This window comes from Pararge aegeria, chromosome 13 (genome assembly GCF_905163445.1).
Source record: "Pararge aegeria chromosome 13, ilParAegt1.1, whole genome shotgun sequence".
NCBI lineage: Eukaryota > Metazoa > Arthropoda > Insecta > Lepidoptera > Nymphalidae > Pararge > Pararge aegeria.
In genome coordinates, this window is record NC_053192.1 from 17,239,950 (window position 1) to 17,447,709 (window position 207,760).

The window sequence follows — 207,760 nt, forward strand, 5'->3', positions numbered from 1 at the left end:
ATCAATCGTGTAGTAACCACGATTGGTTAAATGTGTTTTTATAATTGTTAAAATATTACTCCTATAATATAGGTTAAATCCTAGTATAGAAGCAGAAGTTTTTCACAGTATATATGGATAGAGTTTTAAACTATAGATTGTTGTAAAAAAGAAATTCTTACAACAATCTATAGTTTAAAACTAGAGATCATTTAACTGATAACTAAAATGACTTTTTGTATAAGTACCTTTATAATTTTATTTGTTTCTTTGTGCCCAATAAATTATAATGATGAATGATGATGAATGAGATGAAGTAATATCATACTTATATTTAGGGTCGCATCAGGGTGCAGAATAAAAAGATGTTAAGACTATTATAAATTTATTAGTCTAAGAACTACATAAATAATTATTAAAATATTAAACTTAACTTATTAACTATGCTCGGCCGATTTGTGGCACGAGCTACCTAGCCTAGGTACAATTAATTCCCATAAGAAGCGTGGTAAAAAAGGTATCGCATCACGATTCAAAGCTAGCCTCCGGAATTTGCTGCGCCGACGTAACTTGAACATGATGCGATACGGCTGCTTCTTGGTTAGCAGGCATACTATGGCAATCCCGTGGGTAAGTAACAGATTGTTATCTATTTTCCATAAATATAACAGAAAAATCTAGCGATCCGCCATGACAGGTGAAACGCCAAATTCAGAATTATGACGTCACGTCTATATAAATATAATTTTGTACTACGAAAATCTCTGCGTATATCCAGTATTTTGTGGTTTTAAACTATCGGTTGCTAAGTTTTTTCTCATCAAATCAATAATCTTTAGCTATAGAACATTCAGCTAAAGATATCTAAATAAATTTAAAAATTTGCCTATGACGTCACGAGTACGGCCATGACACCCGGCGTTTTGCGGGCTTCCGACATCATTGGGCAGTTTTCGAAAGTAGGTATTTATAATATCTGAAATTCCTCTGATATTGCCTGGCGGTAGGTTCGGCCGTGGCTAGTTATCAGCCTACCTAAAAAGCTGTGCAGCCTAGCGATTTAGTGTAGAAACCTGTTTAATATTAAATGTCAAACCTACTACTACAGGTTAACCCGCTATCACTTACCATCAGATTGCATTTAAGGGCCTAATTTATAAGAATAAAAAGAACTGATGGATTTTCTGGTCCCAAGGGGCAGGAATGGCGACCCCGCACGTAAGTAGACTCCCAAGTCCGACTTAGGTGGACAACTCAATTCTTTTATTTGCATAAAACATAGGTATACATGTTTAGTCATAATCTATGACATGCATATCTTAATTTAAACAAATACCAACAACAACATTTGGAACTTTATAAAAAGATCTATGTCCAGCAGTGGACGTCCATCTGTTATGATATGATATGATACTTTGTAACTGTTTCTTCTGGAGTACGGAACCCTCAGTGTACGAGTATGACTTGGCCGTTTTTTTCTTCCGCAACGTTTTTTTATTTTATTTATAAATGGCTATGGTCACAAGTTAAATTAAAACAAAGTCCAGTAATTAATTGCTTAAACTTATTTGCAATTCGATTACTTGAACAGCTTTTTAACATATTAAATTTATTATGCTTTCTGATTAACAATATGTGTACCTAACTAGCCCTGCAGCTTCACCCGCGTTAATGCGGGATGCAGCGTACTGCTACATAGTCCACAAACTTCATCAATAAATCAGCTATCAAACGTATTTTTTTTATATATACATATAGTAAAGATGGCGATGCAGTATATTTCAATAAATGTTTGTGCGTGGATTATCTATCTATTCATGGATTTATATTTATGGAGCTTCAATCAGCCACTATTTTAAACCTTTAATCACGTAAATATTGTAAAAACTTTTATATCCTCTCATAACTGTGCTGAATTTTGGGATTTAAAACAAAATCCAATTTCCCACTTCGTAGAATTCACTCAAATCATGCCATACAGACAAGAGAGACAGACAAACAAAAATGAAAGAAATTACAGTTTTGCTTCATTATCGATTATAGAGAGCACTCCAAAAAAAATTTTCAAAATATATCAATGTACAGAATTCTTCCGGTCACAGTTTAATTATAAGTAGGTGTATATATTTATTATACGTTTCTTAATTAAAGGATGAAATCGATGTTGGGATAAACGTAAATCTGTTGCCGCAATTCATTATACATAAAATAAAAATGAGATTTTGTGGGTATTTATGTTGTTTACTATAATTAAAAGCGGTGGTAGCTTAGCGTGTAAGGCTTCGGATTCCCTTTCGGGGTGACCGAGTTCGGTCCCGGCACGCCCATCTGGCTACGTGCGTCTGATTTTTCGGAGTTATGTGCGTGTTTTTATATATAACTAGCTGTTGCCCGCGACATCGTCTGCGTTTGTTTTTGTTTTTCGAAAGACATGTGGGATTTAATTTAGGTGTAATTCTACTGAAATTTTTAAGTTGTGTATAATTCTTATATAAAAAAAGTAAGTAAGTAATTATTTAAATCGGTTATCATTTGACGGCGTTATGGTCTAAAATCGTCAAACACTTTCGTTCCCTCACCCAAAAGAAGCGTCCTATATTACTTCTAATACCTTCAGGAATATGTGTACAAAGTTTTATGATGATCTGTTCAGTAGTTTTTGCGTGAAAGCGTAACAAACAAACTTACATTCACATTTTTAATATTAGTAGACATTTAAGGAATAAAATATCACTTGCTTTACGTTGAAGGAGAACATCGTGAGGAAAACATTCAGGTTTCCTCATGATGTGGGAGATCGCCTTAGAGATCTCCATGATGTTCTAAAGCGATTGTGAAGTATACCTACCAAACCGCACTTGGCCATCGTTATGAGCTACAGCCTTAACCCTTCTCATTCTGAGAGGAGATAATAATGAGTACTTTAATCATGCAGTAGGTCAAAAAAAAATTCAAAAAAAAAAATTCAAAATTCATTTATTTCAAGTAGGCCTAATACAAGCACTTTTGAAACGTCAAGTCTGTCCGTATGTAGTGACTCTACCACCGGTTCGGAAGGCAGATTCTACCGAGAAGAAGCCGGCAAGAAACTCAGCAGTTGCTCTTTTCCAACATCAAAAATTTACATTTTATATTTTAACATTCATTTTTCTATCTTGTGAGAGATGAAAGCGGAGCCGGATGCTTCCAAGCAACCTTGTCATTAAGAAACTCATCAATTATACATATTTTTTATGTATCATCAATACTTTTCTCAGCGCACGCCAAATAATGAACTTTATAGTCAAAAATTTGCTACTTTAGGTAACATTATTGTTGAGTTTTTAATAACAGCTTAACCGATTACTATTACTATTAACCGATTTCGCTAAAATTTTAATGGGACCACCTGGAAAGTATGCCCTATTATATGAAAAAAGTTTTTTTTCAAACGGCAATTTTTCAAAAGGTTGAGCAAAAGAAATAATATGTAGCGATGTTTTAGATATGTTGAACACTTTTTATATAATTTATTATAACTACCCAAAAAAAATCGTATTCATTCTACTCGATCTATCTAGATTATCTTTCTGTAACCCATATCTCCGGGCTATGTCCGTTGTGTACCTACTTAATTGAAGTAGCTGTTACATATCAAACACAGATGATTGATTGATTCTTCTCCAAGTTCTTTAATAAGCAGATATGTTAATTTTTGAGTAAATTTAAACGTAGCAATTTCGTCAAACCGGTCTCAAATGAAAGCAGCCGTCCTTTGGTTCAACGTACCTAGATTCGTAGGTATTTAGCCTTTTCTTCCGGAACCTTGATTATTTTAATTAAACAAGCTTAATAATAACTTGTGGGTAGGAGCTCGACTTTACTTTCGGGGGCCGAGTTCGAATCCCAGCACGCACCTCTAAGTTTTCTAAGTGATGTGCGTTTTAAGTAAGTACCTAATTAAAATATCACTTGCTTCAATGGTGAAGGAAAACATCGTGAGGAAACTTGCATGCCTGAGAGTTCTACATAATGTTCTCAAAGGTATGTGGAGTACACCAATGCGCCAGCGTGGTGTACCTTAACCCCTTCTCATTATGGGGGAGACCCGTACCCTGTAGTGGGCCGGTAATGGGTCAATATGATGCTATCTATATATATACATCTCAAGTTAGTTTTAATCCACTTCAAGAAGGAGGTTCTTATTTCGTCTGAATATTTTTTTAACTGACACCTTATTGGTTGATTACCACTTGTGATTACCGATGGTAATATTAGTTTGCTGGCATACTTTATACTTTTGAGGTCGTTTGTTACCTCACACCTATCACTTTTTTAACGTTTAGCAAAATTTTCTGAAGCGAGAACGGATCTATGAATTAGGAAGCCAGTCAAGATAAATGTTCTCCAAACCCTGACAAGGATCCCACCCGTTATCTATTTAAGATCAAGGTATTCTTTTATGGGTCTTGTGCTAAGAGATTCCCAATGATGGCAGTCGGTCTAACGGTTGTCGTACAAGATTATGTACGAAAACCAAAAAATAAAAATTCTGTTGACTTCAAGTTTTAAGAACACTTGATGTATCGAGGGATAAAGGAAAAGAAGGCTTGTTAAAAAAATAAACGAAGAATTCAAAAAAATTAAGTGGAAGAATGAATGACAATGACCTACCTACCCAGAAAACGGAACAAACATTTTCGTTCGTTGTATCTGTAAGCTGTAAGCCGTTTCGTAAGCTCTACGTTTTTGAATATTACATAACTGAGTTGTTCCTAAATAATAGTTTTTTTTTTATTTCAGGGACGGATTGTAGCTGATTACTAGCTTATGGGCTATTATTGCGTCACCGGGGGCTCAAGCGCGAAGTCCGCCAGGAGTTGAGCCTCAGAGCATGGTGGGGGGTTGGACAGACGTGAGGTTCGAATATCCTGTAGGCTGGACAGTTTAGTGTAGCTTGAATAAAATTTACTGCGTTGTGTTGCGTATCTAGTAACGTACGCTTCTGTGACCTTGGATAAGATCCACGCCACGACGAGGTCAGAAATCTGGAAACATATAAAGATCCTTTGATTAAATGTAATCAAAGGAATCGTTGTTGACATGTGTGAACTGAGAACGGAATTTCTAAACGGATGATGCAAAAATATTGACGTTTACGTCATTACGTTCCGGCTAATAGGGGTGCGCACACACGTTAGTATTAAGTATCGATGCTAATAATAATAATAATATTATTTATATTCATAGAGATTTGTCTCCAAGTCACAATACCCCCAGGCGCATCCATCATAATGGTATCAACAATTCCTGACACCGTTTCTGATTTCAATGTACCTTTAACATATATTGCGGCGGCTCAGACAGGCTGCTGGCATCACGACTCACAATGGGTGGAAAATAAAGTTTCCTTTAATAAGATTTCTTAAGTTATACTTCTTGAAAAACTGATAAGAGTGAAACTTCATGATGCAAATGCATTAGAGAATTAGGCAACTTATGAAAAAGTTATAAGAGTTGTTTAACGATGCACACGCAAAATGCAATGCAAAACTTCTTTAGCCTTGGTAAGCGTAACTACCAAACACTTCGTGAAAAACTTTATGGGTTTGCGTCACCGATGTCGATATGCTCTTGCGAAGCGTAGCTAAGTGGCTTTTGTACATGTAACTTTATAGGCACCTGGCACATATACAGTAATATTAAATTAATAAAATTAATACATTGGTTACTTATTGGTTGTTGGGTTGGGTTGTTTGACTTATTGCGTGCTTAAAAGCTTGTAATTTCATCTCACCTACTTTCCATCATAGCAGTAAGTGAAGTTATATAGCTTTATTTGCCTGTAAAGGCTTTCAACGGATGAAAAAGTTATCGATATCGATTTTGTTAAAAGACGCGCATCTGTATTGGGTTCTAAATGCACGAACTGTCATTGTATCAAATGTCACCTGTCAGTTTTCTGTACTTAATACATAGGTACCTATATCTATTTTACCTATCCACTGGTATACAACTCTACCTACAATATTTATCGAAAATAAGATGTTGACGTGAAATATGAGAATTCCACTGAGTTCTTATTACTGTTACCAATTGCATTGCTCCTAATTAGGCTTTGATTTGTAACTTGTCAACGGCGCAGTATTTCTTCAGTCCCATTCAATATTCATTTACGTGGTAGTGTTAAGGTTATGTAAAGCGTGGAAAAAATGACTTTTCCTGAAGAAAATTCATTTCTAAATGGTGATAACACACGAGGACGTGGCATGCCGGCCTATACAGTAGGGCAGGCATATGCTGATGGTGAGATTACATTAAATCTAATTTAAAAATAATTATTTTTCCGGCTTACAAATTACTTGTATCCGTACGATTTATGAATGAAAAGTTTATGGACACGTCATGTCTCAGGTCTGTAACATCAGGGTTTGTTCTTTCCAATGAAATCTACAAAATTTAATTCATAATTATGTTTCACTTCTAACATTTATGAATAAACAAGTGTTTTTCTTAGATTGTCCTCCCTTTAACTAGAATCAACTAGAATGATTGCATGGATTCGTTTTCTTGCAAGTATAAAAAGAGTATAGGAATGAGACATGTACATGTGACCTTCGTCATTGGTTTTTAGGCCTGTCTCCATACCCAGATAAAAAGTACCAAGGTAATAGAATGACCTATACTACATCATACCAGGCACCAAATCTAGCCAAGTGAGATCTATACAAGTTTTACATTTCTTGGTAAAGGCATAATTAACATAATTTATTAAATTCAGTTAGTTCTATTTCCTGCATAGACAAGTTGCACTAATTAATGGGTTGAACATTACAATGACACGAATAATCTACCAAATAAAGAAATTAAAATGTTGAAAAACCCGCCAATGTACAAATCTTACTTGCACCCTGATGATTCTATAACTTGGAATATAATGCCTTATACTCCAATCAAAATTACTACATTTCAGGTCTGAAACTGTTGAGTTTTAAGCTGAAAACATATTGACTTGAAGACAAGCCTAAAACCCCTTGGATAAAGAATCAAAAAATCTTCTTGAACCTCATTAAAATTAGGCTTAAGGAATACATTCTCTGAGCGTTTAAAGTCTTTAATTTTTTTTATTATTAATTGCATATTTTATAGATTTGTCATGGTCTAGAAATAATGCAAGTTATAGCTATTTTATAGTCCTTAAAATGCCAGTTTTAATCCTACTTGAAAGGAACATGTTCTCGATTCAACCTATATGCATGTCAGTTAATTTATGTGGTCACCAACTTCATAGATGGAAGTTTGAACTCCTCAATGGATAACAGCAAATCACTGTCAATCAGTGCAATGCGCTACCATTTCCAATTACCAGTAGGTTGAGTATGTTTTAAAAAGTCAATTTCTCAATGTATATACAAAGTACATAACAACTAATAATAATTTTGTCTGGCCATACCATAAAACAATAACAATTTGGACATCCAATTGACTTCACTGTAACCTTATTGCTTATTACCCGTACAATGATTTGTGGTGAACCATTAGTCAGTATGCTTTCAATATAAGCAATTGTGGTGTGTCTCTTACTGTTTAACTATTGAGTGAGATACTCGAGCATTATTCAAGTTTTATCTATTTTCTATATATACAAACTATGGTAAAATGGTGTTGGATTTTGGGTAATAATAGTTTTTTCTTTATTTTATTGCTGATCTATGCTGTTTACTGTTCTTTTTTATGAATTTACTGAATATTTTTGAGGACAATGTAAGCTTGCTAAATAAGGTAACTCAGAAAGTGCAGTAGAACAAACTTCTGTATTCTTCCAGCCCTTTTTCCATTTTATTTATTCCAGCCTCCTATAGTACAGAACAGTATGTGCCAGGTCATTCTATCCTGGGCTGCCACAGGTTAGATTCTAAGGTCTGTAAAGTTCCTGTGAACATTGGACCATCATGTGACTGGGCGACTACTGCTCCCTCGTGGTTTAGCTTTCACTTCTTCTCACTTTAAGATTTTCTGGCACTGGAGCATTTTTAGTCAAATATGTTAATGTATGTTAAGAAAAAATGTGGTTAATTTTTTTTTAATGAAAAAAAAAGTATATTCAATACTTTTTATTTTAAAAGCACATAAAAAAAAAGTACGTATAAAAAACAACGGATACAATTTGGCGGTATTATCGCTTCATAGCGATTTCTTTCAGGCAACCAATGGCGCAGAAAACAAATACAGAAAATAGTTTGGTGGTGCACATATACATATACCCATAAAATAAAATATATATAAAACAATATTTGTAACCAAAGACAAATAAATAAATAAGTATATACAAATATTAAATTATATTTGTATTGGTAGTTACTTATTTATTATGTATATTATATTTATTTTGTATATTATTATAGGTGGGATAAAGGCAGGAGCAGCCCGTGCTGCGAAACTTACCTACGATGTGTTATCGCGCCGCAAAGCAGCAGAGGAGGGTGTGGCTAGACTAGCACGGGTGCTTTCAGCTCTTGACCTAACCGCTTTGGGTGTGGGCAGCACCCTGGGTGTAGGGGTCTACGTGCTGGCAGGAGATGTCGCTAAAAACTACGCGGGACCAGCTGTTATACTGTCGTTTCTATTAGCTGCTGTTGCTAGCGTGTTTGCTGGTAAGTACTAAGACATTTTATTGAAAAAGGGGAGTAACCTTATTGTATTCTGTACCATTTATAAACCTGGCAATAGTGACGGCCGAACTAAAATCACACCCTGTTGAATTGCGTGCCGTATAAGTTGAATAAGTCATAACGCTCAAAACGTTAAGCTAGAATAATATGAGTTAAAGCGTTAAAGGTTAGCAGTTTAGTCTTACTAAGTTTAAACTGTCTTTGGGGTTTTTATGCTAGGCGCTGGTGTGGCCAAGAACTAAGAAGGCTCGCAAGTTTTTATTCATCAAACTTGAGCAAGTAGTTAATATGCATTTTTGAAGTTAGGAATACTTGTAACATTACCCCAAAAATTTAAGGATGCTAAAAATAAACTAAACAAAAATCACTGTTTGGAATTGATTTTCATTGTGCTACTCTTCCAGGCCTATGCTATGCGGAGTTTGGTGCTCGAGTGCCGAAGGCCGGGTCAGCGTACGTGTACAGCTATGTGTGCGTCGGCGAGTTCATTGCTTTCATTATAGGATGGAATCTCATACTGGAATACATTATTGGTAAGTTCATTTTTTAAACTTTTGAATTTTTGGTCTGTTCTCCTGATGTTAAGTGGAAAGCCATCGCCGATAAACACAGCAACACTTCGCTGGTCATGCTAGGAATACATCCCGCAATGTTTCACACCGTGCCCATAAACCTAATAAATAAAATATATAATAAACTAGCTGTTGCCCGCGACTTCGTCTGCGTTTGATTTTGTATTTTTAAAGCATTCAGTATCGCTAAGCCTTAAATTAGTATAGTAGTATTATATATATAATATATATATAACATGTGACTGTATTCAATTCAATTAATTATAGAAAAATTATTTGCAATAAAATAAAATTGCGACTATAATTAAAATCTAAACTATCCTATCTCTTAAGTTGGAACAGACTGCTCACGGTGTGCCAATTTAATTTAAAATCGGTTAAGTAGTTTAGGAGTCCATCGCGGGCAAACATCGTGACAAGAGATTTATATATATTAAGATATACTACGACAGTACACACATCGCCATCTAGCCCCAAAGTAAGAGTAGCTTGTGTTATGGGTACTAAGATGACTGATGAATATTTTTTATAAATAATATACATATAAACACCCAGACACTGAAAAACATTCATGCTCATAACACAAACATTTTCCAGTAGTGGGAATCGAACCCACGGCCTTGGGCTCAGAAAGCAGGGTCGCTGCAAACTGCGCCTATCGGCCGTCTGTGCCGTATGTAACCTAAGAATACGGATAATAAATGGGTTTTAACATATTCTTTAAATTTATGCATTGGTAGGTCCAAAATTACCTTAGGAATCATATTATAAAAGCGTATACTCAATCCCACAAATGACTTCTGTACCTTTCGCAGACGATATGCAGATGTCACATCCTTTCTTAATGACCTTGTTTAGTGACACAAGAAATGTGATCTTTATAGGTGCTGCGTCGGTAGTAAAAGCGCTGAGCGAATACCTAGACTCTCTACTGTATCAGGCGATATCCACTAAGCTGTATGAATGGATGCCAATGGACTCACCGCACCTAGCCCGCTACCCGGATCTGTTTGCTTTCACCGTTGTTATGGCGTTTTCTGGTAAGAAAAATAAAAATAATTTTAGAAATAATCCTATTGCGTACTACTGTAGCTTTTAAAGTTTAAACGATAGGCCACTTGTCGATAGTCATGCTTATTGGAGAGCAACGTTGAGGTTTAGGTTGGAGCTCGCTTGCCTATAAAATGCCTATTCGTACCTTGAAGGTAAACCAGGTAACCAAGTGATGTTATTTATTGATGTTCTTGAATGCATTAAGCGTTACAAATGAGAGCTGGTTGATTTACACAAAAGTTAATATTTGCAAATTGTATCAATTGCAATAATGTATTGTTTTAAGCGGTACTAGCCTGGTGGTTCGGGCTTCGGCTCCCCTTCTCCGTTACGCCTTTCGGAGATATGTGCGTTTTCGATTTGAGCAATTAGAATAACACTTGAACGGTGAAAGAAAACAACGTAATAACTGCTTGCTTGAGATCTCTCTCTATAACAAAATTCAAAATTCAAAATTCATTTATTTCAAGTAGGCCTAATATAAGCACTTTTGAAACGTCAAGTCTGTCAAGTTCGGAAGGCAGATTCAACCGAGGAGAAGCCGGCAAGAAACTCAGCAGTTGCTCTTTTCCAACATTAACAATTTACATTTTACATTTCAAAATTCATTTTTCTATCTTGTGAGAGATGAAAGCGGAGCCGGATGCTTCCAAGCAATGTTTGCCATTAAGAAATTCATCAATTGTATAGTAACCTCGCTGTATTAAATGTGTTTTAACACATTCTTTAAACTTATGCATTGGTAGGTCTAAAATTACCTTAGGAATCATATTATAAAAGCGTATACTCAATCCCACAAATGACTTCTGCACCTTTCGCAGACGATATGCAGATGTCACTAATTTATGACCATTTCTTGTAAGTCGACTGTTTATATCCACTTTTTGTTTATAAAGACTAATATGTTGTCTTACAAATACTATATTGTTATAAATATATTGTGAGCCTACCGTAAGGATACTTATTTCTTTAAATTTTTCACGGAGGGATTCACGTGATTTAAGTTTATATATTAACCGTATAGCTCTTTTCTGCAATATGAATATAGTTTCAATATCAGCAGCTTTGCCCCATAATAAGATCCCGTAAGACATCACACTATAAAAGTACGCAAAGTAAACAAGTCTTGCTGTTTCTACGTCAGTAATCTGTCTTATTTTCCTAACGTTCTCAAAGGCGTGTGAAGTCCACCAATCTGCGCTGAGCAAGCGTGGTGGACTACGGCCAAAAACCCTTTTTATTCAGAGTGGAGATCCGTGCCCTGTTGTGGGTCGGTAACGGTTTAATGATCCTGAGTAATGTTTCCAGTGGCGTTGGCGTTCGGCGTGAAGGAGTCTACGAAGTTCAACAACTTCTGCACGGGCGTCAACTTGTGCGTTGTACTTTTCGTCATCATCTCCGGATCTTTCAAAGGTAAACTACACAGTATTGTTAAGAAGCAGGCGTTACTTTGCTTAATTCCATGATAAAAAAGCTTAATTTGCTATATTAAATTTGTAATTTCTTCAATTTTTGCTCCTTGCATCCTCAGTGTCGGAGCGAACGGTGCGTAGAGAGTGCAGTGCCGAAGATATGTTTGGTGCTGAGTAAAAAATTGAAGAAATTTTTAAATAACGCCGTAAAGATTCTCCCGTTTTCCGTAGAATGTAGCAAATTAAGCTTCATGTTTATTGTTTACAGTATTATTGTAGTGTACAATAGAGAACACCCGCGACTTCCCCCGCGTATGAGTCAACTTTAAAAGATAGTGATATTACGCGAATATATTTATTTACAAAAGTGTTTACTTATGTTGTCATAAGTAAACCTATTGACGATAAAAGATCGACGCGCGCGTAGTACCTACGCTACGCGACGCGTACCTATTGTAGCGACAGGAGACTCATGGTTTGAACTGTGCCTGTGATGTGCCTCTTCTGCTTGCGGCGCAGGTTCGTCTGGTCCCTGGTGTCACGTCGACCGGCTACGATCTATTGTGACGCGTGCATGTGATGTTAGGGCTGTATCTAATTTCTTTCGCTAAAAACTATGGCAGTGGTTTACTCAAAAACTATTAGTGTCAGTTTTACAGATAACTCAGAGACAGTACATAAAGTACCTCGAAAGCCTGTGAAGTTTTATTTCGGTTTTCATTAAAACCCGAACCCGAATACCGACAAATTATATAAAATACATTTTCGCTAGGCAATCGATTTCGTTACTTTTTATTTATGTTATAATATTTGTGTAATTTTTATTTATACTTAGTATGTATATTTATTTTATCATCATCATCATATCAACCCATTACCGGTCCACTACAGGGCACGGGTCTCCTCCCACAATAAAGAGGGGTTAAGGCACCAGGTTGTATGCCACCACGCTGGCCCAGTGCGTTGGTGGACTAATTGTAGTATATTTATTTATGTAGGTTTATTTTATATCTTAACTTTGTGCACCATCCACTGTCCTTTTTACAGATATCTTTTTTTTTATATTAATAGCGGGCAAACGATCAAGTGGGTCACCTGACATCTGCAGCACCAGAGGAGCCACCGATGCGTTGCCGGCTTTTAAGGAATTTGTTTATCCGCCCCTTGAATAACCCTAGATTGTATTTTTGAGGAAACTCATCAGATGGGAGATTTTTCCATGATTTGCAAGTGCGCGGTAGAAATGGTCTGGTATTTCGAACAGTAGAAGATTTTTACGCTTAAGTTGCCTGTAAAAGGTCACTTTAAGTGGTAAGGCTGCCTTTACCCCCTAACTCTATGTACTTTTGTCTATGTTTAGAAGTAAAACTTCATTAGAATCGTTGTGAATCCAAACTCGATGAAACGATAAAATAAGTCCATAGAGCCACAAACACAAAAATAGTTGGACCGAGTGAGATAGAAAACATTATAATTTTTTTTTACCTATACTAGTTACCATGGATTCTTAATAATAAACCTTACATTCATCTTAATAGTTCTGATACTCTACATCTACCTCAATCTCTCGTAGGCTACTTTACAGAAGTTACACTTCTGCCGTGTGTGAATAAATTGCACATGTTTTTTTGGTTTCTTTGCGTTTTGTTATTGCAACAAAGTTATTCTATCTATTTATCTTGTTTGAATTGTTAGTAAACATTTTTTTTAATTATTATTTACAGCGGATACTAAGAACTGGCGTATTCCAGCGTCCGAAGTCCCTCGGGACAAGGGCACTGACTTCGGCAGCGGCGGGTTCGCCCCCTACGGGATCGCGGGCATTATCAAAGGCGCTGCCGTTTGCTTCTACGGGTTTATTGGTAAGCTGACTCATGGAACACAGTTTCATCTTCCTCAGGGTAGACAAAATATATGTAAATATTTTGTTCGAAAAGAGCAACTACAGAGTTTCTTGTCTGCTTTTTTTGAAGTAAAACTTCTTTAGGCGCGACTAGGGAGTAACTCAGATTTTTTTCTGACGGAAGTAACGCTTACGTCAGACGCCTGTGTTGTTTCCGCTATTTAAAAATAATAATTTGGATTAGCCGTAAGTATATGTCATATACTCCACGCTTCTTGACTTATACGCCAGCTAGTGGCAGATATTATAATCAATTAGGATTATTTATTTCCAATATTTTCAAACGGATCAATTGTGAATAGCAAAGTGTATGAAAATTCAACAGTTTTAAAAAAAAGTTTTAAATTGCAAAGTTTTTAAAAATCTCTGAATATAATTATTAATAATTTTCGACGATTGCGACTTTCTATAATATTCAATGACAAGGTGATATTGACATGTGCTGATCTAACCTTCAATTTTCTACTCTCAATTATTCTATTTAACAAATGAAAATATTTACTGTACTTATTATATTTACACTTATTACTGTACTCTTTGTATCTTAGTGTCTTTTAATCGCGTCCTCCAGTGTTTTGTTGTAATTACGTTTTTTTCTATTCTTTTCTACTCTATACGGTTGCCAAATAAAGCTCAAACCAAGCATGTTTGAGAGAAGATATGAAGAAAGGCTAATTTCCTGGCAGGTTTCGACTGCGTGGCTACCGCTGGCGAGGAGGCCAGGAGACCACAAAAGAGCATACCCTTCGCAGTGGTGGCTTCACTGCTCGTGGTGTTTCTGGCTTACTGTGGGGTATCGTCCGTGCTCACTCTGATGATTCCATATTATATGCAGGTGAGTTGCCTTTTTTTTGAAGTTATACTTCTTTAGCGGCGTTAGGAAAACATCATGGGAGTGAAATTGTACGATGTAACGAAATGCGCGCGGTTGCACATGGTTACGCGATTTTAACAGGATGAAGGGAGTCGCGAAACCGAGTGAGAGGGGAATATATCGTCCGCCAGCTCACTCTTTACGATGCGCGCGCACACCGCCACAAAAACCGGCACCCTGAAGTTAGGCATAAGGTTTTACAGTGTACACTTTGAATTGTTCATTCGGGTGATTTAATTGATTCAATTGTACAAAAATTTCAAATTTTAGTGTTCAGTGAAACTTGGTTGTCCGATAATGAGTCTATTAGTGTTCCAAATTTAATTATGTTTATTACGTACATTTCTTTAATTATGTAGAATATTTTTTGTGATATTTAAATACACTTTATTTAACTAGATAATTAGTTATAATAAAACTTCCAATGTATTGAATACATTTTTCCTATTGTTAGTGTCGTTTTCTCTAGAAACGTGGAATTAGAGGTGAGATAAAATTTTTGATAAGATTTTTAACTCATTACGCGCCAAAGAAGTATAACTTCTAACGCGTGTCCATATCTAAACACACTTTTTTTTTATTCTACTACTACTAACCCTTGACCGAAATCACACCTGGCACGATGCAATCTAAAGTAACTGCCTAACCTGTTAAGTATGACAGTTATATTAAACCCGTACCCCAAATCGGTTTCAACGCGACATCGTACCGGAGCGCTTAATCGCATAGCGGCCAGCCTTTGTCAGTAGGGTGGGAAGTGGGTCTATCAGTGGCGTGCACCTCATATAAATGCAAAAGCACTGCCTACCCTAAAATTTTTGTATGACTCATAAAGGAGAAGAACTTTTCCATTTCATGCCATCTTTCTTCTTTATGCATACCCTGGTCAGTGGGGTAGCTATAAAAAACTTAAGGATAAAAGCCTACCCTTAAGTATTTATAACTCGTACTGGAGATTTCCTTCATTTTAAATCATCTGCATACCCTGTGCATACCCTCTATGCACGCCAGTTACCCTGGTCAATAACCCTGTGCACGCCACCGGAGTCAATGCTGGCATTCGAACTGTATACCCACTGCGCTTGTAAATTTGTGTGAATATATTAATTGAAATGTCATATCACTTCGTAGGACGAGAAAGCGCCCTTCCCGTACGTGTACGACCAGCTGGGCTGGCCGTGGGCGCGGTACGCCGTCAGCGTGGGCGCTATCTGCGCACTCTGCTCCAGGTATGGGCACTTTACCATGGATGGATTCATCGTCTGTCCGTGCTACTTGCATGCCCTGTGAATTGTTGCTCTGTTTATAGTCAATGATTTTCCACTAACCATCAGGTGGGCGATATACTTGGTCTGTCAATTGTTATTAAAAAAAAAATTGAAAAATTGAGTATGACTTCGGGTTCCCTTTCGGGGGACCGTGTTCTATTCCAAGCTTCTAACTTTTCAGAGTTATGTGCGTTTTTCATTTAAGCAATTATCACTTGCTTTAACGTTCGCAAAGGTGTGGAGTCCACCAATCCGCACTGGGCTAGCGTGGTGGACTACGGTCTTAACCCCTTCTCATTGTGGGAGGAGACCCGTGCTATGTAGTGGGCCTATAATGGGTTTATATTTGTCAGCCAGTTGGCGCAACGGGCAGCTACCCTGCTTTCTGCGTCCAAGGCCGCGGGTTCGATTACCACAGCTGGAAAAATGTTTGTGTGATTAACATGAATGTTTTTCAGTGCCTGGATGTTTATCTGTATTAATGTGAATTACATTCGTAAAAATATTCATCAGCTACCTTAGTACCCATAACACAAGCTACGCTTACTTTGGGGCTAGATGGCGATGTGTGTATTGTCGTAGTAAATTTATTATAGTCGTAAAAAAGTAATAGGCCCGTTTTGACATTTGTCATCGCGACGTAACTAGTTATGGAACCATAAGACTCGGAACTCGATACTCACGATAAATCAATTCAAGTTTGTACTTCTATTATATTGTTTGTAATATCAGTACTTGATTGATATGATTATGTATTGTAAAGTGTTCGTTCGTTCAAAGTATTCCTTTAACTTCACAACCAATTCGCGTGACTCGCTGTTGATTATACGTCCACTTTTCAACATGTTGTAACAGAGTTCGTACTATATAACAACAAACACAAAAATCGAGTCAAATCACTATGTTTAAATCAATATCCAAAGTAGAAGAGCAAAAGTTAACGTAATAGTAAACAGTATATATCAAACTTAAACGAGCGCACGGTCAACTTTACAAGATGGGGAACCAAAAACTGCGCAGTGCGCGCGGGGACGCTTCAGTCATGTGCCGCTTGGTCAGATACATCAACTCAGACTCATTATTTCGAACCCAGTGTCGTCAATTCAAAATTTTATTTGCGGCTTTCAGAACCAAGCGCGGCGGCTTTCGATATTCAATAAAAAAATGGTTACAACTCTGGAATAAAAAAAAAAAAAGACTGAGAACGTAACTGTTTTCGAAACGTTTCGCAACAATTATAAATTGCATGCTACTATACAGTAAGCGCAAAAAGAATACTCGCGATATATTCTTTCATATTATTTAACGTCCCAAAAAAATTAACGTATTTTTTAAAACACTGTATGTAATTGATTTTTATTTTATTGTTTCTTTCAGTTTCGTTCCAAGTTACATTATGGTCTTGCACAAATGTCAAAACGGGCCTATTACATTTTTACGACTATAGATATGTACATTAATGAAGAATTCTTGAATTTTATACTTGATGTCACGGAGTGTGGCGGTCTACGCCCCCCCCCCCCCCCCCTCCCTGTTGGTAACGCAGTGTGGCCCCGCAGCTTGCTGGGCGCCGTGTTCCCGTTGCCGCGCATCATCTACGCGATGGCGTCGGACGGGCTGCTGTTCCAGTTCATGGGCCGCGTGAGCGAGAAGTACCAAACCCCCCTGGTGGGCACCATGGTCGCGGGGCTGTTCACAGGTATAGCCTTTCAACCGACTTGACCAGTATTGGATAGAAGTAGGCGTTAATTTGCGATATTCCATGATATATGTATGCGTGTTACCTCACGATGTTTTCCTTAGCCATTGAAGCAAGGGATATATTAATAGCTTAAAACGCACATAACTTAAAAGCTAGAGGTGCGTGCTGGGATTCGAACTCAGCCCTCCGAAAGTGAAGTCAAAGTCTTACCCACTGAGCTATCAACGCTATCACTGAGTTAAGTAACGCCTGCTTTTATCTTATCACTATCCAAAACTTTTGCTAACTGTTTGTTAGTTATTGAAATGTTACAATTTAAGAGCCGAATATTGCATTTTATTAGAGGACTCAATTTTATTTTTGGGACATGTGTGGGGGTCCATAAAAGGTTAACCTAAAGTTTGTGGGGTGCGTCACCCTTGTCCCCCGGCCGTCATCTTGGAAAAATTTAAATTTTTAATGAATGAATTAATACATTTTTATTGTGCACCACATAAACATATAGTAAAGTTATAAATAAAAATTTAACAAAAAGTATACAATTTGGCGGCAATTAAAATTTTCTCACTTTTTTGCTTAGAAGTTCTTTCATTTTTAATTTAGGGCAAGAAGTTGTATAGTCCACTTCTTTTTCCAAGATGGCGGCAGGGGGACAAGGGAGGCGACCAGTGGCGTGCATAGAGGGTATGATGCACAGAGTATGCAGATGATATGAAATGAAGAAAATCTCCAGTACGAGTTATAAAAAAACTTAAAGATAGACACTGTTAGATTAAATAAAGTTCTACCCTTCAGTATCTTTGCACGCCACTGGTGGCCACCCCACAAACTTGCGGTAAAGCTTCTATTCTGACGGCCGATTGGCGCAGTTTGCAGCGACCCTGCTTTCTGAGTCCAAGGCCGTGGGTTCGATTCCCACAACTGGAAAATGTTTGTGTGATGAGCATGAATGTTTTTCAGTGTCTGGGTGTTTATATATATATTTTAAAGTATTTATGTATATTATTCATTAAAATATTCATCAGTCATCTTAGAACCCATAACACAAGCTACGCTTACTTTGGGGCTAGGTGGCGATATGTGTATTGTCGTAGTATATTTATTTATTTATTGAACCCCACACATGTCCCAAAACTATTGAGCAAGTGGACTATTGAGCAATTTGAGATGTTTGAGAGTCCATTGCTGTATCGCAGGGACCCTCGCGATGATGTTCGAGTTGAAGCAGCTCATCCACATGATGTCCATCGGGACCCTGCTGGCGTACTCCATGGTGGCGTCCTGCGTACTGCTGCTCAGGTAAGCTTATTTCGCTTTATATATACCTCGCTGGTACAGCGGTTTTTAATGGGAAAACCATTAAACCATAATTAACATTAACCTAACCTAACATTATCCCGGCAGCAGAGCTAGCAAAGGCAGGAGACAAAAGTTGACCCCCGATGATATCCACGTGTCCACCTGCTAAAGTACTGGAACATGGAATGGGAGAAGTTTACCCCCGTTATTTATTTATTTAATGTTGTTAGGTACACAAAACAGGTAATAACTAAAGGTAGATAAATAAGTAATAACAAGTTTTTTTCTAAGATAAAATCCAAAGTGTGTGCACACTTGGAAATAAACTAAACAAACAGTAAAAATAAAATTAAAGTTGATATATATATAAATAAATTTGATTTTTAAAAACATTTATCCTTCTGTTAAAAATGTCAATATTACGATATTAAATCATCACAAAGGCGGCACATGCGAACGATGGGATTGTAAAAGGAAGTGTTGTTATATGTATATAAATTATATATACCTTTCGCTATCATATTATTTCCACTTGTCCGTCAGTGGTCTGAGAGTTGATAAAGCTGTGGGGGAAGATACATTTTTATCTTTTTCCCGGGGAGATAATTGTCTCATGCCGTACAGGGGCAATTTAGAAATTTCTGAATTTTCTCTGGTAGTCTGGTGCCCCTCAAGGTTAGGGGTATGGGTTCAATAGAACTGCGCTAAGCCCGTTACCATCTCAGACTGTAGGGCTTATAGTGAAAAAAATTAACAAAAATTTAAATTAACTTATTTGCGAGTATCTTAACTTTAGTATTACTTCGTGTGGTGGACCAGTTTTGGGTCGATACTGAAACATATTTTATTTTAAAGCCATTGTTTTTTTAGTATAAAGTGATTGACCAAGCTAATGGCCCGCGGGATGGCACTCCAAAAACGGACTCTTCTCAGAACATCGCGCTATGGAGTATCATGGATTCTACACCGTTCCCTCTACTCCTCTCCATCTATCTACCCCTGTCGATAGAAATCAATGTCGAATATATTAATATAAGATCATGGATTCTGCACCATTCCCTCTACTCTCCATCTATCTATTCTTGTCGATCGAAATCCATGTGAAATTCAAAAAAATTCAAAATTCAAAATTCATTTATTTCAAGTAGGCTTAATATAAGCACGTTTCAATTTTGAAACGTCAAGTCTGTCTGTTTGTAGTGATTCTACCACCGGTTCGGAAGGCAGATTCTACCGAGAGAAAGCCGGCAAGAAACTCAGCAGTTGCTCTTTTCCAACATCAACAATTTACATTTTGCATTTTAACATTCATTTTTCTATCATGTGAGAGCTGAAAGCGGAGCCGGATGCTTCCAAGCAACCTTGTCTTTGAAAAATTGTATAGTAACCTCGCTGTAATAAATGTGTTATAACAAATTCTTTAAACTTGTGCATTGGCAGGTCCAAAATCACCTTAGGAATCATATTATAAAAGCGTATACTCAATCCCACAAATGATCCCTGTACCTTACGCAGACGATATGCAGATGACACTAATTTATGACCATTTCTTGTAAGTCGACTGTTTATGTCCACTTTTTGTTTACAAAGACTAATATGTTGTCTTAACAAAAACAAAAAAAAAATGGTTGAAAAATGGTAACATAAGATCATCATGGATTCTGCGACGTTCCCTCTACTCCTCTCCATCTATCTACCCCTGTCGATCGGAATCAATGTCGGAAGTAGTAATATAAGATCCGTTGCAGGTACGAGCGCAGCCAGTCGGTGCACCGCGCCGCCGAGCCGCTCAACCTGTCGGTGCGGAGCGCGCTGCGACAGCTGCTCAACTCCGAAGGGCACGCCACGCCCACTCGGCTCAGCTCCTCGCTGGTGGGCGTGCTTGTCACTTTGTACGGTGAGTCATTCGGTTTAGGCGAAGCTTTAACACGGATAAAACACACAAAAAGTGAAACGAGCGAGCAGAAGTTTCGGATAAACAAGGCCTTGCGATTGAGATCTTGTGAGCAAATGGCTGGCAGTGGTATCAATTGTGTTCTACACAAATGTGAATTTAGTTCTATAATTTGTGTACAATAGAATCGACACATGGTATTAAAATAACCTATATTATATATTTTTATTTCCGTTAGGCAGTGGCGTGCACTGAGTTTCTTACCAGAGTATGCATACAGTAGAAAAATTGCATAAAACGGCTAAAATTCTCCTCCTATACGAGTTATATATCAATATAGGCAGTGCTTTTGTGCATTGAGTGCACTCCACTGCCGTTAGGTATAGTTCAAAATATTTTTTGGGAGCTATATCAAACCGCTCTTTGACCCGTTTATGAACGCGGGGTCAAAACAAATTGGAACAAATAGACACCTGTGCGGAGCGGTCACTTAACGACAGCGCGGTCAATCAACCCAGTCAACGCTCAAATTTGGATTAACTAACCGGCTACTAGATTGCGTTTTCTAATACCATTCGCGTGATGTGAAACCGGTTAAAGCAAACTTTTATTCGTAAACCCATCGTGTGGATCGTGTGGAGCTGTTATAACCTAGGTTAGGACTTCGGCTTCACTTAACCCGGGTTTGAACCCTAACACGCACTTCTGAGGAAACCTGCATGTCTGAGAGTTCTCCATAATGTTCTCAAAGACAAACATTGGGCCAGCTCGGTGAAATACGGCCTCATCCCCTTCTCTTGTGCGAGCTGACCTCATTGATGATACTCACATTGCAGCTTTGCACGATGTTAAGGTTACCTTGGGGCCGTTATATTAAATCCATACCCGTACTCAGTGCAGCATCAAACGCTAAATCGCTTTGTGACACGTCTTTGTAGGTAGAGCTGTGAAACTATTCACGGCCGAAGCGTTTCAGCAGATCAGGCCAGTCTTAAGAGAATAATTAAAAATCCTCAAATTTCGCCTACTAACCTCACACTGAAAAGACCACTTAACGCCCTGTGCTTAAAGGAAGGTTGAAGTTTGTGTGAAGAAAAAGTTTTTTTTATGTCTCCAGGGGTGTGGTGCCTGGTGATGATGAACAGCGTCCACCAGCACGGCGACGCGATCCTAGCAGGGGAGGCGGGCCCCGTTGCCGTCTTCGCCATCGGCACCGCCCTGGTGGTCTTTACCCTCTACGCCATTTCCAGGCAACCCGTCTCCGAGAAGAAGCTCGCTTTCTCCGTAAGTTCTAATACATACTATATTAATATTCTCTTCAATATATGTATACAACGTGTTTAGAGGTACATTCTTTATTGTCTCTGAGTCTTAGCTGTGAAAACAAAACGCTAAAAGTTTTTGAGTAAACCATAGTTCTTACTGAAAGAAATAAGATACAGCCCTAACAGCACATGCAAAAGTATAATCAAGTGTCTCCTGTCACTTTATTAAGTACGCGTAGAGGTTTAAAACAAAGCTCTAATAAAAATAAGCAGGAAGCGTGTTTGTTCTAATCCATTATAACCTTCCACTCTTTATTTTGTACACGGCTATCGAACATACTTGTTTGTAGGTTTATAATAATGTAGGTTTATTACTACCAAACTAACATAGAAAACAATGAGATTTAAGTATTATAAATATGTAACACCTATTATTTAATTATAGTTCTGTATGTTTCCACAAAATAAAGAAAGAAATGAATTACGCTCATGTCTCATGTATGAATCAGGCTAATCTGCCAGGGGTGTAGCAGTTGTATTAAACTCATAACCGTTATCGGTTTGATAAAATATGTGTGTGCACGCCAGGTGCCGCTGGTGCCGTGGCTGCCGGGGCTCAGCATCCTCATCAACGTGTACCTGATGCTGAACCTTGACTACATGACGTGGCTGCGCTTCGCCGTCTGGATCGCGGCCGGTGCGTATACTACCACTTTCTACCATCGTCATATACATTATCATGACCTTCATTTCAACAGATAGACATTTTTTAAGAAGACTTCCACAGACCTCTACTTCTGGACATAGTCTTTTATGGGGACTTTCACAGACCTTCTCTTCTCCTCCAGTCTTTTATGAGGACTTCCTGCGAATCGCTTGATGACGTCTGTCCAACTAGTGGGCGGTATACCAACATTCCTGTTACCTATCTTAGAACATATTGATTAGTAAGATAAATAGAAGATAATACTGCGTCCTCTCTTGGGGGAGAAGCGACTTTTGTGTAACTTTTGTTTCACTCAGAAAGAGTGTAAGGAGGCACTATTTGTCACTATAAACATGTTAATTTTATATGTATATGTATGTGTATTTATGCATATAAATTTAATACATATTATATTTATATAAATATTTATATATATTATATTATTACAGTTATTATTTTATTTGTGTATATAATATATATTTTATATAGAATTGCGATTTCCCGTCTCTCATTGCCTTATTCCAATAGTTAAGGTAGCCTGGAAGAGATCACTTTTAGTGATAAGGCCGCCTTTTGTATATAATTTATGTTAATGTAAGTGTTCCTGTGTGTGTTTCCTTTATTATGCAATAAAGTTGTAGAAATAAAATAAACTAAGTAAAGAGTTTCTGAGATTTGAGATTCAAGAGAATTATTGCAATTTATCTTAAAAAATACGCAGTGACAACCGAAAAATTTGCTGTGTTTACATGCAAGGCCAGCGATTACGATAGACTTCACCCACCCTTAGGGGGTAACTTTTGTGTAATTTATTATTTCTTGAGATCAATAATTCTAGAGGTATTTCTCTCGTGCAAGTTAACGTAAAAAATATGCAGTAAATATCGCAATATCAGCTGGGTTACCATTTTATACTACGCACGCAATATTCTTCGGTTTCACTTTATCAATTTGTGTAATTTTATCTTGAGATCAATAATTCTGAGAAGTATTTTCCTAGAATTGAAGTTGTCGTAAAAAATACGCAGTGACAACCGTAAAATCAGCTTTGTTTACATTTAATGCCACGATTTACTATGAGCGAGCGTGTGAGGTACACGTTCATAAGCTCTCGTACACAATTATTGTAAATGTGTTTTAAGACACTACACATAAGGTTGTAATTTTTTTTAGGTTACTTTTAATTGAGAACAAAAATTATTTAAAATTATAATAAGTATATCACCATAACCATTCCTCTAAATCGTTTATTCTCTGGAGGCGTCATATTTTTATATAAGCTTACGTTTTATACAACGTGTAAATAAAAACCTTTAGGGGTGCATTATGTACTGTCTCTGAAAATCAGAAAACCTGATAGTTTTTGAGTAAACCTGCTATGGTTTTTACTGAAAGAAATCAGATACAGCCTCATCACATGCAAAATTAAAATCATGTGAACCCTGTCAGTTTATTAAGTAAGCGTTGCGTAGCGTAGGTACTATGCGCGTGACGGTCGTTTATCTTCAATAGGGTTGTCATAAGTAAACTCTTTAAATCTTTTGTAATCGTTTGTATGGAGAAATAAATATGGTTCGGTTGATTTAAAATTTTAACAGGGTGATTCCTTATGCAATATTCTTATGCATCATTCAATATTATTTCTTAATTCTGTTAAACGTTGTATAAACTGTGAACTTATTGTGGGACATCTCTAGGGACTCATCTGTTTTCATTCAATTTTAAACTTCCTATTTGTCTTAATTTAGGAGCTATGTGGACCTATCAGATTAACAAACTAAAAAAATGCAATTACAAAGTGCAAGTAAGTCGTCGAGGACTCCGGACTTCAGTTGACACGATTGAATAGTTAAGACACTCTGCACTCACGCAATACTATTGTCAATTCTCTTAACATTATATTGCCTGTGTGCGATTTGTATTGAAGGATTGTGTATGGTGTTGCAAAAGAGTCTAAATTAGTTAAACTTCTCTAATACTTCCAAAATGTAAGGAAACAAATATGCCTTCATATGAGCCCCCCAAACGTAGTCCAAGTGATTCATTATCCTCCTTTTAATGATCGTGTACCTGACGACGTTAGGCAATTGCTGCAACAGGTTTTCCACATCCGGTATCCTGGACAGCTTGTCGTTTCTCGCAGCTATAAAGACAATTGGCATAGTCACAGACGTCAAATTATAGTCCGGAGGTGTCTTCGAATTGTATTCAAGCAAGTTCCTGTCTGGACCGTAGTCAAAGTTAGAAAATCTTCCTCGAAGCCCAAGTTGGAAAAAATGGTAGAAATTCTTCGTCGTCGTTCCAGCGGGGTTGTGCTCGACTATGACATTGAAAAAAAGAGGTAGGAGCTCCTGAGTGTCGAATCCAACAAAAGGAAACAGTACACCAAGAAGGCACACTGCATATCCGATAGATGGTCGACTGCAAAACAATTTCGTTGCTTTACCAATAGGCGTAACGTTTCCAAATATTTCGTGCACTCCGCTTGACATCGCGAGTTCGTATAACTGCGGTGATATTTGGATCAACCAACTAAGAGGTGGCGGTGCATTGTTAAAGAAGCACACTGGCGCTAGTGCTGTCATAACGTTTACCTTTGCATTGTATTCTGGCCTAGTTGATCCTAATATGTAAAATATTGTATTACCCTGGGAATGACCGATCGCGTTCAGTTTCTTCGATCCAGTTTTCCATAGAATCGTGTCGATTATAGCGGGGAGGTCGTAAAATCCGTGTTCGTGGAAACTGTAGTCCCAAAAAGAAGTGTCTATGTCAGGGTTAAGTTTGACATGTCTTCGCGAGTATCTGTTTCCTCTGATGTTTCCGAACCATAAGTCATAACCCTCGCATGCTAGGGTTACCCCGAGGGATGTGTTTCCTCTTATCAGCCAAGTGTCACTGGTGTCCATTAATCCATGCATCAGAAGTGTAGGCAGCCCTCGTTCACCTGGTATGCGGAAAAGGCCAAGTAGATATCCATCTTCGGTCTGAACATCGTACTTTTCGGTTTGGTACCCATAGTTTCTTGCAAGTTCCGGAAAATTTAAGGGTCCATCTACGCTTCTTTGTAACAGTGAATTTAGTTCGTCGGCTATGTTTTCTCGCGCCAATACATGTGTTTTGCTTGAAATAATCAATATAAGGATTAAAACTATATTCATTGTAACTGAATTGAACTTTTTACATGTTCTACGACTTTAATATGTCGCTATAATTACTTAGTTTATTTAATCGACAACTCGTGGTCACGCAAGTGTCGTTAAACTACTTAATGATACTTTTCAAATATTTTTACTTTAGCTCTGTGTTTTTGAAATCATTTGTCAAAAAAAAAATTACTAACGCCAAAAACTCTATACTCGCATTATAAAACTAGTCAGCGAGATTTTCTACATACGTCTACCTATTCGTTAATTGCGATTAGTTTGAAATCTAGAAAGCGTCATCTAGTTATATGAATAAAAGTGTGAATATGGTTTACTGTACAGTGTATATGAACAATAATAGAAAGAATATAATAATAGAAAACACATAATTTTTTAGCTATCCCAAATGTAAAAATACCTTAATGTTTCAATAAATATTTCTTTTACATCTTGTATTTTCTCGATTATTGAAGTGAAAAGTTGTATGTATTACGCCAATTGGAATGCCTCACTAGACTCAGGATTCTAATTTACCTCATTCTTCCTAGCTCGAATCGTTCACTAGCTCGGGATTTAAACTAGGCAATCACAACAAAAACATACTTTGCCATCTTGTTGAACAAATAACTATTGTTTATTAAATTGTATCCTCCTGTGCCAACCCTTTTTTTTTTTTGTCGTGGTGGAAAAGCTTTATGGCTACCTCTGTCCTTTTGGGCAGGACAGAGGTTATGTGGGACTCGTTTACCCGAACTAAAAACCACCACGGCATGTCCCTCTCGTTGGATTTATTGGACGTCCGGGGAACCCGTTGTACACTTCCCAGACGTCTACCAACAACCCCAGCTGATTGCCAGGGCTACTAAGCAAAGGAGGAGGTGATCAGGACAGCTTGACCCCCCCTCAGACAGCAGGGAGACTCGTATAGGGACGGGTAGCTAGCCCAATAACTACCCGCCGCCTCCCAGGGCAACCAGACGTGCGGCATATTCCCGCCGTCTCCTTCCCCCCCGTCTACGCCGGAGCGGATGTGCGTTTACAGCTTCTTCACGCGTCCGCTCCGCGGTCCTGTGCCAACCCTACCAAAATATGGGATTTGGTTTCACATAGTACTTATAAGGTGCCTTCTTGGAATTTATCTCATTTTGAAGGTTTTATAATTACAATATAGCCATTACCAAAAACATTAAAACTAGTTCGCCGGATTTAAGAGTTAAATGCAAATGAATTTCGTGAATTAAGGTTATTTTAGACACATGCGATTATTGTACCTACCTATTGATGGTACTGTTCACAATATATTAGAACTACTAATCTATTTCATTAAATTATTTTTAAACCGTCGAAGTTAAAGCTTGGCCATTTGAGAGGTATTTAAAAAAATAAAAAGTAAATTTTGATACCAATTTGAATGAGGCACCAAACGAAACCGTGTTCCGGCATTCTCCTTTTGCTCGCTTCTTAGAAGCTCTGTGCCGTTTCTCCTCTGTGGTAGCGTCCTCTGTACTACTGCGATTACCAACCCGTGTGCCCAGCGTGGTTATTATGAGCAAATTCTCTCGTTCTTGACCGTTGATGAAACAGGAACCTCTGTGGACTGTTATAGGCTATTTATGTTGCAAGGCTAAAGTAGTTAGTATCTCCGTACTTGTTCTACAACTATATCCTCGGATCAGTATTTTAGAAAAATATCTGTACAAAAATGTCATGAAGAGATACGCAATGCCAACCATAACATCAGCTGTGTTTACAAGTACAATTTAACAAATTAAGGTTTGTCAATTTTTTTTTATATTACTTTTTATTTTAAAGGAATAATATACTTAGAAATTATAATAATTACTTTAAATCGATTATTAGTGGTACTGAATGGGTGGTCTCTTTGCCCCCTCTCCCGCTATCCTTCTTTCAAATCGTCTTGTTATCTCATAAACTATAGACTATACTAAAGACTATAATATACTATACACGTCATGCATAAAAAATCTCCGGGAACGTTATCTTGGGAGTTTGCCAGGATAAATATTATTCTATGTCCATCTCCAGGATTAAAGCTATATTTGTCCCTTTTCCCTTTGTATCAAGATCGGTGCTGTGATCTGGGTGGCGGGAACAAACAAACAGATACATTTTATGGTATTAGTAGGTATGGACACTTTGATGTTCGTTTATTTGATGGACAATTCGTGATCACGGGACACGAAAGTATCGTTAAACTATATGTCATTCGAGGATTTTTTTTAAATATCTTTATTAATAAACTAGCGGTCCCTCGCGACTTCGTCCGCTTATGAGTCATCCATAAAAGATAGCTATACAACTATATTTGACGGCCGATTGGCGCAGTTTGCAGCGACCCTGCTTTCTGAGTCCAAGGCCGTGGGTTCGATTCCCACAACTGGAAAATGTTTGAGTGATGAGCATGAATCTTTTTCAGTGTCTGGGTGTTTATATGTATATTCTAAGTATTTATGTATATTATATATAAAAAATATTCATCAGTCATCTTAGTACCCATAACACAAGTTACGCTTAAATTGGGGCCAGATGGCGATGTGTGTATTGTCGTAGCATATTTATTTATTTATTTATTTATTTATATAGCTATATCCGCAACAGCGGACTGTTTTTAGAATTTTAAAGAGAAACAATTCCGTCATACACTACATACTTCCCTCGTTTTAGCGTAACGTATACCGCGTAAGTGATATATGATCACTTAAAAAGGATATTTTTTACGGTGTTTGCACCATTTCTCATCGATGATCGCAGTCTAGACGTGGTAGCTAATGGTCGTAGCGTGATGTTGGGTAGCCTTAAGCAGATAAATAGACAAAAAAACCACTTTGGTTTTTTGAAATTAGCGCGTTCAACCAAACAATCTCCAAAGCTTTATATTCGGTCCTTATTGATGAAATTGGCGTTTTGTCGTACTGGCCTCTTTGATCTTAAATATCTCTTCTTTGGTTAGGAATTCCAACGTTTAACTATACTTTTGGGTTTATTTATTGAAGACCACCAATTAATATTTTATAGCTAATATATTGGGAACCTGACACTTTCACATCATTTTGTTTTGATGAGCTATTTATTAATACAGACCTTATGCGCGGCCACTATTTTACAAAAAAAAAAAGGCCGATTTAGATAGCCAAACACCATATTAAATACTCAAACCCCGTACAATTTTTAATGGAAACTATTCGAAGTTATCTTAAATAATATAATACTAATATACCGAACTAAAAAAAACACCCTAGAGTCCTCGAATATATCAGTGTGCACACTTAAATAATTCATTCATAAGTACTTATTTTAATAATTGGTTAATTTCAATATTATTAAAATTTATTAAATACAATAGGTATTGATTTCAACCACTCGTTTTGTAGACGGTTGAAATTGCTTTATCATTGACCCAATTGGATTTTTTCGTTAGGTGTCGTAAAAGTTCACCCACTTTACTTTAGATGGCGTTAGTAAATTTTGTACCATTTTGTAAGTATGGAAGGTGAAGTATGGATGAACTCGAGGTCGTGTCTATTTGATTTCGTTTTGAAGTCGTAATGTATGATAATGGTAAATAATTTAATCTGTTACTTGATGGGTATGGATCCGCGCGTAACAGCTACTGGTAGGTATATCATTGAACACTTTCGATGACGATGTTCCATTTTATTGAAGATACACCATGTATTTTAAATTTCTTCCTAAAATAGCATATGAAAATATTTAACACAGATTTACTTGTAGCCAGACATAAATATTATAATCATCTAAAATAGTTTACTTTAGAGCTTTAGGTACTACTACTACTACTGCAACAATTTCAAAACGTTCATTTTCCAGTTTTATACTTAAAGTTGCGTAGTCATGTTGGTAAGATTATGATGGTTATTTTGCAATACACTATATATGTAGGGAAACAAGTAATCTTGCATGTTTAGACCCCACACATAGTTTACATGGTTCATCAACGGTCGAGGATTCTCCAGATAATATACCACATTCGGCAACTGCCGTCTCAAATGTAACACATCAGGAATTGAAGATAAACGATCATTTCTTGCGGACAATAGAGCCACTCGCATAGTCACTTGATCCAATTGATATTCTGGAGGATCCGAGGAGTTATACACTTTCATATTAACATCACTTCCGTAATGGTATGGTGCGAAAGCCTTCCTATACCCCACCTGCAGATAATGCAAGATGCTCAAATAGGAACCTCCTGATGGATAATGGGCAGCAGCAACAAAAAAAAAATTAGGATCCAATTCAGCCGGATCGTAGCCCAGTAAGGGGAATATTATTCCATACACACAGCCCAGATAACCAGTAATGGGGGTGGTACAAAACGTGTGAATCAAAGTACTGGCTGTACTGTTGTCGCCGAATACTTCACTCGAACCATCTTCCCTGTCCAATTGACTGAGCAGCGGTGACAATTGTATCAATATTGATGCAGGTGCTGGAGCATTGTGCACGAACGCCATCGGAGCGAGTGCTACCAGCACATTGACCTTGGAGTTGTACTCTTTCTTTTCGGAACCGAGCACGAAGAACATCGTGGTACCTTGGGAATGGCCGATGGCTGTTAAATTATCTGCGCCGGTTTCGTTCAGAATTGTGTCAATGATAGCTGGGAGGTCATAATATCCCATCTCGTGGAAGCTGAACTGCCAGAACGCGGGGTCTGTGTCCGGGTTGAGGTGTTTATGAAGTCGGGAATATCTATTTCCTCTGCTGTTGCCTAGCCATACATCACATCCGTTGTTAGCGAGCGTGATTGCCAGAGAGTTCTGCCCTCTGAGCAACCAGCTATCGGAGGAATCCTGGAGACCGTGCATAAGTAGTACTGGGATGCGGCCCTTGCCTGGGAGCCGGTAAATGCCGAGGACGTATCCATCCTCAGTGGTCACATCGTATCGCGTAGCCGGATGCCCATATTTGTTGGCGAGTTCAATCGTGGTCAGTGTTGCGTCTTCTGGTAAAATAACTGGTGCATTGGACGCTGATGTGTAACTAATTTGTTGAACGATTATTTCTACCACTGTTAAATAGAACACCGTTGTTGTGATCATTATAAGAATGCCAAGAAAACTGCGATTTGTCCATCTGTACGGAATTTATTGTAATAAACTCTGTAGCTATTCTTGTTATTTATTAATTGCTTTGCTATTGGCATAATAATAAAAGTAATTACCATTTAAATGACGTTAGTTATCATGTTGCGTATCAATAAATGGTTCGCGTAAGTAAAGGTGTTGAAGAATCTCTCATGTTGATTAGTTTGACCTTGTCAACGACCTTGATTACAACTATGCCGTTCGTTATCATGAGAATGTTATAGTTGTGTTGAGAAGATGTAAATAGTTATTAGAATTGTATCTAGGTGTGTAATGATCTGAAGAGTTTTTCTGTTTGGAAGAACGCGCTTAGCTAAGGGACTGGACATAGTTTTGCGTAGACATTGCATACTTTTTTAAGCCGGGGCATCGAAACTTTTTGTATGGGAATCTGAAAAACCTAAATATAACGCGGACGAAGTCGCGGTCAGTTCAGGGGTAAAAGAATACCGTAAACGTCGCGGGCAACAACTAATTTTATACATAGATTTCGCGACTAACACTCCGTACTTATAACTCCTATATACGCCATTAACCTAATTAGAACGACTTCCGAAAGGTAACCACAGATTCGTTCTGACTTGCTTATTTTTGTTCATAAACAAAACGTATACATTCGAAGGCTTTTAATTAAAGATAATTAAAGATTCTATAAGCGGTTGTTGAGGCCTATTCTAACGTTTAGGGACATCCACCAATCAGCACTAGGCCAGCGTGGTGGACTACGACCTTAACCCCTTCTCATTGTGAGAGGAGACCCGTGCGCTGTAGTGGGCCGGTAATGGGTTTTTTTTTATAAATAAATATACTATGACAATACACACGTCGCCGCCATCCAGCCCCAAAGTAAGCGTAGCTTGTGTTATGGGTATTAAGATATCTGATGAATATTTTTATGATTTTTATAATAACAATAAATATTTATAATATACAGATGAACACCCAAACACTGAAAAACATTCAAGTCCATCACACAAATATTTTTCCAGTTGTGGGTATAGAACCCACGACCTTGGACGCAGAAAGCAGGGTCGCCCACTGCGCCAACCGGCTGTCAAAATGATATCCTATTACAGTCTGCTGGACAAAAAGTCTCACCCAACGGGAGGATTTGCCTGTAATCACGTATTGTAGATCGTAGTAGTAACACCGACTCGTTTGACACCCGCGGTAAGAGAAGGGGTGATGACAACTGTATTCTGATCTACCAACACTACCCGACACAACTCGGTTTAAGTACAGATCGAAGTAACCGGTTTAGTTCCAACCCCAGTAGTATTACACTTGATGAATGTAATCAAATGCTATTTAGCGATAAGGCCCCCAAATTGTACGTTCTACCTTATTGTGCTGTTGTATTTGTATCTCTGTAAATTTTATCTGTGGTGTACAATAAAAGTGTATTCATTCATTCATTCATTCATTCATTCATTCAAATGTATAATATACTCCCAAGGATTCTTAGATAGTACACAACATAAGGTAATTTTCCCATCAATACGACTGGTAAAGAAGAGAAACCTTATTTCCGGCGGCATACCGCGCTACTGGCATAGTGACTTGACCCAATTTGTATAATGAAGGTTCCGAAATGGAAAATCTTTTCAAAGTCGCGCTTCAATAGTCTCAGGGCGCAATTCTAGGTACCATTTGCAAGAAGTGCGAGATGCCTTAGGGCAATCTTTTTTTCTGTTCCACTACAAGTTAGCCCTTGGTTGTAAGTGATGATGCAGTCTAATATGGTAGGCTAACCTGTTAGAGAATTTTGGTAATCATACCCCTAATCGGTTTATATGCGACTTCGCACCGGAACACCAAATCGCTTAGCGGCACGTCAGGGTGGTAACTAGCCACGGCCAAAGCTTCCAGACCAGACCAGAGAAAATTCAAAAATTATAAATTCCCAAATTGCCCTGCCGGTTATGGATTTTAATTTAAAAACTAAAAGTATATTTAAAAAAAAATGTGTTCATATTCAAATGGCTGCGTAATAATATAAATATAATAAACTTATCTTTTATTAATTATGTACTTCTTCCATGCGTTAATAATACTTATCTTTATTTCAGGCAAATACAAATAATAAAATCGGTTGGAAAATAACACAATATAAATTACTTGACTTGTGATAACAAATTAAAATTTTTTACATGCTCAAAATAAAATATGTAACTTTACAAGTTGAAAATCTGATCTCAGTTAAATCTAATAACTCCTAATATCGCCTCGGCTGTGAAATGCAATATATAACCATATTGATACGTAATCCAATATTTTAATAAAGATCTTCTATGAACTTCGACGGTATTACAAAACTTTACATATTTTATGGATAGATATCATACCATTCTAACGTACTATAGATATAACGAAACAAATAATCCTTCATATTTTTACCCCATACACTGTCACCATGATTGAACTGCAGGCGAGGGTTGACGAGGTATTCTACATAGTTCGGCAGGTGGTCTTTGAGCAAATCTACGTCTTCTAATGTCGACAATGGATCATTTCGTCCACCTAATAAAGCAATCGGCATGGTAACATTGCTCAGTTCATATAAAGGTGGGATTGTTGAATTGTACTTGATAACATTACCCTTGATTCCATAGTCGTAACGTGCGAATCTCTTGCTCATACCTATTTGTCCGAAGTGCTCGTAGTTCATCCAAGAGGTGCCTGCGGGGAGGTGGTGGATTAACACCTCATAGAACTCGTACTCCAATTCAGTGGGATCGAACCCAATTAATGGGAAGATGAACAAACGGGAGCATACCGCGTAACCAATTATTGGCTGTGAACAAATTTTTCTGATAAATTTATTCTCGGGACCGTCGTACCTTAGAAGGTCATAGATACCCATTCTTCTGGCAATTTTGGCAAGTTTTGGTGCTAACTTTAAGTATGTAGACACAGGTGGTGAAGTATTGTGCATGAAGCATATAGGCGAAAGCGCTATCAACAGATTGATCTTGGCATTGTATTCTGGGCGAGTTGAACCGAGGATGTAGAATATGGTATTCCCTTGAGAATGTCCGATTGCTGTCAAGCTTTGTGCACCCGTTCGAAGCAGCACTTCGTCAATAATTGCGGGTAGATCATAATAGCCGAGCTCGTGGATGCTGTACATCCAATATTCGGGATTTTTTTGTGGGTCCAACGAAATGTGGCTGCTCGAATACCTGTTGCCCCTTGTGTTGCCAAGCCACACGTCGTAGCCATTATCTGCTAAGCTGATGCCGAGAGAATCCTTTCCTCTCAATATCCAAGTGTCTGATGAATCTAAGAATCCGTGCATCAGCAGTATTGGTTTCCGACCTGTTCCTGGAAGGTGGTATAACTCCAGGATGTATCCATCCTGAGTTTCCACGTGGTATATCTCAGCCGGGTGACCATATTTTCTAGCCAGTCCAGTGAAATTCAACAAAGCGTCTTCCGGATTTATTCCCGTAATAAGCGTTGATGGATTAAAAGTTTGTATAAGATTACATTTTAAGAAGAGTGTTAGAGCGATTATTAAAATGCAATGCCTCATCTTTTCAAACAATCCAATTAAAACAAATTTAGAATTGAAATCTACATTTATGGACGGGACTACCTTTATGTATTTTATGAAGTCACAGTTAATTAAAATGAAATTATTAATGCTCGAAATAATTTGGTGTAGCTCATTTGTAGCCATAAAAGTCAAATGTAACGAATGCACAATTGCAATTTTAGATGGTTTAGTTAGCAATGCAGGATTCTATATCTATACTTATGTTAAAATTAAAACAGTTCGAATTCTGTACATTGAAGATATTTTGAAATTTAATTTGAAGGGCACTCTATAAACGACAGTTTCGTTAAGCCAAAATTGTATTGTGTCTGTCCGTCTGTCTGTATCTTGGCCGCGCATCACGTCTACTGAATAGATTCAAATGATACTTGGCATGACTTTAGTTCATGCTACGAGGATGCGAGGAGAAGGAGAAGAAGAAGAAACACTTTATTGCACGTATAACATACAGGAAAAAAACAGAAAGGAGTACACACTAAACAAAGTAGACATGCAAAGGTGTCCTTAAGTAGATATGCAAGCAATCTCTTATAGGCAACCTTTGTAGACAGGACTTTAAGCAAGAGAACGAGATAGTGCCAAGAGTAATATATACATAAATACGAAAAATGTATAGATACAAATACATAATTTAAATAAATATACGTAATGTATAAATATAATATATACATAATATATATAAATATACATAATATATAGAAGTAGATTTTAATAAATAATTTACAAACAGTTCCCTTAGGAGAGGGGATGAAAGTTTTTTAACTCTACATAATAATTTCGTCAAAAGCGAGCCGATTTTATTCATTCTTTTTGCACTGGATAGGTTGCACGATCAGTTCAGTTTTGTCTTAATTTCGTGTAGATCTAAAAGTGAAAACTATACTTTTTCTTCCCTTTAATTAATAACTATGCTAAAATCGATAAATAATCGATTGGCTATCACGGGACACTCGGCGGAACTGATAGTGATAAGGAAATAACCAAAAGTATATGTTTCATCTTGTTATTTTAATACTTATAATAATAACAGAATATAAATACAAAAGAAGAACCTCTGGCGGTATAAAATAGTGTCATACCGTTCTTCCATGACTGCGTGTGAGTCTTTTTAATTTCCAAGGTGCACAAATAAATGCTTCACATCACAACTTTAAATTTGGGTGTATTGTCTTAGAACTCGGAATATATCAGGAAAAAGATAATCTGTCATGTGTTTTCCCAAGAGGTCGTCCATGTGATTAAACAAAACGCGCCGATTAACTATGTAATCTACCACATTCGGCAGCTGGTTCCTCAGTATGGCCACGTCCGCAATCGTTGATAAACGATCGTTCCTCCCAACGAACAGTGCAAACGGCATAGTAGCCAGAGTCAGATTGTACACCGGTGGTTTAGAAGAATTATAGACTGCAAGATTTTAAGAATATCCATAATCGAATTGTGAAAAATCACGCCTTGTCAGCTGTGAAAAGTGCATGAGGTCCATCCAAGAAGAGCCCGTTGGAAAGTGATAAACGAGCACGTCTAGAAAAGATTCCTCGATCTCCATCGGGTCGTATCCGAATAGAGGGAAAAGGATAAAATTCAAACACAATTCAGGTCCGATCACGGGATACGTACAAAAAGCTCTAAACAACCTTGTGAATGTGCTGTTGAAACCAAAAACTTCTGTGACTCGTATATCAAGGGAATTGAATATTTGATCGAGCACTGGTGCGGCTTTTATAAGTGTTGAAATAGGAGGCTTAGTGTTGCGCAGGTAACATATCGGCGCCAGCGATATCATCACATTTACCTTGGAGTTGTACTCCGGTCTTGTAGCACCGAGGATGTAGAACATGAGGTTGCCTCTGGAATGCCCAATAGCAGATAGACTCGTTGATTGTGTTTCGTTTAGAATTCTGTCTATTATCGCAGGTAAGTCGTAATATCCCATTTGGTGAAAGCTAAAATTCCAATACGTTGTGTCGTTGTATGGATCCAAAGCGACATGGCGTCGGGAGTATCTGTTCCCTCTTGAGTTCGCAAACCAGACGTCATAGCCGGCATTTGCGAGTGTGATTCCTAAAGAGGTTTCTCATCTGAGCAGCCATGAATCAAATGTGTCTGCTAGGCCGTGTACAAGAAGCACAGGAGATCTTCGTCTCCCAGGTATATGGAATAGAGTGAGAATGTACCCATCGTCCGTGGTGACTTCGTGTCGCACTGGTAGATAGCCATTCCTGCTAGCTAGACCAATGAAGTCCATATTTGCGTTTTCTGGTGGAACTTTTAATGGAAGAAGTGATTGTGCATTTTTAAAACAATTTTGGATTACTCCAACAAGAGTTAATCTTACATAAAAGTTTGCTAATTTGGCCATTTGACGACTTAAAAATGTTCGAAGATATTGATTCAGAGTTAACAATCTTGTCAGTTTTTAAAATGTGTTGCTTTTTATACTTGTAAAATAAATGACATTTTCATTATTTCTTTTAATTTGATGTCGATTATTTTTGATCGATAACCTACTCCATATTATTGAGTGCATAATATTTTAGAAAATATTTAGAACTATTGATAATCGGTTCTTTATTATCCATTACATAATCACTTCGACATCATTCATCTATTCATATAAATTATATATTCATCAGAAAATGTGTCTGACTGTGCGCGGTTATCTCACAAACTACCGTGAAAGATTTTATTCAGTTTACAAATTTAAATAAGTCAAGACTTTCTTTGGAATTAAAACTTTGATGTTTAAATACAAACCTTTCATCAATGGATAGCCTGATTCTGCAGTAAAGATATGTAGGTTTGACGCGCTTATATCGCATTGGTTTAACGTGAATTATTATAAAATTAACAAATGTGTGAAGCTTGCCCACTATAAACAAATTAAAATAATAATATGAATATAATTATAACAGGGAAAATAGTAAAAGTTGAGAATTCTACAGGTTTTAATGAGTGACCTTGGGATTGTGAACTTTAGTGGGGCGCTCATATGGCCGTGAGGACACTCGCAGGTAAACGTAGATTGCGTGCACTTTAGATAACAAAAAAATAACCTTTAATTTATACACTACTAGCGACCCGCCTCGGCTTCTCAAGGGTACAATGTAGATACTAATGCGGCTCAGTTTGTAGATTAAAGTAAACTATCGACAAATCTTTTATCCGATGTTCCAAGGAAACCCACCGTTTTCTGGGATAAAAACATCTAAATGTTAACCGTGAGAGATCTACAAATATACTTAATTTAAATTTGTTTAGTAGTTTCCCATGCGATGCTTGAACGGATAGACATACAGGCAGGAAAAAATAGATTGTTGTATATATCGATATTGTAGCTCCACCCGGTTATAATATTTTTCGCGCACAATTGTACTATATTATATATGTCTCTATATATATACTACGTGTACCGGAATAACGAAATACTGTTGAAGGGCGCATACATTATATTTCATAAGGAATCACCCTATAAAAATATTAAATCGAAAAAGCATATTTATTTTTCCGTACAAAAGAATTCAAAACATTCTGGGTGTTTGCATATGATAACCCTGTTGAAGATAAATGTCCGACACGTGCATAGTGCACGCTACGCGACGCGTACCTAATAAAGTGACAGGAGTCACTTGATTTTACTTTTGCATGCGATGTTAGGGCTGTATCTGATTTCTTTCACTAAAACTATGGCAATGGTTTACTCAAAAACTATTAGCGTTTTGGTTCATAAATAATGTACGACTAAAGCCTGCGAAGTATTATTTCGGTTTTCATTAACACGTTGTATATGTCTATATACCTCTCTCTCCCCATGTAATCATATGTGTATAATATCTCTCGTATAGCTGAAAAATCTCCCTGGAGGTTGACTACCGTAACCGAAATTGTTCAGGGAAACTGTTATTATATTCTTAACGGTAAAAAAAATCTTTTGTGATTACATATTAAAAGTTAAACTTTGTTGTACTGTTTTAAAACTCGAAATATATCGGGGAACAGATAATCTATCATATGTTTACCCCAGACGTCGTCTGCATGATTGAATAAAGCGCGCCGATTAACGATGTATTCCACAACATTGGGCAGCTGGTTCCTCAGTATGGCCACGTCCGCGATCGTTGATAAACGGTCATTCCTTCCAACGAAAAGTGCAAAAGGCATCGTAGCCAGCGTCAGATTGTACACTGGTGGTTTAGGGGTGTTATAGACTAAGAGATTTTGAGAAGTTCCATAATCGAATTGCGAAAAATCCTGCCTGTTCAGCTGTGAAAAGTGCATGAGGTCCATCCAAGAAGAGCCCGCTGGAAAGTGATAAACGAGCACGTTTACAAAAGAGTGCTCGATCTCCATCGGGTCGTACCCGAATAGAGGGAAAATAATAAAATTCAAACACAATTCAGGCCCGATCACAGGATACGTACAAAAAGCTCTAAACAACTTTGTGAATGTGCTGTTGAAACCCAAAACTTCTGTGACTTGTATATCAAGTGCATTGAATATTTGATCGAGCACTGGCGCGGCTTTTATAAGTGTCGAAATAGGAGGCTTAGTGTTGCGCAGGTAACATATAGGTGCCAGCGATATCATCACATTTACCTTGGAGTTGTACTCTGGTCTTGTAGCACCCAGGATGTAGAATATTAGATTGCCTCTGGAATGCCCGATAGTAGATAGACTTGCTGATTGTGTTTCGTTTAGAATTCTGTCTATAATCGCAGGTAAGTCGTAGTATCCCATTTGGTGAAAGCTAAAATTCCAATACGTTGAGTCTTTGTCTGGATCCAGAGCGACATGGCGTCGGGAGTATCTGTTCCCTCTTGAGTTCGCAAACCAGACGTCATAGCCGTCTTTTGCTAGTGTGATTCCTAAAGAGGTTTCTCCTCTGAGCAGCCATGAATCAGATGTGTCTGCTAGGCCGTGTACAAGAAGCACAGGAGATCTTCGTCTCCCAGGTATATGGAATAGAGTGAGGATGTACCCATCGTCCGTGGTGACTTCGTGTCGCACTGGTTGATAGCCATTCCTGCTAGCTAGACCAATGAAGTCCATATTTGCGTTTTCTGGTGGAACTGTTAATGGAAGAAGTGATTGTGCATTATTGAAACAATTTTGGAATACTACAAAAAGAGTTAATCTTAAGTAAAAGTTTGTTAATATGGCCATTTGTCGACTTAAAAATGTTCGAAGATATTGATGCAGAATAAACGATCTTGTCAGTTATTAAAATGTGTTGCTTTTTATACTTGTAAGGTAAATGACATTTTAATTATTTCTATTAATTAGATATTTTTGATCGATAACCTACTCCATATTGTTGAGTGCATAATATATTAGAAAATATTTGGTATAACTTATAATCGGTTCTTTATTACCGATTACATAATCACTTCGACATCATTCATCATTTCATATAAAACAATATTCATCTCAAAATGTGTCTGACCGTGCGCGTTTATCTCACAAACTACCGCGAAAGATTTAATTCAAGTTTTCAAATTTAAATTCGTCAAGGCTTTCCTTGGAAGTAAAAACATGGATGTTGCCTAATTCTGTAGAAAAGATGTGTTAGCTTTTGACGATATTAATGTATCGCATAGGTATACCGTTAACTATTATATAATTAACAAATGCGTGAAGCTTGCCCACTATAAACAAATTAAAATAATGAGATGAACATGATTAAAAAGGGGATTAGTAAAAGTTGAGGTTTTAAATAGTGACCTTGAGATTGTGAACTTTAGTGGGGCGCTCATATGGCCGTGAGGACACTAGCAGGTAAACGAAGATTAACGTTTAATACACTACTAGCGACCCGCCTCGGCTTTTCAAGGGTACAATGTAGATACTAATGAAGCGCATTTTCAAACATAATTTATTCAATTATAATTTTTTCTGTCGCTCGTTCGAAACCCGGTAATATACTTAGCCGAATCGGTATAGAAATACACACATATATATGCATTGAAAATATAACCAACCAGTCAGGGTATTCCCTGACTGGTTGGTTATATTTTTCATCATAGCAAACTCTGTAAAAATGTTTACCGCCCACGGCCCAACGAAGTGGAAACGCGAAAGCTATTACATATATAAAAATCATTAGACTCTCAAAAACCGGAAATTGACCATTAAAAAACAGCTGAAAACATTAATTGTCACTTCAGTATATTCTCAATAGAGGGCGTCATAAATTTTATATGAGAGGTGACTCTCGTATAGGAGAGGGCCATCATGCCCTTATTAATTAAATTCAAGAAAGTCATTTTAACTAGTATTATAAAAACTTATGACTGTTTAAAAAAAAATATCTTATTTTCTCAACTCCCTAAACCGTTAAGCTATAGTATTTGCATCAATATTTTTTTGAAAAATGATGTCGGAACCTGGTCAGTCTGTTCAAGACCCTTGAATACTCGATTCAAAGTCATTTTCCGAAATAAATAACACTGTTATTTATTTCGGAAACTGGTTATTATAAAACATTGGTAAACTAATTAGCGATATATAACCGCAATCAGTTTTAAATAATATTTTTCTTAATCAAACTGCTAATATTATTTATTCCAACTGCGGCGGTATGAAAAATAACTTAGGATAAAAAAAAATAAACAAAAAAAGGATAGAAAAGTTTGACTTTAAATCAAACTAGTTTTAGATAATCTGTGGATGTATCTTCCACTAAAGCTTGATTTATTATTTAGGTTGTCCCGCACCCAGTGTTTTGACTCGTATGGTGTAGCCTTAAGACAAGATCTGTTAGCTCGCAATTGAGGAGTCGTTTTCAATTATTTAACTCTGTTTCGTCAAAGTAAGATGGACCTAATGTTTCTTGCTTTAGATTCGTAAATCCTGTACTTCTGATTTTTGTTTTACAAAAGTTCTGTCAAAAGCCCGAGCTTAAGAATTGTAGACAATATTTGAGCTTCAAAACAAAGCACATAAGATCCACTTTACTCCGTTGTTCACGTATTTCTATAGTCGAAGTAAGAAGAAGTTGGGAAGTATTATTTCGGTTTTCATTTACACGTTGTATATGTCTATATATATATATCCCAGTTTAATTTTATGTGTATAATATATTTCGCATAGCTGAAAAATCTCTGGAGGTTGACCACCGTGACAAAAATCCTTCAGGGAAACGGTTTATTATGTTCTTAACGGAAAAATAATTCTATTGTGATTAAATATTGAAAGTTAAACTTTGTTGTATTGTCTTAAAACTCGAAATATATCGGGGAACAGATAATCTATCATATGTTTTCCCCAGACGTCATCTGCGTGATTGAACAAAGCGCGCCGATTGACGATATATTCCACAACATTAGGCAGCTGGTTCTTCAGTATGGCCACGTCCGCGATCGTTGATAAATGGTCGTTCCTTCCAACTAACAGTGCAAAGGGCATCGTAGCCAGCGTCAGATTGTACACTGGCGGTTTATGGGAGTTATAGATTACCAGATTTTGAGAATATCCATAATCAAATTGCGAAAAATCACGCCTGTTCAGCTGTGAAAAGTGCAAGAGGTCCATCCAAGACGAGCCCGCTGGAAAGTGATAAACGAGCACGTTTAGAAAAGAGTACTCGATCTCCATCGGGTCGTATCCGAATAGTGGGAAAATAATAAAATTCAAACACAATCCAGGCCCGATCACGGGATACGTACAAAAAGCTCTAAACAACTTTGTGAATGTACTGTTGAAACCCAAAACTTCCGTGACTTGTATATCAAGGGAATGGAATAATTGATCGAGCACTGGTGCGGCTTTTATAAGTGTCGAAATAGGAGGCTTAGTGTTGCGCAGGTAACATATCGGCGCCAGCGATATCATTACATTTACCTTGGAGTTGTACTCCGGTCTTGTAGCACCGAGGATGTAGAACATTAGATTGCCTCTGGAATGCCCAATAGCAGATAGACTCGCTGATTGTGTTTCGTTTAGAATTCTGTCTATAATCGCAGGTAAGTCGTAGTATCCCATTTGGTGAAAGCTAAAATTCCAATACGTTGAGTCGTTGTCTGGATCCAGAGCGACATGGCCTTGGGAGTATCGGTTCCCTCTTGAGTTCGCAAACCAGACGTCATAGCCGTCATTTGCTAGAGTGATTCCTAGGGAGGTTTCTCCTCTAAGCAGCCATGAATCTGAGGTGTCTCCTAAGCCGTGTACAAGTAGCACAGGAGATCTGCTTTTCCCAGGTATATGGAATAGGGTCAGGATATACCCATCTTCTGTGGTGACTTCGTGTTTTAATGGTTGATAGCCATATTTATGGGCTAGGCCGAGGAAGTCTAGTTTTCCGTTTTCCGGTGGTCCTTTCAATGGATTAAATAATAGTGCATCATTAAAAGGACTTCGGAATATTTCAGCTAGAGCTAAGCTTAAGGAAAAGTTTGTTAATATAGACATTTGCTCCAAAACTTATGATTAACAATAAACAGATATGTCTAAGTTAAACAAATGTTCTTCTTTTTATACTTAAAAAGGGAAACGGGAATGTAACTACTTCTTTTAATTTAAAAATTAACTATTTCATATAATCGAAAATAATCTTAATTGACAGTTGACTATAGCATAAATGCAAACGGTGCTCTGTTTGTTTGTTGACTATGTTGATCTCAACCATTGCACCGATCTGGAAGTTTGGCCCAGAGATAGCATGTTGCAGACATGGGACACTTTTATTCCAGAGAAAACCTGGGTACTGTTTACGCGGGTTTTACAACAAACCTTTGTTGTTCAGTTTACCAGGTCACTTAATCCAACGGTTTCCGAAGGATTTGTTGAAAATAGAAGTAAACGCAGACCAAGTCGCTTCCTTTACGGTAATAATTCAAACGTTGCAATAACGTGCGAAAGTTTATGTCATTGCGTACTTGTCAAAACACATGGAGAAAACTGTGGGTGATCGCTAGCTTATAATCCATTATCATTATGCGAAGCAATTTCCTGTGTAATTTATTTTAAATTAACATTTTATCTTTGTCCCACTGGTAAATGAAATTTTTGGGTGACTTGTCCTTTTTAATAGTTTTTGTTATTGAACCAAGAACGAGGCTGGTCAGTGTCGCTGCGTCAATGGGACGTCAGTTTATTTTGTAGCAAATGTGGACGAAATTGTCGCTCACAAATTGGTACAGTCACCGGAAAAAATGCCCTCTTGAGAAATGTTTGAATGATTTGAATCGTCTTGCCCCCAGAAAATGAAGCCGAAATCCTAACCTAGGCTATCAACGCTTATTATCTCGTGATGCGTTGTCGACAATGCTAGCCAGCTAATGGTTTCTTTTCCGTACCAGGTCTGCTCATCTACGTGACGTACGGCGCGTGGCACAGCTCGGAGCGCCGCAAGCCCCTGGACGCGGTTCAGCTGGCTGAGCTGCACAACGACAGCCAGACGGCGCTGCTGCAGCACAACTTGCAGCACACGATCGGCTGACAGCGCGCCGCGCCCGCTGATGATGAGGGCATTCCAGCGGACAGGGATGTGGTCAGCCCCAGTAGTACTATCGTATCTTTTGTATCCAGTATTTGAGCGCGGTTAGAGCTTACCCGAGACGTGATAGTGGCATTCAAGTTTCGGAATTGGACGCCTTTGATCACCCCAGGGCCTCCAATTTCTATTTTTATACGTGCCTTTACGTTAAATGTAGTTTATAACGAAGAAATTCGATCTGTAAAGAAAACCAATTGAATCCTTATATTAACTGTAATATACACGGCGATTTATTAGGTATAACAGCGGCCTAATAATCCAATTGTAAAAAAAATTAAAACACCCTATACGTGTGGTTGCGCTGGTAACTCAGCGCGGCGGCGATATCTCACTGTCCCAGCCAACTCGCCCTAGTGAAAAATATTAGATTACTTAATGTATTATAAGCAATTCTTTTAACAGTAGTATAGTAGCAAGAACATTATGAATATTGCCGAGGCTATAATTTACATCAGACAAAATAAAGAGGCCGCAAATATAAGTTGATAAATCGCTATGTATAAACATACGTACGTACTTAATAGCTAAATATAATTCCGCTTGGCATTAAATAAACTGGGAGTCCTTTAAATCCGGTGGTAGGGATGAGGGAAAAGGAAAGATGCACCTTAGGCATTTTTAAGTGCGGGCGTGCGAGGGAGATATTTCCACTACGCCACTTCTGTCTTCTGTAAAATTTGATGCTGTTCCTACATAAAATTTTATTTCCTAAATGACAGCGTTATGAAAACACTTCCCTAAGTTTTTTATAACCGAGTATGGGAAGTTTGCTTAACGTTTGCGATTCGTACAAGATACTTAGTGACGTAATTGATCACTAATTGTGTTACTGCATGGTAATAATACAAAATATAACACAAAATAAAACACGCAGGTAAATTTTGGTAAAAACGTTTATAAAGTCGCGTAATGATGAAAATTCATCACTTTTAATGAAAATAAACTAAAGCATAAATTTTATAAAAAAATATAACGCGTAAGTAAAATCACAATTGCTGAGCGAATGTGTTTATGCTTTAAGGTGTTGCGTTGAAAATAATGTTCAAAATTAGTCATAGGAAATTAACATGTATGTGTCAAGCTAAAGTCATACGACGGCGTACAATCCGGCGCAGTGGCGCGCGTACTTACAGCCAATCACAAGTGATAACGAGTAATCTTTACGTCCTCTGAGTCTCAAGAAGTGTATTTTTTTTTTATTATTTCGGAAGGAGAGAATCTGATAACCACCATATTATAATATATGTGATAAACACATCTGATACAAGGGTTGTAACAGCGTCGGAAAGCTCGCTATGAGAAGAGCCCTATAGCCAACACATTAATATATATCAGTTTATCCTATTTATTTATCCACACACCACAATACACTATAATATATATAATACTAGCTTCTGCCCGCGACCTCGTCTACGTGGACTTCAGAACTTGTGGACTTGTTTTTGTTTTATTTATTTATTTATTTATTAGGTTCACCAACAGATTATACACTGAAACAAGCTTAGGAACTACAAAATTGAGAAACATAAAGTTGTAGTGTAAACCCAATTACTGGCAAACCGGTAAAAACACACAAGTGCAGGTTCGCAAGTTTACAATAATATTATTGTTGTAACGAAGGAAACACACACTGTATTTGTTTCTGTTCTGTATTTGTTTTTTGTGTTTCTAAAGCTTCGCTCGTTAACAATTTTTAATCCTACTACAGGAATTCTTAGAGATCGGTGTAGAAAGTACATGTCCTTTTCCATAGCACAGGTGACATGCATACCAAACTTCAAAGCTGTCTGCCCGCGGCTTAGCTCGTAAACATTTTTCGATTTTCCCTCGGGAACTACTTAAGGAATCGTAATAAAAGTTAGCCTATGATCTTTTCATAGCGAAGGCCATGCCAATTTTTTTCCAAATCACACTTTCACATTTAATATTAGTAGGAAGTAGGATAAGGCTCGGCAACATCAGGGTGAAGGGGGCGACGTCGATTTTAGGGTGCCGCCTGCGAGGGCCGTTTCGGTTGGTTGACGTTTCGGACTATGTAAAATATTCATCATTCAAAAACCACTCCACTGTAGTAGTGTTTCTTGAACAGGCAGTTATTTAATTTACTCCATTTAGCAGTCGACAGTAATTATCTATAATGTTCTAAACGTTTACCATGAAATACGGAAATTGGAAAAAGTTTGTGAGCTAGCATCATTCCGCGGGTGTGGAGCGTGTGCGGGGCGTTTTCACTGTTTTTGGACACAATGCACAGCATACCATTGTGGCTGAATGAGGGTTCAGTATGTTTTTAATTTAGCGTGTTCCAAAATGACTCGCAGGACACGCAATATGCTCAAGAGTTGTGATTGGTCGCATGTAGCACGTATCTCGGACGAGTCGATTTGGCTTTTTCGCTTTACCTAATAATTTCCCGCAAGTTAAAACATAGAATCTCTGCTCGTTCCTAAATATTAAACCTAAGTATTAATATAACGCTCTATGTATTTGCACGGAATTTTAACAATAACAGTTATAACGGGCTGTATATTGATTAATGACAATACTGACCTCTGTTCCCTTATGATAAAGTCTTGGGTGCGATTCCCGAAGAAGACTAATTTTTGGAATTCAATATGACAAATTTTGGGCTGTATTCTTCTGCAGCGGAAAAGCTATTTAGCGTTCCAGATGCCGTACCTTTTCTAGGTTACTTCTCCATCAAAGAGCCATCGTCAGTTCCCATAAAGCGAGATGTTATACAAAATATACTTCTTATTGTTAACTCTTCGTGTAAGTTGCGAGTATTTAATGAAACCAAAGTATTCTGTGTATAATTTATCATAGTCATACTTTAGTATTATGTATAAGTACAGTTATATCACTTGTAAAACCGTTTATATGTAACCTTGTTGCTTAAAATTAAGATTTAAAATATGTCAACAAAAATTGAATCATGCTTTGTTGCAGCCAATAGCCAGGCAGTATTTGTTACCGTTTACGCAACAACCAATAATGGCTTAAGATTGACCGCGCGTAAACATGGAGCGTTCTGATTGGCTATAATAGTCGCATCAAAATTCGCGTCATTGGTGGAGTTAAGAGAAGGTATAATACGCGCCATTGACGAATAGATTTTTAAAAGTCGGCCGATATCATGCCTTCTCACACACAATACAAGTGCTTGTGAATAATGTGCGAATGAGTTACGGCACGACATCGACTGTCCTCTATAAATCTTTTCTTTAATGGCAAAGGTTACGTACATTGTACATATATGTACGAAGGCTGCCTGCGTCATCACTTTCCATCAGGAAAAATTTCGTTGTAATAATAATATTATTACTTTAATGAGTGACATATAGGAAATTTATACCTTTATATATTTGCTATTCACTCTTGCTAGGCTCTGTATTTTTTAAATCAATTCGACACATATCATACAAAATGCGTTGTTTGCGCAAGGTTATTACTGGAACATCCTCAGGAAATAATTACTTCGCATTGAATGATGTAAAGTCAAAATCTGCTAAAGATGCTCCGGGCCACCCATTCATGTAGCAGTCTTAGGCCACTTTAGCCTAATGAAATAATATATCAAATTTAAGAAAACAACATAGAATGCCATAAATTTCTTTGATTCGGTGAAAGTATCAACTTGGTTGACAGACGGATAGACAACGGAGTCATTTCTAAAGGCTTCCGTCATTTTTATATTAATTTATTGGCATACGGAATCCTAACCTTGTGCACTCCAGCTTTCACTGGAACACCTAGATTTAAGAGTTATTTACGCCATGCTTAAAAAAACGCACATTTTACTTAATGCTTTTATCGTGTGTACGTGTTTTTACACCTTTATATAAGTATATTATAATGTATGACGTAATTATGTCTATTTTATAGGCTGTGAGGTATATGATTTGTTATCTTAAGTTTTTATTGTTATAACCAGTGTGTACTTATAAAGTTATTTTCTAATATCATTAAGATTAGTGTGTGACTACGCAAATGTATTTTGTTATAAAAAGTTACGCAGTGACAACCATAACGTCAGCTGATTACTACAGCATTAGGAAAAAGATTTAGTTCTTTGTTATTCAAACAATACTTAATTCAAACGTACTGACATGAACTTTTAAATGTTAGTTCAAGTAAAAATAAGTTATGGTTGACCATATTTTTAAGGTTACTCGAAAATATGTATAATCATTTTTCTGAAGCGAGGCGATGCCCTAGTACACCCTTTCCTAAAGACCTTGTATGGAGGTAAGACCTATAACGCTACTCCAGCTACAGGTAAGTATAATTTGTATATTCATAATTATATTTACCTGTCGCCTGACTCTCCTATAACATCTTACATTGTTTTAATTTTTTTATTTAATAATTATTAATATTATTATTGTTTGAAATCATGTATTATTATTATAATAAGTGAGTAATATATTTTCTCTTAAAATATCTACTAAAATGTGTTTAATATTTGAACCTTTCCTGTACAAATTAAAAGAATTTTTTAATTGAAATTTGCTTTTTATACTTAAATATTTAATATTTCCTTTATGTTTCGGTAAATGGCATTAATTTGATATTTCTTTCAAGTGTAGGTAAAAAGCAATCATTTAAAATAAATTATAGTAGATTTATTTTTATTATGGTGGAATTTGAATATTAAAGTTGCATATGTCAAACTCGGACTGAGGCTCTTTCTCCATAAAAAAATCACGTGTTTTGATTGGTCATGATCGTACAATAATGGCGTTTTCGGATCCGCCATTATCCGGTTTTTAAAACTACGTCTTAACTCCGTACCTACTATAGCCATTTTAAATAATAATAATGAGAGGTTTTATTTTGTCAAAAGTACAATTATTTTTCTTAATCAACCTCGTACCCGGATATCCCGTGTCTTGGGGTCCAACATGTATATAATAAGTTCTAAAGTTTCATTAATAATGCTAACGCAACTTTCGCAACGCAAATAATTCAGTGAATTTATCTTTGTGTATTGTCGTAGTTTATTTATTTATGTATACCATTTAATTATTATTATTATTTTTTTTGAATTGGCTAAACCGTCTTTTATCTACGGTCTTGATGAATTGCACAGGTGCTTTAAGGAATTATGACAAAGCTTCCGAAAACTTGAGCTATTATGTATGTTTAGTGGGCTGTTTAGGGCGGTGAAAAAACTTGCCTAAGTAAAAAAAAGAAATAAAACGCACAGTGAAAATATTTTGTATATTAAATTCAACTATGTAAACTAACGAAACGCTCTCAGGTAGAGGCTAACAGCTGATAACTGATAAATATATGCTTAAAAAATAGCTACAAACCATCAGTTCAAACTATCGAGAATATTTGTCTAATAAGCTTAAAATATACGGGTACAGATACATATGAGCGCTCTCACCCCAAATGTAGTCCACATGATTGAACTTGCCCCATGGAATCACCAGATAACTCACAACATTCGCCAACATGCTCCTCAATATCTCCACATCTTTCAATGCACATAGTCTGTCATTTTTAGCCGCTATTAAGGCCACTGGCATTTTTACATTATCCAAATCATATCTTGGAGGAAAGGAAGTGTTATAAATAAATATATTTTTCAATCCATAGTCATATCGAGCGAATCTTTTTATATTATAAACTTGAGCAAGATGCAATAGATTCTTTAAAGAAACACTTGAAGGAAAATGAGAGAACAATATTGATGAGAAATCCGATCCCAGTTCATTTTCATCAAACCCAACGAGATTAAAAAGTAAGTTCTCTACACATACCTTGTAGCCTAGAGTCGGTATAAAGCAGATGCTCTCTATCAAACGCTTTATTATACCATTAGGTCCAAATAACTCTGTTACGTTTCTATCTTGCATGATTCCTCCAATAAATGGTGCCAACTCAAAAAATAATTTTGCAGGTCGTGGAACGTTATTTAAATAACTTATAGGGGACAAAGCTATTAGCAAGTTCACTTTTCCATTGTATTCCGTCTTAGTGGAACCCAGCACATAGAATATTGTATTACCTAGGGAGTGTCCAATTGCGTTGATTTTCTTCGTTCCAGTTTTCTCCAAAACCGTATCAATCATAACACTCAAATCATAGATAGCTTGTTCATGAAAGCTAAAGTTCCAGAATCTTCTAGAATTCGGATCCAGGTGGATATGTCTCTTGGAATACACGTTTCCCCGACAGTTGCCTATCCAGACGTCATGACCAGCATTCGCCAAGATTATAGGCAAAGAAGTGTTGCCTCTGAGTATCCAAGAGTCACCATTACAAAATAAGCCATGCGTGAGCAAAACCGGGGGCTTTCTCTTACCAGGCAAATGAAACAGGTTAAGAATATATCCATCTTCAGTGATCACATCGTATTTAACTGCTGGATGCCCATATCTAGAAGACAGGTCTAAAAAAAGTTTCGCGTCTGGTAAACTTAAAGTCTGTATTATTAAACAGAATAATAAGGTAACTAAACTATGATATTTTAATGTCATTGGTGTCATCTTACGGCATATACCTATACGGCATTTCCTCTCGACGGCTTCATGCAGTTTTTTACACTGCTCTTGGAAAGTAGAAATAGACGAGTGTCTTGTGGGGTTTATTCCGGCAGGTAGGGTTTGTAACACAACTTATATTATTTTATTATTTCTATGATAAAAAATAGCACTGTCCACAACACATTGATAAAATGATGTCTGCATAAAAAAATCTTGGATGATTGATAAATAATAAAGATGAGTTGAAGTTTACAGAAGTCACAGGCAGTATTTTTGCAGTGTCCCACTGTGACATTGCTTGGGTTGTCTTTAAAATAAGGAATATAATTCTAGGCAAGAGCGTCAAACACGTTCAAATAATACTGCTGAGCGATGGTAGTAAGCTCCCTGACCTTTTCGGCCTTGAGCATAATTTATCCTCTCTTACGTACACAACTATCGCTTATGAATATCAGTATGGAACTAATAAGTCTGTCCACCTAACAATTTTTTTTGTGTTGATAAATAAAAAAATAGATAGGTACTTAGGATAATCCTTAGAATTGTAAAAAGTATGTACATAAAAATATAATCGAAATGTCTGTCTGTGATCTCTAACAGCAGTATCAGTCCGGGGTTAGAAAAGAAGTTTGCGTTTTTCTGAGCCTTGTAGAGTACTTTAAGTCTCAACTATCAACTTACTAACTTCCTTCTGATAATAAGGTCTGTCAACCTGCATTGGAGTAGCGGCATTGGAACGTGGTGGGTCCATACCCGTTGGTATTTTACGATTATTTCATTTTATTGAAATCAACCTGGTTGGATAGATCAGTATGCTCTCCGTAAATAAATAAAAAATATATTATACTCAATCTAACTATACTGTTCTAATACTTTAAACACATACGGGTACAAATAAACATCCATATGCGCGCCCCATATGTCGTCCAGGTGATTGAATGCTGCATGAGGAGACACCGCGTAGCTCACCACGTTCGGCAACTTCTTTCTTAAGATTTGAACGTCCTTCAATACTGATAACTTGTCATTCTCACCAACTATTATCGCGACGGGCATTGTCACTTTGTTCAACTCATATTCCGGTGGAACACTAGATCCATAAACAGCTTTATTCCTCAACAATCCATAGTCGTAATGTGCGAATGTTCTTCTATTATGCAATTGTGCTAAATGGAGGAAGTTCTTCAAAGATCCGCTCGACGGAAAGTGGGGATACACAATCTTTGTAAATTCGCGGGATAGCTCTTTAGGATCACTTCCAACTATCGCGAATAAAACACCCTCGATGCATATCTCGTATCCTATAAGCGGTAAGGAGCATAATTGCCTTACTATATCCCTTGCTGGTTTGTCAAACACTTCATATATATTCAAGTTTTTGAAAGATTTGCCGATTAAGGGAGCAAGTTTAAAAAACGTGCTCATTAACGGTGGAATATTGTTCAGGTAGCAAACAGGAGCTAAAGCAATTAGTACGTTCACTTTTGCATTGTATTGCGGCTTGGTTGAACCCAGAACGAAGAACAATGTGGTGCCCAGGGAATGGCCTATCGCGTTGATTTGATTTGCACCAGTGCTCTCCAAAACTTTATCAATCATAGCCGAAAGGTCGTAAACTCCTAGCTCGTGGAATGAAAAGTCCCAGAAAGCTGCGTCATTATCCGGGTCGAGGTACCGATGTTTTCTGGAATATCTGTTGCCTCGGTTATTGCCCACCCAGACGTCAAAACCTGCGTTCGCAAGGACTATCGGTAAGGAGATGTTTCCTCTTAACATCCATATATCTGAGGTCCCTTGCATTCCATGCATGAGAAGTACTGGGTCTTTTGTTCCTGGTAGATTAAACAAGGTCAGTATGTAGCCATCTTCAGTAGCGACCTCATATTTACGAGCAGGGTGGCCATATTTGCTAGCCAATTCTTCGAAGTATAATGTTGCATCTTCAGGCAAGTTTGTTTGCGAAAGGACTAACACAAACTGACAAAAGACTGTTAAAGTAGCACTCAGGTTATAAAACCTCATCGTCTAATATTAATAATTTTTGAACACATCTGTTACGTTCCTGAAAGTAACTAAAACTGAGCCGTGAGTGTATTTTAGCGACTGCTAAAATGGATGTGCTAATTTATAAGTTTCAATTCTCATGTTACAAGAAGTTTAAATTCTGCTGCTGTTAGATTGTACGCAATAGGACTTAAAAAGGTCCTTCTTAAAAGTCCAAATAGGAAATATTATTCAGAAAATCCAGTTTCAAAGTTTTTTCGTTTGAAACTTTTTAATTCTCTCGATTTCAAAATATAAACAGAATCACCATTACTTTTAAATTAGCATTGATAAGTTCCTAATTTTCACAGCCTATAAACTGCGGATTTGCTAATTAACCTTGACGTTACGTGCATGTTAAATTTGCATATTGATATCTTAATATCGTAGCGCTGGAACTACTCGCCTCGATTACTCGCAAAAAGACTCGAGGTTCGATTTTCGAGTGGCATATTTTACCTACTAAAGTCATCATCATCATCACTTCCGGCTATATCCAGCAGTGACATCACCACCGACTGATGGCCACTGCTGGATATAGGTCTTTTGCAGAGAGTCTCAAATCTCACGGTCCCGGGTCGCTTGTTTTCAGCGGTTTTCAGCGACTCTCCTGATATCGTCAGTCCACCTCGTCCCGCCAGACCAACGCTAACGGTGCGGGGTTTTTTAGCACCTTGGAACCCAACGTTCATCGGGTCTTCAAGCTGCCCCGTCCATTGGCACTTTAGCTTCGTGACACGTTGAGCTATTTTGGTAACTCTAGTCCTTATACGGATCTCCAAATTTTTCAACTGAACACAGCTCTCTCAATCACCTGCTGAGTGACTGCTTCTTCTTACGAGACCCATACTAAGTAACCACGTTTCAGATTCGAAAGAGTTACAAAATACGTCACCGTTATCTACCCAATACTACCGCACTACGACTTCGAGTCCCGTCTCAGAATGAGACTGATTGCGGTTCAAGTGTGGATTGGTGGACTTCACAGGCGTTAGAGAACTTTATGGAGAAGGCCCGCAGATCCCCCGCGATGTTGACAATTTCCAGAAATGCTGCTTAGCGGCAGAAATAAGCATGGCATTAGTATCCACTTCGTTGGACGAGCTCTGTGGCTTTATCTACAACGACTAAAATGGTTCGCATTGTTTAGTCAAATAACCACAAATATTTTCCTGCAAAGGTACGGAACTTCGGCGCGCATCTGCCCTTGTCTTTTGCCTATTTCGATTTTAATATTTATATCATTAGCCTTCGCTGTATATTATCTTCACTTCAATTTATGTACAAATATTCACATGTTTATAATAAAGATGCTGTTAAAAACAATAGGTTAGGGTCCCGCATTATTCAAGATAGATGTCACTAGTAGTACATTCAGTTACGGTAACGCTTTAGAGTAGTAACCCTAAAGCCTAACATAGCTTCGCAGACTCTAGCTTTACTTTTACCTAACGCCATCGATGTAATAATGTTGTAAAAGGAAATAAAGAAAAATAATAGTTTAATAACCATATTTAACGATACAAATGAAAACAAAAAAATATTGCTTACAATTTTATAATTCATTTCAATCACAGTTCGTCAATATTAAAACTACTCATTTATATTACTTATTATAAAATTATACATTATTATCAACATATTTTTTTATTAAGTTTATGTGTACATTACCACGACATGTTTTTATTTAGGTAAAATAAGGCTCCTTTCTTACAATAATTATAACATTTTGATTAATTTCTATCTTGTTCGTCTACTTTCCTGGGTTTGGCGCATTTGCAATTGATTTTCAACTTCTTGACACACAGAGGCGCCGTATATTTTTAACCTTTCCAAAAAATTATACCGCGCTAATTCTATGCGAAAAACTGACAGTTAACAATATTTCAAATAGGACTAATATAACTGTACCAAATACTATCACAGTATCTATATATGTGTTACAGGGTTACAATACACATAAATAAGTATGAAATTAATGTAAGTATGTGATATCAAGCTCTGTTTGAACGATATAAGTTATAACACTACCCGCAAATATTTTAGTATGACTGTCCACAACTTAGGGACTCCTGTCATGCGGATTTCTTCTTCATCGCGGATTGGTCTGGTCTGGTCTGGTCCGCATTTGGGCCGCCCGTATCGTATAATTTCATATGTACCTTTTTTATCATCCATGGGGGACGCAGGTTATTGGATAGGTGACAGGGTACGCGCGCTATCACACGCACGCGGACCAGATCTGAGAAATCCACATCCACCCTTAAAGGGTCAGTGTTTATTCTAATGGACGGACGTCTAAAATATATTTTCAGACAAACGTTAAAATCGATGTCAAATGTACACTACATAAATGTACCTACTTACCACTTTTTAAGTTACTTTGTCAATATTTCTCAGCGCCAAATTGGGTAACGAGCTATTTGAGAGCTATTGCTAATTGCAATGAAATATTTTGACTTTGTGGATTTCAGTTTAAATTCCAAATTTAGAGAAATAGCAAGCGACTCATGCAGCCAATAGCAGCAGACGCGATAGTTCGCGCGTAATCATGAAGCGCTATGATTGGCTAAAATACCTGTGCGGATTCAACAATGTAACTAAAAAAAGTTTTGTACCTATTAGTGCGCGTACTATCACGTAGGTAACTCGAATAAGCGACAGATTAGCCGTTGATGTTGTAAGTAAAAAGAGGTCGACTAGTCGTCCTTAAACTGTGCTAATTCGCCAACCTTAAGTTATTTCACGTAACACTTAAATAATGTCACACTAGTAAATGCTATTGGTAACATAAATCTCGCCATTCCATTATATGAAGAGTAGATAAAACGGATGACACAAGCATGTAGTTAGGATCCAATGTTAGATAAGGATACTGGCCTTTCTATGTTAGCTTTATTTTAGTAAACTGACTCGTTTTTTAATTTTTTTTTTAAATATGTAGGTCAGAGTTGATTATTTAAATCAAGATTATTAAATTTATAACTATATATTTAATGACACGTAAATAATAAAAAACGTCGGCATTATAAATTATTATTGTCGTCAATATAACCTGCCTCTTTCTTTCGCTTATAACATCATTGAGCCGTAGGTAGGTGGTCTTAAATTAACTACTACAATAATTATTATAAATATACATAAAATTCTTAACACACTAAATTATTTATTAACAACACTTTAAATACATTTATTAAATAATTTAAATATTAAATTACAAGTTATGCCACCACAGCCGCAGTGAAAATTCGTTTTCAAGTCCGTCGTCAAGCAGACTGGCGGTTCCGAGCTCTGCTCCTAGACCTAGACCTAAGTTAATATTTTGACCTGAAGTAGCTGAGCTTTAAAGGCATCTTAAATAGAAATTCTAATAAGCGTTCGCTAATGTTGTGAACTATTTAAATTTGTAATATAATTATATTTGTTTTTAAATTGTCACGGGTAAAAATTGTTTTTGTAATATTTTTCGACTGAAAATCCAATCTAAAACATCAAATAAAACAATATTTTGTCATAACATAAATAGGTCAGTGATAAAGTATAATGTGAAATTTATTGTATATTGTCTTTTATCACTTTATTAACAGGGTCTAACACCATTGGTCGCTAACTGGTTGATTTCCAGCATGCTGTGTAAATCTACTATTATTTAGCGGTTCAGTGGCAGCTGTTTTGGGAATGTCCAGCATCCCAAAGGAGTTTCCATAACAAGGGATAAAAATGGTTTTGATAATACGAGCTTCCTCGCATGCTATTTAGAAATCTCCCGTACCTCGGATGCGTTTTTATCAACCAATGAAAATCCTTTACTTACCCTGTTCACAAGTCTCGATAACCTATCACTGCAATGACGCGTGACGTAGATAATCAACTAATCATAAACCTAAATTGCTCAGCTGCCTAGCCATCTCTGGCCTTCATTATTAACCCCTGGACTGGCTGTCATTATACAAATGACAGATGAAACTTTTCTCTATTTGTAGCGCCATTGGACAAATTGTAGTTCCTTGTACACTCGTATTACAGCTTCACAACTAACAGCGCCAAAGTGGCGACAATCTATTGGAGACAAAAACAAAATGACAACAGCCTGACCAGTGATAATAACAGAGGTTATTAGACGTAGTACAAGATTTGCAAGTCGCAATTCAAGTATTATTGGCCCGGCCCTAACTGCCCGCCACTTGCAGGCAATTGTTTATTTGAGTTTTAATACATTATGAATAATATCCATTTTACTCTGCGTTTCAAGTATTTCGACACTCTAAAACGGCTCGATTGCGAGCAAGCAAATCTTACTGAAGGACTGTACCACATCAAAAGGCTGCTAGGGCAATGTCAAACGAATGTAACTTTAATTTCCTGTTGTTACGGTCTATATTCGGTATCACAGCTGAGTGATGTGCTTTTCGTTCTCGATCTTTCCATTAGCAGTCCGAACATGGTCAATTTTGCTTAGTCCGTTTTGAGGTTCAACTTTTTTAACTCGCAGATTACTGTTCTTGATTCCGTAGCTGAAGTATATGATGTAGCCTGATAAAAGAAAACATGGTTGTAGTTGAATAAAATAAAATAATATAAACAGGTATAAAGTGCATGATTCAGTATATGGCATATATTTATGATCATGAGAAATGCTTTTTAAGCATCACGTGTCGGAAGAAAAGCTCAAGGTGTCGCGTTACAAGGCGTGTAATTAGGATAACCCAAAAGCCGAATAACTTAAAACATAAACACGAATTGATTACTTATTATAAATCTTCATGGGTAAAGCCATATCGAGGCTGTTGTCTCAACTAATGCAGATTCGTCCTCCGCTGGAAATTGATATCGTATAGGGAATTGACGGCCGATTGGTGTAGTGGGCAGCGGCCCTGCTTTCTAAGACCAGAGGGCTGTGGTTTCGATTCCCACAACTAAAAAATGTATTCACCACACACACGAAATCATCAATGCTTTTCCATATATTTATAATAAGTATCTAAATAAAAAAACCATCAAACATGTTGGTAATTTCTAAATGTGATAGTTCAGTGGGTAGGACTTTGACTTCACTTTCGGAGGGCCGAGTTCGAATCCCAGCACAACTCCTAACTTTTCTAAGTTTTAAGCAATTCAAATATATCTATACCTACAGTTCATATTTCATGTTTATTCTTTAAATTAATTGTTTTATAAAATATATAACCCAAAATAAACTATTTAAACCTAAATAAAATCTAAAACGTCCTCGAAACCACCGCAGCGAGGCACAGTTCCTAAGATGCTGGCAGCATTGCCCCTTTGGATGGCCAAACTAATTCGTTGGCCTATTTCGTTTTTTCCAAATATCAAATGCTTCAACGGTGAAGGAAAAAAATCATTAGGTTAGGCTGCCTGCATGCCCGAGAGTTTCTCCCAAACAGAGTATCGCCTCAGCGTTATGCTGTAGCAGTGGTTTAGTGGTCACTGCTACACTAAGCTTATGACTACAACGGAAAGTGGGAAAGAAACGCCTGCGGGGTGTAATGACAGACACTCCAGCTGTAGCAGGAATACAAGTGAGCTTACCGACAGCCAGCCACAGGATGAAGCGGATCCAGGTCTGCTGGTCCAGCTGCACCATGAGGTACACGTTCATGCACACGCTGAGGTACGGCACCAGCGGTACTAGCGGCACCTGCGACACAGCTCCATTACTATACGTTCAGTGAACAAAGTCCCAGTTCAACTTTTAAGCAAGCAAACAAACAAAAAACTCTTTAGTTTTATACAACGTGTAATAGAATTACAAAATAATATTGAAGAATCTATATGTATATTTCATATGGAATCACCCTGTAAAGATATTAAATTATAAGAAGCATATTTATTTTTCCATACAAACGAATTCAAAACATTCTACGTTTTTACTTATGACAACCCTGCGTTATGCGCTTCCATTGAGCATACGACGATCCAAATCACTGGCGATATTTAAAAGAGCAGTTAAGGCCCATTTTATTGTTAACGACTTTTAATAGTATGTATATATGTACTTACTCATTTATTGTATGTTAAAGTATTTAATTATGTAAGTGTTGTTATTATATATATTAGTTTATTTTTATATTTATTTATTTATTATATTATTTACTTTTTATCTATTTGTGCACACTAGTTTATGTATTGGCATGTAGTTATTTGCATGTATGTATTTTAATATTTGTACCACCAGCAGTCTATTCTCCTCTTCTTTTTTTTTCCTAATTCTAAGGTTGCCTGGCAGAGATCGCTATTAAGCGATAAGGCCGCCTTTTGTATTACTACTTCTTTCGATGTTTCTGTTTTTGTTATATTTTAAATGTTGTGGTATACAAATAAAGAGTTTAATAATAATAACCCTGTTGAAGATAGAAGACCGACACGCGCGTAGTACCTACGCTACGCGACCCGTACCTAATAAAGTGACACCTGAGTCAGATGATTTTAATTTTGCATGCGATGCTAGGGCTGTATCGGACTTCTTTCAGTAGCAGTGGTCAAAATATTATTAGGTTTTCGGTTTCACAGTACATATTGTACCTCTAAAGCCAGTAAAATACCGTTTTCATTTACACGTTGTATATGAGTTTAAGGTTTGCAGACTAAGTGGTCCAACTGATGCTCAGTGGAAAAATATCGCTTATAGACAGAGCAACACTTGACCCTACAAGACCTGCTAAATGCCACCTGTTTTCACCAATCTAAGGCGTAGGTAGGATGGCGGTAGTACCTACCACCTACTTTCCCGGAAAAGCTCTATCTCAAAAAGCTAACTAAAAATATAAAGGCACTGGCCTTAGGGAGGCTTAAAATATAAAATATCAGGAGAAATTGACTGACGAAAAGGGCGGGAAACTTCGCACATGGCGGACGCGGCATTTCCAAACATTTCTCCTAATCTACCGCAAACTCGCCTCGGCAAGGACTGGTTCTGTCTATACTGCACATACCGCAGTACCAGCGCCACTGCAAAGCAGCTAGCCGCCTATATATGCAAGTTCTTCAAAATATTATATTGTAAATTGTACTTAACTTTTATAATATCTTAATAAAACTCATTGAGTTCACATTTGCAAGCTCATAAACAAAGATTAATTGGTTTTTACGAGAGTGCATCAAACCGCACTATTTAGCAAAAATTGTTACCTACGCTATGGCAAAAAAACAAAATTAATAAACTTCCATCCAATCTCAAAACACATTCAATAAAACATTTAACGCAAAATTTGAAGGAATGCAGGGTTGCAAAGGAAAAATTTCTACTTCGTAGATAATTTTTTCCAATACACATTTTTGACAAAAAACAAATGTGGCACATGTATTTTATTTTGACTTAATGTTTCTGATTTTTTTTACTCTAATTATTATTACCGCTATTGTATTATTGTACTGTATTAAAATTGCAAGTTTTTAATTGATTCTATGTGTTAATTGCAACCAATGGTTTGTAATATTTTCACTTCAGCTAATGGCAATAAACTGTGACATCTATGTTAACAGCCAACCACTATGAGAACGACACCAACACAACAACATGCACAATACAAACAACACCAATCCTCACTAAAACGAGTTCAAAATAAATTGAAAAAAAAAAAAAAAAACCTCCCCCCATTTTTCCTGCACTGACCTTGAAGCTGAGCTTAGCGACGCTGGAGCGCGGCTGGCGGTACAGCACCAGCAACAACACAAGCAGCGCGCCTCCCAGCACGCCCACGGCCACGCCCAGCGACGAGTTCTCCGCGTCCCAGCGCAGCAACACGCACGTGATCAGCGCTGCCACGACTTGAGGATAAGACCACAGAATTAACAACGTTCAGATGCCGCGTACACGACTAGTATCGAAGCATCAAAAACCAATCCACTTCAGTAGTGTTTCACTTCATTTCACGTAGCAGTGATAAATAATTATTTCACCTTACGTTGTGATTACGATGACATTGTGAGATGGTGATAACGAAAAAAAAAAAACACCCGGCTAAGTTTGTTGTGGGCTTCTTCTTAGACCAGGACGCGTTTGGAACCCTCGTAGCTTTAGTTTTAAGTTTGTTATCGAATGTGGTTATCGCCAATTACCGTGTCATTCTTATGTACGAATCAAAAGTGCCACCTATGGGCCTACTTGAATAAAGATGTTTTGGACTTTGACTTTAATAATGGCTGAATGGGTTCTGTTTGTTCTTCATTCTATGGATTCTTATCCATAGAATAAACTGTTTTTTATACATTGCGTCGTGACATGACCGGATTCGATTTCACTAGGTTTTTTTTATACTAAGTGGAAAACTAACGCCTGTAAACAGAGGGAAACTTCGTAGGGCATGCAAGGAAGAAATCCTGCAACGTGCGGTGCGGAAGGTAAGGCGAAGGTGCTAAGCTACATGTGTCTGGTTTTAGTACTTCCCCGGATGAACTCTGATACAAAAAGCTGTACTACTATTAAACATTGCAAACTATAAACCTAATGGCATGATGCAGCGCCATGCACTTTTCCATAACCACTTTTTCTTGCAATATTAGTTGCATAAAGGCGTGTTTCACCATATGATAAGTGTCGGAAAGCCTAAACGTACCTAAGTTTTGTAAATTTTTACTTTATTTTAAAGTGAATAAGCTGTCTGGCACAAATCAGCAATCCTGTTTATTTCTCTTTTATCCCAAAGTTTTAGTAGGTACCTAAATAAAATAAATATAAATAAATAAATATACTGTTTAATATGTACTATGTTTTATGTTAATTTAGTTTAAAATCCTAATATTTCACTAATGTTTGTGGTACCACCTACTAATTTCGTATAGCATTTTCTTGTATGCCTTTGGTTGCCTGGAAGAGATCGCTAATTAGCGATAAGGCCGCCAAATTGTACGTTCTACATTATTGTGCTGTTGTATTTGTATCTCTGTAAATTTTCTCTGTGGTGTACAATACAAGTGTATTCAATCATTCATCCTACGATCCTACGGCATCTAGACCCAAAGCGTAACTTGTTTTAATGGTACTAAGATGACTGATGAATATTTATATGAATAATGAATGAATGAATGAAAACACTTTTATTGTAGACCAAAGAAAAAAAGTAGTTACAGAGATATAAATACATATCAAGAGAGTACAATTTGGTGGCTTTATCGCTACATAGCGATTTCTTCCAGGCAACCAATGGCGTAAAAGAGGTAGGTTGTGCAATAAATAAGATTTAAAATTAATAAAAATAATATATATAGATAAATATAATATACAGATAAACAACCAAATTTTGAAATCTATTCATGTTCGTCACCCAAAAATTTTCCAGCTGTGGGAAGCGAACCCACGGCATTGGACTAAGTGATCGATTGATAATAATATGCAAGATCAGCTCACAGAATATGCATATGCTGCATTTGGCGATGGTGGAGGAGAGTGTTGTGGGGTGCTTGAGGCCCAACAGGTTGAAGGTCTGCCGCGCCACGCTGTACGGGGTCTCCGGGACCATGCTCCTGTTCAGCTTTATATGTGTTTCTTCTTCGTACCTAAGGGAAAACACTTAAGTTAGCCAAACTACCACTTGGTACACACTAATATTACACATTTACTTTTAAAAATGGAGTTACTCGTAGTTATGGAGTCTAATTTTGGCAGAGCAATTTTTCTAAGGCAACAGCTACAAACTAGACAAAAGACAAAGGTTTATCTTCGCCTACAGTGTTATTAACTCTCTGAGCATTGATTTACGCGTGGAAATAATATCCAAATAATATAAGTGTAATAATAAACGAGGAAAAACTCCTATTCCCTGTTCTCGTGCTTTGGCAGGTGGACACGCTTATTTTATCCCTTTAATATCACCAGGGGATAAAATTTTTGTTTCCCGCCTATGCTATCCGTGCTGTCCCAGCATTAAGAATCTACGGCTATACCTTGTTAAAGATCCTATGTTTACAACAGTACTTTTGATTTAAGACTGATGAATTTCCCGCATTCCAGATTGGATTTTAATGAGACTTCATCCATGACAGGAAATGGTGACCGTAATACTTTGATCCTACCTTAGTATAAGGACGCTGGTCGCAACAATGGTGTACGCCAGGAGTGTTCCAATAGACATCATATCGATCAGCTGGTTCAGGTTAAAAATGGCCGCCATTGTTGCTGTAAAATAAACAGTTTATATTAAAAACTTATCAATATGAAATGTTGCAGCGTGGTGGATCTATCCTCTACAGCCCTCTCTCCAAGAAGAAAGGAGCCTGAGCCCGGCATTGGGACATAAATAGACTGAGAATGATAATATAAATATTAAGTTCAAATAACTTCATTGGCCTGATCGGTTTACTAGCTTTGTAAGGAATTACAATTGCTTCGGTTTCATGTCTCACGCTTAACCAAACTCAAAGTACAATTTCCGATGAGCATCTTTGTGTTGTACATTAAGGGAATATGGCAACGAGGAAGTCCCAGTCCCACTGAACCTTGTACCAAGGGAAGACACAGGACTGCGTCTGTAGCCATCTCTCTGTGTCTCTGTAATCGTCGTCTGTGGAGATACCTACTCACCTGATAGAAATCTGCTAGCCTAGCTACTCTATGTTTCTTTCGTCAATGTAAGGAATACAACTATGCTGATCGCTTACAAAATCGTGCGCAAAGGAAATACAGCAGAAGCTGAGCCAGAACACACTCACCAGAGAGCAACCCGCTCACAACCGTAGCTATCAGCGGTGTTCTCGTCTTAGTGTTGATAGCTGCGAGAAAGCGGAACAGCACTCCGTCGGACCCCATCGCGTACAGCACCCTGGGCAAAGGGAACATGGCGCCGAGTAGACTGGTGCACAGCGCGAATATCGCGCCGATCGTGACTATCCACATGATGACCGGCATCCCCGACTCATGGAACACGTGGGGGAAGGGCGCGTCTGCATCCTGGAATACGAGAAATAAATGGAAACTTTATGTCAAAGGAGTCTCAGCGGCGAGTCAAAGTACTAATCATCATCACAACCTGAGGAGTAGGTGACTCCGACAATCACGCTTTCAGACCAGAACACTGTCTTGCAACAATGTTGTGTTCAATTTCGCGCGTCGCGTCAGTCGGTATTTTTGATTGATAAAGTTTATAGGCGCAGTAAATAATTTCATGAATTTATGGTATGCGTAGTTAGATTTATTAATTAGTATAACTTGAAGAAGAAAATATAATTTATTTGCTCATGAATTAAATTATTAATACATTCTTTATTTGTTCAAGTGCTTATAGGCGACGACCACTTATTATGTTAAAGCTAATAGCTTTAATAATAATGATAAACGAACCAAATTCTTGAATTATTATCAAACGTTTCGTCGCCAATCTCCTCTTTCCGCGAGTATCGTACGAGGCGACTAATGGAAAATAAAGAAAAAATTTCTGTGCCCCATGTTTTGTGCTACTAATACCATCTTCTGCGATCACCAACCCGTCTGCCCAGCGTAGTGACTTGGTAAAAGCAACCCCTCGCGTTGGTAGAGGCCTTTAGTTTAACAGTGGACTTTTATATGCTTTTGATTGATTGATTGATAGTCATGTTTCTGCGAATCAAATGAATTTAAGTATGAGTAGCCGAATTTATACAGTACACTTTGAAGAAGTGAATAAAATTTACTAAAAATTATTGGTGAACTGTTATTATTTCAAGTGTTAGGTAACAGTTTACTTTTGCGATTACATTCTTTGTTGAATTAGCTTACTCATCATAAACGAACCAAATTTCATTATAAGTAGGTATTGTATTTTTTTTTAAATAAGAAGAGATATTATTGAACTTTATTTAACTACTACCTAGTTAAATAAAGTTCAAGAATATCTCTTTTTATTTAAATCTCTTTCGCATTTCTTTTATAAATATAACCTAAAATAAACTATGTAAAACTAAATAAAATCTAAAACGTCTTCGAAACCACCGCAGCGAGCCACAGCTCCTAAGATGCTGGCAGCATTGTCCCTTTGGATTCCCCTTATAGGTATACGTAACGCATTCGAATAAATTAGGATCCCCAATTCAATAGTATTGAATAAATCTATAAATCTGCACAAAAAAACATCTTCATCATAACCATCATGAAGACATGGTAGGCCATGACTGCATACAATGGTATAATATAGGTACGGTATCCTCAATGGTCACAAATATAATATAGTGAAGAAGCAGCCCATGTTTCACTCGCTGTGCCAAGATATAACAGCTACAGAATTGTTTTGATTTTCTGTTTTACTGCATGCTACTCTTTGTCGCTTATCAGACAAATTGTTGACTTTGCGACTTGAACAAACGCTTTTTGAGCATTTTTTTATGATAATCATTCACCTGTTCATAGGTACAGCAATACTTTGCAGGGCATACAAGGATGATGGACACACCACTTTGTAGCACCATCCATCCATCATCCTCAATTCCTCAGGCGTAGGTGTTAAGCCTCATATGGAATAACAATATACTACGACAATACATACATCGCTATCTAGCCCCAAAGTAAGCGTAGCTTGTGTTATGACTGATGAATATTTTTTGAATAATATACATGAATACTTATAACATACAGATAAACACCCAGACACTGAAAAACATCACACAAACATTTTCCAGTTGTAGGAATCCAACCCACGGCCCTGGACTCAGAAAGCAGGGTCGCCAATTGACCGTCAACATATGCCTGTAATTGCACTAGCAATTGCGGTCTTAATGACCTGGCCATTAAGTCTAGAACCTAAACATGGCGATAGTAATTCCTGGACGAGCCACGAAAGCCACAAATACCATCGATAATCTTAACAAACCGTGGGTTACTAATGAATTTCCTGTATATAAAGTTTGTACTGACCTGCAAATAATACGGCCACATCATCGTCAAAACGGTCGCAACGCTGAAGTAAGAGATGAATATGATCGCCAGCGACAGGACGATCGACAGTGGGATGTCTCTCTTCGGGTTCTTGGCCTCCTCGCCCGTGGTGGCCACGCAGTCAAAGCCCACGAAGCCGAAGAAGCATTTGGCGGCACCCGCCATCACGCCGGCGATTCCCCAAGGCATAAACCCTCCTTCGCCGGCCTTGGGGCGGTATTCCTCTGATATGTTCTCGACTTTAATCCTCCAGTTTGCGGGGTCACCTGACATAGAAAAAAAACAAAATTTTATGCAGGATATGATATATCTTTTCATTCGACTACAACTAGCACTTGACTACAATCTAATTTTTTTTTTTTATATAAATATACTACGACAATACACACATCGTCATGTAGCCCCAAAGTAAGCGTAGCTTGTGTTATGGGTACTAAGATGGCTGATGAATAATTATATGAATAATATACGTAAATACTTATAATATATATCTAGATAAACACCCAGACACTGAAAAAACATTCATGTTCATCACACAAACATTGTCCAGTTGTGGGAATCGAACCCACGGCCTTGGCTCAGAAAGTAGGGTCGCTGCCCACTGCGCCAATCGGCCGTCCGATTGGCGCAGTTGGCAATCTCATCTGGTGGTGCCTAAGTCTAAGGCGGTAAGGGGTAACCCGTTTGGAGTCATCTTTACCATCAACAATTCATTAACGGCCTATTACAGGGCACGATTCTCCTTTTAGAAGGCTTGTCCACCACGCTGGCCGAGTGCGGTTTGGTGGTGCCGCAGATTTGATATAACTGCCATGCTTATTCAAACCTGCACCCCTAGTTATTTCTACCTCAAAATTAGAATTAACTTATTACAAACCAACTTAGTTATGTGGTTCGATGTCTTCCTAGCCAACGCATGTATTAAAAAAAAAAACAGTTATTGCATAGTGATTGTCCTAACCAGGCTATTGGTTGAGACATCAATCCTTCCTTTCGAGGGATTGAGTTCGATTTCCAGCTCTAACTTTTCGTAGGTTCATGTGCGTTTTAAGCAACTAAATATCACTAAAACACCGTAAGGAAACCCGCATGTCTAAGAGGCGTTTGATCAAAGGCGTTTGAGGTATACCAACCGCATTTAGCCAGAGTAGTGAATTACATCCTTAACCATTCTCAGTCAAAGAGACCCCTGTCCTGTACTGGGTCGTTAATAGGTTTGTTAGGATGTTGATGATGAAATTATTAATTGTACGTTACCCTCTAACAACGGCCCGTGCGTTAATAGTGTTAAATATTTGTAGTAATTGTTTATACTTAGGATGGCTAAGTAAATGATTTCAAGTAATTTATTATACTTGAACTTAGCTATCTAAGTTTAAGTTAATGATTTCTAGTAATTGTTCATACTTTTGATAGCGCCGGCGACGACCACTATTATAACGGTGGCTAGGTTGAGAGCTGTGAACACGTTGTTCAGTTTCGTCGACTCGCTCACGCCAACGCCGAGTAAGACTGTAAAGAGAGTTAGAATTATGTAAACTAATGGAAAAATAATATTTTTTGTAGTTAAAACAAAACACGTCATTTGCATCCATTGCCATCGAGGCTGCTCTGGCCCCCGCCAGAGCCTCGATGGCGATGGATGCAAGGTGAACGTCATGTGACGGTACTCGATACCTCTTACACGATTGCGATTACGTTTCTGGCATAAAATCGGAATAGTTAGATGTTTGAAAAGTGCTGATAGTTGAAGTGGCATAAAACAGTGAATTAATGTTCCACTTATTAACTTATTACTATAATATATAACTATAATTTTAGTTTTAATTTTAATTTGGAAACTATGACCCATCCACACTATTACATAACAGAATAAAGCCAAGCCACAATACATACTTACCACATATAAGGAGCACTAGCCCAAAGGCGAAGAAGTCCGGATAGTCAGCCATAAAGGGCACCTTCATGGGCGCGATCCGGGCCATTGTGTTGGCCATGGTGTTGTTGCACAGGCTGTCGATGTAGTTGGCCATGCCCTTGGCCACGCTGGCCGTGCCGATGACATACTCCAGAATGAGGTTCCAGCCGATGGTGAACGCGATGAACTCGCCCACGCTGACGTAGCTGTACACGTACGCGGAGCCTGCTTTAGGTACCCGCGCCGCGAACTCTGCGTAGCACAACCCTGGAAAGAGTAACGGATTTAACTTTGGAAACCAATAATGGCCTTCGCGTTACGCAAAGGCTTTCGATAAAATTTCCCATAACCTGTTAATTGCCTCTTTAGGTGTCTTACTTCGTATCTACGTTATAGGACCTAAGTGGTAGCTGTCACTACAATATTTATACCTATAATTTCGTGCGTGCCCCAAGGCTTTCACCTTGGCCCATTAGTCTTTAACATATTTATCAACGAGGCACAAAAAAATCTCAGTTATTATTGTACGCTGAAGATACAAAAATATTATAAGTAATTAAAAAATAAAAAGGTAGTTATAGATTAAAGGAAAATTTGGACCGTATTACTGAATATTGCGCATGCAACGAAAGCAGGCAGTGTATTTACATTATTATCATTGATCCGGTAAAATACTCCGCAGAGTTGACGAGGTGAGAGACCTTTGTGTATTGTTGGATAAACAACTGTATTTTGAATCACACATTTATACAATGAAAAACAAAGGTTACAAGTGGCCTGGATTTGTCCTTCACCAAACAACTGACTATAAAAACCCAAAAGCCCTTATTTTAGTCTATCACTCCTTGGTAAGATCCCAGTTGGAACACTCTTTCACCGATTGGAACCCGTAGTATGCCAGTCACTTAGATATATTTGAAGTCGTATAAGATTTGGTTCCTGGAAGTTTAACTTTCTTACAATAAGGACACGAACGTAGGGATCAAATATTTTTATATAAATTAGTTAATGGTGTGATCGATTGTCCTTATCATCTATGAAATAAAAAATAGGGTACCGAAATCTTATAGAGAAGTAGTCAGCAGCATTAGGGTACCACATTCCATCTTTCACAAGTTAATCGTAACTACTGTTGAAATAGATTTATTTAAAGGTCGTGCGATAGATATAAATAATAACATATATAACCAACATTTTGATATATTATTTTATATGTACCAAGCGGTGATAGCCCAGTCGGTAGGACTTTGATTTAACTTTTTGGGGGGGCTAGTTCAAATCCCAGCAAGCAAAGCAGGAAAATGGTATAATATGGAAAAATCCTAGTACTATAAAAGTTATATCGAAAAATTTGGGTAGGCAATGAGCATGTATGAAATGCACGCCACAGTGTATTCTGTCAGCCACCACACAGCAAAATTCTTTAAGCCTCCGACGAGGTGTCATGTAAAAAAAGTGCTACAGTGCTACCAAAACGCAACGCGTGTTTTATAGGTGGGATATATCGGATTGAACCCCGGCATCGAAAAAATGTATAATTCCTGAATTTCCTCTGGTCTGGTCTTGTGTTAGGCCTTGGCTGAGGCTAGTTACCACTCATCGACTTAGTTACCAACTTTTACCGATTCAACGTTCAGGTACGTTGCACTGCAGAATCCGATTAGGGTTCATTGTTCAAGCTGCACTATGGAATGCACTCCCAATAAGCATTCAACAGTCAAGGTCACTAGACATATTCAAAAATGCTGTTAAAGCCCATTATCTTGAGCAATAAAGACGACAGTGTCTCTTACTCATATTTAAGTATGTTTTAGTATAAATTAGTTTATTATTTTTTATATTTATTATTATTAGTATTTTATGTGTGTAATAAGTATTAGTGTGTAATTGTTCGTAAGTATTCATATAATAATAATGCACCCCACCAATCGGTTTCCCTTGGTTTTCCTAATCCTAAGGTTGCCTGGAAGAGATCGCTACTAAGCGATAAGGCCGCCCTTTGTATCCTACTTTTTAAGTTTATTTTTGTTGTGTCCATTGTTTTTTTTTCCTATTTGTGGTGTACAAATAAAGTGTATAAATAAATAAAAATAAAAATTAGGGTATGGTTCAAATATAAATTCCATGCCCGTAATAGGTCAGCCTGCTACCAACCCACCAACCCTATTTGGTGCAGCGTGGTTAGTCTTTGCTCAAAAACCTTCTCTCCTATTAGAAAGGAGGCTTGTGCCACGCAAGAGACGTTATGGTGAGGGTGCGATAAGAAAAGTAATTTTCATTATTTTAATTATTAAAATTTATTTTACCAACTTTTTTCTGTAACTGTTTTTCTTCTCCTCCATTGGTTGCCTGGAAGAAATCGCTATGTAGCGATAAGGCCGCCAAATTGTATAAGTTGTTTTGTTGTACTTTTTGTGGTGTGCAATAAAAATATATTCATTCATTATTTGTAAATGGCAACTACCTTCACAAAGTACCTAAGCATTCAAATAGGCAGATGAAGTATGATAGTCGAAGTGGTTTGTCAATGACCAACTGACATACTTTACGAGGTAAAATATTTGTTAGAGCGAGCGAATCGAAATCTTGCATTTTACTATGTCTATTTGTCAGTCTACGCCGCCAACTGTGAGTCCCGTCTGTCCATCTGTCAGATTCCAAAATTTTCTGATTTATGTTCTAGATGAACGTCTAAATTCGGAAATATTATGTAGAAATAGAAACCAAATAAACTACTCCTTATCAAACAAGGTGAAAAAAAAATGAAAAAATATTCAGCACACTAGATATTTCTGTTTCGTGGGTGCCTATTTACTGTCACTCGAATTACAGTGACAGACAATTTATGATTTTTAATTTATTTTGTTGCTGAAACATCTTCATGTCAAGTAACAATATTTAATTGTAACATTTTCCTGATCCTTTATTGAAAAAGTAGTTTCGAAAAACATGTTATTTATCTTTGAAATGTGTATCTATTTGTGAAAATGTTTTTATTTATTAATTTATAAGTGCCCACTCCGGTAAGATGTGACAGTATCACAAGAATCACAGAATCACAGAAATCACAGAATTTTGCCTACTCTTGGTTAGGTACTTACTAATTTAAGGACAAAAGCGAGAACTTTTACTCAATTCATAATACCAGAATCACAGAATTAAGGACACACAGAAACCGTGTAACAACACGACTAATATTGAAGCATCAAGAACTACTCCACTTTAGATTGGTTTTTCAAAAAAACTTTTAGTCATTTCATGCCATTTATCGGTTGACACTTGACAGTAATCATTTTACCTCTAAGCGTTCACCATAAAATGGAAAAATGGGAACAAAATTGTGACCTTACAACATTCCGCGGGTGTAAAGTGACACGTGCGCGGGCGTTTTCACTATTTTTGGACACAATGCACTGCAAACAATAATGGCTAAATGAGGATTCTGTACGTTCTTAATTCTTTGTATACGAAGTGGGTAAGATATATGCGGAGGAAGCGTCGGCATTTGCACAGTTCGACCAACGCTTAAAACATTCAAATCCAATAAAAGATTCAGGTTTTCTAAATTACTCACTGGCCCAACAACATTTGCATGTAAAAGGAGGTAAATACATTTGTGAGCTCGAACGGGGCTATATTTAGCGGGGATTTTTACTTCGTAACGAACGCCAACATTTTATTACAAAAGATTTTTATTATCTTTAACAGACTTTCGAAAATTACGGAAGTTTAATAATTATTTGAAAGCGTTTTATGTATACCTCGATTTTTAAAAGAATTTAAATTTTTTTTACAAGAAATTATTTTGTACCAGTAATACGCACAAAAGTACAGATTATGACAGGAACTAAATATTTTCACTTTCTGAATTATCGCTAGCAGACATATTTGATCGTTAAAGAAATTATTTATGTAAAATTCAGGTTACCCTTTCATGTGTAACGTAATAAATAACACTATATATACTATAGGTATGCGAGCTCAGTGTGGCGAGAGAGATTGCGCACAGGTTTACCCTCCGCCTATAGATATTTCACATCAATAAATAAATAACCGCCTATTACAGTCCACTGCTGGACTAAAGGCATCTCCCAACTGGAGGGTTTGCCCATAATCACCATGCTGGGCAGACGGTTTGGTGATGGCAGAAGATGCTAGTATTAGCACAGAGGGCGCTGCTCCCCGCTCTCCGTTATATTCGCTAAGTCGCCTCGTACGACACCCGCGGGAAGGAAAAAGGTTGGTGACAACTGTATTTTGATCTGCCGTCACCACACGGCTCCTCCAGTTCGTGGAAAGCCAGTTGCCAAGATCCAAGCTGGTTTAAGTTGGCGGCCTCAATCAGATGGCATTCGTAAAGTGTTTATGCTTGCTCAGTAAGGTAATTTTGGACCTACCAATGCATAAGTTTAAAGAATGTGTTAAAACACATTTATTACAGCGAGGTTATTATACAATTGATGAATTTCTTAATGATAAGGTTGCTTGGAAGCATCCGGCTCCGCTTTCATCTCTCACAAGATAGAATAATGAATTTTAAAATGTAAATTGTTGATATTGGAATAGAGCAACTGCTGAGTTTCTTGCCAGCTTCTTCTCGGTAGAATCTGCTTTCCGAACCGGTGGTAGAGTCACTACACACAGATAGACTTGACGCGAAAGTGCTTATATTAGGCCTACTTGAAATAAATCAATATTAAATTTTGAATTTTTTGAATTCAGTCCGCCTGCACGACGCGTTTGATGAATTTATGCAATGTAGTTATTTTTTGTGTGTACCAACTTACCAGCAAAAGCCGAAGCTATAGCAGCGACCAAGAAGCTAAGGGTCACGGCCGGCCCCGCCACGTCCTTCGCGACTGATCCGGCGAGTACGTACACCCCCAAGCCGAGGGTGCTGCCGACCCCCAAGGCTGTGAGGTCTAGAAGGCCCAAGCATCTGGCGAGAGGCGTAGAGGTGTCGCCGTCTTCTAGCTGCTTACAGCGGCGCAATGTGTTGAATATTTTTGCGCAGCTCATCTGAAACAAGCAAATAATAATATTAATTCAAAGTCAAAACTATCATTATTCAAATATACCAACAGAAGTCTACGGTTAGGCTAAGCTATAGTTACGTTACGTTAATTATATCCCCTGGCTGTCAGGGGATATAATCGGGGCTTACAATTTTTATCTTTTCTGTCCTAGCCCTGCAGCACCTTGGGACCCATCTATCAGTTCTCCGAGCTATGTGACCCGCCCAATGCCACTTCAATAATCATCGATAAATAAAGAATGTTTGATTAGTAAAAAATTGCAATTTAACTTTTAATTTTCTTTCCGTGCTGCCGTCAGTCATAAAGTAGCTAATAAGGGTGCTAAACAAAAGGTCGTAAAGTGACTAGGTACATAAGCACTTATCGTTCTACAATTATGATAACACTCCAAGATTGGCCAACGAAGTTATTCCGTTCTACCTATTAACTATTATAATTTTACTACCGGACGGTATCATGGAGATATCTATACTATCTAATAATATAAATAAACATCGCCATCTAGCCCCAAAGTAAGCGTAGCTTGTATTATGGGTATATAGCTGATGAATATTTTTATGAATAAAATACCCCAGACTCTGAAAATGTTCATCACACAAACATTTTTCCAGTTTTGGGAATCCAACCCTCGGCCTTGGACGCAGAGAGCAGGGTCGCTTCCCACTACACCAACTAGCTGTCATATAATAAAGTTAAAATATAATAATAAATATAATACAATTTTTCCTTGTTTTTTCTTAAATTCCACTCCAAGTCATGAAGTGATGTTGAAGTCTTAGCTGTTATTGATATGGATATTGCATTAGCGCATACCTCAGATTGGTTTTACGTGACATCGCATTGAAATGCTGAATGGCTTGATGGCAAATCTTCTCTGGTAGGGTAGTAAAACGCCACAGCTGAGGTTTCCCACCAGACAAGAGCTAATACCTAAATTCGACAATTTAAAACTAAAGCTACAAGGGTTCCAAATGCGCCCTGGTCTAAGAAGAAGCCCACAACAAACTTAGCCGGTTGTTATATTTTTTTGTTATCACCATTTCACATTGTCATTTAAAAATATTAAAGAAGCAACCTGGTTAGAGCAATAATTTACACCCTAGCATTTTTATCGTTGACGTAGTCCTTAATAATAGGACTTTTCTATAAGCTTACGTTCAAAAACATACACGATACATCTCTGGTATGGTATAAACATGGAGGTGCTGCAGGTATAGGTTCCAGTTTTGTAGCCGAAGAAAATCAAAGCTATTACAAACTTGACGTCGTCACGTCACGCTTGACTGCCACTTCATCTGTTTTGTAATCTGTTAGTAGCGTCGAACTTGCGTCTGTTCAACTATGTGGAATCATTTTTGACCACAAAAGCACTGATTGCCCGTTGGTTAGGACTTCGGCTTCACTTTCGCTGGAGCCGAATTCGAACCCCGGCACGCACCTCTAACTTTTAAAAGTTATGTGCGTTTTAAGCAATTCTTCTTCTTAGTCGTTTCAGTCTTGACAGACTGGTCGTGGTCGTTATCTGGGTTTTGTGGCTCGCTTGACAATACTTCGCCACTCTTCTCTAACGGTTGCCTTTCTTGCGCATTCATGTAGAGGAGCCTCGATTGTGGCCTTCACTTGGTCCGTCCAATTTTAAGCAATTACTCTTGCTTAAACGGTGTAGGAAAACATCTGGATTGAAACCTGCATGCCTGAGAGATCTCCATAACGTTCTTAAAGTCGTGTAAAGTCCAACAATCCGGAATTAACTAACGTGGTGGACTACGGCTTTTAACCCTTCTCATTGAAGGAGGAGACCCGTGCCCTGTATTGTGCCGGTAATGGGTTGATATTATGACCACAGCCTTAAATAAATAAATAAATATCCTACGACAATAACCACAACGGCATCAAGCCCCAAAGTAAGCGTAGCTTGTGTTGTGGGGACTAAGAAAGCTGACGATTTTTTTTTACAGATAAATACTTATAATACACACCCAGACACTTAAAAACATTCATGCTCATCACACAAACATTATTCCAGTTGTGGGAATCGAACCTTTGGAACACAAATAGTTTTATCAACATATTTCACGCAAGTAGGTACCGATCTATAAAAGTGCAAGTCTGCAGTTCGAAATTAGTGACGTAATCTGAAACGCGGGGTTGCACGGTTTGCCTCGAGATTACTTATCGCTTGGATTTACATGTGTCTGGAAAGTAGAATTATCTAGTTCTTATCTTCGAGTGGTTATAGTATGCCCTGCAGCGTTGAAAAAGTAAATATTGTCTTTTTACCAGTGGCGTGCATAGAGGGTATGCACAGGGTATGCAGATGATATAAAAATGAAGAAAATCTCCTCGAGAGTTTCTTCATCTTAGTACGAGGAATAAAAAACTTAAGGATGGGCATTGTAAGAGTTATAAAAAGCTTACCCTTGTGTATTTATAACTGGTGCTTGAGACTTCCTTAATTTTGTATCATCTGCATACCGTATGCATACCCTCTATGCACGCCACTGCTTGTTACCCTGGTGCCACATTTTGGCATAGTGTATTTATTTATTTATTTTGCGAGATAGCATTCCTAGAGACGAACATATACACAAGATACTTTTTATCTCCGTTACCGCAGCTTTTATCAATACAAAAAAACACGGATGGAGTCGCGTGACTAGAACCTAAAATATACAATGGAAATTATTACGTGGTGGATTAAAACTTGATTTGAAATGAACTTATGCAGAGTATTTTTAAACCCTTCATAATACCCACTTTGCGTATGTACGCTGATGAAAGTGATCTGTGCGTTGCGTATTAAAAAAAAACATAAAAAGCACTAAGTTCTTCTTAGTCGTGCACTCTTGGCACAGTGGTCGTGGCTGCTGAGATGAATTTCATGGCGCTAGGCATCATTGGATTGCACGGCTTCCCGCGCGTGTCTTCTCCACTTTTGGCGGTTGGTAGCGTGTCTAAAGCATTCCACCACAATTGTCTGGGTCAGAGATTTCACCGTATCTGTCCAACGAGTAGGTGACAACCCTTTTTCCTTCAACCTGTCCACTGCTGGTATCAGTCCACAGCTGGACTAAAGACCCCTCCCAACGGAAGAGATTGCCCATTATCACCACGTAAGATATCCGCGGAATGAGGAGGTGTAGTCACAACTGTATCTGCCGTCACCACAGACAGATCAGAATACAGTTCTCTCTCTCTGGTCGTTCCTTCATCACTGAAGATCGTGGTCCTGGTGAGATCTCAACTTCGCGTTGGTAAACTGTCTCCATCGACTTCTGTTGGAGGCCATTTTTGCGATTTGATAGAAGCGGTCCGAATTTGATTTTTTCGGCTGGCCTGCCCTTCTTGTTGGGGACCGGCCTCTAGGTCTTTTGCCATCGGCCCGTAACTAAATTTTTTTCCAGGCAATCATTCCACGCCGCATTATGTGCCCGAAATAAGAAAGTAAACGTTGGTAACATATAGACGAAAGTCGAACACTAACTCCTAGCTGCGCCAGGATAGACACATTTGTGCGCTTGGCTGTCCAGGGTATTCTCAACATGCGTCACCAGCACCACATGCCAATAAAGCTTAAAGATTAATTTTTACGTATAATATAGTCGCAAATATGATTTTACTCTTAGGCTTAGACAAAATAAAGATAAAACTTACTCACAGTCAAAACACGGAGGATACAAACAAAAAAACCAATTAAAATATTATAAAGACGAAATTTTAAAGCGCTATTAAAAGTTAAAAATCACGCCGTGACAAGAATCTAAACAGTGACAAAGACAAATGGAAAGTGTCTTGTCACATAGCATTGTTTGATCTGATTATGTGTTACAGCCTGCAATAAGCTCGGCAAATACAGATATCGCTCTCGGTAAAACTCTGAACACATGATTTAATTATAATAAAAAGAGCAACTGCTGAGTTTCTTGCCGGTCGTTCTCGGTAGAATCTGATTTCCGAACCGGTGGTAGAGTCACTACAAACAGACATAATCGACGTTTCAAAAGTGATTGTAAAGTAAGACTACTTGAAATAAATGAATTTTGAATTTTTTGAATATTATATTAATAATAACCTAATTCAGAATTAAAAAAAATAATAGATTTAATTTCAGTTGTTTTTTTTAATGGATGCACTAACTTTGGGGATGCGAATTATATAGAAGATACCTATACTAAAAATATTTAAGCTATATTTTTTTTTGTGGTTGTAATCCTCGTTTAACAGAAAAAGGACAACGTCCACGTCGCGTAACTTTGTTTTTGGACCAAAAGTGAAAGTGCCGGCCGGACTTGTCATATTTATTTGTGACACCAAAGATGATTATAACATATTTGTTTAGTCCACTATTCCATACAAAATAACTAGCTCTACTACTCGTATATTCTACAATACCAACCTTTACTTCAATATTGGCAGAGTATCACTTTAATACACTATATTAATATCATGGCTTGTAAAATGTTTAATGTCATCTTTCATTCATTTGTCTTATAGTTATCCATAAATTATCTAATTCTATTTATTTATTCGGCCCTGCTGTAGGTACTAACACGATGTAAAATAAATAAAATATACATCATACTTCTTGATAATAAATAGATAATACTGGTTTTAAATTTTGTGTGGTTTATTTAACTTTTATAAAAAAGTATACGTTTAATAACATCATACAGATCCCTCAATATAAGTATCTATCGGAAATAAAACAGATTGTCTGATGTGAAGCTTCAACCGTGGCTAGTTACCATCCTAGCGACAAAGACGTGCTGCTAAGCGATTAAAGTGTTCCGGTGCGATGTCGCGTAGAAATCGATTAGGGGTATGACTACCATACTCCCTAACAGGTTAGCCCGCTACCATATTAGACTGCATCATCACTTACCATTAGGTGAGATTGCAGTCAACGCAAACCTTGTAGTAGAATAAAAAAAAATAATTAAAAATATGTTTATATTACACACCACCTGCCAATGTCGAGTGTCTAGTATCAAGTTGTCAATCCGTTGTACAAATCGAAATTATTATGTATTATTTGTATGTATATTGTTTATGTATATACACATATAAATATGAACGTAATGGAGGTATTCCATTACATTCATACATACATACATAGTAACATAAATGAATACATGTCAAGCTAATGAAAGCGCGCTAAATGCGACATTACCACATACTAAATTATAACTATTTATTTAATTACTGTTGTTTATAGGTTGGTAAAAAACTTGACAGCGATATATTCACGTTATATAATGTACTATTAGGTATTTATTTCATGAGATTACATAACAAAGTTTCTAATATATGGAGTGAAAGAAATGAAGTGCTATTAGGTATACAAATATCATATTTGGACATGTAACATTATCAGGAATCAATAACAAATATCAATTTAATAAAAAACTGACGACCATAACATATTAAATATTACATAATATATTATTGAGAAAGTGTCCAGTTGTATTAATGTTATAATTGAATGATTTGTTTTATCACTCGGGATGTTTCTTCCTGTATGTAACGCAGAAGTTGTTCATCAGATATAAAGATCAGAATAAAATAAGACAAAGTACTACTGCGTGACTACTTTCAAGAGAAAAAATAACCTTTTCCTTCTTAAAGACGATTTCAAGAAACGTTAATTCACGTAGTGTGAACACTGTGCCTAAAATACACTCATAAAAAATATACTTTGTCTCATTTGCTCATTATTTGCATTTGGTATTATTATCTTTAATGTCAAAGGAGAAAATTATCATATAAAATTAAGGTGCTACCTTTGAAGTGGAATGTGAGAAGGATTTTTTAAATCTTATATTTATATATATATATTTAATACATATTTTTTTGTATATGATTTTTAGTACCTATATATTTGTGTAATATTTATATCTTATTTAGTGCACCACCTACCTCTTTTCTTTGTTTTTCCTTTTACGCCTATGGTTGCCTGAAAGAAATCGCTATGTAGCGATGAGGCCACCAAATTCTACTTTCTTGCTTTAGATTTATAACTCTGTCACTACTTTTTTTTTAGAGTACAATAAAAGTGTATTCATTCGATCATTCGTTTATAACAATAATCGACGGACCAAGCAGATTTTCAACACTTACAACACACTTCGTAAGGCATGCAAGGAATACTTCCTGCAAAGCCTCGTGTGCCGGAAACCACACAGTGACGTGCATAGAGGGTATGCAGATGATATAAAATCAAGAAAATCTCCAGTACGAGTTATAAATACTTAAGGGTAGGCTTTTAATGACTCTTACAATGCCTATCCTTAAGTTTTTTATAACTCTTATTGGAGGTTTTCTTTATTTTATATAATTTGCATACCCTGTGCGTACCCTCTATGCACGCCACTGCAACCACACCCTTCATATCGGAGCACAGGATTGCAACGATGCTGTTTAATCGCAGATATATACACGGAGGTTGTGAAAAAAATATATTTATTTGTTATCTAAATTTCATTACAAAACAATAAGCTAAAACCTCCATTTAAGTTTTAAGCAGCCTGTTTAGAGGTCTCGTTCTTTCAGATACAAAGTTTATAACAGATAATGTGACGTAACCAATTTATTACATCTGTCGGGCTGATTTGTGAATCTAAACCATCCACGATGCCACCCAAACGCATACCGAAAAATCAAATCGGTCCAGCCGTTTAGGAGGAGTTCAGTGACATACACACGCACACAAGAAATATATATATAAAGATTTCACCGGATGAGCTCTGTCACAAAAAGCTCAACTATTATTTCCTTTCATGTTTTAAATATCCCCCTTCTCCTCATAGGAACCGCTAGAATACCTTAACCGTAGGTAATTATCTCTCTCTCCATACGAATGCAAATTGTGGAATCAGCTTCGTAACGAAAATCAGCCTGTGAACTGGGTGCACTGTTTGCACCAAGTTTTATTATGGCGTATTCACGGAGCGGATAACAAATGTCTTAAAAACCGGCAACAATTCGCTATTACCTGCCGTCAAATATACACCCATTGCATCTAGCCCTAAAGTAAGCATAGCTTGTGCTATGGGTACTAAGAAGACAAATCAATATTTAAAAGAAAAACTTACATAAATACTTATAATATACACATAAACACCCAGACAATGAAAAACGTTCATGATCATCACACAAACATTTTCTTGGACTCAGAAAGCAAGGTCGCTACCCACTGCGCCAATCCGCTGTAAAACACAAGCCGTTAAAGGCCGAGCAAAGCTAAACTTAGGTCAACGGATTAGGGGTTTAGGTTTAATATAACACGTACCCCTTACAGTTTAGCCCGCTACCATCTTAGATTGTATCAACATTAACAGCTATCAGTAACTCACAGTTGAAGAGCAGTTGAGTTAAAACAAAAGTTAAACTTGTAGCTGTAAAGCGGTAGACAGCGAATGTCAAATTCGGTCATTGCCACCAAGCAAGTAGGTATGTCATACGCCTGGCTGTGAGCCGGAAAGCCTTCCACACTGTGATAAGCAGATTACAAACGCAAATATTATTTATTCATAGTAGGCCTAACATCCAGGCTCATTTGAAATGTCAAGTCTGTATTGACATTTTTCTTCTTAGTTTTATAGTTTTCAGGGATCCGTATACACGAAGGTGATACCCGGGAAGTGGTGGTAGCCTTGTGGTTCGGACTTCAGCTTCACTTTCGGGGAGCCGAGCTCTAGACCCAGCACACACCTCTAACTTTTCTAAGTTATGTGCGTTTTATTCCACATATTGACAAAATTCTCCAACAAAACATCGTAAGGAAACCTGCATGCCTGAGAATTTTCCATAATGTCCTAAAGGCGTGTGGAGACAGTAGTCCACCAATCCGCACTGGGCCAGCGTGGTGGACTACGGCCTAACCCTTCTCATTGTGGGAGGAGACCCGTGCCCTGTAGTGGGCCGGTAATGGGTTGATACGATGATAATGAGACCTGAAGGGTTTAAACTGGAGCCTGCTACTCAGTCCGGGCTATCCGTCCGTCCATCTCATGAACTGAAATAGGTACGTAGAGAGTTTAAATTTCACACAGTGTGTATTTCTATTGTCCCTATAACAAGGGCAAGAGAAATAATATCATGGCGCCATTAAAATAGGCATTATAAAAAACGGATTATGTTGGTCTTGCCCAGCATGTTCAGTAGAATTAACATTATCAATAATAATAATAAACGAATTTACGCAAATGAAACTAATAACCAAGGTGGTGAATTCCAGATGAAGTTAAATTTATCGTCTTGTTTTTATACTATACTAGCTGTACCCTGCCACGCTTCACTGTTGCACATTGTGATTGAATGGTTGAGAAAAATAGATAAAAACAATCCTTGATGCGTATTATATATCATGCTAAAATTTCAACCCGATCGGTGCAAAACTTTTTGAGTTTTTGAAGCGTAAACAAACCAATATAACATTTATATATATATAGATGATAATACATATAGATGATAATACATATGGCGCAAGAGAAGGCAGCTGCCTCCACCTAGAAATTCGCAGAAAATGTATGAACTCTCTTAAAAATGTATGGCGGCTAAGATACAAACACACAGACACAGATAGATTATAGAGGTGGAAAAGCTCACTTGACTAGTTAGACAAGGAGGTACGCTCATGGAGGGTACGGTACCCTGTTAGGTGCGAATCCGACAAGAACTTGACTGCTTTTTAACTTATCATATTTATTCCTTGTAGTGATAAGCGTTTGTTATGACTCTTTGCGATTGTCGTTCGACATTCGCGGTACTTACGTTTCCTAACGCAGGCGTGTCATGTTTGAAGACATTTTGCTGCTCGGCTCTTCAATTAAAACCTTTAACCTGCATCAGGCTGTGGTATTTTGTTGCCTAGTCACCATCGGACTTGTAATTCCGTATTGAGGCGTCATGCCAAAGGGTCGGTGGCAGCCCTAAAGCTTTTCACACTCACAATAAAAAGGGAGAACATTTGTGTTAGTCATATCGAATTTCTTGTGATTTATCCAGAGCCGATATAATATATCCAGGGATTATGTAATCGTTTAAAAAGTAAAACCTACCTAAAGGTAAATAAACTGTGTTCGAATGGATATAGTCTGTAGGTACATATTTTAATATTGTTTTTTTTATTTAATTTTAACACAAGACATTTTCTTGCCATTAAATGTTTATTTTATATATTGCATATATAAAACAGAGGTTTGACCCCAAAACAATCGGCGGTTGCGCAAAACGTAGTGATATTCAACGTTATTAATACATAAAGAAATAAAAATAAATCTTAAGATATCTTTAAGAGATAATAAAACTCTGCCCTTTTTTGGAAGTCAGTTAAAAAGGAAAATACTTTGTTATTCATCAATAACCACCTGTATAAGGTCAAAGTATTATAATATAAAGATGGCAACATATTGCTATTTTTGGCAGGCAACCGGATCTCCTTAGCACAAAAAAAGAGCCCAAAATGGCGGTGCACACTTACACAACACATTATTTATTATGTATGAATTTCTGGAAACATATACCTATATGTCGAAAAAAGGCAAAAAACACACGGTATATCATGTTAGTATAAGTGTTATATTTACTTATAGTAACATCATCATCAACAGCCCATTACAGTCCAACCAGTGGACTAAAGGCCTCCCATAATCACCACGCTGGGCAGACGGGTTGGTGATCGCAGTAGATGGTAGTAGTAGCACAGAGGACGCTGTTGCCCGCTCTCCGTTATTATACTAACATATATAGTATTATATAAATATTATAATAATTACTTTACATTATAAAAACTCTATGTGCCTACATTCTTGTGAATAAACTATTTTATTATTTTATTATTATATAACATACTTATAATAAAGGAACACAACTATACCCATTCCAATACAAGGTACAATGTCTATACGTTAAACTTTCTATACTCATGTAGATTCTTGCGTGAAGCTCAATCCAGATATACTTATAAAGCGTTCATATTAAGCGTTTGTACAATGTACATACAATTTTTATATTGATTATTTTGATACCATTACTGTGTCGCAAATGCAGTGATCCTTACCGCGGAATATCCTATCTCTGACGATTTTCCGCCATCTTGACCTGTCCGCGGCATGGTACAGAGCAGTGTGGACAGGTCTATAAGTGGGTAAGTTTAAATCATGCATTGAATCGGTTGCATACACTCGGGCTTTCACTGCAGACACGTCTAGAATACCGGCTGCCCAGCTCGGTCTTAGATATTTTGATTTTGACCTGTATTCTAGATAACTCATATGCTAAGTATGAGAACACTGACATTTCATTCATATTTATTTTTAAAATCAGACAGATATGTGTCCGACTATTGATCTATGTTATATCACTAGTTAATGACACTTTGCTTATGGCTGACGCCGCGCCATTTTGACGCTGACGTGACGCTGCAATACGAGTGCCCATGGCATTCAAATTGGAATTACTAAACACTATAAAATTAGTTCAAGACACTCGTGTGTTACATGTGGCGCTTCAAATGTGGACAAAAGTTAAGCTGTCATTTGTCTTTAAATGCCAGTCCAGTGTGAGGTTTGTGTGTCATATAACTTCGGCTCGTGTTAGTGAAGTTTGCGTAAAGTCACATACAATCTATGGATCTTAGACAATACTTGGTTTGGTTTGGAAATGCGCTATGTATTTTGTTTTAAAACTGTAGGTACTCCAACTGGTAGTTAAATTGAATTTATTTTTATAGTGATAGTTGACGGTCCAAGCCAGTGGCTTACATGTTGGTAAGTAGAAAACCTATTAAAACAAGGCAACACTAAGACGGGCATGCAAATAACTCGTCCTGCAATATGCCCTGTGTCAATCAAGGTAGGCGTAGGTGATAAACTCCGTGTGCCTGCAATTACTGTTTATTCCAACCACGCCCTTCAGACCAGAACACAGTACTTCCCCAGACGAGCTCTGTCACAAATATCTCTACCACTACTACTAGAAATATGGACACATACACCTTGAACATATAAAAACTTGTAACACTTATTTTTCGAACAGTACCGTATATCTTTTTATTTTATTTATTTTGTAAACATATAAACAGCAGTTTAAAAAAATGTCTAATAATGGTCTGTTAACTTTCAAAGGAATTTTTAACCATATGTTTATGTTTGCAGTGACTCTACCAACGCTGTAGACAAGTTGACGTTGTCGCCACGAAATTTAGAAATTATTCATTGCAAAGTCAAAATCTCTTGAGGATGCTACGGTTTGTGAGCGAAACGTGTGTGGAGGGTACATTGCCGAAGATCTGTTTGGTGTGGAGTACAAGGATTGGAGAAATTATAAATTATACCACAAAGATTCTCTTGCTTTTCACGGAGTATAGCAATTTGAGCTTAATTTTCATAATTTAGAAATTATAAAATCCGGAGTTTTAGAGTAGTCATAAGCTGTTAACACTTCAGCCTTTTTTTCGGGGAGATTGACTTCCATAATCGGACCTTCCATACCTCGAACTTTTCGGAGTTATGTGCGCTTTTAATTTAAGCTATTACAAATCACTTTCTTTATACAATAAAGAAAAATATAGTGAGGAAACCTGCATGACTGAAAGTTCTCCAAAAAGTTCTATCAATTTAAAGAAAATTTTACCAAAAGGCGTAGACAAGACAAAATTTGTGGTGTCACACCGTGCCGAACCAGATTTGCTCAGAAACACCAAACTTTTCTTGGCAGATTCTTATATGATGCAGCCAGCAAGGAAATAAAAATTCATTCTTTGTCAAAGCATAATTGTAAAATAAAGGCTAAGGCTTGGCTTCAAACACTAGATTACGATAAAACGGAAAAGCTATTAAGTATTACCAGATAAAATTTAACCGTATCAATATTTAAACCTATCCTTACACACGCATGCAAAACACACACATGCACAGACACACACACACACACACACTCATAAACACCCATACACATACACCCACACCTATATTCACCCAATTCGCCACACTTATTAAATAATCTATATATTATATCTCAATTCTCTTAACTCAAATATAAAAAAAAAAATTAAAAAAAATTGAATTGATTCAATAAATATAATAGTTTGCAATTTTCATCAATTATATTATTTGAAATTGTAACACTTAGTTATAAATTATTACGTGCAATAACGGATACCTTCTATCAGGAAGAGATTGAAAAGCTATACCACAAAATCGCAAGATTTTAGCTTAGTTTTTGGTTCAACCATTTTAAATTAATTTATTATATTTTGCATCATTTGAAAAAGAAAACTGTATCTTAGATAAATTATGTTAAATTGGTATTTGTAATGTTTTCACCACTATGAATGAATAAATAAATTTATTATTATTATTATTATTAATTCGCCAGGCCAGCGTGGTGGACTATGACCTAGATCCGTCGCTTTCCAAGAGAAGACTATCGACATGACAGTTATTATGAAATTTCTGGACTTTAATTAGAACCCTAGACCTCCCACCGAAAACTCACAGCGCTGTGCCCCTGGGATCGTCAAAAGTGCTAGCTTAGCGAGGTGTTAAGTGGAAAATTTACTTCCCTCCGCCCAACGCAGTATTCTGTCTGGACAGACAGACTATTTCTGTCTGGCAGGAAATTGACCCGCTTCCCATCTTGTAATCCCACCTGACCACATGCTCGGTATATCCTGTACACCTAGTGTGAGATCGGGACCTTTAGTATCATATTTGCTCGATCGCAACCGTAAGTATTCATAAACTGACATCGAGTTAAGAACAAATACTCGCTCTTGGGTCTTAAGCATCGATTGATCTGATTTATTACATCAAGTTTATCAAGGTTATTATACCATTGTATATGTGCTATGTGTAATAGTTTGCTTTTTTATCAATCCCTCCGGTATTTTTATTTTAGCATGTTTAGGAAGTTGGTTAACGTGCGAGTCGTGAGCACTGTGGTCTTACGAGTCTAAATAGATTTAGATTTAGAGTCTTATAGAATAGATTCGATTTGAGAATTAATAGTTTACTATTTAGTATATTATTAATTCTCAAATTGCCTTGAATTAATATTTAGTATACCAATACATTGAATGAGTACCCCATCTTTTCGTTTTCTTTTTAGTTTTCAGAAAAACAAACAGTTGTTACATTGTTTATGAAAAACCAATAAAATTCGGAAGAAGCCACGCGCAATACTAGATGAGACTTAAAACCTCGGAACATCGTGTGTATTTTACTCGAACGGTGCTGTGTCGATACGATATGATTCGATATCGTTTACACCTCTTACTAAGGGTTACCAAGATTATGGTGCCAGTCTGTGTTGACGAAATAACTGCCTGTTTTAAATCTCGATCGTTTGTACGGAAGCATTACCAAAACACGCGATTTCAAAAGTTTGTCCGTTTATTTGTCCGGGCTATCTTGGGATTCTTGGGAACAACTTTTTTTGATGGGACTTCCATAGACAGGTAGAGGACAATATGCAAGAAGTTATTTTTTTTGTGTAGTGGAAATGCATTATTGCATCCTCTTACCCTTGTTAGAACCCTTGCAGGAGGAGGTTATATGGGACTCCCCCCCACTAAAAGATGTACCAGAACTAAAAACTAGCACGGCATGTTGTGACGGAGATCTAATCATCATCATCATCACATCAACCGACAGACGTCCACTGCTGGGTCTTTTGTAGGGAGTTCCAAGTTCCACGGTTCTGAGCCGCTTGATCCAGCGGCTACCTGCGACGCGCTTAATGACGTCTGTCCACCTCGTCGGGGCTGCCATTCCAGAACCTTGGGACCCCAACGTCTATCCTTTCTCCGAACTATGTGAGATATAATATGGCCTACATATAGGTCATTTTTCATCTGTTATCTCTGTCGGAAGGCTCAGGGCGTGGTTAGTTGCCATCTTACCGCAAAACACGTGGCACTAGCGATTTAGCGTTCCGCTACGATATCGCGTAGAAACCGATAAGGGGTAGATCTAGGTTTAATATAACTGCCATATTCCATAGCAGCCCGTTACCATTTAGACTGCACTATCAGTTATCACCAGGTGAGATGGTCAAGAGCTGACTTAGAGTGGAATGAAAAACTTTGTAATATCTGTGTAGTAACGGTTCCACTAAAATATTTCAAGTATTGAATGTATAAATGTATGATTTCAATGGTATAAATCTTAGATCTTTAAACGAGCAATTCTCGTATATAATATAATTGGAATCTCGGAATCGGCTCCAACGATTTCATGATATTTAGTATACAAGGGATTTCGGGGGCGATAAATCGATCTAGCCAGGATTCAATTTTAGAAAATGTCATTTTATTTGTGTTTTCCGGAATAACCGATTTGGTGCAACGAAGTTGCACGGGTCAGCTAGTACTTATTATAAATTGTAATACAAGCCTACATACATACACGTGGACTTTATAGAGCAAGTGGCAATTAACTAACTCGTGTGATAAATAAGTAATCCAATTCAATATAATTACTAAGAGGCAATAATCATTGAGAGATTAATTTGAAGAATTTTAAAATAATGACAATGTATAACACACACATACAGACACACGCATACACAAACGCACACACCCACACATAAATTCCAAACCAATAATGCATATAGGTACTTATTTAATTACATAATATAATTAATTAAATATAAATAAATAAATAAAATATATGACGACAATACGCACATCGCCACCTAGCTTATGTTATGGGTACTAAGATAGCTAATGAATATGTTTATGAATGAAATACACATAAGTACTTAGAGCATATAGATAAACACCCAGACACTAAAATACATTCATGTTCAGCACACAAACACTTTCCAGTTGTGGGAATCGAATCCAAGGCCTTGGACTCAGATAGCAGGGTCGCTGCTAGTGTTGCCCAAATTCAGTCTTGGTCTTGCAGTCTTGGTCTTGTTCTTGCGTTTTTGCAAGACCAAGACCAAGAACAAGACCGCGTATTTTTAGCAAGACCAAGACCAAGACTGACCGTGCAAGACTTGAGCAAGAACAAGACATAGCCTGCAAGACTCTTGCGTCTTGCAGCTAGGACTTAGCGCTATTTCACGGAGTAGTTAGGTGTAACAGTTCGGTGTATAGGTAGGTAGGTACGCTTAGGAATTCTATGAGACGCAAAAAACTATATCAAAGAATATGAAAAACTGGACCTATGCGCATTACGACTAATACCATAAACATAGCGAATAAAAAAATATCTATTAAAATCAAACTGAGTGCATGCATAGTTATGTTTTAACCATCGGCACTTTGATAATGCGGCATCAAAGGTTTTGTACTTACTTCTCAAAGAAATTTGCCGCTTTTCGGAAGTACATGGTTATGATACACGCGCCGGCGGCTTCTTTTGAAATCTAAAACAATCGTTGCCGCCGCGCCGAAATCATAACATTTGACACTATTCATGCAAAATAATTTCGAATTTTAAGAGTACCTACAGGTGTTCCAAAGAATAAATAAGTTTCAGAGTGCTTAGAATGAAAATGAATACATTATACTGATCACGCAAGTAGTATTATGATTAGGATAAAATGGTGAGGATAGGTAGTAGATGTCATAATAATTCATTCTAGTAAGTAATTATAATATTGATTACTTATATGGTTTTAAACTAATTACCTACTTAGGTACTATTATTGTACATTTAGTCATTATATTTCTTAAGTTTTTACAAGAAAAAATAGCAAAAAAGTGTTCGAATATCTCTGAGAGAGATGATGAGAGTAAGTATTTACTAGCTGTGCCCGCGACTTCGTCCACGAGGAATAGTAACTTTGGAGGTATAGTGACGTTCAGGATTTATTTATTTATTTTAAAACTTCTGTCATCAAACATACAAACGAACTCTTCAGCTTTATTCAAATAAATGATAAATCGTAAAACTCTTTTATTAAATTTCTTATAAGTTGAGGGTTCAATCTCTTTCTAGACAGATAAGTATTGTTCTTTAAAATACAGTCAAGTTATTGTAATTAATTTGTTTTTTTACATGTTTTAGCAAATGTAAGCTTATAAATCATAAATGTTTATTAAGAAACAGTTACTTCCATGGAAAACGACATATAGGTCAGTTGATTTTTCGAATTTCTTATCAAATCTTCAGTTATTTATTAATCTGCTTGATCTTTACTATGGCTATGTTAATTCAAGCTCACAATGTTCCAATTCTAATACGTTTTTCTAAGATTTAAAGTAAACTTTAATAAATAGTAATAGACTAATAGGTAATTGCAAGACTCTTGCTGCAAGACCAAGACCAAGACCAAGACTGGGAGCGCAAGACCAAGACCAAGACCAAGACCAGGTGTATTGGCGCAAGACCAAGACCAAGACTGGCTAAGTCTCGTCTTGTTCTTGCATTTGGGCAACACTAGTCGCTGCACACTGCGCCAAAAGGCTGTCGAAAATTATGTATAGTAAAAATAATTATATTTTCCTGTTTGTTTTTCCTTTTACATATCTAACTAACGAGCTAACTTCCGAGAAACCTGGTTTGGAAGTCAGGGCTAGAATACGTATGTTATGATTGTAGTAAAATGGCATAAATAAAAAAATATTATTTGTGTTATAATTATTAACATTTCATCACCATTCCCAACCTCATTGTACCCACTGCTGGGCACTGGTATTCTGCAATGGGAAACGCTATTTGTTTAGACCACCACTCCAGTGCGGGTTGGTGTATCGATTGGTGGTGGGTTTTCCAAACCACTGCAAGACCTCTGCGATGGCCACCGACTACGCCCTTTGCTAAAAATAAGGACTTTGTTTATAAATCAGGGCCTCAAACTTTTCATATTATTTCCATAAATATAAATTTCTCCGTAGTCTTTGCGCATTTATGGACAACATTTTTTCAAAATCGGACAACATTTTTTAACGTTTCAACCAGACATACGTAAAACATAAATGAAAAAGACTTCCAACTTTTTCCTTTATAATATTAATAGTATGAATATGCCTAGAATGTCATAAATTTCTAGATACCCACTTAATTATTTCATATTTTTAACCCTCTATGCAAAAACTAAGTTTGACATGTCTGTTTGTGTGTGTCTCTGCTGTGGCATCGTATTTCCCGAACGGTTGAACCGATTTTCATTTTGTTTGAAAGCTAAATTAATAGTGTTCTTAGCTATGTGTGATGAAAATCGGTCCAAGATGGCCACCGCCACAAAATCGCGGATGTCGTTTTTTTGTACAACACCCTCAATATATGTATCAAATGATGACAAACTTGACTAGAAGAATAATTAATATACACTATATTGAAAGTAGATGGTTTATTAAATTATTAGTATTGTAATTGCGCTTATCGACTTTTAATAGGACAAATCGTATAAATAGTTTACGTTTCATAAAACTGGTTTACCTTCCCTTCCGAGTCTTGAGCGAAGTATGTACTTATATCGTAAGGTATAGTTTACAAGGTTGAGTGTAATATATATGCCGAACGCATAAACATATTCGTTTATTTCTAGTGGACTTTACCTTAATTGTTGTGTAAAAGAGAAGGGAATATACATAAGGAAACCTCCAGGCCTGAGAGTTGTCAGTAGGTAATATTCTCAAAAGTACCTATGTAAAGTCCACCAATCCGCACTCGGCCAGCGAGGTGGACTGCGGCCTGAATCCTTCTCATTTGTAGAGCCCTGTACTATTACAGGGTCTACAAATGAGTTTAGCGGCCTATGCCGGAAATTTCTTTTGAAAAATAACGTGTTAACGCAAATGTTGTTATATAAAATAATAAATAATTTAGTTGACTCCCCACTTCTTCTAAGTAATATCGATTTCGCATGTCGTAGGTTAAATGCAAGGCGTAAACCTCCCTTTGCGTGGGCTAGATGGAAGACAAGGTATTCGGCAAATAACTTTGTATCGTCGCGAGCGTGCAATGCTTGCAACAGCAAATATTGTGAGACGTACATTTTTAATGTCAAAATTGGCACTTTTAGGAAATTTATTATGGCAAAATAAGTATAATAAACTATTTCTTTTTCTTTTTGTTTTAATTTTTTTTTTTCTATAATTTTCGCTTTGTAGGTACTTATTCCTAAGCAATTGTGGTTAATGTTATCGTATACTTATGTATAACTAAGTTGTGGAAACTTCATTGGTTTATGTGATATAAAAATACGGCATTACTTTTATGTGTAATAGTACTGTTTGTTTCCCTTGAAAAGCTAATAAATAAATAAAAATTAAATAAAAAGGGTTGAAAATGATGTGTTATATTTTTATTCGGAGATGTGTAAAAAAAATGCTGACGTTGCATGAAAAATCTAAATGTAGATATATTATTGGCATTAAGGCACACCTTTCCATACTGTGGCCCTCTTAGTTCTAAGTGAAATAAGCAAACATTATAATTTAAATTTATAATTTTTTTATAACTTGACATGCCGGCAGTGTTTTATTTTGAAATGATAAGGTCGGAAAAAAACTCAGCAGGAGGACGTATCACAGGATTTTCCAGGACATTTACCAGTAACCATTCAGTTCTAGTTGTAGGCGGGCTTTTTCTGACAGAGCTCGTCCGTGTAAGTACTACCACCAAGCATTGCTACAATGCGGCTTAGCGGCAGTATGCTGCCGCTAAGCAGCATTTTTGCGATGCTTTGCTCCGGCCTGAAGGGCGTAGTTCTCGGCCTGGAATTAAAATCTTCGCCTAAGGTTGACGGCCACAGGGCGGCGCGTTGCATCACGTGTTCCTTGCACGCCCTACAAAGTATTGCTATGTTTGTAGGCGATGTTTTCCGCTTACCATAAGGTGGGCCATTTGCTTGGTCATTAATTTTAATTAAAAAAAAAAAAGTATTTCATAATGATAACTCCTTGAGTTGGATTTTGTGAAGAAGGCTGTTCGTTAAGAGATTAATGTGGTGGGTTCCTTAAACGAATGGACAGAACTAGTAGGTTAACCTTTAATTGATGTCAAACCTTTCAAATAAATAATATAATGTGAATGTTTTGTTTTTAAAATTAAATATGTCTTACATATTTACATATTTAATTTTAATGACAAAACATTACAAATATAATCGAATATTTTTGATATTCATTAACCCCTATTTTACCGTTAAACATGTCTTACATGGTTTACACATAGCTATGTATATCCAAACGGACTCACGTCCTGAGACCGACTTCACCGAGCGAAGGAAAGTTGTTATGCTAATCAGTCGGTGTGAAAAGTTTAACACACTTATTTGGTAACATTCGATTTAGCTATGCGTTAATTAATATTCTCGATCCTGTGGGCCAGTTTCGAAACATATATATGATGGGCTCACGGACGTAAGAATACATTTCGATAATAATAATAATATTTTTGTATGTGAAACATCTATAGGCGAGGGTAAACCAGATTTTTGGCGTGGCGACACAGGCGACGCATCGCCACGCTATATGATTGAATTTTTGTATTTCTTATACAGTAACAATAAAAATGAATATTAACTTTGTAACTTTGGCGGTGCGCTGTAATATGTTGGTCCGCAGGTTTGCCTGTTGTAGCAATGAAGCAAAAGTTAGTTTGTTCAAAGCCTTTCGTCAAACCTTTTACACAGGATCCCTGGGGACCAACTATACACAGGCATCGCTAAACGCCCTACGAGTTCAGTATAATGATGGTTTCAGAATGCTGTTGGGCTTACCCCGTTATTGTAGTGCATCAGAAATATTGGCTCATACTGATGACTTTTTTGCCATCAAAAGAAATCGAATAGCAGCCTTGATGAAAAGAACGCGGTTAGCAGTAACGACATTCTGAAAGCACTAATAGATCGATACGAATCTCTATTTTTTTTTTTATTATATCGTATAATAATATTTAACGGAAGTTTTTTTTTTTATTTAGTTTAGTTTTTGATTATTCTATTTTTATTATAGTGTAGTGTGTATTGATGGGTCATAGATACCAAATAAATAAATAAATAAATTTGTAATAAAACAGTCATTCTTGACATTTGGTTGTATTTTTTTTTTATTTGTGGCACAAATTTGTAATGCTTTATCTTTTCATTATGCAATATCTGCAATAACTTACTGAAAACAAATTCGATGTTTCATATCTACGTCCCGTGACGGCACAAACGTTTTTTTCTCCACATCAACCCATTGCCAACCCACTAAAGAGCACGGGTCTTCTCCCACAATAAGAAGGGGTTAAGGGCGTAGTCTTCTACGCTAGACCAGTGCGGGATAGTGGACTCCACACACCTTTGAGAACATTATGTAGAACTCTCAGGCAAACAGGTTTACCCATGATGTTTTCCTTCATCGTTTAAGCAAGTGATATTTTTAATTACTTAAAAGGCACATAATTTAGAAAAGTTAGTGGTGTGTGATGGGATTCGAACTCGGCCACCCGAAAGTGAAGTTGAACTCCTACCCACTACGCTATCGCCGCTTTAAATAATTACGTTCAATAATAAAACTTAAAATCTCATCACATTGCAATAGCGTAAAAGCACATACAACCGGTTAAGAATTCTTGTTTGGACAACATCCTGTATCAGCAAAAAGCGTATTTTTCAACATCGACCTGTAGCGGTAGACTTCAATATTGGCTCTTTATTATGTAGTTTCAATTATTATTAAATAAAACTACTTTTTAAGCTTAGTTTCGCCCGTAATCCTGGTCAAGCGGTATATATGTTTTTTAAAAATGGTTTTTGTTTTCCAGCAAACTTTGTGTGTATTCCGGCCTTTCTGGAATATGAAGGCCCTACCTATGTTGAAATATCTCTCCGCAAAAATAGCCCACAGCCTCCGTTGCTTCGTGAAAAAATAACAAATCAAAACAAAACACTGGCATCCAATCTAATATTATAAATACGAATGTGGCTCCGTTTGTTTTGTTTCTACTTTTATAATGCACTTCACATTGACCAGATTTTCCAAATACGCTACGCACTTTTCGTTCCGCATCCTTGAAACGTCTGGGAAGTATAAGTCAAAGTCAAAGTCAAATATTTCTTTATTCAAATAGGCACATAGGTGGCACCTTTGATGCGTTATTATATACAAAATGTGTACATAGCAGTGAGTAGTGATGGCGATAACTACAATCGTAAACTTAAAACTAAAGCTACGAGGGTTCCAATCGCGCCCTGGTCTAAGAAGAAGCCCACAACAAACTTAGCCGGGTGTTCTTTTTGTTATCACCATCTCACATTGTCATTAGAAAATATTTAAGAAGCAACCTGGTTAGAGCAATTGTGTACACCCAAGCTTTTTTATCGTTTACGTAATCCTTTATACTATAATAGGACTATACAACGGTAGGTTACCCGGGCGTCTAGCAAAGCCAACAAGAGGACCATTTGGTTATGGTGAGCCCCCAAGTAGGGGGAGGGAGAGTAACCCATTACCAGCCATACCCAGCCAAAATAAACAGGTCCTATGCTGACAAAGTTGCAGGCATCCGCAAGTTTAAAACGTTCACCTGTCAAAAAAGTTATTTAGAGAAATTTTCCATATCAAATCTTTTTCTTAATTTCAAAGTAGGTACTACAAGTAAGAGTACCTCACATCTAATCTGTACGCACAAACAATAAGTGTTAAATTGTTAGATCAACACAACTTTGTATTTAGATAGCTGATAGGCGGTCAAGAGGCTGCTATATCTTTCAGGGGCTCCAATCGATCCTCAACAAATCCTCGCCAATCAAGATAACGTCAAGTTACGATACCTACTATGTCATATATATTGTGTTACGTAACGTTGGCCGCACGACTAGTAATTAGTATTTTTGTAGGGATAACGAGGTTTTAGGTTCGATTCTGAAGAATTTATACTTACGAGTATTTCCACACCGTGTGGAAACTCCGTGGAAGCGGAAATAGCGCATTGGGTAGGAGCTCGACTTCACTTTCGGGGAGTGCGAGTTCAAATCCCAGCACGCACCTCTAAGTCATGTGCGTCTTAAGCAATTAAAATATCACTTTCACGAACGGTGAAGAAAAACATCGTGAAGAAAACTGCATACCTGAGAGTTCTCCATAACGTTCTCAAAGGTGTGTGAAGTCCACCAATCCGCACTGGGCCAGCGTGGTGGACTACGGCCTTAAACTCTTCTCATTGTGGGAGGAGACCCGTGTCCTGGGCCGGTAATGGGTTGGTTTGGTGAAGTAGGTACCTAATACGTAAATCAACGGCTATAAAAACTATTTTTTCAGGTCTATCACTTTGTAAACCTCGGGAGGTTTATGGCCCATGGCTTTTTTTTTATTTATTTATTAGGTTCACCAACAAATTATACACTGAAACAAGCTTAGGAACTACAAAATTGAGAAACATAAAGTTGTAGTGTAAACCCAATTACTGACAAACCGGCATGCGTATCTGAAAAAAATAAAACACACAAGTGCGGGTTCGCAAGTTTACAATAATATTATTGTTGTAACGAAGGAAACACTGTATGATGAAGTTAAAACAGGAAACAAAAACATAACTTAAATTAAAACAAAACAGAAATGTACGAGGCAATTATCTACTAGCTGTACTAAATACTAATATATTGTTGCAGAATTTTTTTGTATTGCTGAAGAGAACATGAGTGGATGTCGGCACGAGTAGTTTGGAATAGCCTGTTGTGCAAATCCTAGCCAGGATACTGTGAGCGCCCAAATTAGTTCTATACAACTTGCCAACGAACGGTTTGAAGTTACCGAGGCGCGCATTTTTACGCGGAACAGTAAATTTAATTTTGGTCAAAATATTTGGACAGTTGATTTTATTATTTAAAATTTTGTAGAGAAATACTTGATCGGATACCCAACGACGACTTTCTAATGAAGTTAAAAGTTTTGGTTTAATTATGATAAGTAGAGGTAGGTACGAATGACAGTGCCAACTTGCAGCATTCCGATAACTTTGCAGCGGTGTTACAGGTGTTACACTTCTTCTATCTAAGGTATCTCCCACAACTCGGCCTACGCCGAGTTGTGGGAGAATATCTTGACAACCGAGGATGATATGGATGATTTTATCTAAAGTATTAAAGCTTTTTATGACAGAGGTTGTACCGGAAGTACTACATACTTATTTCTGCCGCCAAGCTGCATAGGTTCTGGTTTGAAAGGTGTGGTTGCCGGTGTAAATAAAGGCACATAAGGTAACCAACGCGGCGCACGCCTCAGCTTTATTGGCACACGGCGGCACTTTACAGGACGTGTTTCTTTACAAGCGATGGTGTATCTATCTTCCAAGTATAACCATAACTGTGCTGCGTAACTATCTATCTTTCAAGTTTAATCATCACCTGTGTTGCTCTAACTATCGCTATACACAAGCGAAGATCGATGATATCACAGCGCGGCGAGTGAGCTAAGATGGGTACGTTAATAAAGTATTTTGTTATTACCGCTGCAGTTTCATTTCTTCTATCGTTATGCGTAAATTGTAATAAAGAGATCCTTGGTGTTCCTTATTTATCCTTTTCCTTGGTTATCCGATATTTGGTATCGGTAAGGTTGTCTTCCCAAACAGGTAAGCGACGGGCAGTTGATCGCAGGAGCGTAAATATGCCGTAAGTATATTATATATTTAAGTCCTTTTGGACGCGAGCTAAACGACTGCTTACTTATGTAGATATATTGTTATAGATCACAATATTAAAATATCATACCTGTTTAATAACTGTGCATACAAAGTTATGGAAATAAAATAGAATGAATCAGACGAAGGTAGGTTACCTTGCTTGATCTGATTTTAAACGAGTTTTTAATTTAATCTCGCGAACACTATGCTATCTGAAAAAAACAACAAAAAAAAAACAACTAGGTACTGACTGTCTTGTCCCATAAGTTGATCGCCACGAGTCGTCACCCTAAGCGGTGAGTAGGAACACTGTGGGGTTAAGTCAGTAAGTCCCGACGAAAAATAAACGCCCAGGACTTAATTAGTCCAACGGCTAAGTCTAGAAATCCGAAGGCATTAGCGACAGCGTTTTGAGTACCTATGCCAATAATTGATCAGTTGGATAGCATAGGTATTTTATTTATTTATTCAGAATTTTGGTAAGGGTACAGAATTGACACAATAAACATGGTGCCACGATAAGTGTTGCAGTAGTATAAACTGTGTCGCAGCATTATTAAAAGGTAAATATTATTTTAAAATTAAAATCGTCGCGCTTGTGCGCGAATGCGTTCCCATGGCGTCGTCTTTGATACCTTGGTAAATGCCAATATTTAGATATCGCGACAGTGTATAGAGGCTATGTAGACTGTAGGTCCCTTACTAATAAAGCAAGGAAGGGTCCTTCCTCGCCCTTCTTCGCACGAATGCCCTGCCTTAGATCTAGGGCTTCGACTAACCTCTATATGATTATACTCCTTTCATCATTACCATAATCATATCAACATATTAATCTATTAGCGGCCCACTACAGGGTGCGGGTCTCCTCCCACAATGAGGGGGTGGGGGGTTATGGCCACTACGCTGGCCCAGTGCGAATTGGTGGACTCCACACACCTTTCACTCACTCTCACGATGTTTTTTCTCCACCGTTGAAGCAAGTGATACTTTAATTGCTTAAAAACGCACATAACTTCGAAAAGGTAGAGATGAATGCCGAGATTCGAACCGGCCAGGGCCCTCCGAAAGTGACTTACTCACTGGGCCATCACCGCTTTTTATATACTTCTCTCTGTGGTAATAGTATATTTATGCGTTCTTATCAAACAACATTTCGCTACAGTCCTAATTTATGAATTCACATTGCAAACTGTAAAATTCCAATTAGGTAGGAACACATAATCAATAATCCAATAAACTATTTAATTATGTACTATTATATATATTAGATAAAATTAAAAAAGCAGAGATTTTTAGCCGTCTGTCCAAAAAATAAACGCCGCATTTCAAAATTACTCATTATACCTAATTGAAAATTTAACAAATATAAATTAATTATAAATTTTTGGGAAATATTATAAATATAAACTACATTTTGAACTACCTTCTTAGTTAAAAAAAAATGCTTGTTTCCTGAACGATTCATACAAATTAAAAAACCCACCTTACTTTTCCTTAAAAAATCCAGTCACAATACGATCACCGAAACTATTATCACCAAAATTAGTTATCAAAAATAATGAAAATTTAATTTACGAATCGATTAATACGAGAGTTCGGCCATCTTTAATTTGATCGACCGCGACCGGCGCGCGCGCATTCGAGTGGGTTACTGAACATTGAACAACAGTCAACACCACAATAATAAATGAGTAGTGAGTGTGTTAAACCAATTTTCTACGCCAACTTGCCAAGTGACAGCTGTAGCACTTTGTTTTTTTAATACCTAATCGGAGCGTATCGATACGAAGGCTGAGTTTATTTTGAAATTATTGAATATCATTATATCCTACATTCACTGTATGAATCATAATAGTAGTTTTTTTTAATCTACTCCATGTTTTGAGTTTGACCTGGCGTGTGTTAAAATTTCATACCTACCTCAATATCAGCATCGACGGATAATGTTGTTAACTCTATTAACCTACTTTTATATCGTTAAAAATATTGACCCTGCCTTGCATAAACATAATAGAAACATGCAAATTTGTAAGAAAACATCCAGATTTTTTTAAACTCTGAACATGGCTCGGCAGGATCCATAGCGTCGCATGCGCAAACACAACTTAAAAATCCACAGCACCGGCCCCAACCCCATGTGCACCAAAATTTACAAAAAATTCCGGAACATATCAAAGAAAAAGAAAGTATAAACTTATTTACAAAATCCTTAAAACATTACTTTCTTGGAAAAAGCTTAAATAATAAAGTGTCTGGAGTCCCGTGATCTTACTTTTGCATATGATCTTGGGGCTGAATCTCATTTCTTTCGGTTAAAACTATGCCTCAGTCTCAGAGACAGTCAATAATGTACCCCTAAAGCTTCTGAACTATTATTTCGGTTTTCATTTACACGTTGAATAATTTACCTTTAAGTAGAAGGCCATTTTAAAAAATAGTCTAAAGAGAAAACCCATTTCAAAATGAGGAAGAAACTTGACCGAAAATCAACAACCGGGTCTTTCCCTATCTATAAAATAGTTGAAAAATTGGTGAGATGAATACCAAGAAAAGATCCTTTGACTGACTGAAATAATTATTCTAAGGACCAATCAATGTAATAACTAACAACGATAAAAATTTGTTGGCTTGGACTGTCAATTCTTACTTTCTTACTAATATTATAAATGCAAAAGTGTGTTTGTTTGTCCTTAACGCTCTAACTAAGGAACCGATATCGATTTTTAGCATAGAATTAGTTGCAAGAACGGAGAGTAACAAGGGCTTATATATATCCCAGGAAAAAAAAATTTGAAAAACCCGTACCTAATAAACGCGGACGAAGAACGTGGGCATCATCATCATCATCATCGTATCAACCCACTACCGGCCCACTACAGGGCACGGGTCTCCTCCCATAATGAGAAGAGGTTAAGGCTGTAGTACACCACGCTGGCCCAGTGCGGATTGGTGGACTCCACACACCTTTCAATAAATATAAATATATATATTACGACAACGCACACATCGCCATCTAGCCCCAAAGTAAGCGTAGCTTGTGTTATGGGTACTAAGACAGACAGATGAATATTTTTATGAATAATATACATTAATACTTAGAGTATACATAATACCTTTGAGAACGTTATGTAAAACTCTCAAGCATGCAGGTTTCCTCACGATGTTTTCCTTCACCGTTGAAGCGAGTGATATTTTTAATTGCTTCGACACAGAACTTACGCTTAGAGGTGCTGGGATTCAAACTCGACCCCCGAAAGTGAAATCGAACACCTCATATATCACCTAGTATTAACTATAAAAATAAAAACTTCCTCCTACTACATGCATATAATATGACGGCCGACTGGCGCAGTGGGCAGCGACCCTGCTTTCTGAGTCCAAGGCCGTCGGTTCGATTCCCACAACTGGAAAATGTTTGTGTGATGAACATAAGTGTTTTTCAGGGTGTTTATCTTTATATTATAAGTATTTATGTATATTATTCATAAAAATATTCATCAGTCATCTTAGTACCCATAACACATGCTACGCTTACTTTGGGGCTAGATGGCGATGTGTGTATTGTCGTAGTATTTATTTATTTATATATACGATAGTAGCGGTTTAGTGTATATAATCTGTAGAAAACGTCAAAGATCACTAATGGATAAGGTATTTAAGTAACTATTTAAACAGCTCAGAGACAGTGGATATTTTATTAAACAATGTATCTATTGTGTTCTCACTGCGTCACCGTTCGCAGCGTTCACCGCAGCTCCATTTTAATGTAAAGTAATTACTTGATAGGTAAGTACTTCCGACATTTGGAGGTCGTCTCCACGGTTGGCTAAGCCTTGGGCAAACATGAGCGCGTTTCGTCCAGTAATCCTCGACCTCGGGGACCGAAAACATAGGCATGTAGGTACACGAGCTGTTTCATTTTGGTTATATTAGTAAAAAACCTAGGTATATAGGGTAAAACATTAACGACCTTTTTATATTTGACGACCGGTTGTGTTATAAGCACAGGTCCCGGGTTCTAAATTTTCTGTGTTGTGGTCTTGTGTTATGCTGTTATATATGGTTAACCAGCTTTTGCCAGCCGTTCTGTTCGCGATGTTTTGATTTTTTATGAATCCTGCGGGAACCGTACATTTTGCCGGGATAAAAAGCAGCCCATCTGTTATTCTAGGGTATAATTTATCTCCATTTCAAAATCCGGTCAAATCGGTTCTGTAGTTTTTCCGTGAAAGATTAACAAACATCCATAGAAACTTTCGCATTTATAATATTAAGTAGGTTGATCTTCAGCCATGGCTAGTTAGTGCCGCGAACCGATTTGACCGAATAGTAACCGATAATAGAATTATGGGGTTAATATAACTGGTATACTCATATCAGTTTAGCCAGCTACCATATTACACTGCATCATCACTTAACGCAAGGTCAGATTTCAGTCAGGGGCAAACAAAAACAAAAAAAAAAACAGTTGATCTGTTACGGTCTGGTGTGCTGCAAGTTTGCCAGCCGATTGGCGAAGTAGGCAGCGACCCTACTTGGTTGAACTAGTTAGTTAGGGTAAGTTGCGCCAGGTTTTTGGGTATATATATAAGACCTGACTGTTTTCTCCTGTGCCTGCTTTTGCAAATTCATCTGGTCTTTTTACTATTGACTCCGTTGCTTAAATGCGAGTCGGCGTGCGACGGGCTTGTTCAAAAATTGCAACTCTTGTGTTATACTATAATAGTACACTTTACAGTTAATGTTATATCATCCGGCTCTTTTCGCACTACCTAGAACTAAGATAATTAGGTTAGGACTAAAGTTTATTATTTTTTAATACTTAAATTGCCTGCCAATGAAATTGCTACTAATTTTCACCAGGCGTTAAACACGCACTAAGAAAACGTCGATCACAGACACAGTAAATATAATATTATAGCAGTTTCGAAACCACAGTATGAATTAACTACTGCAATAAGGTGCTCCGGCACGCACCACTGACATTTCGGAGTTATGTGCGTTTTTAATTTAAGAAATTAAAATATCGCTCGCTTTGACGTTGAAGGAAAATATCTTGAGGAAACCTGCATGCCCAAGAGTTCTCCATAATATTCTCAAGAGCGTGTGAAATCTACCAATCCGCACTTGGCCAGGGTGGTAGACTACGGCTTAGACCTTTTGATTCTGAGAGGAGACCTGTGTCGTGTAGTAAACCGGTAATGGGTTGGTGATGATAATGATGAAAACTACGAAAAAAAGTTCGAAGCGGCTCACTCAAACAGATGCACGCATCGATGTGACCTGCCCCAAACAGCTTTGGTGTTTTCACACACGGAATTCGCCATAATTTATTCTGGATTTCCCGCACCTATTCTGCTATCTTATACCAGATATTCTATGCCACCCGCTTGGAAATAATGTGCTCAAATTCAAGTGCGGCTAAACAGAGTACCTACTGTTTGTCTTCTAGAAGCAAACCACAGCATGGCAGCTTCCCTAAGCCTGCAGTTATTCACTCTGCAGTTGGCCCCTTTTTCTTTTTAGTCCACTATTCAAACATGGTTTTATTTGTATTTATATGCAATATATTTATATATATATATATATATATATATATATATATATTTGTATAATTTTAAATCTTATTTATTGCACCACCTACCTCTTTTCTATGTTTTTTATAAGGCCACCAAATTGTACTCTCTTGATATGTATTTATATCTCTGTAACTATTTTGTTTCTTTGGTGTACAATAAAAGTGTATTCATTCATTCATTCATGGTGGCCTTTTGTATAATCTTCCAACGGCGAGCTAGTAAATACCTACACAATTGTTATACTATTCGTCAAAGTAATGAAGTAGGGTAGAATCCGGTACGTAAGAAACAGTCATGGTCGCTCTAGTAAAAAAATATTTGAATATTATGTACTTACTAACGAAAGTAGTTTCGCAATTACTACTGTTGTTACAATGTATTTTTGTATACTACCACTAGTGTTACATTAGCTAAATTTAGAATAGTCTTAACACAAAGCTTTATTTCATTTTAGGCTTTTAAATAAAAATTTGAATTTTGCCAAGATAAACTTTCCCTCGGATGTATTAAAAAAAATTGCCATATTAAAAAATACACCTCTCTTCAGTTAATAATGTTGTCGGGTAGTACATAATTCTAATTACTTACATTCGTTGCTCATAGATATAAAGCTATGATAACAGCACGCGCACTTAGGGTTTGTACACATTGCAATTGCTTTTTGTACGACATCAGTCGTCTATGGAGAACAAATTACTCTAAGCAGAAGTATCGCCCTTAACAACGTTCAACGGTCAGCTCCAAAAATTTTTACTTCTTGTTCAATTCATCTCAGAATGAGAAGAGTTTAGGCCACGCTCGCCAAGTGCGGATTGGTAGAATTCACATGCCGTGTGAACATTATGGAGAACTCTCAGGCATACAGGTTTCCTCACGATGTTTTCCTTCATCATTTAAAGTAATTATAATTAAATTCCTTCAATTAAAAACGCACATAACTTTGAAAAGGTGCGTGCCTGGGCCCAAACTCGGTCTCCAAGAGAGGAAAACCGAAGCCTTTCTCACTAGGCTAATACCACTGGTAAAATAATAAAATTAAAATATTTTATTTTTGGATGCAAAACCGTTGATGCGAGTTCGACCTATATATATAAGTTGAGGAAAGTTAAGGAAACTTTCTAAGAGCGTGTCCATTGGGATACTATCTCAGGCATTCTTGCAGCTAAATTTTGTTTTTTTTGGTTACATTTTTGTTTTTCTTAGCTGGTAGCTACTGCTTGATTAATATAATTTGTTTGGCATTTTGTCGCAAAAGACCTTTGATAAATTGGCACAACTTCAAGTGGCAATAGTTACGTGCCGAGGTTATGCGGGCTAAGTATCTATGAATCTTCCGAGATGGCCCACCTAATGGTAAGTAGAAAATCATCGCCTATTAACAGAGCAGCAGGGCATGCAAGAAACACGTCCTGCAACATGCCGCCCTGGGTCCATCAATTTGAAGAGTAGGTGTTAAGACTTATGTGCCTGAAATAACACAGGCAACCACGCCCTTCACACCGAAACACAGCAATGCAACAATGCTGCTTAGCGGCACAAATAAGCATGTCGATGGTACTTTATCGGAGGACCTCTGTCACAAAAAGCTTCTACTACTAGGTACTATCTCTTATGTCTTAGAAGAATATCTCACAATATGAAGGAACCTTTAGTAATCGAGTATCTTTCATATCTGATAACAGCATTCCGTGCGTGTACATTGTCGTGGCGAGAGAATCTTGAGCTCTTTACTTTGGTAACACGAATTTCTCCTGAAAGTGAAGAATCCAGCGCCGAAAGTCACTTAAGTGAACGAATCTTATATAAAGTGTTAATTAGCATAAAAGTGTGAATCGGTGTAAAGAAAGTGTTTGTGTGTGAAAAGTTACATGCATAAATGTCTTGTTATCATGAAAAGGACATTCGGAACTTTGCCTAGGTAATGAGAAATCCTATTTGAATATTTTTAACCGATTTTAAAAGAACGAGGTTCTAAATTCAATGTGTATTTTCTTTTTATGTTTGATTTACATACTTTTTTGATTTATTGAAGAACGTCCCAAATTTTCCAAACTTAATTATTTATCAACTAGTGAACATAACCACGTGCTACCAAAATAAGAAGAAACTAATAGTTACTTTGCCCTTTTGTTAAAACCTCGTAATTATTTTTTTGCGATGGATAACATAAGACTTTGGCCCCAGTTTCGGAGGACCGAGTTCGTATCCCCCGCACCGCGCACGCACCTGTAATTTTTTTATGTTACGTGTGTTTTAAGCAAGTAAAATTATTAGGTACTTGCTTTAGTGGGAACATCTGGAGGTAACCTGTATGTCTAAATGTTCTCTGTTTATTGAATGTCTTCATTCGAAGTTTTACACGCCGCACACTAGCATCCTCTTGCACACACTACCCCATACAGTCCTCCACAGTTTATTATTTACTTATACTTTAATATTATTATTTTTTACCTTTTAAATTGTTTTAATATGTAGATGTGTTGAAACATAGGTTTAAAATAGTAATACTTTATTATAATTCTTTTGAAAAATAAAGATCTTAAACCATAAAATAAACATGCAGTGCCTGATTATGCATGCGCGGGGCCCGTAGCAAATTATTTAAAAGAGCCCTTGATCTGCTATGGGTTCTTAAGTATAAAGTGGTAAAAATACTATTCGATTCTCAATAAGTATCTTAAATACAATACGTATTTGCTATCTGTGCGCGAGCGTGTGCGTGTGCGGGTCTGTCAGTCTGTCAATCAGTCAGTCATACAGAGATGGGCGATATTAATTATGCGAAGCCCTCTTTCGCGCGGGGCCCATAGCAATCGTGGTTAATCCGGTACTGTAAACAAGCACCCTTTGTAACATCACGTTCTGGACCTACATTCTGTAACACAGGTTTTCCTTCAGCAGAGGATAGGGCATTCATGTATCGTATCCATTACTTTTAGCCTGAATAAATGATTCAATATCTTAAAGGGGTGTGAAGGCCACCAATAAGCATTTGGCCGTCGTGGTGGACTACGGCCTTCTCCTACTCCTCATTCTGGCAGGAGATCTGTGCCCTGTAGTCGGCCGCTAATGGATGTAGTCATATTGATGATGGCACGGCTAGGGAAGTTATACTATATTAGTTGTAACTTACAACTAAAGTTGTATTTGTCTAACTTACAACTTGTAAGTTAGGGAAATACAATGAACTCAGGGTAAAAATTAAACTAAAAAAACCAGCATAGACCGATTTGCAATCACTTTTCATTAACGCCTGGCTAGGGTTTAAAAGACCCTTCCGAGTTCTTTGTTTCCTGACTCTTACGGTCGTGAGTACACTGGGGACGACCCGGTTTCGATGTTCAGCAGAGCCAATTTGTTAACTTCTATTTTCTCTTTAAAGACGTGCCAAGCGATTTAGTGCTCAAGTACGATACCCCGTAGACGCCGGTAAAGGCTAAAATACTATAATCGTAACCCGCTACCGTCTTACGCCCGATATCAATAATCTATCTAATCCAAAATCTTCAGATGCATGATTAAATTTAATAGTACTTTTTATGAATACATTTGATGAACTCCTTAATGAAAAGGTAGGATACGTTTAATGAATGTCTTAATGACAAGGAAGGATACATTTGAATAATTCCATAATGACAAGGTAGGATACATTTGATGAATTCCTTAATGACAAGGTAGGATACATTTGATGAATTCCTTAATGACAAGGTAGGATACATTTGATGATTTTCTTAATGACAAGGTAGGATACATTTGATGAATTCCTTAATTACAAGGTAGGATTCATTTGATGATTTTCTTAATGACAAGGTAGGGGATACATTTGATGAATTTTTTTAATCAATAAACTAAGAAACTGTTGAATTGTTTTTATAACTTTTTTATCGTTATAAAGCTTTTTATGCAGAAGTAATATAAATGTTGTTAAATTTCAGCATGGAATAATGGTATTTCTTGAAAGGAAAAAAAATTGCGATCTGTTTTATCCACATGCGCTGTCTAAATACACAATAGTACTGAAATACTTGGTCCTACAAAATAAGGGACCGACACGAGCATAGTACCTACGCTACTCGACGCTTACCCAATACAGCGACAGGAGTCACTTGATTTTACTTTTGCATGTGGCGTGGCTGTATCTGAATTCTTTCAGTAAAAACTATAGCAATGGTTTACGCTAAACTATTAGCGTTTCGGTTTCAGATATAAGTCTCAGATACAGTAAATAATGTAACTCTAAACACTCTGAAGTAATATTTCGGTTTTCATTTACACGTTGTATACAACTAACTTAACCTAAAGACACACTACTTTATACAAACAACACCTGTACGTAGACACACGATATCTCATGAAACAACTAAAAAGATCTCCCGATTACGTACAAGCAATTCTTTTTATCTAATCACTGGAGCGTTATCGGTTAGTTAGTTTCTCGGTAACTACCAAAGTGTGTGCTGGGATCGGCATAACTAATGCAGTGATAATTAAGAAACAATGGCGGACGTGAGGTATGTCTGTGAATCATTTTATCTATGAAAACAGTGTCAGTTTGTGCATAAGATTATCTACTAATTTAATCTTGAATAAACTGCGACAGATCTATAAGTTGTGTATTATCGTCAGCATCATTTGCCAAGAGCCTAAGACCGTAGCTAAGAAGTAATTTCGGCCAGTCGAGCTTTAGAACAGTATTCTTAATAACCGAAAAGAGTTTCTCGCTCGCAATCAAGAAGTCGTTTTCGAATATCGAATCAAAATCATCATTGTAAAATTTATATTATTCCCATCGTATTAAACCTCAAACTTGCCTATAATTCTCTAGCTCGGGCTTTTGCCAGTAGGCTTAGTACAAGAATTACTCGAATTAGGAGTCGTTTTCAGATATCAAACTCTATACCGTCAAAGTAAAATGGGTCTAATATAAAAAAATAAAGTGTGCGTCTGCATGTGTGTGACTCCGTCTGTGCGAGTATGGATAATAGTAGCATGCATAGTGGGTAGATGTCGTCTGTGTGAATTGCCGGTGCTGAGTAAATTCAATGGGCACCTACATACTTACCTTTACAAGTCAAGTTTGCTCTCAGAAACACAATCTTGCAATAGTGCCGAGACTGGCGTAAAAGGTTACTTACGATAAGGTTTCACCGAGATTGCTGCAATACAGATACGCTGATAGGCGTGACGCTACTCGGTGATTCCAAAGTATAAAGAAGAGACAGAGTAGTTCAACGCCTTTGATCTCGCTGTAAATGCCTAGAGCGCCTAGATAGCGAAGTCGTGACGGTTTAGTGGCTAGGTTCCTTACTACTGAGACCAATAAGGGTCTTTCCTCGCCTCGCAACACATGGGCTATTTCTGCACGTGTCTGTGTCCTACCACACGTTTGCTCTGTATGGCTATCCTGTGGCCTATTATTTGAACGTGGGTAAGCAAAAAGAACTAAAATGGCAAAATCCTCCTCCGTTGCCTGTTTTATCAAAATCTGAGCGTAGGCAGCGCTTTTGTGCGTGTATGAAGCGCACGCCACTGGCTAACTCTTAGGTGATTCTGTGACCATAGTATGACAATAAACACTTTTATTGTGTAATTTGTATTATATTAATATTTTCCATGAAAACTTTTATCCCGCATTCTACAAACGGTTTTAGGAGTATTTCAAAGTGAAAGGAAGATGTGAAGGATTGTAAAGTGAAACCATATCTGCATCCCCTTTTCAGATATAATATGGTAAAATGAAACCTTTTTTCCGTCTCTATTTCGGAAGTTTATCTTAGCAGTATAAAAGAAGACTGTCAAGTGTCAACTTTGGCGTATAAACATAATACGCATCGTAAACAGCGAAAACAATTTTTATTTCGTCGTTATCTGTTATTGATTTGCCACGGCAATTCTCTTGTTTATATAGGCTTGTTAATATCCAAGTTATCAGATCAAACGCTTTGAAATAACTTAAAAAAGTGGAAATACTTTTTTCACACTACTCGTTCGATAATGCATAATAACATATAATATCGAAAGGTCAAGTACGTCAATATATCCTATAGGCTTAGCGGGTAAGTAATGTTGTACTGGAGTCCCTAGGGACTTTTTATTTTATTTGAATAAGGAACATCGAGCACGGCGTGTCTGAATGAAATCTGTTTATTCTAGTATGACTATCTCGCTCTCATTTATGATTGTGTCAATGGCGTACATAGAGGGTATGCACAGGGTATGCAGATGATATAAAATGAAGAAAATCTCCAGTTTCAGTTGTAAACACTTAAGGGTAGGCTTTTTATAACTCTTACAATGCCTATCCTTAAGTTTTCCATAACTACTACCGTAAATTTTCTTCATTTTATATCATCAGCGTACCCTCTATGCACGCCACTGGATGGTGTCCCTAGTATAGATTATAAAAAAGGTTGGCTGTTTGTATGGGTGAAGAACTTGCAAATATAGGCGGCTAGCTGCTGTGGGAGTTGCGCCGGTACTGCGGTATGTGCGGTATAGACAGCACCAGTTCTTTTTGGGGCGAGTTTTCGGTAGATTTGGGGAAACGTTTGGGGGCCGCGTTCGCCATATGCGAAGTTTCCCGCCCTTTTCGTCAGTCAATTTCTCCTGATTATTTTATATTTTAAGCTGTTTCCCTAACTTTTATCAAACATATATAATACACCTGACATTGGCTAATCTGTGTAAAGCCAGATGAAGAAAAAATCTCTAATACTACCCTATTACGTTCATTCGTATCACGGGGTGTTTTTACGGTTTTTGAACACAATGCACTGTATATAATAATGGCTGAATGAGGATTCTGTATGTTCTTAATTCAATGAGTCAGTGGATATGTGTGATTGTCTGGCAGGTGGTGTTAGCAGTCCAGATGCCGGCTCGAGGGGTGCCAGGTCCGGGCTGACGCTGTCCAATGGCTGGCAAGTGGGGCTCGCTGCGCCGGGTGCTGCAGAGGAAGCGCGTGTACGAGCCCGAACAGTTGGACCACGGGAACTTAAGAAGGTATCCCTCCTATTTTATCAGTACTACCTAGAGCTTCCTCAGTGCCAGCAGACCAAAGTCTTCGAACAGTGCGTGTTGCCAGTGATGACTTACGGAATTGAAACGTGGTCACTTACTATGGGCCTCATAAGAAGGCTCAGAGTCACTGAACTGATGGAGAGAGCTATGTTGGACATGAGGAGATCCGTAGAAGAACCAGAGTTGACCTAGAGCTTTTTGTGAAAGAGCTGATTCGGGGAATTACTACCGCTTTGCTTATTGCTACCGCAATTGTTGCAATGCTGTGTTCCGGTCTGAAGACGGGTTGCAGGACGAGTTCCTCGCATGCCCTGCTCATTGTTGCCTTGTTTATAGGCGATGATTTTTGCCATGGGGCTCCATCAATATATAAACATATTACTATTTAAACATACACATAAAATACATAGATATTTTGCTACATACTAGACAGGAAATAGTCTTTTAACCGCGATTTAAAGATATTTAATGATTTGGACTGTCTTATATCCCTCGGCAGCTCATTCCATAAATTAACCACCTTAAAACAATTGCCATACGCCAAAAGACGTCACGTACGCAAAGTGTCTAGCGGTTAACATTCTTCTTGTAAAAGATGACCAATATTTTAGATTGACTGGCGCAGGTAAATTATCATGCCTGCCAATATAATTAGGCAATACTTCTTAATGTTTCAAAATCAAATCGTAAAATCTATTTTAGAGTGGTATTGTAGTGACAATTGATTTATGTAAAACCTGAAATATGAGTAGCAAATGAAGAGTGGAAATACGAGTGGTATATTCTTAGCAAGCGCGCTCCAACTTGCCCGCATTCGGTGTAATTGCAGAAAAGAAGTTGTCTAGATAAAAAACTGATGAGAATGCAGTACAAAGTAGATGGCCGGATAAGTTATAACCGTATCCATTTATTTCCAGATGTCTGTCAGTATGGGATCTCACCGCGCTGGGCGTGGGCAGTTCCCTGGGCGTGGGCGTTTACGTACTGATCGGCTCCGTGGCACTGCACCTAGCCGGGCCCTCCATAGTGCTGTCCTTCCTCATTGCAGCGGTGGCGGCCATCTTTGCTGGTAACAAACTCGTGTTTTGGTATTTGCTAGTGCAAAGCTCTGAACAAATTTTTGAGAGGGTATGCTTTGGTGAGCTTAAGTTTTTCTCATTCTATTTCTACTAATGTAACCCACATTAGAGAAGAAATGTGGTATGAAATTCTGACTTTTGACAAATAACATCAATGTAACTTGAACTATTTAGGCCTTTGGTTGGAAAACGAAAAAATATGTTTGTCTAACTTTCTGAAAATACTGCGCCCAAATTGGTGAAATAGAGATGTATGATCTAGGACTAGGATGTCCTGATAGTCCCTAATTTTTTTAAGTTATCTCCACAAAATTTAAATGTTTTCATTTGCTTTGCCTGTAGCTTGGTTTCCTGGGAAGGGACAGCGGAAATTTCTGAATCTCACGGGATATCAGAAAATCTCCGTAAAGTTGCGGGCATACGCTAGTAATGTCGGTAGTTGGTACCTACTGATTTCTCCCACTCCCTTTCACACATATAAGGCTTAGTTTGAAGTGTCAATAGTTTTACATCATAAAATGCATTTCGTACCCAGTTAAGATTTCAAAGCAATAAACTATCAGGCCCTGGGATAAATGGTGTGTTTTGATTTATCTCGCCTTGAATGAGCACCGCCAAATTAATTATTCCGTCAATTTAATTATGTTCTGCGTCAACACGTACATTTGTCATAGATAAGTAGTTTGTTATTATCAGATATCAAGTAACGCGGTGCTGTGACATAATTACAAAGCTATTTAATCTCTAAGCACATCATATATTTCCGTATATTTGTTATTGTCTCCACATTCACATGACAAGTAAGAAATCTCGGAATTTTAGATATTGATTCCTTTAGCAAGCGGTGATAGCCCAGTGGGTAGGAGCTCGACTTCACTTTCGGGGGGTCGAGCTCGAATTCCAGAACGCACCTCTACTTTTCTAATTTTTAAGTAATTAAAAATATCAATTGCTTCAAAGGGAAAGGAAAACATCGTGAGGAAACCTGCATGCCGGAGAGTTGTCCATTACGTTCTCAAAGGTGTGTGAAGTCCACCAATCCGCACTGAGTGGTCACAGCATGGTGGACTACGGCCTTAACCCCTACTCATTGTGGGAGGAGACCCGTGCCCTGTAGTGGGCCGCTAGTAGGTTGATATAATGATGATGATGATGAAGAGTTTAGATCAGATGATATAGACTTAAAGGCGTTTACTGCAGTAAGTCAGTCGCGGTTATATTTTAAGTCAAACTCTTTTTTGATGCGTACATTACATGAGAAGTAGCCGGGTGTTTTTTTTGTACCATCTCACATTGTCATTTAAAATTATTAGAAGAGCAACCTGGAAGCTTTTTTATCGATTACGTAGTCGTTTATACTATATATTTAAGAGTGACAAGTGCGACATTTTCTACCAACGTTTACTTTTTCGAAGCGTATTGAAAGGACGTCATAGTAACAGTACGGTCTCCCAGTGTTGTTCCTAGATGGCGCTACTTCGATTCCATATAATTCGTGGTTAACTTCCAAGCGATCGAATACGTGAACGTAGGTAGGAAATCCCACACTTGGTACTCTGGCAGGCTCTACCACCATACCCTGGTGGTAGTCACGTGTCAAATTGTCTCTCACCCAGGGTTGTGCTACGCGGAGTTCGGGGCGCGCGTGCCAAAGGCGGGGTCTGCGTACATCTACACGTACGTGACCGTGGGGGAGTTCGTCGCCTTCATCATCGGCTGGGACATGATCCTTGAGGCGGTGTTTGGTAAACCTTTTCATTTTAATGTTCTAATCAATACAATTTTAGTGTATGTATGTAGGGTACCGCAGAGAAAACCATATACGCTATAGAAGGGAAACTAGTTAACTATAATGGCATCGATAGCCAATAAAAGTCCACTGCTGGACTAAAGGACTTTCCCAACGGAAATGTTTGCCCATGTCGGTGATAACAGTAGATAGTAGTAGTAGCACTAAAGACGCTACTGCCTGCTCTCCGTTAAATTCCCTTAGTCGCCTCGTACGACACTCGCTGGTAGGGGAGAGGTGATGACAACTGTATTGTTTTGACGATTCTTCATATTTTTGGTTACACAAATTACTACACAAATTTTGTCAAAATTGATTGAGTTTGTTTCTCGCGTAATTATTGTTTATACTACTACCTATAGATAAAGTTACCGAATGGAAAGCGTTAGAATGAAGTCGGTTTTATATATTACTTCAAAAATAACAAAAATACTCTAGTCTAGTTAGGTAGAAGGTACAATTTAGGGGACTTATCGCTACTCAACATTACGGTTCCTTTCAAACTACCAACGGTGTAAGAAGACCTAGTTGGACCATATTGTAGCCTTTACAAAGGCAACCATATTAAGATCGATAAAAAAAAAATCGTCTTCAACTAAAAAGTTTGTTTAGGCAGCCATTCCAAAATGTTGTTACAATTTAATCAAGTATGTCGAAGTATTTTAATGACATGATACTAGAGATATCAAGTAGCTATTGTAGAAATCCCCTGCGTCACTGGGTTTATTATAACCGATGCTTACTATTGTTTTCGTTGAATTGATAGTGGGGAATTATTTCCGGGGGGGTTACGGTTAAGCAGATATATTACAGGCATTGGTAATGTTGAAAGCCGGTTGGCGCAGTATGCAGCGAAACTGCTTTCTGAGTCCAAAGCCGTGGGCTCGATTCCCACAACTGGAAAGTGTTTGTGTGATGAACATGGATGTTTTTCAGTGTCTGTGTGTTTATCTGTATATTATAAGCTTTTATGTGTATTATATTCATAAAAATATTTATCAGCTATCTTAGTACCCATAACACAAGTTTCGCTTGCTTTCGGGCGATGTGTGTAATGTCGTAGTATATTTATTTATTTATTGGTAAGGATCTATAAGTGTACTAGGTATTACGACATTTAACAAAAACATGTTTTGCTGCTAAGGAAACCTCAGGGTCCTAGGGACCAAGTGGTCGATTATATAAATAATAATAATAATAATAATAAAGCCCTTTATTACTGAAAAAAAAACATGATTGTTAACAAAAAAAAAAAAAAAACATAAATATTTAAACTATTATTTAAAACACAATCTTCCTTATGACTATTTTTCTTAACATATTATTTATATTTGACAGTTTCGCAGTTCAGTACGCCCTTTGGACGAAGGCCTCCTCCATTTCTTTCCATGCATCTCTATCACGCGCCAGTCTTTGCCATGTTGCTCCCATCATTTTGACAAAATCATCGCTCCACCTAATTCTCTGCCGTCCTCTAGATCGCTTCCCTTCTCTCGGATACCATTCTGTAACTCTTTTTGCCCACCTATCTTGCTTTTGCCTGCACACATGTCCCGCCCATTTCCATTTTAGTTTTCGGATTTTTACTTTAACATCTGTTATGTTCGTTTCTTTTCTTAGTGATTCATTTCTTATTTTGTCTAACCGTTTAACATGTAACATACTACGTTCCATCGAGCGCTGACAAATTGCTAATTTTTGTTCTAACTTTTGCGTTAAAGCCCAAGTCTGGCTTCCATAGGTTAATATAGGAAGTATGCACATATCGAAAACTTTTTGTTTGTATTTCATTGGCAATTGGTCGATTATATATGATGTCTTAATAAGATAGACCCTCAAAGAAATGAAGTACTCATTATTAGGTGAATAATGAGTACTTCATTTCTTTGAGGGTCACCTCAACAACCCAAACTTGTTTGGCCTTCATTGGTAGCAAAAGGCTGAAGATAGAACAATGGTTTCTATCTTCCAATAATAAGAATATGGGCCAATGCACGGGTCTTCTCTCACAATGAGAAGGGATTAAACGGTAGTCCATCACGCTGCGCTACTGCGGCTTAGTGGACTCCACACGCCTCTGAGAACATTATGGAGAACTCGCACATAGCTTAGTTAGAGGCGCGTGCTGGGATTCTAGCTCCCGAAAGTGTATCCGAAATCTTGACTACACGGCTATCACAGCTTATGATTGATGATGTTAACGTTGGCTATCTCACAGGAACTGCCAGCGTAGCCCGCGGCCTGAGCATGTACGTGGACTCGATGACCAATAGCTCAATGTCTGCGTGGCTCACAGCTGTGGTCCCTATCAGCTCAGCGCACTTCTCGCCATACTTCGACTTCTTCTCCTTCCTCGTTGTTATGACCTTAGGGGGTATGTAAGTTGTTTTGTAGTTTTATTTTCGTATTTCATTACGGGAAAGTACCGTAATGCTTATTTCTGAGTTCCAATCTGGAGGGCGTGGTTGCCGGTGTCAAGTGTACAGCGCGGCACGTTGCAGAACGTTTTCCTTGCGTGCCCTACGTAGTGTCGCTTTGTTTACAGGCGATGGTTTTCCAGTTGCCATCAGGTTTGTCCTACAACTATAAATATGAAACGTGTAAATAAAAACTGAAATAATAATTCACAGTCAGTTTTTACTGAAAGAAATTAGATACAGGCTTTTTTTGTTTTAGCGTGGTGGAAAAGCTTTATTGCTACCTCCGATCCAGGGACAGAACGGAGGTTATGTGGGACTCCCCTCTCTAAAGTGGGTACACCGAAACTAAAAATCACCACGGCATGTCCCTCTTGCTGAAATCGGATACAGCCCTAACATCACATGCAACATTAAAATTATGTGCCTCCTGTAACTTTATTAGGTACCTACGCGGCGCGTAGCCTAGGTACTATGCTCGTGTCAGTCTTTTATCTTCAATAGGGTTGTCATAAGTAAACACTTAAAATGTTTTGAATTAGTTTTTATGGAAAAATAAATATGCTTCTTTTGTTTTAATATTTTAACAGATATTTCTTATAAATATTCTTGCAATAAGAAATAATATTGAAGAATGCATATCTTAAAGAATTATTACTTATCTATGTTATTGAGTATTATGAAAGTTTATATGTTCATGTAAGTTTATTTGATTTTTTGTAACATCCTTTACCCACTTTCCACTTTTTATCGGCTTCGTACGGTCAGGTTGCCTTTAAACGATTACTTGTAATGATAAGGCCGCCTTTGCACCCTAGCACTTACTATTACTGTTTCCTTGTGTTTTTCCTTTTGTGTTGTGTTGTAATAAAGTTTTTATATTCTATTCTATTCTATCTTCAATATTATTTCTTATTGCAATTTCAAAAATTCTACTACCGCAAACACGGTGATTCAAAGCGATACGAATTAAATTTAAAAAAAAAATATAACAAAAAGAAGCGTTTCCATTCAATCTGTCTGTCGCTAAATTGCATCGCTCACTTATCACAATAAATTATATTTTTTGTTTGGTTGAGTTCGAGAACTGGCTGGTGTCTTACGTACCTCGGAGAGCACGTTAAACCCTCGGTGCCGAACTCTGCTACTTGTATGTCAATAATAATTCTTACAGACCATCAACGGAGAATGGTGGTGGGTCTCAGGTAGTATAAAAAATGATTATAGATTATTTATTTATAGTGGCCCTGTCGTACTAAAAAGATGTAAAATAAATAGCCTTAATTGTTTATTTGTGTTTGCAGTACTGCTCGCGTTCGGAGTGAGGGAGTCGTCGATGGTAAACAATCTGTTTACGAGCTTCAACCTGCTGATTATTGTGTTTATAATCCTCGCGGGTGCATTCAAGGGTAGGTGATTGCACTACAAATAATACACATTTTAACCTACCCTATCATAACGACGTTGATATCTATCCAAGTGACGCGCACAGAACTTTGTATCCTCATTTCTAAGGCTGCCCTCACACACTACAATATTCTGCATATTGACATTAATATTGCCTGTGTTCGGGGCGGGGCGCATTGAATAGTTGAAGTAGAACTAAATAAATAAATATACTACGACAATGCACACATCGACATCTAGCCCCAAAGTCAGCGTAGCGTGTGTTAGCTGTACTAAGGTGACTGATGAATATTTTTATGAATAATATACATAAATACTTATAATATACAGCTAAACATCCTGACTGATAAAGACACTAAAAACATTCATGTTCATCACACTAACATTTTCCAGTTGTGGGAATCGAACCCACGGCCTTGGACTCTGAAAGCAAAGTCGCTGCCCACTGCGCCACTCGGCCGTCAAACTCAGAACTGATATATAATATATAACATTATATATAATATATAATATTAACTGATATATTAATATTATTATTTATAAGCAAGCGAGCTCCGTTTCAGTCCAAAATCAATTTGTCAAGCGTTGTTCTGTAAATTTACCACTTCTTAATGATGATTGTCGGTACTTTTTTTTTAACCTGGGTTAATATTTTCAGCTGATCTCAGCAACTGGCGTATACCGCAGGCAGATGTGCCGGAGGACCGAGGTGTGGGAGGGTTTTTCCCTTACGGCGTGTGGGGAATGCTGAAGGGTGCTGCGGTGTGCTTCTACGGATTCGTGGGCTTCGACAGCATCAGCTCCACTGGTGAAGAGGTTAGTTATTCTATTGTGTCCTCCCCATCATCTATTCATCGTCAATCTTCCAGGTTCCCGTACTACAGGTACATACATTTTGGATACATGCACATTATGACGTCACATGTGTGTGACGTAAGATGTTTTTACGTGTAGGCGTGCGAAATAGAGATAGATATTAAAAAAAACGACATGGTGTTGTTAGTTTGATTTGTCTGTGTGTGTCTCTGTGTGTGTGTGTGTGTGTGAAATCCTTCAATATGGGTATAAAATTAAAGGGCTTTACTAGTAGTATGTACAGTAAAAAAAATGTGACATACGAGTGTCACAACAAGTAACGTAGCGTTTTTTTTGCGGGTGTCCATCGCGTACAGCGTCAAGTCAAGTCTAAGTTTGTTGTGGGCTCTTCTTAGACCAGGGCGCGTTTGGAACCCTCGTAGCTTTAGGTTTAAGTTGGCGAACGAAGTTATCACCATCCCCTTACAATTATGTAAACAAATATGTACGCTTCATAAGGCCTACATGAATAAAGAAATTTTGAATTTGAATTTGGAATTTTAAAACTATTGATGTTACTTTCAGGTGCGGGATCCACGTCGCGCCATACCGTTTTCTATTATGAGCACGCAGGTGATAGTGTTCCTGGCGTACGCTGGAGTCGCCATTGTCGTCACCATGATGATGCCGTACTACTTGCAGGTAAGCGCGCACCTTGCTCAACTGAATAAGTTTCATGTGAGACAAGGTACCACGGTGTTTACTTGGAAATTACTATGTTTTTAGTAGGTAACACCTTACTGATTGTAAACCTTCGCCTATAAACATAGCAACACTACGCGAGGTACGGAAGGAATACGTCCCACAAAGTGTCACCTTGTGCCCTGCTTTCTGAGTCCAAGGTCTTGGGTTCGATTCCCACAGCTGGAAAATGTTTGTGTGATGAACATATATGTTTTTCAGTGTCTGGGTGTTTATCTGTATATTATAATTATTTATGTGTATTATATTCTTTTCTCTTTTCTATGTTTTTTCCTTTTACGCCATTGGTTGCCTGGAAGAAATCGCTATGTAGCGATAAGGCCACCAAATTGTACTCTCTTTATATGTATTTATATTTCTGTAACTACTTTTTTTCTTTGGTGTACAATAAAAGTGTATTCATTCATAAAAAAAATATTCATCAGCTATCTTAGTACCCATAGCACAAGCTACGCTTACTTTGGGGCTAGATGGCGATATGTGTATTGTCGTAGTATATTTATTTATTTATTTATTTATATTTATGATTAAGAGCTTGAAAATTTGAAGATATGTAATAATAATAATAATCATTAATTTCAGACGATTGCATCCATAGATTGCTAGTATATTAGTTACAATTTTTCCTTAACCGCTAAGTTAGTATTGATAAGTTTACATAATAAAAATAAATAAAAATAACAATACTACACTCGCCCGATTACTACTCTCACACAGTGGCACAGTATGGGGCAGTCGTATCTGGCAGCAAATACCTTAAGAATGCCGCTGTCGCTGGTACGTAAACGCTGTAGGAGAGAGGCTGCTTTGTTACGCATTATGACATAAAATATGTACGGAATATGTGACTTATATGCCCGTGGCTAGTTACCACCTTACCGGAAAAGACGTGCAGATTTTGTGTTCCGATGCGATTTCCCATAGAAACCGATTAGCGTTATGATATACTCCCTAACAGGTTAGCCCGCTACCATCTAAGACTGCATGCGGCTAACTTGTAGTATTAAAAAATAACGCGTTTTTAATACTTAAATTAAAAACGCACTCGGTCGCCACGAAAGGAGCCTCTTATAGAGATATTATTGCTCTAACCAGGTTGCTCTTCTAATAATTTTAAATGACATTGTCAGATGGTTATAACAAAAAAAACACACCCGGCTAAGTTTGTTGTGGGCTTCTTCTTAGACCAGGACGCGTTTGGAACCCTCGTAGCTTTAGTTTAAAGTTTACGAATGTGGTTATCGCCATCATCTCACTACCGTGTAATTCTTATGTACGCATTGAGAGTGCCACCTATGGGCCTACTTGAATAAAGATATTTTTGACTTTCACTTTGATTTTAAGATAAGCTTTCCTTTGTACACTTCATGTATCTTATGTTCACAATCACAATTTATGGTACATAAATAATATCTAAATAAATAAAGGAAAGCCGAAGCCTTACCCACTAGGCTAATAATAATATATCAACTCACAACTCAAACTACCGCGCAAATAAATGGCATTTTTCTCCCCAGGGAAAAGACAGAATTGTTTTTTCTCTCATAGCTTTATCAAATTTACGAGCACTGACCAGAAATTAATATCCAAATAATATAAGAGTAATAACGGGGGTAAATAAGTAAATAAAATAAACGGGGGTTTTCCCTGTTGCCCCGCTTTGGCAGGTGGACGCGCAAATTTTGTCCCTTGACAGGAGATATCATCAGGGGATAAAATGTCCTGCCTACTCTAGCCCTGAAGCCTGAAGGAGTGTGAGCGTTAGTGCGTGGCGCCGCTACAAAAAAAAAAAGTGTGTGTCAGCTCCGACGCACGACCGAAGTTTACTCCTTAAGTACGATTGTCGAAATATACACAAAAAGAGTTTATTTAACTGAATAAAGATCAATACCATATGAAAGGGTAAATTAAAAATCCTGTGCAATTTATTCACACACGGCGGAAGTGTAACTTAAAAATAGCCTACGGGAGATTGAGGTGGATGTATTATAGATTGTAGAGTATCTGAACTATTAGGATAACTGTAATGTTTATTATTTAGTTTCCATGGTAACAAGAATAGGAAAAAAAATGTTTTCTATCTCACTCTGTCCCATATATTTATGTGTTTGTTTCTTTACCTAGATAATATTCTGTTTCCTTGGTAAATAAAATAGGAAAATAAGTTAATTAAACGAAAGCGACGTTGCATGTTTTCGCATCACGGTTGCCGGGCATGCAACGTCGCAAAGCGAAAACGTAACGAGGTCATTCATTAGTAGATTTTACTCCTCAAATTTTTCTCATACCGGGCGCCTTATATATGAAAATCGATTCTTAAGGAGTAAACTCCAAAAACATTGAATGTTGTTGTAATTTAAAGGAGACAGTGGCGTCGGTCGCCACGTCCTTCACCTACGTGGGCTGGGACTGGGCGCGCTGGCTGGTCACCGCCGGTGCCGTCGTGGGGATCACTGCCAGGTGCTCATACACATTTCTATTCATTATTAGCATCAATACTTTATCACATATACATGCGGAGTAATTTTTGGGGACTGACGGTAGAGGTGAAAACTAAATCTATGTTCGTATACAACGTGTAACGTAATGACAAAATAATATTGAAGGATGCAGTGCCGTGCATAGAGGGTATGCACAGGGTATGCAGATGATATAAAATGAAGAAAATCTCCAGTAAGAGTTGTAAAAAAACTTAAGGATAGGCATTTTAAGAGTTATAAAACCCTACCCTTTAGTATTTATAACTCGTACTGGTGGTTTTCTTCATTTTATATCATCTGCATACCCTGTGCATACCCTCTATGCACGTCACTGGAAGGATGCTTAAGTATACTTCATAAGGAATCACCATGTAAAAATATTAAATCAAAAGAAGCATCTTTATTTTTCCAGACAAAAGAATTCAAAACATTCTTAATGTTTACTTATGACAACCCTACTGAAGATAAAATACCGACACGCGCATAGTACCGACGCTATGCGACGCGTTGCTAATAAAGTGACAGGAGTCTCATGATTTTAATTTTGCATATGATGTAAGGTATAGACTAATATCATCATAATTTTTCTGGTGGGAGGCTTTGGTCGTGGCTAGTTACAACCCTACCGACAAAGACGTGCCGCTTAGCGATTTAGTGTTCCCGTGCGGTGACGCGTAGAAACGGAGTAGGGGTATGACTACCATACTCCCTAGCAGGTTAGCCCGCTACTATCTTAGATGCATTACCTGGTGGTAAGTACCAGGTGAAATTGCAGTCAACTTGTAGCGGAATAAATACAAAAAAGTGCACGGATTCTTTATTTTATTCTGTTCTTAATTCTGTGAGGAATAAATAAGTAAATTAAAATATGTCTTGAAATGTTAGCAGATAGCAAAATGTTCAGTCGAGTTGATAACTTCGACAGCCGGTTGGCGCAATGGGCAGCGAACCTGCAGCAGCGAACCCACGGGCTTGAACGCATTCAAGCTAGTGGGTTCGATTCCCACAACTGGAAAAATGTTTGTGTGATGGATATGAATGTTATTCAGTGTCTGAGTGTTTATCTGTATAAGTATTTATGTGTATTATATTCATCAAAATGTTCATGAGCTATCTCAGTACCCCTAACACGCTTATTTTGGGGCTAGATGGCGATGTGTGTATTGTTTTAGTATATTTATAAATTAGTACATTTAACTCACCTGGCACTTCCAGTCTGTATGGCGGCATGTTCCCCCTACCTCGCTTGCTATATTCCATGGCGTCGGACGGGTTGCTGTTCCGCTGGCTGGCCAGAGTCACAGTCGCGCGCAAGTCCCCCACCATCGCTACCATGCTGTCCGCTGTTGTCATAGGTAAGTTCATCTATCCCCGATGGACAGATACTGAAGTGGAGCATACTCGAGTAGTCGTGAGATCGTACACCAATGAAGCCAGACTCCCTAGCTATAAGTTATCTATAAGCTATATATAAGTTTAAAGAATGTATAAAAACACATCTAATACATCGAGGTTACGATACTATTGATGAATTTCTTAATGACAAGGTTGCCTGGAAGCAAGCCGCTCCGTTTTCATCTCACACAAGATAGAACAATGATTGTTAAATTGTAAAACGAGGTTGGAAAAGAGCAACTGCTGAGTTTCTTGCCGGCTTCTTCTCGGTAGAATCTGCCTTCCGAACCGGTGGTAGATTAACTACAAACAGACATACTTGACGTTTCAAAAGTGCTTATATTAGGACTACTTGAAATAAATGAATTTTGAATATCTCATTACAGCAGCCACAACCTCTGTCAAGTTTGCGCGACTAAGAATAACAAATTAAAGGAAGTTACTCGTATGTGATCTATAGCGGTGATAGCCGAATGGTTAGGACTTTGGCTTTATTTTCCTGGGGCAGAGTTCAATTCAATTCAATTCACTTACTATGTTTATTTGCTGATACAGGTAACTAGGTGTTACAGGAAAAAAAAATGCAGATCTTAACTGTACCACGCCAAATTGGCATGCAAATTGTTGTCAGGGTAGTGTTTAAAATTTTAATTTATGTTACTACTAGGTACAATTAAGATATGGGCAATTAAAATGTTTATAATAACGATTAATAAAATAGTAAATTACAATTAAGTTTATATGGGCACATGTCAAAGAATAAATTAATAATTACTAACGAATGTCATTTTAAATATTCATCAATAGTATAAAAAGAATGTTTATATTGAAATAACTTATCTTTTAAACATTTCATGTCATTTATTAGTGGCTTCATTTCTTCAGGTAATTTATTGAATATTTTTATCGCCATAATATAAAAACTATTGTTATACAGAGAGTAATATGATGCTTGATTTACTCGTTTGCATACGTTTTCAATGTAATGTCTCCATGTTAAGTTTGCATCTCTGTGAAGTCCCAAGAAAGTTGTTACTTCCGTATGGTCAATTTAGAATCCCTAACCTCTAACTTTTTAATGTTAAGTGCGTTTTGAGCGATTAAATATCAACTGATTTAACGGTGAAGGAACCATCGTGAAGACACTACATGCCTTAATAATTTTACACCACCAGGTTGCCTGGCAGAGATCGCTTCGAAGCGATAAGGCCGCCTTTTGTATTCTACTCCAGTCTTTGTGTTTCTCTCTATTTTTCCCTTATTTTCCTAACTATATATCACTGTATTCGACAAGGGCATTTTACTTATTTATTATTAGCTTAAGGAATCAAACAGTAAAAAACCAATGAAGTTTCCACAACTTGGTTATACATAAACGATAAGCGTAAGTAAATACTTACTTACAAGCGAAAATTAAATTATTAACAAAAAAATTAAAATAACTTTAAAAATACTTATTTTCATATTGTAATTTCTTTAATTATGTTTTGCAGCGCTTCTGGCGGCCATCTTGGAACTGAATGAGTTGATACTGATGATGTGCGTCGGGACGCTGTTGTCTTATACCATCGTCGCTGCCTGCGTTATTATATTGAGGTAGTAACTAAGTAACTTCGTAACGGCTAAGTTTGTTGCGGTCATCCTCTTAGAAAAATAAAGGAAAAGGGCGTGTAGGAGTAGGAGCCTCTTAGCTTTACCTAAAGTCATTAGCGTCATCTTACTAGGTACAGTATGTTGTGTGTACAAAGCGCAAAGAAAGCACTTTTGATGCGTACTTAGATACATATACATTTTATAGGCCTAATATAATAAATTTACATTTATAAAGTTGATATTTACTAAAATTTTCTCGTGGTACTATTTTTCATCCCATGAGTATTTTATAACATAGATTTTGAAAGGAGTATTTTTACTTAAAACTATCAATCTTCGCCTGATTTTAACGTTTACAAACTAATGAATTTAATTCAATCTTATAATCCCCATTTCAACAGATTTATTATCTAAATCTTTTTCTGGGCGAATCCCAACAGCCAAAAGAAAAGCTCATGTTACCTTATGTCCAATTGAAAAGCGCATTACATACAATAAAAAAAAAATACTTAAATTCCTTTTAAAAGCCTGCTATGCTATTAAAGCATCGGTGGCCCGTTTGTAGCACAAGCGTTCATAAGCTGATAATCACGCACTCACTCACTCACTTAAACTCTTATTTTAATATACCAAAAACTAAACTTTCCCTATAATATCAAAAGTAGCTCATTAAATTATGTGTGAAACCCTTGGGTTCATAAAAAATACGACCTACTATAATATTATCTTTAAAGGTCTATCTTGCATGTTTTGTTCTCAGGTATCGCTCGGAGGCGCCCTCTCACGGCACGCACATTGCGAAGCAAATTTTCGGGGTCGGCGTGCGTTCTACGACTAGAATCACTACATGCATTATCAATACCTCACTCATTCTATTTAGTAAGTTGATATACAAGTACTTCGATACGATACGATTAGTGTTTACTTGAAGGCGGTTTTTTTCTTTGAAATCGCTAAACCTTGAACCCTCTGAAATTATTTTAATTTTTTTTTCACAGTAAGAAAGCCGTTTTATGTTATTAGATTAATTGTAGCCAATGTTGCTACTATTAATTTGTATACAAAGATAGAAGAAAAAACTGTATCGTTATTTGCGCTCAGGTACGCGTATGTTTACTAAATAAGTTATAAAATATGTACTTACTACAAAAATAATCCACAATTACACATTTTGTGCCTGCGTCTGTGTCTTCCGCAACAATATGCAAAAAAAAAAGAAAAAAAAAAGAGTGTGTGTGCGAGATCGCACGGCGGAAGTGAAAGCAATAACAATAACTGTATTGATAATGTTTTTGCGATAAATAATATCAGAACATTGACGTCGTTTTTAATTCCACAGTTTTGATATCTTATTTTCTGACATTTGTATAAAATGGAACAATAATTTTATAATTATGGTGTTATTATAATTTGCATTAAATGCCATGATTGTAGCACGGAACATGTTTTAGTAAGATCAAATGTATGTATCTTTCCCGGGTACACTCGGCGGAACCGAGTTCACCCGATCTAGCCTTTCACCTCACAGCGTGATGTGTCAACTTACTACCTACGGAAAAATCTGTGTGCCAAATGATTCAAAATTACAGGACCTTCTAAGACCATCGCGCTCTCCACTGTCGTCAAGTCTTTAACGAACGTGCGCTCTCTCATTCGTTGTTTGGTTCCCACCCAGTCTGCACGTGCTTCGCGGCGGCCGTGGTCGCCCACCACGCACCGCGGCCGCTGGTACCAGCGTCGCTGCTGCACGCGGCGGAGCTCCTGTTGGTGGTCGTCATGACGCTGCAGCCCCAGGTGGAGGAAGAGCTGACCTTCAAGGTACCGGCCCCAAGTATCAAACTCCCTTTACACACTGTCTAGACGGCGGATTGGCCCGGTGAGCAGTGCAAGCAAGAGCAATACAATTCTGTGGGTTCGATTTCCCACAGACTTGGATTCAGAAAATGTATGTTCTTCAGTATCTTAGTGTTTATCTGTATATTATAAGTATTTGTATGGAACATTTGTTGGAAATTAAAAGTTTTTACACTGAATGTAACAATGCACGTATGCCACTTCCCGGACGATGCAGGATTCTGGTTCCATAGGTCTCATCAGCGGTTTGCAGTATAGATTCTGACAGTGTTAGTCGAAGATATTGGATGATAGAAGTGTTGAAAAGTCCCGAATTAACAACGACTTGCGCGCCGCGCCGCGTTTACGTTAGCAAGAATAGTCCGAAAGCGAATGACGTTTACATTGCTTTTCAGTGTTAGATAATAACATAGAAAATTGGAATTAATAATGTTCTTATGCTTGCACTTTAAAAACATTTGATATACGGAATAGTATTTATGTAGATATATTATTCATAAACTATTCCACCGAGGGAATGTAGGCGCCCAGGGATCCCCCGGAAAACATGCAACTGAGAATAGCAACTTCAGTTGCGAAAGAACATTCGTATAGGCACATGAAATTTACGAGTATTCCTTGATGAGGGCACTGTTATTACCGGTTTAAGCAAGACTCACTGGATGTTCCCGAAACGATGAAGACCATAACAAGTGGAGGCGCATCGAGGGGGTCTGCATTAGCCAGAAAATATGCATCATCGTCAACCACGACCTATCAAGGTCTCAGGAGGAGGATTATTCATAAATATTCATCAGTTATCTTAGTAACCAGGACTTAAGCTACGCTTACTTTGTCGTAGTATATTTATTAATTTACTTCCGTAGCAATACGATATCAAACGAGCCTCTGCACGCACCGGCCCAAAACCGAGAAATATGTAACTCCCTTTAAAAGACCTCTGATCAGCAATGGTTTTGAGGATACTGATGAAAAAAGGGAAGTTGACAAAATGAACATAGGTTACATTATCCTGGCAGAGAGAACTTTGTCTTTTCCTTCAGGTATTTATTTCAATTGTTCACAGACTCCCTTGGTGCCAATCATCCCATGCCTGAGTATATATGTCAATATAAACCTAATGGTCCTGATCAAAGTGCAGACTTGGATTCGCGTTCTCATATGGATTGCTATGGGTAAGATATAGATGTTGCGCATCATTAATGGTTGTTTATGCAACTATTGGTTAATAAGGGGTGTGATATGAATGTAATAATAGTATCATATGTGTGTTTTAATACCCAATTATCAACAGTTGCATACGAGACTTTTTATACACCCTTAATATTAATCCTCTATAAAATATTCGGACACTTAACCTTCTGCTAACATTAAAACAGTTAGCAAATAAAGTAAGTATTAATTGTATTAGATATTAACATTTTGTATACTGAAATTAGTAAAATTCTCTTGAAAAGGTATGTTCTTTCATGTAGACTCGGCTGAAGTACTCGGTGGAATATTTATATCTTACGGCACGCGGCGTTCTGGTTCTGGTGGCTAAACGCGCGTGAATGACGATGTTTCATTTCTTTTAATTCGTATATTTATTACAGAATCCTTTATAGAGGATTTAAATGAAGTAGATAAATATGATAATTTATATTCATTTCCTTAAGGGATTTAAGAATGTCCAAATATCCCTTCTTTGCTGACGTTTCCTATCTATAAACTAATGGTCCTGATCAATTACCTAGCTACTCAGTTTATTATCGCATGTTAGTTATTAAAAACTATTAAAACCTTCTAATAGAAGGTCTAATCCTTTCTCAGTATGCAAAAAAATCTTAATGTTCGATACACCATTTCTCGCCCCAGATACATTACAGATGAGTTTGTGGTACCCCAATCGGTATCATGATTCACGGCATCGCATCGGAACGCTTGAATTGTTTAGCGACACGTCTTTGTCAGTAGGGTGGGCCCAGAAGCTCCCCCCAACCAGATCAGAGAAAATTATAAATTGCCAAAGACTTTGCACCAAATATAAAGAATAAAATATGAGCAGCTATGCAAAGCCAGGCAAAGTAATGCAATTCTTGTCCCAGTGATCTCGAGCACGATGTAGCTGTCAATTTAATTTAGGGGTTGTGTGGAACTGAATGATTGTTAACTCCTAATAATAATATGTTTTTAGGTATACCGGTGTACATATTTTGTGTGTGCTGCTACAAACAAAAGTACGAAGAAAATCTAGAAGAAAGCATAAATTCTACAGCGAAAACAAATGTGAACGGTAAACCTCCCGTTCAAATATATGTCGTATCACCGACCCCTCCTGGTACTACCAAACGTAGTAATCACGGAGAACGAGCATTGCAAAATGGCAACATTCAAGAAATTTCGTTACATGAAGATATACAGAAAGAACAACCAATCATTACCGAACAAATGCAAGTGCAACACGCATATTTTGAGGACAACGAAGAAAAAGAAGCCAAAATCATAGATCTACTTGATCAAGTCTTACAAGCCGAAGAAGACTCTTACGAAGAAATAATTAGCCTAAAGGAACAAAATGCAGACGAAAGCAAAGTAGAAGAAAATGTTCCTCACAGAAAATCTTTAAGTGAATTATCGGATGCCGGCTCGGAAGCATCGCTGGGTAATCAAGTGTTATCTAAATATGATGTTATCGTTCAAGTACATAGAGAAGATTTGCCGAAGTTGAACGAGCAAGAAGAGAAAAGCGAAAAAGAAGAAGCGGAATTCCAAGATTGTGAAATAAACATGGATGAAGAGGAAGTCACTGCATTTAACGACAGTGATTCACGTACGGACGAATCTGGCTATTCAGACACCATAGATAAAACAGCGCTTAATGAGTCTATGGAAGACTTTAAGGAAGATATTCCAAATATACCAACTCCACCGCCTTTAGACGAAAGCTACTTCGCAACTCCTGCCTTCAAGAAAGCCTACACGATATCAGCTAGGCCGTCGAAAAATAGTGTTATTAAACCGGAAGAAGAAAAGAAGAGAGAAAGCGTTAAGTCAAATAATTCCTATGATGACACTCCAATGGTATTTGGTAGCGATAAACAAATGAATTTTATGTCAAAATTAGAAAACATATTTCAAACTAAAATGACAGGCCACGAAGAAGAGCCTTTGAAAAGGTCTAATTCAGTTGGTAATGTTGTAGCCAATACAGATGATATTAGGATTCCTGAACGACCATCCATATTTATGGATTTGCAAAAAGAAATAATGCTAGGAGAAGTAGCACAAAACTTGCGCCATATAAATTTAGAGGACAAGACCCCTCCAACTGGCACAGATGAAGAAGAAACTAATTTAAGCCGAGAAGATTTAAAATCGAAATTGGAATCCATTTTCGCTCAAGGCGGTCCAAAACCAATGAAGTCTAGATTAATGACAACAAATCCACCAACGCCCGAGGAAGCGTACCAAACCGATACATCTAGTTCCGAGAGTATAGCGAAAATGCCAAAGATGGAAAAAAATGACACTTTGAAAAGGCAAAAATCAAAATTTGGAGAAGTTCTTAATTCGTTCCGCTTGACTTTAAATAAAGACGATGAAGTGTGATTATTGTTAATCTGTGAACAGGGCCAGATTTTTCGTGTGTTAAAAAGTGTGGTGACTATTTACAGTTGGTCGCAGATGAAGTAGCATGAGGGGCAATAGTTATTGCACATGATCAAAAGTCGTCTTGTTAAACAAAGGATCTATAGGTAACAAAGTTGTTTCAAGTTAAATGTACCTAGTCTTATGTCATAAGTGCCTTATGTGAAAAATATTGTAATGTTTAGGATACGAATTTTGTTTGTTGTGTATTTTATAAATCTAGTATGTAAATAACTACCTAGTTAATATAATTGTTGGTAGCTGAATGATAAAGTCAATTAAGTATATACAATAAATAAAATATCGATTAAAAAGGAAAACTTATCTGAAGTTGCACGATGGCTGCTTGCGTATACGGAGATAACTTTCACGGCAATGCTAAAATAAGTTCTTATAGTCTAAATTTATTACTTGTACTTGCCACAACTGTTTTTGTCCAAAGATCTTCGCCATTTTTGGCCAAATTTCATTGAAATTTAACTGCGTACGAAATGTGTTTTCTGATATTAGTGATATGAAAAGGATGTTAAAAATTTAGCAAGGCGTTAGATCTTTGGAATACGGTAAAGATGGGGAAGACTGCAACAGAAAAAGGTTGATGTACGATGGATGATAGACAACATTGCCAAGTAACATAAACTACATAATTTTGTCTCTTTATGGAAGTCGATAGAAAATCACTGAAAGACTGAAGTCACATACCCAAATACAAACATACACTTTTAAGTTAATTTCCCACACAAGTCACTTTGCCGATCAGTGACCTGAAAACATATAGAATGGGTCACGTTTTTGCTGATAGTTCGATGAAGACGTGCAAAGTAGTTAGATCATGTATGGAATACAGCTCCTATTTTATGGCAATCAGGTAGATCTACATAGTTACGTTGCTATCTCATAGACAAGTAAGATAAACCCTTTCTTTCGTTTTAATATGCTTTGCGAAGATCTAGAATACATTTAAGGCTCGGTTACCTACGTACATATAGGTAACCTTCACATCAAGAGTATAGTATTAAACGTAACGCTTACACGACCGATCGGTGTTTTGACTTGTGTGTGGAAGTAAACCCTTCAATGAATTACGTTGTGTAATAAATACGATTTGTTTTGTAATTTATTTCTTGTGTTAAAATAAAACTATGTTTGAAACAGCTGAGAATTTTATTGAAAAGTCCACATGAAGTTAAAATTGACTATTAAAATTAACAAGTCTCATCCCTATACATTTGATCCACAAGTTTCTGCAGCTCCATTTGGTTGGCGCATTTGAGTAGGAGTTCATCGATTATCTTCTCGGACACACTGAAAGTTTCAGTTATTATATTACTACATTTATTCTCAATTATTTGCCCTCTCCAAGATTTCTTTTGCTCACAACTTCTGATAAATTCATACTATTCTACCTCGTCTCGACTCTCACCGCATCAAGCATTAGAACAGTACAAGATATGCTCGGTCACAATCGAAGAGTTTGAAATACTTAAACAACAGATTAAAATGTATCATATTCATAATGTGTTAAAACTCAAATTCGTCTACAATTCGTCAGCTAGAACTTTGGCAGAACGTTTGTCAAGTAAAATTAGACCCATTTTAGTTTGACGGTATAAAGTTTGATATTCGAAAACGACTGTTCGATTGGCTACAAGAGCTACCATCACTTGTTTAAACTTGTGCAGAGTAATCTCTCACCTGCCAATCTTCTCCCAGGGCTTTCCCACAGAACTGTTCGCGTACATGGAGCTGGTGAGCATGTGTTGCACGAACTTGGTGCGGTATTGGAACAGAGCGTCCGACACTCGCTCCGGAAGGTTGAAGCTCATGCGGAATTTCTCAGCGTCCTTCACTGCTACCGGTTGCTTTGGGAAGAGGGACCTTGGTGTCTTCTTCTGGATTGTTTCTTCTAATATCTAATTAATATTGTGGAAGTTTTTAAATTTGGTGCTCTTGCGTAGCATTAAATTTAGTCATTCTTCCGGGAATATTTGGAACTTAATAACTTTTTAATTGGCTTTGATCTAGGCCTAATTAGTCAATCAATGACAAAAAATATGAATTAATGAAATAAATAAGTAAAAATTGTTGTAAAACATCAAATAATTTTATTAATATACCTATATATAATTTATGTTCCTACCCCATACTAGGTAAACCGTGGGGATATTTTCCAGTGTTTACTTCTAGCTCGGTTAACTTAATTTTTCTCACAGCGAATTATTTAAGTAAAAAGCGTGCGCTGCTGATAAAGTTTATATGTTTGCCGGCATGCTGCAAAGTTTTTTCATAAGATTCATATTTTTCGGTTGGTTTTTTTTTGCATTTGCATTTTAGTCATTTATAGGTCAGCGTGACAGAATTGCTATATCAGTCTTTGACCCAGGGTCTGGCAGGAATTGGCTTGGGCTAGAAACAAGTGGAGGTCATCGCCTACAAACTTATCACTGCAGCGGTCTAAGGTGAAAAATATCTCTATCTATATAATATCTCTTATCTAAAATCAAGATTTTGAGCCATTATTCGTGATTTAATTACAGAAATAACGTTTTACCCGTAGCAACTGTGGTGTGCTAGGTTGCCGAGGCGTGATAGGTTGACGAGGAGTGCTCGGTTGCCTCGGGCTGCCTCCGTTAACGCATAGAAGCTGCGCGTTCTTGGCTCCTGTCGAACGCTCGCTTCTAACCCTGCAATCAGATATTATAAGTCTGCTCTTTTTTAGTAGTAATTGACGGAAAACCATCGCCTATAAACAGAGCAACGGCGGTATTTTGACGGCCGAATGGCGCACTGGGTAGCCCTGCTTTCCGAGTCTAAGGCCGAGGGTTCCATTCCCACAACTAGAAAATGTTTGTGTGATGAACATGAATGTTTTTCATCGTCTGGGTGTTTATATGCATATTATAAGTTTTTATGTGTATTATTCATAAAAATATTCATGGGTCATCTTAGTACCCATAACACAAGCTACAATTACTTTGGGGCTAGAAGGCGTTAGATTATTTTCGTAGTATATTTATTTATTAATTTATGTTACTCGAGGCGTAGGTGTCAAGCCCTACTAATAACACTTGCAACCTCGTTCATTACACCGGAAAACAGCAATGCAACAATGCTGCTTAGCGGCAGAAATAAGCATGGTTTCTGCTGCTGTATTACTATCTTAAATACTATGCGTAATATAATGTAAGCTTATAGAAAAGTCCTACTATAGCATAAAGGACTACGTAATTCATAAAGAAGCTTGGGTATAAATCGGGCTCTAACTAGGTTGCTCTTCTAATAATTTTAAATGACAATGTGAGATGGTGATAACAAAAAAAACACAAGTTTGTTGTCGTTGTTTGTTGCTTCTTCTTAGACCAGGACGCGTTTGGAAACCTCGTAACTTTAGTTTTAAGCTCAAGAATATGGTCAATGACATCATCTCACTACCGTGTAATTCTCATGTAATTAATGTACGCATCAAAAGTGCCAACTATGGGCCCACTTGAACTGGCCTACAGATATTTTTGACTTTGACTTTGGTTATGGGTTAAATATAACTTTTATATACCTCTAACCGTTAGCCCGCTACTATTTTAGACTGTATCATCACTCATCACCAGGTGAGATTGCAGTCGAGAGTTTACTTGCAGTGGATTAAAAAAAACATACAAAATATATTTAACAAAGCAAGCTTGATGACCTAAGCTTATGTATGAGTAAAATGACTTTGAAAGTGACTTTGTAGGTTAAATTTTAATAGAAATTAATTAATAAAAGGAAAAACATGTTTCCAACATGTCACTCGGGAGGGACACTAAAGGGCGGGTTGTCTAGACTGGAACGACATAAAAATATATTTGTCCATGACAGGGAGGGGAAACGACATTTCGCGATAAAATATTACCAACGCTGCCCGCTATATTATGGCTATAGTAGCCACCTATCTCTCAAACACAACTCATATATAGACGGCCGATTGGCGCAGTGGGCAGCGACCTTGCTTTCTGGGTCCAAGGCCGTGGGTTCGAATCCCACAACTGGAAAATGTTTGTGTGATGAACATGAATGTGTTTCTTTGTCTGGGTGATTTATGACACAAATGTATCATTTTACACAAAATAAGACGATTTTTCTTTCTCGCTTTCTTTATGTATATTAATCATATAAAATATTAATCCGTCATCTTGGTACCCATAACACAAGCTACGCTTACTTTGGTACTAGATAGCGATGTGTGTATTGTAGTAGTATATTAAAGAATATAGATGCCTCGTTTGGTCTAATAGTATGATTAACTGCGGATCACGAGGTCTTCAGTTCGACTCTAGTGTGTGTTTATGTGCGTCGGTTTTTTGTAAAAATAAAATCCCAGTCCCAGCCCGAGTAAGTAAATAGGAAACGGCGATTTGTGCAATGTGTTTTACATTGGAACGACCTCGCACGGTGTTGATGTCATGTGCATTCAATTCAGCTGAAGCGATGGCTTTATTGCACTCATTTAGAAAAACACTAAACGGGCTCTTTGATAAGTTTGAAGTCTAAAGGATAAATCGCACGAACTCTGAGAGTATTATATCAAGTATTAAGTTTCTTCTAGATGACTTCCGGATCAGAGACATGGTCGCTAACTCATATGAAGGGTCACGGTCATTCAGCGAGCTATATTAGAAGTATCTCTACGTGATCAAATCAGAAATGAGAAGATCCGTAGTAGAACTAAATTTACCGACATAGCTCAACGAGTCGAGAAGCTGAAGTGGCAATATATATACATAGCTCGGAGACCCGATGGACGTTGGGGTCCCTATGTGTTGGAGTGGCAACCCCGCATCGGTTGTTCAGCCCCCAACTAGGTTGACAGACGACATCAAGCAAGCAAGTTGCGGGGAGCCGGTGGTTACAAGCGGCCCTGAATCGTGCAGTCTGGACCTATGAGGAGTGGGCGTCAATCGGTTGATTTGATGATGATGATGATTTAGTTTCTTTAATTGCGGCACCCATCGAACAAAGATCTCGCGACTTGCGTTATATATGTCTTTATAAACCAGATCTGCATTCTTCAAGAGGCCAAATGGCGCGGACGTCGACCACACTATTGTATATGCCGCCAGCGCCTCGCTTATCTCGACTCGTCTTTTCGACAAATTCCAACCCCTTTTTGCCGGATCGAAGGCGAGGCGAGGTGCTATATAAAGTGGGCAACTGACAAAAATAAGAGTGAGGCTGGCAGGCACTATCGCAGCCTCTACTTGCAACTCTTCCGAGCGCTTAAGCAACTTGCACTCCTCACACTCACACCCAGGAGAGTGTTCCAGCCAAGCTAATTATAACACATAAGCTGTTTTCCGCGGTGATAATCTGCGTTTATTCTGGTGTTTTAAAGATCCCGTGAAATTTGTTTACAAGGGATGAAAGTAGGATATCTTTGGTACTCTCAGTCCTTCAATATCCAGTTGATTGATTGCTAAGTTAGGGCCTGAAGGAAGTATAAACAAACGCACTTTTCATTTTAGATATATGTAAAAAAAAAATGTATGTATGGAAGGATGCATGCTTGTTTCTGTAGCCAAGCAGCGTTAATGCTTTCCAGTGTGAAGAAAGAGGTTGCCGGTGTAATTATTGACACATTTTTAGGCTTAAAAACTTCGTATTTCCGACGTAAATGAAAAATAATGAAATTTTCGCAATCCAATAAACAGATTGAGATAAGAAACTAAAGCCATTAAAGCATGACTTCATCCCGTTACCCGTAACACATTTATCACGTACAAACAGAGCCATTAAATCACCCCCTATTAGCCACCACAGCTCGTATTTATAGATTCCAGACAGCAGCGGCGTCCCACCCCTGTGCCCTTGACCTTGGCGGGCTGGCGCGGAACATGAACACGGATGTGCATGCAGATAAGCAGGGGATGGCACGCGGTAGAACCGGTAGGGTGTTTTTGACCCAGTAACCAAACAACGACTATTGGATAGAATCAGCGGTTACTTTGCGGTATTCCATTATATGGAATAATCCTACTTATAATTTGTACCGAGATAGATATTACCTATCACACTATTTTAAACAACAGATAGCTGTTTCGCTATCATATTTTTTTACCATAACAGCCAAGAACTTGGCTAAACCAGCTGCTTTTATTGAGCAGTGTAATAATTTTGACATGAAAACCTTGGAAATTATTCCAAGTCATTTTAGTTTAAACTAGTTAAGGAGACAACAGAGGTTTTCTCTTGCTTAGAAAAGCAGACAACTGAGTCTCCCTCAGGCACATATGAAAAAAATTATAGTAAGGGGTCGCACAATGTACTATTAAACCAAAAATATAATAAAAAATCTAATTCTAATTATATCAACTTGGTTCACCAAAATATTCAATGTATTAGAGGAAAAGACTTAGAGATTGAATTATTTTTAAATGATTTTAACATTAGCATTTTATGTATAACTGAGCACTGGTTGAAAACCCATGAATATTTGTTTAATTTTGGTAACCACCAGGTTGGTAGTTCGTTCACCAGGGTTACAGCGATTCATGGAGGCTCTTTAATTTTATTAAATAAAAATTTAAAATTTAAAAACAGAAACGATATTGTTAGCCTTTCTGTTGAACGGACAATAGAGCTAGCCTCGGTTGAACTAGAGCAATTTATAATTGTTACTGTTTATAGGCCACCCTTGTCAAACTTTGAACTTTTTGAAAAGGTAATGGATGAAGTGTTATTTAAAATATCAAAGTGTAATAAAAAGTTAATAATATGCGGAGATTTTAATGTAAACATTTTAGAAAATAACTCTTTAAGTATAAAGTTATTGAATTTATTTAAAACTTACAATCTATCAAATATGTTCATGGAGCCCACAAGAATAACTGCTACTAGCGCCACCTGTTTGGATAACATCTTTACAAATATAATTCCTATAAGCAAAAATATTATTAGTAAATTAGACTCTGATCATTGTGGTCAAATTATTCAATTTGAAAATGTGAAGAAAAATGTTTCTAAACGTAAAATAACATTTGTTCCTGTAACATCCAACCGCATAGAGAAAATGAGATATAGCCTAGTAAACGACCTCCCATTCCTACCCTCAGGGGCGACTCCAAATGCAATGTACAGCTCCTTTTTCAATACCTTTAATAGACTATTTCATTCTATATTTACTAGTAAGTCGGTTGTGATTACTGATACATTAAATTTTAGTGAGTGGGCGACAGTTGAACTTCATAAAAATAGGCAAAAGCTGTACGAATTGTATGCTGAACGTCAATTTAACACTGGTGATAAGTTTGGGGATTATGTTAAATTGTTTTCCAAGAATTTTAAACGCGCTTGCCACTTAGAAAAGACGCGATACATCAAAAATAAAATTAAAAATAGCAGCAATGCAATCAAAACTACTTGGAACATAATTAATGAGGAGACGGGAAGAGTAACAACACGAAATATTAACTTTAAACTTAATGTAGATAATAAAGCTTTAACAACAGATTTCGAGGTGGCTACTGCTTTTGAAACATTCTTTACCAACATTCCCGTCTCCACAACAGAATCATTAAACTCTTCACCAGATATGGCTCTTTCTCTATTAAAGGAAAATGTGCCTGAGTGTAACCATTCTTTTAAATTCACGCATGTTAGTGGCTCTGACGTTATTAAAGCCTTTAAATTATTAATTAATAAAAAAACAAATGATCTGTGGGGCATTTCCGTAAACGTTGTCAAATCATTAATTGATATTGTTGCACCCGATTTAGCCTTAATATTTAATAATTGTATAGATTGTGGTGTGTTTCCTGACTTAATGAAACTTAGTAAAATAGTTCCATTGTTTAAATCGGGTAGTACTTCTGACCCCACTAACTTTAGACCAGTATCCGTACTACCCACTTTCAGTAAAATCTTTGAAAAACTAATTTTAAATCAATTACTTTACCATTTTCATAAGTATAATTTACTTCATATTAAGCAATTTGGTTTCACACGGGGTCGCTCAACAATCGACGCAGGTGTTGAGCTAATACAAAACATATTTGAAGCCTGGGAGGAGTCACGTGATGCACTTGGTGTGTTCTGTGACTTATCTAAGGCGTTTGATTGTGTTCAACACGAAACGTTAATTAGGAAACTACACCACTATGGAATTCAGGGTCTAATGGATCAGTTATGAAAATAGGTGTCCCACAGGGGTCTATATTAGGACCATTTCTGTTCCTTATTTACATTAATGACCTTCCTTACCTTGCCAAGGACAAACACGGGATAGTTCTGTTTGCCGATGATACATCACTGACTTTTAAAATAAATCGACGTGAACTAGCTTTTGACGACGTAAACAACTCTCTCGCTAAAGTGGTACAGTGGTTTGAAGCTAATAATTTGGTTCTTAACGGAAAAAAAACCAAGTGTATAAAATTCACTTTACCTAATGTTAAACACGTGAAAACTACTGTACTACTTAATAATGAGGAACTGAAACTGGAGGATACGACAGTTTTTCTAGGAATAACGTTAGATTCTAAACTTCAATGGGGCCCTCATGTAAATAATTTATCGAACAGGCTTAGTTCTGCTGCCTATGCGGTAAAGAAGATACGCCATATGACCGACGTAGAAACTGCGAGACTGGTATATTTTAGTTACTTTCACAGCATTATGTCATATGGAATTTTACTTTGGGGTAATGCTGCTGATATTAGCACTATTTTCGTGCTGCAGAAGAGGGCTGTTCGTTCTATCTACAAAATGGGTCCGAGAGAGTCATTGAGAGATAAATTTAAAGATTTTAAAATAATGACAGTGTATAGTCAGTACATATTTGAAAATTTAATGTACGTTCATAAAAACATTTCTAAATTTAAGAAAAAATGTGACTGCAATAAATTAAACATTAGAAGTAAGAATAAACTTACAGTGCAATATACTAGGTTACATAAAATTCATAATTCGTTTAAAGGAAATTGCATACAATTCTACAATAAACTACCAATTGTCATCTTGGAGATGTCTCTTAAAAAGTTCAAAGTTTGTATTAAACGTAAGCTTATAGAAAAGTCCTATTATAGTATAAAGGACTACGTAAACGATAAAAAAGCTTGGGTGTAAATTATTGCTCTAACCAGGTTGCTCTTCTAATAATTTAAAATGACATTGTGAGATGGTGATAACAAAAAAAAAAAAAAAAACACCCGGCTAAGTTTGTTGTGGGCTTCTTCTTAGACCAGGACGCGTTTGGAACCCTCGTAGCTTTAGTTTTAAGTTTACGAATGTGGTTATCGCCATCATCTCAGTACCGTGTGGTTCTTATGTACGCATCAAAAGTGCCACCTGTGGGCCTACTTGAATAAAGATATTTTTGACTTTGACTTTGACTTATGTGATAAAAATTAAGCTTAATTTACCAGGAGTATTATAGTGTCATTTATAATTTCTTCAAAATTTAATAATTCAAAATTCATTTCTTTCAAGTAGGCCTAATATAGGCACTTTTGAAACGTCAAGTCTATCTGTTTGTAGTGACTCTACACCGGTTCGAAAGGCAGATTCTACCGAGAAGAAGCCGGCAAGAAACTCAGCAGTTGCTCTTTTCCAACATTCATTTTTCTATCTTCTGAGAGCTGAAAGCGGAGCCGGATGCTTCCCAACCTTGTCATAAAGAAATTCATCAATTGTATAGTAACCTCGATGTAATAAATGTGTTTTAACAAATTCTTCAGCTTCGCGACTCGCTGAGCTTTGACGGTAACTCTACGGTTCTTCTACGGATCGTCATCATTATGAGCCTCTTCAGAACGCCCAGAGTCACTCGGTGGGCGATGGAGAGAGCTTTGCTAGGAGTGTCTCTACGTGATCAAATAAGATCCTCATCTTACTCTGGGCGTTCTGAAGAGGCTCATAATGATGAAGATTAGTGTGTTTTACCACCCTACCTACAAAGATGTGCCGCTAAGCGATTTAGCGTTCCGGTATGATATTGCTGAGAAATCAATTAGGGGTATGAGTTTAATTTAACTGCCATGCCCCTAACAGATTACTATAACAGTTAGTCGTTACCGTCTCAGCTTCATCAGTTACCAGCTGGTTAATTTGCAGTCAAGGGCTAACTTGTAGGGGGATTTTTCCCCCCACGAATGGGAATTTACAAGAGGGCAACTTTGTGTCCCATGGCTGTTTCCAGGCCTCATATGCATGAACGATGTCCTGGAAGATTTTGCTCTGATGCGGATTTATACCAGCTCCTTTGGAAAAGGCATCGGAACTATTGCAATGTAATACCTAAACAAAGTTGACGGCCGATCGGCGCAGTGGGCAGCGACCCTGCGATCTGAGTCCAAGGCCCATGGTTCGATTCCCACAACTGGACATTATTTGTGTGATGAACATAAATGTTTTTCAGTGTCTGTGTGTTGATCTATATTTTATAAGTATTTATGTATATTATTCATAAAAAATATTCATCAACAAGCTGCGCTTACTTTGGGGACTAGATGGCGCTGTGTGTAATTGTCGTAGTATATTTATTTATTTATTTAAAGTAGTATGTTAGGTAATTACCACTTTCGTTTTTAAATATTGGCTGTCTGAAGGTGCGTATTTGTGGTATCCACACGATACCACAAATTCGCACTGGGCTAGCGTGGTGGACTACGGCCTAAACCTTTCAGAAAGGAAACCCCTTCTCATTGTGGGAGGAGACCCGGGCCCTGGAGTGGATCAGTAATAGGTTGATATGATGATAATGAAACAAAAAATATGGATAAAAAAAATACCAAACAATTCTAGGAACAGTAGACACTTATCTACATTATTGGTCGCGACGTGGAAAAGTACTCGAGGGCTATCTGTTAATTGGTGTACTCATCGAGCAGGATCTGATACGACACGGCGGTTAAAGCACTGAGCATTCGAATTGCGACCAATACTTATAGACCCATTTTTGATGTACAATTAACTACTGAAGCAACATGCCTTGGCTCCCCAGCATAACTCCCTGAAGCACTTGGCGACCTGGGCGGCCTGCTAAGCTTCTGGAGTGAGCTCGGCTGGCTGGAGTGACCCAGCGGGGAGTCGTACCAGTGGCACTACGTACAACGGAAGGTTCCGGCCGACCAATTACGGAGACAAGTCCAGGAGAAAGAAGAAGAAGACGACTGAACTCACGTGAATTTTTGTCGGAATATGCTAGACTAGTTTCTTTACTTTACTCACAATAGTTAAAATTTTACAAAAAGTACTTTTTATGGTATAGGGTAGTGCGGATTTGGTAGGCCTCACACGCCGATGAGAACTGAATAGAGATCTCTCAGGCATGCAGGCTTGCTCAAGATGTTTTCCTTCAACGTTGAAGCAAGTGATATTTCAATATTTTTATTATTCCACTACAAGTTAGCTCTAACTCTAATCTCACGTGGTGGTAAGTGAGGATTCAGTCTAAGATAGTAGTGGGTTAACCTGTTAGGGAGTATGGTAGTCATACCCCTAATCGGTTTCGACGCGACATCGCACCGGAACACTAAATCGCTTAACGACAGGTCTTTGTCGGTATTGCACAAAAGCAAATAACTTTCAAAACTTAGGGGGGGCTGGGATTCGAACTCGGTCCCCCGAAAGTGAGACCGAAGTCCTAACCACTAGGCTATCACTGTTTCACTTGCCGTACATGATATAAATTATGAATGAAATTTTACGCGCATATCGTAATCAGTTGAATGAAAAAAAAAATGTGCTAGGTTTGTAGTCACCGCATACACAAGTTTACCGGGTGATAATCAATGTATATTATCAGGTGGTATTGCCAAACAACTATAAAACAAATATTTCGTTATCGATGCCAACTATTATATCTCGACGTATCTGTAATTCATTATTTGCTTACTGATATAAAGTCACTTGTAGGGAAAAAAGGGCGTGTTTTTATTTAATATCGACCTATGAATCGCGAACTCGCGAGTTCAGCGCGATGGGGTTTTTCTCCCTTTTACGAGTATAAGACAAAGGGGGGGCTACCAAGGGGAATTATTCAATAAATTCAAAATTCATAATTTATAAGGCCTATAATCACTTTTGAAACGTCAAGTCAGTCAGTTCGTGACTCTACCACCGGTTCGGAAGGCAGATTCTACCGAGAAGAGGCCAGCAAGAAATTCCTAGGCAAACCCTCAGATAAGCATCTGAGGGTTTGCCTAGGAATATTGCAACTAGGTATTGCCTAGCGACTTCGTCCGTGCTCGTTTCGTTTTCCATCGTGCAGGAGTTCTTTGTTTTTAAGATATCTTTAAACGATTCAAGCTTCCCAAAATGCAAAATTTCGCTAAGATCTTAAGAAGAAGAAGAAGAAGAAGAAGGGTGTGTGGAGTCCACCAATCCGCACTAGGCCAGTGTGGTGGAATACGACCTTTACCCCTTCTCGTTGTGGGATGATGATGAAAGTAGCAAAATCAACAAAAATACTCTTGTGACTCAAAGTTAATACTTATAAGAATATGTCGTCATATTATTACTAATCGCAGTCGAGCCACGTGGGCCGAATATGAATAAAAGCTGGAGTTTTATTTTTTACCAGCGAGAGACCATATTTAGATCATGGCCCGTACCAGCCACTATAGCGGGTAATTAGTCAGCAAATATACCCCGCTATGGTGCCACTGATGTGGGTGTGACGTAATTAATGGGTCGAGAACAATTTCTGAACCATCAAGACTCCTAGAAACTCAAATAATTTGTAGCGAAACATCACTTCAATACGGATATTAAAAAACAAATTTCATTCGTTTCAAGTAGTCTCACTCAACAAATACTTTTGAAACGTAAAGTCGGTCTGTTTGTAGCGACTCTAGAGCGACGAGTACAGGGTTTTTTAAAAAGGATATGCCTGTAATAAAAGGAGGCATATATTGGAAAAATCCTGCTCTAATACGAGTACGCGTAATTTGACGGCCGATTTGCGCAGTTTGCAGCGACCCTGCTTTCTGGGTCCAAGGCTGTGGGTTCGATTCCCACTACTGGAAAATGTTTGTGTGATGAGCATGAATGTTTTTCAGTGTCTGGGTGTTTATATGTATATTAAACGGATGTGTAAAATATTAATAAAAATATTCAAGAGTCATCTGAGTACCATTACATAACACAAGCTACGCTTACTTTGGGGCTAGATGGCGATGTGTGTGTTGCCGTAGTACATTTATTTATTATTAATAATATAAAAAAGGGGAAGGCAGTGCTTTTATAAATGTATAAACTGACTCTTCTACCGCCACCGGTGCGGAAGGTAGAAGAGGTCGATAAGACAGACACTCACTTAACATTATTAAATAGATTTTTTTTATTGTCTTTGTTTTTTGTCCTCACAGCAATTGCAAGGCCTACATCGGCTACTTTTGATCCTAGTAAAACAGCAAACTCCCTTATTGGTATTATTACACCAAATAGCGTCGTTGCTTCACGCTCCAACCAAGCCACAAAACGTCTAAGTCACCCTCGGGCGTGCAGCTAGTTAGGTAAAATTTCCAATAAAGTACTATATCTTCGTAACTTTATAACACGGCAAAAAAATTAATAAAAAGGTTTATAAAGGATATAATGTGATTCATCACATAGTCCAGCTAACACAACTGATTATCGGTGTGAGTAAACAGAGGATTCGCTGAAATAAAGCCTTTAATCTGTTTACAATGCTCCGGAGTACTGGGAACGATGAGCCACCCAGATAATTTCCATCGATTGACGGCCGATTGGGGCAGTGAGCAGCGACTCTGCTTTCTGAGTCGAAGGCCGTGGGTTCGATTCCCACGACTGGAAAAATGTTGTGTGATGAACTTGAATGTTTTTCAGCGTCTTGGTGTTGTTCTGTATTTATGTGTATTAATCATAAAAATATTTGCAGTCATCTTAGTAGGTATCCTTAACACAAAATACGCTTACTTTGGCTTAGATGGCGATGTGAGTGATGTGTCGTAGTATATTAAGTAATAAATAAATAAATATACTACGACATTACACACATCGCCTTCTAGCCCCAAAGTAAGCGTAGCTTGTGTTATGGGTACTAAGATAGCTGATGAATATTTCTATGAATATAATACACATAATTACTTAAATATATACAGATAAACACCCTGACACTGAAAATCATTCATGTTCATCACTCAAACATTTTCCAATTGTGGGAATCGAACCCACGGCCACGACTCAGAAAGCAGGTTCGCGGCTCACTGCGCCAGTCGGCTGTCAAATATTTATTTATTTATCGATAAACAAACGTAGCTAGTAACTCAATGGCAATACAGGCTTGAGTGTTAGCTTACAACACTTTTTACTGTTAACTGACTGACAACGTCAGTTTTTACAGCTGGTTTTACTTTTTTTTTAACAGTCGACTGCTGGACTAAAGGCCTCTCCTAAGAGGGTTTACCCTGATCACCAATCCGGGGGCCCAGCGTGGTGATCGCAGTGGATGTAGTAGCAAAGAGGACGCTACTGACCGCTCTCCTTTGTACTCCCTTACATCAATTCAATTCAATTAAATTCAAAATTTCTTTATTCATGTAGGTCTATCACAGGCACTTATGAAGCGTTCATACATATATGATTACATAATTGTAAGAGGATGGTGACAACTTAAACCTAAAGCTACGAGGGTTCCAAACGCACCCTGGTCTAAGAAGAGCCCACAACAAACTTAGCTGGGTAAATTTTTTGTTTGTTATCACTATCTCACAGTTTATTTATATTAAGCTATGAAGCTAGAGCAATTCACACCCAAGCTTTTTTATCGTTTGAGTAATCCTTAATATTATAATAGGATTTTTCTATCCATATAAGAGTTAAAACATTCCCTTTTTATAACAATCAGATGTATAGGTTCAATATAACTACCTTACCCCTAATAAGTTAGCCATATAAGTTTATTTTATTACTCCTATAGGTACAAATTAAATTACCTATTATAACAGTTAATATAAAAATAAAAATAAAAACAAACAAAAAACTAATTATATTGCACTTTAATTTGAATGAAATGAAATTCTTTTATTTTTTGTTAATTTATAATTGATGCTTCTTTGAATTTAATTAATCATTTTACATTATAAAACTTTAAAAATAACATTTGACGGAGCACTGAGGGCTACTGAAGACAGCGCCACTCGCGCATAAGTAGTAGGTAAGTAAAAGGTGAAGCTACAAGGCAGTAAAAAAAAAAACGCTTGTCGTGATATAGTTTTGCTACTATATCACGACAAGCGTGAGCTGGCACTTTTTCAGAGCAAAAGTCGCATAAAGAAGGTCTCTGACACCATTTCAGAGGATAACTGAGTGCAAAAGAAAATTAAAAAAATAAATAGTGTATAGACACTTACTAACAGGCGAAGTTGCAGTCAATGTCTCTTTTAGTGGACTATAAAACACCTAGATAGAAACGCTAGTAGTTTTTACGGAAAGAAATCAGAAGCCTACACCCTCAACATCACATGTAAAAGTAAAATCAAGTGACTCTTGTCACTTTATTAGGTACGCGTCGCCTAGCGTAGGTACTATGCACGTGTTGGTCTTTTATCTTCAACAGGGTTGTCAACACTTGGAATTTTTATATTAGTTTTCGCGGAAAAATAAATATGCTTATTTTGATTTTATATTTTTACAGGGTGATTCGTTATGAAATATACTTATGCACCCTTCAAGAGTATTTCGTAATTCCGTTACACGTTGTATAAATAAGTAACTTATATAAATAGTTTTGGTGCTCTCACTTACCCATATATGTTATCGCCGCCGCATACCTGTCGGACCAACCTGGTGACTTCACAGCTGGCCGGGTCCAGATCCGCACCCTGCAATATCAAAGTGTATACCGCGCTTAAAAACAGCCATCATCATCTTCATCATCATATCAACCCATTACCGTCCCACTACAGGACACGGGGAACAAACAATGAGAAAGGGTTAATACCATAGTCCCCCACGCTAGCCCAGTGCGGATTGCTGGACTCCACACACCTTTGAGAACATTATGGAAAACTCTCAGGCATGTAGGTTTCCTCACGACGAATTGATTTATTTCTTAATGACAAACTCTTTTTGCTTGGAAGCATCCGGCTCAGCTTTGACCTCACAAGATAGAAAAATGTATGTTAAAATGTAAAATGTAAAATGTAAATTGTTAATGTTTGAAAAGAGCAACTGCTGAGTTTCTTGCAGGCTTCTTCTCGGTAGAATCTGCCTTCCGAACCGGTGGTAGAATCACTACAAACAGACAGACTTGACGTTTCAAAAGTGCTTATATTATGCCTACTTGAAGTAAATTAATTAAGATTTGTTTTTAATTTTGATGTTTTCCTTCACCGTTGAAGCAAGTGATATTTTATTTGAACTTAGAAAGTTAAGAGGTGCGTGCTGGGATTAGAACTCGGCCCCCAAAAAGAAAGCCGAAGTCCTACCCACTGGGCTATCACAGCTTACCAGTATCTTTACTTTATGATTTGCATGCTGGCAAACATGCGAGTCGCTTTTGCGTATCGTAGCACTATACCGATACTACAAGTGGTCTACATCGGCCCCGAGGTACCGACAACGATGACGACTCCACGCGAAAGGAAAAAAAAAACATTGGGGGTTCATAAAACTCAAACATTTGGGTGAATTACAGTGGAACTCTTTTAATAAGGCAGTTTTATTGTGGCTTAGGTACCTCTAATCCATAAAGAATTGAAACTTTCAAATATCACGAAATAAAGAATTACTAATGGCCCTGTTCACTACCACGCCAACCCTAAGGATATTTATTTCTAGGCATACCTTTAAACAATAGTTATCCCCTTTTTTTTTTATTAACGATAGGCCAGCGCTTGACGACAATCATGCCCGTTAGAAAGCAATGATGAGGTCTAGGTTGGTCTAGGTTATACGTGGCAGGAAACACAGTTGCGGGGAGGGCGTAACCTAACCTACGTGACCTATGACAAACGAGTTGGTGAAACGTTACTTTTACTATAGAGGCCATATCTAGGGATAATGAAAATGGGCATTAGACTTCAATATTATACCTACCTACTCGTATGTATAAAGGATCTACTTAAATCCTAAAGACTCTAAACAGTCCAATGCCACCGTCTCTGCAATGGGAGGGTTTGCCCATAATTACCACGCTGGGTAGACGGGTTGGTGATCGCAGGATGGTAGTAGTAGCACAGAAGACGCTGCTGCGCGCTCTCCGTTAAAATAAAAAAAATCAAAATTTCTTTATTCATGTAGGCCTACCACAGGCACTTATAAAGCGTTCATACATATATGTTTACATAATAGTACTTACACCTAAAGCTACGAGCGTTTCAAACGCGCCCTGGTTTAAGAAGAGCCCACAACAAACTTAGCCGGGTATTTTTTTGTTATAACCATCTCACAGTAAATTAATATTAAGCTGTGAAGTTTATCAATTCACACCCAAGCTTTTTTATGGTTTAAGTATTCCTTAACATTATAATACGGTGTTTCTGTAAGCTTACGTTTTATATAAACTTTGAACGTATTGAGAGACTTCTTCAACATTTCATTCAGTAATTTGTTATAAAATAATATACAATTGCCCTTGAATGAATTAGCAATTTTATGTAGCCTAGTAAATTGCACGAGTTTTTTTTGCTTCTAATATATAATATATATATTGTTAAAGTCCATTTTCTTATTAAATTTTGTTATATTTTTATGGCCATAAATTAAATTTTCAAATATGTACTGACTTTTAACATTCAACTTCTTTTCATTATTTTAACTTCTTTACATTGATCCCGTAATGACTCTTTTGGGCCTATTTTATATATTCCCTTAGTCGCCTCGTACGACATCCGCGCAAAGAGAGTCCTAGTATCCTAAATAAATCCCAAGGACACAGCAGTTGTATCCAATCCGTGCAACTCCTTGTTAATGCACCGGTTACGTCATTCGCGATAAGAACTTTAATTTAATACGTTTTCGCCCTACAGATAGTGATGCCCTTATTATTTCTATCGAATTAATTTATATATTTGACCTCTACCTAACTCCTATTATCTATTATCCGCTATTCCTTAACAGCTTGTGTACGGGAAACTTCGTGTCAAAAATATTATTTGAATATGGGTTAAACCCAAATTCAAGGACAATCACTCATTATAAGTGACATAGTGATGTACTGAATTAACAGCGACTTAAAATAACAAGTACATAGGTAGGTGGTAGGTAAACAGTAGTTTCAGGTGTAGGAATATCACTGAAAACTCCTAAATTCATAACAGGCCATTTCAATTCATCCAATTTACTATAAACTGACTGGTTACATCATTTGAGATAATCTTCTTGTACTTTTTATGCTCGGCTAGTGATGCTCTGATTTCTTTGAATTTATTTAATAAGAATACTATGATAACTGAAAATAAAAAGCATTATACAGATTTTTATTAATTGTAGATAATGTAGTTGTAAGTTTTCATTTTGTCATACAATGTAGTAGAGCTTTTTGTAATCTGTCACAAAAAGCGCTACTTCTACTAATTCTCAGCATCAGCTCATCCGGGAAGTAGTAACGACATGCTTATTTCTGCCACCAAGCAGCAGGTCGCTGTTGCCTAGGAGCACGCCCGGGTTCCGGTCTGGCGTGGTTGCCGGGGTGAGGAACGACATTCTCGCATACCCTGCATAGTGTTGCTCTGTTTACAGGTAGTGGACTTCCACCTACCGAAAGGTGGGCCTGCTACTTGGTCTGTCAATGTCAAATTTTAACTTTTATTTTGGGCACGTAATATATCATTCGTGTACCATTTGTAGCTCATTGTGTTCAACCTTCATACAGCTGAAATAGGGTGCTTGTGCTAGTTTAGTTTTTCGCCCATGATTGTATAGATAGAAAACCAGTGTACTCTTGTCTATTAAAAGTATTTAAAGTAATTTAATGTACAGTGCAAAGTATTTCTAATAATTTCAATGTACTCGAAACTATTAACATTTTATTTATAGACCAAATTCCAAATTCTGATTACAATCGACAAGATAAAGATAACACATGTGAGTATACAAGTAATCGATCACGTAAGCCCTGTGGAACTAGCACTATCGATATTATTAAATCCTTAGCAGCCATTACATCACTAAAAGCGCGCGCTCCAGCAACCAGTCCGCTCCGCGATTACGTTCAGAGTGTACGCGTGTTTCATCCAGTGACCAAACTATATACGACATTATGGTGAGCTACAACAATGTTTAAATAGTTTAAGAAGATAAAATCATTAAATTAAATTAATAAAATTATTTTATTTATTAAAATTAAATAATCTAACATTTTAATTTAATTTAAGGATTTAAGTCGTTAAATGGAATTGTTGTGATTTTTAAATGCCGGTTTCTTAGATTACGTACTGGGTGTAAAATTAGTGTGATTAAGTGCTGCGACTTTGTTCGCGTGGATTTGATTTTCCAGCATAATAAAGCCTTTAGCCATCTGGGTTTAAAGGCAAAAACAATCCGTCGCCCTGTTGCTGCGTGAAAATAATTAAATATTATTATGATGCAAACTATTCATTAATTCAATCCATACAAGTAAATTAATTTATTTAGGTAGCGTCTGTTTCGAATGTCTAAATCACAGCATTTTACTTAATGCCTATAAAAGTATACGATACGTACCAACGTATACAAAAATCTTTTCGATTTTTGTATTAGCCGGAACCAACAGACATCTGTTGGTTCCGGCTAATTTCCCAAAACAGCCGGACCGATTTTGACGGGACCTTCGCTGGCAGATAGCGAACAAATGAGAAAATATTTATTTATAGTTCTTACATTAATATTATAAATAAGAAAAACTTAATTTAGGTGATCAACGCTTTAACAGTTACATTATTAGTTCACAGTTCACTCAATTAATGTTGATATATTATGTGGAAATAAATTATTGCATCGCTATCTCTACAGTCTCTACTTAAAATAATATACAGGTGAACCGTTGTACGTTTTTACGTCTGGACCTCCCACACCGGTTAAAAAAACTAGGCTACCGAACCAATTTTATGATAAAGGTTTTAAAACGAAGTGAAACCGCAACGCACAACTAGTTGGATCATAAAATACCTAGACAATAATTAGGATGGAAAACTAGATTTTTCCCGTAACTCAATCCGCATAGAAATTCTGCTTAGGTACCCGTGGGATAAAATTGTTATCTCGCGATAAAAAGTATCCTATGTCCGTGTATGCGAGACGCCTACGAATCAAATATCGTCAAGATGGATTCAGCCGCTCAGTTGTGTATTTATAAGAACATTAGAAAACAGATATTACTTTGTTTATAAAGTAAGTACTTAGTGCAGTTGAAAAGAACTTCAGTCCGTTCAGATTCCCAGCGAAAACGCAACTGATTTTGTTACTTTTGTTCAAGGTAGCTTGCATTCTTTTAGGTAGTAGTAGAAATTCTTTTGACAGAGCCTGTCCGGGTAAGTACTATCGCCATGCTTATTTCTACTGTGTTCTAGTCTAAAGGGCGTCCTTGCGGTTGAAATCAAAGGCTTATTAACACCTACGCCTCATTTTTGAAGGACATAGTGTGATTAACCTACGTTTACGTATTCGATCGCGTGAAAGTAAACTAAGATTTATATTGAATTTAAAAGAATTTCGAAAGTTGTGAAAAACAGTATTTCTACATGACGACGCCAGTTTATAGGCGTTGGATTTCCTCTAAACATCATGTTAGATGCACATATACAAGGTAAGTCGCAAAGGAGTTTCATGCCGAAAGGGTATTTAGTCATACTTATTATTGAATAAATAATGTAAATTTTTATTGTACTACAAAATTTTCAAGAAAACAGTTCAACTATACCTACATATTCCTCAGTATCAATATTTTCTGTAAAAAAAGTACTTAACTAATTGTACAATGTTTTCATAAGAAATACGCGGTGACAACCATAGCATTGTGAGTTTACATTTGAGGTCAAATGAGGTCATGGGTCACTATGCCAAGAAAAAAACAACGTAAGGTATAATAACAATTCACACAATCACACTCATTACAATTATTTGTAACGGCTGAGATAATTTTTATTTTAGGTAACTTTTACATATGTATAAACTGGAATATGATTTGTTTGCAAATCATTTCCCCTTTACAATTTTACTTTTTATAGATGTCCTAATATCTTTTTCTAATGAATGTATTTTAATCGGACCGGTACTTTTAGAGATAAGCCCGTCCAAACATATAAACATACAATACTAAATATATCTGTTATCTTTTATGTGAACGAAGCCGCGAGTAAATAGAATATTTAGAAAATAATCAATACAAGTTTTCACGGTAACATTATCACAACATTACACACAATTAGATTATCTTTAGGGTTTCAAAACTAGTAGATGCCAGCGACTTCGTCCACCAAGAATTTCATATTATTGATAATTTCACGTGCTAAGAAAACCGCTACGGTTTTAGCACATTATATTCATAGTGCTGAACCTACGTCTGTGTTGAACTTTATCCAGATTGATTAGTATTATTGAATTCATATAAAAAACATCCTCTAAGGATACTATTATTTTTTTGTTAGCAGAAACTACAATCCGGTCGAAAAGTAAAAATCAAAAATATCTTTTATTAGCGTAGACTACGTGATAAATGTGTACACGGTAGTCAGATGATGGCGATAACCACATTCGTAAACTTTAAACTAAAGCTACGAGGGTTCAAAACGCATCCTGGTCTACGAAGAAGCCCACAACAAACTTAGCCGGGTGTTCTTTTATTTTATCACCACGTCACATTGACATTTAAAATTATGAGTAGAGTAACCTGGTTAGAGCAATAATTCGCATCCAAGCTTGTTTATCGATCGTATTCCTTTATACTATAATAGGACTTTACTTAGTTGAAATTTTTGAGAGACATCTCCAACATGTCAATTGGTAGTTTATTGTGAAATTGTATGCAATTTCCTTTAAACGAATTAAGAGACTTTGTTCGATCTCTTTGGGGATGAAAAACAGGTGTCGTAGACCTTTTTGTGACAGAGTTCATCAGTGGAAGTACTAATGCAATGCTTATTCCTACCGCACACACGCAAATAAAATCCAGCTTGAAAACAATTTTCATTTTGACGTCAACGTTTGACGGCCGATTGGCGCAGTAGCCTGCTTTCTTGGTCTAGAGCCGTGGGTTCGATTCCCACAACTGGAAAATGTTTGTGCGATGAACATGAATGTTTTTCAGTGTCTGGGTGTTTATATCTATATAATAAGTATTTATGTATAGAAATATTCATCAGTTATCTCAGCACCCAAAACACACGTTACGCTTACTTAGGGGCTAGATGGCGATGTGTGTATTGTCGTAGTATATATATTTTTTTTATCCCTGATTCAACCCTTTCGGGGTTCCCATCCCCAAAGTCACGAAACACACAGGAACTGATTTCTTCTATGCCCTTTGGCTTTAATTTTCCTCTCCTACCTCAAAACAGAAGAAAAAGCAAATTTTCTAGGTAAGCCCGCTCTTGTCTAGGCTGCATTATCTCTTACCATCCGATGTGTAAGCAGTCAAGCACTATGTAGACATATATTAAAAACAAGAATGCGGAATATACGTCGTCCAAATTTAATGTTTCTATCATCAGGGATACTTTGTCAGTCACGAAACTTCCTTTATATGACAAGATTTATCATCAAACCGTGGTAGGTTTTAACGATTACTATAACTATACTAGCACACCTTCGCGACTTCGTTTACGTATAAGTCAGTCTTTTTTACGAGCACTTTGAAATGGGAATAACTGTGTGTTAAACTTTAACCGTTTAGGCACCACCCGCAGCGGAAGCTCTCAATAAAAAACCCCAGATTTTTAAACATTCTTAATAGGTGCTAGTGTGCTCATATTTGTCTTTGCGTGATTATTAAGCCTATAGCCTTCGTCGATTTCCGCTCCTTTTTCAATACCTTTAACAGACTATTTCATTCTATATTTACTAGTAATTCGGTTGTGATTACTGATGCATTAGTTTTCAGTGAGTGGGCGACAGTTGAACTTCATAAAAATAGGCAAAAGCTGTACGAATTGTATGCTGAACGTCAATATAACACTGGTGATGAGTTTAGGGATTATGATAAATTGTTTTCCAAGAATTTTAAACGCCATTTGGAAAGACGCGATACATCCATTAACTGACCAAAAATAAAATATTTTTTCAAATCAGACCAGACATCACCGCGTTCAAGTTAACAAACAAACTAACTCTTCAGCTTTATATATTAAGTATAAGATTACTTGACATAAAATCAATCCAAAATATCATAACAATTTTTATACCCAGCACCCCACGTCACGAGCATGTGAACCAAGTATAAGCCAATTAAAAGTTGATATCAATTAAACATAAGGAATGTTGGTAATTTCTCGATACGATTACGCGTGACGGCAAAACACAAACAATAAATATCATGAGGTTTATAAATAGAGCTTTGTTTACGAGCTTCGCTCGGCGGCGGACGCGGAGTCCTTGCAAACCACTACAAATAGAAACCCGTCAGTTTCACGCTAATCGTTAAAGCCCTAGTATCTACGATAATTCCTACGACTGGGAGCAGTAGACGCGTATTTTGTGGACATTAACAAAGAATACTACTTCAGCATTTCAAATTTTGTCTATTAAATTCTTCCGTGCCTCTGATAGCACGTTACGCGTAGGCAGTCGAGAATTCATCATCTTCATCATCGTCATGACCACTGTTATGAACGCAGATTTCAACGCGAAGACGATAATACGCCCTCTAAGCGATATTTTCAATTTCAATAATTTAAAAATGAATTTGCAGGTATATAATCAAACTTAATATTTATATTACTTTGTTTCTTTTGCCCGGCAAACTTCGTAGCGCGGATCTTTTTTTTTATGAATGTTATATTTTAATACTTATTATCCTATTCCGGACTAAGCGAAATCCAAAAAATGAAATATCATTCAAATTGGTCCAGCCGTTCTTGAGTTATAAATGGTGTAACTGGTGTGTATAGACTATTAATTGATGGACCAAGCAGATTTTTTATAATTATTTAGCTATCTAACTATATCAGATATCCCACCTGATGGTGAGTGGAAAACCATCGTCTATAAACAGAGCAACACATCCCAGGGCATGCAAGGAACACATCCTGCAAAATTTTGCGCTGTGCCCATAAACCTGAGGCGTAGGTGTTAAGTCTTAGTGCCTTTAATTACAGCGGCAACCACGCCCTTCAGACCAGTAGGGTGATTACGTATCTCACGACAGGCTTGCGACAAACGTAATTCTTGCAATCTTTGCTGACAAACTTCATTTTTGTATAAGTGACGATTGACAGCAGGGATCGCAGGATTTTCAACCGTCGCAAACCTTTTGTGAGATACGTAATCACCCTATGTTATGGGTAATTTCATATGTTTATATTTTATTTGTATTTATATGTAATATTTTATAGTATATATAGTATATATACAAATATATAGTATTTATATATTTGTATAATTTTAAATCTTATTTATTGCACCACCTACCTCTTTTCTATGTTTTTTCCTTTTACGCCATTGGTTGCCTGGAAGTAATCGCTATGTAGCGATAAGGCCACCAAATTGTATGCTTGCTATGAATTTATATCTCTGTAACTACTTTTTTTCTTTGGTGTACAATAAAAGTGTATTCATTTATTCATTCACCCTGCGGACCACAGCATTGCGACGATGCTGCTTAGCGGCAGAAATAAGCATGGTATATAGTATAGAGTAAGTCAAAGGGCCGCAGAGTAAAGGCTAATATAGGATTGGATTTAAAAAAAAAAACCGCTATAGACTAAAAAGAAACGAACTAAGAACGCGGGAAAAATCTAGTTTTACAATAAACTGCAATGTTGGCTTTCACTTTGAAAACGTAAATAAATACAATACGATTCTAAAGATAAAATAAAGAGTTTCGAAAATAGATTGGCTCATTTCCACAATTAGTTTTATTAATTCAATGATACAGCTACATATTTAACGTTAGACAATGGATTAGGTACACTAAATGTCTTAATAAAAATTACGTTTCTAAATTATAACCTTTATATATCAACCACCAATATATAAAGTCGGTAGGTGGGAAATCGTTTTGGGGCTTGCAACATAGTTTTAGTTACTTTTGATTTTAGGAAGATATTTTTTTATTTTCGAGGTCTTTGGGGACCGACCAACGCTGCGTTTACCATTTCATTTTTAAGAGTTATATTCTTATTTTGGAAATATATCCCTAAATGGGGTACGAAGGACAGTTTCTGCGTACCATATTCTGACGAAGTGAGGGACCCTTTTTTAGTAAGTGTTTGCTGTCCGCTACGAAAAGGTTTTAAATTCTATACGAAAAGATAAAACGAGAGTAAGAAGATCCTATGATTTTGAAGATAGAGCTATTCAAATTAGAATAGCTTTGAATATTCTATTCAAATCCTCTAAAAGAGTTATTTTTTAATCATCTCTTAATGCGGTTAAGGATAATTCAAATAGAATAGAGTAGAATTACTTTATTTGCGAAAAACGACAGCAATACCTAAACATTAGTTTTAAATATTATGGTTATCCGGGCAGATCTTGGAATGGGTAAACTAATTTACATGGGAATTTGTTAAGGGGATGCAATGGATTGGAAAGCTGCATAATATGATATTTTTTGATAGAATAAGGGACAATACAATTTTCAAAATAGATTCCTTGTAAGATCTTTGTTTCCACTTAAAAAAGTTTCCACTAAAACAATTTCTCAAAATGCGTGAAATGGGGATTTGCAGCTTATATGAAATGTGATTGAAGTTAACATATTAACTGTTGCATTTAATTTTTTTAATATCACACTAATTTTTATGCCCTCTGCCCCATGTTTATATCGATTCAAACACTTTTTTGCGTGACCAATATTTTGAGAACAAAAAGGTAATAGCCTGTTGGTAATTCAAAATATTTAAAGGTTTTTTGCCTAAACACATAACTGAACACAGCTAAAGCACCTACAAGCGGGCCGGAGTGATTCAACCGTTATTTTAGTATCTAGTGTTAGTTACTAGAGTCTAACGCGAATTCATCTGGAAATATATTATTTACATCCACACATCTATCTTGTCTTTTATTAGCTGTTCCGAAGATACCGGCCTCTTCTTTTGAATGCGCTACATATTATAATTTTCTTAGTTTTGAAGATAATTTCAACGTTACCCTGCTAAGTTTTTTGTGGGCTCTTTTTAAACAAGGGCGCGTTTGGAACCCTCATTGCTTTAAGTTTAAGTTGTCAAACGTACTTATAACCATTCCCTTACAACTTGTGTTAACATATAATATGTATGAACGCTTCATAAGTGCCTTTGATAGGCCTACATGAATAAGGAATTTTTTGAATTTGAAATTTGACCGTTAGAGCTATTAGTACCGGGGTTCCAAACGCGTTGGCACATCCTTTCTAGGCGTTTGGAACCTCCGTAGCATTAAAAGGTAAAAATTAATAACTCAAGAAACACATGTTAAATAAGTAATGCAATTAGTCGTAGTAAATACATGTCTGCCACCACTCGATATTCTTGATTATAAATGCGAAAGTTTATTTGATTGTTTGTTCCTATTTCCTTCGCGCCTAAACAATCGTCTCGATTTTTGGCAAAGAGATAGATATAGTTGAAAAGACGGAGAGTACCTAACATAGGCAACTTTTGGTTGTGGAAAAAATCAAATTTAACAAGGGCGGTTTATTTTTTTAAATCTGATTACGTAAATGTTAATTGATATCCTTACATTTGACATGTGTGGATATTTATCACCCAATATAATACGAAAATGTGTATGCACATTGCACAGATATAAAAACTCTTTTGTTTTGATCTATAAAGAGCAAAGACAAACAAAAAAAACTTAAATGTTCTAGGTATAATTCGTTAGTGACTAAGAAGATAAGGAGCTACTAAAGTTAAAGTTTAAGTTTCATTATTACCCTAACTAGGTTGCTCTTTTAATAATTTTAAATCACAATGTGAGATGGTGATAACAAAAAAGAAAGTTAGCTAAGTTTGCTGTGTGGCTTCTTCTTAGACAAGGATGCGTTTGGAACCCTCGCTTAGTATTAATTTTACGAATATGGTAATCGCCATCATTTCACTACCGTGAACACATTTCTCATGTAATGTACAAAAGTGCCATCTAAAAAGCTTCTAGTTTTTGTCCATACATTTTCACATAATTTGCCAACATTCAGTTATAATACAAAGTAATTTAGTCATGTAAACTCTTAAACTCAACCAATGAGCTATTATCATGCTGCCCTCATTAACTGAGTTTTGATATTAAAACAAAATCTCAATTTTCGATTTTTCCTTGTATTTTAAATGTGGCCATGACCAGAGAGGAACATGAAAAATGAAGTAAAAATACATTCCTGGCGGAAAGCCAAGTGTTAGTGAAAAGTCAATGAAACTAGCAGTTCAGACGACCTGTATGGTGAAAATAGTAAAATAAGAAGAATGCGAAAATCTTAAATATTAAACTAAGTCTCACTTTTTTATGTCATCATTAAAAACATCACCGGCTCACTACAGGACACAGACCCAGTACGAAAAGGGTTAAGGCCGTAGTCCACTACGCTGGCCAAGTGTAGACTTTAAAACACACACCTTTAAAAATAATATGATGAACTCAGACTTGCAGGTTTCCTCACGATGTTTCACTCCTTCGTTAAATAAATAAATATACAATGCAATCTAGCCCCAAAGTAGCTTGTGTTTTGGGTACTAAGAATATTTTTATAAGTAATATACATAAATATTATAACTTATGAACTTATGAAATATAGATAAACACCCAGACTTGTAAAACACAGAAACATTTTCCAGTTGTGGGAATCCACAACTTTGGACTCAGAAATCATGGTCGCCGCCTACTGCGCCAATCAGCCGTTAAAGTGATATTTTATTATAAGTTATAAACGCACATAGCTCCGAATAGTTAGAGTGCCGGGATCGAACTCGGTTTCCCCGAAAGGGAGGCCAAAGATCTAACCACTAGGCCATCACCGCTAACTTGTTTAATGTATACACGCATTCAAGCTCTGCACCCGAACGGGAGTCCACCCACAATCAAAAACAAGATGAAGCTATCATTATACGTATGTATATACATAAAAAATCTATTTCCACATGTCGCGGACACTCCGCCTGGATTACAATTATAAATATCCACTCACCTCACCATTTCACACGGGCCGTGGCGTCTCTTATTGTTGGTCCCGAGGCAGGTGCTGCCAAAATAACTTACGCGCTGGAGCGGTGACTAGACAGCGGTGACGTTGGCGGCATAGGGTGCTCCGCGGGGCAGGCATTAAGGCTGCTCTTTCGAAAACTATTTGGTGAAACCTAGTGTAGCGGTCTCCACATTACAGAACTAAATGGCGCTAAAAAAATCCTGCATCGCGCTAACGAAGTGTTCACGAAGAATGCCTATATATACAACTTCCAAAAATGAATGATCGGACCTCGGTCCCCGAGCACGATCACCCGCTCGGAGGAAGATCTTCCTATTGTTACGGTCCAGCGTATCACCATAGCTACCGTACACTAGGGTGAGGAAGTCTGGAACCTTAAAAGTTTTTCATAACGTTCTCAAAGGCGAGTGAAGTCCACCAATCATCACTTGGCCAGCGTAGTGGGTTTAGGCCAGTCCTGCTCATTCTGAGAGGACCATGTTTGTAGTAGGCCGGTGATGTGGTAGGTGGTACTATGTGTACTAAGAAGAAGAAATAAACTAATCGCCTATCACTTTTTCAGTTATAAACCTTATGGGAACGAATATTTATTTAATTGGCGTTTTTTGATATTATTAAAAACGACTTTTTAAAAGCAGATAAGCACTGTATTCAGAGACAATTATTATTTTTATTAAAGCATCACACCGTTATAAGTAGGAGGTGATATTTGACAGCGCAAACCCAAAAATAGTTTGGAAAGTGTGCAAAAAATGCTACTTCATTACATGCTAATTTACCAACACTCAAACTGTTAATATGTTTATCTGATCACAATGCTTCCCACGCTAAATCTATATCCGTAAGGGCACTAGAGGTCTTTCATATGATTACAGTACCTACCAACTGATTAAAAATTCCGTGATGAACTTGACCTGCGATCTTTAATCTAACGATGAGAAAAGAATCAAAGAAGAGATAGAATATGGGTAGATTGTGTGCCAAAACATAGATATGCGTTAAAAGACGAAGTTGACTGGTAGAAGGAATGAAAAGAAGAAAATATAACGTGCCTATCTATCTAAAAAGAAGATTTATTTATTTATTTTGTGGTAACATACAGTAATATATTTAAATTCATATTATTTGACGGCTGACTGGCGCAGTGGGCAGCGACCCTGCTTTCTGAGTCATAGGCCGTGGGTTCGATTCCCACAACTGGGAAATGTTTGTGTGATGAACATGATTGTTTTTCAGTGTCTGGGTGTTTATCTGTATACTTTGGGGCTAGATGGCGGTGTGTATTGTCATAAAAAAATACATATTTCTAAAAATAAAACCTAATTGTTTCTCATAGCATTATTATAAAACTAAAAACGAATAAGTTGGCTACAGCCGCATACAAAATAAAGAGATTATAACATAAATTACTAGACAGGAACATACCAAAAACCGAACTAGCGGCGGAAAAATTATCTAGTCGGTTCTCAACAAGATATCCTTTATAGATAGTTTGAATTTAGAAAGAAAAAGATAAAATGTCTATTTCCGAAAATAACTCATTAACTTGGTTGCAAATTCTTCTTATGAACGTGCTATTAGCGTTATATGTCTTGCTTGGTGCAATATGAAACAATTTTGGAAGCCGTATACGCTTAATGGCAATTTAGATGTAGATATGGAAAACTTAAAGATTTTTGAGAAAGTAAAGATCACATGCTTTATGGTTTACGAAAACACCAAAAGCAGTTGTCTGGAGTATTTTGAAGATATGAGTAATGCTGCGTATATATCTGAGCAGCTTCAACATAAAGTCAAATTGAGGAAGTTGGCCCTAAGGTACATGCCAAGACGTTCGATTGGCACTAGAGTAGAATTCTGTTGCTTTCACTTCAGTATTACCACTGATCAAACAGTCAAAAACAGTTACTATGGATTTACCAGAAGAGTACAATTTCATGATATTTTTCCAGTGAATATGCGTATAAGTAAACACGGTTTTATAGTTAACAAAGATCCCAGAATGAAGTGCGTCCAAAAATTCGGGCTCCAGTCGATATATACAGAATACGAGAAGTTTCGATCACAAAGCTTCCCACGCTAAGACTATTTCCGTAAGAGCAATAGAGGTCTTGCACTAGATTTGAGTGGAGTAAAATCCAAGAATTATGTCAACAGTTTCCACTGTCGAGGTATTCGGGTTAAGTCATCTCAAATGAACAATTCATATAAATCAAACTGACTGAAACAGCTTTTAAATTGTTCGGCGCTAAAAGTGTGACTAAAATAAGACTTTGTTTATAGTAATTCCCAGGTATACAGCTAAACGAATTTTTGTAGTAAATTGTGTTAATGTTTGACCTTTCATCTGGTACCAAATTTGTTATATTTTTATCTTATTATTAACAATCATCTGAGCAACCCATGATTACAGATGACATCACATATTATAGCACATGGTATAATAAACCTATATTTAACGAAAACCTGCATTCAAATATTCAAAGTTTCGATGTGAATTAAATTATAAATTCCGTGGATAGATAAACAATTTACAAATTAGCCAGAATAATGGTATTAGTTTGCTGGACGCATCCGGTACAAGAACGTGGAATTAGGAAATTGCTACAAAAGTATGGTAGTGAAACCTTTGACAGTGAAATTATGTTCAAAAAATCTAAAACTTCGCCATTTTTGCTTTTTCGACTACGCTTATCGTTTTGTGATGCTATAAAGTACGAAATAAATAAAACTTCCTAAAATTTGACAGATTTGTCGAATTTAATAATTTCGTCACGTTCACAAATTAGGTAAGGATTAAATCAGAAGTTGAGGTTTAAAGAATGTGTCTCCTCAACGAAAACCAATAAATCGGAACCAGTGCAATAGTAATCAATCTACTTTCAAGCATTAGTAGTCAAAACCTATTATTGTAATAGAAATGGCGTTATCACACGCTGATCTTGCGATGTATAAGGATAATGGAGTACTGGAATAAAGCGTAGTTTTCCACTCAGGCCTTAACTAATGAAGACATAAATAGTAAGTACTTATTCAACAAACTGCACGTAAACAAATAATGCCATCGAAGTACCTATTCATTGGACATTGAACATGTTTACAGTCGTGTATCTAATTTTATATCATTTGTAGTTATAGATTAGCGTAACCGACTATTTTTGACTCGTATTAAAAACACTAGTAGCGTTCTTCGTCCGCTTTTATTACGGTTCCCAAGGAATTTGTTATTTGGTTTTCTTGGGATAAAAAGTCTATTTTACTCTCCGTCCCTTGAACTAACTCTATGCCAAAAATCAACTTGATTGGATGCTTAGTTAGGCTGTTAAGGAAGAGCAAACCAACAAACACACTTTCGCATTTCTAATATATAATCTCACATGATGGAAAGTGTAGATGTGGCCTAAGATGGGACGTTCTAGCCCAGAAGATGCCTAGCCTCACTCTTGTTTTTAAGATACTCAGGTTGTAAGAATTAGGAAACACAGAACTCGGAAGGGCTAAGGGGTATTATGTAAAGATGTTAGTTATTTTGGAACTGAGAAGTCCTTTTATAATTAAATAAATGGAGGTTTGGTATAATGTCATTGTCAAAAATATAAAATCTAACTTAGGTTAGCCTCGCCTGCCCGGTTCGAGATCTTTATCAGATCCTCACATTTTTGAATGCATACACATAGTTACATAAGTTGAACTAACGAAAAGAATAACACATTGAATTAATTCCAGCTTTTGTAAGTCGGTTAAAAGGAAACTATAAATATGAGTCCACCGGACCGGATATTCTATCAAAAATATGATTCGGAAAAGATATAATGAGTTTACAGTGTTGTTTACTTAGAAACGTATTGCGGTATCAGTTGATAAATATATAACCGCTGATAAAATTCAATAAACCAAATGATTCATCGACAGGAAAAATTTATGTAATATATACGTGATTGGGGAATATTTACACATGGAAAATAATGAGTCAATAACATATTTTGTAAATGTCTCAAATAAAAACTGTGATTTATTGGAATTTATTTATATAAATGTTGAATGTCTAATTCTATACGTTAATTCATTAATTTATACAGTGAAGATTTAAACAAAGTTAATTTTTTTATCGTGGTTCTTTACAAAAATATGAAACTCTACATTAAAAAGTATGACTTTTTTTTTCTTTTGGACTAAACGACCGCATTACATTGAATTGATACCGCCGCTGCACCGCGCATCTTACACTCTATATAAGATGATTCCTTTACAACAAACTATTGATTCAATTTTCCCAAAATGTTTTCATTGTTTATTATTTTAGACCAATAAATAATAGGCATATGTCAGATTAACTGGGTCTCTGTTGTACTATAAAGAAAAATTTACATTCAAATAATTTTAAAGTATCTATATCTATTCACAATTCTCTTATATCTCGTGCCTCATGACTGGAATCTAGTCTCCCCGTCTTTTAGCGGAGGAGCTAAGTTAGGTTTCAGATTGCAAGAAAATCCGTAAAAAAGACAATTTACGGTTCATTAATGGCCACTGTTTGATTTCATAAGAAACTAGCTGTCGGCGAACTTCGTACTGCGGATATTTTTTTTTATGAATGTTATATTTTAAAACTTGTTACTGGGAGGCTATCGGAAAGATCGACGTGAAAATAAGAAATCAGTTCAACTAAGCTAATACCTACATAATACACTTATTAACCTATTCCGGTCTAGGAATCCAAAAAATCAAATATCATAAAAATTGGTCCAGCCCTTCTTGAGCTATAAAAGGTGTAAGTAACACCACTTTCTTTTACATATATAGATAGAAGATATACCAATGACTTTAATTTATTAACAAAAGTAAATAAAAGAAATTCGCTTGCTGCGCGACGAACCACAGTTTGACCCTGTCATTAAGATGTCTAATTCTACATAGCACTAAACTAATTTCGCACAACATGTATGTCATCTTCATTAAATCATTAAGAGGCCTCAATTGTTGGTCATTATAAAAGCGATTAAAGACATGGAACTGGGTCATCGCATGCACATATGTATCGGTGGCTCGATGCTATGTCGATTGCTTTCGTGTACAGCAAACATTAACAAGTTAGAATCGATGTGATGGTAGCAGTAACAAAAGGTCTGAGAGCTGTAAATATTTTTTGAATAAACATCCATCCTTTAACCTATCAAGTTTATTATACGAGTATGTATATATTATATTGGTATATACAGGTATATATGCATGTTTATTTGAATGCATCACCTACCTCTCTTCTTGAGCTGTGTTTTTAACCCCTTTGGTTGCCTGGAAGAGATCGCTATGTAGCGATAAGGCCGCCAAATTGTATACTTTTTGTTAAATTTTTATTTATAATTTTACTACGTTTATGTGGTGTACAATAACAGTGTATTCATTCATTCATTCATTCATCCTTTTCCTAAGAGTAGATCTGTGCTTAGGCACGTTATTTGGCTAATTAAGATGACGATATACAGGATATATTTTATTTTTCAGTGCAGATATTTTAATTTGTCATACATGAACCAAATTTATGAACATATATTTTTTTAATGTTTTTCTTAACGATACAGGAATTAACGGTTACAGAAGATTAGTCCCAGGAAAAGATAATTATGGGTACTCTACAATAGCTCTCAGCTGTTAACTTGCGATCAACGTTCTCGCACTCGGTCCTATCGTCGCAGCGGTAATTCCATAAAATAAAGCATAATAATAACTTTTTAAATTTTAAAACACATTACTTATTTTTGCATGCCCACACATTACGATGTATTTTTTTTAATCCACTACAAGTTAGCCCATGACTGCAATCTCACCTGGTGGTAAGTTATGATGCAGCGTAAGATGGTAGTGGGATATTAATTATACCTATTACGAGTAGCCATGATTTGCTTATTTTATGCTCGGACATCGTAAAAAAAAAAGTTAAAAATTTAGTGGAAATATAGTGGCAAAAAAACTCCGCAGTAATTTCAAAATTATCCTGTATAAAGCAATAACTGACAATGCATAGCGTTATCCGCTAATGACAGAAACAACTAATTTGGACATCGAATAGACAAGGAGAGTATTTTTTACATAAAATCCTACTTCCCTACTTAACATTATAAATGTAACGCAAAAACGGCTGAACGGATTTTGATTAAATTTGGCGTGCATGTAGCCTTTGACATAGAAAAGAACATAGGCTACCTTTTATCCCGATTCATTAAGTAGTTCCCGAAGGAAAATTGAAAATTGTTTACGAGCTAAGCCGCGGGCAGACCGCTTAGAAATTAGGTATGCATGTCAGACGTGTACTTTTTATGCCGATCTCTCAAACAGTTCCCGTGGTAAGACTAAAACTTGTTAACGAGCGAAGCTTTAGACCCAATTCAGAAGGTCACGCAGAAAATATAAGCGCTTGACTTCAATCACAAAAACCTAAAGTTAGTTGTTTTAGGGTAACAATAGTAAGTAAATTTCCTTTGTTCAGTGCCGAGCGCTGTGGTATCTTGCAAGTGTGGTCCGGCAATTCGGATATTAATTGAAAGGCTTCGGCCGTGGCTAGTTATCATTGATTTAGCCTTCCAGTATAAAGCAGTGTTAAAACCAATTAGGGGTGGGTTTAATATAACAGCTACACCCCCTACAGATTAGCCCGCTACCATCAGACTGCCTCATCACCAGTGGCGAGCACTTCATAGATACGCAAAAGCACTGCATACCATAAAACTTTTGTATAACTCATAAAGGGGAAGGATTTTTCAATTTTATGCCATCTTTTTTCCTTATGCATACCCTGGTCAAAAACCTTGTGCACGCCACTGCTCATCACCTACTAAAGGTGGGAATCAAGGTCAAATTTGTATTTGTATAAAAAAAAGAGTGGGCGTGATCCGGAGAACATGGCGGGAGCGTGACATCAAAGAAAGCGCATTGAAGTATGGTGTCACGTCTCGACCGTGACACTGTCATGTTTGGGGTGGACGCCAAAGGGACAATGGGCTTACCGCGGCGCATACGAATCTTCTTAAACCGATCACTCAACGTGCTGTCATTTAATTTGTTTGTGACGCTTAGTGACCTAATGATCTATTTATAGTTTTCTGCTTTTGTTTGCGCTCATTAAATTCTAGTTAATCGATTTATTATATTTCCAAGGGAACGTATCTTTTTATGCACACATATAATATGCTATATTGAGGAAATTGTAGACTATGTTGCACTACGTTGCGATTCGTAGTTGACGCGAGTGAAACCTCAAGACACAGCTAGTATAATAATAAGATCTATATATATATATAAAAGAGAAAGTGTGTGGTTATGTTCCGTATAGGCTCCGAAACGGCTGGACCGATTTCAATGAAACTTTAAGGGAATCTCCGGATTGACCTGGCGAGTAATCCTGTAAAGTTTGGTGACGATCGGAGCACTCATATTTTTTAACTGTCAAACTGTCAAATACAGCTTTTATTTACTACGATGATATTCTATTGTTGGGTGTACATGGGAGTAGATAATGATCTTCACCCGCTCGATAAGAGAATGAATATGGAGAGAAAAAAAATGATTTAATATATTATGAGAATTAAATTAAAAATTTAATGATGTAAGTTTATTGTTTAAATAAAATAAAGCAAAATCTAACCCGGCGAAGCGGGCTGGGTATGCTAGTAAGATAATAAATAACATGCTAAGGTCTTCTATATCGGGCAAAATATACAGGCATATATTATGGCAAAAATTAAAACAAATAGTGAATAAAGTAAATGAGAAGTAAGTAAGACTACGATAAAAATAAATCAAATTAATATAAAAAATTTAAAAGTAGTAATTTTATTGATTTCATTTCTATGTATGTCGATCTATTTCGTGGCAGCTGTCAAACGGATGGACCGATTTGAATGCAGTTTGCATTATTATACTGTTTAGGCCCTCGTTAATGCAGAGGTTTTCTATGCTAATAATAAATTTAATCGGGCAATAATTGATAACGGAGGTTGTAGGCTACTTAACATCACGCTGGACCCCTACGAACCAAGAGCGCGGGCGGGCGATGCGAGGCGGTGGGTCGGGGTGTATTGTGTAGCCTCTAGACGAATAGTGTGCTTATGAAGTAGTGTGCTTCATACATTTAACATGTTAACACTAAAGTCAGCGATTGTGATAACCAGTATTCGTCAACTTAAAACTAAAAACTTTAATAGTGTTATCATAACTTCATAAACAAACAAAAAAACTTGGTATGGTAAAATAAATATACTTCTTTTGATTTAATATTTTGACAAAGTGATTCCTTCCAGACATGTACATATATTTATATATATGTACTGTTATATGTATGTATTGAGATATCTTTAGCAAATAAAGTTTTCTAATTAAAATTAAATAATAAAATATGGATAGATGATATCATGTTAAAAAAGCTACGAATACTAATAATCCAAATCGCAATAACGTTATCGGCCAAGATTAACAACATTATTAGCAAGGTCAATGTCAGACACTTGTAATGGACGTAGAATGTATTTAGTTTTATAATTAACTACATGCACTTTAGGTAATAACAACACGATCCCATGCGGTGATTGCCCCTATCAGTTTGGCATTATTTGCAGGGGTCCCAGTTCGAACCCCGCTACACACCTTAACGTAGCTTTAGTTTTAAGTTTACGAATATGGTTATCACCGTCATCTCACTACCGTGAACATATTTCTCATGTAATGTACGCATCATAAGTGCCATCTATGGACCTACTTGAATGAAGATATTTTTGACTTTGACTTTAAGATTTGGTAAACTTAATGCTCACTAAATCTTTTATTGAATAATATAGTTTTTGGGTAAGAAAGCTAAGAATCTCAAATCATTTTATTTGGTTGTTATATTTTTTAATTATAATATATTTATGACATGCAATTTTAATCGATTTATACTGCAATTTTAATTTTAATACGATTTTGTATATTGTTAATTATTTCTTTTTCTTTTCTCTAACATTGTTATTTTAAATGTATTATTAGGTGCATTGCCTGAAATAAAGAGATTATTATGATATTATTTAATTACTTTTTATTTTGTTACAGTCCACGAAAGACGGAGGCCCTGTGATCTGCAACAGCTGCAATGCAGCTATCAGCGGCAGAGTGAGTTCGTTTGCATTACTACGCTAAGTTGGAAACATTGAAAATTTAAGGGAACTGGAACCGACGGTTGTCAAGTTCTACTTCAAAACCTCCGGTCCGACTCGGTCATCCATTCATTTCCCGACTTGGGTCAACGTTGGTTACCAAAATTCAATTATTTCAAGTAGGCCTTATATAAACACTTTTGAAACGTCAAGTCAGTCTGTTTGTAGTGACTCTACCACCGGTTCGGAAGAAGAAGCAGGCAAGAAACTCAGCAGTTGCTCTTTTCCAAGACCAACAATTTACCTTTTACATTTTAACATTCATTTTTCCATCTTGTGAGAGATGATATCCAATACAATTTACTTCATAGAGCTAATTACAAATAATTCATGAAAGAAAGTTTTTGGCTGTGTAACATACGATACGATCCTAAAGAGTAAGTAAGCAAAGCCAGAAAGAGTGCTATGCGATAGCAAAATAATAAAGCGCACGGGTGATGCAACGCGGTGGCTGAGAAGTTTTATTTTAATTATAATAAATGTCGATCGAGCTGATGGCGTACTTGATTAAAGTCGAAAACCATCGCCTTTAAAATATGCAACATGCAACACGGAACACACCTTCATAGTGTTACCCTGTGTCCATCAAACTGAGGCGTAGGTGTTAAGGCCTCTTGCACCTGTAGCTACACGGCCAACAACGCCCTTCAGACCGCAACACCGCAATGTTGCTTGGCAGCAGAAATTTTAGGAGCTATCAAGTTCGATTCCCAGCAGGGGATTTGGGAATTTTTCAATTTGGGAATTTAGCTGAATTTTCTCTGGTATGGTCTGATGGTAGGGTTTGGCCGTGGCGATTTAGCGATTTAGTGTTCCGTTGCGATGTCGCGTAGATACGATTAAGGGTATGACTACCATACTCCTTAACGTCGTCTATGGCGTAACAAGATAACTCTTTAAAAAAAATCATCGTTGGCCAATAGAAAATAGGTATTCAATACATTGAAAGTTTTATAATAACGCATTATCTAGTTATCTCAATATCGTACAACCAAGTTTTACTGAACATTAAAACTTGAGATTTTTGTACAATTGAATCAATTAAATCACCGGAATGATCCCGCATACTTTGACAATTGAAAGTGTACACTCAACCCTTTTGGAAACTACAATTTTGCCTATAGTTAACTTCAGGGTGTCGGTTTTTGTGACGATGTTCGCGCGCATAAAAAAATATACCCTCATAATTTTTCTCTAAGGCGCCAAAAGAAGTATAACTTCAAAAAGAAAAGAATTTTATTAAATAGTTACATATTTATTGAGCTTACAGGAATTAGTTTAGTATATAAGAAACTCTAAGCAAACTAAGTAGCGTTAAACTCTCTCAAGCTGACAGTTGTTGCTGACTGTGATCAGTGGCGTGCACTTGGTTTCTTACCAGGGTATGCATACAGCAGGAAAATTGAATAAAACGGCAAAAATCCTCCCGTTTCACGAGATATATATAAATTTTAGGGTATGCAGTGCTTTTGTGCACGTATGAAGTGCACGCCACTGACTGTGATAGACACTAGTTGTTCAGACTTCAAAATAAACACTTCAAGATTTCAAGACAAAAAGTAACAGGCCAATTACGTTGTCATTCTCACTTGGTTATGGTCTAATCGACTGTATGTTATTATACGGGTCAGCGCAAAAAGTAAACACCCTTTCGTGAGGCAAGTCACCATGTTCTATTCGTCAAATTACCGGACCATGGGGTCAACATACCCTGTCTGGTATCAAAGTGCGCGAATTTTCAGTATACTATTTTGGATTTAATAAATCATTTTATTTTATCATTTGGATTCTTCAGTAATTTTTTTTTTTGAAGCGGTGATAACCCAGTGGATAGGAATTCAACTTCACTTCTGGAGGACGAGTTCGAATCCCAGCACGCACCTCTAACTTTTCCAAGTTATGTGCGTTTTAAGCAATTAAAATATCACTTGCTTCACCTGAGATCTGACAGTTCTCCATAATGTTCTCAAAGGTGTGCGGAGTCCACTAATCCGCACTGAGTCAGCGTGGTGGACTACGGCCTTGACCCCTTCTCACTGTGGGAGGAGACACTGCCTATAGTGGGCCGGTAATAGGTTGATATGATGAAATCATTTTTATTTGAAAAACATCCGCTACATATAATGTGCCAGCTTAGACACTTGTTAAAATACATTCTATACAAGTCCTTAATATACATACATAAGGTTGTTGGTGGGATTTTAGTGTCTTACTATTTTTTGGAGGACTGCATGGACCCTACTCCTCCAAACTGATTAGGTAGGCTAATAATTATAATCACATGCTAGTTACTTTGACTTGAACCGACGGTAAAACTCCGAGCCGGTAGACAGAACTTTTAATTGAAAAACTCAACACATCATAAACTACAGCTATAGTTTTTTAAGGCCTGTATTTAGCTGTCCGTGTCGGCTGGGGCGGTATGTCCACTCCTAGATCAGTAGCGTGTTGCTCGACGTTCATACATACATACATGACATATTAATAGCAAATGGACTCCATATTTGGCGGGCCCCGCTAATCCAATCTGGCGCTTAGCGCGACCAGAGTCGTTTGTGTCAGCAGAGCTGACTAATTAAGTTGAAATGGAAAGACCGGCTGGAATATGGCTGTTTGGAATTCGATTAGACAAATCAGATGGTAAATAGGACAGTCATAAGAGAAAATAACACTTCTACAATGTCTCGTTTTCTAATATGCAAACAAATATACGTAAATTTTAATTCTGTCTTCTTTAATTGACTCCCGGAAGGATTGATGTCCTCCAAGGTCATTTTCAGCATCATTACTGGCCCACTACAGAATGAGAAGGGTATAGGTTGTAGTCCACCACGCTGGCCAAGTGCGGGTTGGTAGACTTAACACGCCTTTGAAAACATTATAGAGAACTCTTAGGCATGCAGGGTTTCCCCGTGATGTTTTTCTGCACCGTTATATAAAGTGATATTTTAATTTCCTTAAATAAAAAAAAAATAAGAAAATCATGACTTCTGCAATTAAAGTTATACCAACTAAAAACTTATACCAACTTGAATACTATGAGCTGCAAACTAGCTTCGAGTCGCGGAAAAATTTGCAAGTACTAACTTTTATACAAATATGGGTGTAATTAGATATACTGAATAAGTATATCTGCGTAACTCTTTCGGGTGTACAGGTGTGATATTATGTAGTTTCGTTGCCTGTCTCCAAAACTCTTCATCAGATCTATATGACCCTTTCGAAAGGGCGTTTCCCCTAATTCGACACATTGGCTTCATAGTGAAGGGTGTGCACGGATGTGCGTAGCCAAATTTAAAACCCCACTGACCCAGCACTCCCGCCCGCAGATAGTGACAGCGCTCAACAAGAAGTGGCACCCCGAGCACTTCACGTGCAACACGTGCCGGAAGCCGATCGACGGCGCCAAGTTCCACCAGCACGACGGCGGCGTGCACTGCGTGCCCTGCTACTCCGAGCACCACAGCCCGCGCTGCCATGGCTGCGGGGACCCCATCACTGACGTGAGTACCACACTCTATACCACTTCTACCTAGTCCTGGATTTGAAGGCGCGATCTAGGGGCGGTCGATTTCAGAGGATACAAGACGTCCACAGCTGGGTATTGGCGTTACGGCTTTGTTCCGCTTACAACAAACGACTCTCTGCTATTCGTTTTATGTCGTCTGTCCATGACGACATGGGTTATACCAACACTACGCTTTTTTATAAGGGGTCGCCGATCCAGCACCTTGGGACCCCACCGATTATATGGTATAATCACGATATAATCTAGCATTCTGTGCCGTGTGGTGACGGCAGATAAAAAAACAGTTGTTACCACCCGTTTTATTCCAGCGGGTGTCGTACGAGGCGACTAAGGAAATGTAAAGGAGAACGGGCATACACTTTCGTTGGGTGAATCCGTTAGTCCAGCAGTGTCTTCATATCAACTCATTGGCCCACTACCCAAGGGTCTCCTCCAACAGTGAAAAGCGGTTAAGTGGATTGTTGGACTTCGCCCACCTTCGAGAACATTATGGAGAACTCTCAGGCATGCAGGTTTCCTCACGATGTTTTCGATGTTTTATTGCTCACAACGCACATAACTTAGAAAAGTTAATGGTGCCTGCTTGGATTCGAACTCTCCCTCGACAATGGAGTCGAAGTCCAATGGGCTATCGCTGCTTTTAGTCTTGTATTATAGATACGACAGTACATGCACATTGCCAATTAGTCACAAAGTAAGCGTAGCTTGTGTTATGATGAATATTTTTATGAATAATATACATAAATACTTATACCCATCCAGACACTGAAAAACATTCATGTTCATCGCTCAAACATTTTCCAGTTGTGGAAACCGAACGCACGACCTTGGACTCAGAAAGCAGGGTCGCTACCCACAAATTCGATGATGATGTTGTTGTTGATATTTTTGGATATAATACGCTAACTAATTGATATCTGTCGTGATCTTCCTTACACACTGCGACATTGGTGGCGTCATTTGTTAGTATCTCAAGTGGCTATGCGTTTGCGACTCGTATCACGTAAACGCCATTGGGCCTTGCTTCATTTTACTGCATGCACTCTCGGTGTCGACGCGGAATGCTTAATGAGCGGGATATTTCCTCAACACCCATATAGAGCGTACAATGGGAGTTTAACCACAAATGGGTAATTATCAGTCAATTGTAGCAAATGTGTTTATAACGTGCAATTCAAAACAAAAACATAAATGGAAGCAATATTTAAAAAAATAAACGTTAACAAACTTGAAATAGGTTCTTAGTGTAAATTCAGATTTTGACGACCTCCCTGGCGCAGCGGTGAGCACTGTGAATTTAAGTAGGAGGTCCGGGGTGCGATTCCCGGCAGGGAAACAATTTGGGAATTTATAATTTCTGAACTTTCTTTGGTCTGGTGTGGTGGGAGGTTTTGGCCGTGGCTAGTTACCAAATAGTTTAGTTAGTTAGAAATTACAAATGAAACCATACAGATTCTCCTACTTTTCGCGGAGTATGGCAAATTAGGCTTAATTTTCATAATATTTCCTGATGTCATCTGTCCACCTAGTTGGGGGCCGACTTACGCTGCGTTTAACGGTACGGGGTCGCCATTCCAGCACATTAAGTCTCCAACGTCCATCGGTACTCCCATCTATGGGCCCCGCCCTTTGCCACTTCAGCTTCGCGACTCGTTGAACTGTGTCGGTAACTCTAGTTCTTCTACGGATCTCCTCATTTCTGATTTAATCACGTAGAGATACACGTATGTCGTGACCGGTTTTTTTAGGTATTATATGAATTTGTTCTGGACAATACCTTCGGCAGTACAGGGCGTGGGCATTGCGACGTTTTTCGGGGAAAATGACGCGAAAATCATTGTCATTAGATGACGTAAGGCTGACCAAATATAGCTGGCTCTCATTCGACGGTAAAATGTTTTACGAGCTCCCACGCGGCTGTCACAACCGCTTGATAAGATACTTTGTAAATGACAACCCGTTCTGTTTTTTGTCGACTTGTAATTATGGGTAATTAATCGGAAGAGTTGAATAGACTTGCGATTAGTCAATCTTTTTGGAATATAACAAAAACGCAAACGTAATAATCTGTGGTGATGTACGAGTACCTTTAGATGTCTGTGGTCATTCTTATACCATGTCATCATCATCTTCATCATGTCAACGAGTGGACGACCGGTTTTCAGTGTCTGGGTGTTTATCTGTATATTATAAGTATTTATGTATATTATTCGGCCGATTGGCGCAGTCGGCAGAGACCCTGCTTTCTGAGTCAAAGGCCGTGGGCTCGATTCCCACAACTGGAAAATGTTTGTGTGATAAACAGGAATGTTTTTCAGTGTTTAAACGTATTTTATCAGTATTTATGTATATTATTCATTGAAAAAATATTCATCAGTCATCGTAGCTTGTGTTATGGGTGCTAACCCATAACACAAGCTACGCTTACTTTGGGGCTAGATGGCGGTGTGTGTATTGTCATAGTATATTTATTTATTTTTATATTTATTTATTCATAAAAAATCAGTCATCTTAGTATCCATAACACAAGCTACGCTTACTTTGGGGCTTGATGGCGATTCGTGTATTGCATTAATATATTTATTTATTTAACTACTCATGTTAGCCGTGCTGATGAGAGTTCCTTTAATGTTTTCAAGCGACACAAACCCGCGGTATTTGGAACTCCCTACAAAATACCTATGTTCAGAAGTGGACCTCCACACGTTGACATGATGATGAGGCTAGATGGCGATGTGTGTATTGTCGTAGTATACTTATTTATTTACTTTCAAATTAAGATCTTCGAATATAATAATTAATACAGAATATCAACGGAGAACATAAAATAGATTGTAATTTATGCGGCAGTTAAATAAACAGTTAACTCTTAAATCATAAGCAGTATCTTAAAGTAACAAATAGATAAGATTCTCTCGCAATGTTACAAATTAACCTTTTTATAATCACCTATATGTTACATATACATTAAGCAATTACAAATGGACATAAACAGTGTAAATTATTATGTATCTTTAAGACGTACAAACTTGACCTTGCGTCGACAGTTCGAGACTTCGAGACTGGAGATATGATACTTATCTACAGACGTGCCGACTTGACAAACGTGGGTCGAACGGACTGTTTGCATGATTGGTATCCCGATCACCGAGTTGCGAATGGTATATATATATATATATATATATAAAATGTCATGTTGACAGTTTTAAGTTTTGCAACTGATTTATGTCTGATTCATTTTTATAATTTTTGTTAGTCTATAAAAAAAATTATACAACGTCGGTGTTATCTAGAATACAGGTTAATTCCTAGCTTAGGGACGGATCTGTTCACCTGTTAATACTTTTTATTATGAGCAAGGTGATGTTTGAATTCCCCCCAACAGATGTGTCAAATGATGTACCTTTTTTTTGTTTAATAAAGTAAAAAGGTAATTTTGAACCTGCCAACGCATAATTTTAAACAATTTCTTAAAACTCATTTAATTAATCGTGGTTACTAACCATTGATGAATTTCATTACGACAAGGTGGAAGCAAACTCCGCTCTCATCTCTCTCAAGGTAGAAAATTTAAAAGATCGCAAACTGTAAAATTTTGTTGAAAAAGAGCAATCTGCTGAGTTTCTTGCCGGATCTTCTCGGTGGAATCTGCCTTCCGAACCGGTTATAGAGTCACTACAAACATACTGACTTGACGTTTCAAAAGTGTTTATAAACTGGGCCTACTTAAAATAAATGAATTTTGAATTTAATAAACGGTTGTTATTAGTTACTACTATTATTTAATAAAGTTATATATAAAATTCAGCAACAACATAAATCGGTCTCAATGCTGGGCATGGACCTGATTCTACCGAGAAGAAGCCGTCAGCAGTTGCTCTTTTCCAATATCAACAATTTACATTTTACATTTTAAAATTCATTTTTCTATCTTGTGAGAGATGAAAGCGGAGTCGGATGCTTCCAAGCAACCTTGTCATTAAGAAACTAGCTTCAAACGGTGAAGGAAAACATCGTAAGGAATAATGCATGCCTGACGGGTGTTCTTAAAGATGCATGGACTCCACCAGTCCGCACTGGGTCAGCGTGGGTCGACCACGCTTTTCTCATTGTGGGATTAGACCTGTCCCCTGTAATGGGTTGGTAATGGGTTCATATGATGATGAATGGAAGTTGCTTAAAGTAAAAAACCTTACAAAACCTCTTAAATAGCAAACTGGCAGGAAAATTACAGCAGCTGTGTTGCACCGAAAGTAGTTGCTATTTACAACTATTAAATCAAACTTGTGGGTAACTTACTCTCGATTGCATGTAGACAGTTACAACGTGTACGCTGTCGGCAAGTTGGAACGTCTGAAGATAGCTTCAATGGGATAAAAAACAATAGTATGCGTGAATCGGATGAGTCAGGCGGCGTGAGGTGTCAACTAATGAATGGTCGAGTATAAAAACTTAATGTGTATCGATTTATGTTTCCGATCGATTATTTTTTGTTTGTGTGATGTAATCCGTACATATTATTAAAAAAGGATTCCCTGAATAATGCTTGTCGCCCACTACAGCCGTGTCTAGTCACATGATGCGAATTTGGATTATACATGAAATGTGTACATTTTTTGTCAGTAATCTTGACACTTTTTGACAGTTAATCTGTCGAATGTAAGGTATTATTCATAAGTAAAAAAATAAGAAAATTGAATTTGTTGTATGGTATACAAGAAGCATCCTATATCAGATGTAACTCAGGCGCCGTGCTCAGGAGTTATAAATTTAATCAATGACGGTCGTTTCAAGTAGCGTAAAAAAGGACTTAATTTGATCAGCTGCTTCCAAATTTCTAAATGTGAAAATTTACGTTTTAATTTTCTATTAGTGGTGTTGTAAACTTTAATTAAGTATTTTGAATATTACTTAGAGTTACCGTATATGGGGGTGATAGACGGGTCTCTCGATGTTCGCTGATGAAAATAGGAGGAGGGCTCTCAATGCGATTCTTTTCCCTCTTTGAGGTGAACCTTCGAAACGCACGTTCGGAAGTTGGATAGGTATAACTCACAAAAAGTGAAAAGACCAAGAGGAAGCGACCGCATTGGAGGGCACTTGACATACGTAGCTTATAGACGATGCAGATGTAAAAATCTAAATTTCTTGATAATGAACTTAGTTTTAAAATTACTCTATTTTTGGACCGATTTATTTTTGGTACTGAAAAACATTTGTCGGTTACATTCAGTAAATAGCATCTTAAATATTTAACAACGTTTTATAGTAGAGGAATGTTACTAAATGAGCTTTAGAAAATAGTTAATTTAAAGAGAGTTACTATAAAAAAACTTTAGTACTTTAGGTTGTTTATATTTTCCATCAAACTACCTGGCCCATATTGAGAGATCTTTTTACATACTTTTAAGTTCACTTGTGCTAAAAAAACTCTTTGATAAATATTATAAAAGCAAAAAATAAAAAATACAAAGCATTTGTCACGTAGAAGCTACCTACCTACTGTACGCATCCTTGTATCTACGTCTTTCGTGAAAAGGCAGCTTTTTGAAAGCATGCGTACTCAAGGCGTAAGAATAGTGGCTTTCGTCGCCGTATAAGGTGCGCTCTGAGTCAAACCTCACGCACTGTGGAGTGAATCATTTGCACCCACTACATGGTAAATTATATTCAAGATTAAGATCATGTTACTGCGGTCGATATACTACGACAATACATCTAGCCATCTAGCCCCAAAGTAAGCGTAGCTTGTGTCATGGGTACTAAGATAGATATCTGATGAATATTTTTATGAATATAACACTGAAAAACATTCATGTTCATCACACAAACATCTCCAGTTGTGGGAATCGAACCCACGGCCTTGGACGCAGAAAGCAGGGTCGCTGCCCAGTACGCCAACTGGCTGTCAATATATTTGAGTTTCCTTCATCGAGCGCCTCAATAGTCAGTAGTTAATAGTCACAAAGAAGTTACTAAATAGTAAATTATATCATGCCTTATTATATCAAGCATTATAAAATTATTCTATAACAAATACAAATAAGTAATGTAAATTTGCACAATAATTAAATTTCCAAGAATTCATTATAACTGTAGAAAGCTTTCTCGACAAGCCAAGTCTTTAGTTTTTTCCTGAATAAATTATGCATCTCTTATACTTTTTTTTTTTAATTTTTATTAGTGATTTTACCTACACTTGGAGGAATTATCAATTTTATAAATTAAAATGCATATAAAAATTTTCGGAACCGACAGGATTTGAACCTGCGACTCTCTGGCAATCGCGGCCTGAGCGCTTTTTCCAATTAAGCTACGGCTCTCCTAATCGATCTCCTAATCGAATCGATGCCGAAATTAGTACATGCTTTTCACATCAGTGTTATAGCGACTGTAGCGTCATTTAGTAGGAAACGTTGCAGTTTCGATCTACTTTTCAAAGGTCCATCTTACAATGAGACACGTGTCGCTTTTTTAGGGCTGTGATATTTGGATAGAAGTCTATGAGGATACCGTAAGTAACAATGATTCCTTTTGGCAATCTCGTTTCTGTGCTGCGCTACGTATATTGCTACATTTATAAATGAGTAAGCAAGGAAGTGTTAAAATACCTAATCTAATAAAGTAGGGTCGAGCTGGGGTGTCTTGCGATACGTGAGCTAGTATACTGACTGGCCGCTTATGCAATTAAAAAGGCGTTCCATTTCGGAACCTCGTCCCCACAAATCAATTCCTTAGTGAAGGCTTTGTACAGAAGCAAAGTAGCATGCATACGTTATCTATGCTGACAAAGTATGTGTCACGCGTCTCTCATCACTATCACTATTTCTTTCATCACTATCCTCAGCATGGGCTCTCTCATAGAAGAAAGGGTGTTAATGGTAACTCCCTTTCTTCTATAAGAGAGGGTTTAGAACCTAGATCCGCCACGCTTCTCCAAAGCGGATTTGCGGAACCTGTTACCACCACTCTATGGCACGGGTCTAATTGGAATGTAAAGAGCTTAAGCCGTATAGTCAACCACGCAGTCTAAGCGCGACCTTTTAAATGGTGGACCTTATACGCAATTGGGAACATTATGGAGAACAGGCATTTTAGTTATGTCACGATGTTTTCCCTCAAGGTTAAGGCAGTGATAGTCAATTATTTAAAACGCGCATATCTCCCAAAAGTAAGAGGCGCGTCCGGGAGTCGATCGCGGGCCCAATAACCAGGATTTCACTGATACGTTCATCAGCAAAGCCTACATACATATAACAGACCACTGCTGGACTAAAGGTCTCTCCCAACGGGAGGGTTTGCTCATAATCACCACGCAAGGCAGACGGGTTGGTGATCGCAGAAGATAGTACTAGCACGGAAGAAGCTGCTGACCGTTCTCCGTTATATTCCTTTAGTAGCCTCGTACGATACTCGAGGTAAATAGATGTATGGTGACTTCTGTATTCTTATCTGCCGTCACCACACGGCATCGCCACCAAGTTTGAGATTTCATACCTAAGTTTGCTTTTTCGATCGCGTGATAGTTAACTACAAATTATATGTAATCTAGAGAGCGCCATCCAGTGTCAGTGCGGTTCTCCAATATTGTAACTAGATGGCGCCCCTTCTTTTTTTTTATTCCACTATAACTTAGCCCTTGACTGCAATCTCACCTGGTGGTAAGCGATGATGCAGTCGAAGATGGTAGCGGGCTAACCTGTTAGGGAGTAAGGTAGTCATATCCCTAATCGGTTTCTACGCGACATCGCACCAGAACACTAAATCGCTTAGCGGCACGTCTTTGTCGACGATTTATATATGTATTGTGTATTTCTCAGACTTTGTACTCAGCTACTCTTCTCGTTTTCAAACAATCCCAGGATATTTTAAAGTTAGTTACGTTTAGCCATTGAACTGTAATGTTTTAAGTCGCGGGTATAATTGTATTCCGGTCCCGGAGCAGGCGGAACCACGTCTCACCATTGTGATAATGCGGAGGGCATTCGTTCCACAAATAGCGCCATTGTCTCCGCGGTGACATCACCCTGTTTGTGAAAAAATCTGCGCGAGATCTATACGTCGTCGGCGATATAACTGTACTTGTATCTGTACTAATATTATAAAGACGAAAGCTTTTTTTTGTCGTACGCAAAAGGCTCTGAAAATACTGGACCGATTTTAATCAATTCTTCAAAATAAAGTTAAACTATCACGCATAAAGCAACAAAGGCTATAATTTTTATAAAAAATGGAGTTCTTTAAGAAAATACCAATAAATTTACTCAAAAGTGGCAAAATTTTAAAAATAAAAATTATGTAGGACATATTTTAAACTACTTATTTATTACCTACAAAAAAGTCCGCGACAGAATTTATCTAACTATATGATAGTATGATATACTCCGTTGAGTAGCAATAGCAGCTTTTGTGTTTTAATATTTTATTAGATCACCCTTATGCCCTTTTACACTAACCCTTTTTAATCGAAAGCCTAATGATTTAGGCGACATCTATAGAAAAAAAAGTTTCCCCAACTTTTAGGTGATAACTATAAATAAATAAATAAATAAATAAATAAATATAGTACGACAATACACACATCGCCATCTAGCCCCAAAGTAAACGTTGCTTGTGTTATGGGTACTAAGATGACTGATAAATAATTTTATGAATTATATACATACATACTTAGAAAATACATATAAACACCCAGACACTGAAATACATTCATGCTCATCACACAAACATTTCCAGTAGTAGGAATCGAACCCACGGCCTTGGACTCAGAAAGCAGGGACGCTGCTGACGCTGCGCCAATCGGCCGTCAAACTATTTGTGAACGGTTTAATTTCATTGCCTTGTTCGTCGCTAGTGAAAACGCGCGTCCCCAAATCCCAACCCCAATTCGACTCGATCCTTGAATCGAACCATTAGTCATAGCTTATCGTTAAATAGACCTATTTTTTAAATCCCATGGATAAGATCTCCATATTTTGCACCATTTCCTGTACTTTCAGCGCGTGATCCAGGCCCTGGGCGCGTCGTGGCACGCGCACCACTTCGTGTGCGGCGGCTGCCGGAAGGAATTGGGCGGAGGAGGCTTTATGGAACAGGTAACTGACATCATTTTCATCACACTTGCTCGTAACGTGGACCTTATTACAACGACTTAAAGCTCACAATCCAAGTAATTAGACACGCGTGATTTATTTGGTATTACCGCACTTGTGTTTTATTTATGATGTCCCAATTAAGTTTAGCTTAGACATTTTTAATTTAACAGCTTAAAACATTTTCGTAAATGAAAATGAATTCTGGACCTTCTTAATTATGATAAATTAACGTTCATAACGTTATTTGTTTTCGCTTTGTAATTGATTAATTTATAATGCCCAGTTTATATTAAAAAGCAAAGCAATAGTAGCTTTGACTCCTGGAATAATAATCGAGGCACTGATCGCGAGTTAATAACCTGTCGCCATCAAAATCTAGAGAGCGGCCTACGAAACTTTCACAGTGAAACAGCAAAAATGATCTGTTATTTTATAAGAACGTATTTAAAAGTTTAGCCTGTTTTGTTCCTCGCAAGTGTGATAAAAATCATCGTACACTCTCGGCTTCCTTATCGCGCTCGCTTACAGCTCGCGCGCTTAATGTCAACTCAACTGTGAAATGCAATGTTGATAAAACAGTGATAGAATATGTTACTCTCAGTCCTTTAAAATAGCTCTATGCCAAAAATCTAAATGATTGGTTGTTAAGTTAGGGCGTGGAGGAAGGACAAACAAGCAAACCCATTTATGTTTAACATGAGAGTGAATAGACTTTGTCTAGGCAAGCCTGCTCCAACCTAGACCTTATCATTGCTTTCTAACAAGCACGACTGTCGTCAAGCGCTGGCCTATGGTTGATACAAAAAAAAACATTAACGAGTTAAGAACATCCTAAACATTTGCTTGTTAGGGATTCGGCCTTGACTTTGGAATATTGTTTGCCATGTGTCCATGTTCCCAATGTGTCCATGTCCCGTGCCAGGCGGGGCGGCCGTACTGCTCGTCGTGCTACGCGGACAAGTTCGCGTCGCGCTGCGCGGGCTGCGGCACCCCCATCGTGGACAAGGCCATCATCGCGCTGGACGCCAAGTGGCATCGCGAGTGCTTCACCTGCACCGTGAGTTCTACTTCAGCTAAATGCCAGCCACTTCGCCGTAGATTATATCGGGTGACAGGTTTAGGCCGCGGCTAGTTCCAGTTCTACTAGGATTAAGAGTTCCGGAACGATGTCACGCAGTAATAACGGGTATATGTTTGATATTTTTTTAAATCATAATTGCATTGGGCTATTATATCATCGATAGCCTATAAACAATTATACTTTGACAATACACACATCGCCATCTAGCCCCAAAGTAAGCGTAGCTTGTGTTATGAATACTAAGATGACTTATAAATATTTTTATGGAAATATACAAAAATAATTATAATATACAGATAAACGGAGTGAACTGAAAAACATTTATGTTCATCACACTAACATAGTCCTGAAATTTAACCCACGGTCTTGGACTCAGAAAGCAGGGTCGCTGCTCACTGCGCCATTCGACCGTCAAAACTATAACAGTCCACTGTTGGACTCCCAATGGGAGGATTTGCCCATGATCCCCACGCTGGGCAGACGGGTTGCTGATCGCAGTAGATGGTAGTAGTAGTAGCACAGAGGACGCTGCACCCCGTTCTCCTCCTACCACAATAATATAACCATCGGGAAGCCACAGTGGTGCAATCGGCAATTAATCTTCACCTACTACTACTCCCAAAAGTATCAAAAACCCTAACAATTAAAAAAAAAGGCAATCTTAAATTACAATTTGTTACTTTTTCTTTTCCAGAAATGCAGAAATCCCGTCACGGATTCCACATTCTCGGTTCTGGACAACAAACCATTGTGCGGAAAATGCGCATAAACACACAAACACACGCACGCACACAAACACACGTTACTACGTATTATACTATTTATTATCACACACACTGGTCCCATCGACAGAATCCAAAGTGCACTTACCACACTGCCCATTTCAAATTCACCTAAAATGTTAATATTATTTCTCGTCACTAAAGTTGAAACTGTATGATTGTTGGAATGGTATGCGGGGCGCAGCAAACACGTAGTACCGCCCCGCCCACTTTTTCTACTTTCGTGCCGTGAACAGTACGAGTAATATGCTTGAAACTCGGTAGTTTAAGGAGTTATTTATTACAGCTACACCATCCTTTGATCTTTGTTATGATGACGGTTTGTTAACGAAACGAACAAAGTTAACAATCGCATTAATTGAACATAGATTTGACGTAACCCACAATGTTTGACCTTGACCGATCTTTCGACTCAATAACAAATCGTGTTTCTATATGTCGACCAATAAAACATAATCAAATATCTTTTTGACAATAAGATACGGCCGATCGTTGCCCAATTATATATGAATCGGTTAGGTGTAATAACGCTATCTGTATACTCTACTGTTTCTTGTAAGGAATTAGAGCTCAACAATCCAAGAACTGAAATCTTTAAGGTCGAATGCACTTGTAGCTTAGAGACTACGATTAGTTGTAGGAGATAGAGGATTATAAGCCATGTCCAAACATGCCTGACAAACAATTGAATATTATTACAAACAGAATGTTTCACGGATATTTTTCTATTAAGCTTAAAATTGTAATGCACAAAGACATTTTCGTTGTAAATAATTCTAGTTGTTAATGATTAATATAAAAAAAATATTATAATCTATTTATTACTAAGTTATTAATAAGCTTGGGCTGTCGGACGTAAAAGCATTATTATGTTACAAAGTTACAAAATTTTTATACGCTTTCGCGGAACTTTTTTTTTTTAATAAACCATTTGTTCTTTTTAACTACGTCTTTTTATTTACACCTGCACGCTGCACTCATCGGAAAAAAACGTACGGATATGCACCAATCATATCTTATCTTAATCCTTACTTAGCACAGAGGTCAGTTGAAGCGGCATGTGGGCACTGCAAAAAGTGGTCAAAGAAAGAGTCAGTCTCAGACACTGTCGCGACGTTGCCTGGACGATGTCGGCATTTACGAGATCAAAGGCATCGAACTACTATATCTCTACTTTATTGTATTGTATTGCATTTATATCAGACTACAAGGGTCCATGTGTTAGTAATTCACAATAAACCTAATATCTATGCAAGTTAATTAATGTTACTACATACTAAAGCTGACTTCCAGTGAGCTTTAAATAACCTATCCTGCCTGTCAGCTAAAACCTTCAGAATAATATTGGAACTCTCGATCCTACGTTTGAGGTACGCTATATGTTTCCTAATAATTGCGAAGAAGCCATCAACTCGCTTCTCCGCAAACATATCAGACGCACTACAGTATCGAGGCAGTCCCAGCATTATCCTGAAGATATAATTATATTGGACTCGAAAAGCGTTCAGAGACCTTTGGCTTTAATTAACCCATAGAGTGCAGGTATAGAAACACTGACAAAAATACTTGAACAACGTAACCTTCACCTCATTTGTAAAGTGAGCAAATCTGCGAGCTAAAATATTCCCTCTGACCGCCAACGCCCTGCGCTCCCTATCAATATCACAATCATCTTTTAGATCCTCCGTTACAATGTGCCCCAGGTAACTGACCTTGAATACCCTGTTAAGCCGATAATGTATGTATATCGGCGCACTCCGAGAGGCGGTCGGTGGGAGCTCGACTTCACTTTCGGGGGGCCGAGTTCCAATCCCAGCACGCACCTCTAACTTTTCAAAGTCATGTGCGTTTTAAGTAATTAAAACATCGCTTCAACGGTGAAGGAAAACATCGCATGCCTGAGAGTTCTCGATAATGTTCTCAAAGGTGTATGGAGTCCACTGAACCGCACTGGGTCAGCGTGGTGGACTACGGCCTTTACCGTTTCTCATTGTGGTAGACCCGTGCCCTGTGGTGGGCCGGTAATGGGTTTAGATGACGATTCCGAAAGCTTTTTTTTTAAATGTTCGGGTACATCTTTTCGTATTTCGGAACGTTTCTCTTATGTCAGTGGTGACAGTGACATTATCAGCTGTGAGGAGACACTGGTGATTTTTCAAACTCAAACTGTTAACCGCTATACTTAATTGAAATAATTCTCTGAGATTTAATATCCTTGTGGCTTAACATTCCTATGCTGGGTGGGATAAGAAGTTGCCTTGCCTTTAGACTACCTGTTAGCAGACATAATTACATCTGCTGCTGGCACAGCACTGAAACCTCTGTCTTTCTGGAACTTGATGCTGGCATACCACAAAAGGAGAGTGCGGTACCGAAATACAGTCGAGCTTAGACATTGCCTAGACCTACGCCTTGTTCTTCACACTATTAGTTTCAAATATACTTGATCTTTAAAATTTTGCCGGTACTCTTTATCCTTTAAGATTAAAGAATGACGCGACACCGTCTGTGTGTTACGTATAAATATAAATATACTACAACAATACACACATCGCCATCTAGTCCCCAAAGTAAGCGTAGCTTGTGTTATGGGTACTAAGATAACTGATGTATAATTTTATGAATAATACATAAATATTTATAATATACATATAAACACCCAGACCCTGTAAAACATTAATGTTTATCACACAAACATTATCCAGTTGTGGGAATCGAACCCACGGCCTTGGACTCGGAAAGCAGGGTCGCTGCCCACTGGGTCTATCGGCCGTCAAGCGGCCGTTATGTCCGGGTCAACCAGTGCACCGATCTTGATGATGACGAGATTTGGCATACCTTGCATCGATATTAATCCCAGAAATGCACTTGGAATTTTAGTTTTCGCGTTTATAGGTCTAGTAGAAATCGCGTTTTAACTAAACTATTACTAAACGTAAAATATGCTTACCCTTCTCATCTCCCTTTCGGTTCTCTTCGCCTCTTCATTCGCCGGCTTCAATTCCGCTTCGGTTTTCCGTGGACTCCTGGCCGAGCTTTTGTCTCGTTCTTTCATTGTTATTCTTGTTTCTTCTTTCTTTATCTTCGCATCATCCACTTCGTTCTTGTTTATTGGGACACGAACTTTACCGCTGGCAATTTCTAGAAAATATATCATCAAATATTTTAGATCATGGAAATTTATGGTACCAGATTCAATTCCAGCGAAGGCTAATATCTAAATCATGTACTACCCACAACATTAAAACTTAATAATATTTTTTAACTTAAAAGTCGATTTTTCAGTTATAGCATTTAGATTGGATGTCGGCTTTCCTCCTCCCACAATGAGAAGGAGTTAAGGCCGTCCACCACGCTGGCGGACGGCCGGATTGGTGGACTCCGCACACTTTTGAGAACATTGTGAAGAACTCTCAGGCATGCCTGAGAGAGGTTTCCTCACGATGTTTTCCTTCACCGTTAAAGCAAGTGATATTTTAATAACTTAAAACGCACATAACATTGAAAAGTTAGTCGTGCGAGCTGGGATTAGAACTCGGCCCCCGAAAGTGAAGTCGAGTTCCTATCTGCACGGGAGCTATGGTGATACGCTGGACCGTAACAATAGGAAGATCTTCCTCCGAGCGGGTGACCGTGCTCGGGGACCGAGGTCCGAACATTCAGTTTTGGAAGTTGTATATATAGATAGACATTCTTCGTGAACACTTCGCTAGCGCGATGCAGGATTTTTGTAGCGCCATCTAGTTCTGTAATGCTAACGCTAAATACCCAATGCGCTATCACCGCTTTTAATAGTCGTGCAACAACCAAAATAGCTAACCGTTTAAAGTCCTCGGAGTATCGATTCTCTCCTTCGCCCTGGTATTATTAGGTGTAGGTTTGACGGGGCTAGTGGCGGCCATTTTGGTTCTCACTATTATGTTGGCAGGTCTGTTCCGCGGAGTGGTGTTGACGGGTGTTCTGGAAGGTTCTTTGGGCTTTGGAGTCCTCGGCGTTGCTTCCTTGCTTCGACGTTGAGGGCTCGCCTCTCGACTTATGTGGCTGGAGGTGCACTGTAATATCCATACCAAAATATCACACCTTGTGGCAAGAGCTATAGACAGGTTAGGTTATATGAGTTCTCTAGTGAGAATCGATCGGTGAAAGGTATATATATGCCTAGGAATCTTCTTTGATTAGGCGTTACGTATTTAGGCATCGCCTTGTTTGCAGTGAAAACGGGCATTAGAGCTCTAAATACTCTAGTTTCCTCCAATGCTGGCAAACTTACAGAAAAACATTTTATTATTCCGCGCTAAAAATATATAATATTCGGCTGTTTCCTGAGATATCGTCAATATCTGTGCAGTAGTTGAGCTAATGTAGAATGAATGGACGAATGAATGTACTCTTATTGTACACCACATAAAAATACAGGAAAAATTATAAATAACTAATAAAATATGAAACTCGGTCGCGCTATGTTTGCACCTCGCTGATATATGATTGAAATAATATTAGTCAATTAGCCAAAACCTTTAACAATGATTCGTTAAATTAATATTTCAATTACAACAATTCTTTTAAGGGATCATTTTTTTTGCATACCGTACCTAAGCGTCAGTGTGACGTCATCCACGCGAGGTGCAAACTTAGCTTGACCGGGCAGTAGTTTGCAGGATAGGTAATAAATAAATAAACACACTGATACACTTTCGTATTTATAACATTAGCACGGATATATGTGTTACCACGGAGAGTAGAGATAATCTGAGCGTAGCTTTCTCCATGGACCGTTGAATAACTCACAGCTTATCTGAACGGTGAAGGAAAACATATCGAGGAAACCTGCATGCCTGAGAGTTCTCCATGACGTTCTCCAATCCGCAGTGGGCCAGGGTGGCGGACTACGGCATACACTCTTCTCATTCCGACAGAAGTTCTCTGTAGTGGGCAGTGGCGTGCATAGAGGGTATGCACGGGGTATGCGGATGATATAAAATGAAGAAAATCTCCAGTTAGATTTATAAATACTTAAGGGTAGGCTTTTCATAACTCTTACAATGGCTATCGTTAAGTTTTTTATAACTCGTACTGGAGACCTTCTTCATTTTATATCATCTGCATACCCTGTGCATACCCTCTATGCACGCCACTGGCAGTGGGCCGGTAACGGGTTGTTGACGATGATTTGATCGAGTACTGACCGGCGCGACGGTCTCCACGAGCGTGCGCACGTCTTGCTCGCGGAGCACGCGGCGCGGGCGCGTGCGCGGCGGGGCACGCATCAGCGGCCGGCGACTCCTGGACACACACAGCGTTAGCTAACTCAGGTATAAGATATAGTGCCGCGATCTTATGTTAAACGCAACACACAATCGGTTAGTTATATATATTTAAATTTTTTTTTATATAAACACATCGTCACCTAGCCCCAAAGAAAGCGTAGCTTGTGTTATGGGTACTAAGATGACTGATGAATATTTTTATGAATAATATACATATAAACACCCAGACACTGAAAAACATTCATGCTCATCACACAAACATTATCCAGTTGTGGGAATCGAATCAACGGCGCCAATCGGTTCAACGTCAAATTAAATGCTCGAGTTAAATGCATGCAGAGTTAGCCTTTGAGTGCGTTATACAATGTTTAAGTTATAATATTATCATTATATTTATACTAGGTGTAGGTAGGACATCGGCTTCCTATACAATAAATAAACAAACTGCAATTGGTTGAATTAAATCTCACTACTATTATGAATGTGCTAGTTTGGATGGGTGTTTTTTATTCGATCGATATATTATAATTTATAGGCTAGGTTTAGCAAAAACTATCCTATGTGTGCATCTCTCAATGCATTACCGAGTGTCATTTGCTAAATAATTTCACTTCCCCAAGTAAAACTGAAACACTACGGGTCTAACAAATAAACGTGGCATAACGACGGAATAGCTGTTTAGTCGCACTTCAACTGAGAGCAGCTTTCAAATGTCAGAGCGTAACATTGCATGAAACTATTCCGACATTATTACACATAAATATACTACAATACACACATCACTATCTAGTCCCAAAGTAAGCGTAACTTGTGGTATGGGTACCATGATGACCGATTATTAGTGAGGTATTTAAGACAGGTCATTGGGAGATAAATTTAAAGATGTTGAAATAATGACATAAATATCCACAAAAATATATCAAAATTTAAGAGAAAATGTGACTGCAGTAATTTGAACGTTAGAAGCAAAATTAAACTTGCAGTACAGTAGACTAATTAAAATAAGCAATGAATTTAAAGGAATTTGTATACAATTTTACAATAAATTACCGGTTCATGAACTTTTTTAGAGACATCCCCAATGTCTCTAAAAAAGTTCAAAGTTCGATTAAGCAAAAGCTTATAGAAAAGTCCTATTATAGTATTAAGGATTACGTAAACGATAAAATAGCCAGGTTAGTCCAGGGAGCATTTGGAACCCTCGTAGCTATAGCTTTAAGTTTACGAATGTAGTTATCGCCATCACTACTCATACTGTATATAAACAACGCATCAAAAGTGCCATCTATGTGCCTATTCGGATAAGGATTAATTGACATTTATACAATAAGGGACCGATAACAGGGTGCTAAGTTTAAGATTTTCTACCTACGTTAACTTATAGGATCGCGTGAATATTCACTACGATTTATATGGAATCCAAGAAGCGCTATCTAGTTACAAGTCTGGGAAACAGTACAGATGTAAGTACCTGGGCGTTTTTTTCGGGCTTTTCAACGCTACCTCCTTGTTGGGCACTTCTTTGTTGCTTCGGCTGCTGATGCTTGTACGCATTTTTGATGTTCCGCTGCAAACATGTCAATTCATTTCAGATGTTATTAATTTACGGGTTCACACGCTGATAATCGGTTGCCCTTGGTTTTCCTAATCCTAAGGTTGCATGGAAGAGATCGCTACTGAGCGATAAGGCCGCCTTTTGCATTCTACTTTTAAAGTTCCCTCTTGTTGTGTCCGTTGTTTTTTTTTTTCTTTTTTGGTTGCCTGGAAACAAGCCGCGCCGCTGTCTCACACAAGATAGAACACAGATTGTTAAATTGTAAAACAATGTTGTAAAAGAGCAACTGCTGAGTTTCTCTGAGTTCGTCGAACGAACGAACGTGTAAATGTGATAGATTTCCGCAAAGTAACGCCTGCCTTTACCCAATGTGTAAATGTGAGCCAAAACAATAATCTTTCCTGCGTTAAAGTGTGCATTTGTTTTTTTTTTATTTAATAAACAACTTTACATTTGCAAGCCACTTGAAAATTTAAATGAACTATTGATTAGTTACCTCCTTGATAACCTCCTAGTACGAGTAGTGGAAATCGAACCGTCGTTGCTCACTGCGCCAGTCGGCCGTCAAAAAAAGCTGATGGTGTTGATATGTTAGGTACCTGCTGGACTGCTTGTCCTTGGAGCCGCTGGCGCCGCCCAGCGAGTACATCGACAGCGCCGCTGGCGACCGCACCACTGCGACGGCAATCCACACTTATGTTACAAACTAGCTGTGCCCGCGACTGCATCCGCATATAAACAAGTCCGACCGGGAGTTCCGGAGATTAGCGGGATCAAACAAAAAACGTCCTTCCTTCAAACCCTATCAAATCAACTTGATTTTTGGCATAGAGTCAGTTGAAAGGACGGAGAGTAACACAGGCAGTGAGGTGCACACAAAAATATTAAATCAAAGACAGCATATTTATTTTTCCATTCACTTTAATGAAAAATATTCTAAGTGTTCACTTATGACAACCCTATTGAAGATTAAAGATCGACACGCGCATAGTACCTACGCTACGCGACGCGTACCTAATACCTAACATGTGTGCCGCTTGGTGCATACCCTGTACATGGGCTACTTTTTACCGCTAATCGGAGGCCTAAAACCTTCCTTACTCGGATATCTTATAGAAAACGTATGATCTATAAACTTTTCGAATCACTCCTCTCGGAATTACTTTTCTTTTTTTTTTTTGTTTTGTACATATACATTAGTCAATGTGAGTATGAACTTTACGATTCTAGTAATAAGTTATAACACGAGTTTTATTATAGTTAAAAACTTACTAGATTTGCTTCCAGATTTGGACCAAGTGCCAATCGATAGTTTCCGTGCTTTTGGTTTACTGGATCTCCTCGAACAGGGTGCGCTCTATCACAAACCAAAACATAAGTTACATTATACATTTTCTGTTGACTAGTACACAACGTTCACTTATGACGACAATTCATTTCACTTATGAAGATATACGACCGACACGTGCATAGTACCTACGCTACGCGACGCGTACCTAATAAACTGACAGGAGTCACATAATTTTAATGTTGCATGTGAGGTTAGGGTTGTTTCTGCATTTTTTTCAGTAGAAACTATGGGGTTAACTCAAAAATTGATTATTATGTTAATGTACCTCTAAAGCATATTAAGTAACATTTCGGTTTTCATTCACACTTTGTACATAAGGTAACAGATATCTTATGCTGCATCTATTTAACATGTTACATTAAAATCCGTTTAATAAATTAAGATGTTTCCGAAAATAGCAGTTGGTTAATTTTAAAGCATGCTATAATTAACACTTAAAACCTTATTACAGAAATAGTAACAGCATAAACTGCATCATAACTTACCAGCAGGTGTAGTTAAATATAAAATATAAAAATAAAAACATTCCTTAGATTTTGTCTGTTGAACTCCAAAACAATATAACTCTAACCTGATTCCATACAGTACACCGTTTAAAAATAATAGTTTCCCAAAGTTGTCACCCCCTGAATGTCTTTCCTTCCATTTTATTGTATGGAAACGTGACGTTTGACAGCAGTGATTGTAAGATTTACGCTTTGTACCTATTCTGTATATATACTGTGTATACAGTATACGTAATCACCCTCCGGAAAGGTCACTCACCGTATTTTCAGTGCTGTTCATATAATCCATCATCTTTATGGAGTATTCGTTAACCGTCTCTTCTAGCTTTTCACACGTTGATTGAATGCTCTAAAACCAATACAAATGCCAATACATAAATCGTTTCCAGAATCATTCACTTTTTTTTTTCATTTCTATGATCAGCTCTAATGCTGAACCAGTTGACGAAAAGCACAGATAAAGCTGCCATCCTGGTGCCAGACATAGTTTAATTTTTCAGATTTATAAGAACACTTGTTCAACCAAATTATTGTATTTCTAGCCCTCGACGCAAAAACGATGGGCATAAGTTTGACGTGTCTATATGTGCGTGTATGTTTGTCTGTCTGGGCATCGTATTTCCCAAACAGAATCTTCTCATCTTTTTTGTTTGAAAGGTGAATTAGTCGGTATAATAACATGCACGTCTCATTAGCGAACCGTTGAAGTGACTCACGATATATGAAAGTCAAGGACTTTTTGATACTAAAAATTACTGTATTTTTCTCACATTGCACTTATAGGATAATATTATCATATATACATCAAGAAAAACCATTCGTTTAAACGTATTTGATATTTTTATTATTTTCATTGACAAGTAAATGATAATTATAACAAAAAAATAACAAATGACTTGGAGCGCCCACATCCGGTGAAAAGTTTAAGGTATTTTTTTTTAGTGAAATGAGATTATGAGCCGTGCGCTTTTGCATTTTCCAATTTTCTTAGATATTTTAGATGAAAATCGGTCTAAGATGACCGCCTCCATATATTGTTGCGGATTATATATTGATTCACAATTCCCTCACTGTGGGTATCAAATGAAAGCGCTGGACTTGTAGAATAATGTCGGGAGTTTTACATTTTTAATTTATATATTATTGCCAGTAGTCTGTGTGCGAGTGAGTTTGAGTGAGTGAGAGTCAATGAATGAGACTGACTGAGTCAGTAAATTAAATTAAATGAATAAGTTATTGGGTTAAGTAGGTAGGTCAGTCAGAAGGTTAGATTGAGTGAGTTAGTAGGTGTTAGTGAGTGAGTGAGCGAAGCAGTGAGTGAGTAGGCTTTTGGGATTATATATTTAATAAAGTTGCACAGAAAAGTATAACTCGTATTTTACTTCTCTTAGTAATCTTACATCATCAAACATATCGACGGCCGCGGGGAGTGTGTTCGGCCGCGCGTCACTGCACACGCGCGTCGCCTCACCGACCACGTGCACGAGCGAGCGCAACATATCGCCGCTCTCCTTCATGCAGACTGTTTGCGGGAGCGATTTGTGGAACACCTGCAACGTGCAGACCCATTCTAGCTAGCGTAAACGTCGTTATTAATGCAATATTAATATGCATATATTACGACGTTTAGTCAGAATGCAATGCTATGCTGATTCTGAAAAAACTAATGACACAATAGTTTTGTGAAATGGGTAAATAGTTAAACTTTTAATAACAGCTATAAATTGATATTTGCTAGATTGTTTGGTAAATTAATTTAAAATTTTGCAATTGTGCTGATAATTCTTATTTTATTAAAAAAATATTTTCAAGGATCCATTTAGTTATGTTTAACTACAAGCTAGTTAACTACAAGCTGTTGCCTACGACTTCGTGCGCGTTTGTTTTTGTTTTTAAAGCATATTTTAATTTCTGTATTTTTTTAAATATATAATAATCAAAAAGTTTTTAAAAATAAATGTTTTATTTAGGTGTAGTCTTTCGTTCATTCAAATATTTTACTGCTTTATCTTTGATGATAAAAGCATTTATTTGAAAAAGAATTATTAATATAATATTATATACTATACTAATGTAACCCACTTTTGTTTCTATCAGCGATTTAGTAAAATTTTATAACACAAAAGCTGCTCATGCTACTTAAATATGATAGTTAGATATTGGGTTGTGAAAAAAGTTTCTTCGCATTTTTTAAGAAAATTCAAAACATTTTTTAATATAGTTTCTTAGTAATGAGTATGTAGGTGCCATTTTGTTCGATAACTTTTTGCCATCTTGTAGGTAGGGATATAATCCCATTGCTATAGAATTTTGGGTCAAAAAACCGCGACAAGTAGTTTTGGCAGTCCTCTCGTGATGTTAACCTGACACTGCCTAAAGAATTCTGGAGAGACCGAAACAGGTGGAAATCTGAAGGTGCAAGGTCAGGACTATACAGCGGATGCATTAACATATCCCAGCCAAACTCTCTTAATTTTTGCTGAGTGGCTAAAGATGTGTGAGGTCTATCATCGTTATCATGATGAAAAACCACACCCCTTCTGTTGATTAATTCCAGCCGCTTTCTCTCAACTTCTTGCTTTAATCTCATCAGTTGTTCGCAGTAGTGTTCAGAATCGATGGCCCTGCCTGGTGGTAACAGTTCATAATGAATAATGCCCTTCCAATCCCACCACACACACACAGCTTCACCTTGTTGCGAGTTAACCCGGGTTTCGCCACAGTCTGTGAAGCCTGACCGGCCTTTGACCACGACCTTTTTCGCTCGTTCTTGTCGTTCATGATCCACTTCTCATCACCAGTTATCAGCTTCTTCAAAAATGGTACGGTTTCATTACGTCGTAATAAAGAATTACAAATGAGTACACGGTTTATTAGGTTTCTTTCAGTGAGCTCGAGAGGTACCCTAATATTCATCTTTTTTGTAACTACTGATATGTCGATCTTGCTCCACTTTTAAAAAAATGGCATCCATTTTATTCATAATAGGGCGACCAGAGCGAGGTGCGTCTTTGACATCAAAACTTCCGGATCGAAAACGCCAAATTTGTGCTACTCAAACAGACGCTGCAGTAGGTCTATGAACATCGCAAATTTTAAAATGTATCGAATTTCGTCATTTCACTCATCTTCACAGTACGAAAAACCAATAAAAATCACACATTTTCCTAATTTAAATTTGGAATTATCTTCTTTAAAATTTAAACTTTTAATGATACCAAAACCAGCCAGATACAAAAAGTATAGCCAAAGAGATTGTATTACAAGTTCATACATACTATAATGCGAAGAAGCAGGATGTCAAGTGGTGCGTGGGTACCTGCAAGGCGTGCAGCAGGTTGTGGTGCAGCGAGCCGGCGCGCACGAGTTGCGCCTGGTGGTGCGTGCGTCGCGCGAACGGCAACGCACGCCCAGCGCAGCGCTCGATGTCCGCCAGCTGCGAACGCGAACGGCAATTTCAAAACCACGTTCACAACTAACTTAATGGACGAGTGCGTGTGAGTTGCGTGTTGCATGTGTTGCAGGCAGCATATTTTATTTTTTTTGGGAAATAAAATATTTTCGGTAAAATATGAAGTTATGTCCTAAGATAGAAACTAAATGCCCTATAAAATTATGAATGGAATACAACGTGTAACGGAAATAATACTTTAGAGGCTTTAGAGGTTCATTATTTACTGTCTCTTAAGACTTATCTGTGAAACCGAAACGCTTATAGTTTTTGAGTAAACCATGCCACAGTTTTTACTTAAAGATACAGCCTAACCTCACTTGCAAAAGTAAAAATCAAGTGATTACAGGGTTGTCATAATAAGTAAGCACTTAGAAATTTAATTAATTTGTATGGAAAAATAAATATGCTTCTTTTGATTAAGTACAGGATGATTCCTTATGAGTTATAAAACATACTTATGCACCATCCATCAGTATTTCGTAACTCCGCTACACGTTGTATACACTACCTTTAGTATATATTCATAAGCGGTCCAGAAAACACGTAAAGGTCAGTCCATAAAGCAATGACAAAAGCGTGACAGAATAGCTAGAGTCGTTTAAATTATCTTATTTTTTTGCTAGTTCTATATCTATTTCAATTATTTTGGACTAATAATATCAATCACAAAAATAGTAAATAATCCATTAGCTTATTAAGAAGACTTTATATTAGTCTTCGTAATTTGCGTATCACACCGACACGCACTCAAATTATATGATATCGCTGAAATGTTTGTTCCATACAATCATTACATTTCTTATCTATTACATCTATCCAGTATCCAGTGTTTTATATGCCACTAGACCACACTTTGCTAGTCAGAATTAACTGCAAAGAAGGTTGTGCACATGCATGAAACTTTTGCGTTACACGTGTGTGCGTGTTATGTTGCTCCACACGCACTCGGTGACGCGAATACCACGAACGCACACGCACGCACTCACTTGGTGTGTTCTGCCTTTAAATGATTGTACAGAAAAAATGTCTTTTTGACTCTATAGTGTTAAATAACTGACGATAGGCACATATATTATACAATTGAGCTATTACGATTTTTTAAAACCGACCGACATTTCAGAACCCAAATGTTTACATACTGTCGGCGGGTTATTTCACGTAAATGAATAATTTAGTGGTGATTATTTTGCCAGTTCCGTTGTGTCACCTGTCTTTGCAGCTGGTACATGTGAACGCGGTTGAACCTGGCGCAGAACTCGACGGAGCGTTTCATCAGCTTTGGTATATCCGACGGGTCCATGTTCATTATGTCCTGCTTCTCCAGAAAATCACTGGAATTGTGATAACAAATAGCTGAGGATTCCTTGAAAAAAACTAAAAAAAAATATTTAAAAAAATGGCATACTGAGGTTACGTGGATGTTTAGTTTAGGCAGTGATAATTCAGAAACCACTGATTACGTTTTTGTTAGATACACCTCTTTTCCTTACGGCATAAAATATTAATATTTGTGGACAATAATTGTGTGGTAAAGTGGAACTGTTTGTGAACAGAGCTCGCCCGGAGAGGTAATACCGCCATCCTTCTGCCACCAAGTAGCATTGCTGAAATGCAGTGCCCCGATCTGAAGGACGCGGCTACCGGTGTAATTACAGGCTCATGAGGCTTAACACCTACGCCGACACAGACCCTGCTTTCTGATTCCAAGGCTGTGGATTCGATTACCACAACTGGAAACATGTTTGTGTGATAAACATGGATGTTTTTCAGTGTCTGCGTGGTTATCTTTATATTATACTAGCTGTTGCCCACGACTTCGTCTGCATTTGATTTTGTTTTTTGATGTGGCATTCAATTTAGTTGAAGTTCTAAAAAAAAACTGAAGTATTCAGTATTGCTAAGCCTTAAATGAGGGGTTTGCTGCTGTCCGCTGAGGAGTTCTGTCCTCTATCTCCAACCACTTTCATCAGATATACACAAAGATTGGGCAAAATTAAACACATATTACAACCTCTATAGTACAAAAATAATTAGTAACAGGGTGGCACGTTGCAGAAATATTTGACTTTGACTTTCACATACAATGCGTGCCGTGTTGCTCTGTCTATAGGCGATTAAATTCCACTGACCGGGTATCATCATCATTAGGTGCCATCGTCATATTGAAGTTCGGAGGTCAGCCGGAGGAAAATCGGACGATGATGTGTCATAATAATCCACTTGGTGTGGTATAAAAAAAAATCGAGTTAGAGCAAAGTGTGGTAAATGGTACGTACTTGTATGCCGTGTTAAATAAAAAATACCAGAAAGTTCTCGGCCTTGTAGTTCTTATCTTTAGAACTAACAAATTTTGTCCTACGACTTTACAAAATTTCAAATTAATTTATTTCATACAAAAAATACATATATTGAATATTTCACAAACAATCGAGTTAAAAAAAAGTCGTAGAACAAAAGTCGTTAGTTGAAAGACTACAGGCCGGGAGCTTTTTTGTATTTTTTATTTAACCCCTATATATGCACCTCTGTTATACGCTGTGTTATGATTACTTTTCTTGACGGCCGAGTGGCGCAGTGGGCCGCGACCCTACTCTTGGAGTCCGTGGGTTCGATTCCCACATCATGAAAATGTTTGGGTGATGAACATGAATGTTTTTCAGTGTCTGGGTGTTTATGTGTATATTATAAGTATTTATGTATATTATTAATTAAAATATACATCAGTCATCTTAGTACCCATAACACAAGCTACGCTTACTAGATGGCGATGTGTGCATTGTCGTAGTATATTTATTGTTATTATACATATTTATTTATTTATTTTCTATTTTATGTACTTTTTGTGGAGGACCATAAAAGTATTTAGTATATTCATTAATTCGAAGTGTATGCGGGTACAGCTTTAACTTACATGATGTTGAGAAGTTCCTCATTGACCTTGATCCGTATGTCCCTCACTTTGGCGCAATAGACGCTGCCTTCTATCATGCTCGTCATATCCTCGCCTGAAGACTTTCCTATGACATATTTTTTTTATGTATTTGGTACACTAATTCATAAGAGCATGATATCACGAGAAGGAATTTACGAAACCTTCTCACAAATAAGTAGAATCTTAACTAGAGTATGTAGCAAGTTCAAAAAAACTATAAAATGTATATTTATATAGACTGGGAATACTTAACATAGCTAACTCTGTATTTATTTTATTACTACTATTAATACCAATAGGTAGAAAGTACTTATTAAATCCTTTAACATATAACAGATAATATAACATATTTCATAAAAAGACTTAACTAAGACTTAAGACCGATTCGGCGATGCGTAATAGTTAGGGAACTCGTAAACTGACAGATTGAAAAAAAAAACATATTTTATTCAATTATATTAAATCTATTCCAATCCAACAGTAAAAAAAAACATGATAATACAAACACAAAACACCACACCTTGTCACAAGAACCATAGACAAGTTATATGAGTTGCCTAGTGAAAATCGATTGGTGAAAGAAAGGTAAATGTTTATTTTCAAGAGTTAAAGGTTCCTTAAACTGCCGCTACCGCTAGCTCATGTAACTTTTAATGAGTTAGGTCTCGATCCTAAACGTGAGTTTCAAAGCTACGCCCTCAAAATGGTTATATAGAATGTGAGTAAAGTTACTGGAAGTCTTGTCCGGGCTGTCCACCGCAGCCCACTGCTCTGACTGCTGTCCGTGGCCGTGTCTCTCGCGCACGGTGCACGGTGGACTGATGACAGAGTCGTTATCGCAGCGCTCTTCGTCGGGCCCTGGCAACAAGTGATTCTTCGAAATTAAACTAATATAGGAAATTTTCGTTACATGAGAGAGAAGAGAGATTGCATGCATGCTTATTGTTACAGTAATTTTATAAAGTGGGTAAATAACCATACTTTTGATAACTATAAATTCATATTTGCCAGATATTTTATTAAATTGAGGATTTATTTATTTAGGAAGCCAACGTTATAGACAATGCCTTAAATTTATTATAAACATATTGGAAATATTATGAAATATATACATTGTATACCCCACTTACAGGCTAACTCTGCATGCATCATGAAATATAGACGTTCTTCAATATAAAGAACATAAAACTTAAGAGATAAATTTTAAAAATACAAAAGATACTAAAAACTTTAATAAAAATTAAAATAAAAGAGCATTTTACAAATACCCTAATAATTAGTTAAGAGATAGTTTTCAAGAAAGAATTAAAATTATATTTGATTAATAACAAATGTTCATGTTCATGAGTTGGTGGGTATTTTTATATAAAAACGACTGCATTAACGATACACTTCAATCCCACATGGACTCGAACGATGCAAAGATACCTCCCGGTGTCTTAGTCGTTTATCAACAGTCTAAGAGATAACGAGAAGCAGAAAGAGAGAAGGAGAAAGAGATTATTAAAAACTTAGAGACGTGGACGAAGAACCATCTAGGACAACAGCCAGTTATAATATACTTTTACCTGCTCCAAGAGATAAACGTCCCAATACAGTGCCTTACCGAAAACCTCGTCCTTGTCGTCGTCAAATATGTTGAACATGTTGCTATCCTCTTTGTCCGCCGCCTCGGAGAACACCACCGTGTGCTGAGTGCCCAGCTCCACGGCCATGCTGTTTGCCGGCTGCTCTTCAATCTGCAAATCACAGATATCCTTCGTTCACGCTCTAATTGAGCAACCAATCAATTTTATTTTTGGCATTAGCTGAGTTGAAAGGACGGCCAGCAGTGGCGTGCACTTAATACATGCAAAAGCTCTGCCTACCCTAAATTTTCTGTATAACTTATAAATGCGAAGGATTTTTCATTTTATGGCATTTACCTTCTTTATGCATACCCTGGTCAAAAACCCTGTGCACGCCACTGACTGCCAGTAACATTTACATAGGTTACTTATCCCAGAAAACTAAACGTTTCCCATGGGATTTGCTAGCGGACGACGAACGCGGGCAGCAGCTAGTGCCACAATAAGTTAGTTCCAGCGTTCGTAGTGATGATACAGTTAAAGATGGTAGCGGCTAACCTGTTAGGTGCATGTCAGTTATATTAAAACAATCCTAATAATCGATTTCTACGCGACATGAAGCGGAACGCTAAATAGCTTGAAAGGTATCAGCTACTAAGATATCAATGGTCAAGGTGCTGGAGTGACGACCGTGCACCAGAAAATACAGCTATGCTAGTTGGTCTGCTGAATGTCTTCTTTCACAAATCTCTAAAATTCTAAATTCTAAATTCTCTTATTTCAAGTAGGCCTAATTTATAAGCACTTTTGAAACATAGTTAGCACTACTCGTTCTGCTACATATCTCAAAGTAGAGCTTTTTGATCTGAAAAGCGTAGTTTCCCGTGTTATAGACACACGAGGTTGATTGAAACAGTGTCGTACATTGCAGGACGTTTTTCTCGCATGCAAAGTGTTGCCCTGCTTACAATCCGGCAGGCCATTTGCTTGGTCTGTCAAGTATCCGTTTGGCGCAGTTGGCAGTAACCCTGCTTTTTGAGTCTAAGACTGTTGGTTCGATTCCCACAACTGAAATGTATGAAGAACTTGAATGTTTTTCAGAGTCTGGGTGTCTATCTGTATATTATAAGTATTTATGAATATTATTGATAAAAACATTTAAAAGTCATCTTAGTACCCATAACATAAGCTATCCTTACTTGGGGCTATGTGGCAATGTGTGAATTCTTAAGGTATGTTATTTATTTATTTAGGTAATTAACACCTTACATGTAAATCTTCATCTTTCTCATCTTTCATCTTCTGCAATTCTACGTCAAGAAGTTCCTTGATACATTCTTGTGGCAGCTGGTTCAAGAACTGGTATGGGTCATCTGAAACATAAAAAACAAACAATTTTTACAATATTCTGGAGATGTTTTTAAAAGTAAATTTACTTGTACTGTTAAGATTACTGCTAACTCTTTCGAAATCCCAATTCTTTTATGTTTGACAGCCAAATGGCGCAGTGGTCAACAACCCAGGTTTCTGAGACCAAGGGTGTGGGATTGATTCCCACAACTGGAAAAAATTGGTATGATGAACATAATGTAATATGTATATTATACGTATTTGAGTATTATATATGTATACTAGCGGACCCCAACGCTGTCTGTCGGGCTGATTTGTAAATCTAAACCATCCAGGGCACCACCCAAACGCATACCGAAAAATTTATTCAAACCAGTCCAGCCGTTTAGGAGTTCAGTGACATACACACACACACAAGAAATATATATATAAAGATATACAAGTATTCATCAGCTATATACAATACAGTACCAATATCACAAGATATGCTTAATTTAGAGGTGGTTGGTTATGTGTGTATTGTCATAGTATATTTACTTATTTATTTTATTTATGTTTTATCTACACATGTAACAATATGACTGCAATCACCTAGTTTCAAGCATGGTCGATGGTAAGTGCCTAGAAGATGCTGATTCACTATACGCTAATAAAATAGATCCACAGAACTCCAATGATAGTTCAATATGTTACCTTTACAAATATTGTGGACAATATCCTGTTCATTCACAAACTCTTCCCATATCCTTTGCTCTTGCTGCTTAAGCCGTTCCCTCCGAGTGGTTTTCCATGTTCGCTCCAAGGCTTCACTTGCAACATACTACAAAATATTTAATATAACAGTATAGTAATTTTTTGTTTCTTGCCGGCTCTTCTCGGTGGAATCTGCCTTCCAAGCCGGTGGTAGAGTCACTACAAACAGACTGACTTGTCAAAAGTGCTAATAAACTGGGCCTACTAGAAATAAATTAATTGAATGAATTTTGAATAATGAATGCCTATAAAAAAATTCCTATGCTCAAAGCATATTGAAATAAAATGAAATGAAAATACACTCTATTTTACACCAAAACAACATAATAGATTATAAAGAATTAAATCTAACAAATAATATCCTTATTGCTAATTCAATCACTATTAAACTCTTAATTGACTGACCAAGTGGCAGGCTTGAATGCTGATGCTTAAACCTGTGTTTTGGGAACCTTTAGACACTTGCTAACAGTATCTACTTTTGAAGTAAAACTCATAAATCCTATTGTTGCCAGGGGTCTAGAAAACTTTTTATTAAATGAAGGAATTAAATATAAAATGCTTTAACTGTATAGGAAAACATTGTAAGGAAACCTGCAAGCCTAAGATTTCTCAAGGATGACTCAAGGATGTGTAAAATCTACCAATCTATACATGGCCAGAACTAAACTATTCCAATTCAGAGACCCATGCCAAAGTCAAACTCAAAAATATGCCCTGTAGTGGGCCGGTAATTGGTTGATAGTGATGAACTATGAGCAGTTTGTTTCATTGCTATTTTTTAATATGCAAAACACTCGATGTAAAATTTCCTAAAATACAGTTAATTAAGTGGTATCAAAAGTTCACAGTCGATTTCATAGTCTTATGGAGCCAAGCCAAGCACTTGAAATTGTCTAGTAAAAGTTGAAAAAAGGCGGCACAAACTCATGGAGTGTCGAAATATCTACAACCATAACGATGATGTTGTTCTCGGGATAACAAAATAAAATATAGCAATATCAAAATTATTGCTCGAAAAAAAAACAAAAGTTAAAAAAAATTCAAGTTTTATTCATGAAGACCTTATTACAGGCAATTATGAAGCCTTCATACATTTAACATGTTAGACTTATGTTAGTGATGGTGATAACTGCATTCGTTAACTTAAAACTAAAGCTAGGTGCTATTAATTTATGCTGTTAAAAAAGCTTACTTTAAGATCGTCGACTTTAGTTTCCGGCCTAAAGGAAAATCCTCTAACACACGTCTCCATTATATTTTGTTGCAATAATAACTTTATTAAAAAATCATATAATATTTTTCCTAAAACTTGATTGTCTTTAATGACAAGGCTTCCCCGATCAAAATTCAAAACAAACAAAATTTTGAATTAGTCTTGACAGTCGGATGTGATAAAACGTTCGGATAATATTATAACGAATCGGATAGGTAAATGTAAAGATAACAATAAATTAATTCTTTATTAGTAAATTACTATCAAGATTATAGATTTCAAGGTTAAAGAACAATAATCAATAATTTGATTCGCTGGAAATAAACCAGAGCACAGAACGCAAAACTTAAATTGACCAAAATCTTGAGAGACATAGAGCACAACACTATTTATTTTCAAACCCGTGTGCATTACATTCTTAATTCCCTTATCGCTAATAACTGCATGTTTTGTTTTGAGTTTTTATATTTATGTATATGATATAATTCGATTTTATAAAATATAAATTGTATGTACATTAATAGTACAACTATCCAAACGTTATAATACCTCCGCTAGTTGACACGAAATAGTTGCTAAGTAACGGGTAACGGCCCAATTAAATTATTCATTTAGGTACAACTATCGCAATCACTATGAATCACAAACTAAATCACAATTATGGACCTAGGGATAGACATTAAAGATTTTGGATCTTTTAGGACTATTAGGACACACTGGGTATGAGATCATGACGTTATCATGTGACACACATGACATTACAATAGATGTATTAACTTATCAGTAATCAGCTAATCAGTGATCATTGATTAAATGCAAAGTGGATATTTGGCAACTGTTCCCAGGACTCGGGAACTGCTTGGCAGTAGGCGTGGCAAAAGCTAATAACATTTTCTACTACCTTATTAAAGTAGACCTTACGAGTGTTAAATTCACTTTAAGTAATATAGGTAGGTAATTATCGTTTTATCTACAAAACTACAATACTAAAGGTCGTTTGGTAAAATAGAATGCGCTCTAGAATTACTTTATTATCCACAGAATTAAGAACATACAGAATGCTCATTCAGACATTATTACATGCAGTACATTGTGTAAAAAAACAGAGAAGAAGCGTCGAGCACGTATCACTTCACACCCGTGGAAGCATGCTCACAAACTTTTCCTCATTTTATGGTAAAAGTTTAGAATAATAGAGGTGTTGGATATTTAATTAAACTCGATGCTTATCGCAACATACGAGTAAGTATATTGATATGATTAAGATTATTTTACAATTGTTGTGTAATGTAAATTAACATTTAAAGAATACGCGAAATTAATCACGACGTTACGTCGCGTACGTTCGAATAGTATTCCTTTCTCGTAATTAATTGGCTAATTAGTTGTCACTTGTCACTGCACTAGTGGCGCCGCGGTCCGTTCGGCCTGTGTCGGTCGCCTTCGGCTGTTGTCGTCATATTGGCGCCAACAAGGGGTAAAATAATTACTGTAAACTGCTAAATGATTGAATTGACTAAACGCCTGTTCGAGAAACACTACTAAAGTGGATGGTTTTTAATGCTTCAATAGAAGTCGTGTACGCGGATTCTGTATGTTTTTAATTCTATGTTATTATCATAGTGCATGGACGTTTTAATGGCTTGTAGGTACGTACTTAGTATATTGTTCAGTCCGAAAGCGGCAGTCGACATGGGTGCGCCGTCCTTGCCTGCACTTCCACCGGTTTCTCGCCACTTTCCTCAATGGAGTCGCACGGCCATATTGACTATTACGAACGGCGCCGACGACGAGATGCCCGAGGTGGACTATTCATCAATAAGTATTTATTATTATCTATAGATATTATTACTTTGTCTACAATAATAAACGTGGCTTAAGGCTTTCGTGTGGGTGTTTAGAAGAGTTGAAGTATTGGTAGAAAATATTGACAATATTTTTATATTGTGAATAATATTGATTGTGTGACTAAAGTCCACCAATCCAAGCTGGGCCAGCGTGGTGGACTACGGCCTAAACCCTTCACATTGTGGGAGGAGACCCGTGCCTTGTAGCTGGCGGGTAATGGGTTAATACGATGATGATGATGACTAAAACCCCACTCTGATCTACTCACTGACCTAGGACGAATAAATGCTTAATAAATGAGAATGCTTTGGCAAACAAACGGATGTTTGTTGAAGCACTCCCACGTTAGGCATTACTTGCTCAGTTTCGCCAGTCAGAGGCCAGAACCACAGCACGCCAACCAACTCGATGACCGTACCTGACAACCGCGTCCTTCAACCACAAGTCCTCCGAAAGCACGAAAAGCAAGAGTGGAGGGGAAAAACCCTCACGCTCTCTGCCCTCCAACGCCGATGGTGATCGCAGCGCTCCGGATCGCCAGACCCATACCTGTAGGACTAGCACGGGCAGGAGACAAAAAATATATCCCCCGATTATATCCCCTGACAGGGGATACAATTAACGTGTCCACAGGAATATGGCCGTTTATTATTACACGTGTATTAAACGTAAGCTTATAGAAAAGTCCTATTATAGTATAAAGGACTACGTAAACGATAAAAAAGCTTGGGTGTAAATTATTGCTCTAACCAGGTTGCTCTTCTAATAATTTTAAATGACATTGTGAGATGGTGATAACAAAAAAAAAAAACGCCCGGCTAAGTTTGTTGTGGGCTTCTTCTTAGACCAGGACGCGTTTGGAACCCTCGTAGCTTTAGTTTTAAGTTTACGAATGTGGTTATCGCCATCATCTCACTACCGTGTGGTTCTTATGTACGCATCAAAAGTGCCACCTGTGGGCCTACTTGAATAAAGATATTTTTGACTTTGACTTTGACTTTGATCATTGTATTAGTTATTTAATCACAATTCTAAGTTTTAATGTCAAATAAATACAATTAAAATTAAATGAAACTAATTAACATGTCAGAAAATTGAGGTCACAGACACATGCATAATTAAGCAGGAACCACAGATATTTCATGATAACCATAGCAGTAGTGACCCCAGAACTGGCACCACTTCTGACTTAATCGTAGTCCAGCGTACCTTAATGCCTGTTTTCACCTACGCATCGCCTAAACCGAATGCCTAATGATTTAGACTACGTCCTTAGAAAACAAATGTTTCACCAATTCTTAGGTGATAACTATTAGTGTAATCTCCTTAGATTAGACGATACTTATTTAGGCATTGCCTTATATTATGTTACCATTAAGTTGAGATCGATTCCTGAGAGGGTTGACTTCTAACGAACCAACATTCGAGATTCAGTAAAGCCCGAATTTAGGTACATATTGTGTTTGAGGTGGAACTTGCATTCGAGTGGTTGTATATTCGAGAATTTTTGTACTACAAAAAGTTATCCCTTGATTGCAATTTCACCTAACGGTAAGTGCCGATGCAGCCAAAGATAGTAGCAGGCTAAACTGTTATGGGTATGGCAGCTATGTAGTATATTGTGTTTTATTTAATTTATTGATAACTACTCTTTATTCGAACGAATTTCTATCGTTCACATACAAACAAAAATAAAGAACAACAGTAAAAAACAGCTATAAGCAAAATAATAGTTTTGAATGCAACATGAAAGCTTCAAATCATTGAATTTGGAGGATACTTTTTATATCAGCATACCTTTCGTGAAAATAGGTTACGCATTATTCAAGTGACCACTCACGGTAAGTTTATTTTCTTAATATAATTAAGTAACGAAACCAGGGTTACCAGGGCCTTGGTGAAAGGTTTAAGTCAGCCAAGGCCTAAGACAATGTTGTGAACATCTGTTATTTATTATTTAGTACGTAACTACCTTCTAGACACGTTTGGTAGTACACCAGGAAAATGTTTATGATACTTCCGAATAGGAACTTGTTATTATGTTAAGCTGTTCAATGGTAATACTAATTGGTAGTATACCTTGCTACTTAACAAGGCTTCGTCCTTTGTTGCAACCTGAACGTTTCTTTTGCGTCCTGAGATCTATAGAGTCGAAGGCAGGTAAAGTAAAACCTTGCCATTGAAATATTATGCAACGCACTTTTATTGCATAACATACTTTATCTAACTCAAAGTCAAAGTCAAAAATATCTTTATTCAAGTAGGCCCACAGGTGGCACTTTTGATGCGTACATAAGAATTACACGGTAGTGAGATGATGGCGACAACCACATTCGTAAACTTAAAACTAAAGCTACGAGAGTTCCAAACGCGCCTTGTCTAAGAAGAAGCCCACAACAAACTTAGCCGGGTGTTTTTTTTTGTTATCACCATCTCACAATGTCATTTAAAATTATTAGAAGGGCAACCTGGTTAGAGCAATAATTCACACCCAACCTTTTTATCGATTACGTAGTCCTTTATACTGTAATAGGACTTTTCTTTAAGCTTACGTTTAATACAAACTTTGAACTTTTTAAGAGACATCTCCAAGATGTCAATGATGTCTATTGAACTTGATACAGGCTTCGGGTCAACTTAGAATTTACAATTGCTTTTCTTTTGAGGCTCTGCAGGTCGAGTGGAGGGCTTCACCTCTGGCTCGAAGAGTTCAAATTCAAAAATTCTTTATTTATGTAGGCCTGTCACGGGCGCTTATGAAACGTTCGTACATATATATATGTTTACAGGATGGTGATTACTACGTTCGCCAAATTAAACCTAAAGCTACGTGGGTTCCAAGCGCGCCCTGTAGGGCTAGCACAGACTGGAAACAAAAATTATATCCCCTGATTATATCCCCTTTCAAGGGCTATAATTAGCATTTCCACCCGCTAAAGCACGGCAACATGGGATAGGAGAAGTTTATCCCTGTTTATTTTTACACGCATAAGTATTATTATTGACGGCCGACTGGCGCAGTGGGCAGCACCCTGCTTTCTGAGTCCAAGGCCGTGGGTTCGATTCCCACATCTGGAAAATGTTTGTGTGATTAACATAAATGTTTTTCAGTGTCTGGGTGTTTATCTGTATATTATAAGTATTTATGTTTATATAATTAAAACAATATTCATCAGTCATCTTAGTACCCATAACACAAGCTACGCTTACTTTGGGGCTAGGTGGCGATGTGTGTATTGTCGTAGTATATTTATTTATTATTTTATTATTTACACGTGAGCACCAGTACTCTGAGAGTTGATAAAGCTGTGGGAGAAGATACATTTTTATCCTTTCCCCGTGGAGGTAATTGTCTTCCGCCCATGCTAGCCATGCTGGTCTAAGAAGAGCCCAAAACAAACTAAGCTGGCTATTTTTTTTGTTATCACCATGTGATGCTAGAAGAAGATAAATATGAGATAAGAAATAAATAAAGATAGCACAGGATTTGTCTGTCTGTCGCTACAGAAAGGTTAATTGCATTATGTCAGTTTGTAGTAAACAATTAAATGAAAGGTACGCCACGTAAATTGACAAAACATATAAACTCCATTTAGTAAACAACAGTTCCTAAAATATCGTAGCCATTAACGAAATAACACTGTAAATAGGAACTGCAATTAAAACAACAGAAGCCTGTTGTTTCATTCCGATTGAGATCTTATCGTTTTCGTTCTATGTATAGTCATGTGTCATTTGTACAGATCCATTTTATTAACTGACTAGCTGTTGAACGCGGACGAATCCGCGTTCAATTTAGTCTTTGAATATCCGGTAGTTAGTTTCTTGGAATAAAAAATATAGAACGTTTCCAGTGGCGTGCATTTCATACATGCACCAAAACATTGCCTACCCTTAAATTGAAATATATTTTTTCCATTTTATGCAATTTTCCTGCTGTATGCATACCCTGGTAAGAAACACAGGGCACGCCACTGAACGTTTCTAAGATTTGGCTCTTAAATTCAGCCAAGCACAGTGGGCAGCGACCCTGCTTTCTGAGTCAGAGGTCGTGGGTTCGATTCCCACAACTGAAAAATGTTTGTGTGATGAACATGAATATTTTTCAGTGTCTGGGTGTTTATCTGTATGTTATAAGTATTAATGTATATTATATTCATAAAAAAATATTCATCAGCTATCTCAGTACCCATAACACAAGCTACGCTTACTTTGGGGCTAGATGGCGATGTGATTGTATTGTCGTAGTATATTTATTTATTTATTTATAAGCACAGTTTCGATTTGAAGTCGTAGCCATTTTTTGAAAATCCCGCGGGAGTGTTTCCAGTGGTCAAAAGTCCAGAAGTTGCGTCCCAGAATGGAAGCTATTTGAAATATAAAATTGATACAGTGGTAGAGCCAAACATAGGTAGCAAAATTATGAAAAATTCATTTGGTAGTTTCGCATTTTTAATATTATGTGGATTTAGGTAAAATATAAAAATAAAAAATAAAAAGGCCTTTTAATTCTTGCTTACATACTGATAACATCAACAACACAAAATAAACAGAAAAAATTAAAAAAACCTTTGATTTTAATTTTTATTGGCATGCAGCTTTTTAAAACTTCTTTTAAGCTCCAGTATTTGTTCCAGCCGCCTTTAATTCTTCGGTCTACTTCTAAATCGTTACTCTGACTTTTAAAAGATATTTGCTTTCCTAGGTAGATATAGCTGTCAACTTATTGTATAGGTTCACTTCCAAGGTAAATAGGGGACTCAAAAGAATTTGTCATGATTTTGGTTTTGCTGAGATTAAGTTCCAACCCAACGTCTCTACTTGCTAGTTGTAATGATTGTAGCATTAGATTGAGCTCTTAGGTAAAATATGCAGACTCATATCATTTCGACTCATATCATTTCGAAGCCATTTTTTAGTTTCCTGAGGGGCTTACTATCATTAGCTTAAGCAGTATTATTTCAACATGACGATAAAGATTAAGTGTAAACCTGAAACAAAACGTCAACAATATGACAATAATACATGTATAAATGATGTGTAGTAAACTTATTCCACAGATTATTAAACCATAGTATAATAATAATCTGTGGACACAGGAAGGGGTCTTTAAAAGTTCTTTTTTTCATCAAATTTATTCGATAGGTAGTTTCAAGTACCACTACAAGTTAGCCCCTGACTCCAATCACACCTGTTGGTAAGTAATGATCAGTTGCAGTTATAAACCCCTTATCGGTTTCCACGCGACATCGCACCCGATCGCTAAATCGCTAAGCTGTACGTCCTGTCGGTATTGGTAACTAGCCACTGCCGAAGCCTCCCATCAGACAATTTCGTAAGTAAGTATTAAAAGCAAAAACAATATTAAAAAAAGAAATTAACTTCATAAATAAATTATTCCTCGCTCTCGAGTCTGCTACCAGATAGACAGGTGATGTAAATGCAAGGATACTGACAAAGGTATCCGGCTTGTAGGACCAGACTTTAAATTCAAAGGATTCGCCGTGCGCATAGTTAAATTGAAAGTCTGGGTGCAAAAATTTGAATAGCCATTATGTTAAAATTATTTGTAAAGCACATCATGCTGCGGATTTGACGTCACAAATGATTATTTCATTACTATGTTGCATTCGTTAATGGATTAATACATATACCAATAAGTCTGGGATTTAATTAAATAAATAATTATACTGCGACAATACACACATCGTCATCTAGCCCCAAAGCAAGCGTAGCTTGTGTCCACTTTCATCTCTTACCAGATAGGAAAATGAACGTTAAATTGGAAAATGTTGATATTGGCAAAGAACAACTGCCGAGTTTTCTGCAGGCTTTATTTCTATAGTCTGCCTTCCTAATCGGTGGTAGAGTCATACTCGTACCAAAACGACAGATTTGACGTTTCAAAAATGCTTGTAGAGTGAACCTACCACTTAAACTGTCAAAAATTACTACAGTTTATAACAAAGAAGACTTGTAATGTTTTTACTTTTGTTTACGTATTTGTGATATTTTAAAGTATTAGTTTATTATTGTTTTAATATTTACTAAATTATGTATTATTTTATTGGTATTTAAATAGTAGTATGTAGTTATACGCATGTATTTTTTTTAATTATTCACAACCTGCAGTCTGTTTTACTCATGTTCTTGTTTTTCTATTCATCTCTCGTTTCTTTAACCAAACAAGAGATCAAAAATTACCACAGCTTATATCAAAGACTTGTAATGTTTTTACTTTTGTTTATGTATTTATGATATTTTAAAGTATTACTTTATTATTGTTTTAATATTTACTATATTATGTATTATCTTATTTGTATAATCTAATTAAAGTATTAGTATCTATGTAGTTATTGGCATGGATTTTTTTTAAATTATACAACCGGCAGTCTGTTTTACTCA

At 37.3% G+C, this 207,760-nt stretch overlaps 10 protein-coding genes across 13 annotated transcripts; 3 read left to right on the forward strand and 7 right to left on the reverse strand.

The window, feature by feature from the left end:
• The first annotated feature begins 5,959 nt into the window (after positions 1–5,959).
• Positions 5,960–44,372, forward strand: LOC120628974 (cationic amino acid transporter 2-like). Its single transcript, XM_039897681.1, has 14 exons — positions 5,960–6,264; positions 8,364–8,612; positions 9,035–9,163; positions 10,087–10,242; positions 11,564–11,668; positions 13,392–13,529; positions 14,257–14,405; positions 15,576–15,673; positions 17,272–17,411; positions 18,611–18,713; positions 20,462–20,610; positions 21,725–21,891; positions 22,461–22,569; positions 43,709–44,372. Exons 1-14 carry the CDS (start codon positions 6,171–6,173, stop codon positions 43,846–43,848), a joined length of 1,926 nt encoding a protein of 641 aa, XP_039753615.1. The 5' UTR covers positions 5,960–6,170; the 3' UTR covers positions 43,849–44,372.
• On the reverse strand, positions 23,800–25,780 carry LOC120628978 (lipase 1-like). The gene has a single exon (XM_039897684.1). It carries the CDS (start codon positions 25,737–25,739, stop codon positions 24,537–24,539), a length of 1,203 nt encoding a protein of 400 aa, XP_039753618.1. The 5' UTR covers positions 25,740–25,780; the 3' UTR covers positions 23,800–24,536.
• Positions 29,089–30,859, reverse strand: LOC120628975 (lipase 1-like). Its single transcript, XM_039897682.1, has one exon. It carries the CDS (start codon positions 30,806–30,808, stop codon positions 29,582–29,584), a length of 1,227 nt encoding a protein of 408 aa, XP_039753616.1. The 5' UTR covers positions 30,809–30,859; the 3' UTR covers positions 29,089–29,581.
• Positions 32,978–34,443, reverse strand: LOC120628976 (lipase 1-like). The gene has a single exon (XM_039897683.1). It carries the CDS (start codon positions 34,386–34,388, stop codon positions 33,180–33,182), a length of 1,209 nt encoding a protein of 402 aa, XP_039753617.1. The 5' UTR covers positions 34,389–34,443; the 3' UTR covers positions 32,978–33,179.
• Positions 44,373–49,235: 4,863 nt separating the features above from the next.
• LOC120628830 (lipase 3-like) lies at positions 49,236–51,153 on the reverse strand. Its single transcript, XM_039897452.1, has 2 exons — positions 51,088–51,153; positions 49,236–50,342 (listed from the first exon to the last, which is right to left on the reverse strand). The coding sequence occupies exons 1-2, from the start codon at positions 51,151–51,153 to the stop codon at positions 49,236–49,238; spliced, it is 1,173 nt and encodes a 390-aa protein (XP_039753386.1).
• Positions 51,154–51,254: 101 nt separating this feature from the next.
• Positions 51,255–52,424, reverse strand: LOC120628831 (lipase 1-like). The gene has a single exon (XM_039897453.1). It carries the CDS (start codon positions 52,422–52,424, stop codon positions 51,255–51,257), a length of 1,170 nt encoding a protein of 389 aa, XP_039753387.1.
• A 1,623-nt stretch (positions 52,425–54,047) lies between these two features.
• Positions 54,048–97,472, reverse strand: LOC120628641 (cationic amino acid transporter 3). 3 transcript variants are annotated; one of them, XM_039897174.1, is made up of 11 exons: positions 72,424–72,451; positions 72,013–72,244; positions 67,208–67,492; positions 66,715–66,819; positions 65,287–65,573; positions 63,114–63,351; positions 62,478–62,580; positions 61,813–61,961; positions 60,079–60,233; positions 57,996–58,104; positions 54,048–56,978 (listed from the first exon to the last, which is right to left on the reverse strand). In XM_039897174.1, exons 1-11 carry the CDS (start codon positions 72,433–72,435, stop codon positions 56,833–56,835), a joined length of 1,821 nt encoding a protein of 606 aa, XP_039753108.1. In that variant the 5' UTR covers positions 72,436–72,451; the 3' UTR covers positions 54,048–56,832. The 3 variants fall into 3 exon arrangements, with proteins under 3 accessions (XP_039753108.1, XP_039753110.1, XP_039753109.1); XM_039897176.1 differs by lacking the exon at positions 72,424–72,451 and adding an exon at positions 97,323–97,472 and having other exon boundaries at positions 56,833–56,978; XM_039897175.1 differs by lacking the exon at positions 72,424–72,451 and adding an exon at positions 97,318–97,472 and having other exon boundaries at positions 56,833–56,978.
• Positions 97,473–103,098: 5,626 nt separating this feature from the next.
• On the forward strand, positions 103,099–128,788 carry LOC120628556 (cationic amino acid transporter 2-like). Of its 2 annotated transcripts, none has more exons than XM_039896976.1 (15): positions 103,099–103,331; positions 108,267–108,415; positions 109,351–109,502; positions 111,129–111,257; positions 113,520–113,675; positions 115,023–115,127; positions 115,784–115,941; positions 116,506–116,622; positions 119,045–119,142; positions 120,378–120,517; positions 122,051–122,153; positions 122,911–123,029; positions 123,826–123,968; positions 125,071–125,179; positions 126,181–128,788. In XM_039896976.1, the coding sequence occupies exons 2-15, from the start codon at positions 108,327–108,329 to the stop codon at positions 127,593–127,595; spliced, it is 3,033 nt and encodes a 1,010-aa protein (XP_039752910.1). In that variant the 5' UTR covers positions 103,099–103,331; positions 108,267–108,326; the 3' UTR covers positions 127,596–128,788. The 2 variants fall into 2 exon arrangements, with proteins under 2 accessions (XP_039752910.1, XP_039752911.1); XM_039896977.1 differs by lacking the exon at positions 103,099–103,331 and adding an exon at positions 105,868–105,924.
• LOC120628557 lies at positions 128,785–199,625 on the reverse strand. Its single transcript, XM_039896978.1, has 20 exons — positions 199,487–199,625; positions 198,232–198,358; positions 197,458–197,561; positions 196,227–196,359; positions 195,353–195,478; positions 194,600–194,705; positions 192,896–193,019; positions 191,554–191,670; positions 189,635–189,784; positions 188,494–188,583; positions 187,650–187,734; positions 186,977–187,052; positions 186,294–186,389; positions 184,742–184,838; positions 183,376–183,607; positions 182,506–182,696; positions 143,376–143,452; positions 130,186–130,318; positions 129,330–129,547; positions 128,785–128,939 (listed from the first exon to the last, which is right to left on the reverse strand). Exons 1-20 carry the CDS (start codon positions 199,544–199,546, stop codon positions 128,840–128,842), a joined length of 2,442 nt encoding a protein of 813 aa, XP_039752912.1. The 5' UTR covers positions 199,547–199,625; the 3' UTR covers positions 128,785–128,839.
• On the forward strand, positions 146,753–180,493 carry LOC120628558 (transforming growth factor beta-1-induced transcript 1 protein). Its single transcript, XM_039896979.1, has 6 exons — positions 146,753–146,835; positions 164,965–165,024; positions 168,398–168,571; positions 177,597–177,692; positions 178,615–178,749; positions 179,468–180,493. Exons 1-6 carry the CDS (start codon positions 146,833–146,835, stop codon positions 179,540–179,542), a joined length of 543 nt encoding a protein of 180 aa, XP_039752913.1. The 5' UTR covers positions 146,753–146,832; the 3' UTR covers positions 179,543–180,493.
• Positions 199,626–207,760: the final 8,135 nt, after the last annotated feature.

Excerpts from the sequence above, each read along its gene's own strand:
- LOC120628641 (XM_039897174.1), bottom strand. Across the intron at positions 65,574-66,714 it reads CGTCGCCGGCGCTATCAAAA|GTGACCCCGCAAACTGGAGG; the intron begins GTATGAACAATT and ends TTTCTATGTCAG. Across the intron at positions 62,581-63,113 it reads TGTGAGCGGGTTGCTCTCTG|CAACAATGGCGGCCATTTTT; the intron begins GTGAGTGTGTTC and ends TTTATTTTACAG.
- LOC120628975 (XM_039897682.1), bottom strand. The coding sequence starts at position 30,808 with ATGATCACAACAACGGTGTTCTATTTAACAGTGGTAGAAATAATCGTT.
- LOC120628556 (XM_039896976.1), top strand. The coding sequence starts at position 108,327 with ATGGCTGGCAAGTGGGGCTCGCTGCGCCGGGTGCTGCAGAGGAAGCGC. Across the intron at positions 115,128-115,783 it reads CCTCGCGGGTGCATTCAAGG|CTGATCTCAGCAACTGGCGT; the intron begins GTAGGTGATTGC and ends TAATATTTTCAG. Across the intron at positions 119,143-120,377 it reads GTCGTGGGGATCACTGCCAG|TCTGTATGGCGGCATGTTCC; the intron begins GTGCTCATACAC and ends TGGCACTTCCAG.
- LOC120628978 (XM_039897684.1), bottom strand. The coding sequence starts at position 25,739 with ATGAATATAGTTTTAATCCTTATATTGATTATTTCAAGCAAAACACAT.
- LOC120628976 (XM_039897683.1), bottom strand. The coding sequence starts at position 34,388 with ATGAGGCATTGCATTTTAATAATCGCTCTAACACTCTTCTTAAAATGT.
- LOC120628831 (XM_039897453.1), bottom strand. The coding sequence starts at position 52,424 with ATGAGGTTTTATAACCTGAGTGCTACTTTAACAGTCTTTTGTCAGTTT.
- LOC120628557 (XM_039896978.1), bottom strand. The coding sequence starts at position 199,546 with ATGGAGACGTGTGTTAGAGGATTTTCCTTTAGGCCGGAAACTAAAGTC. Across the intron at positions 194,706-195,352 it reads CAGCCCGGACAAGACTTCCA|GAAAGTCTTCAGGCGAGGAT; the intron begins GTAACTTTACTC and ends AATATGTCATAG. Across the intron at positions 143,453-182,505 it reads CCGAAAGGGAGATGAGAAGG|GGTGCGGATCTGGACCCGGC; the intron begins GTAAGCATATTT and ends TTGATATTGCAG.
- LOC120628974 (XM_039897681.1), top strand. The coding sequence starts at position 6,171 with ATGACTTTTCCTGAAGAAAATTCATTTCTAAATGGTGATAACACACGA. Across the intron at positions 20,611-21,724 it reads CGTGCTTGTCACTTTGTACG|GGGTGTGGTGCCTGGTGATG; the intron begins GTGAGTCATTCG and ends TTATGTCTCCAG. Across the intron at positions 22,570-43,708 it reads CGCCGTCTGGATCGCGGCCG|GTCTGCTCATCTACGTGACG; the intron begins GTGCGTATACTA and ends TTTCCGTACCAG.
- LOC120628558 (XM_039896979.1), top strand. Across the intron at positions 168,572-177,596 it reads GCGGGGACCCCATCACTGAC|CGCGTGATCCAGGCCCTGGG; the intron begins GTGAGTACCACA and ends CTGTACTTTCAG. Across the intron at positions 177,693-178,614 it reads GAGGAGGCTTTATGGAACAG|GCGGGGCGGCCGTACTGCTC; the intron begins GTAACTGACATC and ends GTCCCGTGCCAG.
- LOC120628830 (XM_039897452.1), bottom strand. The coding sequence starts at position 51,153 with ATGGACCCACCACGTTCCAATGCCGCTACTCCAATGCAGGTTGACAGA. Across the intron at positions 50,343-51,087 it reads GACCTTATTATCAGAAGGAA|ACTTTAAGTTTACCAGACGC; the intron begins GTTAGTAAGTTG and ends TTAATAATACAG.